Raw genomic sequence first — 288358 nt, 5'->3', positions numbered from 1 at the left:
CTCTCACTATCCATTTCATTACAAGCCTCTGAATTAATGCTTGACTGAAAAAAAAACCCACAAATAGTTACCAAGAGAAGCCATCCTTGAGATTCGCCAAGAAAGGTCTGTCTTTACTGGAGGGCTGGGACGGTTTTAGATCGGGCGCAGGATGAGGGCAGCGGCAGTGAGAGCATGGAAGCAGACTGGAGAGGGGGTGGGGAGTGATCGCAGCGGTCTCTGCGGGGAGAGCTTCACTACAGGTTTGGATACTTTGCTCCGGCAGCAAGTCAGCAGCCCAGCAGAGAAGCTAAAAACACCGGGGGTGAAGAATACAACCCCAAACAGCTGATTTCTCTCGGGACCTGGCTGCTCCCCCTTCCCCCCCCCCCACAGTGACTCAGCACGCTCTGGGATCTCAGAGCGCAGGCGCAGCACAGTCGGGCTAGTGCCTCACTGCTGCCAACAGCAGTCTGGAGAGGAAGCTCGGTAACACACCCAGCCCCTCCCCCAAAGAAAGACTCCAGTTTTTTCTGTTTTTCTTTGCTAGTTTGTCTCTGATTATTAGACAGAATGAGCAAGAAACTGAAGAGGACTTTAACCCTTGACAGCTTCTACACAGATAGAGAGCAGACTCTAAATCCTGAGGAGACTAAAAACAGACTGTCTCCAGGTGAATCCCCAAAGGAGGAGATCATCTGTTCCTTAGCACAGATGAACCTCATAGAAGTGATTAAAAAGGCTCTCACAAGGGAGCTAGAAGAAAAATGGGAAAAGCAGAGTGAGGCCTGGCAAAAGGAGAGGGAAGCTTGGGAAAAGGAGAGGGAGGCTTGGGAAAAGAGCCTGGAGAAGTCAGTTAAAGAGAGAGTGGATAAAGAAGTAAAATCCTTGAAAAATAGGATTGGTGAACTGGAAAACAAAATTGGCGAAATGGAAAAAAATTCCACAGAACAAAAGAACTCAATGGGACAATTGGAAAAAGACTTTAAAAAAGTGAGTGAAGAAAATACTTCACTGAAAATCAGAATTGAACAATTGGAATTGAATGACTCGAGGAGACAAGAAGAATCAGTCAAGCAAATCCAAAAAAATCAAACAATGGAGAAGAATGTGAAATACCTTCTGGGGAAGACAACAGACCTGGAAAACAGATCCAGGAGAGACAATCTGAGAATCATTGGACTTCCAGAAAAACATGATGAAAAAAAGAGCCTGGACACTATTTTCCAGGAAATTATCAAAGAGAACTGCCCAGAAGTCATAGGAACAGAGGAAAAAATAAACATTGAAAGGATTCATCGATCACCCACTGAAAGGGATCCTAAAATCAAAACACCAAGAAATATAGTGGCCAAATGCCAGAACCCTCAGACGAAGGAAAAAATATTGCTAGTGGCTAGAAAAACCCAATTCAAGTATCAAGGAGCCACAATAAGGATCACCCAGGATCTGGCAGCATCCACATTAAAAGATCGAAGGGCCTGGAATATGATATTCCGAAAGGCTAAGGAACTTGGTATGCAACCAAAAATAACTTACCCAGCGAGAATGAGCATCTTTTTCCAGGGAAGAAGATGGACATTCAACGAAGTAAGCGAATTTCATCTATTTCTGATGAAAAAGCCAGAACTTAACAAAAAGTTTGATCTACAAATATAGAACTCAAGAGAAATCTAAAAAGGTAAAGATTAATCTTGGGAACTATATTTCGACTATATAGATGTATAAAGAATACATGTATACCTTGTTCTAGAAATTGATGTGGAAAGGACATTGTACCAGAAAAAGGGTAAAGTGGGGGTAGTACATCTCATGAAGAGGCATAGGAAACCTATTATATCTGAGAGAAAGAATGGAGGGGGATGAATATAGTGGGTATCTTACTGCCTTCAGAATTGGCTTTAAGTGAAAAATCTTAAGACATATTCAATCTATGGTAAAACTTCTCCCACCTCATTGAAAAGTGAGAAGGGAAAAGTGAAAAGGGAAGGAATAAGCTAAGCGGAAGGGAATACGGAAACTGGGAGGGAAGGGGTAAGATAGGGGGAGGAACTCTAAGGCGGGGGGAGGGATACTAAAAAGGGAGAGCTGTGAGAAGCAAGTGGTGCTCACAAGCTTAATACTGGGAAGGGGGGAAAGGGGAAAGAAGGGAGAAAAGCATAAACCGGGGTTAACAAGATGGCAAGTAATACAGAATTGGTCATTCTAACCATAAATGTGAACGGGGTAAACTCCCCCATAAAAAGGAAGCAGTTAGCAGAATGGATTAAAAGCCAGAATCCTACAATATGTTGTTTACAGGAAACACACCTGAAGCGGGGAGATACATGCAGGTTAAAGGTAAAAGGTTGGAGCAAAATCTACTATGCTTCAGGTGAAGTCAAAAAAGCAGGGGTAGCCATCCTGATCTCAGATCAAGCTAAAGCAAAAATTGATCTAATTAAAAGAGATAAGGAAGGGCACTATATCTTGCTAAAGGGTAGCATGGATAATGAAGCACTATCTATATTAAGCATATATGCACCAAGTGGGGTAGCATCTAAATTCTTCAAAGAGAAATTAAGAGAGCTGCAAGAAGAAATAGACAGTAAAACTATAATAGTGGGAGATCTTAACCTTGCACTCTCAGAATTAGATAAATCAAACCACAAAATAAATAAGAAAGAAGTCAAAGAGGTAAATAGAATACTAGAAAAGTTAGATATGATAGATCTCTGGAGAAAATGTAATGGAGACAGAAAGGAATACACTTTCTTTTCAGCAGTTCATGGAACCTATACAAAAATTGACCATATATTAGGACATAAAAACCTCAAACTCAAATGCAGTAAGGCAGAAATAGTAAATGCATCCTTTTCAGACCACGATGCAATGAAAATTACATTCAACAAAAAACCAGGGGGAAGTAGACCAAAAAATAATTGGAAATTAAATAATCTCATATTAAAGAATGATTGGGTGAAACAGCAAATCATAGACATAATTAATAACTTCACCCAAGAAAATGATAATAATGAGACATCATACCAAAATGTATGGGATGCAGCCAAAGCGGTAATAAGGGGAAATTTCATATCTCTAGAGGCCTATTTGTATAAAATAGAGAAAGAGAAGGTCAATGAATTGGGTTTGCAACTAAAAATGCTAGAAAAGGAACAAATTAAAAACCCCCAGTCAAACACTAAACTTGAAATTCAAAAAATAAAAGGAGAGATCAATAAAATTGAAAGTAAAAAAACTATTGAATTAATTAATAAAACTAAGAGTTGGTTCTATGAAAAAACCAACAAAATAGACAAACCCTTAATAAATCTGATTAAAAAAAGGAAAGAGGAAAATCAAATTGTTAGTTTTAAAAATGAAAAGGGAGAACTCGCCACTAACGAAGAGGAAATTAGAGCAATAATTAGGAGTTACTTTGTCCAACTTTATGCCAATAAATTCGACAACTTAAATGAAATACAAAAATATCTCCAAAAATATAGCTTGCCCAAACTAACAGAGGAAGAAGTAAATATCCTAAACAGTCCCATCTCAGAAAAAGAAATAGAACAAACTATCAATCAACTCCCTAAGAAAAAATCCCCAGGACCAGATGGATTTACATGTGAATTCTACCAAACATTTAAAGAACAATTAACTCCAAAGCTAAATAAACTATTTGAAAAAATAGGGATTGAAGGAGTCCTACCAAACTCCTTTTATGACACAGACATGGTACTGATACCTAAACCAGGTAGGCTGAAAACAGAGAAAGAAAATTATAGACCAATCTCCCTAATGAATATTGATGCTAAAATCTTAAATAAAATATTAGCAAAAAGATTACAGAAAATCGTCACCAGGATAATACACTATGACCAAGTAGGATTTATACCAGGAATGCAGGGCTGGTTCAATATTAGGAAAACTATTAGCATAATTGACTATATCAATAACCAAACAAACAAAAACCATATGATCATCTCAATAGATGCAGAAAAAGCATTTGATAAAATCCAACAGCCATTCCTAATAAAAACATTTGAGAGCATAGGAATAAATGGACTTTTCCTTAAAATAGTCAGGAGCATATATTTAAAACCATCAGTAAGCATCATATGCAATGGGGAAAAACTGGAACCTTTCCTAGTAAGATCTGGAGTGAAGCAAGGTTGCCCACTATCACCATTATTATTCAATATTGTATTAGAAACACTAGCCTCTGCAATAAGAGTCGAGAAAGATATTAAAGGAATTAGAGTAGGCAATGAGGAAACCAAACTATCACTCTTTGCAGATGATATGATGGTATACCTAGAGAACCCCAGAGATTCTACTAAAAAGCTATTAGAAATAATTCATAATTTTAGCAAAGTAGCTGGCTACAAAATAAATCCCCATAAATCCTCAGCATTTTTATACATCACCAACAAAACCCAACAGCAAGAGATACAAAGAGAAATTCCATTCAGAATAACTGTTGATACCATAAAATATTTGGGAATCTATCTACCAAAGGAAAGTCAGTACCCATTTTATTTTTAGGGTTTTTGTACCTAGCTTCTCTTTTTAACTATCTATTTTGATTTGGATAAAGTGCAATAGAATTGGCAATCATAAAATTAATTTAACTGAATATATTACAAATCCATACAATTTCATTACTAAAATATGTATTTGGGAAAGCTATTACCTCTGATTTAATTGACAGGATAATTACTAACCTTTCTCCTTCTTCTGTTTGGTATTTTAAAATTCTCATAATCTACTATTTTCATACCTTTCCAAGCTTCTTGTTTCCTTCCACACACTCTATCATCCAATTACACTAATCTTTTTGTATTACTCAAATACAACAACTCATCTATTGTCTCCAAACCTTTGTATTAGTTACTCTTTATGTTTACAGAACTTTGCTTCTTCACTTATGAGTCCAGTTTCTTTGTGTACTTTCAAGATTCAGATCAAATCCTACTTTCTGCAAGAGGCCTATCCTAGTTTTAGCTTCTCCACCAATTGTTAGTGCCTTCTCCTCTCAGATTACCTTCCACCCAATTATGTACATGTTGTTTTCCCTCCTCGAATGTAAGCTTCTTGAGGGCATTTTTTTTTAAATACACTTGACTCAGGCCCTGAAACAGAATAAGCCTTTGATAAAAATTTGTTGATTACTTGACTGACATGGTCTGAATTATAAGAGCATGGAATCATGGTGCCTGAGAGTGAAAAGAAATACCAGTGGCTATCTAGTTTGACGCATATTAAAAAAGAATATCCTCAGGACAGGTAAGTGGTGCTGGATAGAATGTCAGCCCTGGAGTCAGGGAGACATGAATTCAAATCTGTCCACATACACCTATTAGCTGTGTGAACCTGGGCATGTCACTTAACCCTGATTATCCTTCTTCCTTCCCCCCCAAAACTATACTGTATAGCATCCCAAACAAGTGGTTTTCTAATTTCTGCTTGGAAACCTCGAAGGAAGGGGATCCCACCAACTCTTTTTCCTTTTCAGTTTTGTACGTCAGAATGATACCATAGGGATCCATCATAAGATCTTAGGATCACCTCAGATCTCCAAAAGGAAGAGGCTATCTCAAACTCCTTTCAACAAATCAAATTTGGTTTAAGAAATACTAAATTCTGAATGTATTAATAGTAGAACATTTCACAAACCTTTGGGGGAATGTGTGTACATTAGGCACATGTATATGGGAGGATTCGATGCCTACTGTATGCAGATCAATGTTACATGATGAGGAAGATAAAAAATTTAAATAAAATGTGATTTTTTGCTTTCCTCAAAGCAGCAGTGAATATACCGCAGTTCAGTCAGAGTATATAAGGGAAAAATAACTTGAATTATTCTCAGTTTCTCTTAGAATAAAGGTTCTTAAACTGGAGTCCATAAGTTTACTTTTAAAAGCATTTTGCTAATAGTATTTCAGCATAATTAACTTTCTTTGTAGATCTATCCTTTATTTATGCATTTAAAAATATTATTTTGAGAAAGGATTCATAGGCTTCACCAGATTGCCAAAGGAATCCAACATATTCTCTCTCTCTCTCTCTCTCTCTCTCTCTCTCTCTCTCTCTCTCTCTCTCTCTCTCTCTCTCTCTCTCTCTCTTCTTCCTTATAATTTCTTTTTTTGAGCTTTTTATTTTAAAAACATATAAACATAATTTTTCAACATTGACCCTTATATAGCCAATACATAGTATTTCATATTTTTCCCTCCTTCCCACCACTACCTCCTCTAGATGGCAAGCAATCAAATCTATGTTATACATGTTTAAATATATGTTAAATCCAACATATATAAACATATTTATACAATTCTTTTGCTGCACAAGAAAAATCAGATCAAAAAGGAAATTAAATGAGTAAGAAAAAAAAATGCAAATGAACAACAACAAAAAGAATGAGAAGGTTATGTTGTGATCCACATCCAGTTCCCATGGTCCTCTCTCTGAGTATAGATGATTCTCTTTGTCACCAGATCATTGAAACTGATATCAACCATCTCATTGTTGGAAAGAATAACATTCATCAGAATTGATCATCATATAATATTGATGTTGATATATACAAGGATCTCCTGGTAGTGCTCATTTCATTTTGCATCAGTAAGTCTCTCCAGGCCTCTCTAAAATCCTCCTCCTGATTATTTTTTATAGAACAATAATATTCCATAATGTTCATATACCAAAATTTATTCAGCCATTTTTCAACTGATGGGCATCCACTCAGTTTCCAGTTTCTTGCCACTACAAAAAGGGCCGTCACAAACATTTTTGCACATGTTCTCCTTAGAATTTAAAAAAGTGAAAAGCTTTTGCTATTCTAAGTAAGTATATTATTAGTTGTTAATTTAATTAACAACTAATCACCAACTAGCTTCACTGCCTATAAGTTGGATGTTAGCATTTCATCAAGTGAGTCCTGAAAAGATTCATGAAGAAAAGAACATGATTGTAGGTATCTGGATACATAGGGAGAGGTTAAGAAAAAAAGTCATTTACAATAGCACACACCAAAAAAAAAACAAACAAACAAACAAAACAAAAACAAAACAAAACCTGAAGACTTTGCCTGAGGGTCTATTTTTAAGGGGTCACCCAACAGTTTGCATTGTCCCCTTTGAAAGGACTAATGTTGCTTAATCTGAGTATAATGATGACTAACATTATTATAGTGATTTAGACATGGAGAAACCCACAAACCCCAAAGTTCCCTTGTTTTTGCCTTTTTAAAAATATATGAGATAGTAACTAAATATACATAACTCATTGCCTTTCCTAGACATTACCTTTCCTTCTCTTCCAGTAATGCCAGATTTCAAAGAAAAAAGGGGACTTTGCAGAATGGAAAATGTGAAGGTTAACAGAGGAAGAAAGAAAAAGGAACAAAAGGAAACAAAACACACATATTCCTTCCCTCTCTATCCCATATCTTTGAATTATTTTCATTAATTGGTGTTGAAATGATTCTTCAACTTCCTTAGAAAGCTGCAAAAATATTTAAGAAAGTCAGTTTTTAAAGAAATCCATTCATGGTATATTTTGCTTCCATAAGTTCATAGATGAGCCTTTCCCACCTTACCCAACCCCTAATTCTTGGGGGCACCATGGTAAGAGGCTGGCTTATAGTCTTCAAGAGGGGATCAGTATTGCTCTCTTAAGAGCCCCAAGAGCAAATGACTGGACAGATTAGGGCGGATTAGACAGATAACAACTCAGAACCTTTTACAAGCACATTTTTCACTCGACACTCAAATCCCCTTCTGTCCCACACAGTCTCACACAGTCCAACGACTGGATAGTATTACTGCAATATTCTCCAGCCAGCTGAGTGCGTGGAACTGTGCAAAGCCAGATGTTCTTGTAACCCTGTTTTACTGAGTTATTTATATCCATATAATATTTGACATTTCCTGTGCTGTTAAAGGGTTTTGGGCCCTTGACGCATTTTAAAGAGGACAGCACCAGTGTTTCATTTGTGATCTTTGATGCCTCTGAAGCAGGAATGGACAGTGTAAATTGTTGCTTCAGTGAACAGATGCCTAAAGAAAGAAAGAAAAAAGAAAGACAGAAAGAAACAACCAGACCAAAAAAAAAAAAAAGCCTATCTCATTTCAGGGCCTTTAATCTTACATGATCTTTAAGTACAGAGAAATTATGCTATGATCATCATTTAGACCAAGCACATGAATTAATCTGGCCATACAGATTCACACAGGTCCATGAACTTAAAAGAACTCATAGGGAATAGCAAGGAAAGATTTTCATAAATATTAAAAGTTTAATGCACATCATAACATTTAGTAAGTGTTATTGTTTTATGAAATAATGATAATAGTTCATATTAGGGAGCCCTTAAAAGTCTGCCAAACATTTTCCTCTCAAATAAGTCAAAGAGAAATTGTAAGTATTATTTTCTTCATTTTACAATAAAAAAAAACCCTGAAACTTAGAGAGGTTAAGTGTCTTGTTCATGATTCCACAATTGTTAAATGCCCACCTCAGACAGTACTCAAAACTAAATCTCCTGACTCCAAAGTCAAAACTTTAACCATTCCACTGTGCTGAAAATAAAAGCTCTTTGCAGACCTTAACGCACTATATAAATGTCATCTATGAAATATATAATTTCTCTAACTTTGATAAATATGGAAAGGGCTAGTCAAATTTTTGCCAGCTGGGCAAAGATTTCTGACGAGTAAAACTCCTGACAATGGAAACTTTATAGATCTGAAGTTGGCTGCCTGATCTCAAGGTGTGGTGACTCTTCAAATGTGGATGAAATATGGTACTTGAAAGCATTTACTTTCTTTTTTTTTTCTTTGATTATTGTAAGGGTTCATTCATAAGAGAATTATTTTTTCAGGCTTTCTGTACTGAGGCAGCATGACAAAGAATGGGGAAAACCCCATCAGGGGCCCTAGATGGGTGATTGAATATTAAATCTATTACTTATTACCTGAGATCACTTGTGACTAATTCAGTTTCTAACAGTTATGATTTTATAATCTGTAAAATTGAGATGATAATATTTGTAGCACCAATTTCAATTTATAATGAGGAAAATGACCTAAAATCTTTGAAATCTTACATAAATATGAATTAATATCATTTATTGACTCAATATACTGAAAAGTATTAGTAGTTGTAATATATATTCAAATTTTAGCATTTATGAAATGTCTTTCTTTCCTGGAGGACCATGAGTAAGTGACTTCACCTCTCTAGAGCCTCATCTTCCTCATGTGTAAAGCTGGAATATGACCCCTAAGCATTACTCTGCCTTCTACACTATGTGAACCAGCCACTGTCCTTCTCATTGTTCTTCACACACAATATTCCATTTTCTCTTCCTCCTTATTCCTGCCTCTCTCTTCCATTAATAAAGATGCATCCCAAATACTATCCTGTTGTTATTGTTGTTGTTTAGTCATTTTCAGTTGGGTCCAACTCTTTGTGACCACTCCTGGGGTTTTCTTGGCAGAGATGTGGAGCTATTTGTCACTGCCTTGTTCAGCTCAGATTAGAAAACTGAAGCAAACAAGATTGAGTGACTTGCCCAGGATCATACAGCTTAGTAAGTGACTGAGGTCAAATTTGAACTCAGGTTTCCCTGACTCCAGGTGGAATACTATATCCACTTTGCCACTTAGCAGCTCCTATTTTGTATTTAACTTCTTTGAATGTATTTGCATTTATTCACTTTATTTTTATGTTGCACATACTTACATATTATTGTCTTCCTCCTTGGAAAATAAGCTCCTTTCAAGAAGTAATTTTTCATTCTTTGTATTCATATTCTTGGCCTTAACATATTACCTTCAATATATTAGATGCTTTTCAGCTGATTGGTTAATTGGTTCCTAAGACTTCTTCATGCTTTAAATTTTGTGACCCTTTCATCAGACAATGAGATAGCTAGGTGGTACAATGTCTAATCAGGAAGATCTGAGTTCAAATCTTGCCTCTGAAACTAGCATTATACCAAGTCACTTAACCTCTTGGAAGTTTCTTCATCTGTAAAATAGGGATAATAGTAGCACATACTTCCTAGGGTTATTACGAGGGAAAAAATGAGATAATATTTGTAAATCACTTTGCAAATCTTAAAGTACTATAAACATATAAGCTATTACCATTCACTTAACATAAAGCAAAGGAAAGGTGATCTTATATAAAATGACAGTTGCAGTATACCCTATATGTCTTATCAGGAAAATAAAGGCCCTTTATGGAAAGATAGAAGTTCTTTAAATATGTACTTGGTAAGAAAAGAGGGAACTTAATTATCTCTGTAAATCCTTCAACTGTATGTCTTTACCCCATTAATGGGCAGAGTAGGAGGCTGTACCTCGTTAGATAATGTTGCAAGGCATTTTTTTTATTCCAACAATTAGCCAAAAATCTTTATGAATAATCCTATACACTTCATTATAAGAAAAAATGCCACAGCCTTGAGAACATACATCTAATCATAACCAGCCTTGTCCCTGTCCAATTCTCTGTAGCAACAGCCAAATCCCTTGTAAATCCTCTAAACCATGATAAGTCCCTAGTCTTCAAATAGGGGGTCAAGTCCTTTTGGAATAGATGGGTCAAGACCTTCTTCTACAAGAATAGCATTTTCTCATTTGTACCCCCAACTAGATTCTTTCCTTAACTCTTCAAGGGCTGCTCCAAAGAGCATATCAAAAGAGTTATTGCTCTATAACCATTATGGTCTGAATAATTGATAATGGTTTCATTTTGGGATATAAGTCCTTCCAAAAGCTGGTTTTCTAATCAAAATATTCCCCAACTTTCTCTTTCCATGTTAGCCTTTTCACATTAGAAAAAAAAAGACCCTCTAGAATTGATTTTCTTTCTTCCCTAAATTCCCCAAGTTTTTGTTGGTTTTCTCTCTTATTCAATGTTCCCTTTGCTATCCCTTTACATGCTCCATGGCTCAGTGAAGGAGGAGAGGAGGGGGTGATAGGGAGATTATGAGTAAGGAAAGTTGTTCCTTTCAGGGATTCATTTACAGAAAGTGAAGTCCCAACTTTTTAGAATGGGAACCACAGCTGTTAAGACAGTTAGGAAAGGCTTTAAGTGGATAGAATTTTGGAGATGGAGTCAAGAAGGTTTCAATTTAAAACCTGTTCAAACATTATTAGCTGTGCGATCCTGGACAAGTCAATTTTTAGTTACATCTCATTTAGTTTCTGTAGTTCTCATAATATTTATTAGTCAGACAGTTAATAAAATAAATCATAAAATTATTACCAAATATTTCTAGTCCTTGTAGAATTTTTCATTTTCAATAACTGGTCTGTTGTGCTCTCAAATTCAAAAGAACTCCCCCCCCCATTTTTTTCTTTAAATTTATTTACTGAACTAAATACAAAAATAAGAAAAAAATAGACTAGAGAAAAGGAAAGTTAAAATTAAAAAAAAATAAATTCATGTGCCCAGCAGAATATCAGGGAGGATTCAAGATAAATAACAATAAATTTCCATTTCAAGAAAATGTACATAATAATAGAAGAAATTATATTCATGGGTATCCATCTTTTCTTTACTTCCTTGTAGGTTATTTTTTTGTCCTGTGTTCTGAACATTTTATGTTATTATTTTTTTCTCCTTTCATTCTACCCTTCCATTTCAGACTCCCTCAAGCATGTTATAGTTAAGCACAGATATATTTACACATACATATATGTATACATATATACACATATATATTCATGCCTACCCACAGATCCACATCTATACACATACCTATATACATACATACATAAATCTACATGCATGCATACCTACATATGCTCAAACACACACACAAATACACACAGATATACATACACATTTACCTGTATATAAGCATGTATCTGAAGCAATAATAATATGGCTGACATATAATATAGATTTCTCTCTTGATTGAATCTTTAAGTTTGACTTTGTCTAAAATAAATAACTACTAGCCCTACTTTTTTTTCTAATAAATTTTATTCCTGATCCTTGTTGTAGTGTTTGTGTATATCTCTTATTTCCTATTCCTGCTAACTTTTCTACTTTACTTTTGCTCCTTACCTTGCCTTACTATTATTTAATCTTTCCCTACTCATGGATCCTTCCCTTATCTTCTTTCTACCCCTTTATTTCCCTCTTTATGCCATTACCTTTAATCTATACACGTAATCCCTCTTCCAATTTTTAAAACATTTTTATTTAAAGTTTTGAGTTCCAAAGTTTATCACTTTCTGCCCTTTCCCCTCTCTAACAGTAAGCAATTATATATAGGTTACCCAAGTGCAATTATGTAAAACATTTGTTCTGGCCCATAACACATTTCCATACTAGTCATTTTCTACATGAAGACTAGAATACAAGAAAAAATATGAAAGAATGAAAATAAAAAATAGCATGCTTCAGTCTGTATTCAATCAATATCAGTTCTGTCTCTGGAGACAGTATACTTAATTATTAGTCCCTTAGGATTATCTTGGATCATTGTATTGCTGAGAATAGCTAAATCATTTATAATTCCTTATGAAACAATAATTGTGCAAGTCACTTGATCTCTCAACTTCAATTTCCTCATCTGTAAAATAGGGATACAATTGGTACTTATCTCATGGAGTTGTAAAATAACAACTCTGATAGACAATGGATAACAAATGTAAAAGCACTTTGTGTAATTTAAAACACTATATAAACACTTGCTATTATTATTGTTGGGGCAGCTGAATGGTGAAATGAATAGAGTACTGGGCTTGGAGTTAGGAAGACCTGAATTCAAACCTAGCCTCATACACTAGTTGTGTGATCCTGGGCAAGCCATTTAATCCTGTTTGCCTCAGTTTCCTCATCTATCAAATAATTTAGAAAAGGAAATGACAAACCATTCCAGTTCTCTGCCAAGACTGAGATGGGGCCCCAAAGAGTCTAGTATGATGAAATAATTGAATAACAGCAATTATTACTGTTGTTGAGGGAACAGGTAGAATACTGTTCAGAACCAATTCAAACTTCCAGTGTTGACCCAGGAATTAGAAAGGAGGCATATGAGTTTTTCAATTCATTTAATCTTTTTTTTTTTCATTTTCAAGATGTTTTTGATGAAGACTAAAAGAAAGAAAATGTTCTCCTGAAAATCCAATTCATGCTACCCAGATATCCCATTGTTCAGCTGATTTTAGCTGTTCATGACACCCATGAAGTGATACTGGGGAGAGAACTTTTCCTATGTGATGATTATTTTTGCACAAAGAAACCATTCATTCCATATGTACAAACTTCTTCTATAACCCAGATATGTCGATGAGTAACCAAGAGAAATAATACAAATACTTTAGTTCAGTCAAGTACCATTACTGGGAAAGTACTTAGAAAGTAACTTGTGGAGTTGATAACCTTACATTTGCATATTACAAACTCTAAAGTTTTATTTTAAAGGTTCTTGTTGACCCAAATGAAAGAGGAAGATAATAATATTTATACCAGTTGCTATAGAATCCACCCCAGAATCATTTAGTTCTTCAATATGATACCTCAAAAAACACAATGAATCAATATCATTTGTAAAAAATCATAGAATCTCAGAATTAGAAATCTAAATTAACTGAATAACTACTTATTTGACTGCATGTAGTATAGAGTACTATAAAATTTTAGAGTTAATAGGATGCTTAGTAGCCATCAGGTTCAACCCATTTCTGAGATCCCTACTATAATTTAACAAGCAAGTGGTTTTCCAGTCTCAGAAGTCTACCATTCCTCAAAGCTGTCCATCAGACAGCTCCTTAGGGAATCTATTTTCTTAGCCTAAGGGCAGTAAAGAAATGGAATACTGTTAGATCAGTTAGATAGTGATAAATATAATTCAAGCCTTTTTATTACAAGGTCATAGCATTTGGAACTGAAAAAGATCTTAAAGAAGCTCCAAGTTAACTTTCTCATTTTACATATAAAAAATAAAAATCCTCTCAAAGAATATAACATCCAAAACTATAGTAGTACCATTGTAGAGATAAGCTTTGAACTCAGGATTTCTGACTGTTGGGACAGCCTTGGGTCTAGAGTCATGAAGACATGTTTCTGAGTTCAAATATGACCTCAGACACTAACTCTGTGATCCAGAATAAGTCACTTAACTCTGTTTGCCTCAGTTTCCTCATCTGTAAAATGAACTGGAGAAGGAAATGGCAAACCACTACATTATCTTTGCCAAGAAAACTCCAAATGGGGTCACAAAGAGTCAGACACAATGAAAAAATGACTCAACAACAATAAATCTCTTATTATAAATAAAATTAAAGATTTTGCTATTAGGTCTGGCAAATATATAGTGTTAAGCAAAGAAAAGAGGAGAAGAAATAGATGCTATTGTAGACAGCCATCTAGAGTAATTTGAACATAAAAGGGAGGAGAGAATTATAACTAGGGAAAATGGGCAGATCAAATGGAAACATTTTTAAGATAGAAGAAACATAAGCATGTTTGTAGGCAGTGAGTAAACAGAGATAGTGATGAGATAGAGAAGAAAATGTTCTGGTCATCATGGGAAGGAATGGGATCACTTATCCATGTAAAGAGGGTTGCCTTGCTAAGTAGAAGAGCTATGTATTCAGTCTTATGTGAAGGAACATCAAAGTTCTTGAACATGGATGTATAGCACTTAGAAGTAATGGCAAGATCAAGAGTATGATCATCTCTGTGTATAACTGTATTGAGGTAAAGGAGTGAGTCATGGGAAATGAGCAGATTGAGGAACTGGGGAAATTAGGATTGTTTGAGAGAAAATCAATATGTATGTGTTGAAGTTCTCTGTTATAAGGCAAAAATTAGTTAAGAGAGAGTGATCCAGACATTGAATTTGTTGAGGACGGAAGAAGGGTATCCTGGAGACACTCAACCTGTAGACAACAATCACTAGAATCTTGATTGAGTGTTAAATATGGATTAAATGAACATTAATTGAAGAGAAGATACTGACCAAATGTGGTAGAGGAAGAATCTGGAAGAAGTGATAAGGAATAAGCAATATTCCAATTCCTCACACTCCAAACAATGAGGTCAGGAGTATGAATAAGTGCAATGTAAGCTGGAAAGAGTGGTTAGGGAAGCTGTAGCAAATCTCAATAAGTATAAGAAGACAAAAGTAGGAAGAAAGGAAAAGGTTTTAAATGAAAGCTAATTTGTCACCTATAGAGCAGACATTCCAAAGAGCACAATGAGTGACTTTAATATGGCATAATAAACAAATGTAGTTTGAAGGGGTGGGAATAAGGAAGCAATGAATGGAGAAAAGAGAATAGGATTTGAACATTGGTATCTGGGGGTTGAGAATCTTTGGGATGGGGAGAGTAGGATGGAGTGGAAGTGTGCTCAGATAGATTATTATTGTCCATGTGGGTTTAGCCTCAGATGGAGTTGTTCTTGAGCATGGCTGGAAGAGGGGAGAAGGGAAGAAGAGTATACCTAGCTAGGGACCAGGCAACCATTATTTTCTCAAATTAAACATACAAGAGTTTGCCATCTAGCTCCCTTACTCGACATGGAAACTAGGTATATAGGGTTTAAATGCTTCTCAGATAGGTCCTCACAAGAAGAGCTTACATATTGACTTCTGCTGTCTTGGAAGTGATCAGAGATTGCAAGGAGCTGGCAGTTGGAACCAAACAGCATTCCTTTATGGAGGTAGGGGATTTTAGAGGAATTTTGAGGTGAGGCAAGAAAGAATCAGAGATGTGATGTGAGGGAATGTTCTAGAACAATGATAGGAATAAAAGGCACAGATAAAGAGGTTAGAGAGAAGCTGTGTTTCAAATTCTTGGAAATATGAATGAGGTAGTGGTTGAATTCCAAACTTTCCACTAACTGCCTTATTCTCTTTCCTATAATTTGATTTGTTACAAGTTACAGAAAATAGTTCTGTTGCTTCAGCTTAATATTTACTACATAGCAGAGGAGGGTTTGCCCCTCAGCTTTTTAGGGTCACTGATTCTTCCCAGCAGCATCATAAATCCTTAGGATGTCTCCAATTGTTAAATTTAATTTTCATTTCCAGCTTTCAGAACTCTAAAGCTGAGGAGCCTCAAACAAACACTCTTATAACCTCAAAACTTCTCTTGACAATACAAATGAAATATGATAAGAATCATTCCTTGGAGAATTGAATAAATTATGATCAGGAGAGTGGAATTCTATTAGTTTGGGAATGGCCTTTAGTCATAAGTTGAAAATCACATCTCTTTATATTTGGAAAAAAAAGAGAAGGAATCTATGAGGTCCAGGGATAATGTACCCTTAAAACTCTAGAGTTCTTTGCAGGGATAGGGGGAAGAGAAAGTAAGGCAGTCTGAGTGGTGCAGTGGATAAAAATCAGACTTAGAATCAGAATTATTTTTATGGCAGGAGGAATTTTATTTTTCTAACAAATAATACAGTACTGGTATTTTCACCATGTATAAGCTATGCTACAGAAAGAGAAACTATGTTAAATTTTATTTATTCTGGATCACTTTTCATGAACTTCTTGTAAACTTCTAGGGCATATTCCAATAAAGTATTATCACAAGTTTTCCCATGGTTAATTGGAAATGGTTTGCACCTATCTAATTCCTATAAATACCCATTTACATGAACTAATGCAATAAAATGCAGAGCTACTTTTTCATCTGTACTCTACTTTTGGGGTTATTTGATTCTTGAGTAATTCAAATACTTGTATATTTTTCTAGGTATTTGACTCTTTGTTCAGATTAAGTGATTTGTTAGGGTTATACACTTAGAAAATATCAGAGGCAGAGTTTGAACTCAGATCTTCCTGATTCTAAGTCTGGTGTTCTCTCTACTGCTCAAAAATTAGTTTCCTGATCTATAAAATAGGGATAATAAAACATCTGTATTCCAGGATTGTTGCAAGAATCAAATGAGGTAATATTTGGATGGCACTTCAAAGATCTTAAAGTGTTATATGAATGCTAGGTACTTTAGTAATAAAAGCCCTCTTGATGTTTTAGTGCATACATTATTTCATCAGCATAGTGATTTCTTTTCATGTTACATATCACATTCTTCAGTATCTCCTTGCTCATATTTCCCCATAAATCCCTCTAACTGGATTTACTTAGATTCATGGAGGACTTCCTCTTTTCTTCAATATTTAAGGATTACCAGTGCCTGCCACCTTCAGCCCCTAATCTAGCTATCAGTCAGTACCTCCCAAGAAGACAGAATGGCAAGAGCAATATTAGATATGTAGTCAGGAAATGAGTTTGAAGGCCAATCCTGATATTCACTGTGTAAGTATGAGTGCTCTGATCACAGAGATATTTAATATTGGGCAATTTTCTCCAAGATTGCAAGATTGAGTTTGGTCATGAAGGATCCAATCTAAAGTGTAGAGGCCAAATCTGTAGGGGTATCATTACCTCATGGGGAGGCTGCCCCAAGGCCAGCATTCTCTTAATTCAGGTTCAATGTCAGGATGAAATGGGGCTCTGGTGAGACAATGAACTGTTAACATTCACTGTTTCTCAAACACACTATTTTTGGAGATCCAGGATTATAATACAATAGTCATAGAAGATAGAAGGGAAAAATCTTGAATCATTATAGACAAATCACTGAAAAAACTTCATTCTGGTGCCTTCTCTCTGCTGATTATCTCCAATTTATTTTGTCTATCTATGTTGTTTGTACATAGTTGTTTATGCATTATTTCCCCCATTAGACTGGAGGCTCCTTGAGGGCAGGGACTATTCTGAATTTACATCTCAGCATTTGGCAAAGTGCCTGGTACATAGCAGGAACTTAATATTCATTGATTGACCACAAGCTTCTTCCCTCCCTCCCTCCCTCTCTCCCTCTCTTCTTTCTTTCTTTCTTTCTTTCTTTTTCTTTCTTTCTTTTCTTTCTTTCTTTCTTTTCTTTCTTTCTTCTTTCTTTCTTTCTTTCTTTCTTTCTTTCTCTCTCTCTCTCTCTCTCTCTCTCTCTCTCTCTCTCTCTCTCTCTCTTTCTTTCTTTCCTCAAAACTTAGCACAGAATCTAAGACAAAGAAAGAAAGAATTTTATTTTACCTCAAGGAATTCATATTCTATTCTAGGAAACAACATATTTACCTATAAGTAAATTGTGTGTGTGTGTGTGTGTGTGTGTGTGTGTGTGTGTGTGTGTGTGTGTCCCTTTTAAACTCTGGAGAGCTTCCTTTCTACTCACACTTAAAATGATCAGTTGAATCTCCCATAGCAAGGTTTCTTCCTCAATAATATAGGAGTACCACTGAGTAGTCAGAAGTGATTCCCTAATGTTATTGGCTCAAGTCCCTATTCTATTTTATTCTCTCTAGTATTGACTGTGAGTAGTGCCTTGGTATCATTTAAACTGCTGGCATCAATTAGCTTTTTACAAAAGAATATTTACTGGGAAACCATAGCAAGAACAGATGTTACAAAGCATTTTTTCCAATCAGTCAATAAACATTTATTAAATACTTATTGTTCAGTTAAATGGCACAGTGAATAGAGTGCCTGACCTAGAGTTCAAATTTGACTCAGACAACTACTAGTTGTGTGACCCTTGGCAAGTCTCTTAGCCCTATTTGCCTCATTTTCCTCATTTATAATATAAAATGAGCTAGAGAAGGCAATGGCAAACTGCTCTGCTTTCTTTGTCAAAGAAACTCCAAAAAAGGATTATGTAGAATCATACAAGATTGAAAAACTAATAAAATAGCAAGTACCTCCTGTGAGCCAGGCTCTGTGCTAAGCATAGATTATGCAAAAGAGGCAATAGATAATCCTGGATCTCTAGGAGGTTACAGTCTAATGGGGGAGACAACCTACAAATAAATTCATACAAAATAAGCTAAATACAGACAAATGGAAACTAAAAGAGGGGAATGCATTGGAATTAATATTGAAGATTGCTTGTAGAAGGTAGGACTTTAGTTGGGACATAAAAGAAGCCAATGAGATCAGTAGGTTGGGTGGAAGAGTGAGAGCATGCCAGACATAGAGGACAGCCAGAAAAATGTCTTTTTCATGGAAGACCCAACAGATCAGTATCACTGTGTAAAAGAGTATGTATTGGGGAATAAGGCATAAGAAGACTCCTATCGGAGGGGGATAGGTTATGAAGGACTCTTTAATGCCAAACACCGTATTTTGAATTTGCTCCTGGAGCCAATATGAAGTCACTAGATTTTAATCAAGTAGAGGATGATCTGAATAAATCTATGTTTTAGAGGCTGCATAGAAGATGAATTGGAGTATGGAGCAACTTGATGTAAACAAACCCACAAACAAGTTACTGCAATAATTGAAGAATGATGTTATAAGGGCCTACATGAAAATGTCAATATCAAAGGAGAGATGGGACATTTTTGAGAGATGTTGCAAGGGTGAAATTTGCAGATCATGAAAACGGTCTTGGTTGAAGTGGGATTATGAGGCTGAGGGATTAGAAGGATGTGATTGCCCTCTGCAGAGAGAGGGAAAGTTGTGGGGGAGTGTTCAAAGGGAAGGAAACCAGGTTCCACTTTGGACTTACTGAATGTAAGATGTCTACTAGATATCCAGTTCAAAAGTATGAAAGACAGTTGGAGATGTGAGATTGAAGACTAGCAGAAAGATTAGGCAGGAAAAGTAGATTAAGAATCATCAACATAGGGATGATAATTAAGAGCTGCTATAACTACCAAAAAAGGACTATAAAAGGAGAAGAGAAGAGATCCTAGAACAGAGTCCTAGGGGATACCTGGAGTTAAAAGGTATGATCTGGAGTAGGATTCAGCAAAGGAGAAAAAACAAGAAGTTAAATAGGTAGGAAGAAAATCAAGAAAAAGTGGTGTCCTGAAAATCTGGAAAGAAGAAATTCTCAAGGAGGAAAGAGTGATCAGCACTGTCAAAGGCTGAATAAAGGTCAAGGAAAATGAAGATGGATAAATAGCCCTTGGCTATGACAACTAAGACACCATTAATAATTTTGAAGTGAGCAGTATTAATGGAAAGATGATTGCATGAAAGGGGCTAATAAGAAAGTGAGAGAAAATTGTAGATGGGTCTTTTCAGGGAAAAGAGATATAGAATAATAGTTATTGAGGATAAAAGAATCAAGAGAATTTTTTTTAGAATAGGAGAGAACATGAGCAATGTGTGTAAGTAGTATGAAATGAGTTAGGAGAGAGGAAGAGATTGAAATTCAGTGAAAAAATAGGATTGACAGAGAGGGCAATCTTTTGGAGGAGACTGAATGGAAGAGATCACTTGAACAGGTAGAAAGGTAGTCCACTTAATCATGTGGGGCAAGGATGAAGGAAGGAAAGAATAATAGAAAGCATCTGAATAACAGATAAAGAAAAGAGGATAAGAGAGAGATCATGAGAATCATCTCAATTTTTTCTGCAAAATACAGAGGTAAATGATTGGGCCTGCCCAAAGAGACCATGTGGGGAAAGGACCAAAATGTACAAAACATTTATAGCAGCTCTTTTTGTTGTGGCAAAGATTTGGAAATTGGTGGAACGCTCACTAATTGGAGAATGGTTGAACGAGTTGTGAAATAATGGATGTAATGGAATAGTTAATTCCCAGCCATATGAAATGATGAGCATATAGATTTCATTAAAAATTTGGAAAGACTTACATGAACTAATACTGAGTGAAATGAATGGAACCAGAATACTGTACACAGTAACAGAAATATTGTACAATGATCAACTTTGAGTTGTACATTCTTCTCAGCAGTACAATGATTCAACATCATTCCAAGTGCTATCCCAAGAACTATGGAATCTGAATGCAGATGGAAGCATTCTTTTTTCACTTTTTTGTTGTTTTGAACTTTCTTATGGTTTTCCTTTTTTATTCTGATTCTTTTTTTCCCCATGATATGAATAATGTGGAAATATATAATTTCATTGCATGTGAAGAACCTAAAAAACATGAAGGCAGGTTCTCAGCTAAGAGAGTGGGGGAAAGGGAGCCATGGGAGATTTGAGTAGGAATGAAAAGTTTTGAAAGAGCCTCTGTGGAATTACAGAGGTTAGCAGTAGCAAGAGCCCACTTGAGATTGTGTTACATAAATATGTGATGGACCCAATCAGAATAGTTGCATTCTTTGCTCAGCAGAATATATAGAGATACAAAGGCAATGAATGGTGGATGTGATCCAAGGCTTGAGGCTTAGCTAGGCATAATTGGCAATATGATAGGGTTATTTTAAGTATTTTTGTCTGAAAAGAGTGGATAGCACTATCTGGAAAAATCAGGAAAAGCCTTATTCAAGAAGTACCACTTGAACCAAAATTCTGAAGGGAACTGGAGATTTTAAGAGACAGAGTTCACTTTATGCAAAGTCACAGAAGCAAGAAATGTATCATTAGCTAGATCAATAGGGCTGAAATTATAGTTTGAGAGAGAATAATTTGAAATTGGAGTAAGAGGTTGAAGCCAGTTTGTGAAGGTCTTCAAATACCCAACAGAAGAGTTTGTAATTTATGCTAGAGGCTTATTCAAGAGAGGGAGATACTACAGAATTGAATTGGTTCATCAAGGAATCAAGGTGAAAAGCAGGGAATGGCACTTCAGGGAAGATGGTCTGGTACAGAATTGAAGGGTCAAAGGGTTGGAGGTCACGATGTAGAATGAGAATATGGTTATATAAAGGAAGACAGAGGAGGAGATTAAAAACCAATAGATCGTGGTTGAATAAAGGGATTTCACAATTCTTGAACATGGAAGTGATACATTTATAAGGGCAATATCAAGGGTATGACTGTTTGCATGAGGCTAAGGTATGATGGAGGGTTAGCTCATGGATGTAAGCTAATTTTAAGTCAAGTATGGTACTTATTGAAAAAGAAAGGGAAATGGAATGGGGATTTGTAGACAGTAGCTACCAGGATTTTGGTTGAATGGTAATATGAATAACATGGACCCACAATAAAGAAATGTTTTTGAGCAATGAAGGAAGAGAAAGAACTTAGAAATGAAAATAAGGAGCAAGAAGTTTTCCAACTACCCTGCCTCAACTAATGAGCCAAGAAGAATGAATGAAAGGTTCAGTCAGTACTGGAAAGGGTGGATATGTCCAGGGGAAATCCAAATTTCAATAAAAGCTAGTAGATGGAAGTAGTAGAAGAGGCAAAGATTTAATATGAAAATGACTTTATTGCCTATAAAACAGGCATTTCAAAGAGCACAGTGAATAAAATTTTATTATGGGAGGGAATATTAATGTTACATTCTCCCACCAATTATCTTAGTCCCTCAGAAAAGTGAGCTCACACTTAAAACATTTTACCCACCAAGTTCACTTCTGAATGTAGCATAGCAGCAGAGGAATTTGAGTCTCAGTTATCACTGGACAAAGTGAAACATGTTTTTCTTCAAAGTCTTGATTGTTGCTCAACTCATGCTCAGCTTCTGGCAAATCCCAGCATGAAGTCTACTTCTCAGACTTCTGGCACTTTCTATTCCTACCTTTTGGATCTCACCAGTTCATAATGATTTCCAATATTCCTTCATCTAAAAGTAGGAAGTAATGGACACAATAGAGACAGAAACAAAGGCAGAAACATGCACTCATGGGTAAAGACCCAAAGCTTCTTTTATCAAGAAGGACTTTCAGTAGACATTGCTTCTGAGTCAAAGAGCAGGGCCTTCCTTAAAGAGTTATCATGAGAGCAGGCTGATTTCAGAAAAGCCTGGAAAGATTTACATGAACTGATGTTAAGTCAAGTGAGCAGAACCAAGAGAACATTATACATAGTAGCAAGGTTTATGTGATGCTCAACTGTGATGTACTTGATTCTTTTCAACTATGAGATGATTCAAGACAATTCCAAGACTTGTGACACAAAGTGCCATCCACATCCAGAAAAAGAAACATGAATATTGAATGTGGATCAAAGCACAGTATTTTTACTCTTTGTTGTGGAGCTTGTTTGCTTGTTTCTTTTTTCTTTCTCATGCTTTTTTCCCTTTTAATCTATTTTTTTTTTTGCTCAGCATGATGAATATGAAACTATGTTCAGAAGAATTGCACACATTTAACTTATGTCAGCTTGCTTTTTATTTTGAAAGTGGGGGGAGGAAAAGGAGAAAAATCTGGAACACAAAGTTTTGTAAAGGTGAATGTTAAAAACTATCTTTGCATGTATTTACAAAAATAAAATACCATTAAAACAACAACAACAACAAAAGAATTATCATGAACCTGAAAGCTTGGTGAAACAAATTCACCAAGTTTTCCACATGAGCTGAAAGCAAGTAGTGCATACTATGCATGCTCTCAATATGAAATCCTGCTCTCCATATTCTGAGTATATAACTCTGAATAACAGATCCATATTATATGCACACATAAATTCAAGTCTTTTTGTCTGGGAAAAGTAGACAGAAATAACGGGAAATATAAGGAAAAGCCTTATATTTGTTCATGTAGCACCTGAACCAAAATCTGAAGAAGACTGGGATTTTAAGAGTCAGACTTCATTCTATGCAAAGTCACAGAAGCAGGAAATGTATCACTAGCTAGACCAATATGGCTGGAACTTTAGTTTGAGGAAGAATAATGTGAAATTGGAATAAGAGATTGGCCCATTTGTGAAGAACTTTGAATACCCACTAGGGGGGTTTGTAATTTATACTAGAGGTAATAGAAGCCACTGAAGCTTCTTGAACAGGTGGAGGGTAAGGACAGTGTAAGGAGAGGACACAGTTTTGCAGGTTAGTAATATCAATTTGAATATTATGTGAAGGATTGGTTGGAGAGGAAAGAAACTGGATTCAGAGGCCAATTAGAAGCCTGTTGCAAGTCTAAGCAAGAAATAAGAAGGACCTTACATCATGATCATGACTAGAGAAAAGTAAATGGAGGCAAGACAGGCTGTGAAAATAGAATTAAAAAGATTTGTCAAATGATTAATTAATTAAATAGGTGGCATGAGAGTCAGTGATGGGTTCAGAATAATTGCAATCTTGTGAAGCTGAGTGGCTAGAAGGATGATAGTAACTTTAACTAGACTTAGAGCAGTTAGGGAGAAGAGAAAGGGGGACAGTTCAGGGAAAGGATAATTAGTTTAGATACATTGACTTTGAAACACATTTAGAATGTCCAGCAAGCAATGGCACAGTATCTCATCAGTGAAGTGAGGGTTAAATATGTATATTTTGGAGTCATCTTCACAGAAATAATAATTGAACTCATGGGCATTTGTTAGATTAAGAAGACAAAGGTTGGATTGGCCTGACTAGTATTGGCTAGCACTGGATGTAGCCCAAAATTCAATTAAATTCCTAGTCATGTCCTACTAAGCATCTATAGAGGCTTAGATACAGTGGATAAAATGTGGGACAAGAAGATCTGAATTCAAATTCTACTTCATTTCACTTTCTAGCTATAGTACTCTGAACAAATCATTTCACTTCTGTCTCAGTGTCCTCATCTATAAAACAGTGATAATAGAACCCCACTTCTCAGACCTTATATAAAGCTCAAATGAGTTAATTTATGTAAAGAACTTTATAAATCTTAAAGCCCTTATATAATTGCTGTTAGCTAATATTTTTATCACTGGATATGGACAGATTTGCTGATGATCAGCTTCTGAGAATAGACCCCATTGAGCCTTTCTATCTTTTAATTACTGCTAACCATGGGCAAATTACTTAACCTAGTTGTGTCTGTTTCTGCATCTGCAAACTCAAGCTAAGACATATATTTTGACTTCCTCGTAATGCAATTGTAAGAAAAAATGATTTGTAAACTCTAAAGCAAATATAAATTATCATCATCATCATCTCGGTTCCATCACTGTGTAGGTTCCATCCACCACTTTTTCCAATATATATGCTCCTAATGATATGTTTAATGACATTTCTTGCATTCAACTTATTATTGGTAACATACTACAATCTATTTTTGTCTACCGGTTATCTTTCCATTACTCACTGAGTTACTTATGATGTTAATTCTTCCAAGATCATTCTGTTCCATAGTTCCAAGCCATAATATGTTAATAAGAGAGTATTGGTGTTAAATAGACAGACATTCACATAATTTTTTAATCATTGAGAGTACTGTATTTTTTTTGCCAATTATAATTCAGTTTAGTCTCTTCCACTGACTCAACTCTGGACTCAGCTAATTGTTGGGTCCTGCCTCCAGAACATCTCTAATTCCTTATAAGAGGCATTTTGCCTATTCTATCTTCTCTCCTTCCCCATTCTCCAGAACTTTCTCTAGGGCAAATTAAGGCACCCTTGCCTCCTAACTTGTTCATATATCTCCTTATTTCCCATAGTCTTCTTATTTTGAAATGGAACCCCTGAGGACTCATGGAACATATCACCACCTGCCAGGAGGCTGAACCCCTAGGGGAACGTCAATTTAATATTGTTCCTCACTTAAAAGGCTTTTTTCTAACCACTATACTATGCCTAGCTTCACTTCTCAATGGTTAGTACACCTCCATTATACTTGTCCCATCTCACTAATTCTACATCCCTGGCTGCCAATGTAGTACTTGCCGCAATCTCAACTCACTACTTTCTTGCCTCAACCCTATCCCTCTTCCAGTGTCCCAATCCAGATCTGTTCACCATTTCCAATGTGTGTCTGCTCCACAATTAACAAAAATTCTTTCATCTCTCTCATCTCTTCCATCCTCTGTCCCTTACTTTTTTTAATTTACTTTTTATTTTTAATTTTTTTTGTTGTTATAACTTTTTATTGACAGAACCCACCTGGGTATTTTTTTTACAACATTATCCCTTGCACTCACTTCTGTTCTGACTTTTCCCTTCCTCCCTTACCTCCTTCCCCAGATGGCAAGCTGTCTTGTACATGTTGAATATGTCACTATATATCCTAGATACAATATATGTGTGCAGAACCGAAGTTTTCTTGTTGCACAGGAAAAATTGGATTCAGAAGGTAAAAAATAACCTGGGAAAAAAACAAAAATACAAACAGTTTACATTCATTTTCCAGTGTTCTTTCTTTGGGTGTAGCTGCTTCTATCCATCTTTGATCAATTGAAACTGAGTTAGATCTCTTTGTCAAAGAAATCCACTTCCATCAGAATATATCCTCATATAGTATCATTATTGAGGTATATAATGATCTCCTGGTTCTGCTCATTTCACTTAGCATCAGTTCATGTAAGTCTCTCCAAGCCTCTCTGTATTCATCCTGCTAGTCATTTCTTACAGAACAATAATATTCCATAACATTTATATACCACAATTTACCCAACCATTCTCCAATTGATGGGCATCCATTCATTTTCCAGTTTCTAGCCACTACAATTAGGGCTGCCACAAACATTTTGGCACATACAGGTCCCTTTCCCTTCTTTAGTATCTCTTTGAGGTATAAGCCCAATAGAAACACTACTTCTGTCCCTTACTTTTGCTATCATTCTCAGAAATGGCTTCATTTGCTTTTAGACCCTTCCTCAACTTTCTGCCCAAAATAGAATTGGAATGTTCCTTGCATTGTCACTTCCAGATTTTTCTACCACTATCACTCAGTAACTTTTCTTTGTCTAAGGTTCCCCTCCAAATTTATCATCTAATCCAGATCTTGGCAGCTCTTATCTGTTGATCCTTTTTTTTTTTAATCTCACTAAGTACAATTCCTGTTTATCAATCTTTCTCTTCTCTATATTTTCTTGCCCTTCTATTAGGGAACTTCAATATATTTTGAATGTATCCTCAAATAACCCAATTTCCCAGTTCCTCAATCTGGCCTATCCTTCCACTCCATGTTAGTTACACATAAAGGTCATACCTTAGACTTTGCTATCAGACATAAGTGTTACACTTCCTGGTTCATGAATTCTGCAAATTTTTGATCTGATCACTATCTCTTATTTCCATTTTTCCCTTTGCCTTATGACTTTTAACTCTGTTAGTCAGTCTCAATATGACCTCTTGTTTTCTCTGATACTCTTTTACTGATAATACTCCTCTTTCTCTGTGCCTTTACAATAGCCATTTACCATTCCTAAAGTGCTTTATCTTTCACCTCTTCTTATTAGTTTCACTGGCTTCCTTCACGACTCAACATCAGGCCTTTCACAGTTCTCCCTACTGCTACTGCAATTCTCTCCTAAATCACATTCTCTCTATTTTGTATATTTTTTATATGCACCTAGGTATTTTTAGGTGGTATCCTCCATTACAGTGTAAATTCCCTGAGGTCAAAGTACTCTTTTTTGCCTTTCTTTATATCCCCAACACTTAGAACAGTTCCTGGTCCTTGGTGAGTGCTTAATAAATGCTTGTTGAGTGACTGATTGGTCATCTGTAGTGATTGTCCAAACAATCATCCGACAGGTTATCCTCTAACAATGTGTAATGATCTGAGCTACAAGTGTTTTTCATCCACTTTTTTTTTTACATATATGGTTATGGTTCTTCTCATATTGCTTTAAAATTTACTGAGAGGACTTTTTATCAGTCTAGGTTTTGATACTAGTAGTGCAATTTTTCCTAGTAATATTTTGATATTGTTAACATACAAAGAGAATTCTTTAGTTTAGCCTTAACATAGAACATTTTCCATGAGACTAGGGAAGGTCCTTGGATATTAACCTTTACCAAAGTATACAAGAGACTACAAAGTCAAAATGAAATGACATTTTCCCCAAAGGCCTAAAAAGCTATTTAGAATGGGGCAGCTAGATGGTGGAATGGATAGAGTGTTGGAGTTAGAATCAGAAAAACTTAAGGTCTCATATCTTTACTAGCCATGTGACCCAAAGCAAGTCACTTCACTCTGTTTGCCTCAGTTTCCTCATCTGTAAAATGAACTGGAAAAGGAAATGGCAAACTACTGCAGTAGCTTTGCCAAGCAAACCCCAAAGGATTTACAAAGAGTTAGACATGACTGAAAATGACTCTATGATAACAAAAAATTCAGAGCTAGTATCCACCAACTCTTTTGCTTCCTTTTAGCACAGTATCCTTATTCCTTGCATTAAAAGATGTCTTACAAACTAACAATAGCAGAATAAAGACTAGGTGCTGACTGGCCATATTATTTTTAAAAGTTATCTACTGTCAAATATTCATAGTTTCTGCCTACTTTTACCAAAAATTTCTTGCCAACTCCCTTCTAGCTATATCTTGTGCCTCTTTCAACTGTTGCTAAGCTGAGTTTAACATTCAAGACAATATAATAATTATATATTATTTTTTTATGTTCAAGGCACAGAAATATGAACCAAAAATGAGCCAGCTAAGGTCTAGAGTTCAAAGTACTCAGAAGATAAAATAACCAGTGCAAGTAAAAAGAATGAGACAGTTGGATGGTCTAGTGGATAGAGCATAAGGCCTGGAAGTAGAAAGACATGACTTTAAAACTAGACTCAGCTGTATAGCTTCTTTTTTTTTTTTTTTGAGCTGTATAATTGTGGGTAAATAATTTGATCTCTCTCTGCCTTGCTTTCCACGCCTATAAAATTGTAAATAGAACCTACCTCCCATGGTGTCATAAGAAGAAAAGGAAATAATATTTGTGAAATGCTACTATTCTTATTGTTTTGTCTGACATTTAGACTCTCCAAATCAGCCTCCATTCTGCCTTTCCAACATTTTGTCCATTTCTCTCCTTCAGTCTGATTTCTTTTCCTTTTATAGATATTCCATCCTCTGTCTTTATATTTTTGCCATAGACTGATTTTTTTTGGACTAGGTGAAAGAGGAGATTCTTTGCCTTCATTACTACCCAACCTTAATCACTGAATGAGTGCAGCCTTAATCAAACTGAGACTTGTTGAAGACCTTAACTTAAAAAGGTAAAGGTCTCCCATTTCATCCAGAGCATTATGAGTTGTCATGATCTATATCTTATCATTGGATCCAGGGGGCTTTGGAGAGGAAGGTGAGGCAGGTGATTGCATAGTCCTCCCTCATTTAAATCCAATTCACTTGCATGTCATGTTCTCTTTGAGAATGAAGGACAAACAACTTACTCCTTTCTACCAACTCACAAAATCCCTAACTTCCTTCAAATTTAAATCATTTGCCCTTTCCTATATGAGATTTCCTGTTTTTGCCTGATTTCCTGTTTTTGCCCCTTCCCCTTTTCTCAAAAGATTTTTTATATCTTTTTATATCTTCAGTACTTATTTGTGGTTGTTCAGTCATTTTCAATTGTGTCATGAGCCCACTGAGGTTTTCTTGGAAAAGATATTGTTTGATTTGCCATTACCTTCTCCAGGCATGAGGATGATACTCATCATGGATGGATGCAAACAGGATTAAATGATTTGCCCAGAGTAACATAGCTAGTAAGTATCTGAGGCTGAATTTTAACTCATGAAGATGAATCTTCCTGATTCCAAGTCCAATGTTTTATCCCCTGCACCAATCAATTTCCTTTGCTTATTTATTCCCCCTTAAGACATCATAAACTCCCTGAAGACAACAACTTTTTTTTTTATCATTCTGGCAAATAGTAGACACTAAATGAGTGTTTAGTGAATCAAAGTGTGAATGGTGTTATGAGCAAAATTGCAATAAAAATTCAGCTACAAACACCAATTCACAAATAGTAGAACTCATGTAAACAAAAAAAGAAATGGAATTTATATTTGATTTTTCTACCAGGTTTTCTTCACTTGGGATAAGTAAATTTGAGTATTTTTAGAATATCTTGATTTTAATATAATTTGGTTTTCTTTGTAATCATACATATTTTATTTTATGCAGTTAAAAACTATTTTAAAATTAAGGGGTCCGTAGGTTTCATTAGATTGCTGTGACTGTGAGCTCCTTCATTAAATTATAAATTCTTCAAGAGTGGAAACAAGGTGTTTTTCTTTGTTTTGTTTTGTTCTTTGTATTCCTAGCACTTAGCACAGTGCCTGGGACATAGTAGGCATTGAAAAAATGCTTGCTTACTGACTAACAGAAAGACAGAAACAAGATGAAGAGATCCTGTTCTGGATCTGTCCTCTGATTTCTTTTAAGTCCTCAGCAATAAGACCTAGTTTTTGGAGCAGTGCTGATGTGCTGGGTGTTATTGGTCTCTTCCTGTCCAGCAAGATAGCTCCTCCCCCTCCACATGTGCTCCTGAAGTTATCCTAGCACACAAGCCTTCTGTTTCTGTTTATTTGTCTTGCATTGTGTCGTTTTATTAACCAAAACTTGAAAAGGAAGTTTTCTTGTGTTGTATTGCCATTTGGCAGAAGACTAGAGGTTACAGTAGCAAGCAGAGCCTAAACATTTTTTAAAACCCTGATGAAAGTTCCTTCCAGAAAGAAAAACTGTATCCAATTCCCTGTCTCCTGTTGAACCTCTAAAGGGCTTCCCACACCTTAACCTTTACATACCAGGACTCTGGCCAACAAAAATGAAAGACGTAAATTTCTGTACAGAAAAAAACAGAGGGCACAGACAGGACTGTGTCAACAGGGTATTTTTAGCCAGTAGTGAATTTTTAGAATCAAGTTTAAGGGGAAAGTTGCCTCTACCTGAACCTCAATTGGTCTATTGCCATTTTTACCTCATCTTTAGCATTGGGAACTTCCTCCAAATGAAAGATCAAGAAAATCAGGATACTGAAAAGAGAAACCTATTTACTTAAACCTGCCCAGTGATTAAAACATATAGCTAGATATAAAGCTCAGGGGATTCCTAAAATTATTGATTATTCCAGTAGATCTTTAATCTTCCAGACATGAATATGCCTCAAAAAGATGTAAAAATTGCAATTAAGATGTCACCCTTTCCTGTGTGACTTTGGTCTGTGCTGTCCATGAAGGTGATCATATTGGAGTCTACCTAATATGTTGAGGGTCTTCAAAAAGATACTAATGAAGCATCTTTTCTGGAGCTTCCCATTATTGTTATCATTGTATCCATATTAGCAACAGGGATTTATAAGACTCTGTCTTTTAATTCTTCATCGCTGAATAATGTCCCTCATTTTCCAATTCAGAGATTTATAAGGACAGATGGATCTCTGTTGCTTTATCCTAGTTTGATTGATATTCAGATAGAACCTGTGAGGACAGTAGGGTTGTGGGTGAGTAACACATTTTGGCTGGAGTTCAGTTATCCCTTGCCCCTTGTGACATAAGGGAGAAGATGAAAGCAGCTGCTTAATTTTCCCTCTATTTCCCTTACCAGTCACGGGTGGGTAATTCTCAACGATCAGACTGTGGCAGTTAGAGACAGGAAATGGAATCAGAGGAGAGAGAGACTCAAATCCAACCACCATGTAGAGCCTGTTGCATCACATTCTTCCAACCTCAAAGGCCCTCAAGTCCGGTTTGCACCTGGACAAATCTTCTAAATTGTCTATAAAATGAAGACATTTGACTAGATTAGTTCTATGGCTCAGTAGTATTAAATGTGTGATCCAACATCCATTTATTTCCATGTTTACTCTAAACTTGTCACCATGCATGTAGACTGATACTAACCAGTTTGGGCAAGAAGGAGAAGAAGAAAAATATTTATAAAGTACTTGCTGTATGCCAGGTACTGTGATAAGAGTATAATTATAACTATAATTGTGATTTCACTTGATCCTAAAAGCAATCCTGGGGGCCCTGAGGTAAACAGAAGTCGAGTGAGTTGTCTAGAAATACATAGCAAATCAGTATCTGAAGCAAGATTTGAAATCAAGTCTTCCTAACTCCAATTTCAGGCTTCTATACACTGGAGCACATAGCTGAGAGTGAGAATGTTATTCTATGGAGTTGTTGAAGCAGATTATATCATATATGCTGTTACTTTGGAGTTGAAGATACTCTTCCTGAACTTTTTTCTCTCCTTACAACAATTGAAATAATGTATGTGATATATGGCATCCAGTAATAATTCAGTGCTGGTTGTGATTTGGACTTTAACACTATGAATATTTCTTACAGTTGTTCAAAGACTCTTGATAAGATTGAATTTGATTTAGTGACTATTATGTAGCAGACACTAAGTGCTGGTGTTTTAAAGATAATAACAATATAGCTCCTGCCCAGAAATTGTAATCTACTGAGAGTTCAAAAGAAAAGTCAGGGTCCCATTTTAGATTATGCGGTGTGACATCACGAATAGAGCATAGAGCATCAGAATTGGAGTTAGAAGATGTATGTTCAAAGCCTGTGTTTGATATTTGTTATCTGTGTTACTCTGAATAAGGCATTTAATATCTCTGGATCTTATTTTCCTTGTCTGCAAAATGGTCACATATGTCTATGGAATCTACTTCATCAGGTCGTTGTAAGCTACAAATGAGCTAAAATATAGAGCTTTAACATCTATACTGATAAAATTAATGGACTTAGAATAAAAAGGGAAGTAGTAGAATGGGGGAGAACCTCTAAATCAAAACCTCTCATAAAGATTTGACATCCAAAGTGTGTAAACAATATACAGATTTGTGTGTGTGTATGTGCAATATATGTGTGTATAAGAGATCAGTAGTCATACTCCAATAGATAAGATTTGAACAAACTCCAAATCACTAATAAGAGGAATATATATCAAAACAAGTCTGAATTATGCAAATAAAGTGACTAAAATATTTATAGTTTTTAAACCAAATATTTCTTTACCCTAAAGATGCCATCTATAAAAAAGAAAGTATATATATACATATATATATATATATGTACACATAACAAATAGTATTTTTGAAGGCAAAAAATAAAATAAAAAATCAGTATAACATGAATATATTGAAAGGCTTAAATATTAAAAGGTTCAATGTGCAACAACTGAGACCTTCCATCACACACACACACACACACACACACACACACACACATATCTCTCAAAATCTTTATAACAATATCACTTTTTTGTGACAGCAAAGAATTGGAAACAAAGTAGAAATCCATCATTTGGGAAAGTATCTGAAACAAATTGTAGCAGTACCTAAATGTATTACTGTGCTATAAGAAATGATGTATGGGATGAATACAGAAATATATGGAAAGATCTACTGAAGCAGAGTGAAAAAAGCAGAGGCAATAAAATATATACACATAATTACAGCCATGTAAATAGAATAATCACACAAAAAAATCAAAAGTGAATGTAACAAAACTATAAAGATCAAATGTAACTTAAATAAAGAGATATGAGAATACAACTCCAACCCACCCCTTCACAATGATGGAAGGTCTCAGTTGTTGCACATTGAACCTTTGAATATTTAAGCCTTTCATATATTCATGTTATACTGATTTTTTATTTTGTTTTTTGTCTTCAAAAATACTATTTGTTATGTGAAATGATATTCTGGGAGGAGGGAGTAATACTGGGGATAATTGTGATTATATTAAAAAACAGAAGACATAAATAAAAACACATTTAAAAACATATATCTTTGTATGAATGGCATCAAGAACTGTCAATTGGACACTTAAAACTGTATGTTCTGAAGATATCTCAAATTCAATATTTCCAAAACTGAGCTTATTATCATTCTCCTCTAAGCCTCCCTACTATAAATTTTCCTCTATTTCTGTCAATTATTATTTTTATGATTCTGTACTAGTCATATCATTGCTAGAATACTACATTCATTTATTAGTAATGCATTTCAAAAAGTACATGACAAGTTGGAGCAGGTCTACTGAAGGGCCAATACATTTGTGGAAGGATTTAAATTTTTTCATGTAAATGTTGGTTGGTGAGAATTTACTCATAAGGGAATTTACTTTAGCAAAGACTTAAGAGGGGGAAGACATGAAAACTATCTTTAATTATCTGAAGAGTTGTCATGAGTAGCATTATCAGCAGCAATTGCTGAACACTGCCACCAGTTCCTAAATGGACATAGTTCCCAAATAGGAGTGGCACTATTCCACAGATCACTACTCCTGCTTTCCAGTACACCCCTCACAGGAATCATGCAGGGAAGCAGATCCTATGAGGAAGAAGCCAATCATCCCCATCAATTATCAATCAAACATATATAGGGGCAAGTCAATCTAACTAAAGCAGCAAAGTACTTTCAAAGGGAGATCAGAGGCAGCATATGTCAGTCAGGAAAGTCAAACCACCACCACCACCTTGAGTACCACCTCTCTTAGAATTTGATGAAGATAACTCAGGACTCTGAAGGCAAGAACCTGGGGAATAACAACACTTCCAGTTAAGTCCCAGAAACCATCATCCAGGGAAGCAACATTTATATAGATGTAGACTGGCAACTGCACCTGTAGATATTACATAGTCACAGCTATTGAAGACACAGAAAAAAAAATCTTGCCACCCAATCCTTGGCACTGTCAAATGGCTCATTAGCAATTGATATGATTGTATTTATCAAAATGATATTAAACAAGAAATATTACTATCTGTTTTGTACCCTAAAGACCATGGGACCTTTCTAACTGATTCGCATATCAAATCTTCCTTCCATGTGTGTTCTCTCTTTTATTAAAACAAAAGCTCCTTGAGACCAGAGGTTACTTTTCTCTTTGTATCATCAGAACTTAGCACAAAGCTTTTTTTCTTCCTATCATGAGAATCTGGAATTCCTAATGCTTTAAAAATGCTTCATTCATTCATTAATTCATAAAGATAGATCTGATTAATTCTCCTTGTGTGAAAAAGGCAGATTAGGGGCAGCTAGTTGGAAAAGTGGATAGAGCACCAGCCCTAAAGTCAGGAGGATTTGAGTTCAAATCTGGCCTCAGACGCAACACTTCCTAACTGTATGATCCTGGGCAAGTCACTTAATTCCAATTGCCTCAGTTTAAAAAAAGCAGATTAAATATGTGGACTATAAAGGGAGAAATATCAGTTCACAGAAATAGAATCATATAGGATGTCAAAATTCAAAGAGCTCAGAAATAATCTAGTCCAATCTATAACTGAACCCAAAGTATAATCTATGATTCAAAGTAAGTTCTGGGCTCATATATCTCAGGTTTAATGCAGAAGGCAGCTGCCTGAAGCTCAAGCTACCAGCTACAATTTCTCCTAGGAACAATAGAATTTGATTCAGGTTTCTTCCCCCATTCCCCAGAAACAAGAGACTTCTCTATTCTCTAGACTTCTTTGCCTCCTCTCCAGTAGTCTGGAAGTTGCTTCTACCCCAAGGTAGAATTGGTGAGTTCTTATCCCAAACCCTTATCTTTCACAAGAAGCTAGGAATGATCTTATTTACTTAATCTTGGCTCCACTGTGCTTAGCACAGTACCCAGCACATAGTAAGTACTTAACAAATTCTTCATCTATCTCTCTTTTTAAAGGAATGGGATCTTTGGCTCTCATTGAAGCACTCTGGCTGACCATATATTAAGTCTGTTAGGTTTGATTTCACAAACAGAAAATGCAAAGGGCTCATACCTCAGCATACAACTAGTCAGAACACAATCTAGTGGATTTATGCTTTCCTGAGAGACCTAGTCATACAGATTTATAAAACTGAGTGTTTATGGCATTGCCCTTTCTTTGTTCTTCTTGCCTGTCTGAATCTCAGTTTCCTTTTGCTGCATCAGCATCTGTAGCCCATTCTTCTACCTGTGGGTGTCCCTCAAGGCTTTAACCTCCTTCTGTATGTTTTTTTATATCCTCTCTCTTGTTGATCTCATCAGCCTCCACAGATTTAATTATTATTATTTTTTTATATATTTTTTTTATTTAATAATTACATTATATTGACACTCGTTTCTGTTCCGATTTTTTTTTCCCCTCCCTCCCTCCACCCCCTCCCCTAGATGGTAAGCAGTCCTTTATATGTTGGATATGTTGCAGTATATCCTAGATACAATATATGTTTGCAGAACCGAACAGTTCTCTTGTTGCGTAGGGAGAATTGGATTCAGAAGGTATAAATAATCCGGGAAGAAAAACAAAAATGCAGATAGTTTACATTCGTTTCCCAGTGTTCTTTCTTTGGGTGTAGCTGCTTTTGTCCGTCATTTATCAATTGAAACTCAGGTCTCTTTGTCAAAGAAATCCACTTCCATCAAAATATGTCCTCATACAATATCGTTGTCGAAGTGTATAATGATCTCCTGGTTCTGCTCATTTCACTTAGCATCAGTTCATGTAAGTCTCGCCAGTCCTCTCTGTATTCATCCTGCTGGTCATTTCTTACAGAACAATAATATTCCATAACATTCATATACCACAATTTACCCAGCCATTCTCCAATGGATGGGCATCCATTCATTTTCCAGTTTCTAGCCACTACAAACAGGGCTGCTACAAACATTTTGGCACATACAGGTCCCTTTCCCTTCTTTAGTATTTCTTTGGGATATAAGCCCAATAGAAACACTGCTGGATCACCCACAGATTTAATTATCTCCGTTATCCAGATGACTCACAGACTTAGATATCCAGACCTATCTTTCTCCTGAGTTTCAGTCCTGCATCAGTAACTGTCTAGTGGACATTTCAAGTTTGATGTCTCAGAGATATATGAAACTCATTATGTCCAAAATTGAACTCATTCTTTTTTCCCTTCAAACCTTCTCTTATAAACTTCTCTAGTTTGGTCTAAGGTATTACCATCCCTCTATGCTCCCAGGTCTTAGTTTCAGCATTATCCTCTCAATTCTTCATTATTTCTCACTCCATGAATTCAATCACTTATCAAACCTTAACATTTGTACTTCCATAATATCTTTCAAATCTGACTCCTTCTCTCTGTTTACATGATCACCACTCTCATTTAAGCCCTCAGCTCCACTCAACTATTGTAATGGTCTTCCCCTGCTTCAAATCTCCCCACAATCCAATCCATCCACAATACAGCTAGAATGTTTTTCCTTAGGCACAAATTTAACCATGCCATTCCTGTACTTAATAAACTTCAGGCATTTTCTATTGCATCTAGGATGAAATATGTATTCCTATCTGGTTTTTAATGCTTTTCTCAATTTGACAGCTACCTATCTTTCCAGATTCATTATATCTTGCTCTCTTTCCCACATTCTATAGTCCAATCAAACTGAACTATTCTGTCTCTTGCATATAACACTCCATCATCTGCTTCCATGCTTTAATAATAGTTGTTCTCCAAATCTGTAATATACTCCTTTCTCACTTATACCTTAAAGATCCATTAACTTCTTTTAAGGTGAAGCTTAACAACTACCACTTTCATATAATAACTTTCCACATGCTCTTCTTCACTCTCGCTAATTAACTCATACTAAACTATCTTATGTTTATTATGCATTAATTTGTTTCACATAATCCTTGTATGTATACATTTTTTATCGCCTCGTGGATAGTTTTTTCCAGGATCTGCCACATAGAAGGTATATAAAAATGCTATTTGACTAAGTGTGTGGGATACCTCCAAACTCATATAAGGAAAGAATCTAGAAGTGTTAAAAAGGAAAACAAGTCCCTCAGATAGACACTTGCCTCACAGAGATCTCTAAAATATGTCTAACTTTGGGTAGAATCCTTTGCAGAAAGTATTTAGAGTTGTTAGAAAATCATGCCCTACTACCCCCATTGTGGACCTCTGCCTTCCAAGGGTCTATATGGTCACAGTATATACCAACCTATAATTAACTCAGAACTACCAAAGAGAGAAAGAATTTGGAGTTGATGGCAGTTAATTAACAAATGTTTATTAGATTTCTACTGTTAAATGCTAGGGACAAAAGTACAAAGAATGAACTGATCCTTACTCTCAATGAGATTATATTCTAAGGGGGGAAAGACAAGTACTTATGATATGCTTTGTGTGTGTGTGTATATATATATATATATATATATATAATATATATATATATATATATATATATATGTGTGTGTGTGTGTGTGTGTGTGTGTGTGTGTGTGTGGTGTGTGTGTGTATATATATATACATATATATATACACACACGTGTGTGTGTGTGTGTGTACAACAAATGCAAAGTTAATTAACATGTACACACATATATACAAAGTACTTAAATATAAGGTATTAATGGGAGAGAAGATACCAGCAACAAGCAAGGGCTCAGGTAGATCATATCTAAGCTGCATCTTAAAGGAAAAAAGGGATACTGTGAGATGGGGCAGATAGAAATTGCATTCCAGCCCTTGGAGGATGGCCCATGCAAATCCTAGGAAGGGAGATGGAGAGAGACAAGGCTAATAACCTGAATCACAAAGTGTTAAGAGGAGGAATAGTATACTGTTAGGCTAGAAAGTCAGGTTGGGGGCAGGTTACATAGCGTTTTAAAATTAAATCACAGAGTTTAGATTTAATTCTAAAATAAAAAGTCACTAGACTTGGATGAAGGCAGGTGGATAGCTTAGTAGATAGAGAGTTGGTCCTGGAGTCAAAAAGACCTAAATTCAAATCCAATCTCAGACACTTGTAGCTGTGTGACCCTAAGCAAGTCGCTTAATCCTGTTTGTCTTAATCCACTGGAAAAGGAAATATCAAACCACTATTGGTGTGCTGTGTTCCATGTGGGTCATGAAGAGTTGACAAGACTAAATAACAAGAGTCGGATGAGCTGAGTGGTCAGAAGCTTACACATAGAGAATAGCCTAGTTTAAATGTCTAAATGTCTAAAACCAATGGATTGCCTTGAGAGGTAATGAATTATTCTGTTACTGGAGGTGCCTGAGTATAGTCTGAGTATTGAGTGCTTTCAGTAAAAGTGGGAAAAGATAAACTCAGGCCCCTTCTGATTCTGAGACCCTATGATAATATTAAATGCAGGTTATTTAATAACTAGATTCTTTTAAACTCAAAACATGGAAAACAGATACATTTATAAATCTATCTAAAATTAGATATGAAATATATATATAAAGGGAAAGAGTAATAAGAATTTAAGCACCTATTATGTGTATGGCAATGGGCTAAACCCTTTAAAAATATTAACTCTTTTGATCCTCATGACAACTCTTTAAAGGAGATATTATTATGATTTCTATTATATAGTTGAGGTAACTAAAGCAGACAGATTGAATGACTTTATCAGGCTGATACACAACTAATAAAGGTCTGAACCCAGATTTGAATTTAGTTCTTCCTGACTTCAGATCCAGTACCCTCCACTATCTGCACCATCTCAAATACAACTCAGACTAATTCTTTTGTGTTTCTAATAAGCAGGGTCTAATTTGTTTTTAGTTTGTTTTGCTTTTTACAATTCAATAAACATTTGTTGAATGCCTACTATGTTGACTCTTTCTGTGATTTCATAGAATCCTGTTTTCTCCCTCATGGGTAGCTGGGCACAATTAGTATCAGAACAGGCACCTTCAAAAGGAATACAGACAGAAAAATAGGTTATTTGGGCTCTGCAGGGTTTTTAAGACTTCAAACATCCCTGAGAGGCAGATGAACAAATATTAGTGTAATTAGGTATATTTGATTTAGTGAATTTAATTGCCACAGGTTATTCCTATGATACTTCTGGATTTCTTCAAGTTTGAGATGTTTACAGTGTGATATGTTAGAAAAAGTACTAACTTTGAATTCTCTTTAAATCACTTACTGTGAGCTTGAGATAAGTCAATGATTCTTTCTAGGGCTTAGTTTGTTCCTTTATAAAATGAAGATGAACACTAGTTGTCCCTTCTATTCTGAATTTTTGATTCTTAAGCATACTTCAATCTTTTCTTTGTGCAAACAAATATTTTGCATATGAAAATGTGAATATTTATCAAATATTAGTATTAGCTTTAGTAAATAATTAGTAGCTAACTAATAGTGAGAGTATGAATATTATTGGATACTTATTTGTTTTTGGTACTATCCAATTTGTTTCATTATTTGAAGTACCTTTCTGCTTTAAAAAAGAGACTTTTTAAATTGAAAATGAAATTAAAACCTTTCTTCCTCTCTGCACACATATGTATGTATGTGTATAAATGTTATATACATATAACTAAATATTTTTAACCAACAACATGGAAGATATATATAATACACATATTTTACTATATATGTACTATTAGGGAAGTGGGGAATGATATACAGAATAAGTAAGAAATAATCAAAAAGAAGTAAGGCACTAGCATTAAGAGAGATTGGGAAAGGCTTCCTATAGCAGATAGGAAATTTAATTGATACTTAAAGTAAAAGAGAATGGGGACAGAGAGACAGAAACAGAGACAGAGAGACTCACAGAGAGACAGACAAAGAGAGAGACAGAGACAGAAAGACAAAGAAACACACAGAAAGAGACCAACAGAGATAGAGACAGACAGACAGAGATCAGTAGTCAGAGCAGAGAAGTAAGAACATTCCAAGCAAGAAAGATAGATAAAGAAAATATCCATTCAAGAGAGGTAATGTCCTTTTTGTGGAATACCTGGGTCACTAGATAGAAAGAATATGTCAAGGAGTAAGGTTTAAGAAGACTAAAAAGGTAAAAGGGGGCCAGGTTGTTAAGGACATTGAATGTCAAACAAAGTCTTGTATGTTTCATCACTGAGGACAGGGAAAAGCCATTTGAAGTTTATTGAATGGAGGATGGGGGGGGGGTGGTGTTGATCTATGCTTTAGGAAAATCACTTTAGTGACTGAATAAAGAATAAATTGGAGTAGGGGGAGACATGAGGCAGATAAACCCATCAGCAGGCTATTGCAATAATTTAGGTGTGAGGTGATAAAGGCCTGCACAAGGGTAGTGCTGTGTCAGAGAAGAGAAGAAGGAATATTTGAAAGTTGTCACAAAGTTAAAATTAAAAGGCCTTAGTATCATATTGGATATGGCTATGTGAGAAACAGTGAGGCATCCAAGATGATTCATAGGTTGCAAGACTGGGATAATGGTGGTACTCTCTCCAATAATAGGGAAGGTAGGAGTTTGGAAGAATTTTTTTGGGGGAAAGATAATGAGTTCCATTTTGGACCTATTGAGTTTAAGTTGTCTACTGAGCATCTGGTTTGAGATGCTTGAAAGGCAATTGAAAATGCATGATCAGAGGTCAATAGAGGCATTAGAACTGGATAAATCTGACAGTTACTATCATAAAAATGGTAATTAAGTACTATAAAGTAAAGTACTATAAAGAAAGAGGAGAAGAAGACCCAGGACAAAACTCTATAGGAGAATTGAATTTAGAGGCATGACATGACAAAGGATTCAGCAAAGAAGCCTGAGAAGAAGCAGACAGATAGAAAGAGAACCAGGGCAGAATGGTGTCCCAACAAAACTTGAGAGAAAAGGAGTATTATAAAGAAAATCTATGAGACAGCTAAGTGACACAGTGGATAGAACACCAGCCCTGAAGTCAGAAGAACCTGAGTTCAAATCTGGCCTTAGACATTTAATACTTCCTAGCTATGTGACCCTGGACGAGTCACTTAACCCCAATTGCCTCAGCAAAAAAGAAAGAAAAGAAAATGGTAATCAATTGTGTTGAAGTTTACAGAGAAGTCATGAAGACTGAGAAAAAGCCATTTTATTTGACAATTAAAAGATCATTGGAAATTTTGGAGAAAATAATTGTAGTAGAATGATAAGATTGGAAACCAGATTGTAAGGGGGTAAAAAATGAGTGAGAGGAGAGAAAGTGAAACTACCTATTGTAGATGGACTTCTGGAGGACTTTAACCACAAAGGACAGAAGAGATGTAGAGCAATAGTTAATGGGAATGAATGGATCAAGTGAGAATATTTTGAGGATGAAGAGGATGTGGGAATGTATGTAGAAAGTAGGGAAGAAGCCAGTTATCCACACAGGGAGAAACTGAAAATAAATGGTAGAGTGGAAATGCCACAAAGGGCAATCTCTTGGAGGAGGTGGGATGGGATGGGATAGGATTGCTTGTCCAGATTAAGGAATTGGCCTCAGTAAGGAGTAAACCACTTCTTTCTGTGAGACTGGAGAAGATGGAGATAATGGTAGAAGGCATCTGAATGATAGGAGATGAGGAAGAGGTGATAAGAGGAAATTCATGAAGAATGGCCTATTTTTTTTTCTATAAATTACAAAACAAGTCTCTCAATTAAGAATATGTGTGTGAAGTGGTGGAAATGATGGGAAGTTTGAGGAAAAATGGAAGGGTTTGAAGAATGGGATATTGAGTTCATAAGAGAAGTGTAGAAAGATTGCTTAGCAGTTAAGAAGGCCCATATGACAATGTGTAACATAAATGATTAGTGAACGCAGTTTGAACAATTGGGTGATTTTGCTTACTTTCATTCACAAGCATGTGTATCTAAGCAAAGAAACTGGATGGTGGGAGTCATCCAAGGGTTAGGTTTGTTGTGGGCATAATTGGCTATATTATAAGGAGAGGGGAAAGATTCAGAAGCGCATAGAGATCTGAGTTGGTTCACTAAGGAGTCAAGAGATGGAGGAGGGAATGGCTATTGCAGGGAGAGAGTGGAGGGGTCACGGCACTGAAAATTAGTGGGAATGAAGAGTTGTATTATGTAAGCAAGGTAGAAGGAGATGTGAAAAACCAATAAACTGTTGTTGTTGTTGTTGTTTTTATGTTCAGTATCTTTCCTATAGGCATTGTTTTAATAGTTTCCTGAGTCAGAAGGATCTTTATTTTGACTCAGTGGTAATTATTTCTATGCCTTGTTTGACTGGATTCACCAAGCACATATACAAATACTTCATTTTGTCAATAGATAAGTGATTCCATATTTTCTTTTTTGTCTCTTTATTATTATTATTATTATTATTTTATTAATTTTTTTTATTTATAAAATATATGCATGAGTAATTTTTCAACATTGATCCTTGCAAAACCTTTTGTTTCAAATGTTTCCTTCCTTTCCCCCACCCCCTCTCCTAGATGGCAGGTAGTCCAATACATGTTAAATATGTTAAAATATATGTTAAGTCCAATATATGTGTATATTTTTATACAGTTATCTTGCTGTACAAGAAAAATCAAATCAAGAAGGAAGAAAAAAAAAACTGAGAAAGAAAACAAAATGCAAACACACAACAGAAAGAGTAAAAATGCTATGTTGTGGTCCACACTCTGTTCCCACAGTCCTCTCTCTGGGTGTAGATGGCTCTCTCTTCATCACTGAACAAGTGGCACTGGTTTGAATCATCTCATAGTTGAAGAGAGCCATGTCCATCAGAATTGAGTCTCATAGTCTTGTTGCCATGTATAATGATCTCCAGATTCTACTTATTTCACTCAGCATCAGTTCATAGAAGTCTCTTCAAGCCTCTTTGAAATCATCCTGATGATTGTTTCTTACAGAACAATAATATTCCATAACATTCATACACCACAATTTATTCAGCCATTCTCCAATTGATGGGCATCCAATTTCTTGCCACTACAAAAAGGGCTGCCATGACCATTTTTGCACATGTGGGTCCCTTTCCCTCTTTTAAGATCTCTTTGGGATATAATCCCAGTAGAAACACTGTTGGATCTAAGGGTATGCACAGTTTGATAACTTTTTGAGTATAGTTCCAAATTGCTCTCCAGAATGGTTAGATCTGTTCACAGTTCCACCAACAATGTACGAGTGTCCCAGTTTTCCTACATTTCCTCCAACATTCGTCATCATCTTTTCCTGTCATCTTAGCCAATCTGAGAAGTGTGTAGTGAAAACCAATAAATTGTGAGTGGATAAGAGGATTTCAGAATTCTCGAATGTGGAAGTGGTATATTTGTGTGTGATAAAATTGTTTTTTATTTTGGAAAGTGAATTGTTTGAATTGTTGAATGGCTAAAGTGTTTGAGAAAGAGCAATAAACATGTTGAAGTTCCTTAGGTCAGGAGTTGGGGAGGAGAAACAAATTATGAACTAGAAGGAATGAATGACTTGAACATCTGTAAACAATAGTTACTGATTTTGACTAGGTAATAGGTATGAACTGCATGAACCTCAAAGGAGGAGAAGTTACAATGATATAGAAGGGGAAGAACCTGTAAGTGACAAGAGGAAGCAATGAGTATTACAATTCTCCTTACTTGACCATTGATCCAAAGAGAAGGAGTAAAAATGCAGTAAGTTCCAGAAAGAGTGGTTAAAAACACTGTGTCATTAAGGGGCAGTCAGGTGTCAGTGATTGCTACAAAAAAAGAAAGAGTAGAAGAGGATTTAGGATAAAGTAATATCTATCTGTTGCTTATAGAACAGGCATTCCAGAGGACACAGTGGAAAGGGTAGGTGATGTTTGGCTAGGATTTTATCCAACAGTCAGAAGGGTTTAAGGAGATGGAAATAAGAACTTGGTGGTGGGGGTTGGGGAATGGGATTTGGAATAAGCCACATGATTTCAGAATCACTGAGATATGTAAGGTATGTCCAAATGTGAAAATGTTCATCACTTAGTGGAGGGACTCATTCTTCTTCCCAGTGAAGGCTGGACATAAGACAAGAGACAAGCACAACACAAGATGGAAGGCAATAGTCAGATGGGAGGCCCACATCACTATTCCTCTTCTCTTCAGAGGTTGAAAATTAGGAAGGAAATAACATAACAGGATATAAAAGTGCTACTTCTTACCGACTTTTCTCTTCATCCTTCCTCAAGGAACAGATGAAGCAAAAGATAAAAGTTGCAAGGTCAAAGGAAAATCTTGTTTCTTTTTTCACTGTAGTTTAGAGATCGGGTTAGCCAATCAATGAAAGAAATCTCATTTTTAGGCGGAAGCAATGTTGGGTCAAATGGGAGATTTCCAAGCTCTTTGCTACTTTGTCTCAGAATACATGAACACCAAGAAATGGTAATTTTCTTTCTCTGTTTTCAGCCTACCTGGTTTAGGTATCAGTACCATGTCTGTGTCATAAAAGGAGTTTGGTAGGACTCCTTCAATCCCTAATTTTTCAAATAGTTTATATAACATTGGAGTTAATTGTTCTTTAAATGTTTGGTAGAATTCACATGTAAATCCATCTGGTCCTGGGGATTTTTTCTTAGGGAGTTGATTGATAGTTTGTTCTATTTCTTTTTCTGAGATGGGACTGTTTAGGATATTTACTTCTTCCTCTGTTAGTTTGGGCAAGCTGTATTTTTGGAAGTATTTTTCTATTTCATTTAAGTTGTCGAATTTATTGGCATAAAGTTGGGCAAAGTAACTCCTAATTATTGCTCTAATTTCCTCTTTGTTAGTGGTGAGTTCTCCCTTTTCATTTTTAAGACTAACAATTTGATTTTCCTCTTTCCTTTTTTTAATCAGATTTACTAAGGGTTTGTCTATTTTGTTGGTTTTTTCATAGAACCAACTCTTAGTTTTATTAATCAATTCAATAGTTTTTTTACTTTCAATTTTATTGATCTCACCTTTTATTTTTAGAATTTCAAGTTTAGTGTTTGACTGGGGGTTTTTAATTTGTTCCTTTTCTAGCATTTTTAATTGCAAACCCAATTCATTGACCTTCTCTTTCTCTATTTTATACAAATAGGCCTCTAGAGATATGAAATTTCCCCTTATTACCGCTTTGGCTGCATCCCATACATTTTGGTATGATGTCTCATTATTATCGTTTTCTTGGGTGAAGTTATTAATTATGTCTATGATTTGCTGTTTCACCCAATCATTCTTTAGTATGAGATTATTTAGTTTCCAATTATTTTTTGGTCTACTTCCCCCTGCTTTTTTGTTGAATGTAATTTTCATTGCATCATGGTCTGAAAAGGATGCATTTACTATTTCTGCCTTACTACATTTGAGTTTGAGGTTTTTATGTCCTAATATATGGTCAATTTTTGTATAGGTTCCATGAACTGCTGAAAAGAAAGTGTATTCCTTTCTGTCTCCATTACATTTTCTCCAGAGATCTATCATATCTAACTTTTCTAGTATTCTATTTACCTCTTTGACTTCTTTCTTATTTATTTTGTGGTTTGATTTATCTAATTCTGAGAGTGCAAGGTTAAGATCTCCCACTATTATAGTTTTACTGTCTATTTCTTCTTGCAGCTCTCTTAGTTTCTCTTTTAAGAATTTAGATGCTACCCCACTTGGTGCATATATGTTTAATATAGATAGTGCTTCATTATCCATGCTACCCTTTAGCAAGATATAGTGTCCTTCCTTATCTCTTTTAATTAGATCAATTTTTGCTTTAGCTTGATCTGAGATCAGGATGGCTACCCCTGCTTTTTTGACTTCACCTGAAGCATAGTAGATTTTGCTCCAACCTTTTACCTTTAACCTGCATGTATCTCTCCGCTTCAGGTGTGTTTCCTGTAAACAACATATTGTAGGATTCTGGCTTTTAATCCATTCTGCTAACCGCTTCCTCTTTATGGGGGAGTTTACCCCGTTCACATTTATGGTTAGAATGACCAATTCTGTATTACTTGCCATCTTGTTAACCCCGGTTTATGCTTTCCTCCCTTCTTTCCCCTTTCCCCCCCTTCCCAGTATTAAGCTTGTGAGCACCACTTGCTTCTCACAGTCCTCCCTTTTTAGTATCCCTCCCCCCGCCTTAGAGTTCCTCCCCCTATCTTACCCCTTTCCCTCCCAGTTCCCGTATTCCCTTCCCCTTAGCTTATTCCTTCCCTTTTCACTTTTCCCTTCTCACTTTTCAATGAGATGGGAGAAGTTTCACCATAGATTGAATATGTCTTAAGATTTTTCACTTAAAGCCAATTCTGAAGGCAGTAAGATACCCACTATATTCATCCCCCTCCATTCTTTCTCTCAGATATAATAGGTTTCCTATGCCTCTTCATGAGATGTACTACCCCCACTTTACCCTTTTTCTGGTACAATGTCCTTTCCACATCAATTTCTAGAACAAGGTATACATGTATTCTTTATACATCTATATAGTCAAAATATAGTTCCCAAGATTAATCTTTACCTTTTTAGATTTCTCTTGAGTTCTATATTTGTAGATCAAACTTTTTGTTAAGTTCTGGTTTTTTCATCAGAAATAGATGAAATTCGCTTACTTCGTTGAATGTCCATCTTCTTCCCTGGAAAAAGATGCTCATTCTCGCTGGGTAAGTTATTTTTGGTTGCATACCAAGTTCCTTAGCCTTTCGGAATATCATATTCCAGGCCCTTCGATCTTTTAATGTGGACGCTGCCAGATCCTGGGTGATCCTTATTGTGGCTCCTTGATACTTGAATTGGGTTTTTCTAGCCGCTTGCAATATTTTTTCCTTCATCTGAGGGTTCTGGCATTTGGCCACTATATTCCTTGGTGTTTTGATTTTAGGATCCCTTTCAGTGGGTGATCAATGAATCCTTTCAATGTTTATTTTTTCCTCTGTTCCTATGACTTCTGGGCAGTTCTCTTTGATAATTTCCTGGAAAATAGTGTCCAGGCTCTTTTTTTCATCATGTTTTTCTGGGAGTCCAATGATTCTCAGATTGTCTCTCCTGGATCTATTTTCCAGGTCTGTTGTCTTCCCCAGAAGGTATTTCACATTTTTCTCTATTGTTTGATTTTTTTGGATTTGCTTGACTGATTCTTCTTGTCTCCTCGAGTCATTCAATTCCACTTGTTCAATTCTGATTTTCAGTGAAGTATTCTCTTCACTCACTTTTTAAAAATCTTTTTCTAATTGTCCAATTGAGTTCTTTTGTTCTGTGGAATTTTTTTCCATTTTGCCAATTTTGTTTTTTAGAGAGCTGTTTTCTGTTTCCAGTTCACTAATCCTATTTTTCAAGGATTTTACTTCTTTATCCACTCTCTCTTTAACTGACTTCTCCAGGCTCTTTTGCCAAGCCTCTTTCTCCTTTTCCCAAGCTTCCCTCTCCTTTTGCCAAGCCTCACTCTGGAACACCAAGAAATGGAAGGCATTCTCTTAGGCAGAGGAAGATCTTACTCCTAATTACCTGTTTCCATTCTCCCATTAATGGGTATCTTCTATAGTACCAATATTTTGCTACTACAAAAAGTGGTATTATAGTTATCTCTAATCCATCATGACTTTCCCCATTCCAGTTTTGATATATCATGAATTGGCACAAGGAATTAATATATGTGGAAACTTCAAATAACATGCAAAGGTCAACAGATGACACAGAAAAAGCTTAGACACTTAGGAATGCATAAAATATATGTATAGGATTGTGTAATATGAACATATTTCATCTTTTAATACCATAATAATTCAGATTTCTTCTCTTATACTAGAGGAGAGTCAAAAATTTTTACATGGGTTTTCCAGATCACAGGAGCATCAAAGCCCTAATTTCTTATGATGTAGAAGAAATAACTTTATAAATATTTTTGTGTATGTGAGAACTTTAGCCAAATAATTGAAATATATAAGAACAAATGCCATTCTCCTAAAGATAAATAATCAAAAGAAAGAATCAAAAATTCTTAAAAATATTGTTAACTATTAATAACAAAATCAGATTGCTTCAAATCTGAGCGAGAGAAAGAGAGAGAGAGGGTGCAAATAAATGCTTTCTTGACTGACTACAGATCAAAAACATTGAGAAGCTTCAGCTCACTTTGTCCATTAGTTATTAGACAAAGGGGGAATAATCAATGTTAGAGTGGTTGTGGAAATGTTATTATACTAATGTACACTTTGCATAGAGTTGTGAATTGGTTCAACAATTTCAGAAAGTAATTTGGAATTATGCCAAACAGGGCAGGGCCAATTAAAATGTTCATAACTTTTGCCCCAGAGATTCCATTGCTAAGCAGATATTCCAAGGAAATCTATTCTTTAATAGTTCTACCAGTTATAGAAACAATGCCCCCCCCAAAAAAAGTGAATTATTCTATCTTCAAGTCTTAGCTCAAATCCCATCTATTCCAGAAGAAATTTCCCAGTCCCTTCAATCCATCTCTCTCAGAATCTCTTCCATTTACTCTGTATATATTTTGTATTTATATATTGTTTTCTCATCATTAGGATGTGAACTAATAAATACTTATTGACTTGACATGAACTTTCAAAAATGAAAAAAAAATTAAGTTGAGCTGTATGGTGGAAAGAACACTGGCTCTAGAAGCAAAAGAGCTGGATTTAAGTCCTGCTTTTGATACTTTCTTCTTTTGTGATCTAAACATATCATTTAATATTTCTTGATGAATTATCTCATCTATAAATGAGGACATTAGACTACATAGTTCCTTTTAGCTCAGATCTATGCTCTTAACATCATTATTAGTGGCAAAGATTCACCCCAAAAGAACATAAGGAAAGTGTTTTCTAATGCAAAGAGTTGTTTTCCATAGAGATTTGATAGATACTAGAAAATGTTATAACAGAGCCTCAGTTAAGACAGAGTAACCCAAGCTTAGCCCCAAGATGTGGAGTTTAAGAGGTATTGAAAATACTTTTACTCTTTCAGCATCACCTAATTCACAAGAATAATTATTTAAAACAGAAATAAATCTACCAATTAGTAATCAATAAATAAATATTTTTAAGCAACTACCAAGTACTAGGCACTGTCCTACATTCTAGAGATATAAAAAGAGGTAAAAGACAGTCCCTCATGGCTTTTTTCAACAAGGAGGTAATTTAGGTTAATTCCAATAGACTTGTGATGGAGAGAGCCATCTGCATGCAGAAAGAGAACTCTAGAGATTGAATGTGGATCATAACATAGTATTTTCACCTTTTTTGTGATTGTTTGCTTGTTTTTTTTTCTTTTCTTTGTTCTCATTTTTTTCCTTTTTGAGCTTATTTTTTCTTTTGCAGCATGATAAATGTGGAAATATGCATAGAAGAATTGAATATATTTAACATGTATTAGATAAATTACTGTCTAGGGGAGAGGGTAGGGGAAGGGAGGGAGAACAATTTGGAACACACAGAGTTTTGTAAGAATGAAGGTTGAAAACTATCTTTGCATATATTTTGAAAATAAAAAGCTATTATTAAAAAAAAAAAAAGACAGTCCCTGCTCTCAATGAGCTTACAATCTAATGGGAGAAACAATATATCAACAAATATACTTAAAACAAGATTGCTATTTCTCTACCCTTTAGATCCTAAGTTTCAAGGTGTCTCCTTATGCTGTACCCTTTCAGTAGAATTTGTCTTGTCCTAAGTGTGTTTTGTACTTCTTCCATCAAGCACCAAAATTTCTTGCTACATTTCTGGATGATAGGATGACATTCTTTTCAGGTAGGCACAGAGTGGTATCTTTAATGTTCAGGTAAGGGACAATCTATCATCATATTCCTTTGAAAAGATCTGAAAATACTATACAGTATCATGCTATCTATGTTCCTTACAATATATTATTATAAAATGACACTGGTCTCTAAATCAAAATCCTCCTATTATGTGTATATTATATATCCACTCTCTATGAAAAGTTAACCTACTATAGAGGTGAGAACTTTAGATGTCCATCTCAATAGCAAAATCTGATTTGAAATCCTTCCTCTGATATTTACTAGCTCTCAGATTATATGGAAATCACTTCACTCCTCAGTTATGAAATGGGGACAATAATGTCAGAAATATCTACCTCACAGATGTAGATGTTCTCTGCAAGTCAAATGAAATAATGTATATAATGCTTTCAATATTCTTAATGTAATAAATGCTGGTTATAACTTATACATACAGAGTACCCTAAAATCTTAGGACAGTTTTAAGTTTTAGCAGGTTAAAAATTCACTAACTTTTAGGACACCCCACAATACATGCTCATACATGTACATAAAAGCATATGGGGAGGGGATTGTATATATGCCTCTCTCTGTATATATCTGTGGGTGTGTTTGTGTGTGTATCATTATTTCATAGGGTTGTTATAAGAAAAGGAATTAAAATGCTGTGGAGATATGAGCTCTAATATTACCTTGTTTGAAACAAATTGGACATATGAAAGTATAATCTATGTCTGGGAAGTCTTCTGTGCTAGAAATGGAAACCAATAAAAACATTACTGCCATTTAAAATAGGCTAGGTCAGGATTGAGCAAAGATCCCTGTCTTCTCCCCAGATCTGACCTCAGGTCCTCCCTATTTGTTGTATCCTTTCTGGCTACTTCCTTCTCCCAAATGATCTTGAATGAGCTTGGGTTCAGCTTGAAGAGGTTTCAGACCTACAATATGAAGGAAGCATGGAACCAAAGAGAATGGATCATGGGATTCAGAGGGTCCTAAGAATCAATCCTAAGAATGAAGAATATTTAAAGATGTGGCTGTGGAATTTATGCAGGAGAAGTGATATCTCTTGGACTCTTCTCATATGGTTTTGGACCAGGATGTCATGCTGAAGAATTCTCAGAATCTACTCTTTTAGGATCTTCTAGTTCCCAAAGCACATTTGATCGTCTAGTTGGATCAAGAGGAAGGATCGTGAATTCTGGAATAAAAAGAAATAAGAAACTCTTTTCTAAGTTCTCTTTGTGACTCTCCAGACCTCTATAATGCCTCCTACCAGGCAAAATGGGGGGCATTATCCCCCATTTTTATGCAACTACCTTTTATGTGTCATCAACCCTCCTTAGAAAGTAAGCTCTTTGAGGCCTTGAGGGCAGGGCTTATCTTTCAGTTTGTATTACCTGCATTTCTGAATGTGTGTAGAAACCTAATACTTAATAAATGTTTGTTGATTTGAGTTGGTTTGATCTTAGTTCAGATTTCCACACAAGCTAAATTATGTGATGAGTAGTCCTTTTACAAAAAAAAGTTTTCATTTTCAGAAAGATTTGCCATGGAATTATTTTAAGTATCAAGCTCCCCACTCAAAAAAGATTTAAAATGTAGCAATTTATGCATATTCCATTTTCACAGAATTTTTTAGGAATACAGCAGCTGCATTAAGTGAGGTGGACCTCTATATCAAAACAATCAATCAGCCAATATTCATTGAGTGCCAACCACTGAGAGAACAAAAAAATGGCAAGACAGTCCTTATCTGAAGGAACTTACATTCTAACAAATGTTTATGAATGTATACAATATGATAAATATGTATATTATATAGTTATATTTTATATACATATATTGAGGGATAGGTGTTTACTATATAAATATTTAAATGTAAACATGTATTTGAGTGTTTTCTTTGTTGTATGAAGGGATATTTTATCAAATATTTCTGAAAATATAATCACAAACATTATCATCCTTATTCTTTTCCGCACAAATACGTGCCCAATTTGAAGGCAGATTCACTTCAATTCTTGTTTTAATGATCTTAGTGTATATAGTATATATAGTGTATATAGCTATTTCCTGTCTCTGAAAGAGAAGTGAAGAGGACTTACAAAAAGGTGGAGCAAGGGAGAAGAATACAGTCCCTGAGGACCCAAGTGCTCCCTCTATTCCTGTCCCTTCTGGGGCAGGCAGGAAATACAAGTCTCCTCACAGGAAAGTCTGTTGTGATGAGATTTCCCGATTTACTTTCTCAGTGCAAAGAGTTCAGATAAAATAGGAGATAAGCACCCAAGATGTTCATTGCTTATCATCAAGCATTTGGACTTTGGGCATCATCATGTCCATCACTGTTATATATTTCAAAGACAGAGATTGAAAGACACTTAAGGACTAAATTAAGAGCAAAGGAAGCAATTGAAAATTACAATTTGATCATCTTTCTGGAAAACCAGCAGATCTCTTCCCTACTTATATTTTGGACAGATAGATGATACAGCCTTTGATCCACTAGTTTTACTAGATCCTTTCAAAAAATCATTCCCAACAACTTGTGAGAATATTGCCATAGTGGTTTTCTATTGCTTAGGAAAAGCTGTTTCCCCAACTAGTGTTAAGGATAATAATAAAAATAACTGGTACTAATATAGGTTTTTTGGTGTACTGTGTCATTTAAATCTCACAACAGAAATGTAAATGGCCACTGTTACCACAGTTTTGTGCATAAATAAAGTGAAGTTCGAGAGACTATCATGATTAACCCTCATTACAATTTTTTAAACAATGGCTGGGTGACCTCTTATTGGTTATATCGAAAGAGGGGTTTTTTGCTCAATGATGATTGAAATATGTCACTGCCAAGTTTCTTTCCAATTCAGAATTTTTGTATGGATTCTATGTGATTTACCCAGGGACACATAGCCAATAAATGTTGGAGATGGGATTCCACCTCTAATCTTTCTAAATTCAGATTAATAACTCTAGAAAGAGAGAAATCTTAATCGGTTCATCTCCCAGCTCATTGCAACATTGCTAAGTGGTATAGCAAGTAGAGGTAGGCCTGAAAGCAGAAAAAGTTGAGTTCTCAGCTTTGTGATCTTAGATATTTACTTAGCTTCTCAAAGCCTCAGTTTCCTCATCTGTAAAATGGGAGTAATAATAGCACCTCTCAGAATTGTTGTATGAAAACAAGATTTGTAAAGTGTTTTACACTTTATTAATAAATTTTATTTATTAACAAATTTATTATAAATACATTTATTATTGTTATTAATACTTTAGCATTATAAATAAATAAAATAGTATTTATGTAGCACTGGTTATCTGCTAAGTGCTTTACCAATATTCTCTTACTGAATTCTCACAACATCCTAGGAGATAAGTATTATTATTTTTCTCATTTTGTAGATGAAGAAACTGAGGTTGAAATTGATGAAAATAGTGATTAACTCTTCAAGTGTTTGTGGCTAGATTTGTGCTCAGGTCTTCCTAACTACGGACCTAGTGCTCTATTCTATGTATCACCTAGATGACCCAATATAAATATTATATTAATAATAATAATAATAATAATAAGTTTTTCTCTTTATCATGTTTTCCTCTCATCTTCAAAATTGGCATGTCCTCCTTCTACTTAGCTTAGGGAATTCTATAATCAACATTTTCCTTACCTCTCAAGAATTTTGAGGTGCTGGGAAAATAAAAAGTAGTTGCTTCATAGAGAAAGATTGAGAATTCTTAAAGTAAAAAAATAACCAGAAGACATTGAGAAATAGTACTGGCTTTCCCAGAGTTTTATAGTCTCAAGGAATCTCTAACATCATCTAATTCCACTCCTGCTTCACTATAAATTTCTGATACAATATATTTGACAAGGGATTATCCAGCCTCTATTTACAGATTTCAGATAGATGAGAACCACTGTCTCCCCAAGGCAGCCCTTTTCACTTTGGGCAACTCTAATTTGGAAGAAATTGCTCCCTACTTCAAACCTGTGTCATTACAAACCTTTGTAATTTTCATCCTTCATTCCTGTTTCTACCCTTGAAGAGAAAGAATACTGAACTTGTTTATGCCGTAACTGAACAATTATAAAGTTTTTTTTTTCTTTCAAGCTAAATATCTTTAGTTTCTTCAGCTGATCCTTGTGTAGCATTGATTTCAGTCAATATCGAGCCTAAAACATGGCTCCCAAAACTGAAAACAATACTCAACATATAGTTTAATCATTGGAGAGTAAGCAGGACCATCATCCCCCTTGTTTTCTGAACACTACACTTCAATGTTACCTAAGATCTTGTTAGTTGTCTTTTAACAACCATATTGATCACATTGGTCTTGTGGCTCATTCAGACTGCTCAACCTTTTACCACATGAACTGTGCCTAGTCCAGCTTCCCACAACTGTATAAAAGCAAAAAATCGTATTTTACATTATGATGTCCACAAAATTCAATCTTAATAATTTATGATCTCAAGGTCATGAAATTTTGATATTTTCTCAGTATGGAAATGGTTGAATATTCTTTCAGTAGAGAATGGTAGGAGAAGGAGGTGGCTCATTTAGTTAGGCCAGAATTTGACTTGGCCAATATAAAACCAGGCAAGTACATTTTATCTACACAACAGAATTCATATTCTAAAGGTAAGGGAGAAGAGTTCCCCAGTCCCAAAACTATAATTTGCCATTTTGGTGCCTAGGGAAGATTGCACTTAAAAAAAAATCCTATATCATCTAGCAATGGGCAAGGAACATCATGGCAGAAAAGAACCAGTATGGAACAGGCTTTGGTTAACAAAGAAGGTCAGGGCAAATAAGTAACTAATTATTAGGTAGTTGTTCTTTTTATCTAGGTGCTTAATGAAGTTGTCCCTCCATTGCAGATGACATGCTGTTTGTTGTTCAGTCATTTAAGTCATGTCTGATTTGTGATCCCATTTAGTTTTCTTGACAAATATTAGAGTGACTTACCATTTCATTCTCCAGCTCACTTTCATTTCTCCAGCTCATCCATTTAGAGATGAGGAAACTGAGAGAAATAGGGTAAAGTGATTTGCCTGGAGTCACACAGTTAAGTGAATGCCTGAGGCTATATTTGAACTCAGGTTCTTCTGACTCCAGGTCCCGCATTCTATTCAATGTACCACCTAGCTGTCCACAAGTGTTATTAGTACTTCTACATTTCTGTGCCATGGGGAATAGCCCCAGTTACTCTATCCTATTTATGGCTCAGTCTAGACCAGATCCTTAACGAGATACATGAAGAATTACCCTAGTAACTTTGTATCTGTTAACTCCATCCTGCCCCACCCCTTTTGGTTAAGGATCCCACAAATGTGTATAGTTAGCTATTGTCCAGAGAACCAGGCATACAATAACAACAAACCGTAATTGTGAAATATATTTGTGAATAATAAAACATCTCACAAACATCATCCCAGCTACATATAGTCTTTCTCATACATCAGTGAAAATGGCTATCTCATATGCAGATATGTATTTTATCAAATAGCCCTTTACAATTCTAGCTCTCTAATGAAGGAAAAAGAATGAAAGAAGCACCAATACATGCAAGTGGAAGATACTTGAGTCCATGGGCTTGTTTTTAAAAAAAAAAACCATACCAAGAAAATAGGAATAACACCCCCCACTTTTGATCTCTTATCTAAGGAACCATATTCCCTAAAAGGAACTTGGTAGACTGTGGTTCAATGTTGTTTATTGTGTTAGTTGATGGTTACATGTTATTTTGTATATAGTTATGAGATGTCCTGGAGTGGCTGCTAATGTGTGGCTGCTAATCCCCTCAAGGGATATATCAGGAAATCAGATGTTTGTCCTTAGTCTGTCCCAGTGAAGTATCACCATAAGTATAATGATGATGGCATACCGATTTTTTCATTCTCACCTTATTTATACACTACTTTTTTTCTTAGGAGTCAAAAGGGCTGTGCAGACATGATCTCACCTTTCTCCACAAGGTTTATCCCATGGGAATTAGGGTTGGGAAGTTTCCATAAAGGAAGCTGGTATTATAGCTGGTTTTCTCTTCTACAATTTCTGTTTGGACAGATAATTCAGAAGATTGAACTGCTCTCCATTATCAGTAATAAGAAGCCGAAGTTGGTTTTCTTTTTATATTTCATCTCTCAATCACTCAGAGCCTCGGTGGCATGTTTATCAACTACTTCAAAGCTGCAATAATCAAGGGAAATCTTACCACTCTATTCAGATTTGGAGTCTTGAGAAAGTCATCAGAGAAGAAGCAATGCACTAATATGGTGGGGGTTTTAATCTAAAGAAATTCCTCCTTGAATATAAGGAGACAGGTTGCCCTTTCTGAGTGCTTTGAGTTCAATTTGTCTTCTTTTCCCAGACTAAATCAAGGCTTTTCAGGCACTGAATCAGGCAAGATAGAACAAGATAATGTAATCTTTACAAACCTCCTGCATCATAGATAGTAAAATAGCACTCCTTTCTTTATGCCCTTTCAACTCTCCTCATCCTACTTAACTTTACCATCCCATGTTCCTACTTACCTTTCTCTAGCCCTAGTGAAAAAAAGAAAAAAGAACTAAGTCAAAAAGAATTTCTCTGTTCAAATCTTACTTTCTCCAGCTTCAATTTGAATTTTTTTAAGAGTTGTTTTGAGTAGGGGAGAAAAGGTATATGTATGCATGCATGCGTGCACATGTGCGTGTGTGTGTGTGTGTGTAAGAGTGGTAGGAATAATTCCTATGTGTGTATGAGTATTAGGGATTCCATAATTCATAATTATACAATCCAAATTCATAATCTAAGATATGCTATTCATTATCTTTATAGAGAAGGTTATAAAATATTCTTTATAAATTTTAACTTTTAGAGCAAGAAGAGGCATTATGTATTATCATCCTTTATTGTCTCCCCCAGAACATAGGGACCTCAAGAAATATTTGTTGAATTATACTTTACTGGTGAGAAAATTAAAGCCCAGAAAAGTCCAGACTTTGAGGTGGGGAGATTTTATGAGGAGACGGGGAATGTTTTATATGATTTCTAACCTTTCTGCTCTCCAGATTTTGACTTTGCCTCATTAATTTTTCAAAATGTCAGTGACTGAAGCTCTATAAGTCTACTTCATTGGTGGGACAATCAAGACATGTTGGGGTAGGAAGGAATCAAATTCATCATCATCATCATCATCATCATTATAGCAGTTTATATCTTAGTACCACTTTAAAAATCATAACAAACTTCCTTCACAATAAACTTGTGCCATAGAAATTGTAAATATTATTTCCTCCATTTTATCAATGACCAAGTATCAAAGCTTGGAGCTATTATAAGATTTGCTCAAAGTCACATAGTTTGTAAATGATAGAACTAGGCTTTGGATCCATTTCCCACCACACCATCCTGCCTGCCCCCCAGATCTTCAGAATTCTCCATCTTGTGCAAGCAGTTTAATTTTTAGCTATCAATCTTGCTATTCTTCTTCCTTCCTAGCCTCTTCTGTCACAGTGTGTGTGTGTACACATTTGCATACATATGTCATGGAGATTCAAAGGTCTTATGAAGAAGACACATCTTGAAACATAAAGTGAGTCCTGGCTTTTCCCTCTTACAGTGTTTCTGCCATAGTTACTAGCTCTGTTTCCTGGAGTTATCTCCAGCAACAGATTTCCCACCCTTCTTCCCTCCTTGGAATCTCCTGGAGCCCAATCTAGGTTTGCAGCTTGCCAGGGGCTACCAGGAAACACAAATAACAGAAGATAAGGGGGTGGCCCCCTATTGCTATCCTACACAGTTGGTTGCCCTTTAAAATCTGATTGTCATATTCCAGAAACAGAAAACCTGCTTTTTCCCTTTCCCTATTCTCAGTATTTGAAGAGAAAAGAATGGGGAGAAACAAAAGCAGAAATTTACTTAATTTGGGATTGTACTAACTCAGGAAGAGACCCCTGAAGACAAACCTTTCTGTAGAGTGCCTATTTGTGTATTGATATTCAGAAAATATGTATTTCTCAATAGAGCATCTGATGTTGAATAAAAATAAGCTCTGGGTCCCACTTAACTTCCTGTGGAAGTATATTAAGGTGGACCAGCATTCCAAAGAACCCTTCATTTGCTGCTTAGGAAATTGTCACACAGATGGGGATGAGACTTTGTTTTTTAGGGTTGTGACCAAGATTGTTATCTCTGAATTCCCAGGGAATTGTTTTGCTTTTAAATCACATCTCTTCTTATGCAAATAATTTCATGTCATAAATTGATCCAGAACCACAATTATCTTTTTTTAGCATACAGGACAACCTGAGCTAAACACCCCTTAAATTTAGCCATGAGAAGGAACTCCCAATGCCTAATTCATCAGGGAACCCTCCCTCCACTCCAGTCCCTGGGAAGAAGAATAAATCAGGTAGGAACCCATTAGTAGAGGAGCCACATGATATCTTCCTAGTTTAACTAATTATGCCTGCTAACAAATTTCTGGGGAAGAAATGAAATTCCTGTCAAAATGTAACAAAAATTAAAACTGTAGTGAAACAGGAGTGAACCCAAGAACTACACAAATGTTTGGGATTTGGGTCTGGGGTTAAGAAGACCTTAGTTCAAATTCATTATAAAATGAAGATAGTGAAAGCACTTCTCTCCCAGGATTTTTGCCCTGCATAGATTGAGATAAAATGTGTAAGTCATTTAGCATACAGTTGGTGTTTAATTAATACTTGTGTCCTTCCTGATTTCAGGCCCAGCATTCTATCACTACATCACTTAGTTACCCACAACATAATAGGTCCTTATGTGTTTTCTCTTCCCTCTCATTTTATAATTTAGGAAATTTAAATTAAGTGACTTGCCCAAGATCACCTGGTTTTAAGTGTCTAAGGATGAATTTGAACTACGATCTTTTTGACTCCAGACCCAGTGCCCATAAAGGATCCAATATTAGTTGTGCAATGCTGTTGAGTTCACCCCTGTTCACCATAACTTTCATTTTTGTTTCGTTTAGGAATTATATCAAATTATATAAAAGACAACTTTTGATTGTCTGGGAAGACTATCTAATTTCAGGGATTATATAAATTACAGCACAATCTTTAAATTCATTTTTTTTTTAACTTTTGCACTCTCTAAGTTTCAGTACCTAGGAAAGCTCTGGAAATCCACCCTAATAATATCCCTAGGTTGATTATCAGATCCAGAATTAGAAAGTCACTTAAAGATTATTTAATACAACTTCATCACTTCATAGATGATAGTTCCTCATATTTCTATCCTACTTCCCTTATTTTTCCTTATTTTGTAAGGCAAATGGTGTATTAACTTTTTTTTTCTTTAGTCAAACAGAATTTATCAAGTACCTACCATATGCCAGATACTGTGGTAAGCAATGAAGATGCAAAGAAAGGTAAACATTTAAAAAACAAAACAAAACAAAACCAAAAACCAGTCCCTGTTCTAAGTAACTAGATGTCTCTCTCTCTCTCTCTTTCTTTTTTTTTTTCAAATGAGGAATCTAGTCCTCAGATTTATAATAAGTGTCATAGCAAGGATCTGAAATCAAGTTTCCTGACTCCAAATCCAGCAATCTTGATATTACAGATACGGAGTCAATCAGATTACTGACACTTAACTTTTTGATAGAATGAAGTTCGTTTAACTGCAAAAGAAGAAGGAGCAAATTTGAGGTTTAAATCTAAACCTTCTAAATGCATAGCCAGTGTCCTTCAACTACAGCCACAATCTCAAAGAATAATGTAGTTATAGGGGACCTGACCTTTAACTGAGACATGATAAACTTTTTGGTCGCCAGACCCCTTTACACTTTTTACACTCTTACACTCTTTACAATTATTGTTGGTGTTTCAATCATGTCAGATTTTTCATGGCCCTGTTTGTTTTTTTTGTTGTTGTTTGGTTTTTTTTGTTTTTGTTTTTGTTTTTGTTTTTTGGCAAAGATATTGGAGTGATCTGCCATTTTCTACTCAGTTAATTTTACAGAGATGATAAAACTGAGGCAAATAGGATGAAGTGATTTGCCAGGGTCACACAGCTAGTAAGGGTATCCCAAAAGTTCTGGTGCAGTTTTAAGCTATTAAGTTGATATGATTGGCCAGTTATAAAGGATGTGAAGGTCCTCTTTGCTTTTTCTTGTTAGTTACAAGCTTCATATGATTGAGGAGAAGATTGGCCCATTGATCACTCTTTTCAGCCCAAATCCAATTCCTATTCTTTCTCCCCCTTCCCCAGCCCAAGCTTCCACTGCTTGCTCTTTGAATATGGACCCTTAAATTTTTTCTCTTGTGCTAAACTAAAGAGTATGGGTAATAGATAAAATGCTAATCCTACTCAGAACGACCTGGTTTCAAAATATCACCATAGATACTCATACTAGCTAGTTGACCATGGGTCAGTTGTTTAAACTCTAAGACCCTGGGCAGCTAAGTGATCCAGTGGATAGAGTGCCATGTCTAGAATCAGAAAGACTCTTCTTCATGTATTCAATTATGGCCTTCAACACTTACTAGCTGTGTGACCCTGGGAAAATCACTTAGTCTTGTTTGTAGTTTTTTCATTAATGATCTAGAGAAGGGAATGACAAACCACTCCAATATCTTTGCCAAAAAAACACCAAATGGGAATATAAAGAGGTAGATATAACCGAATAATGATTGAGCAACAAATAAATGGAAAAGATATCTCTAGTACTAACATTAGGAAGGCTTTTGTGAGTCTTATATGAAATATTAAGTCTAGGACTTATACTAGCCTAACCAGCCCATTTTATTTATTATTTAAATTCACCCATTTTACAGCTGAAGAAAGTAAGAAAAAGAAGTTAAAATGATTTTCTCAAGTTTGTTCAGGTGCTAAGTGTAGGGCAAAGATTTGGACCATAAGAAAATCAGAGCCACTGTTTTAGCCTCTGTTACCATAGTGTCTCTGAACATATGGAAAGTGCTTTGCAAGCTTTAAAACTGCATAAGCAATTTTTTTGGTTATATTTCCAGTTCTGAATCTACCACTTAGTAGCTAAGTGACCTTGAACAAGTCCCTCCTTTCCCTCTCAATTTCTTCCTCTCTAAAAGAGCTACTTAGACTAAATATCCTCAAGAACTTTCAGTTCTAACATTCTGGCTTCTACCTCACCACAATTCACTTCATATTCCTAACCTGAGGAAATCTTATTATCTTTTTAGCTGCTCCTCCCCCTTCTTTATGGCTCAATTCAACTTATCTGATTTCGAAGCACTTTTGAATCTAGATGGATGAAGAACTTAGAGTCATGAAGAATTGGATTCAAATCCAACCTGGAAAAGTCACTTAAACACTGTCTCTTTCAGACTCCTCCTCTGTTTTGAGGATAAAATGGAAATAATATTTTTAAAGCATTTTGTAAACTTTGAAGCTCTTTATGAATTATTATTATTATTATTATTATTATTTTGCTTATTCCCTTCTGCCAAATCAGTCCCCATGGTATTGAGTTAGAAGGGTAAATTAAGACCCAAAGGACTTTGTTGGGACAATATAGGCAAGAGTTGAGGAAATGCTCCCTCTTTAGAAGTCAGGTGTAGTTCTTTCTTCATGCATAGAAATAGCCTGGCTCTTTGGCTTGTGTTTTTATAGGAAAAATAGTCTACTGAAACTCTATAGTTCCCTGAAATCCATCAGTGCCAACAGCGAGTTAATCAGAATTGTTTCTGGTCAAAGCTTCCCTGGCCCCATTTTTTTTTCTTTGACAAAAAAGATGACATTGCTTGTTCTTAATAAACAAGCAACATTTATTTAGGGCTTACTCTGTATAGAGTACTGTGCTGGGGCAAGTTGAGATACAATAATTTGATGAGACTTAGTTCCACCTCCCCTACCATAACCCTTTTTTTACAAGAGTTTATTTAGAGAACAAGTGAATGATCCAAATTTTTGCTTCATCTTTCTGCTTTGTTTCCCCATGTAAACACAGCCAGATTCTGCTCTATCTATTCTCAACCTTGATGAGTCTCCAAATATTTCACACTAAAAAGAAATTTGAGTAACAATTTTTAATAGAGAGAGAGTTTAGTGTCTCAGAGTTGGTTAGTTCTAAGTCCAGAGCCATGAAACTCCTATAAACATCCTGGAAAGAAAGGTAACATGGTACAGTTGGAAGTAACAAGTATCTATCTCTCGATTCATTCTTTTATTTTTACTTGTTTGTTATTACATGCCAGATTAGATACTATTATGTGCCAGTGCTAGACGCTGGGTAAAGCATGACAAAAATGATATAGACCTGCCTTCAGAGAACTTACTAAATAATGAATACTAGACAAATCAGGAAACCCGAGTTTCCAAACATAAACTCTGTAACCTTGGGAATGTGATTAAATTTCAGTGAGGCTCAGTTTTCTCATTTGGAAAAAATGAAGAATAGTATTTGCACTAAATTATCTAGCAGGAAAGTGCCTTACATTTTGTAAAAGTTTATATGTCAGTTTGGACTATTAAGTGTAAGCTATAATCACAGGAAGGACAGCTAGGTAATGTGAGAGTGCTGGCCAGGTCAGGAATACTCTTCCTAGATTCAAATCTGGCATCAGAAACTTACAAAGTTGTGTGACCCTGGGGTAGTCACTTCATTTTGTTTGCCTAAGTTTCCTCCTGTGCAAAATAAATTGGAGAAGAAAATGGCAAAGCTCTCCAGGATCTTTGCCAAGAAAACCCCAAATGGGATCATGAATAGTCTAAGACGAGTCTGAGGGACTCTTTCCCCCAACAAAAGTCAGTTCAGCAAGGAGGGGAATGAAGCATTGGGATACTGGGGACAAGAGCAAAGAAAGGTTCTCGTAACAATTTCAAAACAAACGTAGAGTATCCCAGAAGTGGGGGTGTGGGGGCTCGCTGGAAGACTTACTGTTCGTTCACCGATGAGGACTAAAAAAGTTGAGGGAAATTGGCAATTGAGGTGATTACCTGGTTAACTCAGAAACAGTGTTCTTCCCTTCCCTAAGTCACGCCTCCCCCACCACAAATTAAAACCAAACCAAACCAAATCCATGAAATATCTGGATATTTTAGGAGAGATCGAGGTTCAGCTGGAAACCTCGATTCTCCATCTCCATCATTTAATTTTGACTTAGCCCATCTCAAAAGATTTTCAGATATCCAGCATTACTTAAAAAAAAAAAAAATCCACTCTTGAAAACTAGTATTCTATTAGAAGTGGGAGTTCGGAGTATGCCTCTCCGTGTGTGTGTGTGTGTGTGTGTGTGTGTGTGTGTGTGTGTGTGTGTGTGTGTGTGTGTGTGTTTTGTTTAGATGATGTTTTGTCTGTATTTTCAGACTTGGGTGGGGGGAAGTAACCCCCTAACTTTTTTTTTTTTTAAAGATTTTATGTATCGTGGGGCGGAGACTTAATCTCTGGTCGTAGCTAAACGTAGAGTCTTGTTTTCCTAAGAAATTGTCAGGAATGCACTGGGCACTCCGAGTCGGCCGTCAGTCAGCGCCGAGTTCATAGAGCTGCAGTCACGGGTCCTGGGTTGGCCTTTCACCTCTCGGCTCTATGCGCAGCTCTTATTAAGCAGCAAAATGTTTCAATATGTTGGACTTTGGGGGAAGGCCGGGAGAGAAAAATCGGGATATTGTTGCGAAGGAAATAATGAATAACCCTGCTGCCTGTTCTCTTACCCCCCACGTGGGAAGACAGGGATTTTAAAGTCGGCTTCCCGCTCTAAGGGAGGGCCAACTGGTGAGAAACCACTTTCTCCTCTGGGTTGAAATCCCCTTTCCTACTCCCCACCCCCACTAGAATCCCTTCCTATTTACGTTTCATCGGGAAATAGTTATGGACATTATTCTTGGAGAACAGAGAGAGCAGGGTAAGAATTTGGTTCCGGAAGGGGAAAAAGCAGGGTAACCCGACGTGAGGGGGCTGGAATGCAAAATTTTGATTCAGCGGACTAAAGTTCAAATCCCGACCCTATCCCTTAAGTCTGTTATTTTGGAAATTCTCTTAGTATCTCTAGACCTCAGTTTCTTCCTGAGAAGGAGACAAGGGGAACTTGGATTAGATGGACTTTAAGGTTCCTTCTAACCTTAATTCTAAGAGTCAACGATCACAGCCGTAAAGTGAGTGTCTGCAAATTTATAATCTCTCCTCTCCTGTTTCCCCCACCCCACCCCACCCCAACCCCTGTCTTCACTCGTGTTTGATCTATAATTCCATCGATCCCAACTGGGTATGTTCGAGTGAAACGGAAAGACAAGAAGAGTTCTTGGTACCGGTCCCCAAACAAGGACTCAAGAGGAGAGTTGTACGAGAGTGTGAAAGGAGTAGATGAGAGAGAACATACGTATCTCATCAGAGACGCCGGGGATCTGTTTGTGTGAAGAATGGCTCTGTTACTGTGTGTGCAACTGTGTGAGCGAACGTACATATGTGCAGGGTGAAATTTGAGACACCATATGAGGTTTTGTCTACACAGTCTTAGTAGAGGGTTGAGTATTTATCTGAATTATTCAAGGCAGGTAACCAACAAATGTTCCCTGAAGCAAACAAGTCGTTAAAAAGGGTGTTTTTTAAAATGCGTCTTAGGCCAACCATCCAGGTAATTGCCTCAGCTCTCTGATTTTGACTTTGCCATTGTAGACACAGACTAAAGAATGCGTCTAGGAATGAGCTTTGGTTAAGTTGGCTTATCCCTGGGGGAACACAGAGTCTTTTGGATGGAGTATGATCGCCCTTTCAATAGAAAATGCTAAACAGTTGGAAAGCTAGAGGACTTCATATATATTTTTAAACCTGGGGAATTATCATTTTAATACAGATATTTGAAACTTCCTAGGGAAAAATAATCAGTATAAAATAGGCCTGGAGCTCCACTCAGCGTTTCCTCTTGGTTTCTTGGTGAATATACATATATTCACACAGAAGGATGGGTACAATAAGTGTATTTGTAGATGGGCAGGTTTATTGTTTTAAAAGTCCTTCAAGTGTAGATGCAGCCCAGGGGGAGAGGGACTAGTGACAGATGCATGGATGTCCTGTTAGAACAATTCATCAGACAGCAGTTGAAATATTGATAAGAAAACGGAAATCAAATTAAAAGAGGGGAAAAGAGAGAGGAAGAGGGAGAGGGAGTGTTTGAGAGTGAGAGGGAAACACACACAAATCGAGTCCATTACTGAAAACCCCCCTGAGGATATGAATGAGCTGAGGCTGGCTGTCTGGATGGGTTGGAGAGAAAGGAAAACTTTTACTTCAGTCCCGCTAAGGATTTAGCAAATTTAATCCCACAGACAAGGTATCAGTGTCTGAAAACACAGAAATTCGGAGGCGGACTGGGGCGTCACTTCCCATCCTGGAGTTTCCACTGTTCCATTCCTGCTGGTTAAGGGGAAAGGGTGTATAAGGTGAGTGGCTTCTTTGTGCCCTGAACAAGGGGGTAGGAATATGAGATGGGGAAGGACAAGTTCCTCCTCTGGATGATTCCTCTGGTCTCCTTTGAATGAGCTTGATATGAAGGAAGCAGCTAACGGAGCAGACCTGATTCTTCAAGAGTTTTCTCTGTCTTTGTCTCTCCATCTGTCTCTCTCCCCCTTTCCACCCTTCCTGCTTTTGAGTTTCCCTGAATATTTTCAAGATTCATAAGGAAAAGAGGGGGTAAACCTCAGGAAAGGGTCACTCTAGGGGCACGGAGGGAGGAGGCCAGGGAATCTCAGATATGAAGAAATGTACCTTGTCCCTGAACGTGTGTCTTTCTGTTGTGACTTCAGGAGCCAAAAAAGCTGGAATTTGTTAGCAGGGAAAAAAAGCACTTTATCAGAAACACATTGGCTGCCGGAGAAGCAGGCTGCTGCCACGTTTGAAAAAGGGGGGAGGGAGAAAGGGAGTAGAAGAGAAGACAGAGACAGAAGGACAGAGACAGACAGAAAGACACAAAAAGAATCAGAGACAAAGAAGTGTGTGTGTGTGTGTGTGTGTGTGTGTGTGTGTGTGTGTGTGTGTGTAGGGGGAGAAGAAGCTGTCTAGAAAGAAGACGGGTGCTTTGTCTCCCCGGAGAAAAGTCATTACAAAGCATCAAGATGGTTCTCTGGCATCTAGTGAATAATAAGTCTTCATCAACAGGGTTGATGTAGATTCCTTTCCATTATCTACCTAGCTCTAGATATCTCCCTCAGAGAAACACTAAGATCACTGATTCTACTAGGCACATTGTATTGTGCAAAGCCAATATTTTTTACAACCTAGTATCTAGGATTTTTTAGGCATAGAGAGATTAAAGGGGAAGGGTGTCCCAATACCTAGTAGAGTAGTCAGAGACAACTAGAATCCTTCAGAGGAGATGTGTGGGACATGGTGAACTAACCCTTGGAAGAAGTCAATCAAAACTGGAAAGAACAAAACCAAAAGGCCAGTTCTGAAAAATATCAGTCTCTTGCTTCACCTTGGGATATTTGATCCAAGTTATTTTTCCCTTTACCTTCTATTTCCATCAGGATCTCTTTCTGCCTTTTACTCCTTTATCCTTCCTTAATTTTCCTATTTCCCTCCTTCTTTCTCTTGACATAGGGGAAAAGTGAAGGGGTGCCCCAACTGAGCAATTACTTGGACCATGAAGGAAATATGTGTGTGTATTGAGGGAGCATAAGAGATGAGTGGGTATGTCTGATCAGAAATGAGATGGAAAGGGGACAGTGGGAAAAGGAAAGAAAAAACAAACCCTACTTTGGTTCAAAGGAATCCAGAGTTCAATAATCTGCGTCTTTCACAGAAAGATGCAAAGACTCTTCATACTTTCATGCTCTGGCCTTAGAAAGTCTAGCTTTTTCCTTTTTCTCTGTGTTTCTTTATAGCCCCATCAGCCTCTATCTAGCTTCTAGCTTCCATTCTGTTAACCTCTTTTCCACTAGAAGTTGATTGACAAAAGTCTTCTCCTTACAGGTAGATTCTCAATCCTTATCAGTCTATCATTGCCCACAAAAGATGTTTCAAACAGTCCCAGATACATCGTCTTACGTCAAGGTAAGACATGACATCATCTTTAAACAGGTAATAAGCACAGCCCTCTTCCTGTGACCCTCATTCAATGTTTAGTCTTCCCCATGCCCTACCCCACCTTCCCAACCCAATCCCTTTGCTTGGGTGGGTAAGAGGAGGAAGCAGGATAGAGCCCTTTGGCCTGTGCTTTCAGAAGGGTCTGAGGACTGGAAATTATGGGAAGAAAAGCAAAGATGGACCCCCTCCAATGTAATTCAATAAACCTGTTTTAGGGGCCTGCTGCAAGCACATTTCTGTGCTTAACGACCAGCGTGGGGATGGGAGGTGTGTGTGTGTGTGTGTGTGTGTGTGTGTGTGTGAGAGAGAGAGAGAGAGAGAGAGAGAGAGAGAGAGAGAGAGAGAGAGAGAGAGAGAAGAGAGAGAGAGAGAGAGAGAGAGAGAGAGAGAGAGAGAGAGAGAGAGAGAGAGAGAGAGAGCTGGGGAAGCGGATCCGACGTTTAGACACAGTTTCAACTTGTATCCAGGAGATCAGTGTCGTGGTTAATCTTTCCCAAGCAGGGAAAGGGAGAATTTTTGGCGACCCAGGCAAGGCTGGGATAGGTTTGGAGTTGAGACAGGAGACTCTGAGGTTTTTCAATCTAATAAATTTGGTGAGATAACTGGGAGAAGGGAACTACCTCTGCGGATCTTCATCCGTACGTATCTGCATTTGGTGATTCCAGTGAGTGACAGCTTTTACAATCTCGGGATATTGTTTTTTCGTCAATGTGTCTGGTTCACTTTTTTCACTTCGTCTCCCCTAATCTTATCCTCCCTCCCACCTTTCTCTACCACTCCCCCTTCCTCCACCCCCTCCCAAAAAAAGTATTGCCGCTATATTTGACTTTGTGCAGAAGGGCGGTGGGTATGGGTGTGGGTGTTTTCCCCCACAACAGCTCCCAAGAATGTAAACAAACCAAGGCGGGGACATCTGGGTTACACGTTTAAGGAAAGTCTACAGTGTGCCACCGCCCGGAGTGGGGCGGGGAGAGGCGGGGCAGACTTGGTCGACGTTTTTTTTTTTTTTTTGGGGGGGGCGCATAGAGAAGGGGAGGTGGGGAGGGAAGGAAGGGGGCGAAAGTGAGAGAAGGAGGGGAAGGTCGTAACTGCCGCCACTGGAGCAGCGAGTCTCCCTCCTTCCGAAAGGCGACCTTGAGTTCAAAACTATCTCCTCTGCTCCATGTTTCAAGCGTTGCCAATCACCTCAAACCATCCTCTTTCGCCAGTTACCCAAGTCAAACGCTCTTCTCGCAAAGTACGAACAGATTCGTGGAAATCAATTGTGCGTGCAAGTACAGAAAACATGCAAGGGTTGGCTTGTGTGTGTGAGAGAATACAAAAGGCACCGAGGTGGAGAATGCATGTGTTTGCAATGTACATGAGTTTCTTTGTGAAGGTGCTTACACCTCAAGGAGATCCCCATGAGCACGTATGAGAATCATAATGCACCCAACCAGTCTCCACTAATTTGCATGGGAGAACTACTTAGATTAATTTGCACATCCCAGGATATCCTTAGGATCTAGGCTTTAACTTTAGAGGGGGATGCATAGATATTATGCCAGGAAACTGGAGTGCATATCTGATTTTGTAAAATGTGGGCATTCCCCACGTTCAAGAAATTTTTATTTCCAAATAAATCATAACATCATAGATGAATTAAGTTAGCATACTGAAGCTATTCTGGACTTAAGACTAGAAGTGTGGGATAAAAGGCCTATGCCCCACCTCCCGCTCCCCAGAACTGCAATACCTACCATAGACATGTTTCCTTCCATCCCCACCCCCAAGAAAGAGACATTTTGGAGTATTAAGCCTAGTCCAAGAAATCTTAGATTAGATAGGCCAGTAGGGAAGCAAACCAGGAGAAGGCAATGCCCAGGACAGAAGAGGTACAAGTGCTGGAGGAGAATTAAGTGCAGATATCCCCATTTAAAGGGGAAATGGATTTTTCTCCAGCCATAACGTTTGTATTGCTGGACAAAGAGGAGCATTGATAGAGGCAAAGGGTCTGCGTGTGCAGGCTACAATCTTGGGTTTGTTCCTTTTGCTCCCTCCTCTAACCGTTTGCCAGTGGGGGCACAGTCTAGGTTGCCAAACCTCTGAAATTCTCCTGTCAAATCTTAGCCCTGCAGGCTGTTGACAAACATTAGTGAGGCTTATGATGAGGGGGATGGAAAAGTGGAAAGAGCAGAGTTGGAGCCAAGAAGGTGACAGGACCAGGCACTCTCTCCAAACCCACTTCACAGCCTGCACAACCTTTGAATCCCAGGGACGAAATGGAGCCAGTGGGCTGTCTGAGCTTCCTTCCCCAATCACATACCACCTGGTGAAGGAGAGATGTCAGTCCTAACACAACTTCACTCCAAACTTTGATGCAGAAAAAAATGGGGTGGAGAATAGCTAGGGAAATGAAATAAGGACAAATTGGAAGAAAAGAGAAGAAAAGGAAAACGGAATGCTGACAAATGGTGGCCAGTGCATGACCGAGAGACCAGAGGAAAGGTGAATAGATTGCTTGGAAGGGATGAGGTCAAAGGAGAGAGGATAGAAACTATTCTTCTCTAATCACTCTCTTCCCCATATCTGACTCTCTTTCCCCTCCACTCTTTATCTCTTTCCCCATAATAGGTTGACTCCTAACTCCCCAGGCCCTTTTCTCTTGTCCCTTACCTGAGTACATTGATATCTCTTCTCCTTATTCTTCAGAGCAACTCACTCCACAAATCTGGTGTTTCCCTTCTAGGAAAGCATCCGGGAAACCGGTGTGTGAGACAGGGGCTGGGGTGGAAGAGGATTTGGTTCACAATTTGTTGGCTGTTAGTCTATCATTTTTAACAATTAGGGTTGGGTGCCCTCTCCCTTGAGATTTTCCTAATGGAATTCAAGGGTCCTTCCAGACCTGTGAAGCAGAGAAGTGCACTGACTGGATTTGGGAAGATAGCAGATAGTTGGTTCTCAGTCTCTTTTGCCCCCTCCCCAAATACCCCCCCAAACCATTGTGCAATTCTTCCCTGACCTGCTCTCTATGAACCCCCCTTCACCTCCCACGTAGTGTTTTTCAACCAGCTTGGTGTTAAGGAAAAAAGAGTGGGGTTAGTGGTTGGGGGTGGGTAGAAGGCTTTAAATCTTTCTTCAAATCTCCAAGTAGATGAAGTCTGAGGAACAAATTCAAAGCAGGCGCGCCTGGAGAGCCGTCTAACAGAAATATTCCCCAGCATTCAAGCGCATCCAGGGGCGGCTCGAAGCAGCCTTGTTTGGCTAAGGTCAGACGAGACTCGAGTTCTCCAATAAAAATAAATCTCAAATTAATTATGGCCTCGAGCGAGGGGCCAGACACTTGAAGCTGCAGTTTTGCAGTCTGGGTTTTTGGCGTTCTTTCTCCCACCCCCTCTCTTCCCTACTCCCCAGCCTCCCTCCCCTTTTGCCAGTTAGCCTCCAAGTTGAGTCGTGGTGGAGTAGGGAGGAGGAGGAGACAACAGCCAAGAAAGACACCCAGCCTGGCCTGGCATCTTTCGGGATTTCAAGTGAAGGATCCACCCTAGTCTACAGAATCAGCCTCAAAGATGCAGCAGCTCTGAGAGTGGTTGCTCCTCCCTTCCCACAGGATGATGGGTACCAAACTGGCTAGTGCTAACTGAGGCCAGGGACAAAGAATCTGGAAAGCTCTTAACCCGGTCAAAGAGCTGTGTGTAAGGCGGGGGGGAGGGAGGGGGGGAGGGGATTGACTGACATTTGGAGCCAGCAGACATTAAGCTACATTAACTACATTTAGCGGTTCTCCTCCCAAACTGAGCAAAGAAGGGATTCCTAATCTTTAGGACTGTTTGGAAGCAAGGACAGAACAGCAGCAGCAGCAGCACTAGCTACCTACTAGGATAAGCCCCTTTTTCTCCTTCAGACATCAATGGTGAATGTTCTCTATGTGCAAATAGATACAAGGAAAAGCACAAATAGTTCAATCCCACAGGTATTCATTTAGATGATTACCTGTTCAACCCATCTACAACATATCAGTATGGAAACCTTTATTTAACTATTTTTTTTTCTTTACAATTAGAAAATAAAGTTGCATTTGGTCCCTTTTATTAGAAAAGTTCTCCTTGGGTCTAGTAAATCACACTCACTAAAATTTAGGGCACCTTTCCTTGATTTGATGATGCTATTGGTTCTGGAAGATCTGAACACCCTTTAGACAAAGTGTATCCTGTGGGGAATTTTTATGAAATTGAAGAATCAAAACATATAAGGTGGGGAGACAAATATAGAGATAAATGAGGAGAGAGGAGAGAGAGAGAGAGAGAGAGAGAGAGAGAGAGAGAGAGAGAGAGAGAGAGAGAGAGAGAGAGAGAACGAACGAGAACAAGGGAGGGAGGGAGAGAGAGAAGAGGACGACTGGGAGAGAAAGACAGAAATCCTTCAGGGAAAGGGCTTATTTTTTTTTCCTTTAACTCCCAGGGCAGTCTTCCACTGTAGCCCGCCTGACCGCAGGCTCTCTATCAATTTGTCTCAATGCAAACATTCGAAATATTCTGTTTGGCTGCTCGTGAAAACAATCTGAGCTGCCAGGATCAAACCATCTTTCCAGATGTCTGGTGGTAACCACATTAAACAGGGCAGAGTTGTTTACTGTTGTGTTTGGTTTGTTTCTTTCGGTTTTTTTTTTTTTTTTTTTTGGGGGGGGGATCAACGTTAAATGCTGAGTTACATAAAGTGGAACTGAATTGTACACCGGCTTGTAGGTTTCGTCGACCAAGTAGAAATTATTTCTCCGCAAAGTCATGCAGAGCAACTTTTCTTTGGGGGATTCTTGGGAAACTCTTGGGGTCTGATAACTTGGGAGACCTGGCAAAGACATAGAGCGCGAGGTAATTTGGTTATTCAGAAACCATTATCGTTTACGTGTTACATGGTCTCTCTCCACTCCACCCCTACTTTTAAAATTGCTCAAAGTTTTTCTAAAAGGCACGATCACACAGTTGTTCTGGATTCGACGTTCCAATGAAAGAGTGGGAAGAGAGAAAGATCTTTTGGGTTATCTGTTTTAATAGTTAGCATCTTCAATGGAAAACGCAGGTCTCTCTAAAATGCTTTGGGAGAACCTGGAAGGGGATGTTGTACGTGATTGAAATAATCATTGGAATAGAGAGATATTAATATTTTTGCTCGTGTATACCAAGTTGAGGAAGAAGCATCCATAATCTCGTGCGGGGGTGGTGGTGGGGTGGTGGGGAGGAATGTACATTTTAAAGCAGGGAGAATGTTATAGCGAGGTGCGGGATTCGAGAGCCTCCAAATCACCGTAGAGTTGTTCTTTACGGCTGGAACAACTTTACCACACGTTCTAAGAAAGGGGATCTCTGTCTCTGTTTCTTATTGGAAATGGGGAAATTTAGATTTGGGGGTTAGGTGAATCTCTTTGATGGGGTTCCTCTTGGAAGCGGGATTTTTATTTTCCTCCCGAAAGTCTTGTTATTGTTTGAAAGTCGGCGGAGTATGGGCTAAAAAGGAAACAATTTGAGGTTTAAAAGGATGTAATTCATTCTTACTTTCCCTTTAACCTCTTTCTTTTCTGGAAAGCATGTGGAAAAGCAGAGAGAAAGAGAGAGAGCCTGAGTGGTGCAAAAAGAGAGAGGACGGTTGGAGAGGAAAGGGTTAAGTCTGATTTCTTTTAATTGAACTCCAGTCCTTGTGGCCCCAGGCAAAGGGGGGGACCTGACCCCGCTAGCAGTAACCAGATGTGGTGGTCTCGGGGGATCCCGGAGCAGACCCCAGGATTGAGAAGCAGACAGGAGGAGGGGAGGGGGAGCCAGCCGCAACTCCCCCCTTCTGCAGCCCCCCCACCCCCATGTTCCCACCCCCACCTCGGCTGAGTCTCAATAGCTGGCAAGCTGCACCCGCGGCTCCAGGTCTGGTCACGTTCAGTCCCGTGTCTGTATCCGAACCGAAAATTGGAGCTGAATTGATGAGGCTAATTTCAAGAGGGGCGAAGGGGGAGGGGGGAAGGGAAGGAGAACAAGCGAGCTCTTCGGCTCAATTGCTCTTGAAGAAATAAAGAATTAATAAGTCACTTCTACGGCTGCCACGGAGACCTTTTGGTTTTCTTTTCTTCCCAATTCATTTGGATCCCATTTGGATTTCCCCCCCTGTCGGACTCTTAAATAAAAGTGAGAAAGTCCAAAGTGTGGTCAGGAGAGCGCTGGACAAGGTAACCTGTTTCTCCCGGAGCACCCGGGAGAAAGCGAACCCATGCTGAGTCCTCCCGCCAGCCCTCTTTCCCTCCCTCTGCGCTTCTATCCCGTTTCTCTATAGCTCCAGGGTTCCGGGCACCCGACTAGGGGTGGGGTGGGTGGGACCTCCGAGGTTCGAGACTGCTGGGGTCTCAGCTGTCTGAGTTTGGGCTGGGGAGAGGGGAGGGGTATCACTCGACAATGCTAGTGGGTGGATGTTCTCGGAAAAGAAAAGTCTGTTTTCTTTGCATTTCTCTGCGACCGTGGCTGCCGGAACGGGCTCGTCTGCGGTCCAATCCACTCAATCCATTTACAAGAGACAGGAGGGTTGTTTTGGGACGACAGTTAGTTTCTCCCAATGACACGGATGTCTCGGCAACCCTCGGGAGGGGTTGGAAAGCATGGGTTGGCTTTGCAGCCTGATGTCAAGAATAAATGGCTTTTGGAGTAAGTGTATTGGGATTGGGTGGGCAGTTACCCGCACCATTACCTTCCCCCTTTTCCAAGAAGATACCCAGGCTTGAAGGTCCTATTAGTACCCCTTTCCTGCTCGTCTCCACAGCAGGAGGGCAGCTTCGGGCTACGGAGAGAACTCATAGAGGCTCGAGGCGAAAGGGAGGGACGTTGAGAGACTGTCCTTTCACGTAAGAACAAGAGTGCTCCGAGCTCAGTTTGGGAAAGAAGGAGAGTCCGAGGGGGTGGGGTGGGTCCTGCTTGTGAAGGTATTCAAATAACCCCTCGGTGGGTTGAGCTCCTCCTGAAGGAATATTTGTCTGATACTGTGAAAAACTGTCAATTTAGGGAATGCTTGGAAATCATCACCGTGGGTGAGATTTTAAACAATTATTATTATTACGATTCTGTGCTATCTACATCGTTCCCGGTATTCATCAGGTCATACAAACTCCAGAAAACTTTCCCGGGTTTTTTTCCCCCTCTAAAGTTTTTACTCCGGCTGGAAAAAACATTAATGAAAATATCTGTGGGAAGAGACGGAAAGTGAGTGAGTCAGGCGGGCTGCGTTCAGCCAACAGCCCCAGGGAAAAAAAAGGAGCGGGGGGTGGGGGGGGGGAGAGGCAAAAACGTTTCACACTTGACTTTTTTGGGAAGAACCACGGGGTAGATGACTCTTGGGGGGTCGAAGAGTGGAACTGCGGGAATCAGGCTGAACCAGGAGCTGAGGGTGGGTAGCATTATTGTTATAGCGTAGTTCTTATCTCCCTGAAGCTAGTATCCTGTGTGTGCCGCGTATGAATGCATCTACAATATCTACGTGTATATTTATATAGTGTGTGTGATGCAAAAAGCAGGACCGGCGGAGAGGAGGAAGAGAGGGGAGGGAGGGGGGGAGGGGGAAAGAAGAGGGAGAGAGAGAGAGAGAGAGAGAGAGAGAGAGAGAGAGAGAGAGAGAGAGAGAGAGAGAGATAGGACTTCCTCTCCGATTCGCAAAGTGAAGTCACTTCCCAAAATTAGCTGAAAAAAAGTTTCATCCGGTTAACTGTCTCTTTTTCGCCCCGCTACAACAACAAACGTGCAAAGCGGGGAAGAGGGCAAGGAGCTCACTGGGGGGACGCGGACAGGGGGCCAGGAGCCGGAGAGGTGCGGGAGCGGAGACAATCCGAAGGGGCTGCGGGGTTAGGCTCTAACCGGGTCAATGTGTGGAATATTGGGGGGCTCGGCTGTAGACTTCGCCAAATGGACGGGACTATTAAGGTAAGAATCTGAAGTGGGGATCGGGGCTGAGGAGAGGCAAGGAACTAGATTGGGGGAACCGAGAGGGGCCGCCAGGCTGGGGCGTGAAGATGCCGGGGTCCGAAAGACGTGGCTGCTTTTCTTCTTTATTCTCCTGCTTTCTTCCCTTCACGTTTCTTCTCTTTTCGTTCTGGTTCGAAAGTTTTGTACAGGGAGTGGATGCTGGCAGAGGGAAAAGGGGTACCTCACTAACTCTCTGCGCTCCCTATGGTTGGAGGTAACCCCTACACAACCCCCAAATCGGAGCCGAGGTCATCCTGTCCCACAACCGGACTTCTTCCTCTCCCCGAGCCCAGCGTCTTTCCCTCTCACTTATCGCCGACTGAGGATGATGATAATGGGGTGGTGTGGGGGACGATCCTAGAGATTTACAGTCAGGTAGCTGGGGAGGAAGCTCGGCTACAAACAGCTCCCCCCCACCCCTGGTCCTATCTTCCTTGGAGCCCCCACCCAGGGGCACTCCCCTCCAACCTCCTGGGATCCGAGAAGCAGAGGGAGAAGCAGAGGCAGCTAGGTTGTCTAGTGGGCCCCAGGGCAAGCAAGTGGATTGGTTTCAGCCGGTCAGGCTGTATCTGTTTGTCTGTCTGCAGTGAGGCTGTTCCAGATGTTAGCCCCTGTTTACTTGTCAGCACTGGGCTGGTTTCCGTTCCTTCTATGTTACTTATACTGACTCCGGGTCTTCTGAAAGCCCTGAAGCTGCCGGGCTTTACCTGAGACTGGTTGTCTTCTGCCTTCTTTTCCAACTCTTTGCGCCCTTACCCACCTACCTCCCCATACGTGCGTCTTCTTATTTTTTTATTCCCTGGAGGAGTGGGGGTGTGGGACAAGGAGGAGTACGGGACGGAACGCGGGAAGCAGAGGAGAGTGGGCTACAGGCGTTGTTCTCTGAAGGAAGGCCCAAAACGGTTTGGTGAGAGTAACTTAACTGTTCAGGAGGCGGGAGGCCGGCGGACGGCTTAGAGCTCAGCTGGGAGCAGGGCCCAGCTACCAGAGGGACACAAGTGAGAGCTGCTGACCTCTCCCAAAGTGTCACCTCTGTTCAGCACAATGGCAAGCAGAGAGGTCGATGAGTGTTTGAGTGTATTGATACTCAAACTGTTTTTATTCCATTCCCCTTCCCCCTGGAATTCCAGGAGAAACATAATTAGGAAGGCACACATACCCACACCCCCTCATGCTCCTCCCTCCCCCCAAATTTCTAGATCACTAGTAAAGGCACCGATTTTCATGTGTAGCAGAACAGCAGATAAACCAGATCAAGACTGAGCTATAATGATGCAGGGCAGCCCAGCATTAAGTAAAGAAAGTTTATCTGGAAAAGCAATTAGCTAGTGAACTGGGGGCCAGACTCTCCTTAATCCCCAAGACCTAAAAGAGAGAAACTCCCTTCTTGGTTTGGTGCTTTTAAAGACAAGGTTAGAGATAGTGGGTTTGAACAATTTCAAAAGATGCATATCGCCTGGGTGGGGTCTGATGAATTTTTTTTCCTTTTGCCTTCTGCTTCTGAAAGCTGAAATTTGCTGATCTGGGGAAAAGACACTAACTGCAGGAACTTGAAATCTCTAGATTAGATGACTAACTGATTGTAACAAGTGTAAGTAAGAAGGGGGACTATGTGAGAAGGGGATGCTTGAGTAGAAGGTGCATGGGTGGGAAGTGGGAGCAGGAAGACACCTGGATAGATGCTAGAAAAAAAGGCAGGGTGGGACTATTTTAAGAAGGCAAGGGTCCTTCTTTCTGTGATTGAAGTGGTATAGATATCGTTAAAATCTTCCTGACTTAGGAAAAAAAATTCTTCATATCTAATAAACTAGATTTCAAATGCAAGCACACTCTGTTAAAGTAGACATTTGCTACTTATACCCATCCAAGAAAGCCACCCCTTAAAGCCGGAAGGGCGGGAACAGGGCTCAGGGTCTTGGTTCTTACCCCCTAAAGAGAAGTGAAGCAATATTTCTGAACGACTCAGACCTCCAAGCACAAACCCTTAGCAAAGGGAGGAAGCTGTGGTCTTTGTACCCAAATGTGCCAGACTCTTTAGACATACACACAGTGACTGGAATGGGCAGTTAGCAAAGCAACCTCTCACTAGTAACTAGTAACTAGTCTCCTTGTCCCAAAGAGGAAAATTCGATATATTCCTTTTAAGAAGTTAGACAAATTTTCTGTATTCCTTTTTCCCAGGTTGTGTTCAGGGGTTGGAAGTGATAGATTTTTGTGTATTCTATTCAAACTCCTATACATGGCTAAACAAAGCCCCTCAAGTAATGGTGGAATCTTAAGGTAATACATTTTAGTCACCTAAATGCAGGCCAATGTTTTGGGCCACCCTCATTAACTTTGGCATAAATTCGGATCTTCAAATCATCTGTAAACAACAAGAGAGACATTGCATTTTAATTGCCTATTTATGTTCAACCTTTGGATGGGAGAAATCTAGACCAATTTACACATCATGTCTGTGATTAGGAACAATATAGTATAGAGGAAAGGTCTTTGGCCTACAGAATAGCTGGCTCTGCCACAAAATAGATGTGCTATCCTTCTATTTCTCAGATTAAATAATCTCTCCAAGACTTAGTTTCTTCATCTGTAAACTCTGGGGAAAACTCTGTTCTGTAAATGTCTTCAACAGCTATCCTGAAGTTTAATTGAAGCATAAAGTGATAGAAATTTGAATACATGAATGATTCACAAACTAAACTGAATCCTAGAATTTTAAATTTTCTCATGGTGAGCAAGGTTATAATATCAGAGAGGCAAAGGACCTGAGTTAAAACTCTAAATCTATTTGTTGCTTGTTTGATCTTAAAAAGTTTCCTCTCTCTTGGCTTCAGTTTCTTCATCTGTAATATGAGAATGTTGAATTAGATAATTTTTAATGTTCCTTTCACTTCTAAAGCCTATGGTTAGACTCGACAAGCTCTATACTTTCTTTGTTTCTTTGATTTTTAATAGTACAGAGTTTAAAAGGAAATTGTTTTCACACTTAAAGGGGTAAGATAGCACCCAACTAGCAAGAAAGATGTAAGAACTCTCTTCCCATTGATTACTTACTTTACTGTTCCCTTCACTGACCCTGCACCTCTGTTTCCCATCCATTCAAGAGCCTCCTTCCCTATGGCTCCTCTCATCTGTAACCTACCTTCCTGTGGCTATGTGCTTCATTGACTCTCCATTACTTTTCAAATTTCTTCAGAAAACACATTTCCCCTCTTCCCTGCCCTTCTTCCATCATCTCCTGGTTTCCAGTTTTTAACTCTGCTTCAAGACCAATGAATTATCCTCCATGAATTTTGAGAGCCATTTGATGAGTTTTTTAAGCACATTCTTTTCACCTTTTCCATAGATGTCAGTGGCAAGCTTCTGTTCTCTCCAACTGCTTCCTCACCTTTAACTTTCACTATTCCTGCATTGGAAAGGCTTTCTTAGATAAGGTAGTGAGGTGCAATTGAAGAATGCCTGGAACTGAGTGTGGTTTTTTGAAACCAGGTCATTTCTTGAAGCAGTAATCAGCATCACATGCCTTTCACCACTGATAATATCACAGTGAGGAGGCGGAGTTGAGCCTTGCTTAATAATATAATTTAACTTAAGGTCTGTAGTAGTAATAGATAATGGTTCTACCAGAACCTAATTGTCACAATTCCATGCTTTCAGTCTCTGAAAAAGAAATATAGTGTCTATTATCATTATCTATGTTTGTATTATATCCCCCTTTACAGGGTCAAAATTTTCACGCAGATAGCTGGCACATCCAGATTTTGTATATCCCTCAGTACCTAACAGAGTTCTGGGCACACAGTGGATGCTCAATAAATATTCATTGAATGATTGAACATATTAGAATGGCAATTAGAGTCTTTAAAAATGTTGGAACATGTGAGTTCTGTGCAGAATTGAAAGGTACCAGAAGAATTCTAGGTTGATCTGGCTTTCTGGTCCAAATAGCTCCGAAACCCATTGAAATAGTTTGAAAATATTGATGTGACTTGCTATTTCATGAAGAATTAGAGGGTAAAGCTGCACCAAAGGAGTACCAAAAGTCAATCTTTCAAGTTTACTTTAATCTACACATGCAAACGGAGATGAAATAGATCTCCTGGCAGCTTGTTTCTGTATGTTAGAACTAGCTCAGAGTACCCTCAAACCCTTATCAATCTAGGTCTATAGTGATTTTACCCCCAAAAAGATAATAAAAATTTAAAAATAATAGAATTACAGAATTTCAGAGCTGAAAGAAATAATGATAGATTTTTTTTAATCTTTGATTTCAATATGTATATACAAACTAGAGTCCAGAAATGTTGGGAGTTTCTGCTCCTTGTTGCTATTATCATAACAGCAAATTGTCTTCACTTTCATCCAAGTATTAACAATTAGATGACTTTTAAGGGGATATGTTTTATGAATATAAATTCAGAGATATATCTAGGTATGAGTCCAAACACCTCTGCAACACAAAAGTTATTCTTAAAAAGAAGACCAAATACTTTTGTTAGAAGAAAAAGTTGATTCTTCATATCTAGAAAATTTTCCTATATGCTTTTAAAAATTCAGATTCCAAACTCTAATTTTATTAAATTTTATGTCTATCATGATTTTTAAGCCTTAGTTTGAAAGAAGTTTGCTTGCCTATAAACAAAGTCAACTTCCAAATTGGGCACATAAAATATAAACCAATTCAATTGAAAAATAACAAGTCAATTAATAGACTACACATGAATAGACAGGCTGAAGGACCCATTTGACTATTCCATAAAAACCATGATTGGCTTGCCATACATTGTCCTAATTAAATATAATATATTCAGAAGTTCTAGCTCATAATTTCTACGTTCTTCTCCTAGCCTGGATAGACTAAATAATTTTGAGCTCTAATGACACTGAGACTCAAAGCTTCTGATTCCTTTGATTCAGATGACTTTGCCTCAGTTGGGATTCATTTGAGTCCAACGAAGTCCATTAACCATAAATAAGCCATGAGTCCAAGACCAAAATTGTGCAAATTGCTTAAAGCATATTGATGAAATATCCATGATACTAGAAGACCAGGGAAGGTTCGTAGAGGTTTGAATCATTATTATCCCTTATAAGCCACCTCTTCTCCTTATAGATAGCAACCTATTGATCCCTAGGAGAATGCCTCTCTAGGATGTCTCATTCTGTCTGAGGCTTCTGATGCAGGTTTCAGAAGGGAATAGCTTCATTATGAGTGACAGGGATCACATTCTTAGGGTGGAATCAGATTCTAATGGGGGTCCTAGAAATCATTATGGGGTAAAAGAAAATGTAACAGTCACAGGTGTAGGGAGGGGACTTCCAACATCTCCAAATGCCCCTCTGTGGTTATGGCCCTGCCAGGGTTTATAAGGGAAAACCCATCATTCCTTTTTTTTTTTTTTTTTTTAAAGCAGTGTGTAGAGTTAGCACTGTGGAGATATGGGGGAAGGAGTTTTTGTTTTTATTTTCAATAGCATAGCTTTTCTTGGCTTGTATTTAATGAAACTGTCTTTTTAGACCCTTCTTTGGCCTGTTGCTCTGTGACAAACTGTTATTAATGGAGACCAGCATTTGTATAGACACATAAGTCAAGCATCCACAAAGTTCATTTTAGTTCTCTTAAAACTTTGCCAGGTGTCAGTCCTTCTATAGAAGAGTGTAGCCAGTTTCATTTTCTATTGCTACATATTATCTTTCTCTGCTTTATGATTAATTGACTCATCAGGGAAACACATCAATGAGATCATTCTTTATTTTAAAAATGTTTTTTGTGTACTATTATTATGTTATATTCTTAAGCTCCCCGGATCCCAGCTTCTGTCACATATGTACTTAGAAGTTTTCCTAGTAGGTGTGTAATGCTACTTTTGGTTTATCCATTAAAGCACTCTCCTCCCTTCTTCTCTGAGGCAAAAGCAACCAGCTCTTAAGGATACTCTGTCTCTGGGGAAAATTAATCGGTCCATATAAGAATTAGACTTGTAACCTCGATTTCATTAGCACTACCAAACCCTGAGTCCTTACTATTCTCAATTCAGTCCCTGAGGAAACTAAGATAGAGAGTAGGTCCCTGACTTATCTGAAGCCACCAACAAGTTGGTAGCAGAGTCAGAATTAGGATGAGAAAATTCTGAGTCAGTGATGGCCAACCACCAGACCCTGCTGCTATCGTCTGTCTTTAAGAACATCTGTCTATTAAACAGCATCTACTTTGAAATACAGCAGGATGGGGGGAAACCCTATTTCATATTATCCCATTCTTGTCCCCTTTGCATTTCAAAATACAGACACATATCATGTCTCCTCAGGATTCTAGTGCTTTCAAGGAGAGTTTCTTTTATAGTTTGGTGATTTATTTTATGTATAGATATTTTATATATGCTTAATGTCAACAGAGAATGAATCTACTGGTAGGAATTGAGATAATTTTTAAAATTTTTCCCTGAGGTCCAAATCAGATTTCTAATAATATTTTGAATTGTCCAGCATCTTTAAAATCCCTCACTTGAGTCTCATGCTTCAGCCAAATTCTGCCAAACAAATCTGTAAAAATTTGTAAGATCACAGATATAGACCTGGAAAAGATCTATGGAATAGTTTTTTAGTACCATCCCTCAACTTTACAGATACAGTCACTGAGGCACAAAAATGTACTCTGGGCCACTCAGGTAGTGGATGGAGTATCTGGAAATAAAAACCAGGTCCTCAAATTCCCAGTCTTTTTTTTTTTTTTTTTAACTATGTACTTCATGCTGTCTCCATCTGACATGAGAGTAGTCTCAGAGATTGTCTGCAGATGCATTCTCCTAAAGTTTGGGGCCTCTTCTATATGGCTTCAAAACAGAATTCTGAAACACTCCAAATATTCCCCTTTTTCAAAAGGAGAAGGTGTGATGAAAGGTACCCAGTATCCATACTTCAGAATGCTGGAGTATGAAATATCTCCCCGGCCCTCTCAAAGTAAATTAATATTAGGAAAATGAACTGCTTTTGCAGTCTACAGTCCCATTTACCAGTGTTATGTGTCCAATGTAATGAAAGGCCTTGTGTCCCATCCCAGCACATACATGCATGGGGCCAGAATTAAAGGTGTCACGGGAGCCTTAACCTAGAATTTCCAGACATTTGTGGGTTTAAGTTAGACAGAGAACATTCCAGGAACACAGTTATGGAGTCTGAACTTGTATGAATATGCATGCTATATGTATATAGGAATCTGAGTACACACTTTTGTATAATCTCTTTCATGTAAAATATATGTCAAATCAAAATGGCTCTGTATTAAGAATTACATACACATTTATGAGTAGTCTTTAAATTATATCTGTTGCATCTGTCTAGCCACTATTCATCTTCTTTTTATCAAAATATGTATTTTATATTCATCCCAAAGTACTATGCCTGGCCCAAGGAAATATGATATAGCAGATAGGAAGCTAGTCTTAGATCCAGGAAGATCTGAATTCAGATCCTGCCACTTATATAAGTTTGCTGTATGGCCCTAGCCAAGTCACTTAACTTGTCAGGGCTTTTGGTCACACTCTAATATTTGAATGTACATTGAGAAAAGTCAATTCTCCTCTAGGAATTCTTTGTCTCAGTGAGATCATAGATCCAGTCATTCTCCTCTATGTTTCTGCCTGAAAATCCATCTTTCTTCTCTTCTTTGTCACGAGTGGTATTGCTGTAAGTAAATCATATGGAACAAATAGAGTCATAGGTGTTTAGAGCTAAAGGGAACCTTCAATTCTAATCTCTTGTTTTCCAGATGAGGAAACTGTGGACTAAGGTATAATGACTCCCCCTCTCCTCCAAAGAAAGCAGCAGATTGTGACAATTGAGACTTGAATCTAAATATGCAGACTTCTGATTTTATGTTTTGTTTTTTTTCCCATGAGACTACCCTTCCTTCTAGGAATAAAGTAGAACCATGAATGATAAATACCCATATCCCTAGAATATATGGTAGTCTATGTTAGGTTTTGGGCTCCAATTCAAAGAGATTCCCAGAGTGAATCTTTAGGGATAGTTTGGAGTCTATCCAAAAGCAATGTCTAGGTCAGATCATTTACCATTTGGTGTTGGTTTCCATAAAATCAGAGTTTTGGCCGAGTGCAACCTATTAATTGAGATTTTTTTCCTCTATATTCTTTTTCCTCCTTCAACCCTAGCAATTCATGCCTTAGCCTCTCTATTTGAAGCAGGGGAGACTATCATGGAGTTTTGGATCCTATTTATAAAGGAAATGCCTTTAAGATGATCCTGGATTGGACTTCAGAAACCTTGCTTTCTATAGAAGTCCCTTTAACAGTTTATTTGGGTCAATATAATATCTTCTCCCTACATCTTAGAGCCAACATGAGTATTCATGAGATGACTGTTGATGACTCTTCAAGGGACTTGGCTCTACAGAGTAAGGTACTATAAGCATTTCTCAGGCCTGGGTTGTTTTCATTGCTAAGTGACACTGGAGCTGTACTAATCCTTCTGCATTAATGCAAACTAAGAATAGGGCCTGGCTGTGCTTTGGGGTCTTAAGTTATTTTCCAAAGTTTGGTCTCGATTAAAACCCAAAACACATTTGGCCCCAAGCGCCTTTCTCCTTGACTTTTAAAAAATCCTGTTTAATTGAAGGGAAATTGAATTCGTCTGGTTCTGATTCATTTACACTTAGCTCTTAAAAGACAATATTTTGAGGACTTATTTGATGTCCAAGAAGAATTTTGAGCCTCATTATGAGTTTTCTGGGAGGATTTTTTTTCTTAAAACAGGAAGTAGTGCTGTGCTGTGGGCAAACACCCTCAAACCCTGAAAGGGCCTGATTCAACCTGAAACTTTATCACTTACCATTTTGAGTGGGCTCTAAAGGTGGCAAAAAGGGCCCTTCTGTACCTGGCGCTGATCCCAAAAGCAACAAACTACATGAGTTATGACCAAAGAGGTACAGTCAACTGGAGCACTGATGAAATTGTTTGGATAATGTATGTTTGAAGTCAGACTTAGATACTGAAGAAAAAAATAGGTTGGGTTTGTCTTTTTTTGGGGTGGTAGTGACATGTTTCAGGTAAGATCAGCTTGATCCTGAGGAGGTGTCCAATGAATTGAGTGAGTTGCTCAAGACTTCATGTTTCTCTCTCAAGCAGGGTTTAGGTTTTCTTTGCCAAGAAGTATTACCTCTTTCATGACAGGAATGGAGAGTGGGCAAGAGAAAATTGTAGCCACAGCCCCTGCATTATGTTGGCACACTGAAGGGATGGGAACTTCTCTGACTCATTCCTAATGTCCAGAAGATGTCAGAAGTTTCTCTAGTATAAAAGAGCATATGATCTTTCAAATTTTCTTTCTTCTAGTCCTCTATATCTCCCACGCTTGAAACTTCCCCCTTCCCCAATTTTTTTTTTAGTAAGATAAACATAAGCTCCTTGTGGGAAAGGATTGTTTTATTCATTTTCCGTGTTGAACCAATAACAAACATTTAATAAATGCTTGTTATTTGACTGAGACACAAGCCTGACATACAGAAAGAGACAAAGAGAAAGAGAGAGAGAGACAGAGAGAAAGAGGGAGGGAAGAAGAGAGAGAAGAAGGAAGGGAAAGAAAGTAAGTAAGAGAGATTTGGAGATGAGAAAAGCAAAGAAAGAAGAATGATGACCAAGGCAGGAAAAGGTTAAAAGGAAATCCTCATGAAAGACCCACTTTCAGGCTCCAGTTTCTTCTGAATGACACTTCTTGTTATTTCAAGGCTGATTGACTTATAACTGCATCCAAACCCACCTCACATCAGTTCCTTTTATCAGCCCAAGTGAGACTTCCTGTGGACTAGCATGGCTTCCTGATGTATTTCCTTTTTCCTTTGGCAGAACAAAGAAAACTGTAGCTCCAAGGATCCTTGGGACTGAACATAATGTTAGCATTGAACAACTTTTTCATTATTTTTTTAAAATTATGAACGTCCGTATCCCAGGGTTGCTGCATCTGTGCCCTAGTATTTAGCATGGGGTCTGGCACGTGGAGTGAGGCTGGTGAGAAGGCAGCATAGTCGAATGGGAAGCGATTGCCTTGATCTTTGTTCCAATTTTGGTCCAGACTACTACTTAGAAATGTGACTTTAGGCACATTTCTTGAGCTTTTGGTTCCATAACTATAAAATGACCACTAGACTCGTCAATCTCTAAGATTCATTCTAATATGATGTGATTTTGTAGTCTCATTCTCCATCAGCTTAAGTTGGTTGGCCTGAATAAGCCCATTCTAGATAGGTGACACAGCATCTCTTAAGGAGAAAAGATTCTCCTTACCTATATAGCTAGGTGGCATAGTGAATGGAACACTGGGCTTGGAGTCAGGAAAACCTGAATTCAAATTCAGCATCTGATGCTTATAGCTGTGTGATTCTGGACAAGTTACTTAATTTCTGTTTGCTTTAATCCCCTGGAGAAGGTAATGATAAAATATTCCAATATTTTACTAAGAAAACCCTATGGGCAATATGGTCCACAGGGTCAGGAAGAATCATACGCAACTAAATTACAACCTTTCCCCTGTCTCCTTCCTCCCAATGTACTAGCTGGAGCTTCCCTCCATCATATTTCCAGTTCCTTCTCTGTATCCCACAAATACACACACACACACACACACACACACACACACACACACACACACACTTATCTCATTATCACTGAAAGATTCGCTCTGATATTAGCATTCAAAAGAGAATAAAGTTAAGAGAACTCCTTGTATTTTTATATTATATTGCTCTAAGAAACTCTGAAGGCTTCATTCATCTAACTGTGCTTTCTAAAGACCTGGGGAGGAAGGAACAAGGGAAATAACATTCCTCATTGACAAAGAAGGAAACTGAGTCATTGTAAGAAATAAGGGTCTTGCTCAAATTAAAAAATGAGACCACAACAAGTAGCAAGAAAAATTGAACCCAGATGTTCTGATTTCTAGACAATAGGTATTAAAGAATATAGAGACTAAAGTCATTTGTGGGGGATGGAGGAAAGTACAACTAGGGATTTGCCCCAAGGTGCTGAATGAAGTAGGATGGGGATAATTCTTCCTTGCAGCCTAGCTTTCTACCTAAGGAAGAGTAGGAGAGAAAGAGGCCTGGCAGGGCAAGAGGTAGAATCTGCTGGTGGTTCTTGGTAGAGAGACAGAAGCTCCTAGACAGCACAAGGAAAAGCATCAAGTTTGTGTGGTCAGTGGGCTCACTTTCTTCACAATGAAAGGAGGCCTCTCAAAGGTCTCAAATTACTAGAGAAAAAGTGTCCTTTTCTGGCCCTCATTTCATGTGGGGAGAGAGTTCTACAAGATGCTGAAAACACATTTTGTTTGGGGAGATGTACATCAGTCAGTCAGTCAACAAGTGTTCATTAAGCTTTTACTGTGTACCAGGCACTGTAATATAATTGCTGGAGATAAAAAGGCAAAACCAGCAAGGCAAGATGCTCATATTCTTACCTTTTGATATACAATTATTAACAGATTGTCAACAAAAAATTTCACAAAGTACATCTAATCAGATAAAGAAAATGACTTGAATTATTTATATATTACCAAAGAAATCTTTGTTTCTGAAAAAGCCATTCATTTGTTTTACTAATGAAACACAGTTCCCCAAATGAGAGTGATATGGGAAACCTCCAAGATTATCTTGTTCTACTCTTCCATTTTATAATTGAGGAAACTGAGGTCCAACTAGGTTCCAAGCTTGCCCTATGTCAGACAGGCAGTAGTGGTGGCAATGCTCAGATTCAAACAGGATCCACTGATTAGATATATCGTTCTCCTTTTGTTTCACACTACTTGTTCCCTAGGGCTGTGTTGGGCTCAAAGAAATCTTTAAGATACCAGTGAATTAAAAAGTGTGAAGGACTGTCTACCAGTTCTATAGTCTCCAACATATTTTTTCTTTTTCTTTTTTTTGCCAGTAAAGTCAAGATTTATATTAAAAATATATACTTCATCTGCCTGCTACTTATTGCTTATAGATTGAGTATATCATTTAACTTTCCTCAGTTTCCTTGTATATAAAATAGGGGACTGATAAGTCACTGAGGTCCCAGAAAATTCTAGAGTCATGATATTATGAATCTTTTTTTAAGATTAGTTTTGTTATTGTTTTTCTTGAAATATCTAGTTTTTCCTTCAAAGCTCAGAATTCTGTACTCTAGAGAGAATATGTCAAACTGTCCAAATGGTTATGGAGGAGGAAGACTGGAAGAAAATTTGGGGCCCATCATTTTTTTTTCTCTCTCTCCTATCCAATCCTAATTATATAAAACAAAGATTCAATGACATCTGACTTCTTTTCTTTATTGAGACTACATATAATCAAAGGCAAAGGTAGTCTTTGACCAAATCAAAATTCTGTTCCATTGTGAGAGATTCCTTCATGGAGCAAAGAGATATTTATCAAAGGATCTGCTATATAGCCTATACTTTTTAACATCTTTATGGGATGAGAAATGAGAAAAAAGTCTTAACTTCTAGAAATTTTGATTTAGTGATCAGTTATTTTAGGGAATTTCCCAGTCTGTTTTAGAGAAGATATTCTAATTTGTTGCTAAGATGCTCTGGATGTGAGGATGAAATACGACATTCTTTCTGAATTTTATTAACCTGGATGTACTTTTTGTACCTGTGGTGAATGGATTTCATGAAATCTAGTTTCTTTGAGTTTGTGAGATGATATGTCAAAAAAAGGGCCAATATTATTTTATTAAATATTAAAAATACATAGCATGCAGAATGTGGGAAATTATAGTTCTGCTGTCACCTATCTTGGTCAAACTTCATTTAGAGTGGAATATTTAGTTCTGAGTGTCTCATATGAGGAATGATATTTGGTAGGTAAACTGTAATAGGTTGGGACAGGGAGGAAGAGACTACCAAAATAATGAAATGATTATTCTGTAAATAAATTGGGTAAAGAAACTGAAGTATTTCTTCAGAGAAGACTGGGAAGGAAATGTGATAGCAGCCTTCAAATTTTTGAAGATCTGCTATATGGTAAAGTAAGACTTGAGGAAAGTGGGAAGCAAAGGACTGAGCTAGGAGGAATGGACAGAAGCTGTAGAGCTGCAATCTTATATTTGATTTTAGGAAACCTTCCTAACAATCAGATCAGAGCTGTCCAAAAGTATAAGGCTATCTTCAGTGGAAATGGGATTCCTCCCCTCGATGGATGTCTTCAGTCAAAAGTTAAATGACCACTTTATTCTTGAAGAGATTCTGAGACTAGCGTGGAATGTATTTTCCAACTTTCTGAACTTGTGATCAGTAGACAGAAGGGCATGTGGTGGGGTAGTTGAATTTGGACTTCATCAGACATAAACTCTCATAATAGTGGGGCCCTGGTCTGACCCAGACCCTACTCTGCCCTGGGCACCTCTTCTCTGGATTTTCAAATCCCATGTGCATTTCATGGGAAATTTCATCCGTCTGTTTCTGATTCGCTTACAATTAAAGGCTCAGAGCACTTGTTTCGTAAGAGTTGTTTGATGTTCCAGATTCTTCTTGGCTCTTATTTTTTTTCCTTCTAAGAGTTCATAGAAGTTTAATAGATGTTGTTCGGACATTTGCATGCTTAATTGTTGGAGTAATGAGAAACAGGAGAAAATGTCTTCATGAGTGGTAGAAAAATAGCTATGTGTTCAAGAGGTGGCATGGTGTGGTGCTGAAAGAGCATTGACCTGGGAGCAGGGAAAACTGGCTTCAATACCTGACTAGCTTTTTGACTGTGGGAAAGTGAGTTCAGTTCTTTCTCCATAAAATGAAAGGTCTGAACTATGTGACCTCTGAAGTCCATTTTATCTCTGGGATTCTTTAAATAAGAGGATAAGCAGATATCTAAATTTCCTTTGTGAAGGCAAGATCCTGCTTGAAATCAGAAGTGGTCTTTGTGTACAATAGAAACGACATATTCCTTTTGGTAAACAGGCTTTTTACTCAACTCCTGTTCATGTACAATATGTGCTTAGGGCATCTTACTGTCTTCTATAAGGTCGAATAAGTGTTAACATCCGATCCAACAGATCAATAAACTAATACAGGATTAAAAAATGGAGAGGCACAACGTCTCTTTGACCATCCTGATTTACCAGCCTCTCTCCAAAGGGAGAAAAACTTGTATTCATCCCAAATCTAGTATCTGTTGAAAATGTTATCTTCTATTTACATCATCCAAAAACATTGATTCAGAGCCTGTCTAGCTATGGTCCCATGATAGATAATAGAGTGAGCCAACAGAAATAAAAAGTCTCCATAATTTGAGAATTTTTTAATATCATTTTCTATATCATTTGCTTGGTTCACAATGAGTAGAATGGACCTTGACCTTACATAGCCTGAATTCTAGTTCTGATTTAACTCATGACATTGAACAAATTATTGGGGTTATCCAAAAAGAATTAAGAATAAGTATTCATTCCCCTTCTAAAATGAATTGGATAAAGATCTGACTCCCATTTAACTTTCCAGTTTTATATTATCTTACCCTTCTTTCATGTACTCTCTATTTCTGCTAGACTGGCCTACAAACTGTTCCCCAAGCCCACAATCTCCTACCTTTTTGCATTCCTTTCAGTTGTCCTCCTTTTCTAATTTGTGTTGTCTTTTCATCTCTGCATTTCACAATCCTTATCTTCTTTCATGGCTCTGCCCAGATGCTTCATGAAGCTTTCCTTGGATCCCTGGAATTGTTAATGATCTTTCTATCGTAAATTATTCACTTAGATGTGTTCACATTGTTGTAGTGGTAGGGCAATTAGTAGAATGTAAACTCTGTGAAAGACTATGGGGCTATTTTAATTTTGTACTTTCTGTTGTCTAACCTAGAACTTTGAAAATAATAGATGCTTAATGAATGTTATTAAATTTAGCTGAACCTAGTTGCTTTGACCTCTTGGATACTGATCAATCACAAGGCCTTATGTAACTATTGGATGGTTTGATCCATTCAGAAATATTATTTAGTCTGTATCAGCACACTGTGTAATTCATGGAATATTTTTGGTTTTATACTTCTGGGATTTCTATACCCAGTTTGGAGAATCTTTCCTTCTTAGCAGTGGAAGGTGTTTAGTAGTATCTTAGGTATAGTAAGTGACTTGCAAACAAGAAAATGGAAGAGGGGTGCCACTCGTGTGCTAGCATTGCTGTATTACTGTTTGTTTGTTTTTCCCTACATAAGGAATTGTGGTAGGAATTTTTCATTAATGGCATGAAGTAGAAGAGTTGGGACATAGAGATCAATCAAATAGACTATTCTTTGAACAGACATCTAGTGAATACCTACTTTCAGGTAATATAGATATGATCTTTGCTTCTTTGCAGTTTACAATTTAGTGGGAGAAAGAAGATATTTACACAAATAATTCTAATCCATAATAGAATAACTGTGTTTCTGAGTCCTAAAAGGGAGAAAAAAAGTTTTCGGTTGGGTGTACTAGGGAAAATTTCATCAAACAAATGGCATTTGAGTTGGAACTTAAAGGACAGATATGACTTCAGCTAGAAGAGATGAGGAAAAGTTTTAAAAGTGTTATTTTCTGGGTAAAAAGATTGTCTACATTAGCCATATTTTCCAGTTAACCACTCCACTATTCTCTTTACTTGTGTAGACATAGCTAATGACAAATGCCCCAGTTGGGATCAGACATCACGTATTCCTCCATCTCTCCTTCCCTCTGTCACATCCTGCCATTGTTCTAGACATGAAACTCCCATCCCAATCAATGGGGGTTTTGCGTAAAAAACTGATGGCAGGATATGAGTGTGGCTTCAGGAATTCCAGACTTGTGGTCCTGATAAAGAGAGTTGTGTCAAACTGAAAACATCAGAGAAATAAACGTTCCTTTCTAACCTGTGCTGCTTGGCTCTGATTTTTTATTTGCTTGTTTATCTTTTCTGCCTTGAAATAGGCAAGAATTTGTACTAGTATAAAAAGATGCATTTTTGTCACAGCCTTATAAAGAAAAGTGAGCCTGTAGTTATCTGGGAATCTCCCTACTTACCACCGTGAATTTAGTAGAGCATAGTACTTTATACTTAATAAATGTTGATTGGATGGTGTTATAAGCAGGCTAGAATTATAGTCAGAATCTAATAAGTTCGAATTTAATAGGGTTAGATGTTAAGTTGTATATTTGGGCTAAGAAAATCAAATTTGGAAATGCAGGATCGGGGATATATGTGTGAAAAGTAGTTGGGAGTTTTAGTGAAAACTTGTGAGGTTTAAAGAATTCCAAGCTTAATGAGTCAACAGTATGACATGGCAGCCAAAAAAACCCCAAAAAACTAATGATATCTTAGGCTGAATTAATAAGAATCATAATATCTAGAATGAAGTCCATCATATACCATATTTGAAGGAGAATATTCAGCTCTAAGTGTCAAATTTAGAAAAGACATTGGCACTGTGAAGTCACTCTAGAGAATGGTGATCATAAGGGATTTGAAATCATGCTGAAGGAACTGGAGCTATTAAGGATGGAAAAAAGAAGACTTAGGGAAACATAATCATTTAATTTAAAGATTTTAAATTTAAATTAAAGATCTCTATAAGGAATGATTTACTATCAGTAAACAACTGACCCAAAGTGGAATGGATTTCCTTGGTTGAGTTTCCTTACTGGAAGTCTTCAAGTAAAGTATGAATAACCACTAGCCAGAAACATTGTTGTGCAGGTCCAGAATAGACTATATGACTTCTAAGGCCCCTTACAACTTTGAGATTCTATGATTCTAGTTTTCCAGTGTCAGTTGGTCAGGGAATATGTTTCCTGGTTTTCATTCATATTTACCAAGCCACCTCCTTCTCCTCCTTTTCCTTCTATTATGCCAGAAGAGCTGACCTTTCAATGAATTTCCCTGCCTTTCACCAAACAACTAAGTGTGGTTTTCTCTACTCAGGAAGGAGGGAAAAGAAAACTGAAATGCTCTGGGACAAGAATATAGGTTTTTCCATAATCCGTAAAATTGTTTGAGTTTCTAGTGTCATGTCTTAAATATAGTAATGGTAGAGGGTGCTGGTATTCCAAACTTACTTAAAAGAACAAAGAAAGACAGAGGTAGTTTGAGTTGGAGCTAGTAATTTGTGGTTACTTACACCTGTTACTCTTGTTGTAGGTATATTTGTTAAGTGTTTAGGATGATTATGGTAGGTCCCTCATTTAATTATACCTGGTCTATTTTGTCTCAACTCAGATAGTATGCAAAAAATTATTTCAGACTGGGTATCCCCTATGATCATATAAAGCGCCTAAACAGGATTATGCAACCAAAAGAAAACTTCAGACCTCTCAGTTGCATTGGAAGAATTAAATAATAAAGAGACAAAGAAACAACAAAGTATTTTAGGCAGTTTAAGATGTTCACAAAGGTACTGATGCTTTGTACAAAGACTTCTATTTGTGCATTTCCTTTGAATGGTTTCAAGTATGTTCTTGGATTGTTAGCCAAAAGGAGTTATTTTTTGAAACTCCAAGAAGCTACAATTTGGCTTGCTCAGACATTTATTGGGTGATCCTAACTAACTTTAGTCAATGCTCTTTCTTTTTCCTCCAGTAAAAGAAAAGATGAAACAAATCTAAATGCTCATTATTCACAAGTATGTTGCATTTTTCACACTGAAAGTACACAAAACCAGTATAAGTGACATGCTTAAAATGCATACCTTTCTCACCTCCATCTTACCTCCATCTCTTAAAATCTCTAATTATCATTAAGGTTCATTTCAAGAGCCATCTCCAATACAAGGATCATCTCCCAATTGCCACTGTCCTTCCTATTAGAAACTATTTTGCATTCAATTTATGTTTTGTACTTAATTAAACTCTTATCTTTTTTCCCCTTAATAGAATGTAACCTCTTTGAGGGCAAGGACTGTTTTGTTTTTGTCTTAGAATATCCTCAGCACCAAACACAAAGCCTGGTTTGTAGCAGGAAATTAATAATCTTTAATTGACCCAGTAAATGAGATCAACAGAAATATCTATTTCAGGCTATAAAGGATAATTCATTAAATTGGATTTAATGTGACTGGAGCTTGTTTGTCTGAGTATGTCATATTTGTGTGGATTGTTCCTCTATACATATGCTTTAATCTCTATTTAATCAATAGCAGTACTTTCTCTGGAGGCAGATAGTATGCTTTATCATTAGTCCTTTGAGATTGTCTTGAATCATTGTATTACTGAGAATAGCTAAGCCATTCACAATTCTTCATCAAACAATATTACTATTACTGTGGTACAGTGTTCTTCTGGTTCTGTTCATTTCATTCAACATTGGTTCCTATAAGTCTTTCCAGATTTTTTTGAAATCATTCTACTTGTCATTTCTTATAGCGTAATAACATTCCATCACAATCATATACCCCAATTAGTAGGCATCCCTTTTATTTCCATTTCTTAGCTACCACCCAAAGAGCTGCTATAAATATATTTTTTTTTCATGAAAAAGATCTCCCTTTTTGTTAGATATTTTAGACCCAGCTGTGGTATTGCTGGATGAAAGGATATTCATAGTTTTATAGTGCTTTGGCCATAGTTCCAAATTGCTCTCCAGAATAGTCAGATTAGTTCACAATTCCATCAACAGTATATTAGAATTCCAATTTTCCCACATTCCTTCTAATATCAAACAATTTCCTTGTCATATTAGCCCCTTTGATGGATGATATCTCAGAGTTACATTAATTTGTATTTGCCTAATCAATAGTAATTTAGAGCATTCTTTCATCTGACTTTAGTTTTATTGTCTGTCTGAAAACTGTGTGCTCATATCTTTAGACCATTTATCAATTGGGTAATGATTTGCATTTTTATAAATTTGACTCAGTTCTCTCTATATAATGAAGAGATAAAGCCTTTATCAGAGAAACTTGTTGCAAAATTTCCCCTCCCATTTTTATGCTTTCTTTATAATTTTGTTTGTATAAAAACTTCTAAATTTTATATAATCAATTTTTTTTTAAATTTTACATCTTGTAAAGTTTCTTATCTCTTCTTTGGTCCTAAATTCTTCCCTTATTCATAAATATATGTGTAAATCATGTACTCACTTTGATATTATCTTGGTATATGGTGTACAGTTTTGATCTATGCCTAATTTATGCCATACTGTTTTCTAGTGTATCCAGTAGCTTGTCAAATAATGAGTTTTTGTTCTGAAAGTTTGAGTCTTTGGATTTATCATATACTATATGGTTATTTACTATAATGTAATTTGTATCTAATCTATTCCACTGATCCATCACTCTATTTCTTAGGCAATTCTAGATTGTTTTGATAATTATTGTTTTATAATACAGGTTGAGATCTGATATATGGCTAGACAATTTTCTTTCACATTTTTTTCATTGATTCTTTTGATATTCTTGATCTTTTGTTCTTCTAGATGAACTTTATTATTGTTCTTTTACCTCTATAAAATAAATTTTAGACAGTTTGATTGATGTGACACTGAATAAATAGATTAATTTGGGGAGAACTGTCATTTTTATTATATTGGCTCTGCTTACTCATGAACAATTAACATTTTTCTAGTTGTTTAGACCTGACTTTATTGGTGTGAAAAGTGTTTTTCAGTTGTGTTCATGTAGTTCCTGAGTTTATCCTGATAGATGTACCCAAATATTTTATATTGTCTACAGTTATTTTTAAATGGAATTTCTCTTTTTACCTCTTGCTACTGGACTTTGTTGGTAATATATAGAAGTGCTGATGATTTTATTTTATTTTATTGTTGAGGCAATTGGGCTTAAGTGACTTGCCCAGGATCACACAGTTAGAAAGTGTTAAATGTCTGAGTACAGATTTGAACTCAGGTCCTCCTGACTTCAGCACTGGTGTTCCCTGCGCCACCTAACTGCCTCAGTGCTGATGATTTTTAAAGGTTTATTTTCTATCCTGCAACTTTGCCAAAGTTGTTAATAATTTCAAGTCATTTATAAGTTGATTTCCAGGATTTTCTAAGTATAGCATCATATCTGCAAAGAGTGATAGTTTTGTTACCGCATTGCCTATTCTAATTTCTTTAATTTCTTTTTCTTCTCTTATCCCTGAGTCATTTTTAATATTTTTTTTCATAACCTGCTAGAGGCAAAGATGTTCTGAAAACCTTTTGAGAGGCAATCTTATGGTATGATTTTCAAGATGAGGAATTTAGAAAATGTCATTGAATCTTGGCAAAGTTTGCCCATCTTTAGTCTGGTACATCTGGAGCTCTCTGTCCTAGTTCCTTTATAGCCCAGAGATAGTAGTAAATTGTGTGTGTGAGTGTGGGGAGAATGCCTGGGTAATTCAGAAAAAAAAAAAAAAAAACACTGATTTAAACATCATGAACAATTCAGTCCAAAATACATATTTACCTGCATGACATTACTTTGATTTGGAAATGGAAAACTAGGGTGTGTGTAGGTAAGCACATCTGTAAATAATCAGTCTGTAACTTATGAGTGTTTTTTAAAAAGCAAGTGAACAGTCAAAGTAAGCTGATGTCCATCTATTCTTTTCTGTATGATTTAGACCATATTTAGATTCAATCAAATCCAAATCTAACAAAAATTATTAAGCACTTGCAATGTAAAGTGCATTTCATTGGGTACTGGAGGACACATACAAAATGAAAATAAATAAAAAAATAACAAATAATGAAAAAAGAAAAATGAAAAGAGAAAAGAAAAAGTCTGACCTTTAAGGGGCTTATATTACTAGGTTATTGAACTGTGCTCTTACATTCCTCATTAATGCTATACGTGATCTTTAGAAAATTATTTCCATTCTCTGTGCCTCAATTTCTCCTTTCAAAGCCAGAGGTAGTTGAACCCTACTTAAACAATTTTCAGAGATCATGACTAAAGTGTATCCTGTACGTCTTGAAGAGAGTCTTTAACTTTTACAGCAATTTAAGATTATAACAATAACAAAAATACCAACTAGAGAAAACATTTTTTAATCTAATTACTCTGAGTAAAGTGACTTGACTGATAATTTACTTTTCCTGTTTTTATTCCCTACATGTCACTATAGAAGACTTCTCTTTTAAATGTAAAAGTTTACAAAGCAATTCAATGTAAGCATTCACTGACTGAAATGATGACATCCTAAATATTGTTTTCCATCAGTAAGCATGCTCTGAGTTTGTCCAAATCATCTTAGTTTTCATGCCTAAGGATAAAAAATCCCTTAATCCACTCCAGTCTATTTGGCACCTGAGATTACAGACATGCATCACCATGTTGGACAAGTAATAACATTAAAGGAGGCATTAAGGGGTTAAATGGCTTCCCTAAGATCATAAAACCTGTAGGTTTTAGAAACAAGATTTTAATCCAAGTGTTCTTTATTCCAAGAGCCATTTTTTATCTAGTTTGTCCACTATCTCATTTAATAAGTAGGGGAAATAGTCTGAACCTTTAATATCATTGATAGAGCTATTTCTCAGCTAAGAAAACTCATTCTATCAAAGTAGGTCAGCAATTTCTAGGCAATGTCTTCTGTTGGAGAGTTGTAGCACTTGAACCCAGATCTAACTGGCTTGGGAGCCAGATCTCTATTCAATATGGCACACTACTTTTCAATTAATTAGTATTATTGTGACCCCAATGCTAGAATTATCTTTCTACAGAGGCCCTTCTTACACACAAAGACCTATTGGAGTCATTATTTTAGAATCATCATTTTGTTTGCATGAACATAGAACAAACTAGCTATGGATCCGTCATGTAACTTGTGGGTCTTTGAGCTGAGTTATAGCCATCCGAAGATGAATACATTCCACAAAAAACCCCAGAAGACAAGGCACTGCACAGAATTTCCAGAGACATCAGCAAGGCCACTTTGGTTCTGCCCACCTCCCCCGCACACTCCCTTCACAGAAAGGGTGTAAAGTGCAGGTTAGCCCACAGGCCACCTGGCAGATGCCCAACTGAACACAGAGGTAGTCCCACCCAACTTACACCATAGATTCCATTAGAAGCGCCACATTTCGGCAGCTCGTAAATTTTCCCAAAATCATAACTAGGTTTGAAATATCCCAGTCTTGTTCTTTCCATGTTTGATCTGCTCTTAAGCAAGAAAGTATGTGTCATGTGTAATTTTGTGAAAATATTGGGTTAAATAACGGTTTCCATGACGTGACTTTAGGCACCTAAGTCCTAGAATCTAATGATTAACAAGAACTACCCTCCAGTATGGCTGCCTGGCCAAAACTCTAAGCTAAGGGTCAGAAGTTTAGTTTTTCCTCAGCCTAACTATGCCAGAGACCTGCTGTGTGACTCAGAGCAAGCTTCTTGACCTCCTTATTCTTAAATAAAATTGAAAACCTCAGGGCTTAATCAGGGTTGCCCATAGGAAGAATCACTAAAAGGCATTGAACTTCCTTGAAAAGGCAGCTAAGCTAGCAGCTGGTGCTGTGACATGCTGGTTGGGTAGTTTGCCTTTCATGTGCATTAGCACCAGGAAGTCAAATGCCAGAGATTCTAGAAAGTGTGTTTTTAAACTTTGAAAATCACAGTACATAAAAGCTATTGGTCTTGAGCTCGGAGTAGGGTAGTTCCTTCCCTGATATGTACTGGGCCATGTGGCAATTTGGGGACAGGAGGCCACATGCGCCTGAGTTTTGAAATTAGTTCGCTGATGGCTGCCTTCTGAACTTCAGGTCAGAAGCTGACTCAGTCTCTCCCTTCTTTAGTTTTCTCAACTGCAGAGCAAGGAGATTCAAGAGATGATAATTTTCACCTCAAAACCATGTAGTGAATAAAAATGGGAGGAAAGTACTTTGTACTTCTGGTGAATAGTCATCCACTGGGTAGTATCTATTAGAGTTTCTGTTCCAGAGGCTTTAGGGATAGGCTGGAGTTTTCTGGTTCTGCTCTTGACTGGCTGGTCCTTTGTGCTTATCTTTCAATAATAGATAACTTTGAAAAGAGAGTTTGATGATACCGTGTATGTAAAGTGATAATAATAATGTTAACAACTAGCATTTATGTAAAACTTTAAGATTGTTATACATAGTATTTCATTTTATCCTCATAACCTTGAGAAGTCAGTACTTTTATAATCCTGATTTTGCAGATGAGGAAACTGATGGAAGTTATTTAACTTGTTTTGGGTCACCCAACTAGCAAGTGTCTAAGGTGAGATTTGAACTCAGGTCTCAATATCTTCATCTGCAGACAAGAAAGTTCAGCCAAGTCAGAGGATTTACGTTATGGGACCTCTCAGGTTCTTTTCAGCATTCTATTACTCTAGTTTTTAGATGCCATAGTATGTACAATAGCTTATGATTGGCATGCCATGCAGGAGATTTGTTACCAGAAATGTCTACCCTTGTTGTTATTCCTTCAGCCTTCTGAATTTTCTGTCTTTCCTCTGCTGTACTTCTTACTCCCATCCCTTTCCCAGAGTTGTTTGTTGTTTTAGCCCATTTTGAGGGGAGAGATCTATTTTCAAACCCAACAAATAGAAAGTGAATAACGATTTTAAAAATGTGCCAGCCACAGTGAAGGATGGGCTTGAGCAATAAGTGAGTCAACAATATTTATTGAGTGCCCACTTTGTGCAGAGCAATGCCAAAAGTATAGCTTACATTTATTTCGTTGGGATTCAAAAACACCCTCACAATAGACCTGTGGGTTTTGTGCTGCAACTAGTATCGCCCCAATTTTTTAGAGAAGAGAAATGACTTGATCTATAAGAATCAGGCTTCAGGCTATATTCCCTAGTCTGCTGTTCATTATAGTGTGTCTCAGATGCTGCTGAGAGGGGTGTCTGTGTTGCCAACGTTGTTATTGTTGTTTTAACTGAGTCCTTTTTCACTGTGGCCTCCCCCCACCTCAGCCTGCCACACTCACACTTAAACACCACTCCACAATTAAGTCACATGGCCTGTGCAGAAAACAACATTTCTGCCTCCTTGAAAATAGAGACAATGGACTTTACATTTGCTGCTTTCATTTCCCTAGTGGGGCATCTGAGAGGTGACCTGACTGAATTCCACCCAAAAAGGTCATGCTTTGAATCCAAGTCAGAGGAAAAAAAGGAAAACATTTTGCAACGATGCCCCATGAGTCCTAAGGACTTCAGAGCTTGGGCTCAATGCATTGCGGTCTGCTGATAAGGATAACTTTAGTGACAAGCGGAACATTTCCAGGACAAAGGAAATTCCCTGTTTTATTGTTTAAAGGAAGCCCTAATCCGCCCTGGTCAGTAAGGTTTAGGACACATCCACCACATACTCCTGCCAGTTGACAGTGAAAGGCTGAGTTAAAACTGGTGGCTGAGCTGGAAGGACAGCCCGCCAAGCTCTGTGTGAACCAATCTGTTCCAGATTTTACCTTAGTTGCATTGGTGTGGTTGGGAGTTGATAAGAGGTCACTGCAGTCAATGACTTTAGGAAAAAGTTGGTTGTTCCACCATTAGAAATGGAAGCATTTGTTGGGAGTATGAAAGATATGATTCATAAATATGGCTCAATAAGGAACCATGGTGAAAGGAGCTGGAGGTTTAGAGAAGTGGGTCTAGTTGCATATTAAATTCTGGGCTCTCTAGCAGAAATGTCAGAAGGAACCTGGTTTCCCTTTTTACAAAGGAGTAGATAGAACGCGTCTATTATGCTTATTTCAAGAGAAGCTTTTTTTTTTTTTGTAAGCCCCTATTCTACCCAAGCTTTTACATATTTTTGGGGGGGGTTCCTAAAACATTATTTGTGTGTTTATCTTTTTGGTATTGTATATTGTTTTCCTTTCCATTTTTGTTTTCCAGAAGTGAGACTAGAAAGAAAGACTATTTTTAGGGATTTTGTTGGTCAAAATTCATATGCAATGGGACTAATGACATTCAAATGTACTCTAGGCATCAAAATCCACGATTCTGAGTAACCACACCTAAAAGCTGAGATTTGAAAGCCTTTTTTGATATAGGCTTCCTCATGATAGGTAGAGTGTGCATTCTTAAGACTTATTGATTTTTTTTTTTATTCTCTAAGATTTATTTTCAGCTCTATCTCCAACAGCCAGTGATCTTGGACAAATGACATTCTGTCTGTGGGTATCAGTTTCTTCCTCTAGAAAATGAGTTTGTTTCTAAGGTCCCTTCCCATGCCAGCTCTCACAATCCTTTCTCATTTCTCCCTGACCAGAGAATATTATGAGGCCTGGTTATGGGGTTAGTTGTGGTCTAGGACTGTGCAAAACTCCTTGTAATTTATTCATTCATCAATTTATTCAATAAGCATTTATAAAACACCTGCTATATGCCAAAAATTTGACAAAGTACTGGGAATACAAAGATAAACAGTCCCTATTCTCAAGGAGATTACATTGCTTTTTGGAAGAAAGAAAAGATAACCAGCTAAGAATATACAAAATTTATATATGATTTCCAGGCAACTTGAATACACTAGGATAGGACTCATGGAAGATATTTTGCAGGTATGACTATGGGTTTATATTCCAGAGAAAAATGGGGAAGTAGAATCTAAATCAAGAAGGATTATAGGTATAATGGGTGGTTTTGAAGTCCCATACTTTCTTTCTTTCTTTTTAAAAAAAATATATTTTCTAGTGGGGACTTAGAGAAGGAATAGGTAGTCTAACTGTGTAGCTATCATTGTTTTAAATTCTAAGCAGGGTAGGATAGTTTTTTCTGTCTGGGCACTAGGTCTTTTGCCTAACAACTTTGGAAGAATTTGAATTTTATATATCTTTCAGAAAGAGAAAGGAAGTAGTGGAACCCCAAGACTCTCTACTTGATTGGCCTGGATTTATATGAAATTGCCCAGATTGCCCTATCCTGACCACTGAAAAGCCTCAGTTTCATTCCATGTCAGACAAGAATAATGAGGGAGAATAATTCTCTACCCTCAAAATAGAAGTGATCCAACCACGGCAACTTGTGTAAGGTCAAATCTGTCAATGATATAAACAACTAAGTCATTCAGCATGTATTCACAAGGGATCATATCCTACCCCTTCAATCATTCTCCATTTGGGAACACTTCACTATAGGTTCCCTAAAGTTCACTGCTCTCTAAGGAGCTAATAACCAGCTTCATTAAGTTTTTTCTGTACATTACTTTTGTTGCTGTTGTTGTTTAATAAGTATTATTATTCATTATGTCTTGCAAAAATTCCAGGGATTAAGGATGCTGATTCTTTCTTTGCGGGTTTAGGTATCTCTCTGTTATTTAGAGCTGTATAGACTTTTGTGATGGGATAGGAAAAGATGACCTTCTCCATTTTCCCTTCAACCCTGAGCCTAAACACAGAATGAACTGTGTTGATAATACTGCAGTCCGTGTACTTGAGCTACTTAAACTGAGAAGGGAGGATTAGTCCATAAAGTTATGGGGATTGTGTCACAAGAAACAACTCTATGACTCTAATGTGATTTCTCCAAGCTATTTAAGGCTAGGTTCCATGCTGCCTTAGTTTTTCATCATTTTCCCCTTTAATTGGGTTTGTGCCTTTAAAATGCAGTATATACTGTGTAGAGGATAGGAAAGGACGCAAGAAAAAGAAGTAGTACACCAGGGAATTATTCATTTTAAAGAAATCTCCTATACTCTGACAACAAGATGAAGGCTTGTCCCCCTCAATAAAATCCCCTCTCTTTCATTTGTGAACTGGAAGCCACTATTCAGATGATCTATCTGGATGTTTATTGTTCTTTTTTTGTTTGTTTCTAACTTTGTGAAAATAAGCTTCAATGTTTTTCAGATTCCAAATTTTTTTTTTTTAGATTCCAAATTTTCTAATAAAAATTCTCCCCTATTTTCTTCCACTCTGAATGGAGTTTGTACCTCCACTGCCAAGTACTCTGCCAGGTATTAACTGACAGCAGCTACTTTCAAAATCAGTTGGCTACCATTGATCTGTTTCTGCCCATTTATCATATTGGCCATGCTCTAGGAAGGGTGGAAGAGAGATGGGAGAGGCAATAGGGTGGCCTCAGTGGAAAATCCAGAAGTGCAGATGTGGATCCAAATTGGGCTGAAAAATCTCATGAGATCAGGCTTTCTTGGACTTCCTGCTTTTAACCCAAGCACTATGTTCAACAGAAGCTAACTTTCAGTGTTTCAAAACTTCCGTTTCTGATCTCAGAACCTGGAAGTAGAGAACTGCTGTAAAAATGAGATAGGGAGAGGGAGATTTTAATTTTTTTCCAAAATAGTTCAATATTTTTCTCTAGCTTCTCCACTCTCAACCTGAAGACTAAATTGAATCTGATAACTACGGAATTTTGATATGAGAGTTTCAAAACAGTGAAGTCAGGCTAAGAATATTTCCACTGAAACCCCTAGCTCAAGGCTCATCTTACTCTGCCTTCCCCTTTGTCCTACTGTGTTTTAGTCCAGGCCTGGGGACAGTATCTTCCTCCAATACCTACTTAGCTCCAGATTCACCAAAACTCAATTCATAAGCCTCCTGGAAATCTTTGGTGATCCTCTAAGTAAGTTATTAGTACTTATGCCTTCCCTCACCATTATTATGCATATTCTGATCTGTTTGCATATTTTATACCCCTAGTAAAATGTATGCTTCTTGAAGGCAGGAATTGTTTTGTTTTTGTGTGCTGCTCCACCCTCTCAGCTCTAATTTTGCAAGATATACATAATTACTATTTAATGAATATTTTTTAGATTTTATTAAATTGGATTAGACAAATTAGTAAATAGTTTTTGAACACATACTCCTAATATATATTAGATGCAGGGTGAGGGCAGAAAGGGAAAGGCAAATTTTAAAAAATGGCTCTTAATCTCAAATAGCTTGTTGAAATCAGCTGAGATGCAAATAATAGTACAAGAAAACAAAACAGGCTAAGAGCTGTCTTGAAAATAAACATAATTATTTGCCAAACAAGTCATATAGACAGAAAGTACTATAAATTCAGAGGAGGGTGAGACTATGTTTGAACTAGAATGTTCTGGGAGAGCTTCCTGCAGGAGGAAGAACCCATGTTAGGCATTGATTAGTGAGCAAATTAACTCACTTCTTCAACTCTGGCAGCTATACTTTCTGTTTCAAATCCCTTGAAGAGAGAAGAAATAAGGATTTATTTGGTGCCAACTTTGTGCCAGACTCTGTGCTAAGTGCTTTTTTTCTTAAACAAATATCATCTTACTTAATCCTCACAGGAACTCTTTGAGGTAAGATACTATCATGATCTGCATTTTATAGATGAGAAAACTAAAACAGACAAAGATTAATTGAATTACCCAGGATCACACAGTTTATTAGTGATTTGAACTCATGTCTTCCTGACTCCAGCATTGACAGCTGAACAAGACCTTAAAAATCTGTTTTGAATTCTAGAATTAGAAGGAGCCTCTGCAGCTATCGTCCATTCCTCTAATGATTTTTATTATTCCCAACAAATTCTCAAACTAGCCTTTGTTAGTCTAATCAAACACTCTTTTCCCTCCCACTCCCTACCCCCCCCCCCCTTATTTGTTTGTTTTGTTTTGTTTTACAGAATTGAAAGTAAAGACAAAGAGAAAGCAAATGATCTAGCTTATGCAAGTATCAGTGCCAGGTCCTCTGGCTCCAAAATTGGACCTCTTCCTAGCCTGCTGACAGCTCAAAAAACAGTGCTCTAGAAGCCTGTTTTGTAGGAATGCAGAATATTGATTTGGGCTTTAGTACACAAAGAAGCTCAGATTGGCTAGGAATAGCAATTTGGACTTCCTACCTCAGTGTCCTCATCTGTAAAATGGTGATAATAATAACACTTGTCTTCTAGGATTGCCATGAGGACAAAATGTGATGATATTTATAAAGCATTCTGCAAAACTTAAATTAACAATATATAAGTGCCAACTATCGTTGTTATTTGTTGTTAAATCTGATGCAGAGTTCTCAGGGTAGACAATCTTATTGTTCTTTTGTGAGATTGTTTACATATACCTGGGAAGAACTATTACTCTCTTTTCTTTAAGCCGATGTTAGGTCTTCAAATAACACCCCACTTCTTGACTGTGTCCTATTCTAACAGATGGGTCAGTGTTGCATAGCAAGACTAGGCTGCAAAAAGAATGGAAGAAGGAGGGCATGTGGGTTGGCTTATTTGCTTTATTAAAAAAAATTGTTCTAGGTTTTAAAAATAAACCCACATGAAATGTAGAAAAGCCTGGGTTAAAGAAGCAATAAGCATCTCTCCCCTCCAGTCAAAAAGCCAGAGGCATTGGGAAAAGTAGGACACTCAGCCTTAACTCACCTCCTTATGCCTCTTAACACAGCCCAGATGGGAAGAAGAGTCTGGAGTCTTCTTTGACAGCACAGTTCTGAAGGATTCCCTGTTTCTGGGAAGCTGTATTCTGCATCTCCTTTTTGATATGCTGTCTGTCTATGTAGGAGAGACACTGACCTAGAAAGCCCTTCTCTTAAATCATCACCACTACTCCTGTAAATATTGGCTAACCTTTAAATAGTGATTTACCTATACTATCTCATTTGATCCTCACCACAGCCCTATCATATATGTGTTATTATTATGCCTATTTTACACCTGAGGAAACTGAGGCTGTGAATTGGCTTGCCCAAAGTCAGAGCTAGCATGTGTCTGTGACAGTATTTGAATTTAGGTTTCCCTGACTCTTAAATCTAGCATGCTATCTACTATGCTACCTAATAAAATGATTGTCTCTACTCTTCCTTTATTAGTTACTCCTTAATTACTACTAGAGCACCAAGGAGCTGCTTATTTATTTTTTTACTTATTATTGCCTCAGGATAGTCTGTTAGTAGGTTTGGATTCTATGAAAGCTCTCTGTGTGGCTTGGGGGAGAAGGAGCTTTCAGAAAAGTTATTGTCTGCAACTCAAGGAACCTTTTAGAAGAAGCAGTTTCTAGCCATAAGTCTGTTCCTCTCTTCCTCTTCCTCTCTTCAGTTCAGCCTTAAATTTTCATAGCCCCAAAACCTCTAATATTCCACTAGAGCGAACCCTTAGGGTATCCCTAGAGAAAGTGGATCAGTCCAGCAGATTCTTAGTCTACCATCAATGAGTGGGAGAGAAGCTTGAGAAAGCTTTTTCTCTATCCATGGGTTCTCCAAAGGTAATAATTGTTTCTATCTTGTTCCCTCTGCTTTGCTCTTGATATAGTGCTTGTGACATGTCGGAAGGAATCTTGTCAAAGCTTTCTGCTACTGGTGGTGATGTTGATGAACCAAAGAATCTTAACATTCTAGTCAAAAAGGACAGAGTTCAGCTAGCCCATTCAACTCTAATACAGGCAATTGGGTAATACAGTGCCAGAGTCCTGGCCTAGTAGACTCAGGGAGATATGAATACAAACTCTACTCCAGACATTTACTAGATGTGAGACCCTAAGCAAATCAACTAACCTTTCAACTTTAGTTTCTTCTTATGTAAAATATGAACATTAATAGCATCCACCTTTCTGGGCGTTGTGAAAACCAGATAAGAGGAAATATGTAAAGCTCTTTGTAAACCTTGAGTGTTATATAAATGATAGCTGTCATATCATAATTATGATTATATCTGAATGCCCTCTATATCATTCCTGCTCTATTTTTTTTTGATGAGGACCTCACTATTATCATTCAATTTACAAACAGTTCTAAATATTAGAAAGTTCTTTCTTCTGTTTATTTGAAATTTATTTCTTTGTAATTTCACCCATTGGTCCAAGTTCAGGTATGGACTAAAATGAAATTTGAGGCCCTTTACCATTCCATCCTTTGGGTTGTGGGAATAAACCTCAATTTTGTACTCAATTCTCTCACACCACTAGTAAAGAAAAGCTAGTAAAACAAGTTGGGTCCTTCTTCCACAAGAAAAAAAAAACAACTCTTAAATATTAGAAGATGCATGTTAGGTGTCCCTTATCCCCATTCTTCTCTTCTCCAGATTAAACATCCCCAATGTCTCCCACTAATTCTCAGATGACATGGCTTGAATTCCCTCCCATCATGATTATTGCCCTCTTGTTACACACCAGTTTGACGATGTTCTTAAAATGTGCATCCTGAAGGAAACTCAGTACTCCAGATGCAAACAGAACAGTGAAGGAAAGAGTGGATCTATCATCCCTCTTGCTCTGAGAACTATACTTCAGTTAGTGTAGCCTAAGATCAAATTAGCCTTTGTGGTTCCCATTTCATGTTGTTATCTCACATTGCACTCATAGTTCAGTAAAACCCCAAACCTTTTTTTTTCACATGAAATTCCATGTGTGGCTGGCTTCTAAACCCTAAATGTAGCATTTTATATCAACCCTTTTTGTACTTGGTGATGATGATGAGTATAAAAAAAGATGCCTGTAGGATGACTTTTAGAACTAGAGAGCCTATTGTGGACCAGAAGAAAATTCCCAAACAATTGCATAATTTCGGACCATCTGTCACTCCACTCTTTTGACTGTGGAAATGAACCCTTTTCTTGCATTCAGTTCTTCTCCCACCCCACTACCATGGTTCATAGATACAGAGTTTCTAGAGGCCAGAGCTTTTAAAACCCTTCCCACTGCTGTGAGACCATGGCTTCATGCATGGTCAATTAAAGTTGGGAGGGCAGGCCTGGCCCAAGCTCAAGGCCTTCTGGACCCTTGTGGTCAGGGAGTTCCTAAATGAACTCAAACCTTTGGGGGCTGGGATCTGTTTACTCTTGGCACGAGGGGATTTCCTGTTTCTAAGAAAATGTTCTCTGAGGGCCTCTTGGATGCTCAGTCCTGTTAACCAAACAACATGCTGATGTTCTCAGTGTAAATGAATCAGAAACATACAAGAACTGGAAGTTCAGGTTGGGGGATGAAGCAGGGAAATAGAACAGTTTGGTAATTTTCCAATATCCATTGGAGGGGATGTGTAAATTCCAAACCCAGCCAATTCAGGTTCAGCTGTGTTATTATGCTATGAGACTAAAAATGGGGTTTTTTCTAAATATCCCAAACCTTTGAAGAGTGTTTAAATTGTGTATTTCTGACCATATAAATAAGCAGAATAGTTAGCTACCCATTAAATAAGATCAGATTGCAAAAAGTGGCTTCTGTAGCCCAACATATCTTTCTAATAACCACCCCTCCACCACATACACATAAAAATACTACAAATTTCTACCTGTAGGATATCTAAATTGGGCAACTTTGCCTCAGTTCCTAGGAAGGGTAACAAATTAAGCCATTACTGCCCATTCTAGACTTAATACTAGACCTTAGTACATAGAGTCGTTGTTCCAATATAGGGACGAGTTTTTAGGGCAGGTGAGTGAAGGGGGCAGGAATAATGCAAGAATCATGGACTTCTGATGAGAGAGATTAAATTCACAAGACTTTTAGGGCAATCTGGGCTTAAAAGTGAAGACACTTAAAGGGGAGGGAACAGTAAAAAAACAAATGTGGCTACTAGCTCTTCTGTCTTGGCCCATAACTGTAACTATGTATATATTTTCTCATATAGTATTAGTAGATGCTGAGTGTGCATTTCTCAGTAGTAGCCTCAAAGTATGAATGATTTCTGCTGGAGGCAAGAGGAAGGAAGAAAGATGGAGATCTACAAGGTATTATCTACCTGAGAAGGAATTTTAAAAAAATTGTTTTATTTTATTTTGGCAATTAACAAGTATTAATTTTCTCCCCCTCATACCCACTCATCTCTCCTCCCCAAAAAAGAAAAAAAAAAAAACTAACGAATATTTACAGTCAAGCAAAACAAATTCTCACATTGATTACATCTAAAAATGTATGTCTCATCATTATATTAAGGCTATTATCTCTCTAGCATAAGGTAGATAATATCCTATTACTGGTCAATGGGATAATATTTGTTGTTGCTTTTTAAAGTATTTAGCACAGTGCCTAACACAGAGTAGGTGCAATATAAATATTTCTTCCCCACTGATACTCTGGAATCATAGTAGGTTATAGCATTGTTAAAACAAAGTACTTTTCCTATTGAAGAACCAATATTTGGTATTTAGGCACTCCCTCAAAAACATCTTGACAAAGGAGCAAAATCAGAGGTTCTTACAATGGATTTGTAAAATATTTATTTCATGTGTATGTATGTGCATATGTATATGTATATATTTAATTATAATTAGCTTTTCTTATAATCCTATATGTTTTAATTTAATTTAATTTTAAAATATTTTTTCTGAGAAGGGGTCCAGACATTCACTGTATTACTATTTATATATACCAAACTTCACCATATTACTGAAGAGGTCTATGACATGCACAAAAAAAATATGCATAAGGTATAGTCTAATGTGCCAAATATTTTTGTGAATTCTGAATGTGAAGGGTGACTGTCACATTTATAATCATTGAGTTGTCACTAGTAAGTAATATGGATGTATTATGGACTAATCTGGGTTAACTCAAATTCAGGATATTTGTCCTGAAGAAAGACACCTTGGAGTTTTCCCAGGTAAACACTGTACTTAATAGAGAGAACAGCTTCAAGTCTTTAACTTCATCTGCTGATATATATAGACATGTGGAGGGTACACCTAATTATATTTAAATTTAAATCCCAGTGGCAGTCTTTGTGGAGGGAAAATGTTAAAAAAAAAAAATCAGATAAGAGATAGACAGGGGAAGAAACAAGTGGGCAGCCATTATTTTGTATACACAAGAAGTTTTAACTCATTAAGCTTTATTTTGACCTGTGAAAGGGATCAAATTTTTATCAAGTCCCAAATATGTGACAGCCAAAGAATGCTATTGGTAACTTACCTAAGAAATGCAGATAAATTTTGAGAACATTCAAGGATACTGGTGACAGCATAGAGACGGGGTGGAAGTGTGAACAGGAAATTTTGTGTTGGAGTATCACAGAAAGCAGTAGTTTGTGGAAGTAGTGACATCTTCTTTGCTCAATAGCAAATGAAAAGCCCCCAGATCCAGATATCATCGTCTGGTACCACTGATTTGGTATTTCATCATAACCAGCTTTGTATAGTTGTTTAACTTTTTATATATGCCTCAGTTGTCTCATTTGTAAAATGGTGGTTGAGAATTGAAGAGGATTGAACTGGATAATCTGAGGTCCCTTTCCAAGTCTATCATTCTATTCTCCTTATTTTCACAATTTAAATTGTAAGTTGCTCTTTGATAACAGGGACTCCTTTGTGTCCCCCATAATGCTTAGCACAATGCTGGGCATATTGTAGATGTTTGATAATAGTGTGTTTGTTTGAATGAATGAATGCTATAGCGAAAAGAAATACACCCACCTGCTGTTAAATGGACTTGACTGACATAAGTGGAAGTTGAGGGCAGCAGGTGTTGGGAGGGGCGAAGCAAGGGCAGACCCTCAACAGCCTGGTGGAGTCAAAAGAGCTCTGGACCACCTGGGGTTAGTCTCAGTCTAGTCACAACTCCCTGTGACTTTGAATATGATTTCCCACCCCAAGGACTCAATTTCTTTATCCATAAAATGGAGGGGGAAGGAGGGAAGGGATGCTCATTAGTTAATTTCTGAGGTTTCTTTTCTAGGGCAGCTAAGGTGGCACAATACATAGAGCACCAGGCCTGGAGTTAGGAAGTCTTGCATTCAAATTTTGGTCTCAGATTAAATCTGGTCACTTACTGTGTGAGCCTGGGCAATTCATTTAGTCATGCCTACCTCAGTTTCCTCCTTAGCAAACTGGGCTGGAGAAGAAAATGGTAAAGCACTCCAGTATCCTTGCCAAGAAAACCCCAAGATGGGGTCACAAAGACCCAGACACAATTCAACAACAACAAGATCTTTTATAGCTTTTGATGCTAAGGTTTATGTGTTAATTGGAAGGTAATGAGTACAATATATTAACAAAGAAAAATGAAAAACATTTTATTAGTATAGTTCAGGCAATGTGAATGATGCAAAAGGAATTCAGAGCAAGACAAAGATCAGCATAAACTGAGTGAGACTGTGAGTCGGGGAGGTTTGGAATCAGGCCTCAAAGCAAATATTCTTTTCCTATCAATAGAAATGTCCCTGACTAGAATGTGGTTCCAGGACTGGCGTACACCATATCTATGTGAGCCTCCTGAGTACAGTGAGCAAAAGTGAGTGTCAGCATCAGTGTCGTTCAGTGTTCTTAGGGAAAGAAAGTGTGGCTGTCTTGGCAGAGAGACACTGGAGGTTGGCTGAAGAGAACTCAACAATCCTGAGTTAACACTCGGTTTCTTTAGGTCCAGTGGAAGTAGAAGTTTGATTTGAAAATCTAACCAGACTCATTTTTTTCATGCGTAATGATTACAGTTGTCTCTAGGCCCAGCCTGGAGAGGGCCAGCTGCCAGCAGCTGTGCTCAGAACAGAGCCTCAGAAGACTGGGAGCTCAGATAAGAATTGGTCGCAACACAGGTGACACGGAAACCTCACACAAAAAACAATCTTGGCAGTTCATATGCCTGACAAGCCTCCAGGCTCTGCTTCCTGTACAGGAGAGGGAAAGACCTGGGTGAAAGAAGAGAATGGAGGCTAGCCCCACCTCCCTAGGCCACAAGTCTCTGACTGTTCAGTTAGCTTAGATCAAGAGCTATAATTAACTGCCACCAGTGAAGGCGATCATAACAGGGTGGGGTGGGGTGGAGTGGCCGAGTTGTGATTCTGTGTAGCTTTTCTTGAATCAGTTTATTTCTGAGTTGCCTCAGGTGTGAGTTCAGCTAAGTGTTCATATATGGGCCAGGTTACATCATCCCATTCAGTTGAATTCAACATTTATTTAGCACTTACTGTGTACTAGACATGCTAGACAAAGACTGAAATTACTGCTCTCAAAGAGCTTCCATTATTGGGGGATGAAACAAGAAGGTAGCTTAGCAAATGCCAAAGTGATTTCATGAGGACAGAAAGAGTTGGATGGAATCAGGAAAGGAAAGATCAGGTCTCTTGTAGGAGGTGGTATTTGTTCAGAGAATTAAAGGAAGCTTGAAAGTCTATAGGAGATGAAAAAGAAATGCATTACAGCAAAAGGTGATCACTTTGCAAAGGCACAGAGATGTAGTATCACATACAAGCAACAGCCGAGAGACCTTTGTGTCTGGAACATGAGAGTGTGAGGGGCTTTAATGTGAAATCGGTTTGGCAAAACAGTTTAGAGCCAGATTGTGGAGGGCTTTTACAAATAAAACCGAAGAGCTTATATGTTATCCCAGAGGGAATCAAAGGCTGAAGAGATTCCACCAATAGAGCTTTAGGAATGAAATTTAGAAATGTCATTGTGGCACATGATTGCAGGATTGATTAAAGAGGGAAAAGCATGGAGGTAAGGAGAACAATCAGGAGGCTACTGTGATAGACCAAGAAAGGGGTGATAAGGGCCTGAATGAGTATAGCAGTTATGTGAGTGGAGAGATAGGCAAGAAATAATAAAGCTGTGTTCTTTTCCATATAATTTGTTGTGGTTGAGTTGTTTCATTCATCCCCAACTCTCCATGATCCTATTTGAGGTTTTCTTGATAGAGTTACTGAAGTGGTATGCCATTTCCTTCTCCTACTCAATTTATAGATGAGAAAACTGAGGCAAACAGGTGAAGTGACTTGCCCAGAATCATTCAACTAATAAGTGTCTTAACCTGGATTTGAACTCAGATCCTTTTGATTCCGCATAATACCTCACCTGGAGAGAATCTTCTCATAGTCCCCATGCACATGCTCATACAGTATATCCATCCAAGTGTGTGCAGAGTACCCAAGCTTGCCAACATGTCCAGGGTTCTCCAACCTATACCTTAGCAGGTAGAACACATTTACTCACCCAGATTCACCCTCTCACTTTCCTCACAGAGCAGTGGGGATAGACACCTAGACAAATAAAACAAAGGGTTTTGCCTCTGTCGACCTCATTTTTCTTATCTAGTCATGAAATGACTGGTTGAAATAGTTGATTGCTATGGTTCCTTTTGCCTCTAATTCTATAACTATAAATGTATACCTAAAATTCCATTGACTAGAAAAACCTGGGAAAGAAAAAACATTAAAAGACTATGTAGGACTTTAAAAATATATATAATAAATTATTTATAGAAAGATATTTTATCATGCTTTCTCTCTCTCTCTCTCTCTCTCTCTCTCTCTCTCTCTCTCTCTCTCTTTCTCTCCCCCCCTCTCTCTTTCTTTCCTTCTCTCTTCTCTGTCTTTCTCTCTGTGTTACTCTGTGTGTGTGTGTCTCTATGACTGAGTTGCTTCAAGGCTGGTGGTTTCAAAACTAGCAGCTGCAAACTTATGAAGAAAAAGAAAACCACAAAAACCCATCTTGTGAAAAAATGGTGTGTGCCAGTCAGAGAACAGCAGGCCAAGAAGGGAGGGAGGCTTGTTAACGTGTCAGGAAAACAGAAACAGGGAGCAAAAGGAACTCAGATCTAATGTTTGTGGGGGAAAGGAACTATCATGTGGCCAGTTCAAGGGGAGAGTGGTGGGATAAGGAGAAAAGCAGCTCCTTGAGAGTTGCGGAGGGAGGTGAGAATGAGCCCAGCTTGATTGGCGGCAGCTCCCCAGGGACTGTCTGAAAGCATCAGCCAAGGTCCCTGAAACAAGTCAAGCTAGCTGAATGCAAAACAGATCCAATGTTGTAACCAGGTTGCCAGGCTCTCTTCTTTATGTATATAATTCAGGTCTTAACTTTAACTTGCTATTCTCTACAACACATATAGAACACCAGTGTGTGAGTGAACATACAGTGAAATGAGTAGAATTTGTAACAAGGAAAATTAAGGCTAGATGTCAGGAAGAAGTTCTTAACAATTAGAGCTATCTCAAAGTATATAGGGATGCCTCTAGAAGTAGTGGGATTCACCCTCCTTGAAGGTCTTCAAGCCAAGGCAAGAAGACTACCTTTGGACATTTTAGGGCGTAGATTCCTTTGGGTATAGATTGGACTAGATAGTTGCTGAAGACTTGGTTCAGTACTCTAATTTTGTAGTTCAGATTCTTTGAACTCTCCATGATACATGAAGAATCCCGCAACTCCTACACTCGCCTGCATCTTTGTATCTTCTTGAAGACCATTGCTTAAAGAATTAGATACTTTTTCATAATCATTATCCCACATAAAAATAATGTGGTATAATTGTATATGGGAATGAGTGATGGATTTCAAATCATGTTTAATTTATTAACTTCTGATCTTTGGTTTCCTCATCTGCAAAATAGGGATCATCATATCTATTGTGCTCTGACTCAGAGAATAAAAGCTCTTATAATTCAGAGAATTTTAGAGTTGAAAGAGAGTTTAGACATACTTTGTTGATTCCTTTTTCTCTGGCCCTCCATCCTCTGGGAGGTTAAGTGACATTGGAGGGCTATCTAGAAGAGGGATTCAATATCCCCAAGTAATTTCCCCAAACCAAAAACTTTTCCCCATAGAAGCTTTAGCAGGGAACAATAGTATAATTTTGAAGACCTGGACTTTATTTTATTTGGGACGATCCATGAACTGTATCCTATAAGTATGAGATAGTCTTTTAGGGTCTCTTATGTAGAATATCTTAAGATCTACAACTCAAATTGGGGCTGGTGATTATAATAGAATTAAAGGGAATGGCCCTGTCATCAACATCTCTTAGTTCATGATATTTTCCCTGAATGCATGGGTCACTTCACAGCAGAACAGGTACTATACCCAAGAGTCAGATCTCTGTAAACAGAACAAAACAGTGAATGAGTCACTTATGCACACCATTCTGACAAAGGCAATCTGGGAGCTTGGCTCATCAAAAGCCTTTACTTGTGTATTTCATTTTGGCTGTGAAAATCAGGAGGCCATTGGTAGTCAAATAGGTCGGTCAGCACCATGTCCTGAGTGTGCTATTTCCATTTGTTGTCAAAAAATAGAAAAAAGATAAAAACTCCTAGACTTAGGGAGCTCATAGTCTAATGGAGGAAGACAGGACACACACCTATGGAAAGCTATGAGATGGGAATGTTAAAAACAAGGATCAATGGATATAGTGAATATTATGTATCTGAATGCATATAAAGGGAAGTAAAGTTAGTGAAGTGATCAGAATTGGGTGGAGTTAATCAGAGAATGTTTCAAGGAGGAACCAAGTATCATTTTAAAGGAGGAGAAGAAGATGGTTTGATAGAACCAGGGAAACCTGTCTTTGGGAAGGTAACTACTAAATAAGTACTTGGTGAAGGAAAGAACTATGTTAGTAAGAATTATACTTTCATTTAGAGGGGTAACATAGTATAGCAGACAGAGCCTGGACCTAGAATCAGGAAGACTTTGCTGTGTGACCACAGTTACCTTAACTTAACCTCTCTGAGCCTCAGTTTTGTTATCTGTAAAATGAGAATAAAACCTATAAGCATCTATCTCAAAGGATTGTCATGTTTGTTACATGAGATATTCAATATTGAATGCTTTGTAAACTTTAAAATGTCATGTAATTAACAATTATTATTATTATTTTTATTATAATTTTTTTATTTACAAAACATGCTTGGGTAGTTTTTCAACACTGATCCTTGCAAAACTTTCTGTTCCAACTTTTCCCCTCCTTTCCCTCACCTCCTCCCCTAGATGGCAGATAGTCTGATATACATTAAATAATTAACAATTATTTTTAACTTCATGAGTTAGATAATGGCTTTAATAGCAAACTACTTTGAACTTTTAGAGAAAGAGGAAAGAGATTAAGAACTAGCATACCTGCATTCCAATTCTGGGAAAGTTCCAACACTGAGACTCCATTTCCCTCTTTTGTGCTAAAAAAGTAAACAAAATGTATTAACTTCTTTGGGAGAGAAACAATGGATCCACACCAAAGGCTAGGATGATCTAGGTTAAGAATGGAGCCAATGAAGACATGATCTTGTTAAATTTTAGAAACAAAATAGGGCCGGTGACTCAGCAGATCTGCTACAGTTTAAACAGCAGCTCTTGGTCATATCATATTAATTTGTTGAGAGACAGGCACATTCAGAACTTTCTCTGTGTTATTGGGTGAGTGCCACAAGACAAATCAGGAAAGTTGCGACGATGTGAATTGGAGTTTTGTTTTCCCAGTTCAATTCAATTCAATACAACAAACATTTATTAAGCTTTTACTGCCATAGAATTTTGTTTAGATGTTTAGAGATGCTTAGAGATGTCCTGTTGCCTCCCCTCCTGGAGTTTATAGTAATAGTAGTATGAGGATAAACTATAAAGGCAATAAGTCAACAAGAATCAATTATGTCCTTACTGTCTATGTATTGAGCACTGGGCTGAGCAAACAAAGAATGGGGAAAAACAAATCAAAATAAAACATGGTTCACATCCTAGTGGGGAAGACAACATTCAAACAACCATGTACCTTCAAGGTAAAGACAGTATAAATCAAGCAAAGCAAGTTAACAAGTGTTTGTTAGTATATGTCAGGAATTGTGCTAAGCACTATAAATATACCTATATATAGAAAGTAGGATAAATACTTGCCCTCAAGTAGGTTATATTCTAATGCAAGAAGACAACACATAAAACAAAACTGAAGAGCAGGGATCAAGAAGTCTAGTCTGAGAGTCTGGATTGAATCTTGGAAAGGAATGAAATAGGTAGTCTGTATTTTCTTCTTAAAATGAAGATGGGAAGAAAAGGGAGAACAGCCTCTCTCTCTCTCTCTCTCTCTCACACACACACACACACACACCACACACACACACACACACACACAGAGAGAGAGAGAGAGAGAGAGAGAGAGAGAGAGAGAGAGAGAGAGAGAGAGAGAGAGAGAGAGAGAGAGAGAGAGAGAGACAGAGAGAGAGAAACAGAGAGAGAGAGAGAGAGAGAGAGAGAGAGAGAGAGAGAGAGAGAGACAGACAGAGACAGACAGAGAGACATACACAGAGACAGAATCAGAGAGACAGAGAGAGGGAGGAGAGGGAGAGAAAGAGGTTGCAAGAGCCTGAGTACTTCAGTGTTTGAAATCTAGAGCTGCAGAGAGCTTCCAGAGTGAGGAGGTTTGGGGACATTTCATTTCTAAGAATATCTGCCAGGACAAATCAGGAATTGAGGGGTAGGCGGTAGTATAGTCTTAGAGAAGGCACTGAGAGGCAGAGTGGGAAGGATGGTGCCTTCCACAGCATCTAGGAAAAGATGCTGCCATCTTCTAGAATCCTTTTACCAGCAAAGTTTTCCTTTGAGGTGACCAATATGGTTGGCTATCCTGAAGAAGCTGTTTAATCCCCATTTTGGCAAAGGATGGGAATGATAGCAGGGTGAGGAGAATAGGATGAGTGTGGATGCTATCTATCTCAAATGCTGGTCAGTTATGGAGATTCTTCCTTTCAGCTACAGCAGGGGTTTTTAACGTGGGGATCCATTATCTTATTTAAGAATTTTTAAATAGCTGCATTTCAACATAATTTAAAAAATGATCCAGTGTATTTAAAATAATTCTCCATTTAAAAATATAATTTTAGGAAAGGGGTCCATAACTTTCATCAGACTGTGAAAGGGGTATATGACAACAAAAAAGTTAAGAACCCCAAAACTAGAGAATTTTTTTCAGGTATCATTATTTACCAAACTACCCCTGATCCATTTCACCAGTAAATAAACCTGGCTGGTCTTTAATGTGGTGGTAGATAAATAGACTTTCTTAAAAGGAGAGGTAAAATCCATTTGTGACAGAATTGAAGGCAATATTAGTACCCATCTTTTCCAGTTTCATGCTTAGTCTAATCAAGAGGCAACATTCCCTCCTGCTCTGTGAGGATGGGGCTCTGAGTGAGGAGTTTGGAGACATTGCAATAGGACCACCTGTGGCAGCACCTGCTGTTGGGGAGTAGAGAATCCTGTGGGGAAGAACAGAAAATGATTTTAATTACATTTTCAGGGAATGACTACAAGTTCTGCCTGGTGCTTTCTTTTTCCTTCCCCCAACAACTCATTTACAATTTGGTGTTAATTAGGGCAGCACAAAGCAAACACAGCCAGCCTGACCATGGACCTTATAATACTGTGAGTCTAAGAGAAAAAAAAAAAAAAAACTAATGACTAAATGGACAGGAAGAGGGCTTATTATATTTGTAAACAATAAGCAGCCTGTGTTATGATTTCAGGTGTCCAGATTTATTCCACAGGTGGTGGGGAAGAGAATTAGACATCTGAGTCTTGGGGTGGAGATCAGCTTTTCCTCTTCAAGTTGTCAAAGTCTTAACTACAGATAAAAGTCTTAACTACACTTTTGCCCAATCACTGTACATTAGCCCAAATGAATTGTTTGGGACAAAATTAAGTGAATGAAAGGAAAAAATGATGCAGGATGGAAAATAGGATTTCTCTTTCTGGAATATCAATCAATATACATTTATTAAGCTCCTACTGTGTACCAGAAACTATGCTAAATGCTGATAAAAAGATGCAAAAGACACTCTTTCACTCAAGAAACTTACAATCTAATGGGATATTTTGAAAGGATGTTAATTAAGCAGGCACCACAAAGTGGGACCCACCCATAGAAATATTGATTTTTCATAGTATTGTCCCCTTTAAGAATTTTGCATCTCAATGCCCCTGCAAGTCTTTGGAAAACAAAAAATGATTTCTGAAATATATTTTTTGTGGATGGGGTTAAGAATAAGTACTAAGGTTGATCTGAAGAAAACTGCACGGAAGAATCTGCCCTACCCCATTGGCTGATGGGCTTGTCAGGATAGACCAAGTTTTAAATATGAATAAAGTTAGAGGGCTCTACAGAATGTGTCATTTTCAGTTCCCCAAGATTTGTAACCACAGATGAAGAGGAATATCAGATGTTTGTTGTTGTTTTTTAAACTATATTTATATATTTAATAGAGACTCACAGCAGACAAAGCCTATTCATTAAGTGCCTATTTCAGCATGAAGCCCACCATGGTGGGTGCCAAATACTAAGAATGACCCCAGTATTTCAGAATTTATTTCAAAAAAGCAATCTGTCTGCTTGTTGGATGAGCCAACAGCTGAGTAAGACTTCACTCCTCCAGCTTCCAGAAATTGGAAGAATGTAGCTTCAAGTCAACGAATGTTTGCACTCTAAAGTGATCCTTCTGCATCCAGGTTGAAAATGACTCTTATTGGTAAAATAGTACAATTCTAAGGTCATGGTGGTAGTAAATTAGTTGCTTTATATTGTGTGTGTATGTTTGTATAGGTAGGAAATTGGAAAATTACCCTTTGGCTTTTTGTTCCCATTCAGTAAGAAGTCAAACTCTTCTTACATTTGATCCCATTCACTTCTGAATCCCCTGTCTTATAACTTTCTTTCAAATTGGGAAAGAGCCACAGGTAAGGGGCTCTAGCTAGTGTATTGTCCTCCTGTGGACCATGATAATGAAATGAAATAGAAATCTTACCAGATCTTCTCCTTAGAAGTAACCCCTTGGGGATAACCCCCTGGAGCACATTCTCCTCTGTGAATTGGCAGAGTCTTACTTATTTCAGTAACTTGGGTAGACCTTCCGTAAGTGTAATAATGGATCTGGTGGCCTTGCACAGTCTGTGCAGGCATCTCAGTTACCAGCTGTGTATTCATGAAGACACAAATGAAGTGACGATTGAGTTAGCTACCTAGAATATTCCCCTTGAATATTCAAGGGGAATATCTTTACTATTAAACCAGGGAAACTGAATTCTTCAAGTTACATGTTTATGTTAGTGATTATCAACCTTATTTTGGAGTAGTAGCACTTGATCTTGAATTGATTTCACATCCATCTATTCATTCAGCCCCTCTACTCAAGTATCAAATATTTTATTTAAGACTGGAAGATCATCCAGACCTGTCAATCAAGAGCATATACTGGTATTCATTTTTAAAATTTCAATTGAATTAAAAATAATTTGGCTTTGAGAAATGTGCGCCCTTTTGAGAGAATTGCAAATACTCCAAGATTATTGCAGAACCAGTGCTAGGAATTCTGGGGTACATTGAACAAGTTTGCCGGATAATTGCTTCATGTTTTGCTTCATTCTCTATGTGTAGACATAAGTTGCAGCTCCATTAGCTATAGGACAGGTATTTCAGTCATCTCTATTGTGACTACATTTCTTTAAGACTCTTTTCATACTTATTCAAGTATGAGAGGAAGGGGAGTATATATGTGTTGCTGAAGACATGTTTCCCTAAAAAGGTCAAATGAAGGGAAAAGATGAACTAACATTCAAATAAAATCTTTTCTAGAGAAGATCAAGGCTGATGAAAACTTTGCATAAAGTGAAAGTTGTTGATAAGAGTAAAAGATTTTTCACCTCCAAAATAACCTTTTTTTAGGAAGAGAGATGAACTGTTTAACTAGGTCCCTTTAAGCTTTATTTAAAGCTTTTCCTTTCATTTTGATCCTGATAAACTTTTAAATAGGCTCATTAGGCCACAATGGTTTGTGTTGGGTATTTCTTAAATTAAGAGTTCTTAACTATTTTTGTGTCACCAAATGAGATGACATTTATAAAATATAAGCTTAATTCGGTTCCTGGCATGTATTAAGTACTTAATCAATGTTTGTTCCCTTTTCTCCTTTCTCTTCCCTCTTCTTGGAGATCTTCAGCAGTCTGATGAAGTCTATTGACCTCCACAGAATAATATTTGTAAATACACAAAATAAAATACATAGGATTGCAAAGGAAATAAATTATATTGAAATACAGTTATATATAGGAATTTAAGTATATATATATGTTTATATGTAGATATGCACATATACTATATACATACTGTAGCAGCAGATAAATGGAGTTTCTCAAAAGGAAAAATAAAATCTTTGTGACAGATGTAAGAAAAATATTTCTACTCATCCTTTTTAGCTTCATTCTTAATCTGACCAATAGGCAGAAGACAATACTTTCTCCTTCTCTGTGATAGGGTGAGTAGATTGTCCTTGTGTATATGTATATATACATATATATATTCATCTACATCCATATATGTGTGTGTGTGTGTGTATGCATACACCAGTTTACAGACTTCAAATTAAAATACCTTGCTTTAAAAAGATGTGTTGGTTTTATTGTTGTTAAATGTAGTCTTGTTGAATGGGAAAGAGGATAAAAGAGAAGAGAAAAAGAGGCAGGGAGGTAAAATAATGAACAGAGAACATTTTTATGCAAACTCAGTCAGTGGAATGGTTTTCCCAAATGGATAATATTTGTGGAGCTCATGAAAATCCCGGATTTGTGCTAAGGATTTTTCCATCCCTTTTGTCAATGTCTCTAAGCTTTTGCTCGGTGTTCCTAGCAACTCCTTAGAGGATATAGAGAGGGAAATGTACCATTCTGTTCACTTTGAAAATGAAGAAACCCTTAAAGGAATTATGTCTTTTTTTTCTTCTCCAACAGAGTGAGGGATTAATTTTACAGGCTACTCAGGCACACACAAGGTTTTGTAAAAGTGAATGCTATGTCCTCTCCCATGAAAAAGTTCATCATAATCTGTGCAAAACACCACCTCTGGATAAACACAATGAGGCTATATATATGCCTGGCCATTTCCTGTTTCTCTCGGCAGCTTGAGCAGACTTTGAGTTTGGGTGAGGCTGTGACCATAACCCACATGGTGACATGTACATTAACCATGCCCTCTTTCCTTTCCTGCTTATGATCTGGACTGGAATAACAAAGTCTCTATGACAATTCTGGTGTAGAGGAATGAGATCCCCTATAGACCAAGATATATGTCTGTTCTTGGCAGGGCAAAAGGGCCTTGCTTTGCCTTCAGGATTGCAGTTAGATATTGATGTAAATAATGATGTAAAAAAGAATAATGTGTTTCCAGTAGACTGCCTGTGTGACTTCTGATTGAGAAGATGACATGTCAAGAATGGAAATTTGGTTAGTACAACCCTATCGCACAACCCTATTTTTTGTTAAAGAGACAGTTATTCAGTAATTTCTTCTCAGTGACATTTTATAAGAAATCATTTGGCAAAAGGCCAGACTCCTAATGGTGAATTTATGACAAAGATAAATTTAAAAAATAATGATAGAAGTAACAACCAGGTTATGAATTTTAGCATTGAAATCTCTTTGCTTTAGCAGATAGAATTTCACAGAGATTCAGTATCAGGAGTTCTGGTCCTGAAGGAAAAGACTGAGGTCTGAATCTAAACTCTGCTGTTTACCACCTGTCATTCAATCTGTCTAGGTCATATTTTCCCTTAGGGGTTGGACTGAATATTCTTGAAGTTCCCTTCTAGCTTTATATTCTCAAATGAAATCAATTATGTAATGTGTTCTGAAAATTTTAAAGGCTTATAAAATTTCAATTATTAATATTGGCAGCCAGGAGATGCAGTGGATAGAATGTCGAACCTAGAGTCAGGAAGACATTGTTAGCTGTATGACGCTAGTGCTGTCTGTCTGCCTCAGCTTTCATCTGTATAATAGAAATAATAATGGCACCTACTTCCTAGCGTTGCTATGGGGGATAAAATGAGATAATATGGCTCCTTTGTAAACCTGAAGTGTTACATTATTATTATTACTATTATTATTGTTAGCTTTCACCTTCAGGTCCCTTGAAGTAGGCCAATTAGCAGATGTAATTCAGTTTTTAAATAGGACTGAGGCTTACAAAAGTAAAATAACTTGTCTAAGATTCTGAAGCAATTGATGGTAGAAGTCAGTTAATTTCTCAATGCCTTCTCTTAAATGCTCCATGTCCTATGTGTATTCCTGAGTTCAAAATTGCACTCTTTTGAATTGAGTTTATGTAAAGGCCAGGGTAAGAAAAAGGAACTAAGTTCCTTTTTCAAAGAAAGAACATGCTGTGATATTAAAATGAATTGTATTATAAAAATAATGAAAATGTTTTCTTGTATCCTGTGCCTTTCCCCATGGAGATGTGGTTATGATATCTTGAGGAGGCCGAAAGCAAGGAATGGCAGCACTGGAGGCGGAAGGTCCCAAAGCAAGTTAGTTATAGATCTCAGAGGCGTTAGGGTATAAAGGGCCAACCCCTAACTCAGCCACATAAACGCTTGCCACAGTGTCACCACACATTAAAATTATTAGCAATATTAGTGAAATGCTCTTGATTTCTTCTTGTTTCTTTCAGCTTGGTTCATTCTGATTGAACCCAGCCCAAATGTTGAGACTAGGGAAGTTGTAAAATCCTATGCAAATTGGGGCAGAGGTTGCAAACTTGCCTATGTATATACTAGTCTTAAATCCATCAGGGGTCAGAAGTAGTACCACAATGATCACATTTGTTGTTCTGACTGAGTTGGCAGGGGTATCACCCCTGCTTGGTTGGAAATCCTGAAAACTCCAGAAACTGCAGGTGTACAAGCGGACAAAAAATCTTTTTCTGATTTTCTCATCTGTCTTTGTGTGTGTTGTCAGACTCCTTCTCTTTCAGATGAAACAAAGGTACCCAGAATACACACACACACACACACACACACACACACACACACACACACACACACACACACACACACACACACACACACACACATACACACACATCTAGCCACATTCACATGCTAACGAGTTTTCTGATAGTTTTCTCTCATTATAGCCTACTAAAAAGAAAGAGGCAAACGGGTTCTTTTCAAAGAGGAAAGAGTCAACTCACACATACCCCTATCTGAGTTACAATCAGCAGTAGGGAGAAGAGAGTGACAGAAAGCACATGATGGGGGGTTGCTGGCTATGGAACAAACCTTGTTAGAATAGCTGTTACCTTCTGAAACAGAGAATCATGACAAAGCTCTGAGCAAGTTTCAGGCCATAAATAGAAGTAACTTTCAAGGCACACTGGACAAAATTCTTAAAGATGCATTAAAGAATTAACTCATTTCATAAAAAATAGTTTTTTAAAAAAAGATATAAAATGGAAGGAAACAGAAGGATGGCATTCTATGAAAAATGATCCTACTTTGGATTCTTGTACATGTTTATGTAGCATATGGGGTGATGAAGATCCAAAAAAGAGCCACATTCATACATATGTATGCACAGAAAAAAAGAAAAACAGGTAAACATTTGGCTCTACAGAAATTATATGTATAATTTATCCTCTAGCAAAATAAAAAATTGGAGGTAATTAAAATGAAATGTTCTCCCAGCAGCTCCGCCTGCACTACTGTCTAAATATTTTTGCTTGGTTTGCCCGTGTGCATTAACTGATGGTCAGTTGCACTTGATGGTCAGTTTCATTTCCTGGTTCTAAGATAGTGGTATGAGGTGGTTACTTGGACTTGCTGCATAAATGGAGGAAGCATGCAATTTTAAAAAGTCAGAGGCAGCACACTGAGTCTCTGTGCTTGCAGCCTGTGAAACAAATGTCCATCTCTTGGGTGAACTACACGGCGAAATCTCAGAGGAATGGGGTACAGTGAAAAATATAGTATGATTCTTGTTTTTGAGGGATTTGTAGTCCAGCCAAGGAGCAAGAAGTACACTCTAAAGGTCTGCAGTGTGTACCGATAAAAGCTGCTGAAGGCCGCTGGAGAAGGAGTGAGCAGGTCAGGGGCTCTATTGGTTGGATGATAAATTGGTTGAGTCGATCTGGAAAAACTTCCCGGAGAAGAAAGTCTTAAGCTGTAGTAAAGGTGTAAAAAGAAGGGTATGGAGAAGCACCCTCTACTGGCACTAAGAAGATCTAGTTCTTTAAAGAAAATGATGAAAGATTTGTATATAAGGATTAAGGATCCGGCACTTCCAGAGTCTCAAATGATCTGTGACATTGGGCCAATTGATGCTTCGTCCTAGGTCTTTATTCAATGTAGCATGAAACCGGAGACATTAATGGTTCCAATTTGTCTTCCAAGGTCTAAGGGAGTGTATGTTGTATGTGAAGTTGTTATAATCCCTTAGGAAAAGATAGTCGCTCAGGGAGCTAAGACATCATTTGGTTTTATTTTACACACATACATAACGGAGAACGTCTGACAACTTAAGGAGAACTTGATTAGGAAATATTCTTTGTGGAATGCATTGCTAACCACTTCATGGAGATGGCAGATGAGATCCAGGAACAGTGGAAGGGACCTCAGTATTTATTTTACCTACCCTCTCATTTTAAAGAAGAGGTGACTGGGCCCTAGAGTTATGAGCTGAGTTTCTTATAACCACCCAAATAATGACTGACAGATGCAGGATTACAACATGGATTATTGGACTTCTTGGTCCACATGATTTTTTTAAAATCCATTGTCTGATGGTCTATGGATTACTAAATATTAAATAAATTGGTTGAGCTCTTTGATGATCTGGATAGATTTTTTAAAAAATTGTCATATTCCACCTGTATGACTAGAGAGCAGAGCAGAAATTCAGTCATCTCCTTTTGGCAACTAACTTGGGAAGTCTCAGAGACTTGCTAAAATACTCGGTGTCTTATTCCTCTCTTCCTAAAGTGATCTTGCACACCTAGAAAACTTTTTGGAAACAACTAGTTTTTTTAAAAAGAGAAATACATTTTCTAATATTTTGCTTTGGTGTTTTTTGTGCCAGTATACATGGAGATTTTAAGTAGTTCTAATCCAATTCTGATGTCTTCAATTTCTTTTTCTTCTTTTATTGATAATGCTAACATTTCTAGTACAATGGTGATAATGGGAAACCTTGCTTCAACTCCTGATCTTATTGGGAATGCTTCTAGCTTGTCCCCATTCCATATAATGCTTGCTGATAGTTTTAGATAGATTCTACTTCTCATTTTAAGAAAAACTCCTTTTATCAAATTTCAAAAGAATTAGGAGAGAGTCTAGTAGGACTGATCAGTGCCACCAGAGGCAAGGGATTGGGCTTTGGAAAGGGATTGCTCCTCAAGCATGTGTGAGTAACATCCTTAATCTGGCATCCAAAGAGCAAATCTGAGTATCTTTGGTTGCTTTAACTAGAATATCAATCTGATTTAGCATTTCAGACTTTCCTGTTTAGGCCCTTTATCTAACCCTGATGAACAGGAAATGCAAAATGTGTGAATTAAACACACATGCATGAATATATACACACACACACAGGTGCAATGCTCTTTACTTTCTGCTCTGATGAGCTACAAAATGTCATCTGAGCTATATACATGAAACTCAACAGCCTGACATTTCACAGTACATTACATATATTAGATGGTGAGAAGAAAAAATAAGGCCTGATAGTAATCCTTCATGCCAAATCAACTGAAACACCTCACAAAAGTGAAGTATGTAAGTTGGAGCCTTGATTAGTGGTACCACCATCCTGGCTGCTGAAGTTCTTTCTGCTCTCTTACATTAATAGGGGAACATGAGTGACCTGCTCTCCTGGAAAACTCTGCCTGGTGGTCTAATATCCTGAGGCTGGTTTGTGGCAATCAACCCAATTTGGTTGAGGGTGTGAAGATCTGGGGAGATCTGCTGAAGAATTCCATTCAATGAAATTCATGCCAGATGTGCCCATATAGGGCAGCATAGAGAAATTGGAATTTTGGTATTAACAGAAGTGAGTCTCTGTGGGAATACAATTATAGGTTGAATCCTATTTTAATGAGCTTGACAGGAGATCAAAAATTACTATATTATCTCCAATTTTTTTGCAAATGGAAGTTTTTTTTTTACTATTAAATAAATTATATGCTCTTCTATTGCTTTGCTTGTATAAAGCAAATATTCATTTGTACTTTATATTTATGAACAATAACAAGTTGTAAGGAAAGAAGGTTTTATGGGTTTGGCAGAAGAAAAATAATTGTATTACTATTCTTGGATTTATGCTTTTTGTTATAACCACATTTGAATGCTAAATATTTAAAACAAAATTTGTAATGTTTTTTTTCAAAATGTCTTGGTAATTGGAAGAGGAACAGACTCCCTTGGGATTTAAGTCTGAAATGAAACTTCTATTATAATCAATAGCCTCTGTAGGATTGCAAGAAAACACTTTGTACTGAACAAAAAAAGTCCAACCTCTACCTCAAATCATCAGCATTCCACTTGGGAAAATGTGTCAAATTTTATTTAAATATTTAAGGTTATATGACTACTCACATACTCTTATGGTACATATATCTATACTCAAAGGAAATATCCATTCAATAGATTTATTGCTAAATGGACAGGAAATCATGAAATTGCCTGTTAAACTAAATTTATTTGTCAAATAGAATTTGTCATAAACAGATCAGCCAAACAAAAAGAGTTTGAGATGTCAGGTGGACTGGGGAAATAGCTTTGCAACAAGTAGTATAGAAGAGCAGTGAATTAAAATCCAGAACACTTGAGTTCAAATGTAACTAAAAAGACCCTTCTTTGGATATCCGTTTTCTATCTTTAAGATGGGTGAACAGAGTATAGTGGAAGGAACACTAGACTTGGAATGGCTTCAGCAGTCTACCGCTATCATTTACTAATGCCTGCTTGACCCTAGGCAAATCACCTCTCTGGGACTCAGCTTTCTTCAAGTTCCAGATCCCCACAGTAGTAATAGCTGTCATATATCTCTCCCGGGACTATTGTGAGAGTTAAATGACAGAGCTGGCATGAAAGCAATTTAAATGGATAAAATGTTTTACAAATGGAAGATATTATTCACTTTTACTAACTCTGTGACCTTGGTCAAATAATCTATCTGTGCATCAGTTTCCAGACGTCTTCATTATGTGTGGCTTGAACCATTTTTCCATAATCTTATAAAGTTACATATTTTTTGAGATTTGGGGTTTCCATTCAATGCAGAAAGAAGCCTTTTACTGGATATTTGTCTGACTGGAATCTTGGAGATTAGAACCAGAATTCCTTTAATTACATACAACAAGCTTGTTATGGAAAATGGGTTCAAATTCTGCTACTTCTTGGTTTCAATTTCCTAATCCATTTCAAAAGAAGTCTCAGAACAAACCCTATAGCACAGTAACTTCAGGATTGTGAAGTTTACTGCTGAAGACTTAAGTCTGAAAGATTCCTGATTAAAGCATTTGCTTTTTAATTTTTTTTTATTATAGCTTTTTATTGACAAAACATATGCATGGGTAATTTTTCAGCATTGACCTTTGCAAAAACTTCTGTTCCAACTTTTCCCCTCCTTTCCTTCCTTTCTGCCCCAAGATGGTAGGTAGTACCCTACATATTAAATATGTTAAAGTATATGCTAAATATGATATATGTATACATATTTATACAGTTGTCTAAACATCTGCTTTTTACCAGTGGTCTAAGAAAAGGAATGGAGCTGGGACTGGCACAGCCATTGGTTACCAGAATTTCCTTCTTTCTTTTGTTACTCATATGATATGAATATTAAAAGGCCTTTCACTGTCCCCTACACTAGATATAACATGTTCAGACAGAACATTCAGATTAGGTTCTGAACTATTCTGGGTTCCAGGCATTTTCTATTTTTTGAGGGAACATTAAAATGATGATGACAATGAATAATTTAACGAACATGAACATTTCCTTTCACAAAGAAAGAAAAAAAGAATTATATATGACAGCGTGAATCTCTCTTACATAGTGCATTGTTTTGAAGTATACATTAAATTTAACATAGTATTTCCAATGAAGTTCTATTTGTTTTTGTTGCCTTCTGAATTTACTTTTGCATTCTTCATTGTATTTAAAAACATTTAATTGTCATTTTTTCTTAGTTTTTTATTATCACTATTATTCTCCCCATCCTCCATGACTCTACCCCTGAAATAAAAGCTATTCCTTGAAACAAATAAGTACAAACAAAATAAATCTACACATTGATTATGTGTGAAAATATGTCTCATCCTGCCTCTGAGAATGGGTTCCTGGGATCACAGGTCTGAAGTTGCAAGGGATCTCAGAAGTCATCTAGACTAATGGTGCTTCATTGAATTATCCAAGGTCACCCACATAGTAAACACTATTTACTAATCCCATAGCTCTCTGCCAAGAGGTGAGGAGGTATCAGTCTTCTGGGATTCTGATTGGTAGATTCTTCTTCTGGGATTCTCATATTCATTCTTAAGTCTGAAAAAGTTGTTTTGTTGTATAAGCATTATATAAATTGTTCTGGAGCTGTACTTTTCATTCTGCATCAAGTCTTACTGTGTTCAGGTTTTTTCTGAATCTGTTTCTTTTATTATTTCCGAAGTTGCTATGTTTCTAAGGATCTTTTTCAGATCTCCAGTGAGGAAAATGTTGCTCTCTTTGAAGGAAGAGAGGGAACTATACAAATTGTCTTCAGCAGTAGACTTCACAATCCTGAAGTTACTGTGGTATAGGGTTTGTCCTGAGACTTCTTTTGAAGTGGATTTTCAATGTGAATACAACAGCAGAGAGACTGAGACAGACTTGGACACAGACACCAACAAGGAAATGGACATAGACACAGATACAGACAGAGAAAAAAGTGGCCTTTTCTTTCTCTCTAGAATCAACTACAAAATCCTTTATTTGGCTTTTTAAACTCTTTAGCATCTGGTTCCAACCTAACTTCTGATGATTACTGATCCTGAATCTTCATCATTCACCTCACATTTGAGTTCTCAGTATTCACTCTCCTTTCTCTTTGCCTTTGTCCGGGCTCAATACATTCTTCAGCTTCACCTCCAAATCCCGGCCTTAAAGCATGTCTCTCATGCTACCTCCTGTGGGAATCTTATACTAATTTCCATAGTAGCTAGTCTTTCCCCCCAGAAAAATGGAGGGCTTGTTTTGTGGATTTACTTCATATATATTTTGTATTTAATTTTCTATATATATGTTGTTTCCCGCAGTGGAATATAACATGGCTCTTGAGGGCAAGGTCTGTTTCCTTTTTGTCTTTATATTTTGATTATGATCTTAGTAAATATTGCTGAATGAATGAAAGAATGAGAGAATAGGAAACAGGAGTAGGAAAGAGAGGTCAGAAGAGGAGGGAAGAGAGAGAGGAGGGAAAGGGAAGAATGGAAAGAAGATGGAAGAAGAAAGGAGGGGAAAGAAAAGAGGAGGAAAAGAAAAAAATAATGAATACTGCTTGACTTTGCATTTTCCCTTCTATTTTTCAGATTGGTTTCTCTAAGGCCTGTGAGTGTTAGGGAGCCTCAAAAGATCTAGTCCAGATAAGCACACAAAGACCAATACTTATCAGCACTCTATCTCTAGCAATCTCACACTTAAGGCTCTGTAAGGGGGAAGGAAATCTCTCCATCTTGTCAGGGTTCCCACCATGTTTGGGTGGCAGGTGTAGGCAGAAACCTCTAGCTTAGTGCTTTGGAGCTTCATTTCAAGGTTTTATCCCAAACTAAAAGGAACACTTTAATGGAGGAGAGAGCAAAGCATACAAACCTTAGACTTTTCAACTCTCTGGAAGAATGAGAAAGGAGGTGAAGTTAGAAAAGAAGGGAAACTTTATCTCTGCTTAACAATTGGGTCTTCTGCCTTGATTGTCCTCCCTACCTTTCTGGGCTGGGCTGCCCTTCCTCAGTGATTATGTGGTTCTGCTGTGGTTGGCAAGAGGCAAGAGGGACATTGGGTGGGGGGAAGAGTGGAACAGGAGTAGGGGGAGGGAGGCAGAATTTTATTGGGCTGTTGAAGTTGATTTATTAGGGGGGAAAATCCTTCGCTTGCTTGCCACACAGGTTATTCTCAAAGTGAAAACTCTATTTCACTTTGAAAAAAAATGGTGAAAGTGCCTCCAGTTATGAATGGAGGCCTTTGTTACCTTTCAGATCGACAAGACAGACTGTTTAGTTCATGTCTGTGCATTAGCAAAGGAGTCCGGGGGCCTGGGAGACAGATGTGGGCCTTAATTGCATGGAAATATTAGAAGATCGTTAGGCCATTTTGACAGGATTTTCCTCTTGCTGCAAGAGCAAAGGGCCAGGTCTGAGGAGTTCCAGTGGGTAATCATGCCCTCCCCACCCCCCACTCTGTGTGTGTGTGTGTGTGTGTGTGTGTGTGTGTGTGTGTGTGTTTGTGTGTGTGTATGTGACAGAGAGAGAGAGAGAGAGAGAGAGAGAGAGAGAGAGAGAGAGAGAGAGAGAGAGAGAAAGAGAGAAAGGAGAGAGAGAAGAGAGAGAGAGAGAAAGAGAGAGAGAGAAAGGATAGAGAGACGAGAGAGAGAGAGAGAGAGAGAGAGAGAGAGAGAGAGAGAGAGAGAAAGAAAGAGAGAGACAGAGAGACAGAGAGAGAAAGGAAAGAGAGAGACAGAGAGAGAGAGAGAGAGAGAGAGAGAGAGAGAGAGAAAGGAAAGAGAGAGACAGAGAGACAGAGAGAGAAAGGAAAGAGAGAGACAGAGAGAGAGAGAGAGACAGAGAGAAAGGAAAGAGAGAGAGAGAGGGAAAGAGAGAGAGAGAGAGAGAAAGAGAGAGAGAGAGAGAGAGAGAACAGACAGAGAGAAAGATAGAGACACATAGAGACACACAGAGACACACAGAGAGAACAGACACAGAGAGAAAGGAGACTGGACTTTTTCTCATTTATTCAGGAATCACAAGAGAAAGCTTTGTCTGAATGCCATCTTTTCAGTGAGGAACCTTCCTAAATACCCTTAGACCTATGATGAGTTTAAAAAGACATGTACGCTGGACTGTGTTAGAGAAAAAGAATCCTATCAGATTGACTCACAGTCGCATGATGTGCAGAGGAGATAGTCTATCAGTTGCCCCAACCAGGCCTGAGAAGAATAAATAAGCTAATTCTGTATAAGGGGCTTTGGAGACACTTATCAGTTCTTTTATTCTATTCTTTCCACCCCCTCAATTTGTACAGTCAAGGCAGTAATGATCTAGAGAAAAGGGATAGAGCTCTGGGTTACACAAGGTTTTCTAAACTTGAAGGAGGAACATTCCTTTCAGATACATTCAATTTCACAATTATCCCCATGTAGATTATCTTTAATGAGAGAATGAGAAAATTTAAAACTCAGGCTTGTTTGTTTTTGCCACTCAGTGTACTTCTATCATAGTTCCACCTACCATTAATGGTTCCTACTCCAGGAATTCAAACATTTTAATGCTAGTCTAAACTAGGACTTCTTAGTCTGGATAGATTTAAGGGGGTCTGTGAACTTGGATAGGAAAAATATTTCATCTTTATATCCACTAAGTGAAATTTTTCATCTTCAGTTATGAATGGTAGATGGCAAAAAATTATTCTGAAAAGAGGTCTATAGTCTTCATCAGACTGCTCAAAATGAAAAAAAGTTAAAAATCTTTCCATCCAAACAATAATTAAGAAGGTGAATCTGCTGGATGTGTAGAGGATCTCCATAAAAATATAATTCAGTTCATGACCCCAAATAAATGATTTATCTGTTGTTTTGAATTGAATTGTATCAGTGCTCTCTCTACTCCTTTAGAGATAAAATCCAGAGCTAACTGTCCTGGAAGCGAGGAATCCAGTTGTGTTCCTCAGTTCTCTGTAACCAAAGAGGAAGGGACCCCTCTGAAAAGTCGAGAACTTTTCCACCTTTCTGCTTCATCTGCTGGGACTCCAGCAGGAGTCCAGTGATTGAGTGATGAGAGGACCAGAAAGTGGTCATGCTTTTCTGACTCAGAATCCTTATGCTGGGGAGGCCATGAGAGGTTACTAAGGCTATGACTGAGCTCTTGCAAAGAGAGAACTATAGCTTGGGAGTGGAGAATGTGCAGCAGCAAAGATCCTGTTTTCATGTAAATGTTGTTAACCAGAAGGAAAAAAAAGGAAGAAGACCCAGCCATTCAGCAGACATATCCTTGTGAAGACACAGGCTTCAGTTGGTTCATGGTGCTCCTCTACTGGTGATGATTTAACATTTTTCCATGCCAGTTTCACTTGGGTACAGTGCAGAGATGGCTTCTTTGCCATTTAAAATACAGTAAAGCATCACCAGTTGAGACCCCAAATCTGTAGCATTTTTGCTGGTGAAGGGAGAAATATGCTTTTACTATTTCTAGAAAGAGTTGGCTGAGCCAGTTAATGACACAGGTACTATTTGTCTTTAAAAAGTTTTTTTCTCTTGTTTATAGACAGGTGGGTGTTGTGAATGAGTTTTAAAGCAGGCCCAGCAAAACTACTACTTCAGGAAGAATTTGGTAATTATTAGTTGAAGTTTCTGTAGACAATTTAAAGTCACAAACTTCATTTCTTTAGAAATTTTTGGTAATTAAATGAATCATTAGTTCAGATGGGCTTTCTGAATTATTAGGCTGACTCAAAGATACTTCATTGTTTAGTCCTATTTTTTTCTTTTGGATTACTGAGGAGTTACTTGTCAGTATAGTATGCTTGCAAAAAGATGCACTTAAATCAAAGTTCTCTGGTATTCTAAAAGAGAGACTATACCTCTCTGTGTGCCTTCTTTTCCTCCTCCTTTTTCTCCTTCTCCTCCTCCTCCTCTTTCTTCTTTTTCTTGTTCATTTTAAAAGATTTTAAAAATAATATCTAACTTTTCCTCTTCCTCCTCCTCCTCTTTCTTCTTCTTGTTCATTTTAAAAGATTTTAAAAATAATAATATCTAACTAAGGTCCTGGCTAGATGGCATCAGGGAATTCCCTTATGATACTGAAGGCAAAGATGCTACTTTAGATCTCTTTTAAAAATTACCAAAATCATTGCATTATTCTAAGATTTTTACTTTCTACTCCTATGAATTGCTCATGTTCTTTGATGCAGTTATTAAAAAATTTGTTTTTACATGTTTGTCCTATGACTTTGCAGTACAGCCAATAAAAGTGGCTCTAATAGGATAGGGGGATGGGAAAGCTATGACTCCTAAAGAGAGTGAAATTCAATGTGTTTATAGAATATATATCTTGTTCTTTACATTTGTAGATGCTGTGATTTTCAAAGCATTTTGCAATAATAATTGAATTTTTACAAAAAGTCTATCAGACTTTGGTGAAACAGTTATTCAGGGATATTAAGTGACTTGGGCCAGGATTAAAATGCTTAATAAAAGTGCTACTTTACTTGACTTGAGAAAATTTCTGCTCCTCCCTCTTCAGGAAAACAAAATGCAAAGTGTTTGTTATTCAAATAATAAGGATGTGACTGAAGGATACACCCAATGAACTGTCTACTAAATATGGGTTTCTTAGACTTATTCTAGGACAGATTGAGTGAAGCTATTCTTTCAGGGAATCTTGGCTGCTTTTTCCACATAACTGTTCATGACTTTAGGCTCATTTCTGAAACTTCTGGTTAATAGCATGATGTCAATGGGGAAGGAGACTTAAAATCCCTCTACTTCACCTAACACACACACACACACACACAAAGTCAACAATCTTATCCCTCCCTCCACACACTTACGTTGTAGTACAGAGATTACTAGCCTATCCAGATGATCCATCTATAAGAATCAAATTCTGTGAATATTTCCTAAGAAATTGTCAGTTTTATAGGTAATCAGAATAATTTGGAATTACTACCTAAAGATTAATTTTCACTCAGTTTGTCAGAAACAGGTTCTAAGGGTCCTACTGCAGAGCACAGTCAGTATATAATAGTATAATAGTAAACAATGAGATCACGATTCTGTTGGTTGACTACAGTTAAATATAATTGAGTACATTAATCATATTTATGGCCTAGATCCTAGAGATATTGTCATACATTCTTCTGGTCATAGAGAACAGTATGGCTTAAAAATACCAGTATTTCTTTGCATACTTGAACTAACAGGTCAAAATAAATGCCCAGTAACAATAAAGAACATCAAGACTAGACCAAACCCCATTTCTTTTTTTCCCCTCTCAATATGTAAAAAAAATTATTCAAAATAATCCAATTTATTTACTGGTAAAGTATTTCCTTTTTTAGAATTTAAATAATAAATTTAAAAATTTTTTTAAATGATATCTAGCTTGGATAGTGTAAGAATTTTAAAATGTCTAAGCCATAATACAAGGACCCAGCTACTGGCAATAATCATTGTTTGGGGGTTTTTTGTAAATTTTTTTTTAATAGTTATCATCCAAGCCATTTTCTTTAAAGTGAAAATTCCAAATTTTCCTATTGCATATTGATTATTCTCAGAACTTACATCAAAGTTGACATCACTTTATCTCTGAATTTTTAGTTTGTGCCAATATTAACTAGTTTTCTTTTGCATACAGTTTGAAGATGATTTTTAGTAAGCCCCATTTCCTTCTCTTGGAGTATCTTTTTAAAGAGTACTGATAGCTGATATTAAGGATTACAAAATATTATACATGCTAACTCCTTTAAGCCTCAAAACAAACTTGTAAGGTAGGCACTGTGGATATTTTTATCTCTATTTACAGATGAAGAAACTGAAGTTCAGAGAACTTAAGTAAAATTTTCCCCTATGGTCATACAGCTAGTGTCACAGGTGGAATTCAAACACCACAATGTTGAGGGAGGTGCAGCTTCTATTTTTTTGCTAGAGAATTTTTATCTCAGCACTCACAATTATGCAAATCTCTATCCACACAAGACTATTATGGCTTCAGACTATGCTTTTATTGTTCTTACCCAGAATCCTTTAAGATGATAAGTGATGAGTGCCTATGGAGCTGAGGTTAAACCAGAAACCTTTCTTGGTTTGGGTTGGAAGAAGCAAGAAGACCACAAGGTTCCTTTGTTGACATTTGACTCCCACAGTCTTCTCTGGGGGTGAATAGAATTGGCTTTGGAAATCTAGGTTCTCTTATCAGTTACCAGAACCATTGTGAATGCAACAGATTTCAACCATGAAGAGAGGAGAGGCTGAAGGAGGAGCATGTAATCTTTTTTTTTTACTTTGAAGGATGAAATGTGATTAAATGCAAGGAATTAGAAAATGGAGGCTGCAAAGATTTCTTAGTAAACCATTGGGCATCTCTTCAAGGCCATCTCTTCATAGGCGAGTCAGCTCCTTATTTACCAACAATTCCTGGTGTAGCAAAGATAAAGGCTCCCTATCAGTGTTTGAACCCATGATCTTGAGTTTAAAAGGCAAACATGCTTCCTATTGAGTTAGCTTCATACCTGCAGGAGCCTCCAAGATGAAAAACTAAATGCCCTTTGTAAAGCAACCAGATCAGTCCAAAGCCCCTGGGATTTTCAGTGGTTTCAGCTGGGTTTTCCTGTTCAAATATCTTGCCTGAGATTGACAAAGAAAATATCTCCACGTAATCCTGCTGAGATGTTTTCATTGGAAGTCCAAGGCAGGACTTGTTCACAAAGTATCTGCTTTTTCTATAGGCTTATGCAGAGAGACAGGGCCTGCCCCAGTGCCAGACGACTTGGGTTTGGCACTGAAGTCAAACAGGGACACAGGCCAACCCAGTGGGGCGGCCTCTTTGAGTGTCATTGCCAACTGAGAGACCAGTTGGGGACCGGAGATGGAGTCCAAGCTTCAAGGAGATGATGGTGGGGGCCTCCTCAAAGAAAGATCAATGCCTGGCTTTCTTCTGCTCAGACGAGGACTGCTGTGGGCTCCTTGCTACCTCCCTAGTGGAAGGTGCATCAAGGAGTAACAGTATCATCATGTAGGCACAAGAAGAATGGCTTAAATGAGAGAAATTCAGAAACTCTGGAGCATAATCACAGACCGTACAGTTTTAAAGCTGGAAGGGATGTCAATACAATGTGCTTGTCAGAGGACTTTTGGTGAAACCCCTCTGAGATAGCTTGGAATCCAGAATGTTAGAATCTACAGGGATATCAGAGATCATTTACTCCAGCTCCATGATTTTGAAGATAAGGAAGCCAGAGGAATGCAGTGACTTCCCCAGTGTAACATAGCTGAAACCCTGAGGGTTTCCCTTCCCAGGTTCATTCATTCATTTACCTATTTATTTAGATTTTTTGGACTAGGAGAAAGAGGTGATTCTTTGCCTTAATTGCTATCTAGTCTTAATCACTGAATGGATACAACCTTAGTCAAAGTGATTCCTATTGAAGACCTTAGCCAAAGTCTCTCATTGTATCCAGGGCCATCTCCAGTCATCCTAATCTGTATCTGGGCTTTGGACCCAAATGGTTCTGGAGGGGAAAGTGAGACTGGTGACCTTGCCCAGCCCTCCTTCACTTACATCCAATTCACCTGTATATCATAGCATCACTTCCCTGATGTCCTGGTCCTCTTTGAGAATAGAGAACAAACAACAACAACAGCAAAAGTCAGTGCTAGAGACAAGCCTAGAATTCTGTTTTCCTGATTTCTATTGCAATGTTCTCTGCATATGGATTTTGGATTGTAAATACACTGGGTTGTAATTATCCTTCTTAGATTTCTGGTGCAGCTACCCATGCATAACATTGTATGTTATGGAGGAAACAAAATACCCAAAGAAATCCTAATCTTGAAGGAGGTGACATTATCATCATCACCACCACCATCATAATTATCATCAATTTAAATTTATATAATGCTTAAAAGTTTTCAAAGTGCTTTCCTCACAAATACCTTTAAAGGAAGTAATGTATGAACATCCCAACTTCACATGTGAGAGACACTGAAGCTCAAAGAGGTTGAATGACAATCAAGTATCACCATAGCTAGAAAATATTGAGGCAAAACTCAAATCAAAAACCTTAAGCTATAAAACTAGTATTTTTGGGGGGAGAAGCTAGGTAACACAATGGGTAGAATGCTGGGAGACCCAAATTCCAATCCTCCCTCAGATACTTACTAGCAGTATGACCCTAGGCAAGTCACTTAACCTGTCTGCCTCAGTTTTCTCACCTGTAAAATGAGGACAATACAAATACCCATTTCCCAGAGATACTGTGAGGATAAAATAAGATAATATTAAAATAATTTAAGCTTAAATTTTTAGGCTCTTTGTAAACCTAAAAGTGCTGCAAAAATGCTAGTTATCATCATCATTATCATCATCACATACTGTTTTTCAGAAAAATTAAATTATATGAGATGGCAAAAAGCTGTACTGGATTAATCAAATGTGGATGTGATTCAACAAACATTTATTAAGTAGTTACAATGTTAAAGACATTGTACTAGAGACTATATTAAATGACAAAGACATGGTACAACTATTAAGTGTGAAAAATATTTTAAGGAGAGAGAAATCACTTAAAGGCTAGAGTGTCCAGGAAATATTTAATGGTGAATGTGAGACATGAGTTGGTCCTCAAAGTATGTCTACGGGCAGAGAGCATGAGGATGAGCATTCCAGATCTGGAAATAACATGGACAAAAGTCTTGGCCAGGGGTGGGGGTGGGGGTGAGGGTGGGATTTGGTTACATTCTTTTAATCTGAAAGTTGAAATTTCATTGTGATCATTTCAGAATTCTAGGAATAGCTTGGCAATTTATATTTAAAACTTATCTAAAGAAACTAAAGGATTGCTAATTTGCATAGATGAGGGAAAAGTTAATGTGTATGGTGACTAAAAAAAGAAAATGATTGAAAATAAATTAATCAAATAATGGATGGAGAGGGAGAGAGGGAGAAGAAAGGAAAAAAATAAGAGAAAGGAACAGTACAAAAAAGAAAAGGAAGTATATAAAATAAGAAATAAGGGGGAGAGAAAAAAAGATTAGTTAAATTGAGACAGACAACTAAGGTTTCAGAAAGACTTTTTTTTTTTTTTTTTTTGGTGTTGGTGTGTTTAAGTAACTTCTATTTCCAAATTTCCATCCCTGGGATAGTTCTAGCTCTTTAAAAAAAGTTTGTATAACCTTTGATTATAAAAGAGTCATCCACCTAACATGGGAGTATTCATTCAGATGGGAGAGTTGGAAATACAGTATCTTCAAAACCATTTCCTCCAGAGTCAAAATGAGCCCACCATTTGTCACGGAGTAATCATTGTGCCTAGTCTCTAGACCTGACTCATGGAAGTAAATTATCCATTAGAAATAGGGCAATGAATGACACTTTGTTTTCCCCCTTATTCCAGGTGCAGTTTTAAAAAATAATCTGGTGTTTTGTGGCTTCTACCCTTGCTTGTCCATTGACTTTAAAGATCATTCAGTATGGCTGTTCATGGTTATGTTCGTGGCACAATGGAAGCTCCTATCCAGTAGGCAGGTGGAATCCACTTGCTCTCAGGCTGGCTCCATTTCTGGAAGGCCATTCTACTGAAAGGGTGCTCCCTGGCTAGCTGCTGGAATGATTGGATTGAAGGAGCCGCCCTGTGTATGTTTCCTCATGGGTTTCCTGTGATTATGAGGGCACAAGTTGCCATGGAAACTTTGTCAGAGGAGGAAATTGCCGGATAAGATCATTGCCTCTGAGAATAGGCCCCAGAATGGATGGGGGTGGGACACTGGGGAAAATGGTAAAATTCAACCATGTAATGATCATTGGCCAGAACAATGAGGATGGGAGGGTCAGAGAATGAGTGGGAAAGTTAGAAAGAATTTAACAAAGCTTAATCCAAAACTCTCAAGAGGCATCTTGATGCAACTAGAAGTTTCACACTAGTGAAAGCCTTAAGTCACCAGGTTTTGGATTTGAGCCAATTGGTCCTTCACTATTCTACTTCTACCTCTAAATTCTGTAGGTTGCCCTGAAAACCCATTTTTTAAAAATTCATACCTTAACAATCTAGATGTCCCACTGATCCTTACATTGCATCAATATGATGAGTATGTTTGCTTGAAAATCACTTGACGTGAGAGAAGTATTAGTCAATCAATTAACCAAGAAAGAGAGAAACTATATATCTATATCTATAATATATGTCTATGTCTATCTATATGTAACCTGTATCTATATATCTGAGTCTAAGTTTATGTCTAAATCAACAATCTATGTCTATATCTATTCTCATATCTCTAATCTATGTCTAGATCTATACCTATATTTATATCTAATTGATGTCTATATGTCTATGTCTACCTCTGTCTATATTTATATCTGTAGATACACATATGGATATGTATAATATATAGATGTGTACATCTATATATATAGGTCATTCTAAAAATCTTAATGCAGTTTAAATTATTAAATATGGAAAGTTGCACATAATACTTCTAGGATACCCTGTATATGAATGGATGTAAATACATATCAATAGATGGGCATCTATAAGTATATTATATATATATATATACATATATATGACATTATACTTATGTCTAATATATCTATGTTTTTCTAGGAATTTAGTAAATGAGGAATGTTATCCTTTCAATTTTGTTCTTTTAACCTAATTTCTTGGTGATTTAAGATTATGAAGTCAATATCATATCATTTCAGTATTGCAGGGCTTTATCAATTCCTTGTAACTTCCCAAGGGAGGTGAGAGATTAGGTTAAATGCTGTGACAGAACCTGAACTTGGAGCCAGAAGATGGGTTTGGACCTTGCTCTAATACTTGAGCTTCAGTTTTCTCATTTATGAAATGAGGTTCAGAATACTTTCACTCTAAACCTCATGGACTTAATATTTAAGCCTTATAGAACTCAGTAAATATGAATTACTATTAAAATTATGGTCTCCATTTTATAAGGAAAACTGAATCCAATAATAAATAACCATTAATTTAATACTTTTTGTGTACTAGGCACTGTGCTAGGTACTGTGATACAAGATAAAAAGTAAACCATTCCTGCTCTCAAGGACTTTTTATGTATAAGCAACATGCATATGTATCTGTATACATGCATATATGTGAATCTGTGTACATATGTATTAGTATATACTTGTATGAATAAATACTATAAACTATATGTAAATAGTTTGTTATATATTGTAAATAAAATAAATCATATTATAATTATCAATATACATTGAAGTAACAATCAACATATTATATATAACAATGTATAATATATGAATAAATATCATTATATTAGTCATATGTTAATATCAATACATTAATATGACATTCATATATGGAACTATGTATATGTACATATAGTACGTATATATTTGTGTATATAGATGGATATTAATTTTGGTGGAAAATAACAGCAGCTTGATGCTGAAAGGCTTTGTATGGAAGATATCACTTGAAGTGAAGGAAGCTAGGGATTCTAAGAAGCAAAGGTAAAGGTGAGGAAAGATTGTATTCTAGACATGAGACAGCTAATATACTGATATTTGAAATGCATTATCCTTTCTTTTCTCCAGTAATACTGAGTATCTACTTAGAAGGCCACAAATATGGGAAGGAGAACTAACTCCTAATGTCAGAAGGCAAAGACATAGGTGCCACAGAACTCTGCCTATTCTTCTTCTTCCATTTCTTCCTCCTGTCAGCTAGGTAATACAGTAAATAGAATGCAGGAAGGGCCTGGAGGCAGGAAGATCTGAATTCAAATTTTGCCTCAGACACTTAATAGGTATGTGATCTAGGGTAAACTATCTGACCACTATTTGTCTCAGTTTCCCTATTTGTAAATTGGAGATAATATTAGCCAGGTTGTTGTAAAGATCAAATGTGATAATAATTGTCAAGTGCTTAATACAATACCTAGTATAGAGTAAGCACTATACAAATGTTAGCTTTTATTATTTTCACCTCTACATTCCTTGGGAAAGGGAACTTGTGAAAAGGTCTCAGGACTGTAAGAAAAGAAAAAGTGAAACACACTGTAAAGTTTCCCCCTCTGGGGTGAAGTAACCTTTCAGCCCTTGCCTGTTAGCTTCCATATTCAGCTTCTTTTTATTATTTTTTTTCTGTAAGTAAAGTCACTCTGTAGGAGGAAAATTCAACTTTGATCTTTAGAGATGCCCTTTAAATGTGGTTATGGTCAGAAAAGTGACTGTGAAAACTCAAAGTCAACAACCAAGGTAAATACCCATGGGAGACCTGGAGAAAAGCCTAATAGGAGAACTGTGATTAACAAAAGGGTTATAGCTCTGGATTCTGTTACAACCCATGTCTCTCTCCAGTTTTTATGGTGTTCTGAGACCCTCTTCTCTCAACTCATTCATGCTCTTCCCCTTAATTTATTAAACCCCATTAAATAAAGTACTTTCATCTGCAAGGAATTCTGATTGCATCTTCCAGGAACTCAGCCGTCTGCCTCTTACAGGGTTATCCAATGCAGAAGCCTTTCTGTGAGTTAAGATTTAAGTGACCTGGGAAGAAAATGTTGAATTAATTGTATTTAGAAATAGTAAGGGGCTCAGGGCTCAATAATAAGTTTAGCTATACAGCCCCACTTTGTCATTAGAGGAAACAAAATTTAAAAATGATTATTTTCCCCCACCAATCAAAATCTAACCAGCCTTTGTTTAAAAACCTAAAAACAAATCAGACAGGTTTTCCTACCCTATCTCCAAAAAAGTACTTTTCTGAGAGTATATGGAGGGGGTGACCGGTTTTCAAAGACTAGTTTTGATAGGTCCGTCTGGGCTAAAAAATATAGATTTCAGTCTGTGACAATGAAGAACATACCCATTCGGATGAAATAACAGATGCTTAGTGTATTGCTTGATGAAATATTTCCAAATCACAGAATCTCAGAGTTAGATAGGATCTCATAAGTCATCTAATCCAACTCATATCTGAACAAATATCACTTCTACAATATTCTGAATAAGAAATAATCCAGACTTTGCTTTTAATTTTTTTTTTTTGATGAAGCAATTGGGGTTAAGGACTTGCCCAGGGTCACACAGCTAAGAAGTGTTAAATGTCTGAGACCAAATTTGAACTCAAGTCCTCCTGATTTCGGGGCTGGTGCTCTATCCACTGAGCCACCTAGCTGCTCCCAGACTTTGCTTTAAGACCTCTAGTTGAGATGTGCTATTGCCTCCTAGGAATTGGCCTATTCTACTTTTGGACCAGTATAATTGTTAGGAATTCTTTTTTTCCTTACCTCAGATTGAAATCTGTGCCTCTGTAGCTGCTACTCATAGTTCTTAGCTCCACCCTCTGGACCTGGAAAAAACAAATCAAATCCCTGTTTCATATGGCAAACCTACAATTACTCAAAGATGGCCATCACATATAACTCTTTGCTAAAAATATCCAGTTCCTTCATTTGATTTTTGTATGGGATCATCTCAATTTCATTCACCATTCTGGTTGTCTTTCTCTGGGCTAGTTTATTAATGTCTTTCCTAAAATGTCACCTACAACTGAAAATCCAAATGTGATCTGAACAGAGAAGACTAGGGTCAGGCAAGACATTTCTTTCATTCAGAATATTGTTTCCTCTACTATAAGGAATGATTATATTAGCTTTTATTTTTTTGAATTTCATGTGACACTGCTGACTCAGAGTGTTTGTTCTACTAAAATCCCAATTTTTTTTTTTACTTAAAGTATTGTTCAATGATGTGTCCTCAATATGTGAAGATGATATTTTGAATTCATTTAGGGGACTTTATACTTTTTTGCTGAGGCCATCTTAAATTTCAGCTTCTTGAATTTGTCCCATCATTTTATAGTATTGAGATTTAGCTGGATCTTGATACTATCATCCAGTGTGTTAACTGTCTCTCAAGCTTGGTTTTATTAGAAAATTTGATAAACCCCCATCCATGGTTTTTTCCCAAATAATAAAAGTATTAAATAGTATAAGATCAAAGACATATCCTTGGGTCACTCAAGTCAAGACCAGGCTGACATCAATCCATAAACAGATATTCTATAGATCAAATCATTCAACCAATTACAAATCCACCTAGTTTCCATCATATCTACAAGAGCATCATGAGAAATTTTTTCTTTGCTGAAATTGCCGAAATCCAGGTATGTTATACATATAGAACTCCTCTTATCTACCTGATCAAAAAAGAGAATGAGGTTGCTCTATCATATAAATTGCCTTTCTAAATGTTCACAAATCATATTTTTAACAAAACATTCCAGAATCATGCCAGGAGTGAAGGTGAAGCTCAGTAATTTAGAATTTGCAAATTCCATTCTCTTCTATTTTTTGGAAATTGGGGAAATAATAGAATTTCTCAGTGGACATCAAACCCTTGTTCCTAGTTCTGACTAATGCTTTCTTACTGGAGGGTTTCTTCGAAAGACCATTTTTATGAGCCTCAGCTTCTCGACTTGTAAGGCATAATCATTAATCCTGTATTTTATGAATAGATGTAGTAAAAAGGATACTTTAGGATCCTGTCATCTCTATATGTGATTCTTTGGAAGTGAATTTATTCACAGATGAGATTAATTGGGGGATTATGATTCAGGAATAGATGAAGACCTCTGTCCCGTCTTTTCTGTTTATATTGTCATCATCCCAGCTCAGATTCCTGTTTTCTTTCCTCTGTTATTGCAGCAGTGTCCAAACCAGTCTCCCTGTTTCTAATCTTTTCTTGCTCCAGTTCATCCTATATGTTGTGAGTGTTTCCAATTAATTTTTATAATACACAAATGCATATGCCCTTATGCTGCCCAAAAACTTTAAATAGTTTCTTATTGCTGAGGAAATAAATCTAAAAGTATTTAGTGTGGTATTTAAGACCTTCCACCTAGTTTTCTAGTCTTATCTCACTCTACTCCCCTTCACATGCCTTACTCTATAACCAAACCAGCCTACTTACTTTCCTTCCAATGCTATTCTACCATCTCTCCAAGTCAGGAATGCCATCCTCTGCTTCTGTGGCTATTGAAATCCTACCAACTAACAAATCCAGATGAACATTATATTTGTCTCATTTATTTTCAAAATTTCATAGCACTTCCATTTGTGCTTCTTTTATAGTCTTTGCTTTGGGGATAAAAATGCCTCTCCTTACTTCATAGATCTAGCATGATGTTAAAAAAGTTAACCTACGTCAAAATGCTTTGAAAACTTATTTGTTGTTCAGTCATTTTTATGTCATTTCTGACTCTTTCCCATACCATTTGGGTTGATTGTTTTGACAGAGATATTGGAATGGTTGGCCATTTCTTTCTCCAACTCATTTTATAGATGAGGAACTGAGACAAATAGAGTTAAATGATATGCCTAGGGTCACAGAGTTAGTATGTCTAAGGGCAAATTTGAACTCGTGAAGATGTCTTTCTCCTTCGCTGCCCTTTGAAAGCTTATAAGGGGGGCAGCTAGTGTACAATGGATGAAGCACTGGCCCTGGATTCAGGACAACCTGAGTTCAAATCTGGCCTCAGACCCTTGATATTTACTAGTTGTGTGACTCTGGGTAAGATATTTTTTGGTGATTGTCTCACCAAAAAAAGCAAAAGAAAGAAAGAAGGAAAGAAAAAAGAAAGCTTATAGCATGATGTAAAATTAAGATCATAGTTGAACAAATCACTTAGCCTTTATGGATTCCTTTTCCTCATCTGTAAATAAACAAATTGGATGAACAAATAAGCTCTATCAACCTCTTTATATTTATTTGTAAGCATTTCATAGCATAGTGCCTGGTGCACAGTAGGTGTTTAATAAATGCTAGTTGACTGACATCCCTTATACTAGACTACAGAGTCCTTAGGATCAGGGTGTGCTCTTGTTGACCTCATTATTAACATGGTGATTTCTTTGACCATAGCAATGGCTCAAGGAGTTGCCGAAATTGAACTATAAAGTGCTTATAATTCAATAATTTCACAAAGAATTTAGCTCAGTGACTCACACATGACAATATGTATGCTCATTGGCTGGTATTTTCTACCTTCTTTCTTGTTTATCTTGCAGCAAAGGTGAGAAGAAAAGGGGTGTCTAGTATATCTTGTGTATTCTGTTACTTCTCCCACCTGCCCTCTGCTGGAGATACTAATAAACAGGTAGCTAGACCAATGATTAACTGCAGGAAAAAGGAGAGAGGAAACTAAGCAACATCTATGATCCCTGCAATGGATCACTCCTGGATAATTGAGGGATCAGTGAAGTGTTGAGTCTTTTGTCTCAGCTCCATTCCAACCTCTTTAGCCTTCTCCAGTCATTAAAAACAAAAACAAAAACAATAAATAAAAATCTCACATCTATAGACTTACCTTTGGCTAAAGAATTTGTTGGTTTCCAGAGACCAGGGCTTAAAGGCAGGCAGTTCTTCCCTAAAGACTTGTATGCATCTGACAATACTCCTCAGAATAAAAAAGAGAGGGAACTTCATGTCATTACTTAAGGAATGTGATAAAAAACCAAAACCAGCATTCTCCCTGGGGCGATCTTGTTAAAGTATGAACCAGGTCTTTCGATTGAACACCCATGGTTTCTGGGCTGATCAAGCCAGACCCCAACATCAGAAGTGCACAATGAATAGGTTTGCTGACTTCATTGCCTCTTAGTTTCTTAACCTCAGCAAATGCTTGTGAAACACCAATTTTTTTTTTCTCATAAGACTTCAAGACTGGTGAGAGTGATGGAGCAGTATAGATGAATGGATCTTTCCTAGGAAAAATGCAATTTCTCTTCCTTTCTGTGATGTTCCCTATGCAAGGATTCAAATCTCTGTCCTCATTGAGAAGGTATGTGTGCTCTAAAAAGGTTGATTTTGGACACACTTCCCTTTCTCTCTTTATTCTTCCATGACAATGATTGCCTTTCCAATTCTGATTTTACCAAGCAAGTGAAGATTCAATCACTTCTTATAAGAATATTTAGATTTTCTTGTGGATTGCTCCTGAGACTACTTTTCTTGTCGGAACACAGAAAATTTAAAATAATAGCATTGGAAGGGAATTTAATAATCATGTTAGAGTGTAAAGAGTACTTGAGTCCAAGTCAGGAAGGTATGGGTTCCAATCTTGTCTACAGTACCAGCTGCTTATAATACCATGGGTAAATCATTTAACCCTTCAGAGTCTCAGACACTCCCTATATGTTCTAGACAGGTTGTTATCAGAATAACAGTCTAACTTTCCACCTCTTATCCACAGGAATCCCCTCTGCAACATTCCAAGAAAAGATTATTTAGCCATTGTTTCAATAGTTACAGTGACAGGAAAGTCACTAGCTAACAAAGCAGCCCATTCCACTTTGAGGCAGAATCAATTCTTACAGTCAGAAAATTTTAGTCAGCATCTGTCTCTCTTTAACTTGTAACTATTGACAAATCTAATCCATCTCCCAGACAAATGATAAGCTTTCAGATGCTTGAAGCTTCAGCTCCAACAGTAAGCAAACATGTATAAAATACCTATTATGGACAAAGGACTATATTACTGGAAAATGGAGAGAAGTCAGTAATGGAGCACCCCATATTCCACTTGGATTTTCCATCTTGTAGTTATCCATTTATAGTACCTGGCTGCTCTATACCATTCCCTAGTCAGACTTGTCTTGGATCTAAATCTAATACGCTATTCAATACTATACCTACAAGTTGCCTAGGATAACAGTGAAATAAAGGAATAGTCATTTGTGACAGCAAATAATTTGGGATCATAAACAGTTTGCATAGTTTTTCAAAGTTGAACCAGCATATCATGGTGTGGTACAAAAAGCATTGGATTTTGAATCATAGGATCTGACTTCAAATTCTTGCTCTGTCACCAGCTGTAACCCTAGGCATGTCACTTAACCTTGTTTCCTCGTAGTCTTATTTCACTCCATATGACCCTTTTTGGTGATTTTCTTGGCAAAAATAATAGTGTGATTGCCATTTCCTTCTCCAACTCCTTTTATAGATTATATATATATATATATATGTATATGTATATGTATATATATACATATATATGTATGTATATTTTAAGGTTTTATAAAGATTTTTACACATATTTTCTTATTTGATACTCTATGATTACTATAACTAACTAGCATTTATATAATACTGTTTGTAAAATGTTTTTCAATTATTATCTAATTTTGTTTTTACAAACAGCTCAGGAAAGTAGGTGCTACTATTACCCTCATTTTACAGATGATGAAACTAAGGCAAACAGAAGATAAGTTATTTGTCCAGTACCATAGAACTAGTGAAAGTCTGAAGTAGGATTTAAATTCTTGTCTTCCTGATTTCTTGTCCTGTACCTTAGCTACGGAGATATCTAGCTACTTTTTTGTTCAGCTGATAAAACTGAAATGGAGAGAGGCTAAATGATTTTTCCAAGGTTACAACATTAAGAAGTGTCTGAAGCAGATTTCAAACTCAGGTCTTCCTGACTTTAAATCTGACACTCTATCCATTACTGTATCACCTTCCTGCCTAGGATAACAGTGATATTAAAGAGATGATCTTCTGTGGCAGCAAACAATTTGGGATCATAAAAGATTTGCATAATTTTCCAAAGGTGAACCACCACAATCTGGTATGAGTACAAAGTGGACTGGATTTGGAATCAGAGAATCTGGCTTCAAATTCTTGCTCTGTCCATTACCAGCTGTGTGATTTTGGGCAAGTCACAAATACAGTTTACCTCAGTTTCTTCATCTATAAAAGAAATGGGAGAAAGAAATGTCGATACACTCCAGTATCTCTGCCAAGAAAATGCCAAATTGAGTCACAAAGTGCCATATGTGATTAAAAACAAAAAATGCCTATATAAATATCATTATTATAACAATATTTCCACTGTGGATGGTTGGATCAATTTCTGTTGCATTCCTGTGGACTTAACTGAGGAAATTTTATAGTGCTAACTTGAATGTAGTCATCTGGCATCAAAAAAACTTTACCATCTTCAAAAAATCCTTTTATTTAAGTTCTTAGATGCTTCTGGTGGATTCTCTGGGTGAATCTCTTCATTTTAAAATCAATTGATGTTAGTATTCATGAATCATTAAAAAAAGTTAACTCCATAGTCATAGCTGTCATGAAGTCTTATTTAATGTTGTTTTTGTATCTCATTTGAGAGAACATTTCAGGACTGGATTTTGTCCTTCTAAATCAAATGCTTTTCAAAAAAAAATCGATAAACCATATGGACAGCAGATCTTAACTTTTCCACATTTCCTAGTCAGATATGGACTATGGAAAATGGTCTACAAAAGTCTGTCTGTTCTATTCTTATCTTCATATTAAGGACATAATTGATAGCTGCATATATCATTTTTTAAATAGCTTTTTATTTTTCAAAATACATGCAAAGAAAGTTTTCAACATTCATTCTTGCAAAACCTTGTGTTGCAAATTTTTCTCCCTCCCTCCTCATCTACCCCCAACCCTACACAGCAAGTAATCTAATATAGATTAAATATGTGCAATTCTTCTAAACATATTTCCACATTTGTTGGCATATGCCATTCTTATAAAATTTACCATTTTACCACTCTTATACATTTTATAGAGGCAAAAAAGACAGACATCTGAATCAATAGTTGCCAATAACATTTCGGTTGCTTTTTTTTCTTCAGGGAAAAGAGATGAATCTACGATCTTTTCCATTGTTTGGAAAGCCTTCCATCTTTAAGAGATTTTTGAAAATTTATCCCTGACTACCTCTAAAATTATGTTGCCTCCAGCATGGGTTTCTTTTGCCAAATTAATTCCTACTTCCTGGTTTCATTTTCAAATAAGACATGTGGTATGAAAGTGGTAGAGTCCAAGAGTAGTAAGTTTGCTGCTATTGTTGATAGAAATAGCTTACTATAAAAACAACAACAGATCTGTTTTATATTGTATTTTTTTGTTGTTTCTCAAGTTTTATCCACAGATTTTTTCAGGATTATCTGGCTTACCTGAATCTAATACCAAAATTTCTACAAAATAATTTTCTTTTCAATAGCTTTTCATTCTTTTTAAAGATGATATAGCTCATAATTATCCCTTATTCTCATCTGTCCTATAATATAATATGCTCCAAATTTAAAACTTCATCATGGTGACTATTTTGCATCAGCTAGACTTTTATAAGAAATGGTGATTTACTATATTTTCTTTTTTCTATTTTCCCATTTTTTAAAATCAATAGATTATCAAAACAGGTTGATTTGGAGCAAATATATCATTGAGCCCAAGTTGATTTAGTTTGAAGGACTTTGTCAAAGTCTTTCATAGATGTTCTCTCCTTAATCCTTTTCTATAGACTTCAGCACATAAGCTACAATTATCATAAATAATAAATACTGCAAAAGGAATTTACCACATCATGAAATGCTTTTTTTTTGCTTTTTGGTATATAATGAAACCAAATTAATTAAATTCCTTTATTTACCTCTCTTAGAAGGGTCTGCAAACTATTCTTTTATTTATTGGCAACATTTTCATATGTATTGTTTAATTTATGTTGAAAATAGCAAGATAGAACTGAGTCAGATCCATCAGCAATGTATCAAGTTTTTGATTATAGGCCAAAGTTTAAGAATGCTAACAGGTAAATTAGTTTTTGTAGGTGATTTGCCACAATCACTATGGAAGTAGAAGAGGGTTCATAGGAATTAGGGGATTTTTTTCATTTTTGGTCCATATCATGGATCATTCTGACCAATGAAATTAATAATCTCATTCAAGCCAATAGGCATGATTTGTTTCTCAAACCATTTTGGTAGAGTATATCAGAGCTTTTACCCCCATCATAATCTTCAAGAACCCAAGAATACTTCCATGCCACCTTAAAATTTATTGGGATAGAACTACTGTAGGAAAAGTTGTCACACATAGTTCCTCCTCCCTCAATATGGCAGGTAGATGTGATTATGGTATTTCAAATTTGATCTGAATAGTACAGAGGATAGCAGATTTGCAAATTCCTTGGGTCCTGCTAGTATGCTTTTATTAATCATCTAATGTTACATATTTATTGAGCAATCATATCATGCACATGGAAAATGCACTCATCTAGTCTTTTGATTTGATTTGTATTCTAGCCATGTCCAACATGTATTTGCACATTTGAGGTTTTTATAACCTGAGGGCAGGACATTAAATTTAGTTCTCTTAAATTGATTCTTATTTATTCCAGCCCATTCATCCAGTTTACACAAAGAGGAGTTTTCTGTCTTGTCTTCTCCATCTTTTGTATGTACAGCCAATTAATGTTAGTGTTAAACAAAAAAGAAAGGGGGGATAATTGGGACTCTGTTTATAAATACCCTAAACTAGTAACTAGAGTACATTTAAAAATTAATAAAAACTGTTTGATGCTTATGGACATTCATTCATCAGTAGCCATGTAGTGAACAGCTTTTGTGTTCATAGTATCTAAATAGGTATCATCACTTAAGCATTTCTGAATTCTCTACTGTTTGGTTTTAACTTTTGATGATCTTCTACCATGATGAAACAATTTTAGTATAAAAAAAGAGGAATACAGATGGGTAAAATTAGCATTAGTGCTTATCCTCTGAACTCCAATCTAGAGCTCTTTCCATTGTGTCAAAACAACCTGTAGGGCTCTTAGCATACATAAGAACATTTGGAAGAAGAACATGTAATTTCATTAAGAGATAATAAGTTTCATTTTGGATATATATGTGTTATATGTGTGTATATATATATGTAGATATTATATATATATATTTAGATTCTTAAATGATATCTAAGTGATAATGTCCAACAGCTACTTGGTGTTGTAGCTCACAAGAGAATTTAGTATTAGATATATGGATTTGGCAGTTCTTCATATAGAGATAACAACTGAACCCACAGGAGCAGATAAAGATCATAAAAAAGGTTACAGAGAGTGAAGAGAGCCTTAGACAGAGTCTTATAATTAGAAGTTTTGGTATGAATAATAAATAATATGGCAAGGGAGCCATCAGAAAGAGGAGAATTGGGAGAAATCAGTGCATTATTATTCTTCTCTCCAGTGTCTGGATAGCCAAGAAAGGTAAGAATATTGAGGAGAAGGGAGTGGTCAACTGTTTCAAATGTTGTAGAGATTTCAGAAACAAGGACTGAGAAAAAGACTATGAGATTTATCAGCAGAGAGAACACTAGTAACTTTAAAGAAATGGTTTCAATTGACTAGTGAGGTCGAAAATTGGATTGTAAGATTTGAAAGGTAAATGTGGCAAAGAGAGAGCTTTCTCTAGGAATTTGTGAAAAGGAAGAGACATAGAGGATGATCATTTAAGGAGATAGCAAGGTCAAAAGAGTGTTTTTTAAGGATAAGTGATTTTTGGAAATATTAGTGAAAAGTAAGAAACGAATCAGTAGAAGTTGAAGACTAGATATAACAGTAGTCATAGAGCAGGCTCCTAGAGATGTTAATCTAAAACATCTAAGATTGAGCAGGAAGCTTAAATTTGTCTTCTTTTCAGTTTAAGAAAGCATTTTTCTCCAACTCTTAGAGGCTTTAGGAGGGCCTAAGAAGTTGAGGGACTGACCTTAGCAAGAAGAGCATCTACAGTTTTATTTAAGACTGGTACAAAGAAAGAGAGAATATGGTATGATATTAAAAGGGTTTTAGGTATAGAATAGGTTAGAAGAGGATGCTCCCACAGAATGACTTCCTTTTCTGGCAAAGACATTCTTTGCTTCTGTTTTTTTTTTTTTGCCTAAGCTCAGAGGGTGCACTATATGAATATTCTTCAGGATATATGAATTAATGCAGTACTAATGTACCATGGATTGATGGTTTTAACTTTGACTTTCTTAGGGACAGGCTATAACCCTGCAAAATCCATTCTAGACTTCTGTCATTTATTAGAAGAAAGAGGCCTTACAAATAACTCACAAGTTCTGATGTCTATTTGCTCTGTAAAGGAAAACTGAAGCAAGGTATTTTTCAGAATCCTATTCTAAAGCTATTACTATTTCTTGAGTTATTTTGACTCCCTGTATTAAGAAGGGAAAACCCAAGTGCTGAACTTTCATAAGATCTGGGAGGTCCCGCTAGTCATGCTTTTCTCATTTCATCGTCATTTCTGAATATTAGCCTAAAATATCTAACATTGAGCAAGTTGCTTAAATTTGCCTTCTGTCTGGCCTACAGAAGCATTTTTCTCCAAATTTTATAGGCTGTAGGAGAGTCCCATTGTCATCAGAGGAAACTGGAGCAGGAAATCTTGAAGGAAATGCTGTAACACATTGAGGCTATATTTGCAGGGTCTTCTCCAGATGTCACTGATCTATCAAAGCATCAACAAGTCCTTATGATAATTCCGTCATTATTGCAGCAGACCTAGGAAATTTGATATCAGCTATCAAGGCATTTAATATAATCTTGCTGTGGTGATAAGACTGATGTATATGAAACAGAAACCAATAAACAATATAGGAAAGAACATAGATATTTATGTGATTTTAACTTTGAAGTTAAGTGGAGAAAGAAGTTCTGGAATGGTCAAGGAAGGCTTTGTGGATGAGTAGAAGGATAATTCCAAGTGAATAACAACCCAACATAACATAAATTGTACAAATAACATAAAAAGAAGGTGCTTATTGAGGCTGAGGATGAGAAATAAGATTGGATAGCTCGGTTGGAATTAATGAAAACAATGGAGAAATTAAGATTAAAGTTTTTGAGAAGAAAGGGGTTTAATTGAAGTAGTACTTTTAGATGATAAGCCTGGAAGCAATATGTAGACAATGAAACTAACTGGAAGGGTATTACAATAATCCAGGCATGAGTTGAGGGTGGTGGAAGTGGGAATTGGGAGGAAGTTACAGTTTAATAAGACACTTGCTGTGTTTTGGTCAAATTCTGAGTATTTTCCTGCCACAATATTTTGACCACTGAAGATAGCATATAAATGAGGTTTTTTTCCCTTTCTGATCAAAATCTTTGAGTGAATTTTCTTGTATAATCATTATTTTTCTTTCTTTAAGACTTCAGATATCACATATGGCATAATAATAGTATCATATATAATATAAAGCATATAAACTGTGTGGCCCTTTCCCCATCCACTTTTAATATATTGAATTGAAGGGGTTGTTGTGTGAGCTCATTTTTATAATGATCAAAAAGACTTTTATAATGAGCTGTGACTCTATAAAATCAGGATTACATCAAACTAATTCTTTCTCTCTGGAAGCTTACAATCTGTCAAACATAGTGATAAGGATTAATAAGCCAATACTTAAAACATATAGCAAAGTCTTTGCATCACACACATGTTAGAGCAAAGTTTAATTTGTAGGGAAGTGACCATAGGACTTTACATCCAGAGAATTCTGAGCTCTCCATAGAACAAACTATGAGAGCATCAGGTAGAAAACAAGAGTGGATCCAGAAAGTGGAGGCATTCACTCAGTTGGAGACAGTGAACCTCTTGGATGTTGTGGTGGTAACTTTGGAAGTTCAACCTTAAACCCTTCACCCTTTGCCTTATCTACAACATCCAAGCCTTTTTGGTCTAGAAGCAGACTTCCTGGTGTGATTTCCTGTATTTCCTGCCTTGGTCCCAGCCGGAAACAACATGAGAACAGCCTTCCTGTTGGAAACAAGGATGCCGTGCTGGCATTAAGTACAGCACTGGGAGTGAGGTCAGCAGAGAAAGAGTGAAACAGAATTATAATTTGTTTTTTGAGGGGAGGAAGATATTCAAAGAAAGGGGATGAGTGAAATAAGGGTCACAAAACAACTTCAAAACTAAGAGGTTCTTTGATGTTCTTTATCTGTAGCCATGCATATTATATATTTTTTTTAGTTTGTTACATAATGGGGGGAAACTACCATCAGTCAATAAAGGGATGGAGAATGATTATTAATAGTGGCCTAAGAGAATATACATTATATAAAGACTGAGTATTATTATCATCTATTCTTAATTTTTAGAAATAATTAAAGATTAAGAATTAATTAAGAAATCAATTAATTAATTAAGAATAGATGATAATAATACTCAGCCTTTATATAATATTTTAAGGTTTAAGAAGTACTTTATGCATATTACCTCATTCAATTCTCGTAAGCCAGTGGAACAGGTATTATCTTTCCCATTTTATAGATGAGTGGTATGCACCAGAACTTGAAACAGGGTACTAAGTGGAATTGAGGAGGGATGAGGAAACTAAAACAGAGAGGTTTAAGTGATTTGACCAGTGACACAGAGATAGTAAATGTTAGAACATGGATAAGTGCTTATTCTCCTTATTTTGAAGGAAGTTCAAACTCAACTCTGAGGGATTAATTACAAGGGCAAAGGGATAATAAACACATACAAATCCCATTATTTTTGCTTTTTAAAAATAGTTTTATTGATGTGTTTTGTCTTTTTACTACAAACATTTATTTACAAATTAACTCCCACTGCTCCTCTCCCCAGCTCCATGAGAGGTTTCTTGTAACACAGTAAAACAATTAAATAAAACTAACAATATAGTGATTTCATCTCTATATGCAAGCAACATTTCACATCTGTAGCACCTCCATTATGTTTCTTTAAAAAAATTTCTCTTCCTTCCACTTCCACCGCATTGGGGGAATAATTATTGTAACAAATAGTCAAGCAAATAAATCCTCTAAATGGCTGCATACAAAACCAGATATGTATATCATTCTGTACCCTAACTCTGTCATCTCTTTATCAGTAGCATGTTTTATCATCAGTCCTCTGGAATAATGGATTGGATGGTCACTGTATGGATAGTATTTCTTATTATTCAAGTTGTTTGGTTTTGAAGTTGTTTGTCCTTATAGTATTGTTTTGGTATAAATTATACTCTTGGTTCTGCTAATTTCATTCTTCATTTTATAAAAGATCCCCCAAAGTATTCATTTTTTGCTGTCATCTTCTAATCTATGGCATTTTTTGTCATATACCTGTTGCCTCTGATGGATATACCTAATGAATATTGGGAAAATTTTATATAGTAGTAATGATAGTGATGTTTATGGTATTTGTCAGAATATTAAAAAGTCCTATAAATTTCTATGGCAAAATCACAAGTCAGCATTTATATCATGGCATATATAAATAATATCTCCATTTTATGCCCAAGGAAACAAATATCCTGGAAAATTAACTGCGTTACCTGTGGTCACAGAGCTAGTAAGGAGAATTGTCAGTTTTCAGAGGACCAAGGGCTTGTCTCACACTAGTATCAAGATTATAGCATCCCTTGTCTATAAGCAAGTCAAGGATCTAGGTTCTCACCCAATTTTCTACCCAGAATATTTTTTCAGTTTCACCTTTCCTAAGGAAATGAAGGCTGAGGGATCATGAATGAGGTGACTTCTACTTCTCTCCTACTTCTACCTTTTTCCTTCCTCTGCTCCTTTTGTAGCTTTGCCCCCAGCAGGAACTTAATAAAAACTTAGTTGAATTGATTGGAATGGCTTGAAAAAATTATATTTTCTGGGATGGATGAAAGCTACAAAAGGAGAACTGCGGAAACAGACCCAAACAAAACTTCCCTCATGAAGCTTACATTGTATTGAAAGCCTACAATATAGGGCACAAGGAAGAAAATAAAAGGAAAAGAGTAATAACAGTTGGGGAGATGAGGAAAGTTTCACTCAGAAGGTGGCAGCTGGGCTGAATCCTGAAAGAATCTCAAGAGTTCTGTTACCAAAGCTAGATTCCTTGGACTCAGTGACCTCATCCATCTCTGTGTCTTTGCACAGAACTAGCTTTGGTAACAGATAGAGTGCTGGCCATAGAGTCAGGAAGACCTGAGTTCACATGCTTCCTCAGACATTAGCTGGATGAATCTGGGCAAGAAATTTAGTTTTGGATTGCCTTAATTTCTCTATCTATAAAATGGGGGGAAACTTGTGATAATAAAATAAAGTAATATTTGTAAAGCATTTTGCAAATCTTATAGCTCTCTGTATAAATACTAGTGATAATGATGATGAGGAGGAGGAGGAGGAGGAAGAAAAGGAGGAGGAGGAAGAAAAGGAGGAGGAGGAAGAAAAGGAGGAGGAGGAGGAGGAGGAGGAGGAGGAGGAGGAGGAGGAGGAGGAGGAGGAGGAGGAGGAGGATAGTTTATTCCCAACAATCATTCCCTTTAAGAAAAAGAAAAAGTGTACTGGTCTTTAAAATACACTGAGTCTTTGAACCAGCCTATCTGGGTTTAGGGGTGAGGTGCCAAATGGAGTTCAAAGATGATGAATTTAGAGTTAAAAGGGACCTGAGAAGTCACAATTTAGACCAATCCTTTTCTTTTATAGATGAAGAACTGAGTTCCAGAGAGACTAATTACTTTGTTTACTGTGATGCTGTAACAAATCATGGATTCAAATCCAGACTCTGTGACTCCAAATTCAGCACTTTGCCACTCTCCCAAGCTGGACCCCAGGGGATGATCCCCTTCCCCACTTGCTCCCCCTCCTTGTCTAGCCAAATAAAGAACCCAACATATTTGCATAAAGTTTGAAGTGGCCCTGGGCCTATGATTCAACCTGCACTTGCCCAGAGGGGACTTTCAGATGAAGAGAGCCCCAGGGCATCTCTGGAGTGGTTTGACAGCTCAAATTGAGAGAGCAAAAGCCACCTCATGGTTGATTGACTTGTGACACTTACAGACTTTCTCCCCTCTCTTGGTCTTCCAGGAGGCTCTGTCGGTGGTGAGCGACGATCAATCTCTCTTTGACTCCACATTTGGAGCAGCTCATCTCCCCAAGAACGACATGACTGCCTCTGGCAACCCTGACTATGGCCAGCCCCACAAAATCAACCCCCTCCCACCTCAGCAGGAGTGGATCAACCAACCTGTGAGGGTCAATGTTAAGAGGGAATATGACCACATGAATGGATCCAGGTAGGAGAGCTGGGATAACAGTTGCTGATGGTTCCAGCTGATGGGCTGGGAGAGAGAATGCCATGAGTGCAGGGTCGCAGGAGTTGTTGGTGGAGGGAGGGGGAAGGGAGGGAGGGATTGAAAGTATGAATGTGTGTTCACCAGATGTTCTTCTGCTGAGGCATAAGGCCTCATTATTCACTTATGGTTTCTGTGGCAGGCAGGGCTCCAGTGCTAGGCAATTGGAAGTCTGGGTCAGTCCACAAAAGGCAGCTAAGATGAGGGGGCCAGCCCAGGGCACTGTGGAACTAGTCTGATGGTGCAGTTGAAGGGGGCTCCTGCCATGTCTGGCTGGGCATGGGAGAGCTGCCAGCCTTCAAAAACTCTGCCTTATGTAAGAGTCTGCTCTTAGGACCATTAAATCAATAGCTATTTATTAAATATCTACTATTTGCCAAGCCCTTTGCTAGGCTCTGGGGATACAAAGACAGTGAATGAAATAATCCCTACTTTCAAGGAGCTGATATTCATTGAGCAGTCACCAAATACTTAAGTGAAATCAAATCAACAAGAATTTAAATGCCTTCTACACATTTATTTACATGCAAACCACTGTGCTAGACCCTATGAAAAAGGAAGAAACAAACAAACAAACAAATAAAAAAGCAAACAAACAAAGGAAGAAAGGAAAGACAAGAGGGAAGGGGGAGGAGAAATGGAGAGAGCAAGAGAGAAAACAGGAAGGAAACAAAAGGGGAGGAAAAAAGGAGGAATAGAAAGAAAGAAAGAAAGAAAGAAAGAAAGAAAGAAAGAAAGAAAGAAAGAAGAAAAGAAAGAAAGAAAAAGGAAGGAAGAAAGAAAGAAAGAAAAAGGAAGGAAGAAAAGAAGGAAGAAAGAAGGAAGGAAGGAAGGAAGGAAGGAAGGAGGAAGGAAGGAAGGAAGGAAGAAAGAAAGAAAGAAAGAAAGAAGGAAGGAAGGAAGGAAGGAAGGAGGAAGGAAGGAAGGAAGGAAGAAAGGAAGGAAGGAGGGGGGAGGGAGGAAGGGAGAAAGAGAGAGAGAGAAGGGAAAGAGGGAGGGAAGAAGAGAGAGAAAAAGTAGGAAGGAAAGAGAAGGAAAGGAAAAAAGGAAGAAAGAAAGAAAAAAGAAAAAGAAGAAAGGAAAGAAGGAAGAAAGTAGTTTAGTGAAGAGTAAAAAGACTTCATGAAGCAGGTGGTATTTGTAGATGGCTTATAAGGTTTTTTCGGATTTTTGACAAGTGAAGCGGACAGGTCACTTAAAATAGAAGGTATGATTTAAGAAGAATATAGGAGGAAGAAACTTCAAAGTATGTTGTAAGAATGAGAGGTAGTCTATAATTACATGTAGGAGAAATAGTGGAAGATAAGAACTACAGTAGGCCGACTGGAATCAAATACTGAGAGGTTTGTGCAGATAATAATAATAATAATAATAATAATAATAATAATACAGATATTAAGTAATGAGTCTCAGAGAGGGAAGGGAGGCCAAATATTTGAAACTCAAAAATTTAAAAACCCAGGTATTCAAAATTATTTTTTACAAACAATTGGTAAATATATATACACACACACACACACACACACACACATATATATATATATATATATATACACATATATATTACTAAATTAAAAAAAACAATGGGGTGCTACTGAAGGCTATAAAGGAGAGCATTGACATGATTAGAGCAGTCCTTTATGAAGATTAGTGAAGGACAGATGTAAGGAGAGTCTAAAATCAGGGAGATCATTTAGAAGATTATATAAATAGTTCATAGAAGAAGTAAGAAGCCTAAACCTAAGATATTAAAAGTTAAAGAGAAAGGGAGAGGAGAGGATCCTTGGAGGTAAATAAGAAATGGTGATTGATTAGATGTGGAGAGAAGAAAAGAAGGAAGAATCAAAGACGATTAAAAGGTGTTAAACCTGGGTAGCAGTTGCCATTTACAGGAAGCAAGGAAAGCAGAAAGAGTTGGTTTGGGAGAGAAGGAGATGAGTTTGGTTTCACATGCATTGAGTTTAAGAGAGCCCAGGTGGAATTATCCAGCAGAATGTTTCTGAAAAGATATGACTTTTGGTCATAGGAGGTCAGGGCTAGAGATACAAACCTGAGACTCACCTGTAAAGAGGTGAGGAAGTTGAAAGAGGAAATGTAACAACAAGGGAAGAGAGTGAAGTGAGAGTAGATAGCCAAGCCAGAGCCACCACCTCCTTCTCAAGGAGTAACAAGTACACTCCAGACCTGCCTGTGGGAACCCCTAACTTCACCACATTTCAATCCCACTAACCAAAACCAGACAGAGCTTGGGCTCTCAGCCACATTCTCATGCTTTGGGGCAGCAGAGTAGCTTAGAGTCTCAAAACTCTGTCTCTATTTCTCCCTATCTCTGTCTCTGTCTGTCTCTGTCTGAGTCTCTCTGTGTGTTTCTCTCTGTGTCTCTCTGTCTGTCTATCTGTCTCTCTCCCTATCTGTCTCTCTTTCTTCCTTTGTCTCTGTCATGTTTCTGTGTTTGTATCTGTGTCTGTCTGTCTCTCTATCTCTCTAATTCCCTTTCCCTCTCTCTTATCTCTGTCTGTTACTCTGTTACTAGTTATTAGTTACTCTTACTATCTCTCTCTCTGTTTTTCTGCCTTTGTCTCACTATCTGTGTCTGTCTGTCTGTCTGTCCCTCTTCTCCCCCTCCCTTCCTCTCTCTTATCTTTGTACTCTGTCTCTCTCCCCATCCCTCTCTTCCTCTCTCCACTCCCTCTTTTTCTGTTTGTCTCTCTTTTTCTCTGTGCGTCTCTCTCTCGCTATTTCTCTGTCTCTGTGTCACTGTCTCTGTCTCTGTCACTGTCTGTCTCTCTGTGTCTCTGTCTCTGTCTCTCTCCATCTCTGTCTCTCTGTGTGTGTATGTGTGTCTGTGTGTGTGTGTGTTCTCCTCTGTCTCTGGCTCTCTCTTCCTGATAATAACCAATATTTGCATTGTGCAGTAAAACTTATAAAACTTTATCTTCATATTAGCTTCCTAATAACACTGTGAAGTTCTATATATCTGTTTTCTCTGACTCTTAAGATAGTATCTGCCTCTCCACATCTTTCTATCTTTAAGTTTACAACTAAGATTCAGGGATATTGTGTTAGGAGGACCCCAGATACCTACAGTCATATTAAAAGTCCACGTGCTGGTACTCCCTATCTCACTCAAGCAGTGAAGTAGGTTTTACAGATAATTACAGATAATATTATTATCCTCATTTTATATCGTGAAAAACCAATACTCAGAGACAATGGGAGGTTTGACTCTGGTCACACAACTATTAAATATTGGAGGATTTCAACCTGAGTTTTCCTAAATCTAGGTCCAGCCTCCACCAGACTGACTCTTTTTTTATTAGTTGATAATTGTTTTTGCATGTGAAACTGCAAATCTATTTTGTACAACTTGCTATTCCTTTTAAATATGTAAAAAAGTTATCATGTAAATTCAGATCTTCTTGATTTCAGACCTGACAATTCCTGAGCCATAAGCTGCCTCAACCAGATAGAATTAGAATACAGAATTTGTTTAGATTGACTCGTAATGGGATTTGTGAGTAGGCACTCACAATAGTTTTGCAGAGTAGAAAGAATTAGTGATGTTACCCATTTTATGGCTGAAGCAACTGAAACACAAAACTAATTAGAGATAGGGAAACAGCTGAGGTGGCATGGGGCAATAGGAAGAGCACTAAGTTAAAAGTCACAAATTCTGAGTTTGAATCTTGACTTTGCTATTTGCTACCTATGACACCTTGAGGTTAATCTTTTATGTGTCTCCATTTCATCCTCTTTGAAATGAGTCTAGAAAGATTACTTCTAGATCCATGATTATTCAGCTAGTGTGCTCTGCTATGTCATGAGGCTTAGAGGGGCTAGTATTTCCTTGTGGCTTTGGGTCCAGATATAGGAAAATCAGCAAACAAAGAAACATGGAGGAGTCGGAGGTTTTGTGGAAGATGAAAGAAAGGACAATAAATTAAAATTTTGTCCTTCTGTGAAGTCAGGAGCCAATGCTATCTGGCTGGGAGAAGGGGAAGGAATTAAAAAGGAGAAAAAAGAAATTTACATGATAACTTTTTTACATTTTTAAAAAGAATAGCAAATTGTACAAAATAGATAACTCTTGGAGACTTCGGTTTTTTTCAGTTTATCCCACAGTAAATAATTATATTAAGGTCATCTATCTACCTATTATATTCAGCTCACAATGTCACATTTTGAGGGGAATTTTCACAAGCTGGAGCCCATGTGGAAAAAGATATAAAAGGACAAGGGGAAAAAAGCATGTTATCCAAAGATTAGTTAGAGCAACAAGAGATGCTCAGGCTGGAGAAGAGAAGATGCAGTAGGGAAAGACATGAGGATGCTGTCAAATACTGGAAAGATAATGCAGTAGAAAAAGAATGTAGTCTTCTTGGGTCCAGAGGACCAATGGTTAGAAGTAACATGCAGTTAGGTGGTGAATTTAAATCTGGACTTAGACACTTAATAATTGTGTGACACTAGACAAGTCACTTAACCTCTGTCTGCCTCAGTTTACTGAACTGTAAAATGGGAATCATAACAGCCCTACTTCTTAGGGTTGCAGTGAAGATTAAATGAGATAATAATTGTTAAGTATTTAGCACAGTGCCTGGCACATAGTAAAAGCTATATAAATATTAGCTATTACTAATTAATAGGGAGATCAATTTCTTGGCTAAATATAAGGAAAATATCCCTTCTACTAATTAACAAAATCAATTTCTTGGCTAAGTATAAGAAAATATATATTGAGTTATCCCTTCCACATCACTATTTTCCCCATCATGTTTTCAATATATCGTGGGTTGGCAGAAGAAATTAAATGGGAATTTGGGGAGAGTTTTACAGAAAGCCGCAGACTACACATGAAGGCCAGCAGATGACACACAAAAAGTTTAGAAACTTAGAAATGCAGGGATGACTGTATACCAAAGTGGAATGTGATTCTTTGGTCTGGAAGTGGAAAGGAGTCAGGTAATGAGTTCCCTGTAATTGAAGGTCTTCAAACAAGGTCAGATGACCAGCAGCAATTACATAAGATTCATGATTTGAATAGGAATTGGATGGGATGGCCCCTGAGGTTTTTAGAACAGTTTGAGATTCTGTGTCTCGATGGTATGCCTTGACCACTGTGCCCTTTCTGCTTTACAAAAGCAGAATAAAGAGGGTGTATATGAGGGGGGTGTTTTGTGAGCATGATGATGCTGAGCCTTCCTTCAGCCATGACTTAGCTATGACTCACTTGGGCAGCAGCTAAGGGTCAGGTGGAGAAGCGTGTTCTTTGAGAGGTTCAGGGGCAGTATGGGTTGCCCTTGCGTTGGGAAGTTTTGTTGTCTTTTTCCTCAGATTTTCCCACTGTGGTTAAGCTTGTTGGGGTTGGTTGTCCCTGAAACAGCATCGCCATAGGTTCTGTATTAGATGCAGATTCCAGTGACTTGATCCAAGACGTGGTCTGCAAATAGCTCTCAGCTGCATCCTGTCTCAACCACGGGAATTGGAGAAAACATCCCGTGTAAGAAAGAATACCAATTTATGGAGAGGAAATGCATGAACTGCTTGCCTTATGTGCATGGTGTGGAACCTGAGTTTTGAGTTGTAAAAGCACTATATGGCTGCATGAACTGTATATCTATAAGGGATCTATCCTCTTCATATTTTTTTTCATGTATAGAATGTTAGTATATGCCTGTCATATGTGTTCCACCTGCCTGGCTTGTGAAGAATATTTCATTTTTTGCTTTCTATATCACTGGTAACTTTGTGTGTGAAGTTGTGTTTATGAGTCCCATTAAATCCTAATTTTCCCATTAAATCCACAGTTTCTATGGACCTAGTATCATCAGTGAGAGTACCCCTTCTAAGGGTATGGATTACAGTTCCTTTAGACTTATCCTGAGCCTTTGGGATTCTTGCCCATGTCTTTCCAAAGATTTTTCTTAGAAGATCCTCCCAGTATGATGGAAGCCATTCATTAGTTTTATTAACACATAGGTGCCAGTGTTGCACATAGTCTGTCCATTTGTTGCCCTTCCCTCTTAAAACATGAGTAATATCTCTCCTGTTCTGGTCATATGTGACTTTATCATGAATATATCATTGTTGGTGGTATGCTGTAACTTTCTTTATGCATCTTTCTAATATCCTTTGGGTTGTTTGAAAATGTGAGTGAGAGAACACACATAGGGAAATCCATGTAATTTCTCTAGACCTCAGTTCCCTCATCTGTAAAATGATTACAGAGTTTCTAGTTCTAAATCTATTTGATCTGTACACTGGTGTTGTTGTTGTTTTTTTTTTTTTTTAAGACAGATTTTAGGGATTCTTGAAAGGACCAAACAATTCCCCAGGTAATACATTCTTGTCCCTACCTTTTAGTCAATTGTCCATTTATAGCTCCTGTCATGGGGTGGCTATACATTCTGTTGTATATGGAAATACATAAATTCACATATTTATTCTGGATCACTCCTGTGTTTTCATTATTGTAGGGAACTTCTAGGTGAGAAAATCCCCTCTGCCAGTGCAGGTTGCCATCTTCTCTGTAGTTTATAATATGAAAGAATTGCCTCGGGCACAGAAAGACTATTTAGAGAATTGTGCCTGAGCCATATAGCTAGAGGCAGGATTTGAACTGAGTTTTCCTGGTTTTGAGAAAGCTTTCTAGTTCTAATATCACACTGCCTCTTATGTGTTTGTATATATGTACATACACATATACATATATTATGTATGATTATATATGTATGCACACATATCTATATACATATGAATATTTTGCATTTGTATGTACACTTAGACACACATATACATAGATGTATATGTTTGTGTACATAAGGTATATACATATATGCATATATGTGTGGATGTAAATACATCCATGTATATGTAGATGTGCATATGTAGTTGTATCTCAAATCCCCAATGAAGAAGCTTCCTCTCAAGGCAATTTTGGATCTAGTCTGTAATTATTAGTTACTAGTAGTTATTAGACTAGTTATTAGAGAGTCAATATAATATGGCTATACTATTTGTGTGTATATGTGTGTGTGTCTATATAGAAATACTTATACATGCACACACATATATACATACATTTATAAAATGTATTTATAAAATATTTATATTTGTATTTATATGTATTTATAAAATATATAAAATATATTCTGATCATTGACTCAGTGGGCTATGCATCCAATTAACATGCTTCCATTTGAGCAAACTGAATTTTATATTTTTTTAATCCCAATGTAATTTTTTAATCTGTTTCAAGTGACTTGATTTTAGTGAGGAGCTTATAGCGTTCTAGTGTTTAACACAGTTAGTATTATGTCATATGTGAACAGGAATATTTAACAGAGCTCACCATTCATAGAGTATCCCTCTCTTGTTTGTGCTCTAAGGAATTCTCCATGACATCGATAAGCACTTAAATTAGTCATTGTTTCCATGTTTTATACCTCCCTTGATATCGATACTCAGCACATTGTTATTCAAAGTTATTTCTGTGATTGCATTTGTCATAGGACTTTTTTATGATTTTAACATATGTGTGTGGAGGTATTGTCTCAGGAGGGTCATTAAGGATGCATTATGTTCTATGAGTCAAAGGTGGTTTTGTTTTGTATTTTTCATCAACAAACAATAGACAACAGGATATTCTATTCTTTGCACCTCAGACAGTTGTATGGCTTTGAAGATGTAGTTCTTGTAGAAAATCTTATATAAAAGTCTTCCTGTTTTCTTCTCATAGAATCATAAGTTTGAGGACTTAGACAAAAGAGTAAAATGTGGTGGAAATATTTTCATTAAAATTATTTCTATATGTACACAGATCTCAAAGATTTTTGTAGAGACGACACATCATAGATGTAAAGCTGAGAGAGATTTTAGAGTCTGAGCTCCTTATTTTATAAAATAACTTAGACTGAATGAGGTTAAGAGACTTAATCTGAATCATACAGTAGATATACAAGACAGGATTTGAATTCAGGTCTTCTTGACATCAAACCCAGTGTTCTACAACAGCATCACTGAGGAACTCCTGATGGCTTCTTGCTTATGTTTTTCATATGTTTAATGTTTTTTTCCATTCTTTTGTAATCTTTCCTTCTTTGAAATAGCTTGGAAATTGTTTTATAAGGGACAGTGAGGTGGAGCAATGGATAGAGCACTAGCCCTGAAGTCAGGAGGACCTGAGTTCAAAAATGGTCTCAGACACTTAACATTTCCTAGCAGTGTGATCCTGGGCAAGTCACTTAATCCCAATTGCCCCAGCCAAAAAAAAAAAATGTTTCACAAGAATCTATCAAGAGCAATGAGATAATACAGTGGATAAAACAGTAGGCAAAGAATAAGGACTTCAAATTCAGCCTTAGACCTTTGTCATTTGGGCAATTCCCTTTTCCTTTGTCTACCTCAGTTTCTTCAACTATAAAAAAGGAATAATTGTGAGAATCAAATGAAATAATATTTGCAAAGTGTTTAACACCATGCCTGGTACGTTTGTTGTAGGTGCTTTAAAAATGATTATTTCTCTCCTTCCTTTAAAATTGTGTCACTTCCATTTTGGATACATTGGGTCTAGTACAGTTGCTCTTCTCAACTTCTTTTTCCTAACTAGCACTGCTTTTGTCTCATAAACTTGGACTGTATTAAGGTTATGGAACACAACAAATGAGATGGTTCCATCATCATAAATAGGGAAAATGTATCACTGTGGAAAATGGAAGATATGATTCATTTCATTTTCTTTTGCTGTTTTCATTCTAATTTCTAAAAAACAATTAATTATAAATATTTTACTAAGCATCAGTTCAATTAAGCTTTGTGATTATTTACATTTAAAGCAGCTAATTGTTTTTGTCATGTCTGACTCTTTGTGACTCCATTTGGGGTTTTCTTGGCAAAGATATGAAATACTTTGCCATTTCCTTCTCACTATTAAGTGACTTGCCCAGGGTCACATAGCTAATAAGTGTATGAGGCTGGATTTTAACTCAAGAAGATGAGTCTTCCTGATTTCAGTCTCAGATCTTTATCCACTATACCATCTAGCTTAAGATGACATAATGCTTTTAATCACTTTTTCTCAAGTTTTCATCAGGAGTGTTTGTTCATTCCATTTATTTTTCCTTTTATATAAAATTTACATATATATATACATACATACATATGTATGTATGTATACTCTGTGCTTCAGGTTTTTATTTTTGTTTTGTTTTTTTGTTTTGCACTATTTCATAAAAGTCTTTTCATATTTTTTATATTCTTTATACTTATTTAACTTAATTACATTAGGATGTTCCTTTCTTCCAATGATCTCTCTTGGAATGATCTTGTTTTATTTGATCTTATACCAAGGTATTAGAATAATTATTTTCCCCTCAAAGTCCTCTTTATATTTAGCAAAGATAGTCTTTGAATAGAAAATAGTCTTTAAAAATTGACTGATTTGATCTCTTAGCTGACTAAGGGACTCTTAAAAGTCTTCTCCAATACCACCATTTGAAAGTGTCAATTCTGCAGTGCTCAGCTTTCTTACACTTTCCCTACTCTCATGTACGGTAGGATCTTGATATGTTGGCCTGATTGCTGCTTGTCACTCATGTCACATCATCTCCCAATGTCAGTTTTTTGTATGGGCTGCTCCTACAGCCTAGAATGCTTTGCCTCTTAGTTCCTCAGCTTCTTGTAAAATTCAGTTCACATTAGATCATTTACTTTGCCTAGTCTCCCAATCCTAACCTTCAAAGTTAATACCAGCCTTTTAAAATTATTATATTTACATTGTATGCATTTTGTATATACAGAGTTATTTGCATGTTGTCTCCCAATACAGAATGTGTTCTGTTTTTGCTTTTGTATCCTCAGTGCTTATCCCAGTGCCTAGAATATAGTAAGTGTTAAATAAATGCTTATTGACTGGCTGTCCCCAAGAACCTTTCTTTTTAAATTATAATAAACCTAGTGTGAATTGCTATGTCCAGATGGAGCTTGTTGTTCAGTTGTGTCCCACTTTTCAGGACCTTGTAGAGGTTTTTGTTTTGTTTTGTTTTGTTTTTTGACAAAGATACTGGAGAGATTTTCCATTTCCTTTCCAAATAGATTAAGAGACTTATCCAAAGTCATACAGCTAGTGAGTGTCTGAGGCTGACTCCAAGCGTAGTTCACTACTGTCCACTGAGCCACTTAGCTTCCTCTTCCTTCAGATGGGGTTAACCTAGTTTTAGCTGCCTCCATGCAGATTTGGGAAGGTGTGAAAAAGGATTTCTCTCTCTCACTAACCAGCCTTGATGTTATCAATGCATTGGAGCTCCTGATGAGAGTTGCCTAAGGTACAGAGAGGTTGCAATTTATTTAGATTTGCAAAGCCAGGATCATAAGGCAGGACAAGAATCTTCCTGAATTCAAGTTGGGTGCTCTTTCTCCACCTTTCAGAAAGAGAGCACTTCAAATAACAAGCCTAGGGCTATAATTTTGCTTTTCGTACTCTTCCTCTTTCTCAGCCTTTCAAACCCTCTTGATCCGTTTTAAATGATCTGAGATTTGGAAAATAAAAAGGGTGTCCATTCTTTAAGACTCCCTCTCCAAGTACATTAAAAACTCTAGGTGGAACATATATTTTATAGATTGGAGAGAATCTTAGTAATCATCTATTCCATTCTCTTCATTTTACAAACTAGGAAACTGAGGTCCTAAGGGATTAAGTGACTTCCTTAAAATCCCAGAGGCAGTCAGTAGCAGCCCTGGGATTTGAATTCCAGATTGATTGAGCTTAGATCTAATGCTCATCTACATCACGGACCCCCCCAAAAATGTCCCTGTTGTGGAGAACCAGTCTAGAGTATTTCTTCTCTCCTGATGCCCTGCACTATATTTTTTACTCCTCCCCTGCAATGGAGACAATTAAGCTATGCCCTCTTAGCCCCTTTGCCCAGCTCCATTGTGGCAGCCCAGGGCTCTTCAATCACCTATCTTATTGCCACCAGCTGCCTGATGGCCCGACACCCTCTGAGCTGCAAGCACAGGTCTCAATACCGATTAGCTGGCAGTGCCGGCCGGCTGAAGAACAAAACCCGCTTTCCCTCCCCTGCTCCCTCCCTCTTGTTTTCATCGGGCCCTCTTCATAGGCTCCAGCTGCCTTGTTAAAGAGTAGCTTTTATGTTGTGCTTCACCTGTACCAGAAGCAATAGTTGTTCAGTGTATGGGAGAGGGAGAGAGGCTTGTGTAGTCTCTGGGGGATCACAATGCCTCTGGAGCTCTGAGAATGGAGGGAGACCTAGCAGTCGGGCAGGTAAATGTATGGCTTTTTTTTTCTCTTCCTGAACAGTGTGACTTTTCTGAAGTTAGATGGCCAAATTGGCTCTTTTAGGTGAAGGCTGGCCCGAAAAACTGTATTGTCTGTAATTTGGGGTTGGGACTTAGCTTAAGAGAGCTTGCTCCATGGAAGCTCTTAACTCCTGAGTTGGGGATCTAAGTGGTACCCATTATTCCCACCAAAGTAGTCAGTCACAAGGATAACCTTGAAAGGCAGTGGGGGCAGATGTGTATGCAATAGTGGGGCAGCAAGGAGGGAATGTAGCAAAAAGATAGAAATCTGAGAACAAACTTGTCATATGTACGTGACGAGTGCCCTACTATTACAAAGAAAACAGGCACAAACATCCAATGCTTGCCCACAAAATTTTTTTTGAAATCTCCATTTTTCCCAGTCCCCACTTCACTCTCCCACATTTTTGGGGGACACTTCTTAGTTCCTTTGATCCTCCTTATCTTTCTGGGGGTTTCTTTTTTTCTTTTCCATGGAAGACCTCTCTTTTTTCTATTAAATGGAAGTTTCCTTTTCTCTATTCTTAGCAGAATACTTTCTTAGGCAACACCTGTAATTTAACCCCATCCATTTTTTTTCCCTCAGTCCCTAATAACAAGGACAACCTCAAGACTTAGTATGTGCTGTCAGTAACAATATGAAACATCTTCCACTAACATCTTATTTTGGGAAGCTCCATAAATTTCTATTACGATGGGAATCCACTTTTCTCCTTTTACTTCTCAGGAGGCTACTTTTTAACCCAGAATTCCCCAAAGGATTAGGTCAGAGGTGACAACAGCTATACCCATCTCCCTCCTCCAGCACCCCCACCGAGAAAGTCTCAATTGCAGAGATCAGATGACCCCTTAGTCCCTATCTTCCTATCCTTATGATTTCTAGAGATTTCCTTCCTCTAAGGAGATACTTCTCCCTTTGCACCCAGACAGGTCCTATTCAATTTCTATCTTTTCCACTCTGCAGTTTTTCCCTAACCAAGAAAAAAAGTCACTCTCCCCTATTAAAGGCTGACTGAAACTTCTAGCCTTCTGTTTTTCTTGTTTTGCCTATGAGTTCTAATAAGAAAGGGCCCCCAATGATTGGGGAGGGAAACATATACAGAGTAGGGTTTAAGCCAGAGGCAGTGTGTTTCAGAGGTACTTCATCTGAAGCCAAACCTTCAGCAGAAGTCAATTCACCAAACTCTGCTAAAATAAATAAATAAATTAAATAACAAAAAAAAAAAAAAAAATCCCTGCCCTGATGTGCTACTTACTGCTTCTTTTAACTGCCGTGGGGACATTAAACCTTCAGCAATTTGGGACTCTGAAGGCTGGCTTTTGGGTCTCTGCCTGGAAAAACAGTAGGCGAATAGTAAAACCTTAAATTCTAACATGTGTAAGTTATACATCTTATTTTCATTTTCAGGCCATGTTTCCCCCTGTAAGACATCAGGAAAAAATTACCGTCTGACTTCTAATATCTCAGTGGAGCATTTATCTCCCAGCTATGATAAGTGATCTTCAATATTTTTTTCCCTTCAGATTAAGAAACAAATTCATTTAATTTTCTTTATTGAATGTGCTCAGACTTCCTCTACCCTGCCTGGGTCTTTGGGGTGCACTGTGCTATAATTCTTTCCCTCTGGGTTAGTGGCTTTTATCCAGGTTGCCACATTTCCCCTCCCCCCTTTTTTTCTTTCTTTCTTTCTTTTTTTTTTTTTCTTTTTTTTTGCGGCATTGCTACCACATTGGTTGAGTAGCCCTGGGGGACCCTCGGCTACAAATACTGTTTCAGACTGTCTTGAGATTTCATCCGCCTGCCTTAAAAAAATGATGGTAAGCAATGCTTGGGTCATTGGCAAGAACAAGACAGACAAATATGCTGGAGCTGGAAGCTGTCTATCTGAACCTTATCTGAACTTATTGGGTTTGAAACCTTGGTCGGAAGCCCTTAAGAAAAGCATCGTTCTTGCAAGGTTCTTTGTTGGTTATAACCCTAGCAAGAATCCCCCCAAACTATAACAGCTTGGCTTTGGCCTTTGGGAAACATCCTTGGCTCTCCTTCTGCCCAGGGCCCTTCCCTTTCTCATGGTGAGCCTGGGCAGCATGGGAAGAAAATCCAGGACTGAATTGAGAGTCCAGTGAAATAAATAGGAATTTTCAGTTATTTTATGTGATTTTTACCTCCAGGGATCAGCACTGATGGGACCAAGGCGAATACTCCAGGCTCATGCATCTGCTTTTTGCTTTTGTGGTAAAACGGACAAGTCACTCTGACTATATCTGGGCATGGATGTTGCAAGATGTTAAGCCCTAATTGGGGCTTGTGTAATGAGGACTCCGTTGTGTAACTTGTTGCATTAAGCATGTCCGCATTGTTTCCTTTGTGAATATTGCCATGGAGGGTACAAAGGCTTAGGGCCTGTAACTTTTATCTTACAGGGGACTGGGAATCAAGACTCCTGAGTTCTATTTCTGCCTCAGTTGACAACCAGATGTTTTGAAACTGATTTGTCACAGAAGCTAAGTCAGAAGATCTAATTTCTGACATTTTCTGAGGGTATGATCCTGGGCAAACCACCTAAACTTGGTTTTCCCCTCTATTTAACGGGGAGAAGAATCCCTGTAAAGAAAGGTACTTTGTAAATTGTAAAATATAATGTTAAGTGGGAAATCAATATCTTCCTCACACTGGATCTTCAAAGCCTTGGTCATTGGATCACAAGCTCTGGCAGGTCCTTCCATGCTGGAAAGGCTTTGAAGCTGGGCCTCAGGCACTGAATGCTTTGTCATCCAAGGCCCAGCCTAAATTCAGAAAGGCTCAGTCCCAGTTTACTATAGAAGAATTAATTGTTGGCTCACAGCTACCCCAAGAGACCATCCCCCAAGTCTTAAGGGCACCCCAATTTATATCAGTTGAGAGAGAACCTGCACAGATTAAATGATAGATTCTTGAAATAATTTAATTACTTTAGTATCATTATTATCATTTGCCTGTTTAAATAATAGAGTTTATGTTGGGATCAAATGAGAAAATTATGTAAAAGTATGCCTTAAACTATATTGTGCTATAATATGACTATTATATATTATTATTACTATTATTGATAATGAAAATGTGCCCAATCACTAAAGAGCTCTGCATCTCTCTAAGAAATAATATGTGTCTCTGAACTTGGTGGATGACTGCCTTTATGTCTGGGTAGCCACTTGGCTAGAGCAGACTCCAAAGATGACAACACCCTTACAGTATTTTTGCTTTCCTCCATTTTTAGGGAGTCTCCAGTAGACTGCAGTGTTAACAAATGCAGCAAGCTAGTTGGTGGAAACGAGTCCAATCCAATGAATTACAACACCTACATGGATGAGAAAAACGGTCCCCCTCCTAATATGACCACCAATGAGAGAAGAGTCATCGTCCCTGCAGGTATTTTGAAACTTGGATCTTCTTTTAGTTATAAGCTTTAGTTTTGTATTCTTCTAAGTCAGCAGATATGGGGTCAGAAAATGTCAGAGAGCATGATATCGTTTAAATGGAATTAGGGAGAACATGAGCTCACAACCTGCCTCAAACATTTGCTTTCTGTGTGACCCTAGGCAAATTAGTTACTTCTTTCAGCCTCAAGTGTCCCCATCTGTAAAATGGGAATAATTAATAGCACCTACCTTCTGGGTTGTCATGAGGATCAAATGCTTTGCAAAAAGTATAGCATCATAAAAATGCTAGTTATTATTAATATTATGATGTAGCCACCACAATCCAAATTATGCAAAAATAATAAGGGGGAAAGAGTAACAACTGGTCGCCAAGCTCCATTTTTTTCCTACTCTCTTCCAAGACCCTGATGACACCACAACAAGTATTAACAATTATTAATAACTGGTCTATAATGAGGACTAAAGCCAAGCTTTACATTCTGATACTTCTGCCTCGGTAAAAGGGTAGCTAAAGAAATCTGTTCTGTCCATCAGACTCATAAGTTTTGGCATTTGTGAGTTCCACCTTTCCAAAATCAAAGCCAACTACTATTTTTATTTTAAAATAGAAACAACTATATTTAGCAAATGGAATATTTTAACATGTGTGTAATGAGTTAAGTCATGATTACAAAATAAACACATTTTCCTTGGTTTGGAGTTTTTATTGCTGTTAGTCATATTATTTTGATTCTAATTATAATTAACTTTATTTTGACTCTATTAGCATGAAGACTAATCAACAATGTTTATTAAAGAGCTAATATTTGCCAACTATTATGTTAGGTGCTGAAGATACAGTGATAAAAATGAAAGACCCTGCCCTCAAGTAGCTTGTATTTTATTGAGAGGTACAACATATAGTCAAACAAAGAAACACAAAATGTATAAAAAATAGTTATGCTGGAAAAATCAAGAATTTTGTAGGAAACTAGAGATTCTAAGGGGCAAAGATAAATAAGGATCACTTTTATATCTAACATAGGAGACAATCTGTTGGGAAGCAGAGAAATGGAAAATGGAATGCTTGTAGAGCAGGGCTTCTTAAACTTTTCCTACTAACAACCCCTTTTTGTCTAAAAACTTTTTATGTGACCCCAGGCATATAGGCGTATAAAATAGGTATACAAATCAAACACTTGCTGATAGAAAATCATAATTTTGTGACCCTCATATGCAGTTATAAGACATCATATGGAATTGTAATCGATAGTTTGGACAGTAGAAAAAGCAATAAGAAAGAAAGTTGAGAGGAATATTGAAAATGAGAAAGGGAATGATGTGTCCTGAGTCGGATTGTGAATCAATTTAAAAGCTGGATGTAATTAATCCTTGAGATAATAGGGAGCCATTCATGATCTGAGGTTTGTTTGAATTTTTTGGTTTTGTTTTGTTTTTTGAGCAAAGGAGTGACATGGTCACACATATATTTTAAGAATATCACTTTGACAGCCATGTAAAGGATGGGAGAGGAGACTTAAGGCAAAGAGACCAATTAAAAAGCATTATTTTGGCATGATGGTCCAAACGAGCTTAGCTGACTAATCAGAAGAACCTTAACTTATTCCATCTTAACTGATCTATTCATGACTGTGAGTGATATGAAATATTAGAGTGGAATGCTGAGAGAAGTTGAAATATATCTTATCATGGAAACCTTTCATAGAGGATAAGCACCTGTCCAAATATGAGAGTATAAATACAGTTATGCCTGAAGGCAGGGGAAAGAGATGTCCCTTTATAAGAACCCATGCAAATGCTATATAAAAACCTTGAAAGAAATCCACCATCAGGTCTAAAGAACTTAGCTTGGCTGAAAGAAATTTAAATGTATTCTGCCTCTTTCCTATTTCCTTTGGGTTTAATACTCCTCTTGAACAAAGGACTTTAGGCAGGTGTCGAAGGAGCCAAGTTAGATATGGTAGGGGCAGACGGAAAGGCCTTGGAGAAACAAGGGTGGGGCCCATGTAAGTTTTATGGGTCTGACAGAATCTTATAAACTATTTGCAAGGAATGTTGAAGTTCCTTTGCCTTTCGTGATCCTATTACTACCCTTGGTTGCCTGTCTCTCTGCCCCTCTTGGAATTCATTAGAATGTTTATATCCCATTCTCTTGTATATGTCTATAGGCCAAATAAAGCCATTCTTCCCTCAAACATAGTGTTGGCACTAGGGTAGGTTTAAACTGAAAAGCCAAGTCACTCTGTCCCACCCAAAATCCAAGACTGGTCTCCTCAGGCCTTTGATAACTGACTCTGTCTTCATTCCCATCTTGTTCTCATACCTTTGAAAGTTCAGAAAACTGGCAACTCGGATTATCACACCACAGGACACGATATCCCAGAAACAGAGTCAGAAGGGAACTTAATGTTAACTAGTAAAATTCATGCCCCTGGAAATATCCTCACAACAGCAGATCTGACTCATGGATATCCAGCTTTTCTTTGAAGACCTCTAATCCTAGGGGCAGCCAGGTAACACAATGGATAGAGCACCAGACCCACAATCAGGAAGCTGTGAGATCAAACCCAACCTCAGACATTTTCTAGCCGTGTGATCCTGGCTCAGTCACTTAACCATATTTGGTTCAGTTTCCACATCTGTAAAATGAGCAGGAGAAGGAAATGGCAAACCATTCTAGCATCTTTGCCAAGAAAATCCCAAATAGGGTCACAAAGGAATCAGAGATGCCTGAACAACAACAATGCTAGGAACCTACTGTCTCCTAAGGCAATCCATCCTACATATGGATGAACTTTAATTTTTAGAAAGGTTTTTTTTTTTTTTTAATTTCAAGCCTAAATTTGCCTCTTTGAAATTTCTACCCATAGTTCCTGGTTCCCACCTCTGGAGAGAGTCTAATCCCTCTATCAAATGGTAGATGTTCAAATACTTTTAGATAGTTATTGTGCTTCCTCTTGAGTCTTCTCTTCTCTAGTTTAGAGAAGTTCTGGGCAAAGGACCCTTTATCATCCTAGTTGCCTTACCTGGTGGCCAGAAATTAACACAATATCCTAGACGTGATCTGATCAGAGCAGAGTAAGACAGGATTATCACCTCTTCTATTTGCAAGTTATGCACATCTTAATATAGTCCAGTATTACATTGATTTTTTGATTACCTTATCATATTATTAACTCCTATGCAGCTTATAGTCCAAATAAGCCCCCAGATCTTTTTCAGACAAGCTTCCATATAAACAGGGCTCCCTCATCTTATATTTGTGAAATTAATTTTTTGAAGCCACATTTAAGACTTTACAGCCACCTCAAATAAAATTCATTTTATTAAATTAAGCCAACGGTGTATACAGCCTGTCAAGATTTTTAAAAACTATGATTTCTTCATCTGCTACATTAGCCACCTTCCCCAACTGAAATTTGTATCAATTACCAATTTGATAAAGCCATTATGAGAGCCAGGTTTGTCAGACAAATATTCTGAACCAATAGTAATTACCATCTCATTTCAGGTAGTAATAATACTCATAGCTAACAATACAGAGTGCTTTAAGGTTTGAAGAGTACTTTATATTAGTCATCTCATTTTGATTCCGTGGTCCTAAGGATTCTTGACAAGAGGCCCGTTGTCTCAAAGCAGGGTCCCAGGGCAGAATCTGGTATTTTTCTAGTGACCTACTCTTCCTTCATGTTTTGTGAATTCAGCAAAGAGTAGAAAAAGGAGTAAATGTAGGTCATAGATTTAGAAATAAAAGTGCCCTTAAGTACAATCGAATCCAATCTCCTCAGTTTGTAGATGAGAAAACTGAGACCCAAATCAAGTAGATGATTTGTCCAAAGTCCCATAAATGATAAGCATTAGAGGCAAGATTTTCATAAAGATCCTCTGCTTCCACAACCAGAGCTCTTTCTATTGTTCTTTGCGAAACAAAGAAGTGTCTTTTTGTTCCCAAAAGTTCTGTCTAGTCACTTGTCTCTTTAAATTGAAAAAAAAAAAAAAAGTAACTTCATTTCATGAGTCCATTTCAATGAAATAGGAATTTTAATGTGGAATTCACTGGCATTTCTGGCACTGACCAAATCCTTAAACATCTCTCAGAGGTCACTTTGGTGTAGTTCAGGTCAGTTTCTTGGGCACTAGGGGAGAAAGCTTCTCATCTGGACAAGTCCACAAATTAAGGCATTAAAGTATCTGAAAACAATAGCGTGGATTTATGGTCCCATTTTAAGACAGATATAAATGAAGGCCTTAATTAATCATCAGCTTTAAGCTTAGATTGGAAGAAACCAAATCTAAATCATCCAGAAAATGCATTTGGAAGAGTTTAATATAATCCAGAGTGGAAGATTTATAAGTTATTGTGCTGCAGAGGGAAAAAAATAATATTGTGACAGGGCCCAAAAGTAGGTGGGGAAAGAATAATAAAATAAATAAAACTACAGTTTGCAAGAGAGGATGTAGGGGGCTGTATGGGGTGGTAACATAAAGCAGGGAGTTAAGAAGAACAATGATCAGATGAAAGAACTTTCCCTGAAACTGAGCAATGGAAGAATATTTTCTTCAAAGTTTGAAACAGTTGTCAGGTTGTTTCCACTTTCCCTGGGGTCAGTTTTCTTGGTTATTTCTAGAAATTAAATAGAAAAAAATACCCAGGTAAGCAATAGAGGGAATGAGAGGAGGGGAGGGAAGGGTGGAAGGAGGGAGAGAGACAAGTAGGGGAAGAAGAAAAAGAAAAAAGAAAAGGGAGAAGCAAGAGGGGAGAAAGGGAGAGAAGAAAGTAAAGAGGAAGGGAAAGGAGAGAGGGGCAAAGGTGAAGGAGAGGGAGGAGGAGAGGAAAGAAAATATGTGTGCAGTATGGCTTTTGGAGAAGTTATATTTTTTGGCAAAAGAACTGGGTAACTGCAGAGGTCAGGTAAATTGGTGGGGGCGGAAAAGGAAATTTGAGATATTTGCTGAATGGGGCAGTCCTTGTGGGGAGCTGAGGAGGAGTTGTACCCCACAGGAGGCCGGAAGATGGTTATGTGCTTTTGAGGAGAGCTGGTGCTAGAAGGTGGGATGATGCCAAGGAACAGAAAAGCAAAAAGAAGAGAGAGAGCACATTATGTTGCCTTTTTTTTTTTTTTTTTGCCTCTGGAGAAGTAATAGTGTTACTATAGGAAGCAAGAATTCTTAGCCTCAGTTTAGGGCACCAGGGATGGACTGTGGGATGTTTATCACTGGTTCGCAATCAAAGAAGTCCTTCCCAACCCCTCAAACCTTGTTTTGCTAGGAATAGATTGTGAAGATCTCAGTGTGGCAAAAATCCTATCTTTGGTTTGTATGTGGTCATGTTATTCAATCAATAAATAATTATTATGTGCCTATTATGTGCCAGACCTAAGGAAAATCCACTCTCATATCAGAGATTTTTCTATGTCCAACAAAGCAATCCAATGCTTATGGGACTTTAATTAACACATGAATTTCAACTGCATGTTTGGGATCATCTGATGGAAATTAAACTAAACTGGGCTTATCTCAAAGGTCGTAGCCTTTGGATGTGAAGGTATAATTGCAGACTAAATATCTAATTTTCTTCATTCATTCAAGATCTTTAAGATATGTGACCGTCAATAGTATTTCTGAGCTAGAAATTGTTCTTTTTTTGGCACTAGGGACAGACGGAGGGGGAGAAGGATGATATCTATGAACTAGTGTTTATTTTCATTTTCATGCTATCACTTTCTAGGCTCAGATTACCAACATCTCTTCTAAAAATTGAAAGAGTCTCCTGTCAGGTTTTAGAAGGAAGTGTCTAAAAAGCTCCATGAAATACTAAGTGGTTCAGGCAGCTGCAGATGTGGTCCCCAGATGGGTGCTGTTGGAAAGCCCATCTGGGAACAAAAACTTTCCCCCATGGAGAAAGGCTTCATAAAAATAGAATAAGATGAATGGATGGAGGGATGGCTTTTTTGGCTAAACAGACACCATTTGCTTACTCTGTTTTCTTCTTCATTTAGATCCGACTCTGTGGACCCAGGAACATGTACGCCAGTGGCTGGAGTGGGCAATAAAGGAGTATGGCTTAATGGACATTGACACAACCTTGTTCCAGAATATGGATGGCAAAGAACTGTGTAAAATGAACAAGGAGGACTTTCTCCGAACCACATCCCTGTACAACACAGACGTGCTGTGGTCACACCTTACTTACCTCAGGGAAAGTAAGTGCTTCTCCCTCTCTTGGGGATGTTGGTGTGTGTGCTGGCTCTCAGGTCAGACATGAAGCTATCCCAAGAAAGCAACATTAGGTTCTGAGTGTTAAGCCTTAGCTTATAGCTTGGTTTTTGGAGTAGATGTTTTGTGAATGGCCTAATTCCCAAGGTGGATTTAAGGAAAGGAAATTCATCCTCTTGGTATCAGTTTGTGTTGGAAGGATCCTTTTTTTTTCTGTAAAATTGCCAGGGCTACACTGGCTCTTTAAGGCACTGCTGAGGGCTAGACATAGTCCCATGTGTAAGGGAAATAGTGTCAAGTGACTTCTTCACAGAAGGGCATGAACTAAGCAAACAGGGAAAGGAATGGGATGGGAGGAGGATGAGACCTCTAGAAGGGTGTAGACTATGGGACTCTGTTATTTTTATTCTTCTAGATGGACAGCCTGACCGGTGTTTTCTTGAGTAGTTATTTTTAAAAAGCCACACAGGAAACTCTCCAGATGCATGGATCTAAGGTTCTCAGTTTTGAATAGCTCCTGGGTACCCTGACAACAGCATATTAACTCTCCTTTTCTAACCTATCCCCAACTTTTCACTGACTACTACTCTTGTTACTCCTGGATATAGAATAATCTGAGCATACTCTTCTTTTAAAAAAATCAACAAATGTTAAAGGCATATGAAGTTGGCACTCTGATGTAATTAAAAGTATTGAAAGAGAACAGAAAAATGGAGAGCTTTGAGGGAAAAAAATGCTCAGGGGGTAGCTTTCAGCTTTCCAGTAGCATCTGGAAAAAGTACTCATGAACTTTCCTATTTGTAAGATTCCTTAGAAGCTATAATTTTTAATTCCCTACTACAAGATAAAAACTGTTCTAAACTCAGAAAGTTCCTCCAAGAAAGTATTTTACCTTATTCAGCTAATAAGCCCAACCAGCACTCACTATAATAAACCAAAACTAGGTGAAAAACAATAATAACAACAAAATAACTACTTTTATTTGGTCCTTTGCATTTGTACATTGAACCTTTATATGTTCTTTGATATTTCATAGATATATGACTTGCCATTTTTCTGATTTACATTGTAATAATATACCAGCAAGAAATAAGAATAATTATATTTGTATTCTCTAATAACAAAACAAAAAATGACCATGGAATCTCTAGCAGTAATTTGAGATTGCAGACTAAGTTATTTGCACATCTTGAATCACAAAGAGACAAGTGTGCATGATGTAATAATATATATTAAATATAAATAAATAGATATATTGGTACCATTTACTTAGCTCAAGTTAGAGTTTGGCTGCTAATATAAAGGACTCTGTCTTTCTGTCTCTCTGTTTTTCTCTGAATATCTCGGTTTCTCTCTGTCTCTCTGTCTCTCTGTCAGTCTGTATTTCTGTCTCTGTCTGTCTGTCTGTCTCTGTGTGCTCTGTCTGCATATCTCTCTCAGTCTCTCTGTCTCTCTCTTTCTGTCTCTATTTCTTTCTGTTACTCTGTCTCTCTGTCGATCTGTCTCTCTTGGTCTGTCAGTCTATCTCTGTCTCTATCTCTCTTTTTCTTCTCTGTCTCTCTATGTCTCTGTCTCGCTCTGTCTTTCTCTGTCTCTTTCTTTGTCTGTCTGTCTGTCTGTCTGTCTCTCTCTCTCTCTCTCTCTCTCTCCCCCTCCATCCCTCCTAAAACTCCACCTAAACATAATAGAGAAATATTCTGCTGTCTTCTATTTACCTATGACTTCATTCTTCCTTTGTTTAGAGTACTTAGTATATTTTAATGTCTATATTTCCTTACTCATAAATACTTAGAGAATAAACAACTATGGTCTCTGATAGAATTGAAAAAATAAAACAGGCACACAGCCTACAAAAGTTTTCATAAGCTCTTAGAGATCATTTTATACATGAGGAAACAAGCCTAGTGAGTTTGAGGGCAAACTCGTGTTGGTATTTAAATGCATGCATTATGACTTAGAGTTCAGTCTTCCTTACACTAAGATCCCCTGTCATGATAAAGAAAGACAATCCTATTTCCTTATGAGCAGTCACCTCACAAGCTTGTATTGACTATGTGACTCAGTAACAATAATAACTAGTATTTAGATAACACTTTAATGTTTGCAAAGTACCTTATAATTTTTCCCCTTTGATCCTTACAACGCTAGGTGCTATTTTTATCCCATATGAAGTAGAGGTTAAGTGATTTGCTTGTAAGTATGTAAGATCAGATTTGAATGTCTTCCTGACTCCAGGTCTAGCATTCTATCCGCTACACTACCTACTTACCTACATTATTACTAAGGTAATTTAGTCCAATTAGAGCCTAGGATATAGGTATTGAGAGACACAACACTAAAGATAATTATGATCACAGAATGTCAGCTATGGAAAGAAAACTTTAGATGAGAGATTATCCTATCTAACCTCAATTCTCTTCAGCACTCCTAACAATGATTGGTAAGGCTCTGCTTAAAGGCCTCCAATGAAAGAAAGCCCAAGGTAGCCCATTCCACTTTTAGGTAGATTGCGTTATTAGGAAATGTGCATAGCATAGTATCTGCCACAGTAAGCACCTGATAAATGTTAGTAGACTACCAGTTGAATGTTTCTGGTTGAGCCTAAATCTGATTCTGGAACTCTCCCATTGTTCTTACTTCTGTCTTATGGGACAAGCAAAACAAGTTTAATTGGTCTTCCATGTAACAGTACCTCAAATACTTAAAGATAGCTATTCTGTTCCCCTGAAACCTTCTCCACTTCCTTCAAGCAATCCTGAAGTTGTACGTTTTTCCATTCTAGGCACCTTCTTCTCAACAAGTTCCAATTGGATAACATCCTTCTTAAAATTTGGTCTGAGTATTAAACATAGTCCTTTATAGGTGATCTGACCAGAAGAGAGGAAGATAGCTCTAGAATTCTTACTTTCCTGATTCTAGATACTATTTCACTCAAGATAACCTAATTTGATAAAGAGCTATAGTCATTCTCACCAGTTATGTCTTTCATCTGATTTCCCAATGATGTCTTGTGTAACACCAAATACATTTTTCAGCTCAACTTCAGTTCTAGATGGAAATAAACATGTACCACTATTAAAAGTTATTCCATGTGACTCAATATATAATACTTGAGTCCCGTGATGAAAAATAACATTTTAAGGTGAAAATGCCTTACTTACTAAACAAATACAGGCTGCATTTGTAAAGTCCATTTGTTCCCATTTGGCTCCTTGAACTGGTGTCTTCTTGATGACAATCCAATAAAAAAAAAAAAACAAGGGATCCCAACTACAGACTTTTGGGTTCAAACCATAATTATTAAGGAAGGAGTCAGCACTTGTTAAAAAGTCCCTAAGAGGAGAGGACAAGGACCTAAATGTACAGAGCCCTTTGAGAGACCAGTCCTACATTGAATCACCTTAAAGAAAACAGACCAGATTCACTTATTTTTAAATTTTATTTTTCTGATCAGCTTGTTCTGGTCCCTAGCACTAGGCATATCAGTTTCTCTCTCCATTTTCTAACCTCTTAACTCCTTCAGTGTTGGGTTTTGCTGGGTAGCAAATTTAGACACCTAAATGTCAACCCTCTTGGAGGAAAGACAGAAGAATAGAAGAAAATTCTTTCCAGGCAGCTGTGCTCTTCTCTAATGTCCCAGTTGTTGGGAATTCCCCAATGCTGGAACACCTTTAAATACTTTATTGTTTTTCCAGACTTATTTCCATCGGATGTTTGTACTAATGGAGGGAGGTCAGTTCTTGGGGAAAAGAGGGTTTTTTTGAGAGGAGGTATTTCTTATGCCTTGTCATTTGGGGGATGGGTAAAAGAGAAGGAGGAAAGTCTCCTATTTCCATGAAATATAAGAAAAATATCTGCAATCTTCTCCTATACCAATGGAGAGGTTTCGCTAGAGGCCCAAGGAGAACCAATAGTGAGGATGAGTGAAGAAACAAAATTTGAGTAGAGAACTCTGGTATTGCTCAAGGCCTTCCAGTTAAGATGTTGCTCTGAAGTTTCTGTCTTCTGGTGTTTGGTATAAAACAGAAATCTTTTAGAGTAAGACTTTTCTTTCTTCACTGAGATCAGGTTGTTCCAAAAAAGAACTTTTCTATGGCTTGAGGAAGATCCTATCCATACATCCAATATTGCTCAGACTTCCCAGGTAGGGAATCACATAAACATTAATTAAGAAATAGAGAGACTTTTAATAGATCAATTAGTTCATTTTAGGGATTGGAAAGCTGAGGCCAAGAAAAGTGAAATGATTTGCCAATGATCACACAGGTATTAATTCAGCTCCTTTGACTTTTAATCTAGTACTTTTCTACTCTACCACACTACAGTAGAGATGTAAATAATTTTTGACTGGAGCTGCTAGAATCACTGCCTGTTGTCAGCCTCATTGGGATTTACCAAGTCTGCCCCAATTTTTCCTGATATTCAACTTATTCCAAAATGAATTGACAGATACCAATCCATCCATCCCTCCTTTCATCCCTCCATCCATATGTATAGTACATACACAGTCACCATGACCTCTCAGAATGAAACAGACCCTTCATCATTTATGACCACTTTAAATTCTCCTGGAGACACTCAGACTTCCCAGAACAATTGCCAATCAGACTCAATCCACATCAGTATTTAAAGGCAAACAGTGCCTCCCAGACAACTAACAGGTAACAGTTGTTAGGTATGTATATGATGCCTCCTTGTGGATTATATATGGAAATCTTATTTGTATTCCCATTGTACAGCTGAAGAAACTGAATCCTTAGAAAAAATTAATTTGTTCATTGTCACACAAAGGAGGAATAACAGAACAATACTGTTCTCCGAATTCAGGTCTCTGAATTCCCTTTATGGTATCTATTTGTACACTACTTCATGCTAATGATTTAGGGACTATTATGACAGAAAATTCAATTTAGGTTAGGGAAATAAGGTTTGAAAGGTCTCTTCTTTTGTTCCCACCACCTTTAAAATGTCCTTATACTTCTGTCCAGTTCCCAAGGACAAGCCACTTTTCCCACAGTATATTTTGTTTTTTATTCACAAGGAAAGATAACCTCTTTTCAAAAGCTTTTCATATGGGCTCTTAGAGTGAGACAGATTAACCAAACTTGACAGCACAGTTAGCCCTATCTTTCTTCTCCGCTGCTTTTCAAAGTCTGGAGATAATTGGTTGATGTACTTTCTCATACTCACTCCATTTGACAAAGGCCATATTTATAGGAGGCAGGCTTCGGGGAAATGAGATTTAGATGTTTGCATACCAAAGTTGGGATAGACTTCAAAAGAAACTTAACTGTCCCTTACCAGAAGTTCACCCTCAAGACCGCTGGGGGGAGTTTTGTGATGTTTGGGAGAAGAAAAGCATCTGGTAGGGAGGAAAGAAGGAGAGAAAAGAGCCCATTTACTCTCATTGACCAGAAGAATTTAGGGGTATGTGAGTGTCTGAGTCTGACTTTTGACAAACATTACTATATTTCCAAATGGTGACAACACAAGAGAAACAAATACCTTGTGTAGCAAGAAGGCAATAGAAAAGATATTTCCCCCTATTTCCATTTTTAATTTAAACTTTAATCGAAAACATGTTTCCCTTTCTGTGGCGTTCCCACCTGCAACCTCAACTGCCGGGCAAAGGTGATGGCTCTGGGCAATTAAGTTGGTGATGCTTTATCCTTTCCAGCAACATTACACACCAAAGTTTGGACTATTAAAAGAGTTCAAAATGAGGAGTGGGGGGAGGAGGGACTCAGATTTTCCTCATATTCAGTGGATTAGTCAAACTGGTTGAAGTATATAAAATTTACTCCTGAAATCCATGTGGAGAATTTCAGCCTCCTAAGCCCAGTAGCAGTCATCTAAAAGTAAAGGAATGGGAGTCAAATTTGATAAATAGATTGGAGGTGTTAATCGATTATTGAATAATGGGTATAGAACTGTGTTGAAATGCCAGGAAATAAAATTTGGAGAGCCAAATATTTCTTTGCTGCTCAATCAGTGGAGGTTTAAGAAACATTTCAGGTAGAATAGAATGTTAAGTACCTGGAGGAGAGCCTGTTTCATTTTGCTTAACACAGTGCCTTGTGAATTTCTTCTTTTTTATTCCTTTGATGGGATGTATCATTTCATTGCTATCAGGAATTACTAACAGGTAATTATTAATTAGGAATTGCTAATAAGAGAAGTTATCTCTACTAATGTAGATTTGTATTGCTAGAGGTTGTTTGGAAGGAAGCTGAGAAGATAAAATTATTTGCCCAGGGTCACATAAGCAACATGTGTCAGAGACAGGATGGAACTGAGGCTTTTCTGACTCTAAGGTTAGGGTTCTAGTCCCTGGACAAGACTGCCTCCAGATGCCTGACAGATAGGAGGTGTTTAATAAAGGTTTATTCAATCATCACTTCAAAGATTAGCCATAGCAGTCTCTCCCTTCTTTCAGTCTCCAAACACAGCCTCCACTTTTAACCAGACTCAATAAAGATGTCAGAGATTCATGCTATGGCAGGGTCTATTCCAACCAGCTATGAAATTTGACCTCAGTGAAACCTGTGGACATACTTAAATAGTGATTGCCCCTGGAGACTGTCCTTATGACTCACCCAGGCATACCCCAAGTAGTGCTAGTTCAATCAATGTTGTTTTACAAAAATTTCTCTGAGACATTGTAAAAGAACCAGGCCATGAAAGAAATCTCAAACCCTATTCTTACATTTGAGGGAAGAAGGAAAGAGAAGAGACAAAGTGTTTATTAGAACACTCAGCCTTCTTTCCGCTTCTCAATCTTCCAAGACTCCCTGACTCATTTAGTGGACTCCCCAACAAGGACATTTTCATTTTACTTTGCTGCTCTGTTCCTAAGGAACTCACTGCCCCCATAATATGACAATCTAAAATTCTGTTTCCATGGAATCAATGATTGATATTAAGTTGGCTCTGCCTGTAGTTCTGGGAAACTGGTTTATCTTCCTTCTGGTCACATGGAAGACCTGGAAAAATCTATCTTAGTGTTATCTTAAACTATGGTGAATATGTCATTAACTGTCTACAGAATATAAAACATGCTACTTGAAACTGAGGGAAGCATGTTATACTCAAAGCCTGTCCAACTTGTTAGGAGCCACTAAAAAAGTTTATTTCCTACTGGCATAGCCTTTTGGGATTCAGGGTCATCTTCTCACAGTGATGAAGCATCAGAATAGGGCTACCAAGAACTGGGATTAAGTAAAATCTGTACACTTAATGAGATCATAATCTATAGAGTGATACAATATATCCACAGATAATTACAATGTAAAATTATAATATGGGGGGCTTTCTTTGTTTCTCTCTTGCCAAGTTCTGTGAGTTGATGCAAACTTGGGTGATTTAAATACAAGTAGAGTGTTCAAAATGATGGGAAATGTTAATCTTTTTTTTTTATCAGTTTTGGGAGCTACATTTTAAATAGAACATTAAAAAATTGGAGCAAGATTCAAGAATTGGTTGGATGTTTAGCCCAAATAAGAGAAAACAAGGTAGATTCAGTAATTATCTTCTGTTACAGAAGACGTCAAAGGAAGGGGAAAGAAAGGGATAAACATTTATAAGGCACCTATTATGTGCTAGGCACTAAGTTATATACTTTATAAATAAACATTATCTCATTTATAATAACCCTAGGAGATAGGTACTGTTACTATCCCCAAAATAGTTGAGGGAGACTGAGGCAAACAGAAGTTAATTGATTTACACAGGATCTCACAGCTAATAAATATTTGAGATAGAATTTGAACTCAGGTTTTCCTGACTTGGTCTTTCCACTGCATCAGCTGGTACCTCAAGCAGGCAAAAATTATATAGGATGAGAAGGGAGATAAAGGGGCTACAATCTACGTCAAAGAAAGGAGTATTCATATCAATAACATCATTGAAGAAGCAAAGGAATGCATATGGAAATGTAATCAGACATGTTTTGCCTGATCCCAGAGAGAAAAAGTGGGATTTATAGGGACTCACTTTTTGAATTACTATAAGGAAGAACTTCTAAACAGCTTTAACTGTAGAAAACTAGAGTTGACTTCCTCAGGGGCAGTGAGTTTTCCATCCCTGGAAGTGTTCAAAGAAAGACTAAATGACTGTTTCTCAGAGCTGCTGTAGTGGACTTGTGATTCAAGTAAGGATTGGTCTAAATGAGCTCTTGGTTTCTGTGACTGAAATTGTTTTTATTGGTGGGGTCTTTGGTAGCCTAGGGATTCAGCAATACATCAATGCTGAGCCAAATTCCATGCGAAATTTTCCAACATAATGATCCTCAAATAACACACATGGAATGCATGCATAGGCAAAGATTTGGCAAATATCATCAGGGTGGGCTCCAGTGGGAATCCTACCACTTCTTAGCAAGTTCATCTAAGAAAAGAAAGTATTGTGCCTTCCTGGCCCCCAAGAACTTGTTAGACAAGGATTAGGAGGAGGCAACACTAGTTCTTCAGGAAGAAAGGTAAAACACTCAACTCCCCCGCTAGCCTTTACAGGAAAGGCAATCTTTCTAAGAGTGAAACTTGAACCAAAAATAGTCTTTAGGGCAAAATCCTTTTCCTAGGTAACCATGAAATATGTATTTCATGCAAGCTTTAGGGAGGTCAAAAAACTCTTTCTCTCTGTGTTCTCTGAGAGTTTCCTGTGGAATTCACATATGCCAGAAGAAGAATTTTCACTAAGGGGAAAATTTAATAAATATGGTTTATCTAAGCTTTGTGCTCTCTGCTAAACGTATACTAATGATGAAGGCTTTTTTTTCCCTCAGAGACATTGTTCTTCTTTATGTACTTCACCAGTGAAGTTTTATAAGTTCTAGAGAAACAGAAGCGGGGAGAAAAGATTGTAGGCCAAAAGAAGGCAGGAATTCTCGATTCTATTCTTGATGATTCTTTTTATCCATTTCTTTGTCATTTTCCATATAGTAAGGTTCTTTCTTATTACAGTAGTGCTCTTTGATAACAATGATGCTGGAGCAGGGAAGAGGGAGGTTTAGCATGGTTAACTAACCCACTGGGCTTTTATTGCCTGCCATTAATATTATTTACTCTAATTATTACAATCATTCTGTTCTCTCAGCCTTGCTAGTAGTCCCTTCCTGCCCATCTTATAAGGTTATTGTTCCTATCACCCTATAATTCCACCCCAGAGGGACTACCCTAAGTGCTGGAAGCCTTCTTTTCATTATCTTGATATTACATAGATCACATTAGTCACCCCACTTTTGTAGTAATCTTTCCATTAGTAGCTTTCTTTGAGGACAGCTTTTACATTGCCTTGTCTGCAAAGTTCCTACATTATAATTGGCTACAGCCCGCTCACGACTACTATGCTCTTTCAAGGTCCTTTGGGTGCTTCTCTGTCCTATAATTTTATATTGTTATTTAGAGAACATCAATTTGCCTTTGTATCCAGATAAGAATGTCATATTATGATAGACTTCTGTACTTTAATTTGTATTCATTTTCTTGAGAAAGGAAACAAATAGTGTGCCTCATAGCCAGTCCTCCCCTTCCTTAAACTGAGAAAATACCATTGAATTTTAAGAGTTTTTTTCCTTCACCTTTCCAATCCTCATTGGATCAATGAATAGTGTGTTGATCTTGGGCTCAGAAACCCTCAAAGTCAAATCTCACTTCAGATACTTACTAGCTATGCAGCCATAGGCAAAGTCACTTTTAACCCTTGACTGCCTCAATTTCTTTAGCTGTAAAATGGGGATAATAATAGCATCTATTTTCTAGTTGTTGGGGGTTTGGGGAAGGAAGAATCAGATAATATTTTAAAGTGCTCTGCAAATTTTACAGTATTATATAAATGCTAGCTATTATTAAGTTGCATTCATTTGAGGAAGAACTTCGTACTGAACAATCAGTTAAATCTCTTTAAATCCCCTTCTCTCATATCATACAACTGTTCCAATTCTTGATCCTTTTCTCTAAAGAGTACAACCATTAGCCTGTAGCCAGCAGATTATAGAATCACTGGTTTTTTACCTGTTCACAACCTGAGACAGAAAAGTTTAGCTGAGATCCCATTCCATGTACTAAAATCCTGTTTCCTAAATGGGTATCTTCCAGCCCTCATAAGCCAATAAAAGATTGCTCAGAAATATCTTGCTCATCTTAAAAATATATTAGGTTCTTTATAGAGCAGTGATTCTCAGCTCTGTTCTTATAATACTTCAGCATTCTCCAAGGATATCCCCAAATTCTCCAGAACTGATCAAAACAAAATTATTTGGGATTCAGTTTAATGAACAAAATAAATCTATGGCATTCTTTAAGACTCCAAGAATCTGAGATCTTGTTGGAAAAAGAGAGAAGAAGCTACAAAATTTTAAGCAAACATAACAATGATTACACCACAAAAAAGGATGGACATCAATACATCAGTGGGATAGGAAAGTTAAGTTATTTTAGTTTGATATTCTCTCTTCCAGAAATCTACAAGGTGATTAGAAAGTCATTATATATGAATTTAACCCTTTACCCCCTTCCCAGCACTTAGCCATGATGACTCTGGATTGATAACATTATTAAAAGGGACTTATATTTTGTGAATTTGATTTTTCTTCCAAGGATTTCAGGATTATGATCAATTTTGTGAATACTTTCTCATAGCATAGTGACTTTAACCCCACTCTGAATAAATATGGGAGCCAAAAGCCTGCTGTAACTATAACTCATAAAGGGTAGCATGAATACACTCCAAATTGATGATTATGTAATAGTTAATTTTGTCTCAGAGAGTAATATTTCTATTCTTTTTTGGTTCTGGATATTCTATCATTTATTACTTTGTTTCTCTATCCTTACAGGTAGCTCTCTGCTTGCATATAATACTCCCTCTCATACAGACCAGTCCTCAAGACTGACTGCCAAAGAAGGTAAGTTAATTTTTCTTTTCCTCTTTTATGTGAAACACAGAATTTGATGAAGTGTCAGTAAGAGTGTAGAACCACCAGTTTGTGATCTAGCCTTTAACTGTATTTCTTCATCCATAGAGAAATTCCCTACTTATGCCAATAGCTATGAAAAATACAACATGAATGACTTCCGTGGCAATGTGCTAAAAAGTTATACCATGGAAATATCATTCAATACAAGATGATTTCTTTTCTCTATAGGAATTAAAATATTTTTATAACAAGTTGAAGTCTTGTTAATCTAATCTTTAAAGGCTCTTCTTCCCCCTCCTCCTCCTCATTTAAAAATAGCATTTAGAGTGACTTTTGCTCTTAGGAATATGAAAAATATCAATGTTGCTTTTCTGTCTTTATCTCTGATCATTTCCTTTGCTTCTACTTTTCAATCTCTCTCTCTCTCTCTCTCATAACAAAATAGAACTGCAGTATATGTTTTATTGTTTCTTATATTTAGGATAATATACTAAGTAAATCTTCCATTCTCTAAGATGTAACCTTGACCAGGGATAGGTGAAAGCATCAGTTATGGCCTTAAATGAAATGCCTTCTGTGGTTCAGATTGAAGTTTTTATGCCTTTTTATCTTTGAAGATAAGGAAAAGTTAGGGTCAGAGAGTTCCCAATAATTTCAAGGCCCAAAACTTAATAGAATGAGTCAGAGCTCAATATCTGGATGTAAGTTGCTAAAATGAATAGACTTGAGGGAGAATGTAATGTCCATACAAGGGTCCATACTAGCATGAATTACATAGTCTTAAGGAGCAAGAAAAAAGATATAGTTCAGGTTGAGACTATAGATCTTTAATACCAAAATAAACAATAGGATTATAATTTAAAACATAGTTATTTTCCTCATTTGGTACAATTGGGTTTCTTTAGATGTGGGAATTTTTTTTAGGGCAACCATATGAAGTCGACCCTCCCCTCCAATTCTCTCTAGGTTTGTGATAGCTGGACCATTCCTATCACCATTGCCCATGCTACTTTCTATGGTGAAACACTCTCTAAATTGTGGAAGTATAATGCTACAAGAGGCTTTCCTAAAAGGATTCCACATCATTCAGAGCAGAGGGTCTTAACAAGACTTTAATGGATTTAGGGGTTAATGGATATATTTTAGGGTATCTGTGTACTGGAATGGAAAAATTAAATTTTTTATCTTACTAAACTCAATATTCTACTGTAATTCTATTTATTTTGTTTTGCATATTTAAAAATATCATTCTGAGGAGTCTATCAGGCTACCAAAGGGAAGCTGACGTACTAAAAAAGGCTGGTCTGGGGGTTAGAAATGCTATAGCTTATAGCAAAATGTTTAATAAAGTGTCTCATGATATTCTTATGGAAAAGATAGAGATATGGGCTAGAGGATAATATAATTAAATATATTGAGAACTGGTCGAATGACCAGACTCAAAGAGTATTTATTAATAGTACCATGTTAACTTGGAAGGAGGGTCCACCATAATGCTCTTGGATTTCTTTAGGAATAGGCATATTTTTAGGGCAACCACATGAAACTGATCCTACCCTCCGACTTTCTCTAGATTTGTGATAGCGAGACCTCTCCCATCACTATTGCCCATGCCACTTTCCATAGTGAAACCAATGCTTGGCCCTATGATGCTTAATATTTTTGTCAGTGACTTGGATAAAGATACTTCAAACTTGCAGAAAACACAGAGCTGGGAAAGATGGCTAACAAACTGGTTGCCAGTCAGAATCCAAAAATGTTGAACATTAGAATGTTGGATCAAATCTAAGAAGATAAGAAAAGGGAGAAAAAGGAAGAGAAGGGAAGGAGGAAAAAGAAGAGGAAAAGGAAGAGAAGGAAGAGGGGAAGGAGGTGAAGAAGAATTCACATTATACTTTACAATTTGCAAAGGACTTTACATTTGTTCTCTCATTTGAAATTCTCAACAACCTTTTGAAATATGAGCTATGCATATCCACATTTTATAGATGAGGATATCAAGTCTGAGAGAAATTAAGTGACTTGTTCAGAGTTATACAAATAGGTATCATACATAGTATTTGAACTTAAGTATCCCTGACTCCAATTCTAAGATTCGATCCATATCATCCAACCACAAGATGAAATTTAATAGACGAAAGTGAGTTCACTTATTTTTTTTTAAATCAATATTATAAAAGTGCAAGATTGGAGATTTCCTAGACTTGAAGGCCAGAAAACAATCTGGAGATTTTAGTGAATTTATTGTGAATTTTTAGTGAATTTAGTGAATTATAGTGAATAGTGAATTATAAGCACAATATTAATTGATCACGTGATTTTGACAACCAAACAGAGCTACTGTGTTGTAGTTTCGGCTTACATTAAAAGAGGTACAGTGTTCAGAATGAAGGCAATGATAATTCTGCCATATGTAGTCTGCCTTGATCAGATCACAGCTGAAGTACGAGTATTCATTGATGGATACTACAACCTAGGAGAAATGTTTATGGATTGAAGAGCTTTGTCCATGGTAGGCGAAGATCATCTAGCCTGAAGAAGGTGCAAAGAACGTGTGATAGCTATGGTCACAATATTTGAAATGCTATCGAGTAGAATATTAGACTTATTCTATTTTGTCCTAAAGGACATGACTAGGAGTAATGTTTGGAAACTACAATTAAATATATTTAAAACTGATATAAGAGAAGGGAAGGGGAAAGGGGGAGAGAAGTAATTTACATGATAACTTTATTATATATTTTAAAAGAATAGAAAGTTGTACATAATAGATTTGAGGTTTCATGTGCAATCATCTTATTATATTTTATGGAAATGCATATTTAGTGTATAAATTAAAATTAAATAAAATAGGAAAAGTTTATTAGAACTATCTAAAGTAGAATGGATTGTCTCGAAAGTTGGTAAGTTAAGGCTAAGTGGTCATCCTTTAGATATGTTGCAGTTGGAATAGACATAGACTATGGTTTAAATGGTCAATAAGGTACTTCCCAATTCTGAAATTCTGCCAAACAAAATAACTGGATTCTTCTAGTCCCACTTCTGCTACTGTGTAGTAAGGGAACATTGCACAAGTTACATTGTATCTACTTCAATTTTCTCATTTGTAAAATTAGAGTCTTGGGTTATGATCTCTACATTCTAGCCCTGATATATTAAGTTTCTATTTCAAACCACCTCATTTTAAAGATGATAAAATTGGGGTCTAGAGATTTCAAATGATTTGCCCAAAGTCATTAAATCTATTCTGTACATTTATAATCCCCGTTCTTCAATTATTTCTAAAAGAATTTTTTGTGAAAATCTATTAAGTTGCTCTGATTATAAATAAGACTTGTCTGCATTTTTTAAATGTTTGAATGAAACCTATACTTAAAGTCATTTTCAATATATATTTATCCTTTTTTTCCTTTTAAAGAATTTTTATTTTAAGGGGCAACCAACTTGGGGACCAATATTATGCCAAGTGCACACAATATAAAAAGTTTATCCATTACTCCTTTCAGAGATGCTCACTTTTTTCTCTAAATGTAGCACTTAACTTTTCACATATCAAAGGTAGAGGCTGCATTAAATCATACTTGGCTACCTGATCTAAATTTCTATTGAAAACCATGTCACAAAGTCTGAATTTACAGGTACCCTAAACAGCAACAAAAACCGAAAATCTAGTAGTTTCCTTAGAAGAGCCAGTAGAGGGCGGTTCTGTCTTTTTTTTTTTTTTTTTTTTTTGCAATTATGTAAACCATTTCTACTTTAGTCATTTTGTACAAGATGATAAATATAAGAAAACAAAAATGAAAGAAAATGAAAAAAAAGCACACCAGTCTTTATTCAATCAATACCACCAGTTCTTTCTCTGGAGGCAGATAGTATGCTTCAGGATTAGTCCTTTGGGATTGTCTTAGATCAGTATACTGCTAAGAATAGCTGTCATTCACGATTCTTCATCATACAGTAATATTGTTGCTGTGTATAGTGTTCTCCTGGTTCTGTTCACTTCACTATGTATCAGTTCATATAAGTCTTTCCAGGTTTTTTTTAAACCATCCAGTTTGTCATTTCTTATAGCACAATAATATTTCATCACAATCAAATACCACAGCTTATTTAGCCATTCCCTAGTTGATGGACATTCCTTTGATTTCCAGTTCTTAGCCACCACAAAAAGAGTTGCTATACATATTTTTGTACAAATAGGTCTACATACAACGCAAACTTTTTTTTATATATCTTTAGGATATAGACTAGCAGTGGTATTGTTGGATGAAAAGGTATTCACAGTTTTGTAGGCCTTTGGGCATGGTTTCAAATTGCTATTCAGAATAGTCTGTTCACTTCACAACTCCACCAACAGAGCATAAGTATCCCAGTTTTCCCATATCCCCTCCAACATTTAATATTTTCTTTTTCTTTTTGTCATATTAGCCACTCCGACAGATAGAAGGTGGTACCTCAGAATTGCTTTAATTTCCATTTCTCTGAACAATAGTGAACTAGAGAATTTTTTCATGTCATTGGGTTTTTAATTATACCACAGAGTTGAAAAGTCACTTTATCTGGTATAGAATGTGTCAGTAACCACATCCTTTAATATATCTCCAGGAATCCTAACTCCCTGTTTACTTTTCCATCTACTAGGTCATATTTTTTCCCCTACCCCAAGTGTAAGATTCATGTTGTTGGGATTTATACTAACAGCTCACGTTTGCTGGGTAGCAACCCCCTCTCGTGAGATGAATGGCCTATAGGACCATCCAGTATCCAAGCAAACGAGCCCATTCTGCACTCATTCAGGTTGTACCAGGGTATTTATCTCTCAACATCGGCTCTGCCCTCTGGAGAGATGATTAATTCTGTGCTTTGCAGGTGCATCTTTTGTCCCCAATAAAACCCTCCACTTGAGCCCTTGCTCTCCCATCCCTCCTCCTCCCGAGGTGGTCTCAATCTGCTTGAACAAGCCATCAGGAAGGGAAACAAAGTACATTAGCAAGACAAAGCTAACCCAGTTCTTCTCTGTGCTCTAATAGCTACCTTTAAAAAAATGAAAGAAAACCTGAATGTAACCTTGGCTCTGGCGTGCTTGAATAAGACATGCACACACACATACACACACACAATCAAACACAAGAAGCTTGCCTGAGCTTTTCTACCCTCCTTTCCATCTATGTGTGTGCCCACCGTCTGCCCTATGTTTCTTCTTCTCTCAAAAGGCAGGTGCTGGCATCAGGCACAAAGCAAAGGAGTTGAGAGATGGTGTTTATTAATGATTTTTCAATGTGTGAATCAAATTGGAATGCCTTTTTATTATTTAAAATGGCCCAATCTTCCCTCCAGCAGTCTCTGCATATGCTGACTACTATCCTGAGAGTTAAAGTACCCAGGAAGCAAGGCTGGGTTAATAAGAATGAGCTTACAAAAGAGTTCTGAACCTACTTAAGCTAAATATTCTAAAGACAGATTAGATCCCACTAGGTTGGTTATGATCCCTGTTATGGCAAGTAGTCTGGATTAAGACATAAGATGAATTAGGGTGGGAAGGTATTGTTACCAAAGTAAAATTATAACCAGATGCCAGAGACTAAATGGCTTCCAGGATAACTCCATGCTTTTGCTTGCTGACTAGCTTTTTCTGAAAACACCTAAACATAGAGTTTGAGTGTAGAAAATGTTTTTTCTCTCCCGGTAGTTGAGTATTGTTGCCCCATTTCCATCCACTTTCCCCATTTAATGCTGCAATTGTCCTTTCCTGAGACAATTTCTTTCCCTATGTAACCCAACATAGGGCTGTAGATTGCATCATAATAAAAATGGTCAATATTGTTCTCAACAGCCAGCCTCTTTAGCTGATATGGGTATATCACTACAGCAAAGTATGTAGAGCATTAGAGGCAGAAGAATCTCTGAAGGAAGCTCATCCCAAATATTTCCTAGTTATCTGACTCTGAGATTCAGTTTCCCAATGTGTCAAACTGGAATAATAATAGCACCTGTTTTACAAGGTTGTTATAAAGATAAAGTAACATAAGGTATATAAAATATTTTATAAAATTTAAAACCACATAAATAGCTGTAAGCTATCATTATTATCATTGTTATCATATTGGTTGCAACCCATATAAGCTGACATGGTTTTCCTTGGGTTCCTTCATGATATCATGTATAACCATGATTTGAGCCTGTCTATATAATTCAGACAAACTAGAATGGAGGAAGTGAGACTTAAACTCATAAATAACTTGGAGACAACAAACTTCTACCACAAAGGCAATTAATCTTGCATCTTCCTGATCCCAAATGGAACTGTGAGACTAATTAATAAATTGAATAAAATATCTAGTTGAAGGCTAGCAGGGGGAATTTGAAGTCTCCTGATGTATTCCCTTCATCTTTCAGGTTCATTCAGATACACATTATGTCTGTTCTGCACAGACACAGCCACTAGGCACAAAACAGATGCCAGATTTTCAACAGCGCAAGTTGCTTTCTAGTCTAAGCCTTTCTGTCCTTTGTATTTCATTCATAATCTGTTTAAATGTCCCTCAGTGTCCAAAAGACCCAAGACACTAAATTGTTTTATTAGCTCCTGAAACTCATGAAATCCCCTTCTGCCCATTCAGCACTTAGCCTCATGGCTATGGTGTGGGAAGCCTTTTCTGGACTGACTGCTAGAAGCACTTTTCTGCTAAACATTCTGAAATATCTTTAGAAAGAGGTTTCTATAGTAGTTTCCCACATTTGATTGGCTAAAAAACTCTGCATATATTTTTAAATATCTAAAGAAATAACCATTCCCATTACTCATAATCATAAGATTTAATTCAAGTGACATTTATTAAGTACCTATTATGTGTCAGCCATAATAATAAGTAGTAAAGAGGTAAAGAAAAGCATGGGGCAGTCTCAGTGCTTTAGAACACATTATTACATTAGATACTCAGAATATTCAGTATCTACTCACAAGAAAGGCAGCTTAGATTGTTCAGTGGGCAGAGTTTAGGGCCTGGAATCAGGAAGTCCTAAGTTCAAATCTTACCTCAAGATGCTTCCTAGCTCTGTGACCCTGGGTAAATTATTTAACCTCTGTCTACCTCAGTTCTTCTACGGTAAAATGGGGTAAGATGTTATCTTCTTAGGGCTATTGTAGGGACAAAATAAGATAGTACCTGACACATAGTAGATGGTTAAAAAATGCTTGTTCCTTTCCCACAATAACCCCATGAAGTGTGTGCTATAGGCATTATCATTTCTGTTTTATAGATAAAGAAATCAAGGCTGAAGGAGAATGACTCATCCATAGTTCCACTTCAAATATCAGAAGTGAAATTTGAATGTTCATATTATCCCCAATGCCTAGTTAGGTTTGAACCCTAAACTGAGGCTGTCTGTTCCATTCCCTCAGCCATAGGGACCTAAGTCTTCTCACTGGAGTTCATTTATCAAAGGATCAGAATGGACTTAGAGAAAGGTTGCATGTTTCTAGTAGTCTGAGCCATAGTAGAAATGATAGATCCCAATATGGAGGAAATGGAAGATATAGAATAAAGATTAGTGGTGAAATAATAATAGCTAAAGTTTATATAAGATGGCATGAAACTGCCATAAGGCTTTTGGGATAATCTGTTAAAAGCTTTAAAGTTAACAAAGTACTTGACATTTTTAGATCTTTCCAACACCTCGTTGTGTAGATACTACTATCTCCACTTTACAGAAGAGAGAATTGAGTCCTAGAGAGATTTATGAATTCTGGGGGAGCAATTAAGGAATTGAGAGAGGTGAGTTCCTGAGTTCTTAAGTTGCTACAAATAGTAAGCTCCAGGGAAGTGATGTGTGTTACAAGGGAAAGTAGAATGTTATAACTAGTGACATGATGTGTTTTGTAGGACTGGGGAGGCTGGTGCAGGTGATGGGTCAGTAAGCACAGGGAAGGTTAGAGAAATTTCTTAGATTGTAGACTTATTGGTTGTAAGGACCTTAGAGATATTGACAGGTGCTAGGGATTTGGGCACAATAGGATTTTTAAAAATTAAAAATTGCATCTCTTGTGAAGGCATATTAATTAATAATAATATCATCTAGCTCTTTAAGGCTTGCAAAAAACCTTTACAATTATTAATTACATTTAATTAGGATGACAAGTAGGAAAAGGAGAAATGAATAAGCATTTATGTAGTGTCTACTATGTATAGACTGGGATGAACACATTTTAAATTATTATCTCATTCAAGCCTCACAACATCCGTGAGAAGTAGGTGCTATTGTTCCCATTTTACAGATGAGGAAATAGAGACAAAGGTTTAAAAGGGTTATACTTGGGACCACGTAGCCAGTAAGTATCTGAGTCTAAATTTGAACCCAGGTTTTTCTGATTCCAGGCCCCCTCCACTATCTAGCTGCCTCTAACAAGTCTTTGTGAATGAAGTTAATCTACTTATGATATAGCATGTATTTGGAAGAGTGTTTTGCAGGATAATGTCTGTAAAGTTGGGGAGAAGTTGAAATTGCATAATTTGTGTATATCTCCTTGTATGGCATACTATATGCAGGGTAAGGCCCCAAACATGTGTGCCCAAAGGAAAGACCTATAATGCTGTGTGGTAATAATTTTAGGGAGTAAATAACACCTCTTATATAGCAGGTTATCTGGCCCCATGCACTCCATCCATGCCAGCTAACATGTCTTTGAGATGTGAAGGTATTTTAGTCCTCTCATTAAGACATCTCCTATTCTGTTTTTCTTTTATGAAAAATGCTTAAGATTCATTTTTAACTGCCCTAGAACAAACACAGGAATGATTGCTCTATGTATGTGTGTGTGTGTGCGCGTTCTTGATATTACTATTATCCTGTGATCCAAGGGCAAAATTTACCATTCCAGAATAGACAGTAGCAAACTCTCTCAGATTTTTTAAAAAATTGTTTTCCTTTGAAATTCCAGAGTTAATGTTTTGTCTGCTTTCTATCTGACCCTCTTCGGAGGCAGCCTCACATTTTTTTTTTTTTCACAAAAAAAAAGGTAGAAAAAAAAAAAAAAAGAAAAAGAAAAAATCCTGGAAACAAAGAATAGTTGTCTCTAAGCTGCAGCAGGCAGGAAACCCCAGTCCCAAGGGAGCTTAGCCAGCCAGTGCTGTCCCAGAGTTAGACTCCAGTTCTCTGAATTCAATTTGACAGCTTGTCTGGGACACTTTCTAAGTAACCATTATCCTTCCTTTCTCTAAGCAAAAGGACTGTTATTTTTTTTTTTGTGTGGGTGCGCTATGTGCAATGTTATTACACACATGTGGGTTACACAGTGACTGGGACACACTTTCTCTAAACTGTTGGAACCAGTTGGCTGTTTCCCAAGATAAGTGTAAATTTGTTCCAGGGTAAAGAGGCAAATGAGTTTAAATGCTGTAATACTGCCATGATGGGAGCAGGTATATAAACCCAGAGGATGTGTTTGAGGTGCGTTATGTATGGCTACGTGTGTGTCTGTGTGTACCTGTGTATATCTATGTATGTTCCTCCTTCCAATTCCAGCTAACGGATGGATTTCCTTATTTGGGAGATATCCTATATCTAGGAAATATATAGCATAGAATAAAGGCAGAAGAATATTCAACATGTGTACTTTTTTCATACCTTTGGGACCTATCTGGTTGAAACACAAACAAACACAAATCTTTGACTGTTCACTCACTTTTGCTTTTTAAAAGAAACATCCCTATCAGTTTCACAAGGAAAGGGAATTCAGATCTGTATCAAAAATATTATAGTTAATGGAATCACTGGGATGTTGTGGTAGGCCAACAGTCTCAACTGGAGACTGTGGCCATAGTTCAAGCCAGACAGCTGCTCCTTCCTGGGATTAGGAACTACTCTGAGGCTAGATCTCTGTGCTTCTGAATGATATTTCACATAATTGAGCCTATCCTAGCACGATGGATTTAGTTTGAAATGGCATGGGGGAGAAAGTCCATTTGGCTTATCTCCAATGCCCCTTCAAAGAATCTCATTTCTGAATCCTCCTCTTACTAAGTATTCATGGGCTAGGGATGGAACCCAAAGAGGGATGGATATCCTTGAAGCAGAGTGCTAGTAATCTGCACAAATGGTCAGATTCAGCATTCTTCACTTCATCTCAATTTAGGATACTTGGAAAAAGTGTAACTTTAAATGTAATTCTAGAGCATTGGATACCTAGGAAAAACTCTCTCCTGGTTTTAGCTATGACTCTGAATCCCTGAAAAAGTGAGTTTTTTAATGTGGAATATGAGAGGGGTAGGGATATAAAATGTGGCTACCCACATTGACCAACATTTACCTTCCCAAGAGGCACAGTGAACTCAATTCTGGTTGAGATCTGAGACTGGGTCCCCAGTCTGGGAGTGCAGTGACCACTCACAAGCCACATCTCACTGCTAATCAGGATGGAAACTGACCTGCTCTTTTTTCTGATCCAGGCAGGTTTGCTTCTCTTTGGACAGCTTGGTGCCCATCTCACTCCCCTCACCATCACTCCAAGGGCTTACCAGATTGCTGCCAGACTTAGTGTAGACACCCTGACAGCTATAGACCTACTGCAGCTCAACTTCAAAGCTCATGTAATCCACCAGGCTCAGCCTCCCCCTAGTCCCAAGCCTGTACTACTATACCCAGCTCTGTATTCTTACAGTTTAAAGTCATGGAAATGCAGGATGGCTTATGGCAAAAAAAAAAAAAAAAAAGTGCTGAAACATATGGGGAGTTACTTCTAAATTCTGGAATTGTTTTGTTCCACAAAATCCTTTGTTCTTGACATAACTCTTCAAAATGGTGTTTCCAACAATCCTGGAACACAGGGTACAGGCTTAACTTTGACTCTCCTCAGCTAGTAACTCCCAGGATCTTTAGCTAAAAATAGTCTCTTGTTTGGATGGAATGTATCTCAAGGGAGAAAAAAAAAAAAACCGCAGGTGATTTCTCAAAAATCAAGAAGTATTCATTTAATGAGTTAAATGGACTTTCAGGGAAGTTTCTAATTCAAAACAAGCATGTAAATTCATCAAGATAATATTTATGAGTTGAGAATAGCAAATATCCCACCCAAAATACAGATACATTTCTGTAAAGATAATGGAAAAGAATTGTAATTGGTACTTCTCATAAAACCCATTGCATAGAATTAATTAACACAAGGCCATGCAAAATTTAACAACTTTGAACTCCAGAAGTGAATTTGTAAGGAAAGGAGGGAAGAAGGTGGAAAAGGGGGATTGAAGCAGTAGAGAAGGAGAGAAGGAACAAGACAGAGAGGAGAGAGAGAGAGAGAGAGAGAGAGAGAGAGAGAGAGAGAGAGAGAGAGAGAGAGAGAGAGAGAGAGAGAGAGAGAGTGTCAGAGAATCTCCAAGGCTGCTGAGCATGGAGAAATTTGACCTGCTTCTGGTAAAATCTAGCAGGAGGGAAAAGGAGTAAGAAAATGGAGAGCTGCTATTTTTAGGAAGGAGAGGAAAAAAACGGAATATTGTAACCACCTCCCTTGAGGCTCTGGAGAAGAAGAAGAGTACAGAGATGTGGCCTCCTGGTTAAACACTAGGGAGAACTGAGAAGAGGCATAGATATTAGGCCATCTAACAAGTAGAAAAGCAGAAATCACTGCCAAAGTTTACCTGATTTTCTTCTCCCTGTTTCCGGCAAAGGGGGGGGGGGAAGAGAGAGGGAGAGAGAGAGAGAGAGAGAGAGAGAGAGAGAGAGAGAGAGAGAAGGGAGGGAGGGAGGAAAGAACCAGAGATGGAAAGATAGGTAAACAGACACTCAGAGAAATACAGGTAGAAATAGGCAAACCTTGGAGACATTGCAGTTTTGGTTCCAGACCACCACAATAAAACAAATATGGCAATAAAGAAAATCACAAGATTTTTGTTTTTTGGTTTCCTAGTGCATATAAAAATTATGTTTACACCAAATTGTATTCTATTAAGTGTTTAATAGTATCATGTGTAAAGAAATGTGATACCTTAATTTAAAAATACTTTATTGCTAAAAGATGTTAGCCATCATCTCAGACTAAAGTGTGCTGTTATCTTTTTTGCTGATTGGAGGATCTTACCTCCATCACTGTTGATGACTGTTGACAGACCAGGTTAAAAGCTGCTGAAGGTCAGGTAGCTCAGAACCCAATTTCTTAAAGTAAGAAAACAACAAAGTTCACTGACTCTTCCTTTCATTTGAACAATTAGAAGCCATTGTATGGTTATTGAGTAGATTAATTTAAATATTGTTGCCTTTTAAGGAATAGAAATGAGAGGAAAGGAAAAGCAATAGGAAAGACTAATTGTTGGAGCAGTCAGAACACACAGCATTTGCTGATTAAGTGCAGTTCATGGTAGCCCAAAACATTTACAATAGTAACATCAAATAAAAACTGATCACAGATCACCATAATATATAATAACAATGAAAAAGTTTGAAATATTGCAAGAATTCCAAGAAGGTGACACAGAGACACAATGTGAGTACATGCTCTTGGAAAAAATGATGCTTATAGGTTTGCTCCACACAGGTTGCTACAAACTTTTCATTTCTAAAAAATGAAACATCTAAGAAGCACAATAAAGCAAAATGTTATAGATACATAGATAGACAGACACACACACACACACATACACACACACACACACACACACACACACACACACACACACACACATATATGGAGCATTTTTAAAGTGCTTACTAAATACCAGGCACTGTATTAAATGCTAAACAAGGAAAAAAAAAAAAAAAAAAGACAATTCCCACTCTTCAGGAGCTTCCATTCTAATAAGGGAAGACAACACATAAAAAACAGAGTTGGGGCAAGGGATGAAGGAAGAAGACTACCTGAAAGCTGAGACCAAGCAGTCATGTGGAGGTAGAACATGCCAGAGAATGAGCCAGAAATGAATAAGTCAGAGATAAAATTGAACATTCTACATTCATGCAAGGTCTGGCAGAGACGACCTAATAATTGGCCCCAGCTTTATTTGGAATTACATATTGATAGAGATTAGAAAAAAAAGTGAATGGAATTCCTAAATTGAATAAGTAAAAGTAGCCCACGTGGTCAGCCAGCAAAATAGCCCTTTTTTCTCAACCCCAGCATTCGAATAGAAGATGATGTTTACAGAGGCTCATCTGACACCTTGTTCTGCACCTATCCATTTATCATGTAATGTTCTCAGGTATACTTTTAGTCTTTCTACTAGACTATAAGCTTTTTCTTTCTCCCAGGGTTTATCACAATACTCTGCATATAGTATGAACTTAATATGTATTAAATTTATTAATGAATGCATCAAACAATTAGTGCCCAGAATGCATGCAAGGAGCCCTAGTACTTGATCGTGGAACTATACTAAAAAATAGACATATTGGCTTTTAATAGTAAACAAAATAATTATTCTGGATTCTACAGGTGTCTTTTACATTCAGTGAGCATTTATTAAGGATTGTGCTAGGTGCTAGGGGATTCACAACATGTGTAACTCCTAAATAATTATTAACATTACTTTTCAATGAAAACTTTTTTGAGATGCAATTAAATGCATCTTATTTTAAGGGAAATATTTCCTCCCTGATCTTTACTCACCATTTCCACAAGAATTGTCAAAAAGTGAATTTTCCAGTACCCAATTTGATCCTTCCTTTCTCTTTCCAGCTCTGGGTAATTACAAACCAAGTAGTTAAAAGGGAAATATTTTAACTTGAAAACTGTCCCCTCATCCTTGGGTGATTTTCAACCTAAGGAATGTCTTTATACAGTTGCTAGAAGGTGATATTCATCTACTGTTCTAATGGGAAAGCACAGAACAGGAGAAGCTCTTAGCAGAACTGGACAATAGGGGAAATTTGTCTTCTACCCTCTAATATCAATTTTCTAGTGCTTGTCAGCACTGTTCCCTCCCCTTCTTGACTCTCCTCAAAACTAGTGCATCTTTCTCCTGGCTACCTAGTGTGCTGAGCTGCAACATTCCACAAAATGTCCCTGTTCCAAAACTGTCCCTCCCTCCCTTTCCCTCACCTCAAATCCCAGAGAGAAACCTGAAGATAGTTGATTGACTGCTGACAGGAAAACAATCTTAAAATTCACAGGAAGGCGAAGGATTGATAGGCAGAACTTAATATTTACATTCCAAATGAGGCATTTGTTCATTCAAAAGAGTAAATCTAAAAGTACAGGATTTAGGCCAGCCTGTCCAAAAGATATAAGGTAGGTTCCTTATAACTTATCAGATAGGTTAACCATTTAAGTAAGAACTAGAAAAAAAATGGTTTGGCTTTTTTTCTTATTAATTTTTAGCATTCATTTAATTTATTCAATTTTTTTAAAATTGAATGCCATTTCTCTCTCCTACCCCTCCCCTACCCATTGTGAACCCCTCTCCTACCAACATCAATTGTGAGGTCATGCAAAACACATTTCCATACTAGTCATGTTGCAAGAAAAAAACAAGACAAATCAAGGAACATAGAAAAAGTTTAAAAATTATGCTTCAATCTGTACTCAAAGTTTATCAGTTCTCTCTTTGGAGATGTTTAGCATTTTTTTTCATGGGTCTTTTGGAATTTTCTTAGATCCTTGATCAGAGTAGCTAAGCCTTTCACAATCCATCATCCTTACAATATTGTTGTTACTGTGTACAATGTTCATCTGGTTCTGATCATTTCACTTTGTATCAGTTCATGTTAAGTCTTTCTAGACTTTTCTGAAACCATCCTTAGAGCAGAAATTTTTAATCTTTTTTATGTCATAAATCTCTTTGAAAGTCTAGTCAATCCTATGAACCCATTTGTATAATGACTTATGGATACATAAAATACAATGCATATGGTTACCAAGGAAACTAAAAGTTAGTTAAAATAAAATAGTGTTTTCCCCACCTCTGAAATCAGGACTCTTGACATAGACAAAATTGTCAGTAGATGACGTTTTCTTTAACTCTCTGACATTTCCTCATTTAACTTTCATTTTTACTCTCCATCTTTTATTTCCCTTTATAGTCCTTATTCCCTTACCTTCATGTTTTCATATTCCCTTATGGTTATTCAGAATATGCTTTTTTATCATCCTACAGAGGCCTGTCCTTTCCCATAAAAGCAGTACATTCTGGGTACATCTTTACTCCTTACTTGTAAAACACAACCAGATTCAGGGTTATCTAACACCTTCCCTAGATGATTTAATTTTTTTTTTCATTGTGAGCATTCATACCTAAGAAATCAGCAAACAAATTAAGGTTTGGTTTATTGTCTTGTTGATTATCTAGAATTAAGAAAGGGAAGTAGAAACTATTAATGATACAGATCAAATTTTAAAGTGTATGATGCTTTCAGAAAGCTGTTTATTAAATATTTATCAACTCATCACATAACTCTTGTCTTTTTAAGGTGTTAATAAACAAAAAATTTAATGTGTTGTCTCTCAGCAAAGCAACTTGCATTTAATAGTATATAAGAGCTAAAAATGAATAATAGAGAACAGGATTCTATCAATAGCAAAGCAAAGATGTGGGAGATAAACCAGAGGTTACCTTAAAGAAATCCTTCAAATCAAGTAGATAGGCAGATATCTAGCCTACTCATGACCAAGCCAGTTTAGAGAATCTAGTTCAGTCTTTTCCCAGTTTGCCCTAAAATATAATTCAAAAGCATATTGAATGTTTAAGGAAGGAGTTCTTAATCTTTTGGGGGGCATCATGGACTCTCTTTGAATGAACATAACTCCTTTTCAGAATAATGTTTTTAAATGCATAAAATACATGGTATCATAGAATGCAATTCTCAGAATATCTTTTTAAATAAGTCGATAATTCCTAGTTTAAAAGCTACTACGTTAGGATCTGGTCTTTTAAAGTCATCTCTAGTTCCTTCATCTCTGGGACTATTTTAAGTACATCATTCTTACCAAGTTTCAATTTGACACTATCATCAAACTCCTGAAAGCAAAGCCAGACTCCAAGCAGACTTGGTGCCAATTGCTACAGCTTCATCTTGATGGCCATGTGATCTTGATATGATCTTGTTGTTTTTCCTCATAATTCAAACTGGAAATAGTTCCAAAAGAGCTGACTGCTTCAAGGAGAAGGGTCCTTATATTCCTTCTCACCTGCCACCTAATCCCTTCAAGGATTTGCTGAGCCCAAAAGGGCTATCAAAAGTTCAGGCAAGATAAAAAGGGTGAGAGTTGGTCATAATGTCATTGAAAAGGTTTTGACTGATGTATTACTTATCTCACACTGGAATCTTCTACACTTAATCATGGCCTGTCATTTTAGCAGTAAAATCTTTTCCATGCTTTTTTCTTCAGATTTCTTCAGGTTTGATTATCATTAGGTTTGATGCATTTATTTAAGTCATATTCTACCATTTCTGAAATGAAGGGAAGGAGATTCATTTTCTCATCTCTTCTCTAGGATCAAATGTGATTATTATATTTATCCAATGTTCAGTTTCAAGTCTTTTATTCTTTCCATTTACATTGTTCTTATCATTATGTGAATTGTTTCTGTGATTGTTTACTTTATTCTATATCTGTTCATATGTCTTCCCAATGCTTCTCTGTTGTTATTCAGTTATTCAGTCATGTCTAACTCTTTGTGAACTTGTTAACCATATTTTCCAATGGGGTTTTCTTGGCAAGGATACTGAAATAGTTTTCCATTTCCTTTTCTGGTGGATTAAGGCAGGCAAAGGTTAAGTGACTTCTAGATCTGAGGCTGGATTTTAATTCATGTCTTCTTTATTCCAGGCCCAGCACCTAACCTTAAACCTCCCCTACATTTTTTCTATTGTGGATACTCTCCAATATAGCACTTAAAGGAGCTGGATCACAGATTTAGAACAGTTATTTGGTCCCACTCACTCATCTCACTATGAGGGAACTTAGACTTAGAAGGGCCAAATGATTTGCCTAAAAGGACACACTAGTATGCAAAGATAAGATCCAAATTGAAGCCACTTACAAATCTAGAGCCATCCTACCACACTGTCCTGTTATTCAATGTGGAATCTTTCATCTGGAAGGGATCTCAGTCTAACTCGTGATATTTACAGATGAAAAAAAAAAAAATGAGAAGGATAAAAAGGGGATACAATGGATAGAGCAACAGTCGTGGAGTCAGGAGGACCTGAGTTCAAATATGGCCTTGGACACTTTACACTTGCTAACTGTGTGACCCTGGGCAAGTAACTTAACCCTAAAATGCCTAAAATGAATGAATGAAAAAATAAATAAATGAATGAGTGAAGATGAAGTCTGACGTGATGTTCAAAGTCACATTGTTACTTTGTGGCTGATGCAAGATTAGGACTCTTTACTTCAGCCCAGTGCAGTACTTTTTTACTGTCTAGTCCTTCTCTAATTTCTACACTATTTTGAACCATTCTATAGGATTTAGTCACACTATGGTGGGCACATAAGAGAATGCCAATACATATCAAAAGCTGATTTCTCAGTGAAAAAAAGATCAATCTTCCTTTTCCCTTAGAGCCAGAACAACAACGACAAAAGCTTCAGTTAAGACAAAAAAAAACTTTTTTATAATAGTAACTAACATTTACATAGCATATTAAAATTTTTCTAAATGCTTTTATAAATATTATTTCATTGTTTCCTCACGACAACATTGGAAGGCATCATCATCTCCATTTTACAAATAGAGGAATCTGAATTTGATGGAGGTTAAGAAATAAATATTTTTACTCCCTGGCATGAATTAAAGGGGATAGCTAGATGGCAAGGGGATAGAGCACTGGGGTTGGAGGGAGGAAGACCTGTGTTAAATCCAGCCTCAGACATTTACTATGTGACCATCAGCAAGTCACTTAACCCAATTCTCTCAGTTTCCTCTTCTGTAAAATGATCTGAAGAATGAAAATGGCAAACCACTCTAGGATCTTTGTCAAGAAAACTCCAAACTTGACTTGACTGAAACAAAACAATGACAAAAATGGGTTAAAGAGGTCTTAAAAGTTCCTTTCTTGAAAATCTTTAGGAATCTTTAAGAAAAAGACAAATGAGAGAAGCATCTTAGAATAGCACATATAGAACTAGTCTTGGCATCAGAAAGTCATGGATGGATTCAGGTCCTGCCTCAGATACTTCTTAGCTGTGTGATTCTGATCATTTAATTTCCCAATACTATGGGCAATACTCTTAAGACTCAGTGGCAGAGCAGTTGCTGAGATCTTCATTGATAGAGATAATTTTGTCCCTGGGAAATTCTCTACACCAATGGATCTGTAAGTCCTATTTTAAAAAAAGCAGGAAAAATACTATCATACATGAAAGATATTACTATACCCCGTTAGAAAAATGGTGAACTAGCTATAGGTTAAAAATGCTTGGTCTTGAAAAATCTCAATTGTATTTCATCCACTTATTCATCCAGTGTCATTGTGATAGAGCAGTTTATGAGAAAGAAAATTGAAACTTTAAAGAAAGATGATCATTATAGCCTGAATTACATTTTCAGCATAGTCAAATTCTGTGCTTTTTCTCCAATTCTGGTTTGGGGGCCTGTGCTGATTTGTATAGCTGGTTGTATGATTCTCTCCAAATTAAAAAGAAGTCCTTGATAATTGAAGCTATAGATGGGAGGTGCCCCATCTCACCTAGGAGGAAGTGGTTTTGCATCTCTTGAGTGACCAAGAATCTGACCTCTTTCTAGATTCAGAAGCTGGGACCTGCACACTCAATGCTCACCCACAAGGCCACAAAAGGTAGAATATTCCCTCAAGTTGATCTCATTTAACCACTTTCCCCACATTGAACCCAGAAATCTGCTCTTTTGGGCCAACCTCTCCACAGGCAGGTTGAAAGGCTAATCATGGAAAGTGTTGGGACTTAATGTCTCCTGGTTTGGATCTGTGTCAGAAGTCAAGCCCAGACCACAGAGCAGTCCTTGCTAATAGACATGAAAAAGCTGATGAAACCTGCCTTTGGTCCAGCTCAGCCATGCCCAGCACATTGAAATAAAGTCATCCAACTTCCTGAACATGGGAAGCAAATTGTACTGGATATCATGACTAACTTGGTATCAGAAAGACAGGTTCAAGGGCCATTTCTGATACTAACTAGGTATATGATCAATTGTAATTCATCCAGGCTTACCTTACCTTTCGGAAAAATGGAGATAACTGTCCTTATGTCACAGGGCTATGAAGAAAATGTAGATGAGATATGTATGGGAAGTGCTTTGCAGACTTCAAAGTGCTATATAAATGTCGGTTATCATTATCACTTCTACTTTCATCAGTGAAAACCATGCTTATCAAATTATGAAGCAGTGAAAAGAGGGCTACCTTCTCAGAAGGGCCTGGAAACCTGAGTGATTTAGTACCGTCTTCATGAGAAGATTAAAGGAGCTCAGTCAAGCCCTTCTACAAGAACGTAATACATGGGATCAAGGTAAACAGGACTGCTGTCACCAGATGTGGAATAGAAGATTGAAACAATTTGATCATCTTTCCTTGGAGCATTGAGATTCAAATGGCCCAGATTTTAGAAAAGAAAAGTATATGACTTTGGGGGGATCCTGAGTTGAAGCATTCAGCAGCACTACAAGGGACCTAGAGTTTGTGTGTGTTTTTTAACTTTATTATTGCCACGTGCCCAAATGTCAGCTCCAAAGAGAATATGCAATAAATCAATTGTAGCAAAAACTCAGATGGTTAATGAAGGAGACTTGGCTTTTATCTCTACTCAGCACTTTATTTTTCACATGCTGAACAAAGAGGAAGGAACAAGAGTGATCCTGTAACTATCTCCCATGATGCTCTCTTGGATATTCTACCCTTGGCATTGTTCTCTGTCAGCAATAGGATAAATAGCCAAGTATGAGGCTTAGAGCAAGAAGCCCAAAAGTTTGAAAATATAGAATGTCCCTGTTTCTCTCTAAACCATTTTCAATCATTTGCAAGTACTTTTTCTCTCTCTTCCCTTCCTTTCCCTTCTTTATCCTTCTATCTTCTTTTCTTTTCTCTTCCCCTTTTCCTCCTTTCCTTCTCTTCCTTTTTCTTCTCTCTTTCATTTTCTTTTTTCCTCCTCCCTCCTTTCCTCCCTTTTTCTTTCTTTCTTTCTTTTTTTGTTTCTTTCCTTCTTTTTCTTTTTTTCTTCCTTCCTTCCTTCCTTCCTTCCCTTCTTCTCTCCCTCTACCCCTCCCCCTCCAATTCCCTTGCCCTTCCCCTTTCCCTTTCCTTTTCCCTCCCCTCTCTCTCTCCCCATTTCTCATAATAGAAGGAATATTTTCTAACAATTAGACCTAGAAAAATGATCTATCCCTGCCTATATTGTGAGTTCCTGTTCATTAAAAGTCTTTACACAAAGGCTGTCTGACCACTTTCTGAGGGTGTAATTGACAGCATACTTGTTCAGACATAAGTTGGGTTTTTGAGGTGCTTTCTCTCGTGAAGGTCCTGGACTCTCTGGTTCTATGCACACACTTAGATGAAATTTTGACATCTATCCAACAAATGTAATCCATGAAGATCACTAACGACAATTTGGGTCAAAACAAAACAAACAAAAACATTGACTTTGCAGCCCAGCCAAATTAACCAGTTGATACCTCAACTTCTGCTTTTCACCAGACTAAATAGATCTAGCCAACCCATGAGAGAAACTGAATGTCAGCACTTAGCAAGCAACACCAAGATCCAAGTGACTGTGTGTTTGATGCTGGGCCTGGGTAACACACCATTTGGCTTTCTAAACACTTTATATTTTTTTCTTAAAATCAGCTTTTTAGTGCATTTTTCTCATAGGTCATTCTCTTCTCCCTTCCCCCCGTTCTTCTTCTTTGCACGTATAATATCTTAAACAGTACTTCCATTATGCTCTGCTCCACACGATGGCTGATGCTGACACTGAGGGGCTGGTTGGAGGCCAGGCTAGGATCCCAGTCTGAAGGAAAGCTGATCCAGGATGTTTTTTTCTTCCTGCTCCAAAATTTAGGGAAAGCCTTGCCTGGATATTTCCCTCCCACGGAGCTCTCCATGGGAGCCAAGTCCTTGCTTTTACCCTTTGGGACATAGGACACACTGAAGCTTTGACACAGAATCAAAGCTGTACCGCCCCCTCCCCAATGGGCAAACCACCTCCAGGCCTCCTGCTTTGGGGAGCCTGTGGAGCAGTGACTCAGGCGGGCAGCCTGCGGGGGTGGAAATGATTCCACCAGCCAGGGCTTAAAACAAACAACCCTGAAACTCATATAAAGAAATACAATCAATTCATAATCCTAACCTCCAATACCACTATTCCCACTAGTAGGCAAAGGGGTAGGGCTGTGCCTCTTTCCACCCACAAGCCTTAGCCGCTTTTTTAGTTGGTAGCATCACAGCTTAAAACTAGAAGGAACAGTAGGCAGCCAGGCCTGTCACAGTGGAGAATGCTAAAGTCAGGATGGAGAGCTGGAGTCAGGAACTTGTTGTGCACTACTGTTTGACTCTTCCTGACCCCGTGGACCTTACTGTCCTTGGGGTTTTCTTGGTAAAAATACTGGAGGAGTTTTCCATTTCCTTCTCCAGCTCATCTTACAGATGAGGAAACCGAGGTAAACAGGATTAAATAACTGGGATCACAGTAAGTTTCTGAGGATGAATTTGTACTCTACCTGACTCCATCCCCTGCTTTATCCTGAGTCATCTTGCTATCTGCTAAGGAAACACAGAATAAAATGATTTGCCCAAGATCACACAGCTACTAAGATTCTAAGGTTAGAGTTGATCTTACCTATTTCTGACTCCATGATGATTGTACTGCCATATAGCCACTCTAAAGTCTGAAAGACCTGTATTCCAATCTAATCTCAGATATTTACTGGCTTTCTGACTCTATAGGGGCAAGTCATTGAGCCTCTGTTTCAATTTTCTTAACAGTAAAATGAGGATAATAATAGCACCCAACTATTATTGTTGGGTTGTTATGGAGATAAAATGAGATGATATTTGTAAAGCACTGTGCAAACCTTAAAGCACTGTATTAATGCCAGCTGCTGTTTTTGCTGTTGTTGATAGAGGTCATTTAGGTCAACTTCCTCTTCTTAGAGTTGAGAAGATGGAGGTCCAGGAGGGAGAAGGGATTTGCCTAAATTTATACAGGTAGTAAATACTCTTGTCAACGTATGAATTCAGGTCCTCTAATGCCAAATCCAGCCTTCCTTCTTTCTACCATGCCAGCTTGCTTCTTTCCATTTCAGGGCTGCCCTCCACGTTCATTTGAATCTTAATCCCCTTGGACATAAATATTAAAGGTGAATGGAGAGAAGAGTAAACAGTATAATCAGTCCAAGGTCCCCCACACTTTAGGAATGGTTTAGAACCAGTAAATCCCTAGGAGGACCCTCATTGGGACTAATTTAGAAGAAAGCATCCAGTCATGATGGACAGTATAAATACCTCACTTCATATATTCCACAGACTGCTGATTGATTGTCTGGCTTATTTTCTATTGAAAGTTTGCATCTAAAACTTAGTTTCCCAAGATGAGCAAGAGCAAACCATTCTCAGTAGGCTCTATTAGAGTCTGGGAAAATTTATTCTATATTATAATTTTAAAGATGAAGCAATAAACAGATGACAGAAAGATATACAGAGAGAAGAAACAGAGAGACAGAGATAGAGACAGAATAGAGGCAGATAAACAGAAAGACAAAGACAAAGAAACAGACAGAGACAGAGAGAAAAAGAGACACAGAGAGATTTTATCATGCACTTACTATGTCACCTGTCCTCAAGTCCCCTTCCTTCAAGGAGCTTTCATCCTAATGAGGAAAGGCAACATATAAAAGAAAACTGAAAAGAATAGAACTTTAGTTGGAAGAAAAGAAGAATGAAGGGAAGAGTGAGGTTCTCATATTCTGGTATCATTAATTTTATTTCTTAGCAAGGTTGAATATGGTGTAAAGTAGTATGATGAGTATTAATTAATAAATCTAAGTTTTATAGAAAGTTAATTGTGGAATGCAGAATGACAAGAAAAGTCTCTCCTCAAATTTCTTATCCAAGTTCTAGGATCTACAGAAAACTTTCAGCAATAAAGACATAAAGCAATTCCTACTAGGCTTTTTGTGGGAGGATAATGTACACAAGAAGCTTTCTTGTATCTTAGAGTTCATAAGAAAAACGAAATAACCCATTACAGATTTTCCTGCCCTTGGGATTTGGCCCTGGAATCTAATCAGCCCTCTTGTGTCAGACTCAGCCACTTTAAGCCAAGTCACTTTAAGCCAAACATGGTGGAGGTTTTATTGTTGCTCAGCCATATCTGACTCTCTGTGGCCCCAGTTTGAATTTTCTTGGCAGAGATACTAGAGTGGTTCACCATTTCCTTTTCCAGATCATTTTAGAGATAAAGAAACTGAGGTAAACTGAGGCAAACAGGGTTAAGAACCTTGCCGAGGATCACACAGCTAATGAATGTCTAAAGTTGGATTTGAACTTAGGAAGATGAGCCATCCTGACTCCAGACCCCACACTATCCTGGGCTGCCTTGCTGCCCATATTGGAGGTACTGTTGGCCTATCAGATGGGTGGTATGGAAGAATCCGTGGTCAGGGCTGATGAGTAAGCCTGTAACTCCCCTGTGAGTAACCCCCTTTTGGCTTTCGCTGAGGTCAGACTTATTTTCTGGTGAAAATAAGGGGAAAAGCCAATGTGCCACACATTTGATAATGGAGGCACCGTTGGCTCATTTTGGCTTATCAGATGTGTGATACAAAATAAATCCACAATGACTTTTTCAACAGAGAGGTCACTCACAGGATAGTCACAGGCTCACTCATAGCCACTAGATTATGTCCTTCTGGGCACTTCCAGTGTAGGAGAGAAAACATTAAATTCCACCTCTGGACTACAGGAAGTCAGGGACTACATCCTGTCACCTTTTATCAATAAAGTGCTGAATTTTTTCAGATCTGAGGGAGAAATTTCTATTAATTAAGCCATTCACTGCAGGCAAGTAGTATACTGGTAAAATGACCTAGGTCTAAATATTGAAATTGCTATTTATTACAGTTTGGGTCTTGAGCAAACTTCTCTTAACTTAAAAAACCAACCTCTCACCTTCAATTTCCCCCACTCTGTACACTGAATCTCTGGTCCTTTACTCCTTCTAGTGCCTTGTTGACAAGGTATCACATTCAGGTTGTCCCATGGATAAAGCCATTATCTTGGCACAGACTCCGGATCCTGGCTCCCTTGTTTGTTAGATCTATCTGCTTAGGCTCAGCCCTTAAACGGGAAGATCTCAGAGGCTCAGAAAGCGATCTGGAGACAGAAAGGGAAGGTCAGGCAGCCTGAAGAGGTTATGCTTAGAGATGGACTTAATTTCCTGGAGACGCCAAGAAGATGTCCAGGCTTCTCGCTAGAGAATTATGTGGGTCACGAGGAGAGGAGAAACTAACCCCAGAAGAAGACAAAGACCAATGTGAAGTGGAAAGAAAGATCTAGGGGGAAAGTTACGATGTGGAGGAATAACCCAGACACATTCCTTCACTGGCATCATGAACCAGCTGTGAACTATTTACCAGCACAACCTTGATTATATAGGTCCCTGGGGAAGCAGAGGATCATAAGAACAGAATATTTCTTGGTTCCCTAGAAACCCCATGCTCTTTATCTTTGTAGAGGGGGTGTATCTGTATATGTCTGTGTAGCCCATCCATAGGAATACTGTAAGTCCCAAGGGTTATATGAGTAAATCCCTATGAAAGGTAGAGGCCCATTGGAGAGGAAATTAAAATTGTTCTGACTGTTTCTAGGTTTCATGGTGCTTATTGTTGTTATCATTGCTGTTGTAATGAATAAGATTTATCCCATTGGAAATTTTGTTAAATTGAGATTTTTGGATTGGAACTCAGAACCTTTAGGGTAACACAAGCTGGATTCCAGGATTACCAAAGGAAATTTTGGGTGGGGGCATGAGCCATAAAGCTCATGCTAAGGCTTGCATGACTGAACTCCATCTGTGAATATAAAATTTTAGCTATGGGTCACAAATTAACATATAAAATGAAAGCATCAGAATGGATATCTCCGGGGTACCTCCTAGCTCTAAACTCTACATTAATCTATGATATAGACATAGCAGTTTTCAGATCATTAACTGTATCTTTTAGCCCCAAAAAGTCATACAATACGCCCCCAGGTTACCATTATAAACTCCCTTTTGAAAAACCTTCTTGAAGAGTTCTCTAAAGATGTCATGGTATAAACTCATGTCTCAGAAAGAAAACAACATAACTAAGTCTACTTTCACATACACACAGGCAGCTTTTGGATGAGGCAGAGAAGTTAGTCCCTTCATCTGCTGGCTGATGGGCCATGAATATCCAAGGAACTCTTGAAACTGCTGGGCGTCAGGCTCTAGGAGGGATATTGTTTTTACAGAAATGTGAGTCCTTGGCCTGGCTCCCTGGTGCTGGCTTTTCCATTTTGTCTTAGACGTGTTTCTATTTGTGTGTCTGGAGGCTGGAGCTGACCACACTGCTCAGTTTCATCTTGCATGATTTGTAGTGAAAAAGGAAAAAAAAAATGGACCCCAGCCGATGTTGCTTAAAAGAAAAAAGTTGTTGGAAACCTCCGTAGCTGACATCTTAGCGTCCCTGCAGAGATGAAGTTTCAGTATGTGCACAGACACATATGTGAATGACTGTCCCTTGTGTTTGAAGAAGACACTATTGACAGTGTTAGAACTCAAGGAGACCATTACAGAATTTGCTTCCCCCACACATACACACACACTGAGCACACCTTATTTGGGGAACTTTCTTTGGTTGGGAGCATTTAAGGTGGTGACGGTGCTTTCTTTGATGGGAATTAAGGGAATTGTGAGATATTTTTTATACATCTGGCAGGTGGGTGAGGTGATGGGCCCAGGTGGAGCAAATGCAGATTTGGTGGGCTGCTGGAAAATGTTTGTGTTCTGAACTCTTCTCATGCCTATCTGCAAAGCTACACCAGATTGTTGACCTCCAGGGCAAGCTGCCAGACCTCAGTTCTTCAGTCTTGGCTTGTGAGCCAATTGTATTAAGGCTTTTTTCTTTGGAATCACAATTTTAGCCACTGGATTTAATTTAATTTTTGCATTTGGTACATGTATCCCAATAGCCCTGAGGTCCGTGGCATGCTTTTGATAAATTGAATAAATAAATGCAAAGAGAAGTATTCTTTGTGTCCAGAGATGTGGGTACTGGCAGGAGGCTTTCCCATGCATATGGATATGAATGAAGAGGCCACTGGGAGATTTGTGGTCTCTGTCCCACTGACTACACACTTCAATCTGTTACATGTTGGCTAAAAACACCACCCTTCACTTCAGCATGTGCCGTTGCTGTTTATTGCTCTGTTAAATTCACAGTTAGCCTCCCAGTTACATTGATTGCTGGATGGTTTCTGTACCATTGCCACTTCCTTGTTACCTTTCTGGCCTTGTTAGACCGGATGACACTTTTAGGAGGTGTATTTCTCCTGTCTACAGGACAGCATCTTACCTAAATCAGCTTATAAATCTGGGCCTTTCTCTTAAGGGCCCTAAGTCGTTTAATGAAAAGCTTTGGAGGAGCAATATTTTCCTGCCTGAAAATGCCCCAGATTGCATCCTGGTGATGACTTCTATTTGTTCATTGACCATTCAGAAAGCTAAAGGATGAAATTCACATAAGACTCCACTTGGCTTCAGTAGTACTTATTATGGGTCTTCAGTCCTCACAACTTAGGATGTCAATTGGTCCGTTGACACGACTCACCCCTGAAAACTAAAAGATATTAAGAAAGATCTGGCTTAGAACTGAAAACAGATTAGGAGGGGGACAAGTAGAAATACTCCCTGAGTACCTTTGTGAAACTAGTTTTTTATTCCCTAGGATGGAAGACTTAGTCTTTAAGAATATATAATGATGAGGTATTATAGTATGGTGAAAAAAAGTGCTGGACCTAGAATCAGAAGAGAATCCTGGCTAATGGTGTGACTGTAGGCAAACTATTTTGCTCTCTAAGACTCAGTTTCATTATCTGTAAATTGGAAATAAAAATGCTTTCATGACTTATCTGTGCGGTGACGTTCAGTTATTTCAATTGTATCTGATTCTTCATGACCCCATTTGGGGTTTTCTTGGCAACAATGCTATAGGGGATTTTCCATTTCCTTCTGCAGCTCATTTTACAGATGAGGAAACTGAGACAAACAGGATTAAATGACTTGCCCGTGGCAAAGCTAAAAAAAAAGTATCTGAGACCAGATTTAAACATAGGAAGATGAGTCTTCCTGATTCCCAGCCAAGTGCTCTATGCACTGTGCCACCTAGCTGCCCAGGGCCTATCTCAGAGAACTACAATTGTTCTTATGGTACCTTCATTATTTTTCTGTCCATTAAAATGGCTTTACCCTGCCCCATAGGTAGAATCTTTTCCTAGCATCTCAATGGAGAAACAGAAGAGAAATTTTAGTGCAGCTCATTCCCCCCATCTTATGGGATGCGTTGTTTCTTCTGCTAACTCAAAGTACCTCTGAGCACTGCGAGTTTTCGAAACTTCTGATGATTCATAGAGAGACAAAGCATTTCTCTGCATATTGCCAAAGACCTCATCTTTCTTTTTTTCTTTTGGTTGAAAAAACAATCTGGTGTAGCCATAGATGTGTTTTTCAAAGAGATCATGCAGTGAATAGGCAATATATGCACAATAATTCTATTTAATCATTTAACTCTCTCTTCCTGAGATATCAAAGTTGAGAACAAAAGACAAGACAATTAGCCATGGCCCATGGAAATAGTGGTTGATCTGGTTGGCCTTGGTGTCTCCAGTGGCTGAGCAAACTCTAAGCCCCCTTCATGGCCACTGGGACAAATTATTCTGCCAGGCGAAGTCTCCTTGTGTTTGGGGTAGACCTCTCCCCAACTCTTGGATACATTTGGAATGGGGTAATTGGAAATGGTTTTTATTTCCTTCTGTGTCAGTTACACTAAATGAGGTAAACTGTTTAATAAATGGTCGCTGAATCAAAACGAATAGAATTGAGCTAAAAGCCTGTAAGCTCATCTTCTCTGTGATACCTTATGCAACCTCATCATAATTTTAAATACCTAAATTCAAGTCCCATGTCTGACACATTAGAGATTGTATGCATCCTAAGAAAGTCACATAACTTCTCAATGCCTCAGGTAGCTCTCTAAAACTCAAGTTGCCAAATCAAAAGTCAGTACTGGTAAAAGGAGTGTTTCTTTCCTTCTTTCTTTCTTTTCTAGAGAAGGAAATGGCAAACTACTCCAGTGTCTTTGTCAGGAAAATCCCATATGGGGTCATAGAGAATTGAACATGAGTGAAATGACTCAATTTTTCTTTTTTAATCTCTAGTGTTCAACATAGAAGATGTGATACAATAAGCATTTAGTAAATACATGTTAATTGATGATTAATTTCTTGATAATAATCTCTTCGCTTTTCTTTGCCTCTGGGGTTCAACTATGCCCAACATCCATGTAGCAAACTTGTGTGATCTAAATCTACTTATTTTGATGAAACACACAAAAACAATTTCAAACATTTGCAGGGCTATGGTTAAATAGAGAAAAAAAAAAAGAGAGAATAAGGTAAAAAGAGATAAGTAGGAGTAGTTATTAAAGCCTCAGTTTTAGTCTTTATATACTTTCTTTAAAAAATTAGCCCAGACCAAAACAAATAAATTAATTAAAAGAAATGACCCTTGAATTTAGCTTTTTCCATTCCCATTATCCCCATCTGCCCCAATATTATCTCATCTCTCTCTTCCCTGGATTCTTGTGGTATATGTTATCTATACCACTCATTTGACATTTATCCTATACTGTCTTCTGCCATGAGTATATCTTTCATTTCTGTCTTTCTTTTCTCTCCAATGAAATCTTAAAATATCTGAAAGGCAGGAGCCCTTTTGTCTTCTATTTCATTTTATTCTCCTCTATTCCTTGCCCATAAAATCATGAATTTGAGCTAGAAGACACTTCATAGAGCCATGTAGCCCAGTTCTTTTTCAGATAAGGAAATTGAAGTATAGAGAGTTAGTCACAAGATGCTTATATGTACTTAATAAACATATTAAATTGATATCTCTGATCATTTTCCAGCTTCTCCTCCCTTACACTTCTACCCTACCTCTAAGAAAAAAGAGATCCAACCCTTAGAAAAACTCACCTTTTCTTTTGTTCACAGCAGCATTGCACAAGCATTTCAGACCTAGGCAAGAAATCCCAGAGAATGTCTCATCAGAGCTTTTATTTCCAGCCTATAAACAAATTTTTTGGTTTTGTTTTGTTTTTGTTTTTCATTTTTTAAGGCTAGCAGAAGAATCTATTTGCAGGAGGAATTGTGGTTTTTATGGGGGGAAAGTCAAATAAAAATAAAAACAGAAGAGTGAAATGAGCAGAGTTTTGCTTCTTTCCTCTTTTCCCTTCCCCACCCATTCTACCCACCCTTTCCCTCCTCACTTTCTGTTTTCTTTTTCATGCCAACAACTAAAAGACTATAATTTTAAAACTGAACTAGCTTTTCCAAAGCCATAAGGAATGTACATCTGCACGTGGATTTTTCCATAAGAAAATTGTCCTTGTCTTTGGCTCTTCTAGGCTAGAAACAATGAGAACAAGCAATCGGATGAGCCTCCCCATATCCCTGACTCTTATTTTAATTTGTCTGAGAGGCTTGGAATGGGGTAATTGGAAATGGTTTTTGTTTCATTCTGTTAAGACTGGTGTTTGATGAGGTTTGTGCTCCATTTGTTCCAATGGGTTTTTTTTATGGTTTCTTTTGTTGTTCAGAGAAAGACTTTAAAAGTCAGAGTTCTATGGTCAGAAAATCTTTTTCTGTTCCTGTTGAATGTCTTAATGGAGCTCAGTCCTCTATATCCCCTCAGTTACTTTTCGTAATTCCAACCCTTGGCAAATCTGGGCCAGTGGAATGAAAGGGGAACCTCTGACTTTTGATCTCCACCATTCAATCAAGCCATTCCTAAATAAGGTTTGGAAGTCAAGGAGATATCTTTCAAGGAACAGAATGAGATTTCAAATAGGTAACTTCAGTGTTATTTTCCCCAGGATAGTTTAGAAGAAAATGGGAAAAAACTGAAATAATGTTACCCAATTATTTTGAATCCCTTCTGGACTATTGCCTTGTCATTGAGGAGGGGCTTACATAGCTCAAGGAAACTATGACTTATGCTGTGCCGAGTTACCCAGGATAGACAGGTCATAGTGGAGAATTCTGACAAAAGATGACCCACTGAAGAAGGAAATGGCAAACCACTCCAATATCTTTGCCAAGAAAATTCCACGGACAGCATTATGGCACATGGAGTCATGATGATTAGGATGTGACTGAACCACTGAACAACAACAACAAAATTTTGAGTCTATGTTGTATCCAAGACTTGCTATGATGCCCTAAAGAATGGTTCCCCATGCTCCTCCATCTAGCTATTAACGACTTTAATCATCTGTCCATCTATACTTACTTCTAACCTCTTTCCATTCTTCACCACAATTGCCAGAAACAACATCATTTATCCTATCTGGAACTTTATAAAGCTTTGATGTATATTCACAAGACATCAAAGACTCCTGAATCACTGGCTGGAAAACATTGTTTCTTTGGAAGAATGGGAGTCTTGAAGCCCATAATCTCTCCCCTTCAAGAATTCTGATTTTAACCATTTCCATTTTCCCCCCACTGCTAGATAAAAGATTCCCTTTATAATCAATAGGAATATTCTATTACATATATATACAATTTCTCTTCTGAGAAAATCAATAAGCATCTGATAGGTTTATATTTATGAATACTCCCAACATCCTATTAATTCATACTGTCTGAATTAATAAATATTTGATGAATTGAATTGAATAGACAAAACTTTTATTAAATACTTCCCATGTGGCTGGCACTGGACTGAGCCTGGATTTACAAATACAAGCAAGCAAACAATTTTTATCTTCAAGGATCTTACATTCTAAATGGGGAAATAACATATTAAGGTTAAGTGGAAGATGGAGGAGATGGGGGAACTCATCAAATAAGAGAGCAGCATGGGTGTTAACTTATATAGCAATATTTATAAATCTGCTAATGAGAAGATGGAAGAATCCAAAGTCGGTTGAGCCAGTATTGATTTAAATGTTTCCTATTAATTCAGGAGATAATCTTTATATCAGAACTCTGAAGAAGCACAAAGTCTTTCCCCTCTATTTTTGAAGTGATTTCTTTGTTTTTCTTTACCTTAAAATCATTTCCTGTTATCCATCCCCCACCATTGAACCTTCCCTTATAACAAAAGAAAACAATTAAACAAAACTATCACATGAAGTAAACATTTATGGTCCTCCTCCCTTATAGTCCACTATCTATCTACCAAGAAGAGGGAGATGTGTTTCATTTCTGAACTGAGTCAAATTTATTTATTGCAATTAGTGTGAGTATGACTACCCCTTTTAATGGTCTTGTCAAGTCAGGAAGTTTTATTAAGAATGGACTATGTGCTAGACTTTTTTCACTTACCATTAATATAAATATTGCATATATAATTCTTTTATTTCTACTTTCTTCCCTCTATTACTTTATACAAGCTTCCTATGTTTCTCTGAATTCCTCATGCTCAGTGCTTCTTATGCTACAATAATATACTTTATATTAATGTATAACACTTTGCTCAACCATTCCCCCATCAGTAGGGATCCATTTTTTCCCCCTATTTTTAGTATCACAAAGAGTGCTATTAGAAATAATATTACATTTAACATTTTTCTTTCTGTCATTTACTTCTTTAGGTTATGTTCCCTGTAGTTATCTTTGTAGAAACAAAGTCAAATGGTTTCTCATGATTTTTCTAATAAATTCCAAATTTTAAAATAACAATTGCAATAATTCATAGGTCAACCAATAGAGTATTAGTACTTGCTTTCATGCACTCTATCTGTATCATTTTTATCTTTTCTCATCTTAGCCAATTTGATAGGTGAGATTACTTTCATTTACATGTTGTTGTTGTTGTTCTTCTTCATCTTCATCTTCTTCTTCTTTATCATCATCTTCTTCTTTTTCTTCTAGGATCTTTTCCTTCCCTCCTTTTTTATTCCTATTGTTATTACTTGTAGCATTTTCTATATGACTGTTAACTTACATTTCTTTTACTAATTTATTTGTTCAAATCTTTAACAAGTATTTTATTAGAGAATGGTTCTTGATCTTAAATATTTTATAAATTTCCTCTATATCTTAAATTTTGATTAGGAATATTTGAAGCAAAGATCTCCCCACCCCCCCAGTTAATAATTCTTATTCTTCTAGCTGGATTGATTTTGTTCATGCAACAACTTTTGTTGTTTGAAAAAATGTAATTTTAAGGTACCTCTATCTGCTATTTTTTAAAATCAGATCCTTCTTATGAATCAGTCAGGAGAGCAGGATGGGGCAATAACATGAATTCAGGCCTCACCAAAAGTAAGTAACTATCTTCTAATTCATTAGGAAAAATTAAATTTTTTCTAAGATTGGGAAAGAGCAATAATGGAATTTGGGAGCAGGAAAAAAAAAAGCTACTAAGTGAAATAAGTTGAAAATTTGTTTTCCATTATCAAAGCAAAATTAATTACAAATGTATAAATTGTTAGTAATTTCCAAACTCCGGATTTTCATTTAGTCATTTCATGGTTACATTTGGCTTTAGGAAAAGAAGTGAAGTAAAGCAGAGAATAGACATGATAGAGAGAAGCTAGAGGATCTGTCACTAAGGGGATATTAACCTGTGGGAAAGTCTGGACCTTATCTCTCTGTAGCATGAGAAAAGTGCAGCGGACAAATCATTGAGCAAAAATATTCTCCTCCATTGGTCACTATTGCAGGCATCATGGTATCTTTCCATCTGGTGGCATATGGATAAGAATAGAAGCTATATACAGAAAAGTGGTTCCCTCAAATGAATTATTCCAAATTAAGTAGGTTCTAAAGACAGATCTACTGACTGAGGTGGTTCTACACTCCTGGTTGCTAAAATAATTACATATGGGAAAGGATAGATAAATACTAGACCTGTGATTTCACTGGTGTAATGAATATCTGAATTGCTAGATGAGGAAACCCTCTCTACCAGTTGTAGATTACAGATTGGTACCTTCTCTAAAACTTATAGAATTGTGATTCTTAAAGGGTTACCTGAGGAAGTTAAGTGTCTTGCTGAAGGTCATGCAACCTGTATGTGTCAATGGAGGGAATTAAACTCAGGTTTTCCTGGCATTGAGACCCGTTCTCTATCTAAAAACTCAAATGGAAACAGGGGCCATATAAGGATCCCTCCTGGCAGCATATTAATTTAGAAAACTACATTTTAATATTATCTATGTTCTATGATATTTTTACTTATTTTGTGAAATATTTCCCAATTATATTTTAAGCATGTTTGACACCTCTATGCTATACTATACTGCCTCTCATCTTTGAGAAAAAACTGTATATTTCTTAATAATACTATTCTCTTGAAGGGGAGCCAACAAGATTTCCCTCTTCACTCTAATTAAGCTGATTTTTTTTTCTTCCTTGTTACAGGTCCTCCCATCGGAGGAGCACAAAACATGAATAAGAATACTGAACAGCAACGCCCTCAACCAGGTAACTGGCTGTGATTCTTTAGTAACAGCTCATTGTTCTATGTTTGACATTACAGCTGCATAGTTAGATGTTATGGAATCAAACTATATTCTGCACATAGATATGTGAACCTGGGCAAATCATTTAACTCTACTTCAGTTTCCTCATCTTAAAATGAACTGGAAAAAGAAATGGCACATATATAGTATATGCTTGTATACATATGTGTATATGTATGTATTTACACATATAATACACAATTGTGTTTATACATATATACATACATATGTCCTCCTCTTTCCATATAACAGCCTTTCACATATTTTTTAAAAAGCTGTTTGTGTTCCACTTCTCCCAACACTGCCATCTTAAGCTTTTTTTTCTAAAATAAATAATTTATTTGTTTTTGTGGGAGGAAATTGTGACTGTTGTTCTAATGTCTAAATACAGACAGAAAATAAATTTAAATTTCAATAGGAAGGATTTGAGTTTAAAAAAAAAAAAAAGAAATGGTGGGGCAACTAGGTGGGGCAGTGGATAGAGCACCAGCCCTGAAGTCAAGAGGTCCTGAGGTTAAATCTCGCTTTAGACACTTAACCACTTCCTAGCTGTGTGACCCTGGGCAAGTCATTTAACCTCAACAACAACAAAAAAAAGAAAGAAAATTTTACTGATCTTGAGAATTGAGAGACACTAGGAAGTGCCATTAAGGGAATTTGAAGAATTTCCTAGTCAAGAAAAAGTTAAAACTAGTTACTAGAAATCATCTAGTTCTACTATTGTTTAAAGGTAAAGAAGAAGAGATTAAAGTAACCTGTAGAATCTTTTCTAACCTCAGACTCCCACAACTAATAGTTCATTTTTTAAAAACTACAACCATCCTATAAACCTATATGTTTTTGCACTACTGGAAAAGATTTTCAAGCTTTTGGGGATCTTTCACAACTGAGTAATAATACATTTGTTAAATAGAAATTTCAAAAAGGATAGACTAATAAATCTGAGATTGAAAAGGTGGCTAATATTGATATTAGTCAGCTATTGTTTTGTTTTCAAATATGCCAGATGTTAGAGTTGGAAAGACATTAGAATTCAAACTCCTTATTTTATAGGTTAGGAAACTAAAGTCCAGGCAGACTGAGCTAGCTAATGGCAAAACTGGAATTAGAACCTAAATTTCTTGACGTTTGTGATTTCTCCAAAATATCAGAAGAATAAAGAGAAATTTATAACATTGTTATTGCTAAATAAGAATCATTAATGGCCCAGCAATTATTAATATTTCTCTAAACCCAGTTATTGGGCAAACTTTCCATTAATTCATATTATTATTATTACAAGATGAAACATTAGCTAGAGTTTTCGGTCAAAAGTTAGCATTAATCAAAGCTGGGAATTAGGATACATTAAGTCTGAGGTGGTGCTATCCCTAGTAGTATTTCTGTTATTTCTGTTATTGCTGATGCACAGATCTTAACTGTGTCCAGAAATTGTCCAGAAATTTGAAGTCTGTAGAAGACATCAGAAAAAACTTTCTCAGATCAAACTTTCTTATGAGAGTACAATAAAATTGTAAACATACAGAGACTTAAGTTCATAGTTATGATTGTAAAAAAAAAAAAAATGAAGCAAATATTATTTGGTGTTCTTTGTTTAGATCCCTATCAGATACTGGGCCCAACCAGCAGTCGCCTAGCAAACCCAGGTAAGTTACTTTAAGCCTACTCTAAGTCTCTTTTTTCCCAAATGGTCCAAAGTTTAGACAAAACATTGGACTGCTGCCCTTGATCCAAACATAGGTAACTGCCCTGTACAGTAACACACTGATCTCAGTTTGTTCTTATCATGAATTAGAGGAAAAGTAGAAGGGAAAGAGGCAAAAGAAGGAAAAGAAGACAGAGTAAAGGGCTGAAGAGTGAAGGAAGAAACAGAGACTTAAAAAGACCAAAGTGTTTTCAACAGTTAGTAATATGCTTTAGGTGAAGCTATTTAGACAGAAACAAACAGCATCATTAAGCACATCTATCACTGAATTTCAAAATAGTGAAGAGCAGTTAAAATGGGAATTCTAATGGGGAAAAGGGAAAAGAAATCAAACAGCATTCACTTCTCAAATATCTCCACTCCTATGGACAAATAATCTTTTTTTAAAAATTAAAAGTAAAACAAACAAACAAATCTTCTACTTGGTCTTAGAATGTGCTATAGGAGCACCTGGCTTTATGCAAGGGACATGCCTAAAAAGTTTATTCTGAATTACTCTCCTCCTAACTTGATTCATTTTAAATGCAAAAGGGGAGTTTGTCATTTAAAGCAAACCCTGGGTCTCCTTTCAAAATATAAAGAATTTTTTTAGTGACAAAAAGTGTTGCAGGTTTATCTGTTTTGTAAATTCATTCTGTTTTCTTAAAGGGATTACAAATGAAAATTGTTGATAGATGATAGATCGATAGATAGATAGATGGATGGATGATAGATAAATAGATATGGAGATATAGATATAGGGTTTGATTTGGGAGAGGTTAAAGAGGTTTACTTTTGTAAATTATTTTCTTACTTATGAAAATATTAAATTTAGTTTCTATTCCTTAAATACATCTGAATTTGAAAGAAAGTTTCAGCCAGTAGGAGCAAGGACTCGAATGGGGACTTAGTTTGGAACTAATAATATACTTTGGATTATCCATAAAACAGGGAATCTGTACAGAGATAATAGGGAATTAACTCTTTTGCTATATTTCCTTTTTCTGAAGTTTGAATGATAAAATCAAAGATTTTCCCTTTCCTTCCTTCTCCCTCTGCCCACTGCTATCTCATTAACACTCCTATTTTCCCTTCCCCTTCCCAGGCCAGTTTCTGCTGCCTGGGTCAGTGCATCTTGAGGGCCAGGTATGCCCAGGACACAAGTGTCTTGTGTTCCAAAGAAGCTCTCTCTTCTCAGAGATTTTGAACTTAATCATCTGTTCTATCTGAAGCATTGTCATTTTGTCCAACCTGCCTCCTTGGAACAAGGAAATCTCAGATTTCCATTTCTGATCTTAGGGTTTTCATTTATCTGCTGCTTTGGTTTTCTGTTCTGTTATCTCCAACCTGCATGTCCATGACTATACTAGTTTCTGGGGTGGGAAACAGCTAATAGGGCCTCCCTATTCCACTCCCCAACCCAAAAGCTGTTTGATCCTTGGTTAATACACATACTTTCTAAATGTGCATTTGTGGTTTGTGATACTTCCTGAGAGCCAGGGGTCTTTGACATAAATATTAATAATTATTAATACTGCCACAATGAACTTAATTCCCATACTGAGCTATAGAACATCTGGTGTTTCTCCTTATTGGGCCCATTGAGATATTTAGAATAAATTCCAATGAAATCTGGCCATGCTGTTTTCTTTCTCTTTCCTTAATCCGACATTCTGATGATAGTACTCTAGTAAGCAAGACAGCAGCAGCTTTTTCTAGTATTATTCCTTTTGTTTCTATCATAGACCTTAATTACCTGTCCATCTATAACCTTGAGTATTCTGTATTATGAATTCTTGTAAACTTACTCTCTAGCCACCCCTTTTCCTCAGCTAGCTCCCCAGTTGGGGAAATGACATGCAAGCATTTTTTTTTCTAGATTTGGGAAGAATCATCAGACATTAGTGAGTTCAGGTCATTATAGGTTTCAAATAATGTTGATGGGGGTTTTTGGAAAGTTTGTAGGAAAAATGTCTCAGCTCTATCATTTCTAATGTAGATGAGTTGATGTTTTTCCCTGGAACTAGTTGCTCTGTCATACACCTAGAGTGGTTTTTACAATTAAAAATTTTGCATGAACAAAGTCAATTCATCTAGAATAAGGAGAGAAGCTCTCAATAAAGAAAAATAATTCTTTTAGTAGAAATAGGAGCTATGGGGGGAGAAGCGGGAATTGGCTTGTCCATGAGAGTGTGTGTTTAATCTTCTTTGGAACTAAAATGATGTTTTTCTTTGACCAGCCAGTTCAAGTTGAATGATAGGATTTATCTTTTCTTCCTCATGTACAGTATCCAGTCTAAACCAAGTAGAGCAGATATGTAGTGGAAAGATAAATTTCTTTTACCTGGATGTTGTCTTAGTTCTAGGAAAAAGCTAGGCTCTTTTTAAAATATTACAAATCTTTCCATAGATTACCGCACTTAAATCATTCTGGTGATCTGATCATTCACAAAATCATACTCAATACTTGGTTTTGTCTAGAATTTAGTTTATTTTACTGACCCAGGATACCTGGGATGGGAGGGGAAGGTAATAAAAAAGACTATCCTAACCAAAATCAGTAGGCGGTGAGTACTGGGAAATAATATTGTGCTGTTATATATATTTATTTCTTTTCTGCTTCTGATCTTATATGAATGATTTTTAAATTTTGAATATTTTTATGTTTTAATATGTCCAGAAGGCTTGAGGCATGTGGTACTGAAAAAAAATTTTTTTTTAATTATTAAGGAGATAGTTTAGGATTCTTCTCCCCCAAATTATTTATCTTTAAAAAAATTGCATTTATTAGTATACTAGTTCCATCCTTCCTTGTAGAATGTAAGCTTTTAGAGAGCAAAAACTTTTATTTTTGTCTTTGTAGCTGTAGTAATTAACATAGTGCCTGATACATAATATCTCTTAATTGATATTTGTTGAATAGAGTTGAATTCTTTGTTAGACAGAAAACCATAATAATCAAACAGCCAAAAAACAGAATAGTTTCTAGAGGAAGAACACAATATTAAAAAATAAGTTATGCCCTCACAAGGTTAGAGTTCTGATTTTTATAGAGAAATATATAATTTTCTCCTTTGTTTTCTTCACTTTCTCTAGGGAGCGGGCAAATCCAGCTGTGGCAATTCCTGCTTGAGCTGCTCTCGGATAGCTCCAACGCCAGCTGCATTACTTGGGAGGGGACCAATGGGGAATTCAAAATGACGGACCCCGATGAGGTGGCCAGGCGCTGGGGGGAGCGAAAGAGCAAGCCCAATATGAATTATGACAAGCTGAGCCGGGCCCTCCGATACTACTATGATAAAAACATTATGACCAAAGTGCACGGCAAAAGATATGCCTACAAATTTGACTTCCACGGCATTGCCCAAGCTCTTCAGCCCCACCCAACTGAATCACCCATGTACAAGTACCCTTCTGATATCTCCTATATGCCTTCCTACCACGCTCATCAACAGAAGGTGAACTTTGTTCCTCCGCACCCATCCTCCATGCCTGTCTCTTCCTCCAGCTTCTTTGGAGCAGCATCACAATACTGGACCTCCCCAACTGGGGGCATTTACCCGAACCCCAACGTCCCCCGCCATCCCAATACCCATGTCCCCTCACACTTAGGTAGTTACTACTAGGAGTTGTATTCTCAATAGCCTTTTAGCTGCACACACATGCATTCCTCATAGTTCCTGGAATACTTTGGACTTTGAAGGCTATCTGTGATCATGAAGACAAAAACCAAACTGGATGTTCTTTCTTGCTGGATAGAACCTTTTTAGCTCTTCTTAAAAAAAAAAAAAAAGTTGGTAACTTTTGCTTCCTGTACTTAGAGAGATGGATATTTCTATTGGCCAGTATTCCAGTTTGGATTCACAGTCTCCTTTGATCTTTAAGGAGTTGAACATTCAGATTACTGGAAAGGTTCTAACATATTTTATGAAAGAAACCTACAATCCTTTTTTTAAAATTCTATGACCCAAAGCTGTTTATCAAAGACACAGGTCTCATCAAGGACCTCATAAAGAATATTATGAACATGGATCACAGACTCACTGCTCACTAGACCAGTCATGAACTGGTTTGGGACCTTAATTAGGGGGGGATAATGGGAAGCCTCCAAGCCTATGCTAGAAGAATCAGAAAGTCAACCTGACAGCATTGCTAATTTGACAAGTGGATGGCAACTGGAACACTGGCTGAAAGGCTAGTGAAGTTTTCACCCAACTGGAATCTTTTTTTTTTAAGCACGTATGCATGTGTGAGTGAGTGTGTCATGTTGAAAAAGCCAAGGGCATTGCAAAATCCCGTCTCACTGTGCAATGCACACTAGGCAAAGCATTTTCTCTGGGAGTAGCTGAGATCTGAATCGGGAGAATTTTAATGCAAGCACAGACATTCCTGAAACTTATAAAGGTAAATGACTAATTAATTTTTTTTAAATGGATGACAGTAGGTCCCAGAACTTGGAAGAGTTGTAGGGATTTCGAAACATAAACAGATTCGCAAGCGCTGTGCGTTTGTCAGAACGTCATTCCAGGATCAACAAATCAGAAGGCAACTTACTGTATAAATTATGCAGAGTTATTTTCCTATATCTCACAGTATTAAAAAAAATTAATAAAAATTAAAAATAAGAAGGAAACGAGTTGACCTCGGTCACAAATGCAGTTTTTACTATCAAATTGGTTGTCGTGTGTGTTGTTGTTTTTTTTTAATGTAATTTGTACATCTTTTGTCAATCTGTACATTTGGGCCATTGCTTTGTACTTTTTAGCTAGGTTAAAAAGAAAAAAAAAAAAGGAGGGCGACGTATCTTAACTATGACTGGAAGGAAACAAAACATTTAAGTGTCTGTTCAAAGTGATGCACTGGGCCATTATTTAACAAAAGACGACAATGGAATAAAACTAATCTGTTTAGATCATTAGTGCTTCGGTGACATTAATAAATAACAATCTTGCAATAATCCCAACTTGTGCTTTACAAAACAAATAAACTTACCCTCGTGGATACGAGACTTTTCCTGTTCTATATATGCAATGTATTTTTTTGGATATTAAAATATATATAATTTTGCAGGTAATCTTTGTCCTTTTTTTAAACTGTATTAGTGTTACGCTGACAACTGTTATATGAAAATTATGTTGTAAAATAATGTGACAAAATAAATTGTGCCTTCTTAAAAAACAAACTTCCTCTTTCTTCTCTGCTTCCCTGGAAGGCTCAAAAGGGTCTCTTGGGGGCCATTTTGTATGGCTTTCTTTCACACTCAGGACTGGTTTTAATGAGCATATAGCAGAATGGTACATTTACAATTACTCCATTGATACCTGTTCCTTTCAAGCCTGGAAAACCCCAACAACACCACCTCCCCAAGTCAGAGAATAAATGCTCCTTCTCCAGGTTACTATTCACCATGAGGGCCAATCATAGCTCTTGAGAACTAAGATGCTGATCAGTGGTGACTCTGTGTGGGTCAGAAACCATTAATAAAAAAAGACTGGAGAGATCTCTAGAAGAAAAGCAAAGCAAAGTTTATTATACGTTCTCACAAGAATAGAGCTTCCCACCCATCCAGCAGACAATCTAAGGGAGGAAGCACCATAGGGGGCAGGGTCCACGCTTTTAATCCCTAACGCAAATTCCCCCTCCCACCACTGACCCTCATCCTTATTGGCTGAGGATCTTACATTCTAAACGGGGGAACTACCCAAGAAATTGAACTTGACCAATAAGTACATAGTTGCCCGTATTAGGCTGAAATAGGGAGGATAGCAAGAAGGGGACTTAAGTATGCCCTTAGGGGGATAGCAAGGAGGGGATGGCAGGGAGGAGACTTTAAGTATGTCCTTAAGATGGCAGGGAGGAGACTTTAAGTATGCCCTTAGGAAAATAGCAGGGAGGAGACACTTTAAATATGCCCTTGACTTAAAGTCCTTCAGGCCTACTCAAACTTTGAAATAGATGAAGCCTTACTCGATTTTCACAACTGTCTTGAAAGATCTCACTTTATCTCGTTCAACTCCTTTCTGCATCAGGCTATACTTTGTTTCACCTATACCCAGTCCAGCTTCCATGTCTCACAGTATCCTGATTCTTTCAACCAGCCTTTGCATATATAGCCAAAGTATGTGCTTGGGGACTTCTCTAGTCATGGGCTGGTCCCATTAGGATCAATGGTCCACAGGGGATATCTGGCCAGGGAAGAGGAGAGAGGGGGTAGTCTATGGCCATGGTATTAAGCAATAATGATAATAATCATGATCACAAAAGTAGATTTGGAAGAGACTTTAAAGACCATATACTCCAATCCTATCATAAAAAAATGAGAAAACTGAGGCCCCTCAGATGGGAGGATTTGCATTGGATCATACAATTCAAAAATGTCAGAGGCTAGATCTTCAGCAAGTTCCTGTCTCCATGTCTAGTACTCTCTCCACAAAAGCACACTGTCTTTTTATTCTTCAGGTATCTGTGATTTCTTCAAAGTAGTTGCTCCCTTCGCCAATGTAGATTGCAAACCTACAGTGATTTGGGTACATGGTCTTCAAGAAGTGCAGTAGCCAAAAAATTCATTATTCTCACAGATAATCCAGTTGACCCTCTTCAAGTTAATGTAAACTGAGACCATCATAGCATTAGAGATTTAAAGTTAGCATGGATCTTTAGAAATCAAGTAGTCCAATCCCCTCCTCCTATAAAGGAGGAAACTGATGAAGGCTCACAGGAGGTTAAATGAATTTCCCAAGATTGCATAGATAGTAAGTCAGAATTTGAACTCATGTCCTCTGACTAGAGATCTGATACTTTTCCCACTATACCCCAGAAGTTCTTGGGTTACATAACATGATATACTTAGACCTGGAAGGGACCTTAGATACCATCTAATCCACCCCACTAATTTTACAGATTTGAGGCTGACATTAAGAGCCTTACCCAAGGAGCTCATACATATTAAATGGCAAAGACAGAATTTGAACCCATATCTTCTGAACTCCAGAATCAGTACTCACCAGTAGTCTGTGGCCACCAGGCCTATATCATCAGGACTGTGATGGAAAACTTCCCAGTTTGGTAGGAGCTGTCAGAGCTTGCATTCTTGGGAGCATTGAAAAGCACCGGGTCACCTGTGTGCTATAGTATTACTCAGGTCCACTACATAGTACTCATTTGTGGAGCACTTTACAATTTGTACAATTCTTTGTAAAACCTAATAGATACAAATAGAGGATGAAACTTGGCCTCCTTGGCATTATGCTGATGAATAAGCCTAGATAGCAGAGACTGATGACTTGTCTATCCTCAGAATTCTCCATGAGATAATATTTCCAGTTCTTTTGGGGCAGCTGCCCCAGTATTTGATAGTCTCTATGGTCCTTTAAAAGGTTCCCTTTTGATCAGAAAGAAACTTGCTTACATGCAGTAGATCATACTTCTCAAGAAGTGCTTCAGTAATTTTTAGTCCCTTTTTCTTCCCAACATATCTCTTAGGTAACTCAATTGTTTCCTTTTAGGCTCTATTTTAAGACCCAGGAAAATCTGATCATGAGGTGGAGAAATATGAGATGTTTCCATCCATGACAGCTTCTAAGCATACTGTCCATGGGATTTCCTGTTATGCCACAGTTTTCTTTAACCATCCTGACTCAGTTTCCCTGTCTCAGTTTCCTTAACTGTTCTGTCTCTGACCCAGTAAAACTAAGGATTATTCGCTCTCGGGTTATAAATTAGCAAGATAAAAGAGTAGATCTCCTGATTCTTTTATGGATTTACAATATTCCTTTAGAATATTCCAAGACCAACCCATGATATCTTTACTTCTTTGTCTCTGGAATTTTTAGGTTTTATGGCTTCCCCTCCCTGATAAAAAAACCTTCCCTCCCTTTCTCTTCTTTGTCTCCAAAAAGGTATTTAAGAAGTTGGGGTTCTTCCATTCATGGCTGGAGAATGGCATCTGGCAGCTGTATGCTGGACGCTGGATTCTTTGGGTCCTCCAGCCCTGGGACCAATATGGATTCCTTGGTCCCAGTATACTTATCTCTGTCTGACTGGATAATCTGAGACGAGAGTCCTGTCCAGTCAATCTTACTCTCCCATTAATAAAATATTAAAAACTCTCTAATCTCTCTCCTGCCTCAGTTTCTCCGGCATTACATTCCTTGGCAAAGATGCTGGAGTGATTTGTCATTCCTTTCACCTGTGGATTAAAGCAAATAAGGAATTAAGTGATTAGCCCAGGCTGACATAGCTAGGAAGCATCTGTGGCCACATTTGGACTCAGCTCTTCCTGACTCCAGGTCCAGTACTCTGTGCACTGAACTACCTCACTGTCTCCTAATAATACCATACATACATAACTATGTTTTTTTTTTTCAACATCATGTTCAGGTCAAGCATTTACTCTTCAACATGAAATCTCTAGAGAATATTTGAGGAAGATGGTGGAATAGATCAGAAAAATTCTCACTCTTCAAGTTTCCTATTAAAAAAAGAAAGAAAGAAACATAATAAAACAATAACAAAAACAGCACCGGAACATCACCTTGGAGGGAAGGTAGAGTAGAAGAAATAAACAAAAATTGAGGTGAAGCATTTGTCTTCTAAAAACAATTTGAAAAGAACCTAGGAAGAGGCAGAGATTTGGCCTGAGTGAAGTGCAAACCCTTCCAGGCGCAAACAACAAGCCCTGGGGGCATCTGGGTGGAGAGGCAGCTGAGCTGGAGGCAGGGAGGTGTCTGATGGCTGAATAAGAGAAGATTGAAGGATCTTCCATTGTAGAGAACTCTAAGATGACCAGAAGTGTCCCAGGTTGCTGCAGGGAGAAGGACCTAGCACAATAGCAGAGGGGCAGGGACCCTGCTGGTTATGGACACTTGCTGCAGAGCAAAGTCCCTGGTTTCATTTCTGGGACAGAAAGGACAGCAACAACAACCAAAAACCCCAACAATTTAAATATCCTGGGGCTACAATAAGGATTACACAAGACCTAGCAGCTACTATATGAAGGACCTTAGATCTTATAATACTATATTTCATAGAGCAAAAGAGCTAGGGGTTATGACCAAGTTCAACTTACCCAGAAAAGTTAAGTATAATCCTGAATGAAAAAAAGGATATTGAATAAACTGAAAGACTTTCAGGTTTTTGTGACAAAAACTTCCAACTTAATGGAAAATTCAACATATAACATCTAAGAGAAATATAAGGTAAACCTCAAAGATCAATTATAAGAATCTCCTTAAGGTTAAATTGTTTACTTCTTAAAAGTGAGAATATTAGCAGCCCTCTTATGACTGTCATTATTATTTGGGTAGTTAGAAAGAAAGGTTTGGTTTGAGCTGATGGGATGATTCTAAAAAATAAAACTGTGTAAGGAGAGACAAAAGGGAGTAATTATGTCATACAAATAAGACAGAAAAGGAAAAACTGATACAGATGAAGCTGGGTGGGTAGAGGACCAGTACTACTGGAATCTTAATCTCATCAAGAATAGGTTAAAGAAGAAACAACATGTAGGTAAGGTATAAAAGTCTTCTAAATTAAGAATGAAATAAGAGGAGAAGGGGATAGGCTAAGGGGAGAAGATAAGGGACAGTGGATATGTTAAATAATAGGAGATTAGGACAGCTGGATAGGTAAGAAGGCCCTGTCCAGATAGCTAGTAGAAGTAAAGCAAAGAAGTGAGGAGGGATAAGATAAGAAGGATAATGATAAAAAAAAAAATTGAAAGGAAGAAAATATATAACAAGTAATTGTAACTTAAAATATGGATGGGATAGGATGTTACCATAAAACAGTAATAGATAGCAGATTAAAATTTTGAATTCAACCCTATATTGCTTTCAAGAAACACTATAAAAATGAGAGATGCAAACAAAAGTAAAATAAAATACACGAATAGAACCTACGTTATAAAAAGTAAGGGTAGTAATCATGATCTCAGACTAAGTTAAAATTAAAATAAATTTAATAAAAAAGAAAAACGAGAAACTATACTGTGTGTCAACAATATTATTTAATATTATTTAGACCATTTAAAATAATTAAACATTTTAAGATACTGAGCAAAGAGCTGCTTAGACACAGAAACTATATGAACATAAGTATAAAACACTTGCTATACAAATAAAGTCAGATCAAAATAACTGAAGTAATATTTATTATTCATGGGTAAGTAAATAAAATTTAAAATGATAATTTTACCTGACTAATCTATTTATTCAATGTCATCTCAATTAACTTACTAAAAAAAATTTCTTACTGAGTTAGAAAAAAATTAACTAAGTTCATTTGGAAGAACAAAAGGTCAGGAACTTTTTAAAAAATTGATGTAAAAGAAGTATATTCTGCAGTGTCAGACTTCAAATTTAAGGTGAGAGCATCCAAAAATAGAAGGAATGCAGAAAATTGAAAAAAAAGCTTTCCTAGGCAATCTCTCAGACAGGATAGTATTGGGATGGAACATTGAAGTGGTGTAGGAATTGATGAGCTGATTAGTTTAGTAAAATATGGAAATATTTGGATTTATGAAAGAATCCATCCTCAGAGAACCAGAAGATACATATATAGGTATGAGTGTATGTGTGTTTATATGTATACATATATATGTATGTATGTATATACATACATACATGTATGTGTGGGAAAATGTGTATATACATGCTTAATTATAGCCTTCTTTTAGGATATGAGGGGGAAGGGGGAAAACAAAACTAAAAGTGCATAGCAGAGGACAAAAGGAAACCTACAAGGTAGCAAAGAAAAGCTGGGCAGCAAATAATGTGAAATATTTATTATATAGATTTTCTTGAAATGGAAATTTATTGTTTTATATTGAATCTTCTCTTCTGTTTTAGAGAGTACAAGTACAAAAAGTAATTTTTTTTTCTTTTCTCATTCTAGATGTAAGTTTAAAATAAATTTTAAAATTTACATACACATCACAAAACCAAACCTAAACTTTGAAATCCCCCAAAAAAGTACATTCAAGGGTGGAGGAGAGGCACATTTTTAAGACACTAGAAAATAGTTTCATAAGGTTGCATGGAAGTCTAAGAGGATTTCTCTCTTTAAATGCCAAGTTCCAACTTAGTTTGAACTTATATCCTCGCCCAATATTTTAGTGCTTTGGCCCAACACTATCCAATAGACCATTTACCCAAAGGTAACTATGATTTAGTGTGGTGTTCTCTTCTTTAAAATATAATGGTTCTTTGGGAGCAGGTTTCTTGGGGAGGGTTTCTGGAAGCAGGCTTAGTTTTGGTTCCAAGTAATAATCACTCCAAATGCAGCCAGCTGATAAAATCCAAACGTTTATTTTCTCCTTCCAAGTCTTGTCTCTTTTCTTGGGCCCGGTTACCTTTAATAGAGACCTATCTCTCTCCAAGGTTCTAAGAGCTCCCTCCGAATATCTCCAAATCCAAAGCTTTGTCCTTCAGCCTCAACCAGAACAAAGGTGAAAAATAGAATGAATCTGACTCCGATTCAGAAAATGGGCTTCTGTATCTCCCAGAGTGCTCTTTGGCCCTGAGAACTTCTTGCTTATATGCTGTACACTGAGTACACACCAATCATTATATCACTGGGAAACCATTATTTGTTGTAGGATTAAGTCAATTCTAAATTAGATTTAACCATTGTCTCCTCAATTCTACTTAGTACCTTGTTTCAAGTTCTAGCCCATAACTTCTCCTTGTAGGATCAGATCAATCATACTGAACCATGCTAAATTAGATTATTATTGTCTCTATCAATTCTAATGACTTAGCACTTTGTAAGGATTCCAACAATTTAGAAGTCTGGTTGACTTATTAAGATAATAATAATAGCTCACACTTTCCATAATTCTTTGTATATTTATCATCAATAGTCCCCAAAGATACTGACTGGACAGGTATTTAAACTTTCATTAGATAGTTGAGGAAGTTGAGGTCAAGAAAGCTTAAATAATTTGCCTGAGATCACATAGCTAATTAGTGATAGGATCACACTAAGAACTGAGTTCTCCTACCCCAGTGTTCTTTTCCTTAAAACACTGAAGCCTCTATGACAGAGCTCCATAGAGATTTTTACCATTACCCTGAGAGTCCAAACCAAGCATAGGATGAGATGATCGTCCTGTGCTTTGGTGGCAGTATGTATGTAGACAGCCCTTTCCAATTCAAGATGTAGAAAATGTGTTCTCAGGATCAGAAAGCTGAAAGTCTTCACAGGAATAACTTGGTTAGCAAGTCAATAGTGAAGAATTATGGAAAGGAAGGAAGGAAAGTAATAGTTTATTAAGCACTACTATGTTCCAGGGATTATATCCATTATTCATATTATCTCATTTGGCACTCCCAAAAACTCTGAGAAGGGTTATTATTATCTCTATTTTATAATTGGGGAAATTGGGGTAGATATACAGGTAGTAAGTGTCTGAGGGTTGGATTTAGTTTTTCTTTTCCTATTCTTTCAATTCTTTCTAGCTCCAGGCCAAGAGCTCTATCAATGACACTATCAGGATGCCTCAAGATTTAGGGGAATTATGGAGAAGTGAAAAAAGTCCTGGATTCAAATTCAGAAGCCTCTGTATCACCATGGAGAAATTACTCTGTCATTCTGGGTGTCAGCTTCCTTATCTGCAAAAGAAAGGCATTAAATTAGATAAGTTCTCCAAATAATTGAAACTTATATAGGACTTTATGTTTTTCAAAGAACTTTAGATATACTATTTCAGGTTGAGTCAAGTCAAATCAACAAGAAGTGCCTACTATGTGTCAGGAATAATGCTAAACCCTGGGCTTAGAGAAAGTTGAAAGAACACTTTCTGCCCTCAAGGAGTTTATAATCTAATGGAGAAGACCAATGTGCAAATAACCATGTCAAACAAGATATAGACAGGATAAATTGAAAATAACCATAGCAGGGAGACATCCCCATTAAGAGGAACTGGGGTAGACTTCTTCTAAAAGGTAGAACTTTAATTAAAACTTTAAGGAAGCCATAAGATAGAGATGAAAAAGGAGAGAATTCTAGACCTGTGCAAATGCCTAGAATCTGAAAGATTGTCACTATAAATATATTACCTCTTTACAGATTTTTAAAAATGAACTTCAGATGGCCAAATGCACATAGTCACATAAGTAGTAATTGTCAAGACCATTGACTCCAATACACATTTAATTATACTACTTTCAATCATACAAGGAACATTCCAATTTTAAGAGCCCATGATGGGAATGGACACTATTTTTTAGTATATTCTGCCTTTTGGGAGATGGATATGGCAATGACTCCTGTGTTTGTGTTTAAGTGCATTCATGCATGCATGTGCATTGGGATATAGGGTTGTTGATTTTTCTGGGATGATTCATGATTTTTTCTTAACTACCAAGCTGGAAGATGAATATACACTATTTCAGACTATAATATCTATCTATAATGTTCTCCATTCTCCACTGACGACTTTTAGCTTTCTTCTATGTATTATTTTCTCCAGTTAAAATCTAAGTTCCTTGAGGACAGGATTGTCTTTCCTTTTGCTTATATTTGTATTCCTGAGTTTAGCACAGTTTCTGGCACTTAATGCTTATTGATTGACATCTCTCCCCTTTTGGCCTCTTTTAATATTCATTATCAGAGAATCCATGAACAGGGTTAATACTGTTGTTACATTTTCTAAAGAATAATTGATAATTTCATCGTTTAAAAAAACAACAACAAAAACCAGAGAGGAATTCTGTTTTACTGAATGCAATGCTTTGGGAAATAATAAATTGGTATCTTATATTCTGATATCTTCTAGTTAATGTGCAATGGTAAAGATGTGATCTGTTGTTGAATATGGCTTGCAAAAACCTGCTTTTTCCCTATTAATATCCTCATCAAGGATTCCCTCAATTTGTGTATAGAAGACCTTCAATAAGATTTTGTGTAGAAAAGAGTATAGAAATATAAGTTGGCAATGGTTTATGTTACCTTTTAAATCCAAAAAAAAATCTGAGATTTTTTAAATATACTTTTAAACACCTTGCAAATCAGTCTCTAAACACTCTCACAATTGTATCCCTTTCAGTATGAATTTCTTCCTTTATACACGTATTCAAATCCAGCTGCTTTTTCACTATTTCTCTAAAGATGAGCAACACACAGAGAGCAATGGAAAGGTTCAAGAATGAGAGATAGTTAGACTATATAACCAATGAGGAAATCCAAAGAAGGATAAGAGTAAAAAAATGTCATCAAAGAATTATATGACAGAAAGAGAAAACAGTCTGGTCATATACCAAGAGCAAAGGATAACAAAGGGTCAGCTAGAATACTCTGCTGGTATCCTCTCAAAGTTGGGAGAAAGTAAGAAAGACTTCTATTATATTGAGTGAACTTCTAGTGATGAATTTTTGAGAGGACAGATTGAGAGTCATACAAGATGGGGATGAGTTGGGGAAGGGATCACAGATCCATTTGAGTATTTGGGTAAATATATAAATATATTTTAAAAATCTCAGAGATGGAAAGAAACCCAGAATCTATCCAGTTCAATCTGTTTCTAAATTGGAATTCCCTCTATGATAACCTTACAAGTGATCATCCAGAGTTCATTTGAAGAAATCAGTAAAGAACTTATTATTTCTCAAAACAAGTCATTCTACTTTTAAACAGTTCTAGATGTTAGGAACTTCTGTACACTTAAGTATACCTCTTTGTAACTTGCATCGATGGTTCCTAGTTCTGTCCTTTGGAAACAAGTTCAATCTCTCATTCCCTACCCCTTGGCCTTGTGAAGTTATCATTGACCCTGACTATTGGACTTTGTATTTATCTTAATTAAATTTCAACTTATTAGATTTGCTTCATTTTCAAGATCTTTTGGGTTCTTCACTTTGGCATCCAACATTGTAGTTATCCTTCCCAGTTTTCTATTATTGGAAAATTTGATAAATGTGTTCTTAGTGCCTTTCTACAAGTCATTGATAAAAATGTCTCACATTTCAAGGCCAAGGACAGATTCTTGGAACATTCCCCTGAGACCTCCCTCTAAGTTGACATCAATCCACTAATGACTACCATTTGTATAAGATCATCTAGTCAATTCTGAATCATCCTAACTGTACTAAATCTAGTCCACATCTTTCCATCTTGTCTCCAAGGACAGCACAAGACTGTCAGATGCTAGTAGCATTGAGGTGAGGTCAGACTGACACGATTTGTTCTTGATGAAATTATATTGACATTTACAGGTCACCACTTTCTTTTCTAAATGTTCACAAACTATATATTCAAAAATTTTCTCCAGGAAACAAAACTGAGTTCAATGGTTTATGGATTTTTTCCTATTCCTTCCTTTTAAAATTAGAGAAACATCTGCTTTTCTTCAGTCCTGTGGCAACTCTACTGCTCCCCCTACAATTTTTTCCAAGATTACTGATAATGGCTCAGGAATCACATCTGCTCATTCTTTCAATATCCTTGAACATAGTTTATCCAGGACTTGAGTTGAACTCACTGGAGTAGCCAGGTGCTCCTTTATTATCTGTTCACTTATCTTGAGTTTAAACTCCCTGTGGTAAAAATGTTCAATTCTTCCAAGTCCAAAGACAACTTTCCTTTACAGAGAAAATAGAAGCAAAATTTTGTTACTGTTTACTGAAGTCTTATTTGCTGTAGTATCCCTTTTGAAGCTTCCTTTTCCCTTTCAAAGGTTTGTTTGGTTTTTCCCCCTGAGCATTTATCATCATCCTCAGTTGATCTGAGTTTTACTTCATTTGACAGTATTTTTTAAAGTCTGTGTAATTCTTTTGTCTCCTTCTTGTTTCCATCTGATAAACCCATCTTTTAAAAATCTAAGTTAGTTGATGAGTTCCCCCTGCATCCATATCAATTTCTTTAGAATATGACATCATTTTTACTCATTGGAGTTTTTTTTTCTGTTTTCATCTTCAGAATTTTAGTTTTGAGGGCTTCCCATCAACTTAATAAGTCAATTCCACAAACATTTATTAAATATCTACTAAAATAAAGGAAATGAGAGAGGAATAAATGAATGAAAAAACAAAAATAACACATAATAAGCTCTTACAATGTAAAAGTACTGTGCTAACTAATAAGGACACAAAAAAGCAATGCTGTCACTGTTCCTAAAAAGTTCATTGTTTTCTAAATATAATTTGTAAACAAAAATACAATACCAGACAATTAGAAGAGAAAGAGAGACCACTTCAAACTGGGAATATGAGGACAGACTTTATAGGCGAGGTGGCACTTTTGGTTGAGCCACTGACTACTTCTACAAAATGTTCCCCTGCAATGTCTCCAACTGCTCTTTTGAATAGGAAGCTAGAAACCACAGATTTCCTACTTGAGACATAAAATGAGAGCTACTCTTTGAGTTTACAGCAATACAGATATGGCTATCTATCATCCTGCAAGGTGTTTAATACTGCTGCTAGATTGAGAGGATACAATCTGGATGGTCTTCTGAACTCCTTTCTGACTGAAAGAAGAAATTTTAAATTCAGCTCAAAAATTCTTGCTTTGATGACGAATGTTGGAAGGGATGTGGGAAAACTGGGACACTAAAACATTGTTGGTGAAACTGTGAGCAGATTTAACCATTCTGGAGAGCAATTTGGAACTATATTCAAAAAGTTATCAAACTGTGCATATCCTTTGATCCAGCAGTGTCTCCACTGGGATTATATCCCAAAGAGATCTTAAAGGAGGGAAAGGTGTGTGGCAGCCCTCCTTATAGTGGCAAGAAACAGGAAACTAAGTAGATGTCCATCAGTTGGAGAATGGCTGAATAAGTTATGATATATGGATGTTATGGAATATTATTGTTCTGTAAGAAATGACCAGCAGGATGAATACAGAGAGGCTTGGAGAGACTTACAAGAACTGATGCTGAGTGAAATGAGCAGAACCAGGAGATCATCATACACAGCAACATCAATATGATACAGTGATCAATTCTGATGAACATGGCTCTTTCCAACAATGAGATGATTGAAGCCAGTTCCAATGATCTTGTGATGAAGAGAGCCATCTACACCCAGAGAGAGGACTATGGACTGAATGTGGACAACAACATAACATTCTCACTCTTTTTGTTGTTATTCACTTGCATTTTGTTTTCTTAGTCATTTTCTTTCCTTTTTGGTCTGATTTTTCTTGTCCAGTAAGAGAATTATATAAATATGTTTACACATATTGGATTTAACATATATTTTAACATGCATAATATATATTGGATTGTTTGCCATTTAGGGGAGGGGTAAAAAGAAAGAAGGGAAAATCTGAAACATAAGGCTATGTACAGATTAATATTGAAAAATTATCCATGCATATGTTTTGAAAATAAAAAACTTTAAAAATAAAAACAAATAAATAAAAGAATTTTTGCTTTGGTAAAATCTATTTTCATATCTCCCAAGGGGCTCTCATAGTGATGATATAGACCTTACCTACAGACTGATTCTTTGGTTTGGACCAACCAAGTGCTCAAAAAAAGAGAAATTCAGAGTGGTTTCTTGAAAAATGAGATTTGGGGTCAGCATTAGGTGAATCAAACCATTGCAGTGACAATTCATACACAGTAATAACTTACCACTTACTGATCCATGCTCCCAGCTTTAAAACATCCATTTTGATCTTTTTCCCTTTTTTGTTCCTATGTTGCATTGTCCTGCACATTCGTGAGCCATAGAATTCTAGCTATCCTTTTTCAAAACTGTTTGAAATCTATTTTCCTAGAATCTAAGATTCCTATGAGATTATGCCTAGATTTTATCTCCTCAGTCATGAATTCCAGGATGCTGTGATCACTTCCTCTCAATGCTCCCATCATAAGTATTTCAACAACTATTCTATCCTTATTGGTTAGACTTGAGTCCAGAATAATAAAGCTATAATAGACCTTCCCTGACATTTCGAAGAATGAAACTACCATTAAGACAAGTCAAGAACTAGCCAGCTATTCTGCAATTTGGCAGAAAAAGTACTCCAGGGACTATCTGACCAGTTGAAGTCTCTGTGCCAGGTTTGATTCACAAGGTCGTCTTTTTTTTTTTTTTTTCCATTTTCAGACTTGGTGGTCTATTAGATATCTCCTACAACATCATTTCTGTTTCTCCTTCCATTAGTCATTAACCAAATGTTTTTCTCTTTCAATTTCTGTATTTCTCGATACATATCCTCTTTATATCATGTAGTTCTGCCCCCATTTATCTTTTATATTGCTTTTGGCTATGGAATATACTTTCTTAGCAATATTCCAGCCATGAGTCACATATCTCCAAGTATCAGTAGTTGAATTTGCCTCCTGGAATTAAGATTACTTTTTTGCTTTGGTTATTCTTTCTACCTTGCTCACTTGGTATAGACATCTTAGAACCGGGTTTTGTTCTCAGATTCTTTCTGGGATATTATATCTTATGAATTAACTAAGCCTCTCTCTGCTACTAATCTTTCTTTTTTATATCTGCTACTTTCTATGGTATCTGACTTGACATGTATTTTGAAGTATTTGTTAACATTTTTTTTCTTCTGCTGCTCTCCCTTTTCACATTAGAAACCTCTTAACAAGAGTTGTAAAACTCCAAATGTATTTTTATAAGGGTCAGCTACATTCTACCTTGATTTCAAAATTCAAATCCCTGCCTCCAGCATTATGTTCTTATGAGCTATTCACTTTCCAAATGTGTCATTCTCTTCTGAAGCCTTTAGCTTGAATTGCCTCTGATGTTAAAACAACAATCTCCTGGACAAATCAAGGAATTCCCTATCTCTTCCCAGATATACAGCATGAGTTTGTTGTTAATGTCAGATTAACCAGTAGGTTATCTTGATACCCCTCATCAAAAAGTTACAAACCACTATTGTTATTTCTTCTTCCTTCTTCCTTCTTCTTCCTCCCTTTCCCTCCTCTTCCTTCCTTCTCCTCCTCCCCCTCCTCCTCCTTTTCTTCCTCCTCCTTCTTCTCCTTTTACTCCTCCTCCTCTTCCTCCTCCTCTTTTTCCTTCTCCTCCTTCTTCTCCTCTTCCTCCTCTTCCTGCCCCTCCTCCTCCTCCTCCTTCTCCTTCCTCTTCCCTTTTCAGGTGTTTTTTCTCTGGATAATAGTAATTGACCACTATCATCATTCCCTGGAATAGAAATGTTTTCCACTTAAGAGATTTCACCCTATCTCAGGAAGAGCTTCATATGTATAAATGAACACCAAATATTAATGACATTTCTTTGCTCTCTCTGCCTTACATTCTTCCAAACTTCAATTTCCTGACACTGGTTAGAGTTCTGTGAATTTTTAGATCATTTTTCTTCTCTGTTTTTATCCTGAAGCTTTTCTTCCATTCTTATCTCATCCAGCTATATTCTAAGTTCTCCTGAATTTCATGAACTGAAATTTTTCTATCTTTGTTAAATACAAATAGAATGGGCTAAATAAATTCTTTTTGAATGCATAAAGGAACTTTCTTTCAATGTTTGTTCAACGATTTTTTGCAGGAATTTCTTCTTGCTTTAAAGTAATTCTGGGGAAGCCAGAGTTCTGCTAAGACCAAAAAAAGATGACAAATGATGATGGATGAGCCTTATTATGCTGCGCTAAGGTGATCTTCTGTTGAACTGATATGAACAAAAGTAAGATAATGCTGTCTTCTAAGAAATGATATGCAATCACAGACCCTTCCAAGAAAACAGCACATCTGCCAAACAGTACTGACTTCTGTTAATTTACATGGGGCCAGTGATACCACAAAAGGAACTGAGTGAATTGTTAAAGATATTTCTAGGCAAGAAACTGAAGATCCATTAAGATACAGGTACAATTTTTATCACTGCTTCCATTTGAAGGTGGTCAAATTAGAGAAATTAGCATCTGATTTTAAAACACCCTATATGAGGATGCAATTTTAATTTCTAGACCTTTTATTAACCATATTCTTAAGAAACTTAACTCATTCATCTCTAGGACTTCTGGACAAGTGTCTTATTGGCAGGGTCAATAAGACCTCCAGGGTACCATTGTTTTAGACTTGCCTTGCCAGGTCTCACTTTATTCCACATTCATACCCTTGATATTTTCTGTATTATTGTAGCAAATCTCAAACCTTTACATAATTAAATCATTCCTTTATGCTCCACTGTTGCCAACTGTTGTTGACTCATTTTCCCCTCCAAGTTAGCAACAAACCATTTCTGCTCAGAGAAGTATTCTAATCTGTTGACATTAATTCTTCTGGTGCTACTTTTGTTGAATGTGAATATTTAACTTGGAGAGGATAAATCTATGATCAATCCAGCACTCTGCACCACGTATTGCTACAGCTTCTTGGAGCCAAAAGTGAGAGTTAGGTAGATCAGGTGTACACCAAAGGTAGAAAGCAGCTTTCAAAAAGGCTAGGCAGACCTCACATCAGAGATACTAGTCTTCCCTGAACACATTTATACCTGTTTTTGTCTACATATATTAGACAAACATTTTTATTGTCTACACACATTAAAATGGAAGTTTCTTGAAGTCAGGAACTATTTTCCTTTGTATTTATATATCTAAATCTTAGCACAGTGCCTTTCATGTAGTTTATAATTAATAAATGAGATAACTAGGCAGTGCAGTGCCTAGGAGCTGGACCTGGAATCAGGAATATCTAAGTTCAAATCCAGCTTCAGATATATTGGCTATGTGACCCTGGGCAAATAACTTAATTTCTGTATGCCTCAGTTTCCTCAAAAAATATACTAAAAATAATAGTAGCCTCCAACTACCAGATTGTTGTGAGGATCAAATGAGATAATATTTGTAAAGCACTTAACAGAATCTGATACATAGTATATGCTTAACAAATGTCTCTTTCCTTTTTCTTATTCATTCATATAAGAATGATACCCTTTTTTAGTTGAGGATGGTATATACTTAATGAGGGCTAGCAATATTATAGTCATCTGAAATTCTGCAAATGTGATCAAGATTATAAAATGAAAATGGATGGGGGGGGCGGGAAACTATTTAAATATATCTGTCAATGCAGATAACTCAGGGACAACATGAGAAGAAGAATTTTAGAAGGCAGCCCCAATGATTCACAGGGGATGAAATCCAAGGAACCATATTCAACAATAAAATCCATGCATTCATCTATTTATATATAAATTGTACTAAGTAAAGACTGGCTAAGTTTGTGATTTTAATGCATTGAAATACATCCAACTATGTAGACTTCACTAAGGTTTGGCAGAATGAAACTTAACAATTTGCATACAGCTGTGGGAGACTATATATTAATGTATTAAAAAGCAAAAAGCAAGGCAGTAGATTAGCAATAGAGGTTTACAACATCATGTAAGAAAATCTAGGGGAAAGAGTAGCGGAAAAGGGTAGGGGAATTTGGATGAAGTTTGATTGGAAAAAGTAAAAGAACTAACATTATAATAGAAATATACAAGAGATCACCAAGTATGAAGGAGAAAAAAGGATAAGTTTGGAAACAAACCTGGAATAGACACGTCACAACTGACTCCAACTATCCAGACATCTCTTGGAGCATTCTGTCTGCCAAAAGGAAAACAGCTGATAAATTCTTAGCTTGCCTTGACAATAATGTCGTTCTTTGAAAGGCAGAAAATTCAGCAACAAAAGGAATCAGTATTCTGGACTCTGACCAAAAAGAAAAGTTTGGTTATGGAATCAGAAAGAAAGGAAAATTGTAGAGAAAAATCACCAATCTGTCTTAAAGTTAATAATAAAAGAAAGGAGAGCTGAACATAGTGTACCATAGATTTCTTGAGATAAGATTAAGAGTACAGAGAAAGAAAAAGTGGATCTCATATCTCATAGTCTACAATTATATAAGACAAGTCATCACAAGACAGGAAGTTCTCAGAAATATAAACAGAAATACAATCATGGGCAAGAAAGGTAGGAGCTATATAAAAAGGTCAATGTATATTCTCAAAAAAAATATTCAATCTAATGAAATTGTTTAAAAGAGACATAGAAGCAAAGGTACATGACTGAGGAAAAATACACAGGATGGTATATTTTAAAATAATATAAGGAGTGCTAAAGCATAAGTGAAATAAATTTAGTGATGTATTCTAAGAATAACAAAGAAAGCTTTTTAAAATCTATGTTAGAGGTAAAAAAAAAAAAAAAAAAAAGACCTAGATGTAGAGCGGGAAAAAAGAATACAGTAAAAAGTGTATAGCAGAGAACAAAAAAAACCTATAAGAAAGCAAAGATGAAAAGTTCTAGAAACAGTGTGTTCTATTATTATATATGCTTTCTTGACATGAAAATTTATTGTTACATATTTTGAATCTTCTCTTATATTCTGTTGTATACATGACAATTTTTCTTTTTGTTTTTTTCATTTTTACTTTTATATTTATATTTCAAATAAATAAATGCTTTTTGTAAAAAAAAAAAAAAAGAAAGAAACAATAGATCTAGTAAAAGGTACTCACTGAACATAGGAAGAGATAATCTTAAGAAATTGCAGGATAAATATTGAATTTATTTTTATTTAAGACAGAAGAAGGAAGTCTATCTAAAACTAGTGGCAATGGATAGAGATTTCCCAAAGAAAGATTTATACTCTTTTTTAAAAAATTAAAAATCTTTATTTTTAAACTTAAAATATACATATAATATGTATATGTGTATGTATGTATGTGTGTGCATGTGTGTGTATATATATACATATACACACACACGCACACATATATATATCTTAAATTCATAATGAATTAGAGCTTGCCAAAACAGTAATGGATTGTTTCAGGTATACCTCACTGGATACCTCTAAATGGGAGTTGAATGACTACTTATGGAGGATGTTTTAGAAAGAGAGAAAATTTATGAGCTGGACTTTCAATTTTGAATAAAGATTAATCAAAAAAACTTGGAGTCAAAGAAACTTGAGATCAAAACCCACCTTTGACACTTCCTAGTTGTACAATCCTAGTTGAGTCACTTCTCTCAGCCTTAGTTTCCTTATCTATACAAAGGGGGTGGATATACTGCAACATATTTATTTTTATTTATTTTTTTTTTAATTTTTTTATTTAATAATTACATTATATTTACACTCATTTCTGTTCCGATTTTTTTTTTCCCCTCCCTCCCTCCACCCCCTCCCCTAGATGGCAAGCAGTCCTTTATACTGCAACATATTTAACATATATAGGACTGCTTGCCATCTTGGGGGGGGGGGGAGGGAGGGAGGGGAAAAAGCGAAACATAAGTGATTGCAAGGGATAATGCTGTGTAAAAATTATCCTGGCATGGATTCTGTCAATACAAAGTTATTATTAAATAAAATTAAATTTAAAAAAATCTATACAAAGGGGGTAATAATACTAATACTTATTTCACAGGTTCTTTATGAAGATCAAATGAGATAATCTGTGTAAAGTGCTTTTCAAATTTTAGAACAAATTAGTCAAAATGTTAACAATTGCTATCTGCCTCCTTGGTAGGAAAAACAGAAGCAAACCAAAAAAAGTGGCAGATAGTTCACTAACCAAGTTGAATTTTTAAAAAGATATGTCTAAAGTCCAAAAGACTCATGATAGAAAATGCTGTCTACATCCAGAGAAATAATTATGGAGTCTCAATGCAGATTGAAGCACAATATTTTCACTTTTTTATTGGTTTTTCTTTTTCATAGCTTTTCTCTGATTTTTCTTTTTTTTTTTTAATAATAACTTTTTATTGACAGAACCCATGCCAAGGTAATTTTTTTACAACATTATCCCCTGCACTCACTTCTGTTCCGATTTTTCCCCTCCCTCCCTCCACTCCCTACCCTAGATGGCAAGCAGTCCTATATATGTTAAATATGTTGCAGTATATCCTAGATACAATATATGTATGCAGAACCGAACAGTTCTCTTGTTGCACAGGAAGAATTGGATTCAGAAGGTAAAAATAACCTGGGAAGAAAAACAAAACACAAATAGTTTACATTCATTTCCCAGTGTTCTTTCTTTGGGTGTAGTTGCTTCTGTCCATCATTGATCAATTGAAACTGAGTTAGGTCTCTTTGTTAAAGAAATCCACTTCCATCAGAATACATCTTCATACAGTACAGTTGAAGTATATAATGATCTCCTGGTTCTGCTCATTTCACTTAGTATCAGTTCATGTAAGTCTCTCCAAGCCTCTCTGTATTCATCCTGCTGGGCATTTCTTACAGAACAATAATATTCCATAACATTCATATACCACAATTTACCCAGCCATTCTCCACTTTATGGGCATCCATTTATTTTCCAGTTTCTAGCCACTACAAACAGGGCTGCCACAAACATTTTGGCACATACAGGTCCCTTCCCCTTCTTTAGTATTTCTTTGGGATATAAGTCTAGCAGTAACACTGCTGGATCAAAGGGTATGCACAGTTTGATAACTTTTTGAGGATAATTCCAGATTACTCTCCAGAATGATTGGATTCGTTCACAACTCCACCAACAATGCATCAGTTCTCTGATTTTTCTTTCACAATATGATTGTACATATATAGTCTATTTTGGGGAGGAGGAAGGGAAGGAATGGAGCAAAATGGAAATATTATAAAAAGTAAATGTTGAAAAAGTCTTTGACCAAAGACTAGATGACTATTTACCAAGTATGAAGTATAAAGGATTCTTTTGGGGATATAGGATATACTCTAGAACAATTTCTTAATCTGGGGCACTTGATTTTTAAAAAAAATTTTGTTAATTCTATTTTAATAAAATTGGTTTTCTTTGTAAATCAATGCATTTTATTTTATGCATTTAAAACTAACAGAAGAAAAATGGAAATATTATAAAAGTAAATGTTGAAAACTAATAAACAATTTTTTTTAAAAAGATATGTCTAATAGTAGATGGAACCAAGGATAGGTAACTAAACAAGATACAAAAGTATCTTTTGTATGTCATGGTTCTGTAAAAATGCTATCTAGAATATCACAGATTAGAAAGAACCAAGACTAGTAATGCATGCTAACTAAACTAAAGCCAACTAAAATAGCTTTTCTGGCTAGGTTGAAGGAAAAAGCACATTTAATGATGGGAAAGGACCATAGTTCAGAATGAAAAGAATAATAACAATGGGAATAGAAAGAAGGCAGAATTATTGAACTCTAGTTATTTTTATATTTTCTCTACTTAGGAGAAAGATGTTTGGATTAACAAAAAAAAAGAAAAATCATTAGCACAGATTTGAAAAACAAGATAAGTAAGGAGGTGGAAAAGGAGCTTCTATCAGACCTCAACAAGTTTAAAGCTTTAGGTCCAAATAAATCGCATTCTTATAATTTGGGGGGAAAAAAGGTGAGTATATTATTGAGCTACTATCAGTGAGCTCTGCAAAATTTGGGGGGGGAGGGGAAATACCACAGGACAAGAGGAAGACAACTCTGTTGTCTCTGTTTAAAAACAAACAAAAAAAAGGAAAGAGGATAGAGTTTTCAACAGATAGACCAGAATGCCTGACTTCCTTCCTGGAAAAATTCGAGATCATATTACTAAAGGCATTATTTATGAGTATTCCGAAAGGGAAGCATGGTCATCAAGTGATAACATGGTTTCCTCAAGAACAGCTCATGCCAGATTAGACTTATTTCCTTTTTTGACAGGGTAACTAAATCAATAGATCAAGGAAGTGCTGTGCCAATAACATACCTAGCTTTCAACAGGGAATTTAACTAAGTCTCTCATGATGAACACCATCCTCAGGGACACGATGGAGAAAAGTGAAATAGAGAACAGCACAATTAAGTAGATTTAGATTTAGTTGAATAAAAAAAAGATCCAAAAATATTAATGGCTTCATGTCTAGTTAGGAATTTTTGTCTAAAAGAATCCCCCAGGGACTTTTCCTAGGCCCTGGAATGTTTAGTATTTTTTATCAATGACTTGGATTTAGGCACAGAAGGCATACTTCTCAAAATTATGCAGCTGGGACTACAATTTCCTCCTTTGGGTCCTCTAAGAACCTGTGCAAAAAGGAGCCTTTCCCCCTCCCTTCTTGATATTCCTGGAAGTAGCCCCAGATAATTTGAACAATCTATTTTAGATGATCTAATGGAGGGTTTGAGGATTAAAGAAAAATCAAGGTAAAAATAGAAGTGTTTCCCTAGATCCTAAGACACACATAAATGGGAGATATATCAATGGATATTGCGAGAGAATGGAGCTATAACTCATCATAAAGTTGAATTTGAGTGGAAAGAGACTTATTTTCTTGTTACAAAAAAAAAAAAAAAAAAAAAAAACACACATTCTCATTAGGTTGTAACTACCTACCACTCACTCACCTAAAAACCCTACTGTGAGAAGACTACAATTATGGAACCTATATACTGAGGACAATTAATTTTAATATCATAACATTTCATTGTTAATACTAATTTGTATCATTCACTTTTCTATTAAAACATCCATAAACCTGCCAGGGAGCCTCCCTTGGCATTTTTGGTCACCGAGAGAGATCACTGACCTTGGCTTATTGATTATTAACTAGCTTAATTAAGAAATCAATAAATCACAGCTGGAACTTTGTCTTTCAGAATTTTATTTATGACAATAGAAAAATAAAAACATTTAAGAATAACAGAATTTTAAGGATTAAAAAAAAAACCCTATAATTAACACTCAGAAATTTATCCCAAATAAGCAAGATTAGTTCCCAGGGAAAGGGAATAAGTGTCATCTGTTGAAGAGGAACCAAATTCTTGAGAGTAGACTCTAACTTGAGAATAACAATAATGATAACAACAAAGATGATGATGATGATGATTTTGATAATGATGATAGTAGCTAGCATTTATGCAGTACTCCTAGGATTACAAATGCTTTATAAATATTTCATTATCTCCTTACCACAATCCCAGAAAAAAAGTGATATTATTATCCTCATTTTATATATGAGGTTATACATACAGTTGAATAGTGTGACAAGGTCAGTAAGTATCTGTGATTAGATGTAAACTCAGGCTTACTGACTTTTAGTCCTGTAATCTATTCACTATACCACTATCTTCCTAATAAAGGGTGATTACTAATATTACTTAATCTAGAAAAGTATAACTGCTGAGCTATAGAGAATAACTACCAGAGTCAGAAGAAAAAGAGAGATTAAGGAATAAGAGTGGCAGGAAACAGAGACTACAGGGGACAGAACTGATGGTAAGGCAGTGACTGGGTCTTCCTGCTGAGGCTAGCAGGAGGGAAAAGATGCTGAGCATAAATAACAAAGGACAGAGGATCTCTGAAGGGGAGTTACTACTGCAAAGGAGCAAATCCTGACTATACTCTACTCCATTTGCTCATCTGTAAAAATTGAGGAGTTAAATAAAATGACCAAGTTCCCTTTGAATGCAAAACTTTTATCCTATTTTTTCAGAATTAATCAATATGCTTTAACATAGGAATCAAGACCACTCACAGGTTGCTGGTGTCCTGGTTGGGGATGGGAAGGGAAGGAGTGCTTCTCATTAGGAAGCAGCAGGGAAGGATCCAATGGATAATAAGAGATTAGAAATTAGGGGAAAGGAATTAGGAATGATCAAAAGGATGAGATCCTAGAGGAGATGAGAGGGAATGGCATCAAGGATACAAAACTATTTATCTTAAAACAACAGAAGGCATTGTTAAGCATCTCTAGCCCTAAAATATATAAGAGAAATTTGTTATGTTCTGCCAGGACCTCGACAATTAGAAGTCATGGATGAATTTGCAGAAGAGAAAATTCAATCTCAATATAAGGGGAAACCCCTAATAGTTAGAAATCCCTACAAGTAAAAGGTGCTTATTTGAAGTTTGTGAGGTTCCAATGTCTGTGAGGTATGCTCAAAAGAGTATCTAAAGAACTCCTTTTCAAATATAGGTTGGATAAGGCAAATTCTGATTTTTACTTCCAGCTCTGAGATTCCTCACAAACTTCAGCTAACTGTCTCACAGTCTTCCATAACACAAGAACACAAGGGATGACTTGTTCAAAGATAAAGTTTAAAGAATTTTGATTCATCAACCAAACTCTAATGCAGATCTAGGATTGGGGGAGTTACATAATGATTTGGAATATCATGTCAAGAAGAACTTCATAAAACCTGGATCAAGCTAAAACTGGGTTGTTTTTATTAATTCCTAATTAATCAATCACCCAATTAATCACCAATCATGCATTAAGTGCCTAGTAATTGCGGGGCACCATACTAAGTGTCAGAAATACAAAAATAAAACTGAAACATCTCCTGTCCACAAGTTTACATTCTATGGAGAGAATGACAACATGTGTATTCGTAAATATATAGAAGACATATACAAAATGAATACAGGGTAATATAGAGATGCAGTAGCACTTGGGAGGAGTCAGGAAAAGTCTCATGTAGGAAATCACATATTAGATGGGTTTTGAAGGAAATCAAACATTTTTTAAGAGTCACAGGTAAGGAGGAAGTACATTTCAGGAAACAGAGGAGGATTCAGCCTGAACAATGCCATGAAGAGGGCATCTTGCATTTGAGGAACAATAAGTAGTCTGACTTGGCTAGACCTATTACTTCATAATGTAGAATAATGAATGATAGGGCTAGATGAGTAAGTTGGGGATAGGCTTTGAACAGATTTATATGCCAAATGAAATAGTTTCTATTCTATCATAAAGGTAATAGAAAGTCACTAGGGCTTAAGCAAGGAAGCAGCAAAATCTGACTTGAACTTTAGCCAGTTCTGTGGAGGATGGATTATCAAAAAAGAGAAATATAAGGTAGGAAGATCAATTAGACTATTGCCAACAGTTGAGGTAAGAAGTGAGGAGAGTTTAATCTAATAATTGGAATTAGTCAAGTAGAACTACAGAATCATCTTTTAGGGTTGTGAATGGACATCTGCTTTGAAGAACACTGGATGCTTTGGACCAAGGGACACAATCTATGCTACCTCTCACTAAAGAATATTTCACAAGTTAAAGTATGAAACATTCCCTTTAATGGCAGATATGACTGGAAGTTCACAGCAGTAGGAATGATCCACTGGAGGTTTTGGGAGGTTCTCTATGAACTACCCTGGGCATACTTTAGAATTATGGAGATTGAATTCTATTTCCCTTCATTCATCATACCTTCTTATAAAATTAGAGATCTATTTTCCAGGGAAAAGGAGTAAGTGTCATCTGCTGAAGAGCAATCAAATTCTTGAGAGTAAAGCCTAAATTGAGTAGAATAACAATAATGATAACAACAAAGATGATGATGATGACTTTGATAATAATGATAGTAGCTAGCATTTATATAGTATATATAGAAATATTTTAGAAAGTCTTGTGCAAGATCTCCTTCAATTCCTTCTTTTGGCCTAATGATTATAGCAACTTTAGAAGATAGAAATCAGTCCCTGTTAAGACCTTAGCAAGCCTCATCCCTAAGAAGCACAGAGAGATAAGCCTGACTATGGAATTTCCTGGCCTGGTGGATTTATGAGAAAAGATCCAAGCGGATGACCCAAGTCATAAATGTTGGCTGCATAGCAAATTAAATTATCCCAAATTCCAACAGATCAACCTCCCCCCTGCCCTTTCTTATCATAATCTTTTCTGGTTTTGACCCCCACCAGGGCTTTCTGAGCCCAAGTTCAATGTTATTCTCCAGGGAAGCTTAGGACTAAGGAGCATTGCTGGAAACATCTCATCAGAACAACTAAATTATATTCCTGTGAAAGAGGTGGAGATGACATTAATTCAGTCTCAGGCGGTCCTAATCCCCTGGGGAATAGCTCTCCCTGGGCCTCCTTCCATAAATACAGTAGACTATGTGTTGAGACTTTAGAAGTTATTTTCCTATGTTAATTACAGTTCTTTTATCATGGAAAAAAAAAATCCAGACTGAAAAAGGAAGTAGCAAAAGTCTTCCAACCTCAGCTGACATTCAACAAGCATTCACTAGGTGCCTAACATTATCTTAAATGCTATCAGGCTAATCATTGTGTGATCACTCCTTCTGATCATACAAGAAAGAAATTCAGGGTTTGTGGAGAGTGTGTGGTGAATATGATGAAATACTCTTCCGTTTGGCAGAGAGATAAGGAATTATGGCTATAGAATATTCTATAAACTTGTAGATGCAATCTCTTTGTAACTTTTTTCCCCAGGAATTATCCAGGTTCAAAAAAAGGATTAATGTAATTTAATTTTGATGAGAGTGAAGATGATGAAATGTATTTTAAAATATAATCTTTATCCCTGACCTTTCAGAACTAAAGAAATTGGAGGGCAAATGCATTTTTCCATGAAGTGTCTGATAGTGATACTATCAGAGATTGAATGCTGGGATAGATGGATAATGAATAAGATCTAATATAGCTCTTTTAATTCAAAAAGAGGATGAAGTAGCACATCTGCATTTGAAGACAGAACCTGTTTTCAAACCCACTTGCTACCTAGGTAATCTTGGACAAGTTATTTAAGTACTTTAGGCCTCCATTTGCTCATCTGTAAAAATTGAGGAATTAAATAAAATGACCAAGTTCCCTTTGAATTCAACACTTTTATCCTATTTTTTCAGAATTAATCAATATGCTTTAACATAGGAATTTTATGTAAAATATTATTATTATGAAGATGTCATATGTGCTACTTCACACTTTGCCAGCCTCACTTTCCTTACTTGTTCAATGCGGAGTTAGACTAGAAGTCTTTGTGGTCCCTTCTAGCTTTGTGGTTCTTCATATATGTTGAATCTTAAAGCCAGACCCTAGAACAAATTATATTTCATTGACATGGTAACATTTATTTGGATTGTAATGCCAGAGAAACTGAGGCAGGAGAGAGATTAGAGAGTTTTTGATATTTTATTAATGGGAGAGTAAGATTGACTGGACAGGACTCTCGTCTCAAATTATCCAGTCAGATAGAGATAAAGCTATACTGGGACCAAAGAATCCATGTTGGTCCCAGGGCTGGAGGAGACTCTCATCCCAAAGAATCCAGCGTCCAGCATCCAGCCTCCAGTGATGAATGGGAGAACCCCAACTTCTTAAATACCTTTTCTCTAAACAAAGGAAGGGGTGAGAAGCACGGGAAAACCTCTATCAAGATGGGGGAGGCCACAAATTCTAAGAATCCAGAGACAGGATGTCTGAATACAAAGAAGTAAAGATATTAGTGAGATAGCTTGGAATATTTTAGAGGGATATTGTAAATCCTTAAGGACAGAAAAGAGTCAGGAGGTCTACTCTCTTGTTTATCTTGCTAATTTATAACCTTAGAGCAAATAGTCCTCAGTCTTACTGGGTCAGAGGGGGATTTACAACTAAAGAGATTGAGACAGAACAATTAAGGAAACTGAGACAAGGGAAACTTGTACAAGGAAACTGAATCAGGACAGTTAAAGAGAACTGTAGCATAACAGGACCTCATGATTTAGGCTATATTGTCTTGATAGAGTATAAATTAAACTAGTTATTGTATCTAGGCAGACAGAGCTCACTAGACCAGACCTTGTTTCACACCCCAAGCAGCTATTCCTTTCTTATCATATTGACATATTTTCAGGGTATGTGAAGGAAGGTGATATGTGCTCCCACATATCACCTTCCTTCACATACCCTGAAAACATCACACTCTCTTCTACTTCAATAATCAGAATTATTACTGTTCTTGGAAAGGCTTTGTCAGCTGACTTCCATTTGAATCAGTTTACCATTCCTGTGACTTTCAGACACACCTTTCCCTGACCTTTACTTCTATATATGTGTCTTGTCTCCTCCTGTTAGAATATAATCTCCTTGAAAGCAAGGACTTGTGCATTTTCTTCCCCAAAACCTAGACTGGAATATAGAAAGTGACTATGATATAGAAAGTACTTGATAAACCATTCTCCAATTGATAAATGGTCAAAGGATATGAACAGAATTCTCAGATGAAGAAATTGAAACTATTTATAGACATATGAAAATATGCTCCAAATCATTATTAATCAGAGAAATGCAAATTAAGACAACTCTGAGATACCACTACACACCTGTCAGATTGGCTAGAATGACAGGGAAAGATAATGGGGAATGTTGGAGGGGATGTGGGAAAACAGGGACACTGATACATTGTTGGTGGAATTGTGAACACATCCAGCCATTCTGGAGAGCAATTTGGAACTATGCTAAAAAAGTTATCAAGCTGTGCATACCCTTTGATCCAGCAATGTTTCTACTGGGCTTATACCCCAAAGAGATACTAAAGAAAGGAAAGGGACCTGTATGTGCCAAAATGTTTGTGGCAGCCCTGTTTGTAGTGGCTAGAAGTTGGAAAATGAAAGGATGTCCATCAATTGGAGAATGGCTGGGTAAATTGTGGTATATGAATGTTATGGAATATTATTGTTCTGTAAGAAATGACCAGCAGGATGAATACAGAGAGGACTGGCGAGACTTACATGAACTGATGCTGACTGAAATGAGCAGCACCAGGAGATCATTATATACCTCAACAATGATACTGTTTGAGGATGTATTCTGATGGAAGTGGACCTCTTTGATAAAGAGAGCCTTAATTGAGCAAAGATGGACAGAAGCAGCTACACCCAGAGAAAGAACACTGGAAATGAATATAAACTGCTTGCATTTATGTTTTTCCTCCCGGGTTATTTATACCTTCTGAATTCAATTCTCCCTGTGCAACAAGAAAACTGTTTGGTTCTGCACACATATATTGTATCTAGGATATACTGCAACCCATTCAACATGTAAAGGACTCTTGCCATCTGGGGGAAGGGGTGGAGGGATGGAGGGGAAAAATCGGAACAGAAATGAATGCAAGGGATAATGCTGTAAAAAATTACCCTGGCATGCGTTCTATCAATAAAAAATTATTAAAAAAAAAAAAAAAGAAAGTACTTGATAAATACTTATTCAATGACCAGTGATCAAAATGTCTTCCAATGGCTTTCCACCCAAGCAAACAAATCCCCTCTGGCATAGAGCAGCATATACAAATTAATGAAAAGACACATAATTAAGTATTTATCATATGCCATGAATTCTGCTAAACAAATCATATTACAAAAAGTGAAATAGTCCCTATCCTTAAGAAGATATACTTGATAGCTGGAAGATGGCTAGAGAATAGTGAAGTGGGTCTGGGGTGGGCAACATACTCTCATCAATCAGAAATCTCACCAATCACAAAATGACAGGATAGGAGTTTGGAGACCATTTCCCATCACTAATGGTAGCAGAGGAATAGGGTGGAGCATGTGGGATGATGACTCAATAAACCAGAGGAGGAATGGACTTATTCAATCTCAATTATTTTCTTGTTTTCTAAAGCTGCTATAAGTAAATCAACAAACAAATAACTGAATAAGTAAATAAATGAATGAATGAACAAGTGCATGAATGAATAAAAAAATGAAAGAATGGTTGGATAAACAGGTAGGTAGATATTTAAAATCCCTTTGATTATTGCAAGCCTTGGCTTATTCTAAAATTTTGTGGTTCTGAACTTTTTTATGTGACAGTGCTATTCTTCTATAGTTATCATCAATTATCTGCTCTTATTTTCATTTTCTGTATAAGTTGTTTTAAAAATCTAATTTAGACTCCCAAAGAACTCTTAAATAAGAAAATAAACTCTAGCCACAAAGGATCTGAGGTATCAATTTAAGAAAAGGAATACAATTCAGGGATCTTTTCCTATCATTTGGTATGTGTCTCAGACCTGAAACAGAAATTCTCTATTAGACACTAATTTAACAAGGCAGATGCCTCATGTGATTTTAAGAGGACAGGAAGGACAATTCTAAAAGATGGTCTCCCATTGGAGCCCTTTCAATTCTGTGACACACAGAAATTGGGTTGTTTACTGCCTCCCTTTACTCATTCCTCTAGGTTGCTGGATGTCATTTACTCATCAGCTATCACAGGTTCAGGTAATTTATGGTTGAAGGGGAGTTTTTCAGATCTTCTCTAGTCCAACCTCTGTATTTTACAGATGAGGAAATGTCTTTTGGCCTAGGGATCATAGTATCCTCAGAAAGTGGAAATCCGTCTGAAAGCCGATTTCCTTTTCAGGAATCCCTGTACGTGATACAAGGCTTTGCAAAGAAAAAGGACTGAAGGTTGCACTAACCCCATTCCAGGACCAAGACCAGCAGCTCTAGCCGGGATCTCTTTGCCTGCATCCACTGGCCCAGTCTAGTTATCCAGTTCTCGCTTCTCCTCCCCAATCGTCCCAGACCCCAGTCTCAGTGGTCCACCCCTCCCCCTCCCAGTGAATTCAACTCATTTAAAATTCTCTTTGAAAAGGCCTCTGTTTGGGTAAGTTCCGCAGGCTCAGCCCAGAGAGCTGCAGATTATCTGAAAATAGGTGTTATTGATTACAACCAGGTGGTCTTTGTGGAAGGGGGTCCACTTGAACCAAAATAAATATTTGCTAGCACAAAGAACAAGATGGTCTCTTGTTGAGCAGGGAGTGGGATGGGGAGGGCCAGAAGATTGGGGAGGGGGTAGGGATTGAGAGTTGGGGGAGGGGAAAGGAGCCTTCCAGGGCTGCCTTATGCATCTGCACATTATCAGCAGGCCTTCTAGGGCCTGGAGACGGCGCAGGCTCAGCCCAGGGCATAAAGCAGCCCTTTCTAGGTTACCAGGCTGCTGGGGAGGCGGCTTGCAAGGGCCGGATTGTGTTTCGTCAATTAAAATAGAAATGGGGAGGGGTGGCGGGGAGGAAAGAGATGCAGAAAAGAAACACAAAGACTTCGCGGCTTTAAATGCCAAGCAATCTCAGCCCAGGACTTGCAGCCTGCTCGAGGCCGGGTCGTTTCGGGATTGTATTTTCTTTGGCTTTCTAGAGCACTCCTTATTATTTATTTTTTTCCCCTTCTATTTTATTTTTATTTTTAAGTTGCCGGCTCCGGGTTGGACGGCGTCCATTCTTCCTGCTGCCTTGGAGCGCGGCATGCAGACAGCCCGCCGGAGCCGGCTCTGCGGTCCTGCCCCTGCCCCTCCTGTGCAGGACACACAGCTAGGGCCAGGAGGGCCCAAGGGGGCCGGGGGGCGGGGCCCTGTCTGGTGGGCAGCGGGCCTAGCCCCTGCCCTAGCAGCCCCGCGGCACCTTCCCATCATCCCTGGCCAGGCCCTGACAGCCCCTTTCATTCCACTCCTTCCTAACCCAAAGGTCCCCCTCGCCTGTGACCTGGAAGAGTAGCTGTGGCTGTTTTCAAAAGTGATGGTAATTGGGGATAAATTTGTGGGGACAGTTAGGGAGGAAGTTGAACTGATTCTCTGGCCTCCAATTCCCAACCCTAACTCCCAAGCACCAGAAAGTCAGTTCCCATTGTGGATGTCCCTGTCTGCCTCTCCCAGCCTTATGTCAGACTGCAGACCACCCCCACCCCAATCTGAGTCAGGAGTTTATTGCAAACATGTGGCTGCAGCTGTATTCCTCCCAGGTCCCGGTCCATCCTCCTCATCACTCTTGCCCCAACCCCCTCCCTTCCATCTCAAGTCTCCAGGAAGAATTCCCAGGAGGCTTCTTGTGACCCCAGCACCTCCTCAAAAAAGGCTTCCAGCCAGTGGTGGGTGGGCTGAAGGAAGGTGGTGAGGAACAGAGAAGGGGGGCATCTTTATTCACTTCTCAGCATGGGGATCCTGGGCCCTAGACACCCCACCCACCCCCTGGCCAGCCTCCTTGGAAAGCTTCTCAGTCTGGCTATTCAGGCAGCCAGAAAACTGAGAAGGAGCCTGTCAGGAGAATTATTTCCAGCTAAAGGTACATGTTGGAAGTGGGGTGGAGGAAGGGCCAGAGGTGTAAAAAGTGAGAAAAACAAAGAAGGGGGAGCTATGGAGACAAAGAAAGGGAGACAAAAAAGATAATTGAAAGAGACATCAGAGAGGCTGAGATAAGAAAAGAAATAGAAGGGGGGAGAGAAGGAATCATTTCCTGCCAAGGGTCAAGCTTTAAGGCGGTGACCTGATCTGATGGAGACAGGTGAAGGTCTGGAGGGAATTGCAGATGTCACAAACCCTGCATATGCAGTATCCTGCCACCCACCATAAAAGCTGCTATCTCTTTGTGATCCTGGTCCTGCCTTCCTTTTTCATGAATGGGTGTAGGTAAGGCCTGGCCTAGGCTTCCCTACTGAGCTAGCTAGTATCCATTAAACAAACAGCTAATACCTGGGGGCTCAGGAATTTCTGATCTACTTAATTGTCTCTCTTATTTTTCCATGTGTATGTTAGAGGTGGGGGAGGGAGGTGGTCTCTCTCTAACTTCTTCAAGCTAACTGATTCTCCACACAGATATCTCAAAGAGAGGGAGAAATTCAAAGGAGAGAGAGTCATCTTTCTCCTCTCAGTCTTTCATTCTATATTTATCCCTCTTCCCCTCTCTCTACTTCACATTAGGCTGGATCTTTGCCCCATAATAAACCATGCAGAGAGGATAATAAATACGAACAATGCAGAAGCTAGGTGCTCCTCACAGAGCTGGGTGTCACTGGTTGAAATGGTTGTCCAGGGAATCCAATCCTCCCTCAAGCCCTTAAGCTTAAGCTTAAGCACAGCCCTGCCTTCCAGACTGCAGTGTCTAGCAATACTAATAGGTTACATCTGCACACAGAGTTGACTGCTCTACAATTTACAATGTGCTTTCATTTATATTATCTCATTGGATTCTCTCAACACTCTTGAAAAGTGGGTAGGATAGATATTATTAATCCTATTTCACAGATCATAGGATCTTAGATTTAGAGAACCAAAGGGACCTTCAAAGTCACCTCATCCAACTCTCTCAGATGAGGAAACCTGAGTGATTTGCCTGAGAACAAACAGTTAAGTGATGAAGTTATGCTTCAAATTTAAGCCACACAGTGTTATTTTTTACTATCCCATCTTGCCCTGCTACACCGATGCCTCTCTAGTGTATCACACAATTCAGAATCATGTACAGAGTATAAAGGTCATCACAAGCAGACTGATCAGAAAATGAGATATACCTTCCAAGTTGATCTTTTTGTCCTTCCCCAAGGGAGGTTGCTTAGGAAAGCCCAGCCTTCCTGCCTCCCTTCTACTCTGGACAAGGTGCTGTGTCACTAACAAGAAGCAGCTTGGTGCTATGTCAGACAATGGATTTCGTCCTAGTCCTAGAGTCATAAAAGTGTAGACGCTCAAGGATGGAAGGTCATCAAATGCAACCTGAACATGAACAGAAATGCCCCAGTCAAATACTAATCTAGCCAGTGAGGAATAAGGAATAACTCGAGTCAGCCCATTCCAATTTGGAACTGCTCTAAGTCTTACAAACTTTTTTCTTTGGTATCTTTAGATCTTCATAGCAACTTAGATTTAGAACTAGGACCCTAGAAGTCATTAAATTTAACCTCTCATTTTAAAGATGAAAGTGAGATGATTTGCCTAATCCTCTCCTCATTTGTCTAGTCCTAGAGGACAAAGTGGCTTTTCTGCTTGTTAAGGTTAACCCACCTCTTCATAACCTTAATGCCATTTTCTCCCTTCTCCTTCAGAATCTTACTCTCATGTCTACCATGCTATTTCCTTGCCATCTTCAAGTTGCCATTTTTCATCACTCCACAGAATTCTGACTCAGAACATAAGCTCCACTCTTAAGAGCCTGAATTTCTCATTGATTGGTGAACATTCATAGTTTCTACTTTAGGTATGGATGCTACTTCCAAGCCATTTTTCTGTTGCCATGTTCTTAAAGTTCAGATAAGATGTCATTAAAGTGTCTGTTTAAGAGGTTTTAAAGATCTAAATAAGGATTGTGGCCAAGAGAATGTAGAGAAAAATATCTATGGGAGTGATATTAACAACACATTGCTTATGTGATGGGGAATAGACCCAAACTTTTCATGTATTTAATCCAGAAGATATTTATCTATCATCTTTCTTTGAATCCAGAACAATTCTGGTTCAGCCTAACTGCACTATTCTCCAATACACAGATCCTTGTCTCCATGGGATTTGGTCAAACCTTTTGCTTGAAATTCACATGTAAAGTACTCCTCTATCATGTCATTTTCCTGATCTCCCTGTGTAATATCCTTATCAAAAAAGGAAGTGAGCTTATCCTGGCATGAGTTGTTCTTAATGAACCCATGCTGACACAAAATGATCTCTGCTTCTCTTCATAACTGCTCACAAAATATGCCTTTAATAATGTGTTCTGGAATTTTGCCAAGAACTAAAGTCACACTCACCTGCCTATAGTTTTAAAAATCTGCTCTTTTCCCATTTTTTGAAAATTGGGACCATATTGTCCTCTTCTAGCTTTGCAAAACCTTTACCATTTTATATGATTTTATACAAAATTAGCAATCATAAAACCACCAAATCTTAGGATAAAGTGGAACCTCAAAAGCTATCTGATTTAACCCCATACATGATAAGGCAAGTCTTCTACAATATTCTAGAGAAAACAGCAAAACAAGTTTTAGATAGGTTTTTAATTTTTAGGAAATATCCCCTCCCCCTTAAATCAAGCTTAAATCTGCTCATTTTCAACTTCCTTCCTGTTGCTTCTAGTTCTGTCCTCTGAGGACAAACAGAATGAATCTAATCCCACTTCTCTGTGACATCCCTTCAGATACTTGAAGATCACTAATATGTGTAGTCTTCTCCCCAGTTTTTCTTCTTCTCCAGATCAAATACTGTCCATTTTTTCTAACGAGTCTTATATAAACATGTTTGCCAGTCCCCTTTTGCTATATACATCATTTTATAAGAATTCTCAACATATAATACCGATAATCACACACATATTACTTCAGAAATGTATAGTCAGGGCAGGGTTCAGGGGAACTACCTTTTTTTTTTTCCCTTCAGGATACTTTTCTCAATGAAACCAAGAAGAACATTTAGCTATTTTGTCACATAGTTGACTCATTATAATCCACTATAACTCCCATCTTTTTCTTAATACAAACTATTGTCTAGACATAAATTCTCCCATCCTGTACTTTTAAAGTTGTATTTTGGACCTCAATTTAGAAATGATGAGTATAGTATATAAAATATTTATCCCTTTTAACTTTAATTTTATTAACTCTAGTCCATACTTTGAGTTTTCATCAGCAACTCTGCTTGGTTTGAACTCCAGGAATATCATGCCTTTCTCATGATAAGGTAATCATCTGAAATCATGCTATAATGCTGCTCAACTCAGTTTTGGATACTCAATACTTCAAGTGCCTTAGTCTCTTCTCTCCTCTGATTGGAGGGCTAGAAGTTGGAAAGTTAAACTCCTCCCAAAGCTTTCCTTGATGGAGAATTTTGATTTAAACTTTCTAGCTAACTTTCCATCAGCTTCTCTATTTAGTCTGGATCCTAGGAACATCATACCCCATGTTGGTTACTTCCTAGTTCTTCCCTCCCCTCCATTTTCCAGTTTTTTTGTGTGTGGAAGTTTCCAGTTTTCTTTTTGAGGGAAGAGGAAAGTTCCCTTATTAGACTACAAGCTCCTTAATGATAGAGATTGTCTTTTTTTTTTCTTTTTCTTATTTGTATCTCTAGTACATATCACAATGCTTGGCACATAGTAGGTATTTAATTCATTTTTGTTGAATCTATTGTATTGAATTGTTGAGATATTTTTGTCTACTGATTCTGTCATCCAGTATTTTAGTTTTCTCTCCCAGCTTTGTGTCATCTCTAGATTTGTCTTCTTTACCTTTAACCAAGGCACTGATAATAATAATAAAGAATAGCCTAGAACCCATTTCAGTTCCCTAGTGTGATCTAAAGGTGACCACTCCTTCTCCAAGGTGACCTGATGTAACTAATAACAATTCCTTGGATTCTGTCATTCAGCCAATTCTGAATCTTCCTAACAATACAGTTATTAGATCCACAATTCTCCATCTTGTCCAAAAGGATGAAGCAAGAGGCTTTGGTAAACTATCTGCTGAAATCTAAGTAAACTAGGTCTATAGGATTCCCCTCATTTCCTAATCTGTCCTGAATTCTTGTTGATAATTATCTAACTACCTTCTCAAAAAAGAACCTACCTTCTCAAAAAAGAACACAAAATTTGTATGTCATGATTTTTTTTTTTAGGAAGCCCATTGTTCAGTGATTATTGTTCAAATGTTCAAATGTTCAAAAACTATCCTTTTAATTATACATTCTAGAATTTTGCCAAGAATCAAAATCAGGCTAGTTTACGTAGGTCATTTACCAAAACCTCTATATCTATCTATCTATATATATCTATATATCTATATCTATATCTATATCTATATCTATATCTATCTCTATCTCTATCTCTATCTCTATCTCTATCTCTATCTCTATCTCTATCTCTATCTCTATCTCTATCTCTATCTCTATCTCTATCTCTATCTCTATCTCTATCTCTATCTCTATCTCTATCTCTATCTCTATCTCTATATCTATATCTATATCTATATATATATATATATCAATTCTCTCCCTTACCTCAGAATTCAAAAGCATGGAATCCAACAAGAGGCCAACAAATATTTGATCCTTGCTTCCAATTTTATTAGCAGGAAACATTTTCCAATAGATTTACTTAAATAACTCATCAAGATAATTACAAGATTATGACTTGGAAGGTTCTTTTACAGAAGCACAGAAGTGAAGAATATGGGTAAAGAAAAAGAGGAAGAATGGTGGAAATCCTACTGGTGAATAGTGTTTGTAATAGTCTGCTGTCAGCATAGATTCTCTTATCTCTTTTAAAAATCTGATTTGCTCTTTAAGTTCGTAGTCTATCCACCTCAATCTTTTAAGGCAATTCTATTCCATTTCATTCAATGGATGAATATAAATTGTTCACTATGTGCCAGGCAGTGTGCTAGTTACCAGAGATAAAAGACAAAAATGGACTGGTCTCTGACTTCAAGGATATCACATTATTCTGGAGAATGTCGATAGATAGATAGATAGATAGATAGATAGATAGATAGATAAATGAAAGAAATCCAAATAGGTAGAGTACCAATAAAATAAAATTTCCTCCCTTTTCCTTTTTATCATATTCACTTTTGTATAGTTTCAGAGTTCCATTTTTGAATACTTTCTATTCTTCTTAGATCAATCTGCACTGAAAAATGCTTTAACCATTTTGATCTTAATTTAATGTTTCTCTGAAATTTTTGACATCTATTTTTCCAGATAGTTCATTTGTTTGTTTCTTCTCATAATGTCAAATCAAATGAACACATATATGTAAAAAATAGAAGTTGGTCTCTGTCCTGGAAGAATGTATCATGATATAGTGGAGTATTTTACCTAGAATCAGGAGACCTATATTTGAACTTTGTCTCAGACACCAGTTATGTGATAAGTCATTTAACTTCTCAGTGACTCAGTTTTCTCATTTATAAAATGAGATTAACACACCTGCTGTATGTCCTTTGTCAGTTTGTTATAAGGATCATATGAGAAGATGTTTCTAAATTACTTTAAAAGTCTTAAAGCACAATATAAAGGCTGGTTATTGTTATCATCATCATCATCATTTCAACTCACAGTTAATAAAGAGAACAAAATAGTCCTCGAAAGAATAGAACAAATGCTTTAAAGAAGAAATGGTTTAAAATAGGATTGCAGAGAGATAGAGGAATTTGTGGGATTGCTTGTTTGTTATCTGGCAGTGGTGAGTGGGATTGGAATTCATGAGACAAAGAAAAAGAAGGGAGCTTTGGAGCTCTTCTAGTTGGTATAGGGAGGGGAGGTAAAGCTGGACCTATACAAAACAAGCAACTTCTTGAATTCCAAGGCATGCTGATAACAGATGTCTATCTGCCTCTGGCAACAGGTAATAGCAGCAACTGGGACAACTCCAGAGGATCTGCAATTTCTTAGATATACATGTGTAGATTACTACCCATCTATGCAGCAATGTGTTGATAAAAGTTTAACAAGCAGCTCTCCAAAAATGTGGAACACACTTTTAATTTTACTCTGTATTATTCACATTTTCTCTACCGCTTTCTTAATTATATACAATCAACAAAATAATAAATCAAGCCTTTTTTTGAAGCATTTGCTGATTTCTAAGGTATAAATGCTCACACTAAAATTTTAATAATCATCTCTCATTAGCCAGTACAAAATGGTTCAGTTCCCCTAAATAAACCATCCAACATTTAAGCACTTTTATGTGCACCCCATGTGATTCAGGACCTTCCTAGGGTTGCTTGGTTTGATCAATGTTGGTATAGAAACAAGACTATTCACCTATACATTACTCCAGAATTGTGTCAGTCCTCCTATATATGCTCAAAGTGAGATCCTCTGTCCTTTTCTTTTTTGATAGCTCTTACTGCCAACTTTAGAGGATGCCTTATCTGTTGACTATGCTAGGGACAGTTTCTAGGAATTACTTTATAATGTTTTATTCATGTATGGATTCTGATTCTTCCCATGATAAGATGCTATCTGCTCTATTTTTGCTATATTTTTATGATAATAATCCTCTCCCCCTCAAAATGGACCAGCTCCAGATTCTAGATCCTGACCTAAGAGGCCCAGTTTTTCTCTTTGGTTCATTGCCCACACTCCAGAATTTTACTCCAAAAAAAAAAAAAAAAACTCTAATAAATAAATAAAAGCTTAAGTATAACTCATTCTTGGAGAGGCAACATAGTGGAATAGAAAGGGGTCAATCTTGGAATCCAGATAATCAGACTTCAAGTCCCATTTATTACACACATTGACTATGTGACCCATGGCAAATTATTTAACCTCTAAATGCCCTAAGGCAACTCCCTAAAATTATAATGTGCAGAACAGTTGCTGATCTAAATTAGGAGAGGAAACTTTTACATTAAAAGCTCCCCACAGCACTGAAAGCACAAATCTAACCTCCCTTTGGGGGGAAATTCAAATTTAGTTTTCTCCAAATGTACGATTCTTATACAGACAATACACAATGTGGATATAGAGTATAAAATTGTACTTATTTTAGCCCTACAGAATATGCATAAGATATGAGGGACTCGGGAGCCCATGAACACACAAAAAATGAGAAACTTTTAAAAAGTCATCAGTTCCCCTAGAAGAGAATAAAATTGGGGATTATTGTTGATGCAGCCTTTTGTCATTCCAGTAGGGGGAAGGGGAGGAAGGGGGTGCTCAAACTAGCTTGTCCCCTAGCCAATTGTTACATTTTCAATGTATGTTTACACTTCAGAAATCAGTAAATTCTACAAAACCAGGACTTGATTTATTGTTTTGTTGATTTCTAGATTTAAAATGTTAGAGAAAATGTTAGTAAATGAAAATATTAATGATGCAGATTAAATTTAAAAGCATATGGATGGGAAACGAATGTGAACTATCTGCATTTTTGTTTCTCTTCCCGGATTATTTATACCTTCTGGATCCAATTCTCCCTACGCAACAAGAGAACTGTTCGGTTCTGCAAACATATATTGTATCTAGGATATACTGCAACATATCCAACATATAAAGGACTGCTTGCCATCTAGGGGAGGGGGTGGAGGGAGGGAGGGGAAAAAAAAATCGGAACAGAAATGAGTGTAAATATAATGTAATTATTAAATAAAAAAATTTATAAAAAAAAAAATAAAAAAATAAAAGCATATGGAAGGTTTTGGAGAACTGCTTTTTAAACTTTAATCAGCATACTCCGAGTGAACCCATCTTTCCCCATAACCTTCCCAAGATTCCTAATCCAACTTAATAGTTCAGATTTCCCAAAATATAAACAGGCATAATTTGGTGCTTGCTGAGTAAGCAAATCTCTCTTCTTGGACCTATACTGCCTCGATATCACCAGTTTTGCTCTACTAACAGAATACTGTATAGAAATTAAGTATCAATCAATCAACAAACATTTACTGAGCCAACCATTGTGCTAGTATATATTATTCCCATTTTACAAATTAGGAAACTGGGACAAATAGAGATTAAATGACTTGCAAAGGATCACATAGCTAGTAAGTGTCTGAGATTTGATATGACTTCAGACCCAGGATGCTATCCATTGTACCACATAGTTCCCATCAAAATTTCCAAATTAAAATCTATACTTATTAAATATGAAATTTTATTCAATAAACAATTATAGAACTCTTTATAATTGTAAAATAATTATGAATATTTTATATGGGATATTCTGCAAGAATTAAAAATACTCCATCAAGGCTTCATGCTTATCTACAAGAAAATTCTGTATTTTACAAATTTTGTTGAATATAAGTAATATTTTAATGAAATAAGTTAGTATTTGGAAGATGTTTCACATAATATAATAAGCATATACAAACTTAATTTTAATGTTGGATTTCTTTATTTGGACAAAGATTTATATAATATTTGATTCAACACTAAATAGATGCAGACTTAAACCTGAGTGCATTTAATTTATTTCTGCATTTTGATTAAAAATATGTAAAACTCCCTCATACAAATATGCAGTGTCAATGACAGGAGAATTTTACAAGCTCTGTTGCTGAGAGAATTTTTTAAACTATTAGGTACCTGACTATCAATAAAAGTGAACAGCTGGAGGTGTAGAAAGTAAACAGCTACTTGCAGTATAAAATATTTATTTTTCTACTGGCTAATGATAAGCACTTTAGTAAACTCAAATGTAATTAAAGCTTAATTGCATATATTACCGGTATCTCAGTAGCACAGTGATTATAATAATGGGTCTAGACTCAAGAAGTTGGTTTGATTCTTGCCTCAGATGTTTATTAGCTATGTCACTGGGATAAATCATTTAATTTCAGTTTGCCTCAGTTACTTCATCTGTAAAATGGGGATAATAATAGCACCCACCTCCCTGGGTTTATGAGGAGCAAATGAAATATTTGTACAGGTTTTACCACAATATCTGACACTATATTTAGTTGACATTATATAGTGTAACTATATATTGACATTATATTTAGTAACTTGGTCATTTTCTTCACTCTAAATAAAAATGTAAGGAGAAAGAGAAAGGTGAAATATTGAAGAACAAAGATGAGCAAAGGACTGAGATGGGTCTCACAGCTGACTTTGATAGACTATAGAAATGAGTGACTGATTCTCAGTAAGATAATTATTATGATACCTCCATTCTCTGAAACTCAATCAATCCAGTTCCAGGGGCCATGCTCATATTCCATCAGGAATTCCTTCATTTGCTTCCAAACAATGATCCATGACCTTAATTTTCATTACATTGATTGAGGAGGTCCTTGAATTAATAATCTCCACCTTGATAACTTTATTCTATCATTCCCTAAGAAATTCCACAAACTGAATTCCAATTATATAATTATATCTAATTACCTAATTTTTCTTCTTCTTAACTGATGATCTTTTATCTCCTTGTACTTTCCCAAGCAGCTTCTCTTAGGTTCACAATTTATTTCTTTCATTATCTTGGGATGTAATTCATTTGGATTGTTGACCTGAGTTCAGTGAGGACAGAAAGGGGGAACAAGTATTTATTAAATACCTACTGTGTGCCAGGCATTTTAGCAAATATTATTTTATTTGATCCTTACAACAACCCTGGGAAGAAAGGTACTTGTTATCATCCCCATTATACAGATGAAAAAACAAAAGCAAATAGAATTTAAGTGATTTACCTAGAGTCATACAACTAATAAGTATTTGAGGCTAGATTTTAACTCAGGTCCAGTGTTCTTTTCTATTATGCCATCTTACTGCAGTAAAAAGGTATTCTTTTGTTATCATCTTTATTATGAGTTTTACTTTTCTGTTAAGCATTTCTATTCTAATATATATAGAGTGTATCAGTGGTTCCCAAACTTTTTGGTTTCAGAACCACTTTAAGCTCTTAAAATTTATTGAGGACCATCCAAAGAGCTTCTGTTTATCTGGGTTATATCTACCAAAATGTACTGTTCAAAATTAAAATATCTTAATATTGTTGTAAAAATAGTTTTAGTCTCACAACCCCCCTAAAAGGGTCTTGGGGATCCTCATCCCTGGACCACACTTTTGAGTATGACCCATGTATATAGAGTAGTCCATGTGCACTAACACAACCTGAGGCAAGCATTTCCATCAGCTCTTTCCCTGGGATAAGCATTATTATACCAGGATGAGCTACCCTGTCACCTTATTGGTGAATGCTTACTCCAAACTGTTCCAAGTACATGATTCATGGTAAGCATGACTGTGCATCCAAATCTTAAGTTCTAAAGGCCCACTGACTTAGCAAATAGAGAGAGCATTGCACTTGAAGTCAAAGAAACAAGATCAAAACCCACTTTTGACACTTCTTGGTTGTACAATCCTAGTTGAGTCACTTCTCTCAGCCTTAGTTTCCTTATCTATACAAAGGAGGTAATAATACTAATACTTATCTTACAGGTTCTTTATGAGGATCAAATGAGATAATCTGTGTAAAGTGCTTTTCAAATTTTAGAACACAGTTAAAATATTAGCAACCTCTATCTGCTTCCTTGGTAGGAAAAAACAGAATCAAACCTTAGTACTTCTGTCTTCCCTCCATTAGCCAGTATTTTCATCCTAAGAAGTGGTTCTCTCCCTTCTTGGCTCTTCTTCTTCCCAACATTTTTTTGTCCTTAACATTCCTGTAATGTCTCAGCTTGTTCTGAGTTTTATCTTTTCAGATATTATTCTCATTGGGCAGTCCAGCTCTTTTATATCCATGCCTAATTTTGTTGGTGTTAAGTCATTCAGTCATATCTAACTCTTTATGACCCCATGGACCATAGCATGCCAGGCCCTTCTATCTTCCACTGTCTCCCAAAATTTGTCCAAGCTCATGTTTGTTGCTTTTATGATCATTAGCTACCTGCCCTCACTTATGTATATCTTCTTTTAAAAATGTAATTACTATGAAAAGTTTCTCTTAGGAAGCTCAGATCGGCAGTTGCCTCATCATTTCACCTTCCTCCTGCCTCTGTTTCCCTGTTTGTTTGTTTCTACCCCTTCTACACCCTGTGAGTTACTGAGAGCTTTCCTTTAGAAGTTCCTGAATGAATGGAGAAAGATATTTTTAGAAAGTGAAGGAAAAACCAGAGAGAAATGCACAATGAACAAGCAATATCACCTCCCAGTGAGGTGATAGCTGAAAGCCCAAAATTAATTATAATGTTATATTGGGGCTTGGGACAAGATGCTATTAGAAGAAACAAGACCCCTCATTGATGAGACCAGAGGATGATTTCATCAACAACCAGGATACACCCCAGAAAAACACCATCAATTCTGCATAAATTGGACCAGATTGCCATCCCCAAGACCAAGATTACCCTACATGAGAATGCTCATCAAAGGTTTTGATATTTTTGCTAATGTGGTGCAATGGGGCCCTGGCAAACACTTAAACAATTCTAAAGGTTCCTCCACAGGTGACTGAGATGCTAAGTTTTCACAAATGAACAGATTTTGGAAATGCTAGTGCAAAAGCAATTCCTAGTCATTTTGCCTGAGGGCCTCTGAGCCCTAAATTAGAGGCAGAGGTTGGTTGTCTGAATCACTCCTTAAAAGCCTAATAAAGAAAGTTCACTTTGCTGGAAAAAAATTAAGCCCAAAGTTTGCTCTAATGCCAGAGCCATTTACAAAAATGAGAAATCTTCTTCATTTTTTACTGAACCTCTCTGAAATGTACCAGTGACTATATAACATGAGTTTATACTCATGGGGCCTTCTTCTATGACTGGTGAAACACTTCTATGTAAGGGAAGGAAGTTCAAGAGTTAACTGCTGTTAAAATTGCCACCTGCTTCTTGTATAGTTTTAAAAATCTCATTTAAGTATTTAATTATTCATTAGTTGATTTTTATTGATTCATTCATTCAAATTATTTGTTCATTCATCTGCCTATACATTTATGCATCTAATTATTTGCTTCTTCATTTTTATTTATGCATTTTCAGATTTATTGTTCATTTGTTTACATCCTTAAACATTGTTTACATTTATATCTCTTTTTTTGCTTTTTTATTTTTTCATTTATTTGTCTGTGCATTTATTTATTTATTTGATTTTTGGTTTTTTGTGTCCTTGAATTCTTTGATTATAGTTTTTGAAGGTCCAGAGATATGGTTATTCTATTAGCCTTGAAGGAAAAAGACCCGCAGGTGGAAAAAAATGTTTGGAGTAGCTCTTTTTGTGATGACAAAGAACTGAAAAATGAGTGAATGCTCATCAATTGAGGAATGGCTGAATAAGTTATGGTATATGAAAGTCATGGAATATTATTGTTCTATAAAAATGATGAAAAGTTTGATTTCAGAAATGTCTGAAAAGACATGAATTGATGTTAAGTGAAACACGCAGAACCAGGAAAACATTGTACACAGTTATAGTAAGATTATGTGAGAATCAGCTATAAAAGACTTAGCTCTTCTCAACAATACAATGATTCAAGGAAATTCCAATAGATTTTGTAAGAAAATGCCATCCACATCCAGAGAGGGAATTATAGAGACTGAATGGGGGTCAAAGCATACTATTTTCACTTTTTTCTTTTGTTTTACTTTTTTTAATCTTTCTCATGGTTTTTGTTCTTATTTTTCTCTCCCAACATGATTCATATGGAAATATATAAAAAATGAATGTATGTATATAATATAAAAATTTATATGTATATGTATATATATATATACACACACATATATGTCAATGCTTTATCAACTTTATCTGCTTTCAGTACTTTAGGATGCTCAGTTAATTGAAATACCCTAGTATTATTTTGTCTTTTCTCTTTGCCAGGATCACAATCTATTTCCTAATTTATTTGTTTTCTCCTTCTGTTCAGGTTGTTTATAACAAGAGTTTTTAACATATGGACCAGGGGTAGATTTTGGGAGGTACATAAACTTGTTTGGATAGGGAATAACTTACATCCTTAGCTTTATTAAATTGTGCTCTGTTTTGAAGTCCTACATGTTTTATTTATGCATTTCTATGTATTATTCTGAGAAAGAGCTCATAGGCTTCACCAGACTGCCCAAGGGTGTTCATGTCTTTAAATGTCAAACAGAACATTTTATATTTGATTCTATAAATAATTGGGAGCCACTGCACTATATTGTAAAGTAGGGGTTCTTAACCTTTTCATGTCATGGACATCCTGGGGCAATTGAAACTTCTTCCAAAAAAAAAATCCCCCTTAATTTCCAATGCCAGCTTATGATTTATTGGCACCATGATGGAGAAAGTTGTGATGTGGAAGAGATAATTGTGATGAACAAACATGGGATTCTTTGAACCCAAATTTTTGTACTCCAAATATTTTCACCGTATTTTATCAACTATATTCAGAAGACATAGGAATGGCGATATGACATATGAGAACAACTAATGGAGATGTTATAAGCCAAAGACTTTCTGTAACCAAATGCATTAGAAAGACTATTTGTGATACTGACTATAACTATATCTTTGTAAATGGTACTTTCTATGAGAAGTCTGTTTGGATTCTCTGTTGTGTATTAAACATCCCTCTCCCACCTCACATAGCAATTTATTTCATAATTCTCTAATGAAATTGTATTCACCAGCATCTGGTATTTTGATGATGATTCCTGGGTGGAAGGAGGGAGATTTCCAGAATTAAGGATATTATTGATTATGCTGCTTAATAAATAAAATGAATTATGGTTTTCTTATTTGTATTGGCACATTTGGGAGACTGATGGATCTTAGAGTTCAAATCCTAAAATATTTCCTGCCTATGTTATCTTATCTCTCTCAACTTCAGTTGCCTCATCTGTAAAATGGGGTGGAAAGGATTAAAGCCAAATGTCTTCGAGATCTCTTCTACTGCTAAATGTATGATTTATGATCTTCAAATATATCACTGCCTTATTTAAGCTGCCATAACTAGCAATCAGTGTGGTCTAATAGCACCTAATAGCTTCTTAAGGTTCTTCAAGCTCTGTAGTCATTTTCAGGAGCTTCTTTCTTCCAGTTTTGAGAGAAAATTTGACATTGCCAACCCCACTTCATTTGGGAGGATAAGACTCTGGGAAGAAGCCAACAAGAGAATACATTCTTATTCCTAGCTTGCTACATTAGAATCTTTAGGGAATCCTTTGGGCATGATCTGTGCCTCTTTCTCAGTTGAGCTATTATCTTTTCTTTTTTTTATTGTATGGTATATATTCTCCTCTATATACTTTCTCTGATTTCTGTTTTGACATTGGTTTGGAAAAATGAATTTCTTTGCTACCAGCTATGTGTGTTCATTGTAGAACTTACATTTGGTAGGAAGTCAAATCTTGTATATAAACATCCTTTCCCCAATAACGAATAGCAATCAGAAGTTTAACTTAAGTCTGAATACTATATCTCCTGGACTAATAATATTGGGAATAGATAAATATAGTGCCGCTTTTTTCTGAGTAGCCAAGCTTCCAGCCTCAACCTCCTGCTCCCTCTCCTTGCAGGAAATAGTAACCTTTGGAGAAGAGTGTGGGAAGACTTGGATAGAGATGTCTAATCTATCTCACTTTGAGCCACACAACACACTCCTCCTACATATGTAGAGCATAGCTTTCACAACATATAGTTCTCAGTGTTCCCTTATTAAATGCCTACTGTGTGTCAGGCATTATGCTAGGTGCTATGTATACAAGTATGCTCAAGGAGCTTGAATTTTCTTTTGCATGATACATTATGTTCACAGATAAGAAAAGATAGAATATCTTCAAAATCAAGGCACAATGATTTGGAAGAAGCAACAGTGAGAAAAGAAAAGTAGTTTATGCCCGAACAAAGACATAGATATGAGAAAAAGAACATCTCATACATGGAACATCAAAATCAATTTAACCAAAGCAGAGTTTATGAGAGGGAGCAATGTGTAATCAATTTAAAAAAGAAAATCTGAGAGGATTTTTATTTTACCCTAAAAAACACAAAAGGTCCTTGAAGTGATTGACATAACTCAGTCACACTTGTTTTGTAGTTATCTGTGTTGGTGTTTACTTTTTACTAAGCTACAACTTGGAAGGTAAGAACTATTAGTTTCTCTAAATTGATGTCCAAAAATCTAAAGCTCTGAACTTAAAAGGCCCTTAATAGTAATTTATTAATTTAATTTGCACCTTAGAATTTCAGTGCTTAATGAACCTTAGCATGTTATATTGTATTGTATATTACATTATAACATATCATATTTATTGTATTAGGTTAAAGTATATTAGATTACATAATGTGATATGATATGATATGTTTGGTTAGGTTGCATCATATTACACGGCATGCTATATTATGTTATGTTTGTCTAGATTGTATTATGTTACATTATATTATATTGTATTAGATGAGAAACCCAAAAGATTTTCCATAATTTGGTCATTTTAAACCTGAATTTAAGGTTTGGAAATAATTTTCCCTGAGGACTCGGTGAGGTAGGTAGCTCAAGTATTATTAACCACTGAGGCTCAAACAGATTCAATTATTTGCCTATGGTCACACTGTTAGTGAAAGAGCCAAAACAGCACATATCTCCTCCTTTTCATTGCTGCCATATAATTACCAACTAAGTACTTGCTATATGTGCAACACTGTACTACATTGTATTTGTCTAGTTGTTATGTTCCCAAAAGACTGTAATGGTTACTAAAATGCCCATTAGATGTTACAAAGGACCCAATCGCACCACTTCTGAAATATAGTAACTGCTGGCTGCCCAGAACTATAAGATTCTCTCAATGAGGCAATTTTCACTTTGGTGAAACTATAGAGTATGATGCCACCTGCTGACTAGAGGCTATACAGCCGGCACCTAGTATGGTCTACCTCATTCCAATCCAATACTGCCCCTATGCGGCGTAAACTCCCCTCATTCTCATCAACACATGGCAAATGTGTAGCAACAACTCCGGTTTCTCTCCTCCGGGGCTCTTTCCCTCAGCTTCCCAAGCAAGGAACACCAGTGGCTCTGGAGAAAGAGATATGGGCAAGAAAAGAGCTGGCAGCAATTAGGGAAGTCGATCTTCCTGGTCCCCCCAACATCCATATGAAGCCTTCCTGAGAGTAAAGCTACCGATGGGGGGAAGGTGAGAACTACAGTCCTTGATTAAGGTCAAACCCCTAAATGGGGAAGAAGAGCTTGAAAAAAAGAATCTGCTAGATTACAGGGCCGCAGTCACAAGAATGACATTTTGACATTTAACTCAGTGCAAGTAATATTTTTATTAAACAGATATTGCCAGTCAACAAGTATTTTCTTTTACTTTATTTTACTTTTCAATTAATAAAAATTTATTTTCTCTCTTTACTCCTTTTCCATTTAAAAGAAAAACAAAGCCATTGTAACCAATAATCAAGCAAAAAAATAATTCTTACATTGTCCATGTTCATAATTGCTTGTCTCATTTTGTATCATCTTTGTCAGAAAGTGTACTGTATGTTTCCAAGAATTCTCTAAAATCATAGTTTGTGTTGCATTGACCAGGGTTTTAAAGTCTTTCTAAGTTGTTTATCTTTCTGATGTTGTTACCATATTCATCATATTCCCCATTTTCCTCACTTCTCTCTTCATCAGTTTATATAAGAACTTCCTATTCAACAAGCATTTAATAAGTGCTTAGTGTGTGATAAGGAAGACAAAAGCCCTTAAAGAATTCAGCGTCTAATGGAGGAGACAATATATAAGTATCTAAATAGACACAATATAGATACAGAATAAGTGGAAGGTAGTCTTCCAGAAGAAAGCTCCAGACATTGTGGAGACCAGTAAAGAGAAGAAAGATTTGAACTGGATCTTGAAGGAAGAATCAGAAACCAAGAGGAAGAATAATCAAAAAATTTAAATTATACAATAAGAGCATGTAAAATAATATGGGATTTCTGGAGGTGGGGAAGATCATTGCTTACTTCTAGAATGAGGGAACCTTTCACAGAAGAGGTAGCATTGAAGTTGTGCTTTCATTGATACATAGAAACTCGATAGCATAAAAGGGATAGAGTTAGAAGGATATTCCAGTCAAAGGAAAGTGGCAAAAATAAAGATAGAGAACAGGGAAGTGGTGGATTTATATGGAACACTTCCAGTGAGTAACCCATTTTGGTATATAGAATATATGGAAGGGGTGGTTTCCAGTAAAATAGAGTGATGCAAGATTGTGGACAATCTTGAAGAGACGTGTTCCATACTCAATAGGGAGCTAGGAAGGACTTTCATCTAGGGAATAATATGATCAAACTATGGTCTATAAATAAAGAATGTTAGTCTGTGATGTTGTTAAAAATAGCTTGGGACGGAATTATGCCCAAAAAGTTATCAAACTGTTCATACCCTTTGATCCAGCAGTGCTACTACTGGGCTTATACCCCAAAGAGATACTAAAGAAGGGAAAAGAACCTTTATGTGCCAAAATGTTTGTGGCAGCCCTGTTTGTAGTGGCTAGAAACTGGAAATTGAATGGATGCCCATCAATTGGAGAATGGCTGGGTAAATTGTGGTATATGAATGTTATGGAATATTACTGTTCTGTAAGAAATGACCAGCAGGAGGAATACAGAGAGGCTTGGAGAGACTTACATGAACTGATGCTAAGTGAAATGAGCAGAACCAGGAGATCATTATACACTTCGACAACGATATTGTATGAGGATGTATTCTGATGGAAGTGGATTTCTTTGACAAAGAGACCTAACTGAGTTTAATTGATAAATGATGGACAGAAGCAGCTACACCCAAAGAAAGAACACTGGGAAATGAATGTGAACTATTTGCAATTTTGTTTTTCTTCCCAGGTTATTTTTATCTTCTGAATCCAATTCTCCCTGTGCAACAAGAGAATTGTTCGGTTCTGCAAACATATATTGTATCTAGGATATACTGCAACATATCTAACATATAGAGGACTGCTTGCTATCTAGGGGAGGGGGTGGAAGGAGGGAGGAGAAAAATCGGAACAGAAACGAGTGCAAGGGATAATGTAAAAAAATTACCCTGGCATGAGTTCTGTCAATATAAAGTTATTATTAAATAAAATTTAAAAGAAAAGAAATTTATCAACCTAAAAAAAAAAAAAGATAGCTTGGGACAGGGAGAGATGTGCATGTTGGAAAATCTGTTAGAAAATACTGTAATCATCTAAGTGGGTTGTATTGCGATCCTACATGTACCAATTTGATGATCTAAGAGATAGAATCACAAGTACTCAGATGAGCAACAAACAAGAAAGAAAAAAGATAACATTAACACTTTAAACGTGGAAGATGGTGAATGTTGGTGCACAGAAAACAGTGGAATAAGAAGGAGAAGCATGCTTTGGGGAAAAAAGATTAAAAAGTTCAAATTGGGACATATTGAGTTTGATATATATGTGGGGTATGTAAATAGAAATGCTTCACAGATAAAGATTCATGGACAGAGCACAGAAAAGATATGAGAATTAAAATCATGCAGATGAGATAATTAAAAGAGATGCAGAGGAGATAATTAAATGTATGGGAGTGAATGAAATTACCAATGGAGAGAGCATAAAGCATAAAAGGGTCAAGGCCAGGAAGAAACACACATCGAAGGGTCAGGAAGAGCATTGTTTAGAGTAAATACAGAAAATCCTACAGGACTGAATTGAAGGAAGATGAAAAAACAAAGGAAGAAATAGTTGAATACACAGAACTAGAAAAAGGAATGTCTTAGAAAGGAACTGATAAAGAGTATCCTAGAAGAGGGAGTTGTTGATTGTGTCAGTTGATGCAAAAATCAAGGAAAATGAGGACTAACATAAAGCTACCATTTTTAGTAATTAGAAAATTAATAGTGACATTCTAGGGCGTTGTTAGTTTAGTAGAGATAGAAGCCAAACTTTAAATTCAGTAGAGGTAGGTGCAGTAAAAGTAAAAAATGTATTCAACAAAAGGGAAGGTGGGAAATGATATGATAACTGCCTAGGTTAGAAGGGGAAAGGGGAGCCTTTTTTAAGGCAAAGAAAATATGTAAGTATCTCATAGATAAAAGATTATCGTTAGAAGTTATAAAAAAGACATGAGTGAGGATTGGATCAAAGGTGCAGTTATAAGGATTAGTATTAACAAAGATTTACCTCAGATGATCAGAGATTTTCAGAAAAGCCTGGAAAAACTTACATGATCTGATACTAAGTGAAGTGAGCAGAACTAAGGGAACATTGTATACAGTAACAACAAGATTATGTGACGAGCAGCTGTGATAGACTTGGCTCTTTTCAACAATGAGGTGATTCAAGACAATTACAATAGACCTGCAATGGAAAGTGCAATATTATTACTAGTTCTATATCCCAAAGAGAACAAAGAATAAGGAAAAGAACCTACATGTAGCTTATAGTAGCCTTTTTTTTTTTTTTTTTTTGAAGTGGCAAAGGATTAGAAATTGAGGTAGGATGTTTATCAATTGGGGAATACTGAAAAGGTTCTGGTATATGATTGTGATGAAAGCTCTAAGAGATGACAAACTGGAGGATTTCAGAAAAACTTGGGAAGACATATATGAATTGATGAAAGTGAACAGAACCAGAAGAACACTATCCACTGTAATAGTAATATTGAATTGATGATCAACTATGAAAGACTTAGTTTCTCTGATTGATACAATGAGCCAAGATAATGTTAAAGTATCCATGATGAAAAATGCTAAAACCTCCAGAGAAACAACTAAAGAACTCTGGGTTCACATTGAAACATACTTTTTCCCTCTTTGTTATGTTTCTTGCTTTTTATTGGATTTTGCTTTTGTTTTGTTTTGCAATATGGCTAATATGGTAATATACTGAGCATGACTTCACATGTATAATTGATATCATATTGCTTGCTTTCTTAAGGGGTGTGAGAAGGACAAAAGGGAAGAAGAGAATTTAGAACTCAAAAAATTTAATGAATGTTAAAAATAAATGAATGATTTTTAAAAAAGATAACACCCTCTTTTTTTGCTTAATTTTCATTTTCTTCCAGCTGCCATTTCAATTGAAGGAACAGTTTATAATGCACATGTTATTTACAAGCCCTCTACCAGGTGCTAGAAGAACACACAAAAGAAAACAAAACAATGTTGCTGACTCCAAGGAACTTAACTATGTGTCCCTTGCTATGATTATTCTTCCTTTAGCTTTCACATTCACCTCAACAAATACTCTTTGCCCTGATGATCCCAATATTGCTCATGAAGATACCTTCTTCAAGATTCCCATCTTGGATGAGCCCTGGTTGTGAAACAAGAATCCTATATTTTGTCTTGCTTAACTATCAACATTTGTTTCAAATATTTTGTTTTTCTTTTTATAGTGGGGGAGGGAGCATGTGGGAGGAAGAGAAAACAATAGCTAGTATTGTGTGACCTTGGGAAAGTAATCACTTCTGTCTGAATCAGTTTCCTCATCTGTAAAATAACAATAATGATAGCACCTACTTCCCAAAGTTATTGTGAGGATAAAATGAGATAACATTTATAAAGTACTTTGCAAACCCTAAAGTGCTAGCTAGGTATAATTATTTTTTTAAAAAAACTTTATGAATAAAAATTTATTTCATGTTTCAAAAAACATCTTTAGAAGCCTTCAGAATGATTCTTATCATCATCCAAGAAAGGACCCTGGCTTTATATATTTGCTCTTGCATAGTCCTAGAGAAAAGGGAAATTATGTGGTGGCCTGGCATATGAGTTGAGCCTGCTGATGAGGAGATCAATCAATAATAAATCTCAATTTTTTTTTTGAAACATCCTGTTAAGTGTAGTGCAAGACACTGCTTTGGAAACTATGAGGAATTCAAAGATGTATAAAATATTGAGTGTTCAATCTAAGTGGGGGAATTAGTCATATGGACATATAAAGATAAAATAGCCAAGCTTTGATAACCAAGATTATTTTTTTTTCTTTGAATCCCTAGGATTATACATTTCCTTCAAGATTAATTCAAACAATTTTCTACCTAAAGAAAGCTTTTTTTTAAATCCTTACAGCTTCTGCTGCCTTTCTTTTCTTTCTAACTATTTTACATTTATCCTATATATGAAAGAGGCAGCCGAAAATGGTGGATAAAGAGCTAGTCTTGGAGTTGTGAAGATCTGGCAAGTTTCACCTGTGTTACCCTGAGCAAGTCACTTAATCTCTGGTTACTCAAGGCAGTTTTCTAAGTCAACCTACTTTGCTAGAAGGAATTTAGTCATTTAGTCACTTGTTATATTGATAAAATCACAAACCCAGTCAGTATTTGTATGTACTTATATGCATATATACAAGTCTTACTTGATAAAATATCAGTAAGAACCTTTTCTTGTAATTTCTATATTCAGTACCTGGTGCATAATAGACCCTTGATAAGCAATGTTTCTTGATTGTTTCATAAATATTTGTTGAATTAAACTGACTAACTAGCATTGTGCCTGATATTTATGGCAGGAATTTAGATGTTTATTGACAATAATTAAAGGCAGTAAATGACAAGCATCAAGTGAATTATTTTAGACAGGATTATGTGGGAAAATCACTTCCAACTGAGATGCTCGAGGAAAGCTTTGTAGAGAAAACCAAAATTGATTAGGTCTTACAGGATTGTTCAGAATTAAAGAAGTGGAGAGTTTAAGGAGTTTTTTCATGAAGGAATGGTGAATAGAGTGGAAACACGGGGCAAAGTGGGAATAGGTGAGAACAGTAGTGCAGAGAGAAGTATGTCTGAGGGAAAGCTGAGAGACTAGTTTGCTGGAGTAGAAGTTTGGGGAATTATGGGAGATGAGATTAGAAAACAGATTGGGTGCAGATTGTGGAGGGCCTCCTTGAATGCCAGGCTGAGGAGTATGGACTTAATTCTCTAGGCAATAGGGAGTCATTGACAGTTTTTTTTTTCCAGCAATGTAGGGAATTAACATGATGAATATAATGTTTTAATAATTTCAATTTGATAGCCTTATATTACATGGATTAGAAAGTAGGTTGTCTGGAAACAGAGACTAGGTAAGACAATCTTATTAGGAGAGAGATTCAGACATGACTTGTATGTGGTTCTGATGAGACCTCAAAAAAAAAAAAAAAAAAGGGTGTCAGACATATCCATCCCTAAAGAGCATTTCCCTAAATCAAAGTCATTTTGGCTCATCATGATTCTCTAGGTGGCTTCTAATTTTTGCTTTACAGATGAGTAAAGTAAAGTCTAGGTAGTGCAGACAAAACTAGAACCTTGGTCCTCTGGTCGCGAGTTTTCTGTTCTTTCCAATGAATGGAGAAGGCAAATTCTCCAGGAAAAAAAAAAAAGCCTAGAGCCTTGATTTTAATTTTTTCCTATCATTTCTCTGTTGGCTTGGCCCTCCTACTTAGCTGGAACTTTAGGCAGGTGTGTTCATTTAAGAGCTACTGCTTCTTGGCTGTCTGACTGCCAGTTGAAGACGTGGATCCCAAGATCCCTGCACATGTTTTAATAGGGCAAGGTGTTTGCCTGCAGGCAGCCATGAAATTGACTGTATGTTTCTGGAATGTGACATGCCTTCTGACGGCAAGCACCAATGAAATTCAGGGGAGGGCCACCGAATAAGCTGAATTAGTGGACCTGGATTGTCAAAGGCTGCACAATAGTCTCGCTGGTTTTGTGGATGTTCATTCCAGTTCCCCCCACTCTATGCTTTTAAGGCGTGGACTTGCAGAGAGGTCAAACACCCAAGCAGATGGTGGAATCAAATGCCTTCACCCTAAGGAGAGATCTCACAAGGTACTTACTGATGAACTCCACAGTATTTAGCTTAGTTCTGAGCATTGGGTAGGTGCTTAATAAATCCTTGTTACTTTTGCTTGTGAGGAAAAGCAGCTTCGAGGAGCTGCTTAAGCTCTTAGGTCTTGGAGATGTGGCAAGTACACCTACACTGACCTTTCTCCTCACAATGAAGTCTTTCTATCCCCAGAGTAAAGTCTGCATGTCACTTGCTTGGAAAAGCACCTGAGCTCACCCAACAATAATCCAACAACAAAAATATACCGAGTCCAAGACCTGGGCCATTCAAAATACATTTTAAATTAGGGTTCTCCTATCCCCTTTCCCCCAAGCATGATCTTATTGGCTTCTTCAGCTAAGTTTCAATGCAACTCATCTCTGGGCAAGGCTCAGCTCCAAGGAGTCCAGCTGGGTGCATCTGGCCAGGGAGATTAAATTATTTTTGAATTCCTAACTGAATGTTCTTTTAATGGAAACTTAATGACAGGCATTGAAATAGATTTCCTCCATAACCCCTCCTCCCTCTTGCTCCCCACACATGACTCTGGGCTGCCGTGGTTCCGATAACCTTTATTCCCTGCCCCTGGACTTTTATCTCCCCAATGACAAACGGCCCTTGCTGGACAGAAAGAGGAAATTCCAGTCATTGTTCTCAAACTTCTGGCTTCCAAAATAAAATACTCTATCTCCTCTGTCAAGCTTTGATTGACATTCTGCTTCCTGTAATGGCTGGCAATAACGGCTAAGGGGCAGGGCCATCACCCAGTCATTTGCATATCTGCCACCCCATGGGATAGAGGGGATTTTGTGCCTCTATACTTATAGGATAATTCTTTGAATCATAGAATCTTAAGTGTATGAAAAGGTCTTGAAGGTCATTTATGTTAACCATTACAAAACATAATACTATTCCTCTATTCTCTAATTAAAAGGAGCAGTGTAGTACAGTGGAAAGATCTGGCTTCAAATCTTACTTCTGCTGCTTGTTATTTGTGAGGTCTTAAGCAAGTCACTGGACTTAAAGGCCTTTTATGTCCTCTGTTAAATGAGGGAATTAAACTAAATGACCTTTGAGGTCCTTTTACCTCCAAAGTCATTATCTAGATGAAGACCTCCTAATGATGGGAAATTGAAAGCATGTTTTTTCCATCTTGCAATTCTGATTGTTAATGAAAGCTTTGATTAATGAAAAAATTTTGAAAGTTTTGGGCTCAGGAGCATCAGGACATTTAACAGAGTCAAAAAAAGTATCTTCATTATATTCCAAGGGCTAATTAATGGGAGTTCAGAAGGCCTGCTCACAAATGTCTTTGTCATGAAAGTCTGAGGAAGCCAAATAGGAAGGACTGATGCTCACTGGAAGACTGACTTAATCTGTATCTCATGCTCCAAATGCAGAAAATTTCAATAGTACCCAATTTCCTCTAATGGTCATCAGTCATTTAAAGAGTCAGTTTCCTTGTCCTTAGCAAATACCTGCGTGATGTAGGAAAGATAATAATAACAACAATAAATACTTAAAGTAGTCACACAAGGATGGATTTCAGTATCCAATTGCAGGCCAGATTCACTGGGGATAATTTACTAATGAATATGACACCAAAGCTGAGATGAATGTTACAATATAAGGTGGAGTGCCTAAAGAAGCATAGTATTCATGTGCACCTTAAACCTTTCATTCCAATATTCTAGTTATGTGTTTGTCAGTTTCTCAGTGGGGAAAAGGTTGCAGGAAGTGAGTTATTTTGTTCTACTTTTCATTTTCATTTTTCTATCAGTAGCGCTGCTTGGTTTTGCTTCCAAGAACACCTTGGATAAGTTCATCACCTGAAATTTCATCATTATGGAGGTTGATCCAGCTTTGAAACTCAATACCCTCTCAGCACTTTCAGCTGCTTCTCCCCTTTGATTGTAGAGTTGGGAGGTAGAGCAATGAATTACTCCTGAAGTCTTTTTTTTTTTTTTCTGAAGCCGGTTTTTATGGAGTGCTCAGAATTTCCAGCTAAACTCTTATTTTCCACCAGATGTTCTGCTTGATATTGACTCCATGAGCAACCCTTTGATACCCCCTTTTTAATTTCATTTTGCATATTGTCTTCCCTTATTGGATTGTAAGATCTTTGAGGAACAGGATAGTAATTCTTTTTCTTATTTGTACCCCCAGCACTTGGTATAGTACATTGTAGGTCTTGTTAGCTATTAACTATTGCTTAAGTAGAATATCAACAAAGGAGCCATATGACATTTAGAGACCATAGAGATAACCTAATTTAATTTTCTCTCTCTCTCTCTCTCTTTTTTTTTTTTTAAAGATAAGAGGCTCAAATGGGAGAAATCGCTTACCTAAGATCACACAGTTAGTAAATAGCAGGACTAGCCCTATTGCTCTATACCCAGGCTTTTCCCCCATATTCTCAATGCTACACTTCCTCCCTTATGCTATTGTAGAATCTAAAGGTATTTATACCCTATATTTTAAAATTTCTAGGGAAGGAGTCTCTATAACCTGCCTTTGTCATACATTCCAGTGTCTTATATAATGCTCATGCTCAGAATCTTCTTCCTTCTCTCTAATTATTGCTATAATTCATGCCCATTCTCAGTATAAACTGAAAAGGTGCTTCCTGTGTCTTTTTGAACAAGACAACTTTTCATATGGAACTCCCTCAATGTTTCCTTTTACAATGACCTTTTCCTTTCTGATACTAATATATTGAAGTCCCGAAGCCTTCCCTTCTAAAGTCAAGTACCCCCAAACTCAAATCTAGTGTCAGAGCTTGATTTCTCATTTTCAAGATTCTTTAAGAGCCAAATCCCAGATCTTCAGAGTCAAAGATCCCATGGCAACTATGCTAAATTGGCAGATCAATGGCAATGGAATACTGACCGCAGGAAGGCAGCTCCCAGGCACTCTGGGTAGAAGCAGCAAATGAGTTAGAAAGGATAGACTTTGATCTGTATTCACCAATTCAATCCATTTATTCTACCTTATAAAAGGAGCAACAATACATGAAAAGAAGGCACAAAGAACAGGCAAAGAATAACCAATTTAGTCAAAGGTTCTTTGTTGCCCAGAAAACTTAATATACCTCCTCAGGAAAGTTACTGTTTTTATATATTCGCTAGCACCTTGTCCCACATTATAAATATTGAGTGACCTATTTAAAACTTGTACTCTAAGATTCATAAGAAAAATCTATTCTTTTCAATCCAATAACTATTTGTGAATATTTCTTATGTACAATGCACTATATTGAGTACTGAAGCTTTAAAAACAAACATGAAAAATCATGTCCTTGATTATGTAACATTCTACTGTGAGAATACATCAACAGATAAATATATGTTTACATATAATAATGTAAAGTAATTTTGAGAGTAAAGAGGGCACTAAAAACTTTGGAGATTAAAGCAAGTCACATGAGGACAAGTGAAGACCGACAAATGAAAATTTAATTACAATGACTTATCTATGACATTTCCCAACTGGCTGTCCTCCTCTGGACTTTGCCATCATATCCTTGTGCTTCATACTTCTCTCTCTCTCTCTACTTCTCTCTCTCTCTCTCTCTCTCTCTCTCTCTCTCTCTCTCTCTCTCTCTTTCTCTCTCTCTTTTTCTCTCTCTCTCTCTCCTTTTCTCCCTCTCTCTCTTTTTTGCTTTTTACTGAGGCAATTGGGGTTAAGTGACTTGCCCAAGGTCACAGGGCTAGGATGGTGTTAAGTGTCTGAGGTCATATTTGAACTCAGGATCTCCTGACTTCAGGGCTGGTACTCTATCCACTGTACCACCTAGCTGCCCCCATATCTCTTCTTTTGTATGTTGTCTTCCCCTAGTATATTCCTTGAGGATAGGAATTGTCTTCCTTTTTCTTTTTTCTTTGAGTATTCCCAGTGCTTGACACAATACTTGACACAGTGTCAAGTTACTTATGTGTAGTTACTTAATAAATGTTTATTGACTGACTGATCAAACAATAGATCAGGTGATTAGACCAAGATGAAGGTAAGACTATTTTTGTTCATTTGTCCAGTGTTCTCCAGCAAAATCAGTACTTCATTGTATATTGAATTTAAATTATCAGCAATTCAGTCCCTGTGTGAAATATTTTGCTTCTCTGTTTCACATCCACAGAAAACACTAATTACTAGTCATTTAATGCCATATTGGGTTACAAAGATCAAAGTTTGTAGATGGACTGACCCATATATTTCATCACTTCTTAAAAAACAAGACACATTCCTTTCTCATAAGAGTGCCATGGCACCACCCTATATACAAAGACTATGATTGTAAGTGTCCAGTAGAGTAGCACTGATGTATAAGGGTAATGAATCCAGGAGTTCTCTCTTCTTTAGTCACTCAGACAACAAGTGTATTTTATTTGATTACCTCCCTAACCTCCAAATAAATCTACCTCTCCCCAAGGAAAAAAACCATTCTATCTGCTTATTGTTTTTTTTAAAATAAGTTTATTCTCTAACCATAAGTATTGCTTTTGAAAACAAAAGCATTAAGTATTTACAGATTTTATATATTAATTAACACTCTGACAAAAATTAATTCCTGCTTAGAATTAGGTACAGATACTATCTTCTATAGTTCACATTCAGAATGGCAGCAGGAATTGAATAAAATCCAGTACAGTCCTATAGCCTGAGTACCTGAAGGAGGAGGGGATAGGAGAAAGAGTTGGAAGACTGGTCAGTTTCTTGACTGCTACATTTCACTCCTGTTTATTCTCACTTCTCTTTTGGAAAAAGCTGGATGATAATAAGCCCTAACAGACAAGTCCAATGAGCCTTTTTTGAGTCTTTGTTTGAGTTTCTATTTCAAGTATAGTTTCATACCTTTAAACTCCTTGTTGGATCTCTTAGGAAGATAGACCATATCCAGTGTAACAGAATTTTCACTTATAATCCCTGTCAACATAGGGAGAATATAGGTGTCTTTTGGGAAAATGTTATCACAGCTTTCAAATCAAGTATTTATCTTTGCAAGAAAGTATGGATACAGTTTCCAATTCATTGACTTAAGATGTGTCTGTCTATACATACAACATGAAACAGAAATTTTAAGCTGTTATATTGGCCAAAAATCAACATGAGGCTTGAGTTTGGTTCTTTCAAAAAATGATTTAGTCTCCAGATCTCTGCTGCACTATAGGTGTGGGTAGACACAGCCGAAGAGGGCTCATCTGTGTTAAGCAATTGCTGGACCTTTCTGGGTACTGACAGCCAGGAGTGGGAAGTATGGCCCATAGCCCAAGAGTTATTTTTAAAGTTGGATCTGTATAGTTTAGTTGCACAGTTACTCCCTTTGTTCAACAGCCTCCTCTTCTTTCTGGCAGTCAGGGTTCTCTCCTTTAGTTGAGCCCATGTTTCATTTGATGGAAGAGAATGTTACAAGAGAGATGATTCTTGATTCACAGCATCAGCTGAATCAAGTGAGAATACAGCTACCCTGAGAAATTCACAATTTCTTTGAGGGGTGATGGTATGGAAAAGGAAAATCATTCTTTCAGATCCTATTTTTGGATTTCAAAGTGATATTTGTGTGTTCCCTGTCATTGTGAATAATTCATGAACCATGTTTAAGTTTCTTGGGGAAAAAAAACCAAAATGAGTACTTCTTTTGCTGAGACCTTTCAATCAGTTCAACTCTTGGAGCCTCAAGTTTCCTTTTGTAAAAAATCAAGGAGAGCAGACAAGATGTCTTGTGAGGACTCTTCTATCTCTAAATATCTTTATCCCTTCTATTTCTAAATTCATAATTATTAGTTACTGATCCCTGCAATGCTTTATTGGGGCTAGTTTTCATTGGGGCATTCCATGTTAATAAAAGGCATGAAAATCAAAGAGAACAACAGGGAATAATTAATGACAATATAGACAGCCAGACTGAATCATCAAGATAAAATATCTCTATTTTGCCTCTTAAAGTTGTATATTTTCCCCCTTGTTGAATTATATAGATAATTCAATTCTTCAGTTTTCTTTATTTTATCAAGAGTAACACATGATCTGTTGTAATGACTCTGGCTTAACACAAAGTAAAAATTTGGATAGATCCTCTCCTTCCTATGATCATTTATATGCCAATGATCAATATTGCCAGAAATAACTCCCACATTGCAAGGGATGGGGAGAGGGACATTGGAATTTGCTTACTTCAAACATTCATATCACTTCAATTCAACAACAAGCTCTGAAAGTTAAGAAAGTGAATACATTAGGCTATCCCTTAGGTTCCCTTAGGAACTCAGGGGCAAAAATGAAGTAGCTCCTGCTCTCAAGGAACTTACATTCAGATGGTTTGATGTCCTAATTCAGTTGCATAAAGAATCTCCTATATACTTCTACTGCCTGAAATTGTTAGTTCTATGTTCTGTAAGGAAAGACCACAGAATACAAAGAATAATAGTACTCATT

At 37.0% G+C, this 288358-nt stretch overlaps 2 protein-coding genes across 7 annotated transcripts in view; one reads left to right on the top strand and one right to left on the bottom strand.

Moving 5' to 3' along the window:
- The first annotated feature begins 65146 nt into the window (after window positions 1-65146).
- Window positions 65147-228511, top strand: FLI1 (Fli-1 proto-oncogene, ETS transcription factor). 6 transcript variants are annotated; one of them, XM_051986694.1, is made up of 10 exons: window positions 65147-65273; window positions 66805-66885; window positions 155845-156053; window positions 170684-170835; window positions 176846-177049; window positions 187897-187965; window positions 220378-220443; window positions 221545-221607; window positions 223244-223291; window positions 226426-228511. In XM_051986694.1, exons 2-10 carry the CDS (start codon window positions 66847-66849, stop codon window positions 226953-226955), a joined length of 1380 nt encoding a protein of 459 aa, XP_051842654.1. In that variant the 5' UTR covers window positions 65147-65273; window positions 66805-66846; the 3' UTR covers window positions 226956-228511. The 6 variants fall into 6 exon arrangements, with proteins under 6 accessions (XP_051842654.1, XP_051842658.1, XP_051842656.1 ...); XM_051986698.1 differs by lacking the exons at window positions 65147-65273; window positions 66805-66885 and adding an exon at window positions 73006-73108; XM_051986696.1 differs by lacking the exons at window positions 65147-65273; window positions 66805-66885 and adding an exon at window positions 73559-73577.
- Window positions 228512-285571: 57060 nt separating this feature from the next.
- The window catches only part of KCNJ1 (potassium inwardly rectifying channel subfamily J member 1), a 4651-nt gene continuing 1864 nt past the window's right edge, over window positions 285572-288358 (bottom strand). The window contains exon 1 of the mRNA XM_051986692.1: window positions 285572-288358. This exon is cut by the window's right edge and continues 1864 nt beyond it. The gene's annotated coding sequence lies outside the window, so the exon portion shown is untranslated.

This window comes from Antechinus flavipes, chromosome 3 (assembly GCF_016432865.1).
Source record: "Antechinus flavipes isolate AdamAnt ecotype Samford, QLD, Australia chromosome 3, AdamAnt_v2, whole genome shotgun sequence".
NCBI classification, from domain to species: Eukaryota; Metazoa; Chordata; class Mammalia; order Dasyuromorphia; family Dasyuridae; genus Antechinus; species Antechinus flavipes.
Note: the sequence above shows the minus strand (reverse complement) of the source record. Positions and strands in the feature narration are given on the sequence as shown.

What these genes read in the sequence shown, in the direction of transcription:
- FLI1 (XM_051986693.1), top strand. Translation starts at nt 74,254, where the DNA reads ATGACTCTTGGGGGGTCGAAGAGTGGAACTGCGGGAATCAGGCTGAAC. An exon ending in GAATTCAGGCCTCACCAAAA is followed by an intron (nt 220,444 to 221,544) that starts GTAAGTAACTAT and finishes TCCTTGTTACAG; the next exon opens with GTCCTCCCATCGGAGGAGCA. An exon ending in CAGTCGCCTAGCAAACCCAG is followed by an intron (nt 223,292 to 226,425) that starts GTAAGTTACTTT and finishes CACTTTCTCTAG; the next exon opens with GGAGCGGGCAAATCCAGCTG.